The sequence below is a fragment of the Urocitellus parryii genome, chromosome 2 (assembly GCF_045843805.1).
Source record: "Urocitellus parryii isolate mUroPar1 chromosome 2, mUroPar1.hap1, whole genome shotgun sequence".
In the NCBI taxonomy this organism is placed as follows: domain Eukaryota; kingdom Metazoa; phylum Chordata; class Mammalia; order Rodentia; family Sciuridae; genus Urocitellus; species Urocitellus parryii.
This window is the reverse complement of record NC_135532.1, coordinates 35,426,803-35,670,595: the sequence shown is the minus strand read 5'-3', so window position 1 is coordinate 35,670,595 and position 243,793 is coordinate 35,426,803. Positions and strand designations below refer to the sequence as shown.

General features: G+C 38.7%; 4 protein-coding genes and 1 pseudogene across 15 annotated transcripts; 4 read left to right on the top strand and 1 right to left on the bottom strand.

The window, feature by feature from the left end:
* The first annotated feature begins 247 nt into the window (after nt 1–247).
* On the top strand, nt 248–43,089 carry LOC113177401 (phosphatidylinositol 3,4,5-trisphosphate 3-phosphatase TPTE2-like). Of its 2 annotated transcripts, XM_026381918.1 has the most exons (15): nt 248–294; nt 1,599–1,712; nt 3,539–3,638; nt 3,885–3,948; nt 4,662–4,726; nt 11,875–11,935; nt 12,782–12,863; nt 12,966–13,054; nt 20,804–20,865; nt 22,426–22,506; nt 26,677–26,782; nt 30,914–30,990; nt 37,968–38,060; nt 40,775–40,845; nt 42,851–43,089. In XM_026381918.1, exons 1-15 carry the CDS (start codon nt 263–265, stop codon nt 42,960–42,962), a joined length of 1,209 nt encoding a protein of 402 aa, XP_026237703.1. In that variant the 5' UTR covers nt 248–262; the 3' UTR covers nt 42,963–43,089. The 2 variants fall into 2 exon arrangements, with proteins under 2 accessions (XP_026237703.1, XP_026237704.1); XM_026381919.1 differs by lacking the exon at nt 1,599–1,712.
* A 2,766-nt stretch (nt 43,090–45,855) lies between these two features.
* On the bottom strand, nt 45,856–65,351 carry Slc25a15 (solute carrier family 25 member 15). Of its 10 annotated transcripts, none has more exons than XM_026381921.2 (8): nt 65,033–65,158; nt 63,656–63,815; nt 62,318–62,432; nt 56,664–56,922; nt 52,362–52,499; nt 49,995–50,164; nt 49,442–49,600; nt 45,856–48,099 (listed from the first exon to the last, which is right to left on the bottom strand). In XM_026381921.2, the coding sequence occupies exons 3-8, from the start codon at nt 62,370–62,372 to the stop codon at nt 47,975–47,977; spliced, it is 906 nt and encodes a 301-aa protein (XP_026237706.1). In that variant the 5' UTR covers nt 62,373–62,432; nt 63,656–63,815; nt 65,033–65,158; the 3' UTR covers nt 45,856–47,974. The 10 variants fall into 10 exon arrangements, 9 of the variants coding, with proteins under 9 accessions (XP_026237706.1, XP_026237707.1, XP_026237705.1 ...); XM_026381922.2 differs by lacking the exon at nt 65,033–65,158 and adding an exon at nt 64,454–64,864; XR_003300131.2 differs by lacking the exons at nt 63,656–63,815; nt 65,033–65,158 and adding exons at nt 48,791–49,012; nt 65,248–65,351 and having other exon boundaries at nt 48,024–48,099.
* A 14,357-nt stretch (nt 65,352–79,708) lies between these two features.
* Nucleotides 79,709–80,542, top strand: LOC144250030 (BCL2/adenovirus E1B 19 kDa protein-interacting protein 2-like; annotated as a pseudogene).
* A 2,469-nt stretch (nt 80,543–83,011) lies between these two features.
* Nucleotides 83,012–111,166, top strand: LOC144253346 (small ribosomal subunit protein mS31-like). Its single transcript, XM_077795461.1, has 9 exons — nt 83,012–83,018; nt 83,654–83,688; nt 85,047–85,306; nt 88,680–88,964; nt 92,400–92,558; nt 96,674–96,808; nt 100,180–100,253; nt 108,263–108,406; nt 110,868–111,166. Exons 1-9 carry the CDS (start codon nt 83,012–83,014, stop codon nt 111,095–111,097), a joined length of 1,329 nt encoding a protein of 442 aa, XP_077651587.1. The 3' UTR covers nt 111,098–111,166.
* A 25,231-nt stretch (nt 111,167–136,397) lies between these two features.
* On the top strand, nt 136,398–241,273 carry LOC144250026 (forkhead box protein O1-like). Of its 2 annotated transcripts, XM_077792405.1 has the most exons (3): nt 136,398–137,423; nt 234,078–234,128; nt 239,330–241,273. In XM_077792405.1, the coding sequence occupies exons 1-2, from the start codon at nt 136,800–136,802 to the stop codon at nt 234,084–234,086; spliced, it is 633 nt and encodes a 210-aa protein (XP_077648531.1). In that variant the 5' UTR covers nt 136,398–136,799; the 3' UTR covers nt 234,087–234,128; nt 239,330–241,273. The 2 variants fall into 2 exon arrangements, with proteins under 2 accessions (XP_077648531.1, XP_077648530.1); XM_077792404.1 differs by lacking the exon at nt 234,078–234,128.
* The last annotated feature ends 2,520 nt before the right edge of the window (nt 241,274–243,793 follow it).

The following is a 243,793-nucleotide window of genomic DNA, read 5'->3' as shown; positions in this document are numbered from 1 at the left end:
GCAATACAGTTCTTTCTCCCAATGAACAGTTTAATCCTACTTATTGACATTTTGGTATCTAATCATTAGCTTTAATGTTATCTATTTATGGAGGCAAATCCCCATTATCTTTATTATCTTTATTTGTTTTAGAATATTTGGAATTTTGCTGATCTTTGTGGATGTGTTTCTTGTTGTTAATGACATAATTTTGACTGAGCGCCATATATATGTTTCTTTGGCATGTCGTATAAGTTCTTTATCTATTGCTTTATTTTTCGTCATGGATATTCTTCTTCAAATATATGTAGTAGGGTAAGTTTGATTTTTTTTAACTTAAAGCTATTTTGTACTGTTATAAGAAGCATCCGAAAATAATTATCAGGTTAACCCAACTGAATGTGCTTCTCTTTATCAAAATAATTCTCCTAGAAGGCATAGTTCACAGAGAAACAACAATCCAAACCTAGTTTATCATAGATGGGGCTTTAATAATGTTATTATTGCAATTGTCACTACAGTCTCCAACAATATATTCTAGATAGTCCCTTCAAAAGATAAAATTTAAAGGAATTTTTAAAAGGGACCAGGCACATGTACATGATGTACATGATATGTCTGCATGTACATTAAGAAGAGGAATGTGCGTGTAAAGTATAAATATTAATACTTTCATTAAGAATTGAATTCCAAACAAGAGTTTATAGTATGTTAAATACAAAATAATAGATCATGAATAATCCCTGCATCAGCTAAAATGACAACTTTTGTTAAGGTGTAGAGGAGATCTGAGGCATACTCATCTCATTGGCAGGACAACACAGCAGTTGTTGTTTTTCTTTTTTTTTTTTCTTCTGTTTTTCTGAGAAGGTAGGGGTAAGCCAAGGTTTGGGGCTGGACTGTCGTGGAAGTCATGAAGAAAGTTCCCCAGACTCACTTTTTCCAGAGCAACTCTGGCAGTTTGTCTCCTTTCCTGATGATTTTTTTTAATCCTCATGCCTTTGATCTAAAGACATTTGCTCAGTGCCAGGTTACTCAGAACCTGAAAGAGGGTGCCTCAAAATCAGAAGCTTTCCCTGGAGGACCAATGCTGAGATTTAAAGGAGCCAGTGTTGAAGAAGAAAATGTAGTAGTTGTAAGTCAACCTGAGGCCATGTAAGCCCTTTGGGATTCATGGCCAGACAATGAATTCAAAATAGTGAAAGTTTCTTCTTCTCACAAGCTCCTCTCATATACTCCTCACTGTCCCAAATCCTCTGAGGCTGTGAGATATTCAGTTTCCACCGTCCAACTGCCCAGCATCCCATCTGCCTAGGAGAAAACAAAGCTTGCCTCTTGTTTAATAGTTTGGTTATATCTCTTATTTACTAAGCTTAAGTTGCCATATTGTTGCTTTTTCTCATATATGTGTGTGTGTGTGTGTGTGTGTGTGTGTGTGTGTGTCTAAACTGCTTGAAAACTTTCTATTAATGTTATATTTTCCCTTGTTCTAGTATAGACAATGCATTTTAAATAAACCATTGAAGTAGAATTCATACTGAAGATAAGTCAAAAACTTGTGCTCTTAAAATATTCCTATCCCTTCTTGGGGAGAATAAACATTTTATTTTATATTGCAGGAAACAACATTATTTTTCTGATGTATTTAATGTCTTCGATTCTATCATTATTGGGGTGACTTTGGCATTTGACCTCTTGTACATGCTTTTTGACTTTCACAGCAATGTCTCCAGGTATGAAACATGTGACTTACCTCTAGAAGTTTTTCATTTCTTTCATTCTTTTATTTTTTTACATTTCAATGGCTTTAATTTTGTATCATCTTTTTAACTTTGAGTGTTCTGCTTTTGTGCCAAATAAGCTGCTTGAAAATGAAATGTTAAGATAGATTCCCACATACTTTGAAACTATAAAAGATGGTGGCATTTAGAGGCCAGTGAAAGGTATATACACTAAATACTTTTTGGTGAAAAAAGAAGATGGAACACTCAAAGAGAATGGGGACTTGGCCTCTTGTGTTTACTTTAACTTCACTACATTTTAAAATCCCCTCTAAATTCCATTTGTGCTTCAGCCATAAATTCCTTACACATGAAATTCTATATATCTACCTGAATTTTTCCTACAACATAGAGTATATTGATTTAAGCATATGAAAATTTGAGTGACTCTAATCATATTCTCCAAAACATAGCACATTGAACAGGAAAACAGGAGGTGACACAGATACAACACAGAGGAAGAGTTTTGAAGTATACTTGTAGTAGAAATGAAGAAAGCTGAGGCAAAGTTAGAACCATGAGAGATTAGGAAAGTAAATGTGTGTGAATAATAGTTCTTTCTCTCCCTCCCTTCCTCTCTTCCTCCTCCTTCTCCTTCCTCTTCCCACCCCCTATCCCTCTCTTTCACTGTGGCAATGAAGAAGAGTAAATGTCTATAAGGATGTAGACATTGAAGGGCTTTCTTGGCTTATTCATTAATCAAATAGCTACCACCTTTTGGTAACCTAGCTTCTCATGGCTTCAATTCAGAACCCAACTAAATGTGTTATATAATAGACTTTGGAGTTTGAAAATAATCAGAGTCAATATGGTCCTCCAATTGCAACCTCAGCATCATGTGAGAGCTTGCTAGAAATGCAAGAAAACACCTCATGTCTAACCCTAAACCCACCAAATTAGTTATTCTGGAACCTGCAACCTGGGATCTAACAAGCTTTTCTAGGTGATGTTTGTTTATGTTTAAATTAGACACTACTAGTCAGCAGCTCTCTGACACCACCCAATGCACTTGGGAAGTCTCTCAGCCTGCAGCCTGCCTGATGAGCATATACAGGCTGTAGTGAACCTCTGTTACTGAAGGGAGTAGTAACATAGGTGAACAAGAATCCTTAGTTTGTTTTCATGGGGGGAAAATGAAAAACATACTGATTTTTTTAAAAATATATTTTTAGTTGTGAATGGACCTTTATTTTTTATTTATTTATATGCAGTGCTGAGAACTGAACCCAGTGCCTCATACATGCTAGGTAAGTGCTCTATCACTGAGCTACAACCCCAGCCCCAACATGCTGGTCTTAAACCATAAAAGAAATCCAAAAATTCTAAGAGTATTTTTACTTCCTCTATACCAGAATTTTTCAACCTTAGCATTATTAACATTTTAGGCAAATAATTCTTTGTTTACAGGAAAGGGCAGTTTTATTCAGGGTAGGGTATTAAGCAACATTCCTCTATTCACTAGATGTAACACCCCACCAATATATACACCCAATCGTTATGACAACCAGAAGTATTTCCAGACATTGTCAAATATCCTCTAGATGGGTGGCAAGGTGAGTTGAAGCAAAATTATTCCTGCCTAAGAACCACTGTTCTAAACAATACAAGGCTGGAGGAGGTATGCTCAGTAGTAGAGTGCTTGATGAGCATATGTGAGGCCCTGGGTTTGATCCCCAGTACCACTTAAAAAAAAAATGTTAAACTTAATCCATATTGACAAAATCTTCTGTTTCTGAAACAAAAATGGATCTTTAAATTTTATCTATAAATTTATTCAGATTCACCATTTTATTTCGACCTCTGCGACTTATCAGTCTGATCAGAATGTTTCATTTGGCTTACCAAAAAAGACAACTTGAAAAGCTGACCAGAAGGCTGGTGAGTAAGCAAAACACGTTTATTTTGGGCTGGGAAAGTATCTCAGTGGTAGAGTATTTGCCTAGCACGTGCAAGGCCCTAGGTTCAATCCTCAATACCACACACACACACACACACACACACACACACACACACACACATTTCTTTTGTGTTTAAGAAAATATAAGGGTTATAGATATTTACATAATGTTTTATTTTTATGTTGATTTATATCTTACACATTGTAAAATTGCTTTAAACTCCCAGGTTTCAGGAAACAAAAGGAGATACACAAAGGATGGATTTGACCTGGACCTCACTTACATTACTGGTTTGTGACTTTAACTGTTGATTTATTTATGTTAATTTCTAATTGTTCTTATGAGTAATAATATTTTCTTTTGGTTTTGCCTTGTTGAAGTATTTTCTTTTAAATTATCCTTTACCCATGAAGACACATTCCCTGGTAATGGAAAATTTCATTCATTTCAAATCAGGTCTACTTGGTGGAATGGATTTTCAGCTGACTCTATTTGAGTTTGATTTAGAATTTATTGAGTTGTGATAGTCATCTTGGGTTCCAAAAGTCCCAGAGAGACTCCTTTTTTTCCTTGAACCCAAAAGAATGAGGTCACTGTTTTGTAGGTCTCAGGTTTTCTGAGTCAAGAGGGATAGAAAGCACCTGGAGTTTCTATCATCACTGGATCCCAGACTTCCTGGTTTTTCTTTGGTGTTCAAGAAATAAATTCCAACTACAGGGGAAGCTCTAGACTGATGTCAATACAAATCTGTGGCATATAGCATACAGTCAGTTCAATGATAATTTTTTTGAATAACTAAATATATTATCTAAATTTATTGAATAACTAAATAAATTACATAAATATAATATAAAATATTGTACACTGAGAATGTGGTAGCTTTTTTCTCTATCCTGAAAGTTCTTTTCTGTGAAAAGGGAGTCTGATTAAATATAGATTAGATTTTTGTATATTGTTTCACATCTATAATGACATTCATAGTAGTGATTACTTTGACTTCCAGATCGTATTATTGCCATGTCATTTCCATCTTCTGGAAAGCAGTCTTTCTATAGGAATCCAATTCAGGTAAGGATGTTAATATACAAATATTCACTTCTCGGTGAATATGGACAATGAAGTCATAAGCTTGATACTGACCCAGAGATAGTAATACTTTTCTAAAAGTTTGCTCTTTCAGGTAAAAAAAATCATAATGGGTTGATATCAATTTGATTTTATTATTTACAAACCATTCAAACATACTGGCTTATAACAACACCTTTTATTTCACTTATGACATGTGGTTTGTGAATTTGGATTGGGCTTAACTGGGTGGTTCTGATAATCAGGGACAGAACTGGCTATCTCATCTGGACTTGCTCATACATCTGTGGATAGCTTTTGGGTCATCGGAGTACTGGCTAGTCTAAAATGCCTGGCTAGATGGTTCTACATAGTGTCTCTTCGCAAGGCAGACTAGGTCGATCTTGTTTACATGGTGGCAGAAGCAAAGGTCCAAGGAACAGCAAGCAAAAGAATGCAAAGCTTCTTATGACCCAGACTCTATACTAGTATAATGTGGCATCTACTTCATTCTATTGGCCGAAGCAAACTACAAAACCAGTCTGTATTTGAGGAGTAGAATAGGAGAAATTGCAAAGAATTATGGTCATTTTTCATTGTTTATCGGGAGAAGAAAGGGAAAGCTGTAACTAAAATGTATGCTTTTAGATTGGTATTCTAAATTATAATGGAGGAATAACATTTTGGGCTCTGTGGATGACTAAATTAATTTCAAACATATAGGGCTGTTTGCTATTGAAGAAATTCCAGCTGAAAGACATTAAGAAGTTAGCATTTATGTGTGTATTATTACATTTATTTTACCCCAATATAAATGTAATTATATATCAGTATGTATGTATGCCTATATATAAATGCAATCATGTGTCTTTTAATGATAAGATATGTTGTATTGAGTGATCACATCATTGTGAATATATGTTAAAACCAAACAGTCCAAGTTAACACATATCATTTCTTCATAAGAGTTTAGCTTTCATTTGATTTGTGCTTTATAGTTGAAATATTACCTTGGTTTTCTAAGCTATGGACTTGCAAAACTTAATCTTGTGTGTTGGAAGATTCGGTGCCAGCATCATTTATTTTCATATCTGGTGTGCAGTCCTTAGTGCTACTCATAAAAAAAATGTGTTTATCATTAGTACTATAGCACCCAAAAAAACCCACCCAAGTCATAAGAAGACAAATGTGCATCCATATGTGAATACATGATGAACAGAATTATACCATGTGGTAATTATGCAGTGAAAGGCTGTAAACTAATTTTTATTGTTTATTTTTAAATATTTAATTATTTATTCATTTTTTTTAGTTGTAGGTGGACACAATACCTCTATTTTATTGTTATGTGGTGCTGAGGATCGAACTCAGTGCCTCATGCATGCTAGGTGAGTGCTCTACCATGGAGCCACAATCCAGCCCATAAACTAATTTTTAGACTGAAAAAAAACAGTGAAATATAGTACTTAAATAAACTAAAACAATTACAGGGACACTAGGGAACATAAGCTTATGAGACCACTGTTGGTCATTATGTGGCACATGACTATATACATAATTATACATATGCATATAAAATTTTATGTTTATTGAAGTATACTGTAAATTGCACTGTGTACTTGATGAAATTATGTATAAGTATACATGCATGTAGCCAACACCCCTATAAAGGTATTGAAAATTTCTTGCCCCTTTCCAGACAATACTTCAAAACACCAGAAACAATTACTATTTTGACTTATCACAGATTAATTTTACTTTTCCTTGAATTTCATGTAAGTGGAATCATATAGTAGGTCTTTTGTAACTGGCTTTTAATCTTCAAAATAAATTCTGTCAGATTCATCTCATATTATTTTATAAACTGATGGCTGTTTTTTTAAAACAATGAAAACATTAAGATTTATTGCTTTATAGAACACTATAATTAAAATGCAAGCATGTGCACACAGAAAGCATATAATTATATACTGCTTGACAGTCACATTACATCCTGCAAAACACATTACATTCTACAAAATCCACTTTACATAAATTTAAAAATTCTAAATATCAAAAAGTACAAATGAAAAGAGAGGACTAACACTTCTCAAAAGAAGAAATACAAATATCCAACAAATATATGAAAAAATATTCAGCATCATTAGCAGTTAGAGAAATGCAAATCAAAACTACATTCAGATTTCATCTCACTCCAGTCAGAATGGCAGTCATCAAGAGCAAACAATAATAAATGCTGGAGAGGATGTGAAGAAAAAGGAACCCTTACACTGGTAATGGGAGTAAATTAGTACAACAATTATGGAAATCAGTATGGAGGTTCCTCAAAAGATTAAGCATGGAACATCATATGATCCAGCTGTACCACTCCTCAATATTTATTCCAAAGGATTAAAGTCATCATGTTATAGTGACACATACAAATCTAGTTTTAGAGCAGCACAATTCACAGTAGCCAAACTATGAAACCACCATAGGTGTTTCATCAACAGATAAATGGATCAAAAAATGTCGGGCTGGGGATGTGGCTCAAGCGGTAGCGCGCTCGCCTGGCATGCGTGCCGCCCGGGTTCGATCCTCAGCACCACATACCAACAAAGATGTTGTGTCCGCCGACAACTAAAATAAATAAATAAATAAACTCTCTCTCTCTCTCTCTCTCTCTCTCTCTCTCTCTCTCTCTCTCTCCCCCCCCCCTCTTTAAAAAAAAATGTGGTATGTATACACAGTGGAGTTTTATTCAGCCATAAAAAGAATGAGATTATATCATTTTCAGGAAAATGGATGGAACTTGAGAGCATTATGTTAAGTGAATAAGCCAAACTCAGAAGGTCAAGGGTCATATATTTTCTCTCATATGTGGAAGCTAGAGAGGAAAAAGAAAAGGAAAGGTGGGAGGGGGATGCAGGGGGGAATCTCATGAAAATCAAGGGAGATCAGTACAGTAGAGGAAAGGGAACAGAGGGAGGGAGGAAGAGAGGGAAAAGGGAAAATACTAGGGAATGATAATGGCCAAATTATATTGTGTGCATGTACAAATATGTAACAACAAATTCCACCATATGTACAACTATAATGCACCAATTAGAAAAGGAGGGAAAAAAGAAAGAGGTTTAAATTTGGGAGCCAGAAATTTTGACAGGGAAGTCATAGCTCACATAACTTTAGAATATATGAAACTGAAAATATTGAGTTAGAGTAATCTATATTTAACAAATATAATACTGTTGAAGGTGCATGTTTAACAAATTTAATTCACTTCCCCAAACTGGCAGAATCATCTTATAGGTAAAGCATCCCTTGATTGCTAATAATGTTTTTTAGTATGTTGAATTAATTATTGTCAGTTAATTACAGTTTGTCTAAATGGAGCCATTTTTTCTTTTTAAAATTTGGTGGTTAGTATTTTAGTGGTACTTAATAATATCTGGAATATGTTTTTAAAAACCCAGGACCTAGTGGGCACAGTGGTGTACACCTGTAATCCCAGTGGCTCAGGAGGTTTAAGCAGGTGGATTGCACATTCAAAGCCAGCCTCAGAATCTTAGTGAGGCCCTCAGCAATTTAGCAAGACCCTATCTCAAAAAATAAGAAGGGCCTGGAATATATAGCTCAATAGTTAAGTGCCCCTGGGTTCAGTCCCCAGTACCAAATATTAAAAAGAAAAAATAAAACCCAGGACCATAATTTAGCATGTAAATCCAAATATAAACATTACTCTTGGCTTCTGGTCTCTAGATTATTAGTTTCTATCATTTTTTTTTACTGCTACTTGCTTGGTATTGACAAATACCCTAATAAGTCATTGATCCCTTTACCATTTTTAATCAAAATATCCAAAGATGAATCACCTATTTTCATAAAATCCACAAATCATGAGCCACACAAAAAGCATAACTTGCCAGGCATAGTGAAAACACTTTTAATCCCAGATACTCAAGAGAATGAGGCAGGAGGATCACAAGTTTGATGCCAACCTCAGAACTTAGAAAGACCCTATTTTATAATAAAAAGGGCTGGGGATGTAGCAAGAGTTAGAGTACCTTTAAAGTCAATTCTGAGTACCAAAAAAAGAAAAAGAAAAAAAAAAAGCAAACCTAATGGCTGAACTAATATTTAGTCTTTCTTTTTTGCCAAGGCATAGGCTCAAATCTAAATTATTAGTTCAATTACCTGGGCAGACTGAGAACTAAGCTATGAAGCTACTTCAGTGACAGTATATTCAGTGGTAACAGGATATCCTACACAGTGAATGTCATATTATAGATAAGAACTATTTTAAATCAAGGTTGACTAAAGGGTGAAGAATTCAGATTTGAGCATACTTAACTCCCAGGATGATGTCCAGGAGTCATGTGATTCCACATGATTATACTTAAAAGAGATGACAGTTTTAGAATTATGGTTTGGGCAATGATGAGTATATAAAGCATGGATAAATTTTCACAAATGGGAAATTGGCTAGCAGAAAAATGTTAAATGCTTCCTCAAAGTAGCAAGAGTTGTACAGATGTGGGACCCATAGAATTAATGGAGAAAAATATGATGGTGGACGCATCAACAAATTTGCCACCACTGCCACATCATACCAGTAAAGATGTGCCTTTGCTCCTACATCAAGAAATGTGCTACTCTGGGCAGAAAGAAGTGTTTGGCAGATTTAAGAAAACCCAAAGGTGAAAGACAAATTTTCTGCTTTCACAGAAAATGAGGTTGTAATCTTAGCCCACACAAAGGTTGAAATATTAAGGAAAATCAGATATATCTTACCTACAATCCTAAAATCTTCCTGGCTATCTTTTAATTTTTTGGCCTTGGTTCAATTGAATACTCTTTATTCTGGGTGAGGACCCAAATTATCCATTTAGTGACAGATTGTGGTCTTTGTAGATTCTTGGTAGAGTTGAACTTTTCTCTAGATGCCTGTGTTCCTTCTCAGTTAATTTGGCTAGGAGGTATTTAGAGTTGTTCAGTAAACTACTTAGATCAGAAAACAAAAGTTACAACAATATCTATACATTGAGTCAAGGATGGGCTCATGCTGGAAAATCAAATCATTAAAATAATTTTGGGGACATTAAGAGAAATATGGAGATCCAAGGGGTCTCTAAAACTTAATTACCTAGGTATATTATTATTTTCACCAAAGAAGCAAATATGCTGTTCTTATATATGGGTATACTAAAAAAGCTGCACATAAATTTACCAGTGTGAGAGAGAATTTTCTTATTGAGAGAACGCAGTTCAAGACTGTATTCTAATGGTTGCATGATATTTCATTGCACTGTCACTATTATAAATAACACTATTGAGTAGAAGACTATTTCTAGTTAGAATCCTAGGAGTGAAATTACCTAGTTAAAGAATATGAATATTTTTAGGATTCTTACTACATATTGCCAAATCCATGAGGTTGTAATAGCAACAAATCAAAAGTTTTATTTTCATGCCATATTGGCCAGCATTGGACTTTTTCATTTGAAGGGAAAGGGCTGATTTCATAAGTGAAAATGGCATTTCATTGTTGTTTTCCCTTTTTGATCAGCAAGGCTGTATATTACATAGGTTGTTAATTCATTGGATTTTTCTCTTTTGTGATTATTTAGGTCTTTGGTCCATTTATCTATTGGTTGAAAGGGTACTATTTAAAATTGTAGTTACTAATTTAAATTAAATTAATGAGTTATTAATTTATTACACTTGGCATGGTTGCCATTCAGTTGACTTTAATGATAAATCTTTTCCCCTGTTTGTTGTGGCATTTTTTTTAGAGAGAGAGAGAGAGAGAGAGAGAGAGAGAGAGAATTTTTAATATTTTATTTTTTGGCAGTCACAACATCTTTATTTGTATATGGTGCTGAGGATCGAACTCAGGCCGCACGCATGCCAGGCAAGCACAATACCACTTGAGCCACATCCCCAGCCCTGTTGTGGCATTTTTTAAAACAGAAGTTGCCCGTTTTTAAGTCAAACCTAAACCTATTGCTATTCCATTTACTCAACACTTAAGTCATTATCCAAAGAATTGAATACTGTTTATTTAAATTTCTTAGAGATATTTGGGTGGTTTTACATTTGATTTCTCATTTGTATCTGGATTTTATTTGAGTGAAAAACATCACATGAATTTTTGAAGTGTATAAAACTCCCATTCTGTGCAGACTCAAGGTGTTTGTCTTTTTTACTCATCATTTCCTTCTGACACAGAAATAACTAATTTACAATGTGATTACTTTGATAGCTTAGTTTACTTCTTCTAAATATTAAGCCAGTAAACACACTCTGATGGTACTAATCAGCTTTTTAATGTTGTGACAGTTATTTTTTCTATTGCACGGAAATATGTGTGTGCATGTTTCAGGTAGATAAGTTTTCTAGGAACATTATTGGATTAATATGGTGGTCTTAACTCTATTTTCAATAATAACTACTATTTGTTTCTTGTTTTAAAAGTTATGCATTTATGTACATATACATATGCACACATATATACATATTCATATTTTTAAATATTTATTTTTTAGTTGTAGTTGTACACAACACCTTTATTTTATTTATTTATTTTTATGTAGTGCTGAGGATGGAACCCAGGGTCCCACACAAGTGAGGCGAGCAATGTGCCGCTGAGCCACAACCCCAGTCCTATAACATAAAAATCAGATAAGCTAAAAAGTCTCCATGTTTCTATCACTTATCTAAAATTTGATATAATTTATCTTTTTCTATCATTTATACCACACACAACTATATTATATTTATGCTTATTTATTTACATAGTGCTTAGACTGTAATATCCAGGTAATTATATAGGAGATATCTATTCAGAATTAGATTTGAATAGCAACCATTTATTACTTGCCATGAATTAATGATTTGAAAGAAATTTACCTAAGCTAATTAACCAGCCAGTTTCCTTCTCTGGTAGCTTAAACAATGTCTATGTATAGTACAGGTTAATCTAAGTAGCCAAGCTGGCTCTGTGGGCTATTTGAAAATAATCAGCTGGTTACATATGATTTAGAATGCACATACCCTCATATGTCTTGAATTTCCCTGAAGCTACCAGTGACAGGTGAATAAAAATTAATAATCATTTTAGGTTACTCATGGGTTATACTGGATATATAAAAATTTGTGTCTGTCTTTTTTAGGAAGTTTCACGATTCTTAGACTTGAAGCATGAAAACCACTATCAAGTGTATAATCTATGCAGTATGTATATGACTCAATACTTTGTTATCATAGATAGAAAACAGATTACTGCATATAAGAAGAAGATTCCACTTTTACATTATATTTAATCATAAGTATTTAATGGTGGAGAATTTGATAAAATAAAAAAATCTTCATCTTGTGCTGCCCTGTTTGTAGGAAAAGTTAGTTCAACAGCATAGTTTGCTCTGAGGGAAGCAGGCCTTGCGGGACCGAAGAGGTGGAATGGAGGCAAACAATTTTAGGGAAGGTCTGCTCGGGTGTTCAGGTTTAGGAAAATCTGTTTTCCCTTACAAATTGTGTTGAAGACATTAGACAATTAGACAAACATGTTCTCTAACCCATCAGGAGTGGGTCTTGCTGAAAACATAGAAACTAATGGGATAGATAAATAAATAAAGAAAGAAAGAAAGAAAGAAATAAAACAAATGACCCTTTAGAAAACAGATTATACTCTAGTTTACCACTTTGTCTCTCATGTTATTTTCTTCCACTTGTATATTATAAAATAAACATCTTCAATGGCAACCATCTTTTTTAGCTACATTTTCCTCTACTCCTTGGTTTCTAATTATCCTACAGTTATATAATGAGTAGCCTTCTAGAAAGCTAAAAGGGAATCTATTAAACAAAACTAATTCAAATGTAGAATACCTGCTATGGACAAACCACTTCTGTCTTTATGTTTTTGAGATTCTCTACAATTACTTTAGAGCAGTAAGAGCTACTCAAAAAGCTTCTTCTGAAGATAGAGAATTTCTAAAGGAAAATTCAAACTATTCATAATTTCATCATTTACTATGTTATTAGGAAAAGAGATATGACATATGTATTTTTTTATTTTAGGTGAAAGAAGTTATGATCCTAAGTACTTCCATAATAGGATCCATAGAATCATGATTGATGATCATAATGTCCCTACTTTGAAGTAAGTTTTATTCCACATTGACTATTAAAAGAAGAGTTAATACATCGGGCTTGATTTAAAAAAAAAATTTAATTCAACTGAAAATCTTACATTTAAAATCAGAGAGATGGTGGTGTTCTCCAATGAAGCAAATGCGTGGATGGCTCAAGATGATAAAAATATCCTAGTGATTCACTGTAAGGGAGGCAAAGGTAATAATGCTTTTCTTTTATTTCCTTTTTTGTAAAGACATTGAAAAGATAAATAGAGGTACAAGAACAAGATAAACATTGCTATTAATCAGTATAGTAGTTTTAACATTTTAAAATATTAGCTTTAAGACTGAAGAAAGGAAAGGAAATAAGGAAGGGGCCGGAAAGAGTAAAGAAAGGAATAAAGCAAGGGAAAAAAAGCTAAAGAAGGTCAAGCATATTTGCCTTTGAGTATTGATTATTTGGGTTTTTCATTTTTTTAATATTTATTTTTTAGTTATAGTTGGATACAATACCTTTATTTTATTTATTTTTATGTGGTGCTGAGGATCGAACCCAAGGCCTCACATGTGCTGGGTAAGCGCTCTACCACTGAGTCACAACCTCAACCCTGGGTTTTTCATTTTTAAATTGCCAATTTATATCTGTCAAAATATAAATGGTGTTTAACTTGTTTTTTTTTTTTTTTCAGTGCCAGGGATTGAACCCAGGGCCTATGCATGCTAGGCATGCACTCTACCAATGAGATACACCCCCATCCCAGTTTTTCTTTTAGTAACTATTCTGAAGATTTCAGCCTACATCCTTGATTTAGGTATTGATTTTTTAATGTTGACTTCATATCTAGCATTTTTCCTAAATTCTTTATTTACATTTAGAGGTTTGCCTGTAAATTTGGTTGGATTTTTCCAGTCTACAAATATGAAAGTTTGTTACTTCTATTTTATTTTTTTTTCCTTTCAAAAACTTTTATTTGTATGAACAGTTCCTAGCTCTTGATTTAGCTTAGAGCTTTTAAAAGAGCAGAGACCTTATATATTTGAGTCTGAAAAACAAGTTTCTGCTATTAATCAGAAATAATTCTTTCTACTTTATAGCTTACCCGTTGGAGTAAGCCAAAAATAAAACCAAAGTTGCTTTTTCTGACAGAAGATGAGAAAATGATAAAAGGAACGTCCTAAATTCTAGATGTTACTTCTATTTTAATCCTTGTATGTTTCATTTCATTTTCTTTTCTTACTATACTAGCTATATCCTGAAGCACATTATTAGATGGAGGCAGTGAGTGGTAGGAATTTTTTTTTTTTTAGTTTTTGCCCTCAAAGAGAATACTAAGACATTACATCATTAACATGATGTATTTAGTGGGTATTTTTGTAGATTTTTTTTGGCAAGTTAAGGAAATTTCATAGTTTTTCTTAATTTTTAAAGTCATGAATGTATGATAAGTTTTAGTGAACATGTTTTCCTGAACTTACCAAGACAAGTGTAAGGTATGTCTCCTTTAATCTGTGAATATATTAAATAAATATGGATTTCTAATATGATACTTGCATCCTTGAGATAAAAGGCACTTTGTATTTTCTACGTTACTGAATTAACTGCGAAAATATTTCAATTGAGTTTTTAAAAATATCTACATTCATAAGTGAGACTGGACTAAAGTAATCTTCTGTAATTGTGAAGTTTGGAAATCAGTTATAATAATGTATTGAGTTAGGAATTTTTATCATTATTTACAAGAATTCATAAAATATAGGAATCATTGCTTTCTTATAGACTTTAAAAGAATTTTACCTTGTCCTTTGGAGGGAGGTGATGAGAAAGACTTGGACTAAATGTAATTTTTAATGTAATTTTATTGCAGTGTTTAAGCTTTCTCTTATTGAACCAATGTTTTAAATAGTATTGTTTTCATTTAAAGTTTAAAAATGATGGGCATAAAGTTACTCTTATGGTGCTATTAAATATATATTATATCAGTGATTTTGCCCCACCCCTTTATTTGTGTCTCTGAGTCTCCTTTTCTAAAATCAGTACTAGGCTTTTACAGAGTGAGTACAGCAAAAGGACCCAGAAGTCTCAAAGTTGTAATGTTATTGGCAATGTTTAACCACAATATTGAATTGCATCTAGATAGACAAGGAAATGAAAGTAAAAAAAGAAAAAGGAGTGGTTCAAGGACTAGATATCATGATAAATTTAAAGGGCAAACATGTTCAGTTATTCATACACTAAACAGATACTGTCCAATTGCAGGAGATGTGACAATGTACAAAGCAAATACATTTGCTGTCCTCTGAGGAAACCATAGTGTATTGTTTAACAAGGAAAAAAAAAAAAACGTGTGTGCATTATTGGATAGTGATGAGTGCCACTGGAAAAAAAAAAAGAAAAAGGAGAATATGAAGTCAGGGAGAGGTTGCTTATTGATATATAGATGGTCAAAGAGAGTGTCACCAATAAAATTATATTTGAGCAGAGATGTTATAAAAAGATTATCATGAGAGTTTGGTATACAGAGAACAGAGTAATAGAGAATACCATGAAGGTCACCAAAAATAAATGAAATAAATCTATTGTAACTTTGAAAATTCATATTGGGCTTGAATGATCATGGCCTCTTCATCAAGGTGAACACAACCAATCCTTTTAAGTATATCTGTGTTAAAATTTCTCCCTGAATTAACATCAAAATTACTGTCTTACAGTTTAGAGAATCTACCATCTCTTGATTTTCAAAGTAGTAAGTCAGATAGATCAGTGCTAGGTTAAAAGCACCCCTCATGTTCTCTACCAGGGGAATATCTAATGATGTTGATCAAATCTTTTGCATGTTTGTTCAGTCAGGGATTTAAAATTTTCTGGAATATAATTCCAACTGGGTCCAAACACTAGAATTCACCGAGAACTTTCTTAATCTTCTTTTATAGATTTTTTTTTTAATCAAAGTTTATCCTTGAGGCTGGAGTTGTGGCTTAGTGGTAGATCACTCTTGCCTAGTACATGTGAGGTGTTGGGTTTGATCCTCAGCACCACATAAAAATAAATAAATAAAATAAAGGTATTGTGTCCAACTACATCTAATATATCCCTGACTGAATAAACTTGCAAAATATGTTGATACATATAAATATATAAAAGTCTATCCTTGTCAGTTGTTTTTTGTTTGTTTGAAGGACTGAAAAATAAAAGACAGTTGAAAAATTTCAGCTATTATAACATAATGGTTAAAAACACAGATTTTAAAATAAAATATCTGGGTTTGAATTCAAACTGTGTCATTTTTTTAAAATGTTATTTTTAACTTGTGTATAGATATTTATTTATTTGTTTGTTTATATGTGGTGTTGAGAATCAAACCCAGTGTCTCACACATGCCAGGCAAGTGCGCTACAGCTGAGCCACAGCCCCAGCCCTCAAACTGTGTCATTTAATGATTATGTGGTATTGAGTAAATTATTTAAACTCTCTATGCCTTAGTTTTATGATATGTAAAATGCACATATTATGACAGTACAAATTTCATAGTTATGTTGTAAGGATTAAAATGAAATATGTAGAGTACCTGGCAAGAAATGACAATGACTCAATAATATTGGCTGTTATAGTATCCTTCAATATTATACCATCAGTTTATAATACTAAACTTATCTTTCCTTAACTTTATAGGTAAGCAATGAACAACTTTTTATTTAAATAATACAGGTGAATATTTAAACTTCTCTAACATTTCAATGTGTTTTACTGAATGCTGCAAGGTATACCTTCATTTGTTGTATCACTGAGGCAGTCAAATTCTCAAAGGACTGTTTTAGTCTGAAGATCTTAAATAAGAAATTACTTCAATTAGATTTTAAGTGCTGTAAATAACTAAGGGACACACACACACTCACACATACACACACACCCCTACCCATTGTTGGTATGTGGATAATCACTTTTGCCGCAGTCTGGCTGGGCACAATTCAGGAGCCACTTGTCAAAAGAAACGAACTTTATTTTTAGACACCAAACCACACAGCTCTTCAGGAAAACCTTCAGAGCCCAACTGCCACCACCGGCTTCCCACAAGCCTCTCAACCTCCCCCACTCCTCCTGCTCTTGAGGCCGATTGGCTGGGTTGCGTGGGTAGAGCCAAAAAAAGTCCCCCAATGAGCAGCTCCGTGGTCTGAAAGGGCGGGGAAACAACCCAATGAGCATCATCGCAGAGGAGCCAATCAGTTGGCAGCTAGAAGTTTGCTGGGGCTGTGAGCCAATCATCAGCTGGCAGCTGGAAGTTTGCTGGCAGCTAGAAGTTTTCTGGGGCCCCTTCGGCTGTGGCTCTCAACAACTTTAGTTTTCTGCTTTATAGAGTCAGGAATTTGGAGTGTAAGTTCTACTTCATGGGGAAGGATGACAGACACAACTTGGAAAAGAAGTTTAAGGATTTTTATAAAAAGTCATAAAAGGTGGTATAAAGGAGGCAAAATTTTACCTTTGCCCCTTTAGGACTTTTCATCGGGCCCTAAGAATCAAATTGACATATGACAGATTGACAGGAGAAAAACATACAAAAAATTTTTTTAATTATTTTATTTATTTATTTTACATTTTGACATATAGTACACAAATGGAATACAACTTCTCATTCCTCTAGCTGTACATGGTTTAGAATTACTCCAGTGATGTAATCATACATGTATATAGAGTAATAATGTCTCTCTCTTTTTATCGTCCTTCCTATCCCCACAATCCCAACCCTCTCCTCACTCCCCTCTAGACAAACCAAAATTCCTTCATTCTTCCCTATTCCCCCTTCCCCTGTCTAGATCAGCATCCACTTATTAGAGAAAATATCAGCTTTTGGTGTTTGGGAATTGGCTTATTTCACTTAGCATGATATTCTCTAACACCATCCATTTACCTGCAAATGCAATAATTTCATTCTAAGCCTAACCCTTAAAGAAAGCTGAGTAATATTTCATTGTGTATATGTACCACATTTTCTTTATCCATTCATCTGTTGAAGGACATCTAGGTTGGTTCCATATTTTAGCCATTGTGAATTGAGCTGCTATAAACATTAATATGGCTAAGTCACTGTAGTATGCTAATTTTAAGTCCTTTGAGTATAAACCAAGGAGTGAGATAGCTAGGTCAAATGTTGATTCCATTCCAAATTTTCTGAGGAATCTCCACACTGCTTTCCATAGTGGTTGCACCAATTTGCAATCCCATCAACAGTACATGAATATAACTTTTTCCCCACATTTTTGCCAGTACTTCTTATTGCTTGTATTATTGATAATTGCCATTCTGACTGGAGTGAGATCAAAGTTTAGAGTAGTTTTGATTTGTATTACTCTAATTGCTAGAGATGATAAACATTTTTTCATATGTTTGTATTTCTTCTTCTGTAAAGTGTCTGTTCAGTTCCTTAGCCCATTTATTGATTGGGTTATTTGAAAAACATATAAATTTATTTAATATAAGTTTTATGTGGCACAAGAGCCCTTTTCAAGAAATGGAGTCCTGGGGCTGGGGTTGTAGAGAAGCTATCATATTAAGATCAATCTAACCTACTTGTTATAATTATATGGACTTTTATTTTATTCATTTATTTATATGTGGTGCTGAGAATTGAACCCAATGCCTCACACATGCTAGGCAAGTGCTCTACCACTGAGCCACAACCATGTGAGGCACTGGATTTAATTCTCGGTACCACATATAAGTAAATGAATAAAATAAAGGTCCATCAACATCTAAAAAATATATTTGAAAAATTAGGACAAAAAATAATAATTATATTGAATAATCAAATAATGTGTAAATCTATAAAATGTCAAAGTGAACAAAAATTTTAATTTTATGAAAACTAAGTTGAATGTTTTAGGAATATTCAATGAAGTTGAATGGCTACAACTAAAATTATAGCTGAATTAAATGCAAGAAAGATCACTATAAAACATTGTGAGAACAATTTTTGTCATTTTTTATTTGTTCTTTCTAGATGGGAAAACAATTCTAGTAGAAAAATCTAGAAGAATTCTGCACCTAGGTTTCTTTAAAGAATCTGAATTGAGAGATTATAGATGATACAGTAGCCTTTATACAATAGGACTTGTTTTTTGAGAAAAGTTTCTGGGTAGGAGAACTCATACTTAAAAAGTTAAAGCCTTTGTTTGAAGTTTGAAGTTACAATAAAATATTTAAGGTATGTATATAGTATTTTTATAGTTCCCTATTTGCTTGAATGATGAAAGAACATCTACTATGTCTGCAGTTGTACTTATCCACAAGGATGTGGATCTGTTCATGATATATCCATAATTGGTTAAGGAAATTTTCCAAAGTTTCTTTCAAGTGGGAAAAAAAACAGAGTTACAGAGACCCAGAGATGTCTTCCAAAATTGAAATATTAACAATCAATGCAGCTGAGAGAATGGCTGTTAATGAGCAGTAGCCTCTTTTGGGGGTGTGTGGGGGTACTGGGATTGAACTCAGGGACACTCAACCACTGAGCCACATTCCCAGCCCTATTTTGTATTTTATTCAGAGACAGGGTCTCACTGAGTTGCTTAGCACCTCTCTTTTGCTGAGGCTGATCACTTTGAACTCATGATTCTCCTGCCTCAGCCTACGGAGCTTCTGGGATTGCAGGTGTCTACTTTCATGCCCAGCTCAGTAGCTTCTTTTTGCAGGCAGCTTTTATTGATTATAGCAAGAGGTAGTATAAACTGCTCTTTTATATGTATGAAGACACGAATGGGATGACTCTGTTTTATGCACAACTAGAGATATGAAAGATTGTGCTCTGTATGTATGTATGAAAAGATAGGATAGAGTAGAAAATTTTGTGCCTCTCAGGAAAAAAAGTAGATTTGAATTACATAAAATAAGTTCAATGTGTACTATGTAAATCAAATGCTACAACTTATTGTATAAAAGAAGAAACATTTTTTCCCCCGAAACTCAAATTTTGTATGACAGAAAAAAAAATACAAATTGGAATAAAATAAGATACTTTGAGATGAAGTGTAGAAGCAGAGTCAAAGGTTTGCTTTAAAATGTTACAGCACAGAAAAAAGAGAAGACTGGTGATATAGCTTAGTGGTAGATTGCCTGCTGAGCATGCATGAGGCCCTGGGTTTGATCCTCAGTACTGCCATTTACCCTCACATAAAAAAGAAAAAGAGGGAAGAAGGGAGGGGAGAAAAGAGAGAAATTGAACAAAAAAATACTGATAATTGTAGAATCTGGGAAACATATATAAGAATGCATTATACTATTCTCTCTACATTTGTTATATTTGACAATTTTTTCTAATAGCAATTTAAAACTCTAAAATGGAAGGACTAATAGGTCTTGTAAATGCTTAGATGGTATTACAGGTTCAGATTCTGTTTTATCTTTCATTGGTGTTTTATTTATGTTAGTTACAAAAACACTATATAATTAGCTTTTTGGCAGGGTTCTGGGGATTGAACTTAGGGACATTCCACCACTGGGCCACATTCCCAGCCCTATTTTGTATTTTATTTAGAGAAGGGTCTGACTGAGTTGCTTAATACCTCACTTTTGCTGAGGCTGGCTCTGAACTTGAGATCCTCCTGCCTCGGCCTCCTGAACTCCTAGGATTACAGACATGTGCTGCTGTGCCCAGTTATAATTAGTTCTTAATAAGTAAGTAGCACTATCTTTGGAATCTTCTAGCAGAGTCGATTCCATCACCCAGCATTAGTGATGGAACAAAAATACACACAAGAACATGTATTTCATGCCCACAGGACACAGAATTCCTAATGCAGTCACAGAGTAGTGAAACATCTTTGACTATTTCTGAGTTGAAATATTTGGGACAAGCACTTTCAGGGTGAATAAAACACAAATGAAATGAACTTTTTGAGTATTTCTGAGTATATTTTTATACTGTGTACTACAATGAACAAATGACTTCTTGAACTAATATCTTATATTTTCTAGGAAGAACTGGAACTATGGTTTGTGCCTGCCTTCTTGCCTGTGGAATGTTTTTAACTGCAGAGGTAGGAAAGACATTACTTACTGTACACTGTCTGGTTGAACTTGCTGATTCTGAAACATCACTTGTAGAATGTTAAGATGATTCTTTGAATCAAGTGAAATTGGAGAGGTCGTTTTTAGGAAGCCTTGTTTTGATACCTCCTAGTTTATTGTAGTATTTATTATGTTTATTAAGTTTATTATGCAGTTAGTAACTGTCCTGAGTACCTCTAGACTGGAGTGATATCTGTGAGGCACAATATTTAATGGAATACCAAAAATATCAATAATTAAGACATATTACTTCAGTATTTTCAATTAGTGAAAAAATCCATGATGTATATAATATCAACATTATTTTAAAAGGCAGGACTTGGTAGGAGCAGGATTAAAGTAAGAGAGGGAGAGCAAAGTTATGCAAATGCAAAAAACTCCAGGAATCAAGATGCTTCCCTCTCCTCACCACCAGTAACATGGCTTCTTCCTTCCTACAAGTTTCTATCAGATTAATTAGATAAGTCTCCAAAGGACCTTGACCATCCTTAGAATTACTAAGTTGATAAAAAGTATTGTTTCCAACTCAAAACATAGTTTCTTCTGTATATTATTCTCTCTGCATAATCAATTTATGGAGATCTGTGACCTCTGAAAATTTTTGAGGGGATAAGGTGGACTGTTTCCACTTCTTAAAGCATAGTTTTCAGTTGTTTTACTGACAGGATCTTGCTGACAAGTTACACTTATAGGACACATCCCCCAACAACTCTGCTCATCTCTTGGCCTAGGCTACAAAAAAGAAGCTCTGGGTTCTACAAACTTGCTCAGCTTTCTAATCCCACTCTTTCTGTTTTTTAACTTGAGACACACAGGTTTTGAAAATGGGTGTTCAATCCTTGCTCTCCATGGCCCCTTGGGGATTAGGGCAGCACCATGTCTGTTCTCAGGCTGGACTGGTTGGGCCAATGCCTGACCCAACAAAAATGAATATACAAAGACACAGCTTTTCAAATTATGGATCATAACAGTGAGTTGTTATAAAGTCTACTTATTGGATTATGTCCAACATTTTTGATAAAAAGGAATAAGCAGAATAGAAAATATCAAAAAATAAACATTGTGTGTGTGTGTGCTAATATCATTAATATGGGTTGAAGCTTCAAAAATGAAACATTTAAAAGAAGTTGATACAGAGCCTTAGCCTGACAGCTGGGGATCTGTGCCTTGGGTCTGTACTACCTCTAACTGGCTGCAGTATCTCTACAGGTCACTTGGTTTTCACTTAACAGGCCACTTAACAGGTCACTTGGTTTTCATTTGACCTCAGTCTTCTCATTTGTAAAATAGCAGGTAGGAAGAAGTATTGTACCAGATGATTTACAGCTCTAAACTCCATGTGTAAATGAGTCTTTGAAATAGAGAAATCCTTGATATGGCTTCATTAATTTTGTTATTTGAGGTAGACTCTGTCCAAAGATTGCTAACTTAAGGAAATAGCATGCCCTTAGAAGCTTTAAGAATGCCTAACATAGAAAACGGAAGAGTGCACATGAACCATGTTATATTGTCTGTCCCCTTTTCTGTAGGAAAGCCTTAATTTTTTTGGACAAAGACGAACAGATAAAAGCAAAAGCTCTAAATATCAAGGAGTAGAAACTCCTTCACAGGTAAGTTTTTTTTTTTTTTAAGAAGGAGAGTTCTTTGTGGGGTGGGTTACAATTGGCACCTGTTATTTGGTTTCATTTTAGACTCTTCTCCAGTGATCAGGCAACAACACTTAGGTGACTTGTCATAGGCCTTGCTCTCTTCCAGAAGCTACAATGACCCCTCTGGTGCTGTCTATACTGGCAAGCCCTGTGTTCTCCCTGGAGCATTCTCCTTTCCATTTCATATTCATGGTTGTTTACAGAACTCAGGATCTGATTATCCTTCAGAAGCTGGAAGGTCAATACCTAGCATTCCAGACCCCTGAAGATTACTTAAAATCACCAGCCTTTGATTTCCCTGTAAAGAGGAACCAAGTCTTTCACAAACTCCTCTAGGGCAATTGACAATTCATTGCTCATATAACATCACAAGGACTGTTTCTAGATGAATCTTCTGTGTGTGTGTGCGTGCCTACCCACAGCACAGGCATGCCACACAAGAGAGAGAGGGGGAGGGAGGGAGGGAGAGGGAAGAGAAGGTTGTATTACAAAACAGAATATAAAAGAGAAATAAACATTTTTCAAAAATTCTATAACATAGCAAACATTATTGCACTTTTACATACATTTCATTTAATACTTGTAACACCCATGTGAAATGTAAGCTATTCTGCTATTTTTTCCTCTTAAAAACATTATTATGGAAATTTCCAAACATATACAAAAGTCCAGAGAATAATACAATAAATTCTTTTTTAAGTTGATTTTATTTTTTAAATACACAACAGCAGAATGCATTAAAATTCTTATTACACATATACAGCACAATTTTTCACATCTTTGTATATAAAATATATATTCACGCCAATTCATGTACTTTTTTTGCATTACAATTCTTATTGCACATATATACCACAATTTTTCATGTCTCTGTTTGTATATAAAGTAGGTTGATACCCAATTCGTGTCTTCATACATGTATTTTGGATAATGATGTCCATCACATTCCACCATCCTTGCTAATACCCTGCTCCCTCCCTTTCCCTCCCACCCCCTTCTCTATCTAGAATTCATCTATTCCTCCCATGCTCCCCCTCCCTACCCCACTAATAAATTCTTTTGTAATCATCATACCATGTTTCATTTGCCCCCTCCCCATTCTTCTCAAAACCCTGAGAACCGCTCTCTATTCCTTCATTTTTTAAATCTGGATCATTTTGAAAGAAATTTATCATCAGATCATTTTATTCCACAAGCATTTCAGTATGACATCTAACAGAAGAACATCTTAATACCATTTATAATATCTAAAAATATTATATCTTAATAATACCTTAACAATATCAAACTTCTAGTTCATGTCAAATTTCCATAGTTGTCTTAAATTCTTTTTCACTTTAGTTTACTTCAGTCAGGATCCAAAAAAGATCCACATATTCACTTGATTGCTATGTTTTTAGTTTAAAGATTTCTTGCCTCTTTTTTATTCCTTATAATTTGTTTATACCAGAAACCAAGATCTCTATTTATACTATAGAGCTTACAAAATTCTAGATTTTGTTGAATCATGCTAAGGACTTTATATTCATTATCTCATTTGGTATTCTGAATAACTCTGAGTAGGCACTAATATGATTCCTATTTTACAACCTAGGAAATTGAAGTTTAGCGAAATCAACATCTTGAACTAAGAGTCTAGATCTCTTGGATTCTGCAGCCCATTGTTGTCCATGTTGCCTTCTCTATATTGCCCTCAAACCAAGAGAAAACTGGTTGGGAATTCTTAAGTAGTTGTGGATATGGTTGTGAATGAGACTCTTTCTTCCAGTAGTGATGGGAGCTGAATAGATGCCCTTGACCTTGTTAGTAGAATACTGTTACTACTGATTTTTAGATTGAGACAAAATAACTCAGCTTTACTACTACACTTTTCTTCCATAACCAACAACCACCTTACCACTACCAAAAATAAATAAATAAATAAAAGGGAAAGGTAGGGCTGGGTTGTGGCTCAGTGGCAGAAAGCTTTCCTTGCACATGTGAGGCACTGGGTTTGATCCTCAGTACCACATAAAAATAAATTTAAAAAATAAATGGATTGTGTCTATATATAACTAAAAAAATTTTTTTAAAAAAGGAAAAGATAACCACAGACCGTAGGCTAAAAGTAATGCATGAACTTACCAAAGTCTAGCTCTAAAATCTGTAATGGCTCCCTGCTGCCAATGGCAGTGAAGTTTTAAGTTGCTACTCTTGGCTTCTACAATTTGATTGCTTCCATAATTTGGTTTGTGTCCCATACTCAGACACATTAGGACAGTCTGTTGTTTCCTAGCCTATCAATACTTTACACCCTCATTCATTGCCTCACATGGGTCCCTTTTCCTGTAGTCCCTTTCCTTTACAGCATTTGCTTTTTCAGTTATAGTCTTTTGTGGGTTTTGTTTTCCTGAGCTATATACCCAGCCCTGTACTGGGGTTTAGCTTAGTGGTAGAGCACTTGTCTGGCATGTGCAAGACCCTGGGTTCAATCCCCACACTGAAAAAAAAAGTGGTGACTTTTGTATCCCCTTTAAAAGTAAGACTGTGTCTTGCCAGTCTTCCTACCCTACACTTCCCAAAGTGTCTCACCACTTTCCTGATATCTTCTTTGTACTGAGTTCTTACTATGTGTTGGTTGTATTAATTTCTGCAGCAGTGTGAGAGCAACAATAGCTTGAAGGACCTGGTGGGTTAAAGCCTTTAGTGGAAGATGGAGAATCTGGTGTCAGGAACTTAGGGAATCTTAGATGTGTCTCCTTCAACAACTCAGTCCCTATACATCTCACTTTCCCCTTCTGCACTCATGCAGTTTCCCTAATATTACTTCCAAACTGGCATACACTCTGATAGCAATGTAAGGACTCAGGTGAATGTTTGGGAAGTTTGTTGTCAAGGCCCCGGGCAAAGACACCTCTGTTGGAAAGTAATTCTTAAACACCACCACATTCTGCCCCTGCACTGTGGGCCATTCTAGTGAATGCACTGCATCCACTCCCAAGTTAACTTGTGGGAACCATTCCCCTGACTTCCCTTCTAATGAGAAGTATGCTAGCCAACTTTTCATTTCTGTGACCAAAATACCTGATACAAACAACTTGGAGGAGGAAATTGTTTTTCTCACAGTTTCAAAGATATTAGTTCATGGTTGACTGCCTCCACTTCTCTGAGCCTGATGTGAGGCAGAACATCATGGCAAATGGGCATGGCAGAGGAAAACTGTTCAGTTCATGGAAGCTGGGAAGCAGAGAGAGGAAGAAGAGCCAGGGACAAGATATAGTCCCGAAGGGCTCTCCCCCAGAGACATACCTCCTCCAACCCTGCCTTACCTGCCTACAGTTTCCATACCTCCCAATAATCTGTTCAGCTATCAGTGGATTAATCCACTGATGAAGTCAAAGCCCTCATCATCCAATCACTTCCCAAAAGCTCCATATCTGAACATTGCTGCACTGAGGACCAAGTCTTCAACACATGAGCTCTTGGGGAACATTCCAGATCCAAACCATACAGGAAATATGGCACTTAATTTTATTAGCACATCCCAGTTGATTCATCCCAGAATTCAAATCCTTGAAGAAAGATCCATGAGCAACTTGCCATAGGGGAAAAATGAGACTGAGAGAATTCCAAGGTTTCCTTGCAAAAACAGAATTTGAAAAATGGAAAGTGAAGAAACTACCTAGCAGGGACAGAGATGAATGACATTTGATTTACTGCTGATATAGGGATGTTTTCCTCTGAGGACTTTTTGTATATTTTTCTCCCATAACTGGGAAATTGTAAATTGTTCTCCCATAACTCCACCAAACCACAGACCTTCCTCTAACTCAGTCATAAACTAAGCTTCTACCCCCATATTAATAATATTATAGATGGTTCATTGATTAGTTACCCTTTCAGTCATAAGCAGCCTGAGAACAAGAACTGGCTCCTTTTATATCACTTCTTCACAGCACTGAATTCCATCATAGATACTTAGTTGTAAGACCCTAGGATAAAAATACCTAGTTATCTGATGGCATACTGTGTTTCCTTAATTTCCTACTACCCTTAATAGGCCCTTTTCAAAAGAGAGAGGTTTTGATTAGTTAGGAATTCTGACTGTAGATCTTTAATTCTCATGTAATTGAGGCTTCTGTTGCTTTGCAGAGTAGATATGTGAGGTATTTTGAAAAAGTGAAAAGTGACTACAAGTGGGATCTACCTCTAAGACAAAATTTCATTATAAAAAAATTCATCATTTATTCAATTCATGGTAAGTGCTTTATTTATAATTGACGGGTTGGGTAGGAGGCCAGTGTTCCCACTACTTGGGAACATAGTTATATACACAGATTATTCTAACCCATCGCTGTATTTTTACATTTCTTCACACATGAACTCCTCCCCCTGGAATTGTCCATTTTGACAGACAGTGAGTAGTCACATTGACAACTCTTAGATGTCCCTCTTCTTCCCGTTCCTATCACCAGTTTGGAGAGAGAGGGCTCTATCTCTTCCCTTCACTTCCCTTATCTTCTCTCCTGTTCTTTTTGCTCCCTTGGCCTCAGCCCAGAGTAGACTTTTCAAGGCAGATCCTTTGGTGGAGGGAAGAAGGTCCTGTGAGCACTCAAGACTACTTCTTTCCCATACCCACCTCTGTGTCAGTTTCATCTTGGCAGAGGTATCCCCATATCATTTTATCACCTACTCCTTTCAGAGACCATTTTTTCTTATCACCAGAGTCTTTCCCTTTCTCCTCTCTCCTCTTCCTATAACCCTCACCCCCAGCATCTCCATAAAGATGTCTTAAATACCTGATCAGTAGATATTTATTTATTTATTGTCATATAACTATTGAGTACCTGTTTGGGGCCAGTTCCTGTGCTAGTGTTCCCTGCCTTTAAGGAGTCCCTGCGTGGTTGACAGAGGAAAGAAATAAGAATATAAAGAGCAGACCACAGTGTTAGAGTACACAGAGATGGGATGAGTGTTTAGAAAAGCTTCCTAAGGGGAAGCACTTGGCTCCCTTCTACATGAAGCTAGATGAAAATGAAAAGGATTGGGAGAAAGTGGGGAGAGTGTCTTCTAACCCCCTATCTGCTACCAAGTATTACCAGGAAGAACAATCCTTACCAACTTCCCAAGAACCAACTACTTGACTGCTTCTGGAATGCAAGGAGAGAGAAGCTATGGCTGAAAACCACCATTACCCAGGGAAGTTGGGAAAATTGTTTAGATTATCCATCTCTGGGATGTAAAAAATGACAGGAAGCAGGGAGAGGAATGGGCTCCAACCCACAACTCTTTCTTCACCCCCTCCTGTGCTTCCCCTGCACAGTTCACTTTCAGGGGAGATGGAAAAACAGGGGATGGAACCTTACCACTCCACTGCCAGGGAGGCGGCAAGGGGGCAATGCTTCTGAAACTTTCAAGCAAAACTCTTAAACCAGCCAGATCAAAGACCATAGGCAGGTACCAAGTGCTGGCAGGGTCCTAGCATCCACCGATACAGCCTAGGCTGTAGTCTGGCCTTCTGAGAAATCACAAAACAAGATCTAATAATACTTTATTTGACATTTTGTCCAATTTATCAGAAATGAAAGAAGTCTTTGACATATAAATAAAAACTGCAGAGATATTGTTCATTAAAATATAAAATGTTTTTTTTTCAAATTATTTACAGTTTTACTTCCCCCAGGAATTTGGATGGATTACCACAAACAAATACATAGGTTTCTGGCTTTTGAAAGCAAACTCAATGTTCCTATGGAAATTTTTGATTTATGTTCCAAATAAGCACACTGCAAGCTCTCTTGAAACCCAGCCTGTCCTAACAGGAGACTGTCTGGGTACATGAATGAGCAACTGTTTGGGAAAAGACTTTTAGACTGCCAAGTCCACCATGACTGCTTCATGGCACCTGTGAGGGACAGAGCTGTAGTGAAGCCTAAGACAGACCTAACTCAAAACCCCAACTGGAATCAGACATCACACAAGGAGAGATTCCAGGCTTATCCAACAGGTAGTAAAGATTGGGACAGCAGTGCCTCACTCCCCTTCCTTTCCACACTCAGTGGGACCCACAAAAAAGATGAAGACTAATTTTTTCTGCAGCATGAGAGGCAACACATTCTGCTGTGGGAGCCATTTCTTCCTGAGAAAATTTAGCTCTAACTACAAAGGGTCATGACAGCCTGTGTAATACCTGATTGTATACTCTGCCTTAATATCCTCTCTGTTATCAATGGGAATAACAGTATCTATACAAACCCTAGGAGTACTAAACTGTTCCACACAGGCAAGAGACATTAGTCTATGAAATTTTAATGATTTCTCCAATGTAAACAATGAGAATCATTTCTCAAAAATTTAAGCTTAAAAATATTTTTAATAAATTCTCAAATTTTATTTACTGCCTTAGTCTGATATTATAAGACTGGGACTTCTCTCTTAATAATGTTTTGAATTTTATTTAACCCCATGGAGACACTGTTTATTTAAAGCTGTAAGGTACAGATCTGGAGAACAGAGGAACTAATCCAAATCTATAAGCACTGAAGGTGAAGTCTAGTGGGTTCAATGGGCCAAGATGAAATGGAGAACGTTAAAGTCAAACTTGAGATTCCTCATGGAGACTTCCAGATAGAAGCTCAAGATTATGACCTTAACTGGTCAGTATTGTATGGGTTTTATTTGTAGAACAGACCTATGGAGGCCTATATGGCAGAGCAAAATTCTTCCTGGACTCGTGTAAATACTGAGTTTAAACCTAACGAGATTAGTCTATTTTAAAATAAAAATAATCTTTGTGTAAGGAAAAGATGTGTGAAAAACTCTGAAATGAGTAATCTTTTGTCCAGAGCACCCTTCTAGAATTATCCTTACTTTTCATTGTCTTTAAGCTATTTTATAGCTCTTTTAAACTGTGTAAAATTGATAATAATACAAAAATAATTTTTCCATGCAAATGCAAATTAGTTGTATCAAGTGGAATACATCTATTTGTATATTCAGTACCTCATATTGATTAATGTGTAGTATTTTGAGCCAACTGTATGTAACATTTTATTGGTTTCTCATTTATTTTATGACTTAAATCCAAATTTTGACAAGTGTTTAAAAAAATTCAAGGTACATGGCAGTATTCTGGCAAAGGGGGGATAATACATTCATATTTGTATAATTACAAATATATAAAATTCTGAGGAATATATATTCATATTTGATTATACATGCAAACGAATAAGAAATTAATAGGAGTGATTATATATTTGGGACTGAGGAACTACATAGGTGAAGAGTGGGTGAGATGGAGACCTATCACTTCATGTTATTTTTTTAATTTTTATTTTTAAGTTATGCAGATACATTTGCATGAGTTTTTAATGTATGGGAATTTAAGGGCTCAAATCAATGTTCTTTACTTCTCATGTGATAAGCATTTGACTTAGTTTAGTTATACATTTTACTGATTTCTTATAGACATCAGTAGAAAGTCTGCAATAAGAATGGGACAGAGGGAACTGACTGAAAAAAACATGATTTCTAAGGACACATTGATAACATGGTGTTAATGACACGCTTAAACGAAAACAGAATATGAATTGAGTAATTGAGAATGATTAATATATGACTATTAGATTATTTGTCAAAGTGAAATATGTAGGATGAAAGGAAGGGGAAAAAATCAATTGGAGGCTTCAGAAACCAAGTCTTTAAGGAAATGCTGAAGGAAGTGGGTCATTTGAACCAGAAAAGAGGGAAATAAGATTATTTATCTGTAGGGGCTGAGATTGTGGCTCAGCAGTAGAGCGCTCCCCTAGAATGAGCAGGGCCTGGGTTCGATCCTCAGCACCACATAAAAATAATGGGTATTGTGTCTATCTACACCTAAAAAATAAATATTTTTTTAAAAAGATCATTTATCTGTAAATATGTACTAAACTTCACAGGAATGTTTGCATATAAATCTATATTTTCGTAGAGTTTGCTGTAGGAAATGGACTTAAAATAGAACAACAGGAATGTAGACATTTATTATTTAAAAACATTATGATTAGAAGTCTGAAGAAAGCAATGCATTAGCAAAAAGGGTTGCAAATCACCTTCCCTAATTCTTTTTTTACAGAAAGGTAAGCAATGGGATTCTAATTCTTAGAAGCTGAACTACACATATTTTTTTCCTCTTTTTCTCTAATCTTAATAAATTCTGCTTTAGGAGACAGAATTGAGCTTGAATACTTGTTTTTCAAAACAAAATTCATGCAAGACCAAATGATCCAATATCACTATTATGGTAGCTTGGAAAACTTTTTCTCTTTTTAATCCATAAAGTTAATTGGCACGACATTACTCTTTGTTCTAACCAGCATATCTTTTTACTTTTATTCAGGTGTTGGAAAAGGCAATGGAACTGATCTAAAAATACATATAGTAATGCATCGGAAGACTGTCTTTTCTTCTAGTTCCAGTAACTGTAGGGTAAGAGAAAGCAATGATCCAAAAATTCTGGTGTTTATTTTAAAGCTCAATGTCAAATCAGCCTGTTGACCTGCCCAAATCATCACTCACCACAGAGAGATGCTCTGTTGCTTTCTGGTTACCACCTAACCTGGTGCTTGGTTTGGATGCAAATTAGAAATAAGTGTACTTTTTCAGAGCATTTTCCAGAATTTTAGCCAGTTCAGAGAGTTGTTTTGCTTTTACTTTTCCATAAATGCTAAACATACTCCAAGAAATCTGTCAAGATTTGAATTCATCTATCTGGTCAGCTTTTGCCATCTTATCTTCTTGGTAATTTTATCTTTTATTGTATAGAACTGATTCTCAAAATTTAGTATGACTGGGAGCTTGTAAAGAGGCACATTTTTTTAGATTGTACCTCCAAAGTATGATTCAGGAAATCTGGAAGGGGCCCAGAAATTAGCAATGTCCCCAGTAATTCTAACTCACACATTCTATGGGGTGGCATCCTGAGAGTATACAAGAGTATATGGAGTACACAGAAACTTCTTTACCCAAAGCAATGGGGGCTGAGAGGCAAGGTTAAGCTAAAATGTAAAATAAATGTTTAAGATTATAGACATTTTCTGAAACAATAAGAAAGTTCCATTTGTGGATCTAAGAACATAAACTTTTAGAATCCCCTCCTAGGTTCTTGTTTCAAGTTCTTTTACCAACATTATTACCCTTTCCAACCCTACTTTAAAAAAATTTTTTTGTCCTCCCCTCACTGGGGGTATTCACCTAGGCCTAATCCTTAGCTTTCTGTTCTTTGCAAATTCTCTATTTTTTATAATAATTATTAATGCATATTAATTGTAAAAATTGGTGAGTTTCATTGTGACATTTCTACATATGCATATATGGTATTTTTATCATGTCCACCCTCTCTTCAACTCTCTCTTCCCTTCCTCTCTTCCCCTTCTCCCTCTGGTTTCCTTTTCTAATAGTCACTCTTCTATTTTCAGGTCACCTTTTTTTTTCTTTTCTAGTTTTCACATATGAAAGAAAACATGTGATACTTGATACTTGTTTTTCTGTCTGGCTTATTTCACTTAAATGATATCCTCTAGTTCCGTTCATTTTCCTGCTTATAACATGAGTTCATTCTTCTTTATTACTGAATAATACTCCATTGCGTATATATACCACATGTTCTTTAACCATTTATCTGTTGATAGGCACGTAGGTAGATTCCATAGCTTGGCTATTGTGTATAGTGATTCGGTAAACATGGGTATGCAGGTATCTCTTTGTATGCTGACTTTATTTCCTTCTGATATATACTCAGGAGTGGGATAGCCAGGTCTCTTTTTAGTTTTTTGAGGAACCTCCATACTGATTTCCATAGTAGCTGTATGTGTGTTCAGCTCTACTAACAATCTGTGTATTCCTTTTTCTTCCTATCCTCACCAGCATTAATTTTTTGTATTTTTCATAATAACCACTCTGACTGAAGTGAGATGGAATTTCAATGTAGTTTGGATTTGCATTTCAGTGATAGCTAAAGATTATGAGTACTTTTCATATATTTATTGGCCATTTGTACTTCTTTTGAGAAGTATCAACCTCATTTGCCCATTTTTAAAGTTGAATTACTTGACCTTTTAAGTTTTTTGAGTTCTTTATGTATTCTGGTACTAATCTTCTGTCAGGTGAAAAGCTACTAAATACTTTCTTCCACTATATAGGTTATTTCTTCACTCTGTTGATTGTTTCCTGGCCATGCAGAAGTTTCTTATGTTGATGCAATCTCATTTGTCAATTCTTCCCTTTGTTTCCTGAGATATTATAATCCTATTCAGGAAATCATTGTCTATACCAATCTCTCAGTGTTTCCCCTATGCTTTTCCTTTAGTAGTTTCAAAGTTTCAGGTCTTATGTTAAGGTCTTTGGTCTATTTTTAGTTGATTTTTATACAGGATAAGATAGGGGTCTAGTTTCAATCTTCTGTTCTTGTTAAAGTAAAGAATAACAACAAAAAAACCTAGGAATTAATAGAATCAAGGAAGTTTTTTGGTTATCTGATAAGTGGATATTCAGTTTTCCAAGCACCATTTGTTGAAGAGTCTGTCTTTTCTTCAACTTACATTTTTAACATCTTTGTTGAGAATCAGATGGCTGTAGAGGCATGGCTTTATTTCTGAGTTCCTTATTCTATTACATTGGTCTATATGTCTTTTTTATGTCAATACCATGCCATACAGTGGCTCTATATTTTGAGATCAGATATTGTGTTGCTTCCAGCATTGTTCTTTTTGCTCAAGATTGTTTTGTCCATTCATAGTCTTTTGAACTTCCAAATGAATTTTAATGTTGTTGTTTTTTTTTCCAGTTCTGTGAAGAATGTCTTTTTTTTTTTCTTTTTCTGTCATTGGAATTTTGATGGGGATTGCATTGAATTTGTAGATGATTTTGGCAGTGTGGTCGTTTTAACAATATTACTTCTTCCAATCCATGAACATAGGATGTCTTTTCATCTTCTAATGTCTTCTTCAATTTCTTTCTTCAATGTTTTATAATTTTCATTGTAGAGGGCTTTTCCCATTTGGTTAGGTTTATTTCTAGGGTTTTCTTCTTTTTGTTTTCCTTTGAGGCTATTATACATGGGATTGTTTTCTTGATTTCTTTCTCAGCAAGTTCATTATTGGTGTATAGAAAAGCTACTGATTTTTTAATGTTGATTTTGTCTCCTATTACTTTGCTGGATTGTTTATTAGTTCTAAGAACCTTTTAGTGGAGTATTCCAAGTATAGAATCATATCATATGTAAAGAGTAGTGATGTAACTTCCTCCTTTCCTGTTTGTATCCCTTTTATTTCTTTCTCTTTCCTAATTGCTCTTGATAAAATTTCAAGTACTACATTGAATAAGAGCAGTGATAGTATATACCCTTTTCTTGTTCCTCATGTTAGAGGAAGTGTTTTCAGTTCTTCTCTATATAGTATAATGTTGTCTATTGGTTTGTCATATTTTGAGGTATGGTCCTTCTATTGCTATCTTATTCAGGGCTTTCTTAATGAAGGGCTGTTGAATTTTATTGAAGGTTTTCTCTGCATCTGTTGAGATGGTCATGTGATTTTTTTATCCCTGACTCTATTTATGTGCTGTTTAATATTTATTGATTTGCATATTTGAACCAATCTTGCAACCCAAAAATGAAATCAGTTTGATCATGGTATATGACCTTATTAATGTGCTGTTAAATTCAATTTGCAAGTATTTTATTGAAGATTTTGCATTATCAGGGATACTGGTTTATAGTTTCCTTTTTGTTGTTGTATTGTGTCCTTCTCATGTTTTGGTAGCAGGGTAATACTTACTGGTTTCATAGAATGGGTTTGAAAGGGATCCTTACCTTCCTATTTTATGGAATATTTTGAGGAACATTGGTATTAGTTCTTCTTTAAAAGTCTGGTGAAATTCAGCAGTAGATCTGTCCAGGCCTGAGCTTTTTGTTGTTTGGAGACTTTTTATTCCTACTCAAACTCACTGCTTATTATTGATTTACTTATATCCTTTGATTCAATTTTGATAGGCCATATGTGTCCAGAAATTTGTCCATTCATCTAGATTTTCCAATTTGTTGGCATTTAGTTTTCAAAATATTGCTTAATGACCCTCTGGATTCAGTGTTGTAACATCACCTTTTCCCCTCTAATTTTACTTACTTCAGCATTCTTACTCTTTCTTTTGGTTACTTTAGTTAAGGGTTTGTCAATTTTGTTTATCTTTCAAAAATCAACTTTTTTTTTCTGTTTAATTTTTTTATACTTTATTCCTTGTATCAATAGGTTAAGAAAGTAAAATTTTCCCAGGTACTGACTTATAGATACTATTTATAAGTAGAATCAAAAAGCTCAGTTTCACAAATAGTAACATTCAGTGATCTCTTTAAATGCGATTTTAATCCTTATTTTAAGCTAAGGGCAATAATTTAATGCAGTAAGTTAAATTCACACAAAACCTGTATACTGTGAACTACAAAAGTGGTTCTTGTAGCTACATACAGTTTTAGTCAACTACATATTTCCAAAAGTACTTACAAATATGTTAAAAAAACACTACCCCAAATGCTTATCCTACCATTAGCTCATTAAACATTGCCATTCCTGCTCCTGAAAGTAGATGATTGGGAAAATGAGTTCTAAAACTTAAAAAGTAACCTAAGTCCAAAAGATTTTAAATCAAAAAAGTCTTTCAACATGGAAGCATCAACATGAAACTTTTTAAGTTTCTAAAAAAATTAAAAAATCACTCTTTAGAAAATATTAAAACAAATTATCATTTAAGACACATAAACATTCTTACAAAAACTTGTAGTTTCAAATATCATCTCCTTAAAAGAAAACCAGTTCACTATCTTTAATAACATATCAGACCACTGTTGTTTAAAAACTTCAGAATATGTAAGGCATATGTCTCAGCTGTCATAGTCAAAATGACACTTAGATTTCACATATTAAACAGCTATAGTATAGCTTATAATGGCACAAATATACCTAACACATAAATACTACTTCATCCTTTAGATAGTCAAAAGTCAGAAGGAACTGCATAATTTGTAAGGTACTTTAACTTACATGTAGTCATTAAACTCAGTAAGTAATTCAAGTATAATCATGTAAAGGCAGGCAATTAAAGGCTCAAGGATCACTCTAAAATCAAAGACATGAAAATAAAGGCTGAAAACTTTGTTTCTCCATCTTTCATTTACATACCTAGATATTAGGACATTACTAAACAAAATACACAATTATTATATATGATTTCCACAGAATATAATGAAATTTCATGAAGTACAAAAATTATCAAGATCCGTAGTTTGCTTCATCAAATGCTTTTCTAGCTCGTTTCAATTCTCCATTCATGGTAAGCAAGTCTTTAACCCTAGCAAACTTCCTTGGGTCCTTTCGAATCAAGAAGACGATATCTTCAACTTGTACTCGACCTTGTCTTCCAATTGACATTGCCTTGTGAGTCATTTCAGTGATGAACTCTATGACAAGATCTTCAAGAATATCCACTGACTCAGTGTAAGGATTCTGGTCATCCCCAAACCCATACATCATACATCGTAGGTCTGGTCTTCTTCCTCATCTGCCATCCCACTAGCCCGCCAGCCCACAGCCCAAAAATCAACTCTTTCATCAATCCTTTGTTCTTTTGGTCTCTACTTCATTTGCAAATACTCTTTTCTTGGTTTCACTCATCCATTCCTCTTCTTTAAAATATCATTTGTTCTTTGAGCAGATATTTGAGCACCTTCTGTGTAGTAGATACAAGAAAGACAACAAGGGCAATCTCTATCCTAACAATTTAAAACAATAATCAATCATGATTTATCAAATGAGCTTTTTCACTGTTTCTGCAAATGCCACAATATACTTCCTCTCAGGTCATAAAATTTGATATTGTCTTTGATTCTTTATTTGCCTTGGCCCCCCAAATCCAATTAATCACCAATTCCTGCAGATTCTATTTTTGAAAATTCTCATTACTTTCTCTTCCTTTATGTTCCCACTGCCACTTCCAAGGTTTCTACAGTAGCCTTCATTCCCTTTCTCCTTATGCAATACAGTGTGTGGAGTTCTATAATATGTATCCGGAAATACTGATCTCATTTCAAAAAGCTGTAGGTAGAGAAGAAAACACACAGTATGTCTATGGTCATGCCAGGTAACATATTTGACTAAACATTTCTATCTGTGAAATAAAGATCACATCTAAGTGTTGTGAAAATTAGAATTACTAAATAAATGGCATAGATGATAATTATCAGGTCACCTTTTTTTAAAGAGAGAGAGAGAGAGAATTTTTTTTAATATTTATTTTTTAGTTTTTGGCGGACACAACATCTTTGTTTGGATGTGGTGCTGAGGATCGGATCCCGGCTGCATGCATGCCAGGCGAGCACGCTACCGCTTGAGCCACATCCCCAGCCCATCAGGTCACCTTTTGTCACACAGGAAATGACGCACTAGTTTTCTACAACTATACTCTTATTTCCCTGGCTCATGAGTGCTCAAGATATGATATCCCTAACATACCTAAGCTTATTTGTATCAATAACTTGACCTATAGACTCCATTTGAGTAGCATGGGTCATCCCCTCTGGCTCTTGGAACATGACTCTAATTTCTACTTCATATTTTTGCTGGTCTTTCCCCCCATGTTCAGACTATTCTTTTATCCCCATCTTTCCATGCCCAACTCAAGTTCTACCTCCTTGGTGAAGCTCTCTCATTCAATATCTCCTGTTCATACCCCTGTCTCCACAATGCTGAACAGAACACGCAATCTTCATATACAGCTTGATACTCAATTATTTATCGTTCTAGTATTGTTCCTTATATATACAACTCCTTGAAGGGACAGAATCTGTGCCTTCTGTATTTTTCAAAGGGACTAATATAGACCATTCTTAATGTGGATGCCATTATTATATGATGAAAAAATCACTAATGAAGAAATACTTAATATAGTTTCAAAGCTTCCCAGAAACTTGATCTATCTTTGGTCACTCCATCCATCAGCCAGCAATGGACAAGATCTTTGATAAAACATCTGCTATGCACTGTTTTTTGAATAACAATGCCAGCTTTAAAATTTGGCTTCATAGTGCATTCTTAGAAGAGATCTCAATATATGAAAATCAGATGATATACTTTAAACAGTCATGTTTATACTTGGTTAAACTCTAGTAGAAAATCAAATACTTTGCTCTCAACAGTGTCTCATTCTAACTCTCAAACAGGTAGGGATAGCTCAGTAGTATATCGCAGCTTCACAGAAATGATGATTAGCATTTACTTATACATGAAATGACTGGGCTATGAGACCAAGAGTACTTGATAAGTTTAGGAAGTCTGGGTAAGTGAAAACAAACTTCATTGTTATACTTATCTCATCATCAACTGGGTTCATGGTTCTGAATTTCATGTGTTTATTCACAGATATTTCATGACATTGAATCAGACAGAGTAATATTTATTATAATCAACAGTCCAGTTCTCTATGATGATGTGAAAGTACAGTTTTTCTCCACAGTGAGTAATCAAGAAACAATCTCTGCCATTGTTATTTTCTGGTCTTTTGAGTGATTTTTTCATTTGGAATTTCCTCTGCTACAATTCCCAACAGGGGAATTGATATCGATCAATGGCCAGGGTAGGGAAGAAAAACAACAAATCAAATCTACAACAAAAATTTGTGAAAGAAGAACATGTAACTTAAAGGTTTTCTTGCTCATTCTTTTTTCTAAATTCTATACAATTTACATATATTAATTTTAAAATAAGAAAAAGTACAAAAATCAAGATGGTAAAAAAGTCCTAAAGGTATGTTTTATTTACTGCTAAACAGTGATCATATTTTTGTTTTATTTTTTTGAAGTGCATTGCTGTCAATAATGTACAAAATATTTTAAAGTGAGGGAGACTCTATCTTCCTCTGAATTGATTCATGATATAAGCAGTATGCATTAATCTAATATTTATGAAAATGATAATGCTTTCCATTGCCATTACTCTGAATATCATGAGTATATAATATTATATCTGATTATTATTATTGTATCTGAGTATTAGTCTGTGCATAACAAATATCTATACCTTGCTAGTTTCATTTTACTATCAAATCATCAAATATAACTTCCAATAAGTAACTATGTTGGTAGATTTAGAATTTATTCCCTGTGCTCTTTTTTATCTCTTTTTTTCCCTGTTGGAAGAGAATTTATTAAATATTAAAATGGTAAATGTGTTGAAGCAAGTAACCTGGATATTTCTTGTTCTGATGGTTGCCCCTTGATTAATGGGGCCACTCTTGAGTTCTTGTTCAAGTAGCAGTCGCTGAGCAGAAACAGTAATGTAAAGCTCACTGGCCTGGGGGCCTGAGTAATATCCAGCTTTTGTGATTATTAAAAGCCATGACATGAAAGCACTTTTTAAAATATTTTATTATCATCAGTATTGGTGGTTAATTATTCAGTGTAGCTGTTCCTTCTTTAAATGAATATGTATTGTATTTTTCTCTAATTTGGTCTTGAGGTTTCTCTCTCTCTGAAGACTGGCTATAAATTCTAGCCTTCTTTTAATGAGGCTCCATGTTAAGTGGTTTTGGATGTTTACATTGGGTTTTTCACAGAATATTTCTTTATCCTGGGACATCCTTATGCTTAGGTGTCTGGTGACAAGGTGCCCCTCTCCCAGGAAACTTGTCTATATTGGCAAGCACCCCCAGGATTCATGTCTGACATGTCCAGATTATTGGCCACTCCCTAAGACAGCCCTGAGGAGAGGGTTAGATTCAGTTGTGTTGGTCAAGTAAAACAGAGAAGTCCACACAACAAAATACATGAAGTAACAGAAGCAGTTTTTTATTACTTACAGATCCCAGAGAGAAGAGTGAAGCACACCTTACAGTGCCAGAGGGAAGGTGGGAGACAAGGACATGTTTGCTCAACCAGCAGAGAGGAGCAATAGAGAGAAAAAGAGACCTGAGGATCAAAGACTTTATTGGGGTCCAGAGTATATAGTTTTTCCTTGTAGTTTTTCCACAGGGAGATCTAATTGGAGTGGGCTTAAAGGAAACAAGTATAAGGTCCAAGAAGTCACACACTGTGACTGAGAAGTAATCTCTGTGGCATATCTGCACAGGTCCCCTGGAGTATGGGGGTCAGTGGGGCAAGTTAAGTGCATTGTGTCTAGCTGTCCCATAGGAAGGTGGTCACCAGGAGGTAGCTATGTAAGACAGATATCTGAATTGATTACATTGAACTGGGAGTAAGCAGAGAACTGGAAACTGTCAATAATAATGGAGCCCAGCTTCTCATATGAGAAAGTCTGACATTTAAAATGATTCCAAGGCAAAATATTTTAAGAATTCATTATGACATGTTTGCATATAAATAGGCATGGTCCTTGGTAGATTCTGTTTAGCACCATCTAATCCAGTTTAAAAGACCAGTGTGTAAATGTATAAGTATCTATCAAAAATACATTTTCTAGAAGGGAATTGCTATTATATAGTAATTCTTCATTTAACTTATTGAGGAACTGTCGAACTGTTTTCCACAGTGGCTTGCAGCATTTTATATTCCCACCAGGAATATATGAGGGACTCCAATTATCTGCATCCTTACCAATACTCTATTTTTTCTATTTTTGCTTTTTTTTTAATCAGTGATATTAGTGGTGTGAAGTGTTACCTTATTGACATTGTGACTAAGAATCAGTTAATGCACTTGCTGGCTGTTTGGATATATTCTCTGGATTATCTTTTTTGTTGATTTCATAATTAGTTATATATTCTGGATTTGAGACCTTCATCAGATATGTGATTTGAAAATATTCCTTTCATTCTGTGGCTTATGTTTTCACCCTGCTGATGGAGCCCTTTAATGCATAAAGGTTTTAAATTTTAATGAAGTTCAATTTACCTAATTTATTTCACTGCACTATTTTGGACCCTTATGTTTTCATTCAAAATACCAACAAAATAAAGATAATACATTTTCAACACTTAAAAAATACATTCCTCAAAATGTTTGATAGAAACAGAGAAAGCAACAGCATTCTTTTAAGCCTCCTTCTTTATATCTTAAGTGTATTGTCTTAGATTGTAGAGTGCTGAATACTTAATTGCTACTTTATTTAATAAACATATAAAGGAAGGAATTTTAATCCCTTCAGAAACATTAGTTTGGGGTATTAATTTTATTATGAAAATAACTTTCTTTTCTTTAACTATGTCTTTTTAGGATCTTCCTAAATACTATGACAACTGTTGTTTTTTTTTCTGGTTTCACACATCTTTTATAAAAAATAACAGGTAGGAATATAATGTAATCCAGTCAAAACAACTTAAGTTTCAATGTTTTGTATAAGGTGTAATGGCAAGTGTTTGCCACTGTTTTAAATTTAATTTACAGATTCCAAAAAATTCTTGAATCATTCAAGTAGAATTCTTCGTTGCCTTGTTCATTTGAATGTGGTTATTTAAAAATACAGCTGTTCTTGAGATTCACAGTTGCATTAGCCTTAAGTTTTGTGCTACACGATTCCAAGTTAAAATGTGTTACACTTGGATCTTGAGTGTGGTTATGGACTCCTCCTGTGAAGGTTAATGTGCATCCAGTACACTGAGCATAGCAGGCACTCAGTGATAATGGCTGACCACAAATTCTATGCTGAAGTGTAATTAAGTAAGCCAATTGATGATGCACACCTGTAATTTCAGTGACGTGGGAAGCTGAGGCAAGAGGAGTCCAAGTTCGAGGCCAGCCTCAGCAATTTAGCAAAACCCTATCTCAAAATAAAAATTGAAAAGAACTGGGGTAAAGAACCCCTGGGTTTAATCCCCAGTACTCAAAATAAATAAGTAATCAAGGGAGTGAGTTTAAAATCTGATTGGCAATTTCTATCTAGAGAAGTTATAAAACACCATTAAGTATTATGGAAGATGGTTAAAATAAGTCTCTCCCCCCCCCATTTTTTTTTTTTTTTTTTTTGCTGGGAATTGAACACAAGACCCTATGCATGCTAGGCAAGTGGCTATACCTGCTGACCTAATAGTCTCTCATTTAAACATGAGCTTCTAATATCTAAATTGGGAAACAGTTTTTTAAATTTATTAATTGGATTTGAAGATTATTATTCCAGTGAAATTTGTACCACATCTGGAAACTCACTCCTGAGTCTAGAAGTTCTCCATTTTAAGCAGTATTTCCTGTGGTGATTAAAACAAAACATAAGATTTTAGGTAGTACCAAATTATCCAATACAAAAGGAAAAATAACTACTAAACTCATTCAGGTTATAATTGGAGAAGTGGTTGTGATTGTAGGTGATATGAATTGTCCTTTTATCCAATCCTACTCTTTCTTCAAATCTGAACTGGATATAATAATGCCTCAAGTCTAATAAGACAAGAGTAAATGGAATGTGTGGTCTATGCACTTGTGATACACACATTTAGATCTTGAGAGAGTGGACTTTGGATCTGAAGGAATATTTTTTAAAATATTTTTTTAGGTGTAGTTGGACACAATGCTTACAATGCTTTTATTCTATTTATTTATTTATTTTTATGTGGTGCTGAGGACCGAACCCAGGGCCTCTCACATGCTAGGTGAGCGCTCTACCGCTGAGCTACAACCCCAGCCCCCTGAAGGAATATTTTTACAAATATTTTTCCTGGGTGTATGCCAACAATGAACTTTGACTCCTAACATGAGTAAAGTCCCTCCAATAGAGAGAGTTGATTTTAATCTCATTTCCCGTTGTTCCTCAAAAGTAGTTCTTGCTAAAGGATACAGTTTTCCTTCAAACTGCCATATTTATATTATTAAAGAATTAACACATTAAATCACTTTTATTCTCACTTTATTATAAGTTTCTAAAGATAGCTATCACATTTGTTTTTATATACTGCCTGGTAAAGTTTTTTTTTTTTTAAATAGCTATAAAACTATTCTTTAACCAAAAATACCAACTTCATCATTTAAGAGACAATATTTTATTACTGGATTTTGTTACATATCTAGTATCTGCCTGATTTATGTCACTTACAGAAATTAAGATATTTTATTAAACTTAGATGTCATTAATTCCATGAGAGAAAATGTTAAAAGAATCAGTAACATATTGTTACTGAAGATTAAGGTATTTGGTCCCTTAACAGGGAGGTGGAAGGAGCCAACCAACATACACAAAAAAGGGTGGAGGTTCTAAACATGGCAAGTCTTTTCCAAAGTGCCAACAAGAGTACCCTACTAACTGCATGGCTTTTCTGTTAGCCCTAAAATAAAATGTAATGATTTTTATTCTATCCTTAGGCTTACTCTAACAAGAAATCAATTGGACAATCCCCATAAACCAAAAACATGGAAAATTTACCGTCCAGATTTTGCAGTAGAAGTGTATTTTGATGAAACAACCCAAAATTAATGCTATATCTGGTATCTGATTAAATACAGTTCCCCTTCTCAGACTGAATCATCTTCTTTCCAATCTCTAATACATTTTTTGTGTATTTTTTCTTCTAAACCTATGTCCTTGCTGGTATGTGTATGTGTATATATACAGATATGTATATACATATTCCTAAGAAATCTATTAAATACAGGTAAAATGTCAATGGTGATTTCTTTTTTGAAGGAATATACTTATAAGTTTCTATCTTGTACTTAGATGAAATCAGGACACAGTACACAGGAACATTAGGTATTATTTTGAGGAACTTTGAAATAACAGACACTTCACATTAGAATAACTGAGCTCTTTAAAATTGATCCCACCAGTATCCACATACTTATACATTTTTGGACAATTATTTGTTCTCTGATTTTACATTTACGATTTCATATTTCTTAGAAAACTATTTCTATTTTGTGCCTCTATTTGATTCACAAACTATCTATAAACATAAAAAAAAAGTTGACAACAAGAGTTTTGAACTCAGAGATGTTTCAAGCACCAGCCCCTCACCTCAAACACAATTCTCTTCCTTGTTCCAAGCCCTGCACAGGTAGCTTATGGGACAGGCTCCCTTTAATTACACACACACACACACACACACACACACACACACACACACACACACACGGAGAGTGAGAGGGCCTTGGTAAACACAAAGGATAAAAAGCCCTCAGTAACTTCTGCTTTGAGTAACATCATAAGCGAAGTCAAAAGAAATATTGAGTAATCTAGATTTATTTTAAAACCTACCACCTCTGCTCACAACCAACTTCACCAAGCTGGGGGAACTCTGTGAAGGAAAATCACCTTTTAGCTACACACACTGGTTAGACCTATGTCCACAGGGATCATTCTCTCTTTGAGGCTGTTATTTTACGCTAAGCACCTTCCTTTGCACTGTATCCTGAGGCTATGATTGTCTTTGAAAGAGTCCTATTTTGACTTTATCGAAATTACCCTTATTTGAATTTTTTTTATTGGCAAGGTTCTCAACAATCTAGACCATGTTGAATTCATCAGGAAATAAAAAGGTAGCAATTAATAAAGCCAGTGTCTCTGCTAAAACACAGTAGAATCATGCATGGCTTAACAAGGAATGTTCTAAGGACAGCATCATTTGGCAATTCCAGCACTGTGCAACATTATAGTGTGTTTGCATAAACTAAGCCAACCCCCACAGTATCACTAAGCAATGTCTTATGGGACCACCAATGAATAGGTGGTCCCTCACTGACATGTCATTATGTAGGGCATGGCTATATAACTCATTCTTGAAAGACTATACAAAAAGCACACAGTAAAAAAGTTTGTGAAAATAGAAGAGTTGGGGTTTGGAGCAGTCCACTCCAACTAAACAACTTTGTTGTAATAAGCACACGAACCAGTTGGATTACCTAGGGCAGCAACTCAAAAGTGTGGAATCTATGATAGTAGGTTTTTTTTTCTTTTTTTTCCATGGAAATATAACAAGAAGGGCTATGAAACTGGACACAGTGGCACACGCCTGTAATCCCAGTGGCTCAGGAGGCTGAGGCAGGAGATCGCAAGTTCAGAGCCAGCCACAGCAATGGCAAGTCTCTAAGCAACTCAGTGAGACCCTGTTTCTAAATAAAATACAAAGTAGGGCTAGGGATATGGCTCAGTGGTCAAGTGCCCCAGAGTTCAATCCCCAGTAACCCCCCGCCAACGCAAAAAAAAAAAAAAAAAGGGAAGGGCTGTGAATGCCAAAGTGACACGGATGGGAATAAAGCTCTGAACTCTATAGCAGGCACAAAAGAATGCAACTTGGACAAGCCAAAAGGCTGCAAAGCTGCTGTGTGGCCTGGCTGCCCTGTTTCTCCCCTAAGTGTCCCAAAACAAGGTTTCCAATAGCCAATGCTGTAGTCCAACTATAGACCTTTTCCATTTCTCCTCCTAATCTGGCTTCTTGTGAAGGAAAAGACCACAAAGCATGTTTTCAAGTTCCTTGCATGTTATTGCTGACATCATTCCCTGTAATTTGAGTTACAGAAGCATGGTTATGGCAGAATAGGTTGCATAATATTTCATTTTAAATTTCAGCAGCAATAATTCAGAAAACAGATTGTTGATAGATTTAGGCAAAGGGGCGGTGGGGAGGCAGGGTAGGGGGAGCTAATTCGGTGAAGCCTTTCTCTAATACTGGCAATGAGGGAAGAAAACAAAATTTTAAGAACCTTGCTGTTTGAACTATAACCTAATCCTCCAGGACTCATCAAAATTTTTGGCAGTTATGCATTGCCACACAATTCTGGTTTTCTCTTGGGGTATCGCTTTCTTAGAACTCAAAGTGAATCATTCTTCAAAGAACCTAAGAAATGTATCAGAATGAGACTAATTTTCTTAAGTAGATTTTACTAACTTGGAATAGAATTATCCAAAACTTAATAGCAAGAAATTTAACTGTTTTTTAAAATGGGGGCTGCAAAAGGGAGAGAGTGAATTCTAGAGGGCCGTAACTGCAGCAGGTTCAGGCTCCATATGTTTTTGTCAACTATCCTACAGTAAATTACTTTGCATCTAAAATCCTGCAGATGAAAAATGCCTGCTACAATAAAACCATCACCTGGAAATATTACTGTACGTAACATTACTATACGTAACATTACTATACGTAACTCCTTAACAATCCTAACTGTTGGGCTGGAGATGTGGCTCAGCGGTAGTGCGCTCGCCTGGCATGCGTGCGGCCTGGGTTCGATCCTCAGCACCACATACAAACAAAGATGTTGTGTCTGCCGATAACTAAAAAATAAAATATTAAAAAAAAAAAAAAAAAAACAATCCTAACTGTTGATTCTCAGCATAGACATAAAGTACTTAAATGAAACATCATCAACTCACATTAGGTAAATAATTTAATGACAGAACACTCAAATTTAACACAGTATTTCAAGTTATTATATTTTTGTCTGGAGTACAGATCTGAAATGGTACACACTGTACCCAAATATTGAATCACAAATTAAACAAATAGAAAGAAAAATAAATTCTCCAGACTTAGGTTTCCATTCTCACTTCCACTTGCTGCACACTATTTCTATGGAAGATGTTTAGTTAAAACTTGAATGGACAACTCATGAGAAGATCTACTGCCAAATGAGCTAACATGGACTAGTTCCTGGGCACTGAGGAAGGAGGCTCTGATTAGAAGCCAGTCCCATGTTCTGTTCAGATGAAGTGCCATTCAGCAGCTACTGAGCATTTAATATATAGAGAAAAGTAGAAAAAAAATGTTTTTTTTTTCCATAAAGAAAAAGCCAATGGAGGATCAGCTCTAGCTCTGTAGCACATCAGGCATGACAAGCATCCACACCCCAAATGTCCCTGGCTCTCCACCCTGCCCATTTGGTAGCACCTTGATTCCCTGACCCTGTTCTCCTGACACCATGGCTAAGAGTTGCCACAGGCTTGTCTGAGAGCAGAAAGCCGAAGGAAACAGGAGGTGTTGCCCAGCATTTACATTCTGCCCACAAGGACAGACACACCAGGTAAGACTCGTTAAAATTGTCAGCCTGCCTGACTTCTGCTCTATAGGCTGTCTAAGAACACTTCTTACTGAGAGTGGCCCTGCTGGTCTTGGAGTAGCACGGAAGATAAGGCTGACTTTAGTTAGGTCATTAAGAATGACCCTGTTAGATCACAGCTGCCCATCCCAAATCTATGGAGAGCAGATGAACTGTGGGCTTTGTTCTGGTTGGACCCTATATTACATACCACCTAGTTTAATAAAATTGCTTTTCTTATGTTACACTTCTTTGTAAATTCACACCCCATTAAAATTTAAACTGCCAGCCCCAAATGCAAAAGGCTCCAACACTGAAAAAGCATGGCAAGCAGTTGTGGATTCTGAGGTAAACTTCAAGATGGGTCAGTCCTGCCATCATTCACTGTGAAATCTAAGCACTAAGCTCTTTCCAGTTCTGAGAGAACAGGGCTTCACCCATATACACATTTACTTGATCACCAAACAGGGATCAAAGGCTTCTTTTGACTTTGGCACTCTCTGTTCCCTAGAAGGCGAAATCCGATTGGTGGGACAGAGAGGACAACGTGGTCCAAAGTGGATCAACAGCCCCGAATCTGGGCCAATAGAACACCCATAATTCCACCCAGGCCAGGACCCAGAGACAGAATTAGTTTAAGAGCTGCTATCAGCCATTATCAAACAGCACAGCCCAGCAGAGCCCATCTCCGGGCCCTTTCCTTCATCTACAGCCCAGCACAGGGAAAGCTCTTTGGGAAAGGAGAAAAAGGGAAGCTTCCCAAAGGCCTGATCTTCTAGGGATACACCCAGCAACATAGTCAAGTGTGGAATATGAGCCCACCTAGAAAATGAATGGCACTATTTTAAGAGTAAAGCTTCTTGGGAAAATCCAAGATACCTACTCTGAAACTTGAGTAAGAATATGGAAACCACACCAGTATGCAGGTATAGTCTATTAAAAATCTAGATGGATATTTTAGTTTTCAGGTACCATGTGAAAACTTGAACCTCAGTACACAGGTTCAGCAGACTTTAAAGTCCCTACAACTAGAATGGTTTAAGCAATCATTTATAACCATTTAGTGAAAAATTGTCACCTCTGGGTTTTCTGATATTTTAAATTAAACATGAAACCAATTTCTCTCAATATATAACTATCCAAAATGCACATATATGGATTCATGAAGTAATAATGCCCTAATAAAACTATATTCAGCCTTTCAAATTAGGTTCATTGGGCCATCAGCCACCCTGCATATTCTATCAAGGGTAAGAACAACACAATTGGGGAGAAAATATATGATGTAAGGTATACATCTTTCCATAAAGTTTAAGACGTAGGGTAGAAGAAGGGAACACAAAAACAAAATTCCCAAATATTCAAAATAATTCCACATTGTTCTCATACTCCGTGAAACCCTGAGATGAACAGGAGTCCTCAAACGCCTGTGCCTAGATCCAGGCCCACCAGGACACTTCAATATGTTTCCAGCTGGCTCATCATCAACTTCCTGCTGTATTCATAGGCCAAAAATAGTGCCCCGTTGGCAGGGAATGCACGAATCATAGTAGGTTTCAGTCCAGAATATAAGGCTGTTATTCCTAGAAGACAAAAGGGCAATCAAAGATTGTGACAATTCCCCCTCGGGAATACTCCATGCAGCTGCATAGAATAGGCACACTTGTACTCACAAATCCAAACAATAGCATTAAAACCCCACAAGTAGCAGGAGGACTTACATCCAGGTTTTCCTATATAGACTAACAGAAACTAGATAAGGATCAAGTCTCTTGGCAAAGCTGATTGTTGCTGAGGTAACATAAACCAATTCAATACCTGATTAATGCCTAGAAGACAGAGGGCAGAGCTGATCCTAAGATGGGGGGCAGACAGAAGCAACTCTGGGGCCAAAGATGGCATCTAGAGCACCAACACTGAGATCAGAGACCTATTTCTAGTATTAGCACTGCCCAGCATGTTTATGAAGACTGAATTACATAAAGGAAGCAGGTGTACTTTGTAAAATTATTATAAAGTGTCATGCAAATTTTCAGGAAGGTAAGTATGAGTAATATACAAGATGTCTGTACTCTATTTGGGATATGAATTAAATTTGTGTTACTACTCTTTCCCTTTTAAAAATCAAAACAGAAGTTCATAACCCAAGTTTGAAGATGTACAGTGGATACTAGAAAAACAGGTCTTTACAAACAGGTTGTATAAAGCTGGCTTTATACAAGCATTACTAATCTTTATTCTCCTACATAACTCTAAAAATTGATAGTAAATCACCTTCAGAAGTTGCTCAGTCCATTTCTGATTCCAGAAGTCTTAGCATTAAGGATGCTGGACATTCTTTTCAAGCCCTTAGTGGTCGTGTTAGAGATTATCTTCTGTAATATCTGTATTATATAGAGCAGGTGGTGCTAACTTCAGAGCATTCGCCCCCTTGGACAAAGTCCACATCTTAAAAATTCCCTCCAAGCTATTTAGACAAAGAATCCTGACAGGTACCTGCCCAAGGGATTAGGAAAAAGAATTGTGAACATTCTTGAGAATAATGAAAATAAGCTAAAGAAAGGAGTCTGGAAACAGAAAGCTACAAATGTGGATTAATATACAGTGCTAGAAAAAGGATAAGAGGCAGGGAGAAGAGGGCAATTAAACATCTGATCAAACCTCCGCAAGACAGTATTAAAGCAAGTGATCACTCTATATATACACCTACTCTGTTTCTAAAACTAGTTGACTCACCTTTCTGTGTTTTTTTTTTTTTTATATACTAGGGATTGAACCCAGGGGGGCACTTAACTACTGAGCTACATCCCCAATTTGATACAGGGTCTCACTAAATTTCTGGGACTGGCCTTGAGCTTGCAATCTTCCTGCCTGAGCCTCTCCAGTCACTGGGATCATAGGCATGTGCCACCGTACCAGGCTCACCTTCATTTTTCACAACACCTAGAAAGGTTCCGATAAATCCTGCCTGTTTTCCAGACATGGAAAGAACTTGAATTCTGGATTTTATACAATCCACTGGGTATACAGCAAGCCACAGGCAAATTCCACCAATTCCACCACTTAACATCAAAGGCACAGGGCCTAGAGAAGAAAAACAGCAAATGGTATTTGATCTCAAGAACAGCCATATGATATTTCCAGAAACCAGTGAAAATAAGTGATTTCCCCATGGGAAAAATAACCTCTGCATTTCTTCACCCCCTAAAATGGATCCAGAACAATTAATGAATGAAATTCCAGTAAAGCAGTTTGAGATGTGCTGCTTCTGCTTCAGCCCCTGTCTTGAGGAAATTACCAAACCTGGGGAAAGGGCATGGGCAATCATCTGCTGCCATGTTACTTTTCAGCACCCAGAAACTTCTAGTGCCAGATGGGTTCCCCAAATGGAGGTGCATTGAACAGATAATCCCCGGAAACCACACCACCATGGAGCAGCCTCCACATACCCAAATGCTGTTAATGCAAACACATTTACCTAATTCATCTTTTGATCTCCCTGATGCAAAAAACGACCGGCTCAGCTCATAGCCACCGAAGAAGAAGAAATAGCCCGGTACTTCTCGAAGTAAAGTGCTTGAGAGTCCATGGTAGAAGCCCAAAGGGCCATCCTTTCTAAGTATAGTCTTCACAACAGACCAAACTGTACTGGGAGGGAACAGTGAGTGACAGTTACTGCCAGCAGGAAGGATGGGAGAACAAGGACATTCATACCCAATTAACAGAACTGATCAAGCACAAGGAAGGAAGCAGTTGATTTTGTAAAGTGGAATCAAGAATTCTGAAAATAAAAGGTATCCTCCTATGGAATAAAGAATCTCAGAAGCATCTCAGAGAAGCAGACTGTTATTATCAGGTTCATTAAGTTGTTATGGTTAAACATAATTTATTAAAATGAATGCCAAAATTTTTAGAAGTCACATTATCAAATATATATATAAGAAAGCTACTACCTATATTTTCAGAAGTAAATAAGTGAAACCTAAAATTATAATTAGGAGTCCTCCAAACTCAACAAGAATAAAATGGTATTGTCTTTGATCAGTCCCTTACCTCCTTTGATCCATATCTCTTCAATATTTCTGCTATTTTTTAGGAGAATTTGTTCAAGCATTTACACATTGTTTTGTTTTAATGCCAAGGAGTAAATGGTTACTTGAAGGCAAGATGAAAGAAATTCTAAGAGCTGAGCTATAGCCCCTGTGATGCAAAAAGCATCCAGAATTGATTCTTGAGAGCAGCAGAGGTACAGGGAACTCCTTTTAAGCAGACCAGAGTCCTACTCCTGGAGAGGCCAGGACACTTCTGATCCACAGACTCCTCTTCATGATGGGTTGTACCATAGCAGGTTTTATCCTCGGGAAAAAGTCATACTCTGTGTAACTTAGAGAATCTTCTCCTTCCTTTTTCTAGAGAGCAAGGGACTTGGCTTGAGGAGCTCAAGGATCAAGCCCCCAAGGTATCAAGGCCACATCACTCTGAAGCTCTCAGGGTGATGATCTTCCCTCAGAGCTTCAGAAGGCTCCGTCGGGCATTCCCCATAATCCAGGTCCTTCCTGCAGTGCTGCTCCCATTCCATGAGAATGTGACACATTAATCCAACAACACAACACCACTTGTATCCAAACCATGCCCTACCCCGAGTTACTATACTTGCTTTGTTTAGCACCTGCTACATCTCAAATATTCTTTTCTTGCAAGGTGTCTACCAGTCTTAAGTCCTTTAGTTATAACCGTAGCTATCTTTAAATTACCTAAAACTACTTCTAAGGCACATGAGGACCACTTTCTGGGTGTTATTAGTGTTCTATTTCTTAATCCAGGGACTGGTTACAAAGGCCCATTCATTTTGTGACTGTGTATAGCATTGAACACTTATGATTTATGTATTTACAATACTATGTGTATGTTCTAGTTCAAGAAAAATTTTTCAAGGCTTATACTTTGGAACTTCTTGGCAATAATTAATAGATTCAGGTTGGATGAAATGAATCTCAAGGATGCAGAAAACAGGGCACTATTATAAACCCCATTCTTGCTGAGAGGAAACTACTAACTAAAAATGGCTGATTTGTCTACCAGTTTTCCCAGCAAATTCACGGGCTTGGAATTCACCACTTCAACATCTTCAACCAGAACTTTGATCAGCCAGATGTTAGGATGCAATAGCCAAGTTTTGTGATTAATAAGGATAATAAATTGCTTTTCAATTCAAGTAAGTTATCTTGAATGACATATACATTCTCACAGGGTGATGAGAATCTTTTTTCAAGATGAGTTGGAGGGTGATTTGATCACAGAAGAGTTCTGTGCTTACAGAGGTTTTGTGAATGTTTTCAAAACCTGGACCCTTTGTAGATATATACGAAGGACAGGGGAGGGCAAGAAGAGAGCAAAGAAGTCACCACTAGGATCTGGTGTGAGCAACCTGAACAACGCATGAAACCTGGGAATGGGCACTGAATATCCATCTCAGAATCCAAATCAGCACTTAAGAGGGATCAGCTCTCAGCTGCAGTTGAAAAAACCCAATATGGTTGAGGGTCATTCCTTATACACACCCAAGAGGACAAGGGGGGCTAACTTCCAGGCTTCTCCATTTCTGAGGTATTGAATATCTGCCTAAGATGTCCTATGGGGTTCAGAGTCAGTACAACCATCACAGAAAATCCTTGCAGAAAATAATCCTTGACTGGTAGGGGAAAGTGTTCTAGAAATAATATTTTGGAGTAGATAAATCTGTTTCCAAATCTACTAAATTTTAATACAATATAAAATGAAAAAAAAACCCACTTACTATATCAAGACAACAGAGATCTAACGTTTGTTTCCAAATAGTACTTACTTCTGGCTACTGATTATCTTTCCTGACGTCTCCATTTCATACATGGTCTGTAGCCGGCATTTCACGAGCTCCGTGGGGCAAAGCACCAGCGCGGCAAAGGCAGAGGCGAAGGACCCGGCAGCTGCGTTCTGCAGATCACTGAAAGCACACAGCACAGAAGCCACCTCTGTCAGCTTACTCATTCCTTCAGCTTCCACCTCAAGGAAATGGGAACATGGGGATTAAAGTGGGATTGGCATATGCTGTTGCAGAAAGGGATCCCGTGTCCTGTGAGGTGACAGCAATACCCTAATTCCTATCTAGGGAAATGGTACTTAGAAATGATCCATAATGTGTCCAAAGTCACACAGCTACAAAGTGGCAGGAATCACACCCAGTCTGCCTGACTGCCACATCCATGCTGTTTTCATTAGGTACTGAATATGGGCTGAATACTTGTGTTCCCCTCCACCCCAAATTCCTGTGTTGAAGCCCTACGCCTCAATGTGATGGTTTTTGAAGAGGGTCCTTAAGAGGCAATTAGAGAGGTCATGAGAGTGAGGCCCTCATCATGGCATTAGTGCCCTAACAAGAAGGGACCAGAGCCTAGCGCAGTGTCACACACCTATAATCCCAGTGGCTCAGGAGGCTGAGGCAGGAGGATGGCAAGTTCCAAGTCAGCCTCAGCAATTTAGCGAGGCCCAGTCTCTAAATTAAAAAAGGGCTGAAGATGTGGCTCAGCAGTTAAGCACCCCTTGGTTCAACTCCTAGTACCAAAAAAAAAAAAAAAAGAAGGGACCAGAGAGCTTGCTCTCTCTGCCATGTCAGAACACAGTGTGAAAGTACTATGAAGCAGGAAGTGAGCCATCACCAGACACTGAATTTGCTGGCACCTTGATCTTGGACCTTCCAGTCTCTAGAACTAGGGGAAATGTTTGTTATTTAGGCAACTCAGACTGTGGCATTTTGTTATAGTAGACCACGCTAAGGCACAGGGTGACATACAAAATAAAGCAAAAACACCTGAAGGAGAGGAGGAAAAATGACCATAGGTCCCCCACTCAAAACATGCACAACTATAGTACATTTGCCAGAAAGCCTTAAAGAAGTTCTAAGGTCTTCCTTCATGCTTATAATCCATCCTGGAACAATTGGTCATGTAATGAACTACCACAGATAAAAACCCAGTACAAATTTATAATGACAAGTTCCTGCATTCCAAAAAGATTTCCTAGTCAGCTTCCAGCCTCCTGCTTTGGTCTGAATGTGTCCCAAAGGGTTCATGTGCTAGAATCTTGCTCCCTAATGAGGTGGTGAAACCTATAAGAGGTGGGGCTAGTAGAAGGCAGTTAGGTTCTTAGGGGCACTGCCACCCTTGGAAGGGATCAATGTAGTTCTTACAGGACTCCAGTTAGTTTCCACAAGAACAAACTATTGTTATCAAGAGAACAAGCCTCACTTGGGAATTTTTCTATCCTACTGTAATACCATGAAATCTCTCCCTCTTACATATACTCCCACCATGATGTGATCTGCCGTGCTGTGATATAGCTAGAAAACCCCACCAGAACCAAGCAGATGCCAGCACCATGCTCTTGAACTTCCAGAACTGTGAGCTAAACTTCTTTTCTTTATCCATTACTTGTTCTCAGGTATTCTGTTATAGGAACTGAAAATGGAATAAAACACCACCTCAGCAACACAGGCCAAGAGGAGGGGACAATGGGCCTCAGAGGTGGGTAAAGTCTGCACACTCAATGGTTTTAGGTGACATGTCTAGGTGAAAACTACAAACTAGACAAGAGAGAGCAATAAACACAAACAGAAGAATTTACTTCGTTTCATATGGGCTTAGGACCAGTAGGTCTCTAAGTTACCAGTAGGATCTTAAAACTAGAATCCAGGAAGAGTTCAAGAATAGCTAAGACCAACCACCCTCACAGAGGGTAAAAATATCTCCAAGGGGACCTACCACATTCAATGATCCTACTGTTCCATCAGAATTAAACAAAATAAAACTGAGGCCCCTCTAGACTTGTCCCTAGTGGGTGGTCTAGCCTCTATGCCACTGGCAGATGCAACGGGAGGTATCCAGGTCTCAAAATCTGGCTTGGTGTGGGCTTGCTTTCTTTCAGGAGGAAGACACTGCTTGCAGTACTGCAGTACTGGTTCCTTTTGATCTTGGAGAATTACACCAAGACCATGAACACAGCAGAGCCATCAAGGTACACAAATGTCCTACACACAACCTTTTGGTGTATACAAGCTGACCCAGGCTGTTCAGTTCACTTCTCCCTCACATCACTCCTTAATTCATTTGTTGAAAAACTAAGCTTAAAATGGATTCTGCCATCTTTTAACTACAGATCCATAATTGGCCTCACGCAGGGACTTTCTGTCAACGTGCTGACAGGCAATCGTCCAGGATCATTAACTAGAGTTTGCTAACTTTGCTGGATCAAAGGTGGCAGTCAATAAAAGTGGAAGTTGGTTCAACCTCAGGTGTGGAGATGGCTGAGACATCTGAACCAACAACAACCACCTTATTATAGTACAAGGACAAGGCCCAATCAGATTTGCAGTGAACTTTGGCTTTCTAATAAACACTCTCATCTACCAGGGCACAAAATGAAGCACATGGGCTGCAGGTTCTAAGTGTACTATAAATGTATAAAATGAAATCGAAAGGGCAACAGGCACAGGATGGGGTTTTGTAAGAATCAGCTGTCATCTCTTCAACAAAAAACATGACCTGAACACTCTTGCTGTGTAAGACCCCATCCAGCCAAAGGTCAAAGAAGAACACCACTCGGGGTCATGTTCAAACCGGGAACAGACAAATATTGACGATGTGATTGCAAAAATTCACAACGGGCTCTCACAAGCAGTTCTTTCCTTTTCACCACACTTTGATAAATCCTCTTTCTAGATGTGACCCCTATAAAACATTCCACAACCCCAACTGTGATCTACCAGAAAGAAGACTGGGCCGAAACCGGGCCGAGAGAGGCTCAGAAGACGAGACTTGAGGAAGAACTTCTAGATGACTTCAACCAACTAAATGCTACCGTACTGCATGAAATCCGCGTGCTCGGAGTGCTTCTCCACGCAAGAGACACAAAGAAGCGTCTCCCAACCCTTTCTCAGGGACACTGACTTGAGCTTCTAAAAACTGCATGGAAAAAAAAAAAAAAACTGCATGGAAATGCAGCTCTAAGGTATCCAAGCTTCTCCATCAGAAAACATGATGCTCCTCCCAGTCTTCACTGTTCACAGGCTGAGAGAAGAGGAAGGGAAGGGATATTAAGGCCTGATCCCTTAATGGCAGAAGTCATTATCTCTGTGGCCAGAAGGGCTTGCTCTGCTCAGAGGAAGCCAAGTCCTGCCACCACCACCCACACAGGTGCTCACTGATTCCCTGGCTTCTCTCCTGTGTCATCCTTTACTAAGGAGTCTGAGGCAAACAGAATCCCAGGTCTCCTCAAGTAGAAGCCCTTCCCTCTGTGGGGAGGAAGCTACATACACTATTTTATTTTTGGGGGGTCTCCACTGTGGGGTGCTGTCCTCTCCTGGTTTGCCACCTGCTCCCGTCTACTTCCTCTTTCCTTCCTGCCCTCTGTGCTGGAGGGTTAAAGGACCAGAGCTCTGCCCTATGCCAGCTCCTGGAGTCATTTCATCCAGTCTCTAGCTCTGAAAGCACAAGCTCCTTCTATCGTGACAGAACTCCTGCTTGTAAAAGGGCACATTTGAGCCCTTGAGGTATTTTTGTGCACAAGGAACTACTTTAGTCAGGTGGGCACTGCCCCTGCAATAGGGCTTCTAGCCCCACCAACACCACCACCACGACTGCCTTCTGCAACCACGAAGCTGATACCATCATTTTAAATAGATCAGCATTCAAAGGAGGGCTAGCTAAACATCCCAGTATCTCCTGAACTGTTTGATCTCTGCATAATAAACACCCCAAGGACGACCAAGCCCAAGCCAAGATCTGATGTTTAGGGAAGACTCAGCCAAAGAAAGGTAGGCTCACCTGCATTTTCTCAGGTGTTTTTGACCCTCCCTGAAGTTCCACATTTCTCCTCAAACCCACATGGCTCAGGCAACCTCTCGCAACATGTTGCCTTTTGCTGATAAAGCACAACCTAACCTGGGGTCCCAACCTGTATGTACGGTTTGAGTCCAGCACTTCTGTCCATCTAAAAAGCATCCCCCTGAGGAGACTCAGGGCGATACAACAATGTTTTTGTGTTTATTTGTTGTTGTTGTTGTTATTTAAAAAAAAAAAAAAAAGAAGAACAAGGCATCAGTGTCCTGACTCACCTCAGCTTTGCCTGTCTGTCCAACCCAACTGCTCTCCGCACCACCTGCTGGCAGAAGCCGTAGCACATGAAGAGCACTGAGTTCTCCGCGATGTTGGCGATCAGAGCCGGGCTGGTGCCCTTGTAGAAGCCGCGGAATCCCACCTGGGAGTAGGTCTTCAGGCAGCAATCTGTGAGGCCTCTGTATAGGTCCGGGAATGTCTGCATCTTCACCTTCATTGTGTCAAAGGGCTGTCCAGTCAGTACACATGCTGTGCCCCCTGGAACCAGGACACAAGTGTTCTCTAGCACGAGTCTGTGGTTTTCTCAGCTACCCATGGAAATGAAGGCCGGCTGTCCTACCCCAGGCGTTACCTCTGTTCCTTCTGACTTCTTATCCTCCCCAAACCTTCTAGCAGAGTCCAGTAATCAACTCAGAGCAAGTCCCTACTATGTCCGGCACCCAAATCCTACCCTGAAGGGGTTCTACTCACAGGGCAGATGTGTATGTTCCACAGCCCCAGCTCCAGGCTGCAAAGGTGTGCATGTGTTTAGGTGCCTTGGCAATGGGGTCAGAAGGAAGGAGCTGGAGCCTGGCTTTGTTGTAAGGTCCCAGACAGGGGATGCGACCTCTGAGATGCCCCTACTCCATGCCCGCACCACAGGGTTAGCAGGAGGTTGAACCAAAATGGAGGAGACAGCTTAGCACAGCACTTGCTGCACAAGTGGTTAACACACAGCAGTTGCCATGAGAGAGACAGAATTCAGAGAATCACTCGTCTTTGCCTACTGCCCCACGGCACGGTCTGATGAGTATGGGAAAATAACAGGGCACCAGGCATCACATGAACAAAACAAGGAGCCTGGCTAATTAATCCCTCCAGAGCACAATATTTCATCCCAGGGAAAACCTCTTGAATTTTAACTCTACAAATTAATCATTTGTATTTAGCTAGATAGTAGACCTTAATTTATCTTTACTTGGCATAAACGAATTGAAGTTAACCTGTGCTTAGCATAAGTCCTATACTTATCCGTTTTCATATCGGAAGAATATCAGATACTCAAGGCCAAAATTGCATTTGATATAGCTTCAAATAAGAATCCTATACATAAGGAAAAGAATGAACTGTAACTTCCCTATGATATCTTCAGAACCTGGGCTGGGGTTAGTGTTGTGGCAACTGCCAGTGATTAACATTTACCACCCTTTCTGTCCTGAGAGGTCCCACATCTCAGATGCCCCTGTTTATATTAGGAAATGTCACAACCATATAATGAGGCTGCTAGAGCTTCATCAAAACTGAAAAAAGAAGGTCACATAAAATATTTAAAAACTGTGATTTCATAATCTTGACATTATACAGTTATTCCACCCAAACTGTGGAAAGTAGAGATGGGGAGGGCCACTGAGAAGGACTATTTATTGGCCAATAGACCAACAATTCCAAAGGGTCTGAGAACTGCTTGGTCTATTAAGCAACAAGAAAAGTACAATTGCTGTGGTCCTATCACTACCATTCACTTCTTCTAGGGAATGATGATACCCGTGCACTCTGTATTGCCAAATTATCCTCAGTTCTGAATTTGTAGAATAGAATTCAATATGATTTATTATAATTAATTTAGAATTATTCTCTACTAGGCACTGCTGGGCTAGACCACAATAAGATCCAAAGTACATCCAAGCAATATAATTATTCCAAAAGATGATGAAACTGTCAGAATTTTTAAGACAGTACATGCTTTAGATAACCTAGATTCAGATGAACTGCATAAAGCCTTTCTGTTGTTATTACAGTTCAGGGCAATGAAGAACCCAGTGGAGCTCTACCACTGAGCTCCATCTCCAGTGCCCCCCACCCTTTTCTTTGAAAAAGGACCTTGCCATGTTTCTGAGGGCAGCCTCAAACTTAAAATCTTCCTGCCTCATCTCCCAGCACATTAAACCTTTAATTCAGCATGTTAATACTTTAACTGGAGAGTTTCCCTATTTTTTTTTTTTGGCTGATATCACTCCACAGCACTTTATTGTTTATATATTTTTAATGTTTATTTTTTAGTTGTAGTTGGACACACACCTTTATTTTATTTATTCATTTTTATGTGGTGCTGAGGAGTGAACCTAGGGCCCTGCATGTGCTAGGTGGGCACTCTACAGCTGAGCTACAACCCCAGCCCCTATTTATATTTTTTAATTAATTTATTTGTTCTAATTTGATAAACATGACAGCAGAATGCATTTTGATCCATAGTACACAAATGGAGCATGATTTTTCATTTCTCTGGTTGTACACCAAGTAGTGTCTTCATACATGAACCTAGGGTAATGATGTCCATCTCATTCCACCATCTTTCCTATTCCCTGCCTCTTCCCATCCCCACCCTTCCCTTTGCCCTAACCAAAGTTCCTCCATTCTTCATATGCTGAGTTTCCCTATTTTATCAATCAGCCTGGAGGGAGCAGACATCACAGGTTACAATATGTATTTGCTGTGTATCTATGACCTTTCTAAGGAGAAGGTGGATGGCTAATATTCAAATGCTAATTCCCTCCCATGAATCCCTGGGATGTGAGCTAACTTTACCTGTAATATACCCCACATCCCAAGTCCTGCGTACCCCTCCCATGAGTGATGACTATTCAGAATGCCAGCACCGGCTGCTCAAACCCACACCTGGCAGGTTCTCAGAGACCTATCAAGTCAAGAAAGCCAGGAATGATTACAGGGAACAAATACTTCTCCACTTGTGTAGAAGTCAGACATATGATCAGGCTTTTCTCCCTGAAAAACAAGTGAAAACAGCCTCTGTATTTTTCAGGGGTGCCACAGCTGGCTGTGCACCTCATTTTGAGGACAGACATTCTTACTGGGTAGTGGTCAACATTTAGCCACAGGTCATTTAGACTGTGAGGCAGGACAGAAAAGCATAAGGCATGAAGGCAAATCTAATAGGGTGGGACAGTGTCAAGGGAAGTAACAGCTCACAGGGAAGACAGGCAGGTATACTTCACACCCCTCAACAAACAGCAGTAAAAGGCAAGGTAGCATATTGTTTTTAAGATATTCTTATCAAAAAAGGATTTTCATTTTGGCATTCAAGAGGACAAACAATCTAAAGTACTCATTCCCCAATGACACTGGTTAATAAGGTGTGCTGCCACAGAGCTGTCAGGGCTCTGGCTGCCTTATGACGTTAAAGATGTTGAACTACTGACTCTTAAAGTATCCAGATTTCCCTTTAAGGCAATTCAACTTTTGGGATCCACATTGCCTCATTTCAACAATTACCCAATTATCTAACTATCTTCTTCAAATCCCCCTAATCCTAGCTGCCTCAGGCTCTAGATCCATTCCTGGAATCTCTTCTACAACAAGTGCAGACAGGGAAATGATAACTTCTTGGCACTTTAGAGGAGATGAGCTGGATGGAAAACCTGTCTGGCAGGGGAAGCTTTAAAAGAAAAAGGAGAGACGCAAAGAACAACACGTGTATGCTCTGCCCAAATCGCCCAGGACCATAGCTGGCTCCGCACTTCCAAAGGAATCACTTCCTTGGGTGGGCTGTGGCCACGAATCACTAGGGGTTCTCTGATCCTGACAGAAAAACACCCAAAGCCCAGCAGTTTATCTGACCAGAAAGCCAGGGAGGTTAAGACTGCACAGCACCCTGACCTTCTCCAGGGCTACTGACCCATCAGGCGGCACTAAAACAGACAACACTAGACAAGGAACCAGGAAGCCGTAGTCCTGGCCCAGACTTCACACCATCCATCTGCGTAACCGTGAACAAATCTCCATCCTTCTCTGGGACTCTTCCTAGGTATACAGTGACCTTAGAGCCAATGATCTCTAAAGGGCCATCTAGCTTTATCAATAATTCAGAAGCTTTGGGGCCTTCAAAAAAGTGAGACTAGTGTTTCCCATTTGCATTCCCACTGTCTCTCAGTAGAATGCAGGTTCTTATGTCACTAATAGGTACCTCCTCTGCCCAGTCCCTGACCCACAGAACCCCTGCAAACGAGTATGTTGCCCTTGGAAGTTGCAAAACATGGAAGCTCTGCATCAGGGAGGGGTGATCCTATGTTGCTAAGCAAAGGGAGAAATGCCTATCCAGAGTCAGCAGGAACATATAGTGTCAGTATATCTAAGGGCCCAATGTATGTTAATATTGTAATTTTTACAAAACACTTCCATCAACAAATGATTTCTATACCAGGATCCAAACATAAATTACATAAAAACTGACCCAAATACCTGAATGCATATAAACAGAAAAAAGTAAGCTTTTAAATTCTACCACAATAGATCTTAGATCTTCTGTATACTGACTGAAGGACATAAAATGCCAAAAGTTAAGAATCTGTTATGTGATAAAATAATAAAATAAAATATGTGGTTCTTGTCAGTAAGACAAGAACTGTACCCAGAGTGTTCTTATGATGGTTTGAGATCAGAGGCCACAGATGGTTGCACATTCTCAGTGTCTTCCAGTGGTGCGGGAAAGAGGAGAAAGGCCAGTACCCGGGGGTGTAGGGAACTACAGCTCTCCTCCCCCAAGCATGAAAGACTGACCCAAAAGCACACAATGGGAAAGAGATCACTGTGGCAGAGCTCAGCCAGCTTCCAGGCCTGCTAGTCAACTGGAGCACACCTTATGGTCTCTAACCTCAGAGAGGTGCCCTTGCCCCAGGCACCTTATCAGTGTCTGTGAGACCGTGTCCAGACTTACTCATTAGCCTACTTTGGCCGACCTTTGGATCCTGAAAAAAATATTTAGTTCCTTTCTGGAAAAGGATTGTTTTTTTACAGTTGGACTAAGGACAGGGAGAGAAGTGGCAGCCCCTGTATATAGCCTATCTGCTGACCTGGGAAATCCCAGTGGATAACAGAACATTGGGCAACTTACCCCTCTGGCCTCCCCAGTCCGGGGAACTGTAAGCATTATGAGAGTCAGTGGGACACTTGGGAAACACAAGCATTCCAGTGCTCTTCTAACCCGAAGGTAACACAGAACTCTGGAAAACTAAATGATGACTGTGTAAACCCAATTTCACCACTTGCCTCAGGCTGAGCTATCTGCTGAGCCTGCATCTTGAAGGTGATTGTCCTAAAGACTGGCCTGCAAATGGACCCTGGCAGGCTCCAGTCTGCCCATGGGCACACCTTATATGACCAGCCCCAACAAATCTTACTACCTCTCCTTTACTCCCATGGCTTTAAGAACCAGTGGAATATCAGTCTTGTTTCTAAAGGGTGCCCTCTTTCCTTTCCCAGCACCAGTAACAGCACATGGCATTTCCCGGAAAGATGACATGGTATTATTTTTGTACTACAAAGGATTTGAAGACTACGAAACTTGAGACAGAGTCCAATGTCACTTGTATATCCTAGCTGTGTGACAGTGGGTAAGTGATTTCATCTCTGAGCTGTTTTCTAGCAGTATGTTGGGGACATTCCTACCTTTCTTCCTGATTCAAAGTTTTAATATAAAGAATATTACTCTACTGTCTGCCATGTTCTGAAAAATATTATACTTCCATTTAATAAATTCACTCTGAGGCTAAGCATATTATTTCTAGGATGACAAAGGGAATATTTTTATACCAATTTCACTTGATCTTGCAGAGAAGGTACTTGAGGAAACAGAACATTGGTTTTTTTCTGGGATTACCTGCAGCCCCTGCTGTGAGGTCAATGGCAGCTTGGATGGCAGGATTGGATTTCATGGTGCTGCTGGGCTACGTGGAAGGCAACTCTTAGGAGCTTATGATGGGTACTGCATATCCCTGGGAAGAGGCAAGAGTTCACCATTAGCCTGGATTTTGTAGACCCCCATGGTTCTTATTTTAATTTTGCAGAACTAGGGATTGAACCCTGGGGCCCTCTATCATTAAGCTACATCCCCCAGCCCTTTTTAAAAATTCTTGGGACAGGATTTCACTAAATTTCTGAGACTGTCCTCAAACTTGCAATCCTCCCATCTCATTCTCCAGGGTCACTGGGATTATAGACATGCACCACCATGCCTGCAATCCCCCATGCTCAGACTCCTAAGGAGGGAGATTCATTGCCCTCTACTTCTAGGTTCAGAAGAAGGTTCTGTGCTGCTGGGTGCCTAGAAGGAGGCCTGGAAAGGAACACCCAGGTGGCAGAGGTTAGCTCTGTGGAGTTCCATGTCCCTGAGTGTGGATGCCTCCTCTGGCAAGGTGGCCCGTTATACCCCTAAAGCTAGAGGTCCTTACCTGTACAAGGTGAATATTAAAAATACAGTGAGGGGCTGGGGTTGTGACTCAGCAGTAGAGCACTTGCCTAGCACGTGGAAGCCCTGGGTTCAATCCTCAGCACCATAAATAAATAAATAAAACTAAATAAATGAAGGTATTGTGACCAACTATTTTATATATATATATATATATATATATATATATATATATATATATATATGGAGAGAGAGAGAAAAAAGACAATCACAGATAGTCACATGGGGCTGACATGAACATGGATCACAAGTTCTCTAAACAAAGCCCAGCATAGAGAACCAACTGCATACTTATAACCTACCTCCTCTCCAGCACTTCTCAAAATTATTGTGCACACAATTCACCTAGGGTCTTGTTAAAAATGCAGATGCTGACTCAGTAGGCTTTAGGTGGAACCAGAGTGTCTGTGGTCACAACTAGTTCCCAGGTAAGGCTAATAATGCCTGCCCACCAAACACACTTTGAAATGCAGCATCTGGGCCACTGAATCCCAAATTTGCTTGATAAAAATCTACCTGGAAATACTTGTTAAATGTTCAAATTACCAGGCCTCTCTCCATGAAGTCTTGATTTACTATATTTGGATTGGAGCCTATAGTATTTGAAGAAACTGCAGTCTATTCTATCTTTGGATAAAAATCAACTATTGCTGAGATATGGACTTAATAAATATTAACCAGGAAATTTAAAGAGGCAGCCACTTAACATAGAAGACTAAAATAACCAATTCTGTATGGTTTTCAAACTACCTGACGTATTCATGAATAGCAGGGAACAAATTTCATTCCTCATCACATTGAGGAGCAGGTCGGTACACTGGATCAGTGTCAACAGAAGATAATGGTAACCACAAAGAAGTTTTTAAACCACTTGAAGCATTTTGCCAATGACCAAACTCCAAGAAGCTTCCTTTATTAAAAAAAAAAATAATAACCAGCAATAAAAACGCAATAGTTAATAAAGCATTCAAGGTTGAAGTACAAGATGTGCTTCATGGTTACTGGTAGGCTTGGAGAAACAGACCATTACTAGGATAATAAAGTGGTGGCACTCCAACTTTTACTTAGAAAAGGTTATCATTCTCCTCATCTTCCACAAAGAAAAATGAGACCAAAGGAAGGCAAGGTCATCTTCAGGGTCACAGAACTAGTCAGTGACACAGACATGATTCAACTTAAAAAGGCTTGTCTTTCAGGACTATACCTACACACCAATTCCCATTCTAAAGTAGTCCAATCTGGCCAAAACAACAACACAAAACAAACAAAAAGCCCCCCAAACACCCAGCCGTATATTTCAAGGAAGAAACAAGCAACTGGGGGGCAGAGGCACAGAGCACATCCAAGGTGGCCTCTCAGATACACCTCAAGACGTTTGTCTCTTTCTGTGAGAACAATTCTTTCCTTACTTAGAAGGAAAGAAAAGCACAGCAGTTAATACTATTTTGTCAGTGAGAACTCAACTCCTGTAGGCAAGTCAAATTTAAACACATTAAATCCTACAAATAACTACTTGTAGAATTATAGAAAATAATGGTAAGTACTAACAGACGAACTCAGAAGATGTGCACAATTAATTCAGGTTATACGTGGCTATGGCTTGGAGAGGACAAAACTCGGAGGAGGCAAGACTGATCACTATGCATCAAAATTGATGAGCTTGTTGTACCACTTGGGATAGAAAAACTGAATCCCTTCAGTGTTCCAAAGCCCCTCTTTCAAACTATGACTTGGCAGACAGAAACCGCGGCGCCGGCCGTACTTCTTTCTGGTTCTTGGGGAGATTAATTTCTCGGACGGGAGGATGGATAAGGCCACATTTTCCATTAAGGAAGATGAACTGCCGCAGGATTCCAGTTTCAGGCTAACGCTGGAGGCCACCGGCCCACCCGCCACCCCAGTCCCCAAACCGGGCACAGGGCGCTGGGATGCAAACCCCGCGCGCCACTAGGGAATCGAGCAAGGCGCAGACTAGAGGATCCATTTCCAGCTTTCTCTCCCGGGTCCGAACGCTGCCCCAGCCCCACAGCCACTCCGGGGAACCTGCCAGCCTCCCATTCATCAGCGCCCCGGAGCTCCCGGCGCCCGAGCACGGGCGGCGCGCGCCCCGAGGCCAGATGACTCGACCTGGGGGCAGGCGAGGACACCGTTTTCCAGGTGGGCCCTGCGGAAAGGAGGCCCAGGAGCAGGAGAAGCTCGAAAGAGCCGCAGCCGGCCAGTCCCGGGACAGCGCGCGAGGCCCGCGGCACGTGTGCGCCGTCACCTGTCGCCCAGAAAGGTCACGTCGCCCGGGCCGGGGCCCGCCCGCGCCCCGCTCCCTCCTCCGGGCGGGCTGCGCTCACCGCCGCGTTGGCGTGGCTACGTCCTGCTCAGGCTCCGCCGCCCTCTCTGCTACCCAGGGCGGCCTAAGGCAGCCGCTTAACACTAGGGTCGGCCGCGTCCTGCCCTCCGCCCCGCCCACCCCTCCCGCCCATCCCGCGCCGCTCAGGAGCGCCCCTGGCGTCGGGAGCGCGCTGCGCCCGCCCGCCAGGTCCTCGCGCAGGGGCGGCGGAAGTCGGTGCCTGGCCACTGAGCGCTGGAGGAGCGGGAGGGCGGCTGCGCCCCGAGCCGCCTACGGGACGGACGGGCCGCGCTCGGGGCTGGACGTCAGCAGCTTCTCATCGAATACGAACGTACTGGAGTGACAGTGATGAAAAAAACAAGTTTATGCCTGATTTTTGTTTTTGTTGTTTTAATTCCCACCTGCCCTCCCGCCAAGGGAAACCATCCCCAATGACGTCCTGGAAGACGCACTGATGAAAACTGTAACTCCAAGTCAGCCTCTCTGCTCCCCTGGCTCCTAATAAGTCACAGGGCATATCTACCGTTCGTTAGCATTTTATTAAAAAGCGGAAAATCAAAGAAGTATTTAGTGGCCTACAGCAAAGAGCTAATAACGTGGCAATTTGGCAGGAACTTGGTCCAATTAAGACAGCTACTCTCAGCCACTGCCTTCCCATTGCTGTGTTTCAGCCTGCCTAAATTTATTTTCATTTTCCACACTGTTTTATTCCCTTGGTTTTCCAACTTCCAGCCTTGTTTGCTTATGGTGTTGGATTATTGCGAATTGCTTTAAATGATTCGAGGTTGATGACTGAAATATCTGACAGGACTTATTAGTAGCATTGAGTGCACAACAGAACAGACCTTCCTGGCCACAGTGAGTGCTATGAAAGTAACACAGCCTGGTAGTTGAGCACTCTGCAGCATCTGCACTTTGGAACTTGGGCTTATGGAAGACAATTAACTATAGAAACAAGCCAGACAGTTTGCCCAGAGTGACATGTAAACTAACAAGCTGGAACCTACAGCAGTCTGGCACTACCAGCTAGTCCTGGGGCTTTTACAGACTAGGAAAAGAAAACCTAGACCCAGCTCCTGTTAGAGATGAGAAAGCTCTGGACTTGGAGCCAGGATATTTGTGTCAAAGTCCCTGTATGACCTTCAGTGAGACACATAACCTTTCTTAAGGTCATCCCAGCCATGGGATAGCTGCATCACCAGCTTCCTTGAAGTCCCTGTGCTAAATGAAGCTGCTACTCCAATGGGGGATATTCACCCTTGCTAGGCCATCAGTCCCCAACCTAATGTCTTGTCTTTTCTTTCTTTCATCCCTTCCTGTCCTGTCCTACAAAAGCTGTTCCAAACTCTCTACAATCCCAAGCCATGCTTTCTACATTTCTCTTCTCCTCCACCTCTCCTTGAGACCCTCAGCCCCCATTTATTCTGTAAACTACAAAACAATCAGGATTTTGCTCAAATTATTAACCCCTAATCTGCAAAGTTACCTTTTCTGTTCAAACTGTCATCCATTTGTTCCCTGGCTGGCTTGCCAGCTGAAACCCCATGCCTAGCACAGTGGCCTGTGTACATGGGAGTCATGAAGAAACTCAGGCACAGAGAGAGGCCAACTCACTTGCCCCAAATCATACAGGACCTAAGGGAAGAGCCTGGTTGGACAAAGTTCTGTCCAGTTCCAACTCTTAGCCATCATGCTGTGCAGTGTCACCTCCCAGAAAGCTTCCTTTTCAAAGCAAGGGAGTTGCAGGGACTAGAAGTTCTTACTCTTGGAACACATCTCTTCCCATATTTTATAAAATTCTCATTGGCTTAGAATCCCTCTCAAAATTGGCTCTTTCTACTCTCTTCATTTTAACAATAGAGAAACAAATGTAAACATGGTAAAATGCTTAACATTCCCCAGGAGCTCAGAGAACTGATTAGAAAATCATTCTAGTCAACACCGAATCAAAAAAGTGCCCGTGCAAACTTTGTTCTAAAGGTAACTCCCTAGGAACCCAATGGCTTCCTGAGAATAATTTGGTTTGGTTTGGCTTGGTGTGGTTTGCAGTGCTGAGAATGGAACCCAGGGCCTTATTCATGCTAGGCAAATGCTTTACCACTGAACTATACCCCCAGCCCCTGAGAATAGAGTTTTATAGGCAAGGATTACTACTCTGAGGACACATGGGTCTAACCAATAGTATTTTAGAGATGGGTTCAAAAAGGCAGTGCAGTGTCCCTTCTACTCCAAGAAGCTGTTTGCTGAATTTGGGATTGCATAACCCAGAGATATCAGTGCAGCTGGTCCTGGATGGGTGGCAAGTGTGACGCAAGTGAAAGGACAGACACATTGGCTACATGGAAAAGTGAGCCTTTGGTAATGCAACAGAATTTCACAATGTACTGGTTAATGATATCACAAGGAGAAATAATTTCACAAAGTGTGTTACCTGAATTTGCAAATAAATCAAAAACACGTGGTGGCATGCATGGTGGTGTACGTCTATAATTCCAGTGACTTGGAAGGCTGAGGCAGGAGGATCACAAGTTCAAGGCCAGCCTTAGTAGCTTAGGGAAATGGGTTCAATCCCTAGTAATGTGCCCCCCCCCAAAAAAAAAATCAAAACATTTTGATCAAATGTACTTTTAGTTAATGAGGAAGAAGAAAAAATGCTTTTAATTACATAATTTCAGCTTCAATTAAATATTCTTGGTTGCTGAAACAAATTTGCTGAAAACTTCATCAAATCTTATCTGGAATGAAATGTAATTTGCATTGGAAATACATTAACATGGAATATAAATACATGGATTTGGATTGCTGCCAAATAAAAGAGATAATTTGTATTCAATGCAATTGTTCTGAGAAGGTTCTAGAGAGGGTCTTTTTACTTGTCTTTTCCTTGACAGCTTTGTAGTGGTACAGCAAAAAAGAAAGAAGGTAAGTCAATTGACATGCATATATCAAGAGCTTTATTTGTAAATTCTATATTTTTTTAAAAAGACAAAAATTTATAATAGAAAAAAATGGGAAAATGCCTATAAATAGCTAAAGTTCTTATGAATCATTAATAGGGTGAAATACTATGCCATTATTTAGAGATTATTTCCTCATATCATATGCTTTAGGGCAAGTTTGGCTATAAGGAAGAATGCCCAACTATCAGCATGTTGATTTATTCATCTATTTTTGTGGTGCTAAGGATAGAGCTCAGGGGTGCTCTACACTGAGCTACATCTCCTACACACTTTCTAATTTTATTTTGAGACAGGGTCTTCCCAAGCTGCTGAGCCTGGCCTTGAACTTGTGATCCTCCTGCCTCAACCTCCCTAGTCACCACAGCAGCCTACGAGTATATTAATTTTAAACACAAAAAGAAATCTAGAAGAGAGTCCAGGTTTGGTTGATTTAACAGCTCAACCATTTCTAAGTGAATTTCTCCCTGATTCTCTTGACTTTTCCCTCTAACTACAAAATGGCTGCCACAGTTCTGTCTACCATATCCTCACGTGCAACATTCAAGCAGGAAGGAAGCATTTTCACCTATCTCCTTTTCATCAGGAAAAAAAAAAAAAAACATGCCCCAGCAGCTCTCTGATAGAATTCCTTTGTGTATTATTGACCCAGAAGAGAATCTCATGCTCCTCCCAAAAATAAACACTGGAAGGAAAATCGAGTTGCCATGATTCGTTTAGAACAGGACCAGTTAGTAAATACTTAGGCTTTACAGGGGATAAGGTCTCTGTGGCCTCTGTTCAATGCTGCCATTGTAGAGGTATAGCAGCAGTAGACACTGTAAATGAACAACACAATGAAATATAACTCAGCATTAAAAGAGAATAAAATTATGGCATTTTCAGGTAAATAGACGGAGTTGGAGAATCATGCTATGCAAAGTAAACGCAAGTGGATGCTGATCCGTAATGGGGCGGGGCGGGTGGGGGAGTTGCATTGGAAAAATGAAGGAACTTTGGATTGGGCAAAGGGGAGGGAGGGAAGGAGAGTGGGCATGGGGGTAGGAAAGGTGGTAGATGAGAAGGACATCATTACCCTAGGTACATGTGTGACTGTACATGTGGTGCGACTACATCATGTACAACCAGGGAAATGAAAAGTTGTGCTCCATTTGTGTACAATGAAATGAAATTCATGTATAACTAATTAGAACACATTTTTAAAAATTAAATTCCTTACAGCATATTAAAAATTTGGGAAATGTTCAGAATTTAACGATTTTTAGAAAGCAGATGACACGTCAGTGTAAGGGTGGAAACAGGGGTGAACCCTTTCCTGCCTGCCCATCATAAAGGCTCATAGCTGAAAACCCCCATTTAAAAAAGGAAGGTTAATTACAGAAAAGCATAACAAATTTATTAATGTGCACAAGCCCAGGAGCTGTCCAAAATACAAACTGTAAAGAAGAGAACGGATGATGGATGCTTTAAAACCCTCTTTACCGGGGAGAGGTGGGGGCTGCAGGCACTTTCAGAGGCGGAGGAAATGATTCTTAGGGGAGAGGATGAGCCAGGAGGACACGGTGGCCAAGGACAAAGCTCCCCTGGACTCTGGGTGTGCTGTTGCATCTGCAGTCTTCCTCCGTAAGAAAGTTTGAAAACAATTGTGCTCTCTTCAGTTCTCAAATTTCTCTCTTTCCCTCATATGTTTTGGTCACTTGGTCAGTGGGGATTTCAAGAGTGACCCCTTTTGAAGATTCCCTTTCTCTATGAACCAGACAAGACAACCAACCCCCAGGGCTTGCTTTGCACCCTGGCGGGGAGCGGGTGGGTTAGATCCTCTGTTGACGATTCACTATGTAGTTAAAAATCACACTTGTGATTTAATACCAACCGTGTAAGATGGGTTAAGTACAATTCTCTTGTCCCAAACTGATGGTAAGGACCAAGGCTTAGGAGGAGAGGTGCTAAACACCAGGCATTCTGAAGAAAGCCACCACGAGTGACTAACAATACCACCTTCTAGGACTAATCAAAGGCAGCAGAATCTGCTGCTCCTTTGTCCCTCTGCCTACCCGCCCATACTGGGAGAGGAATTTAGATGGGTACTTGTCATCGTCAAGGCAAAGTGTGCCAGGCAGGGAAGGGCGGTGTCCAGACTTACCCCCTTCCCTTCATAAAAACAAGGGGGTCAACAAAAGATGGAAGAGGATACATTTCTCTCTCTCTCCCAGGGATGCTTGTTCAGCTGCTGAACCTGCAGTCCTCCAGGTGCGGTTACTGCACGATCAGAGCAGAGCACCAGCGGAGGGTCTTGGGAGAGCTTGGTGGGAGTCTTCGGACAGCAGGAGTACAGGGGTCCCAAATGTGAAGACCAGTTCTGGTTTCCCACAGAGAGATTTCTGAGGGTGGAGAGGAGTGGCCAGCAGGTGCGAAGGGACTGTAGCCTAGTGGACAGCAGCGGGGCTCTCGGTGGTTCCCACAGCTCCACAAGAAGGAGGAAGCTGGTTTCCAGAAGAGGAGGAGCCCCAGGCTGCTCAGACTGCCAAAGAGAGTGGTACCCACATTTGAAGAGGGGATGAGGCCAGTAGTGGAGGCCCGTTTTCAGCCATGGACTGGGCCTGGGTGAACCTGCTCACTGACCCCTAGGAAGCCCTCCCTGCAGCACTGGGTCTCTTTGACCAAGACTGCCCGCATGAGGTGGGCCCAGAGCAAGGCCAGTTCAGAAGGCAAGCATCCTTTCCCAGTCCCCTTGCTGCCCCTTGCTGAACTCCTAAGAGAAAGGGGAGGAGGAGGGAGATTGGAATTGAAATTGTTTGGGACTGAGTTATAATAGCCAATGATGGAGGAGTTCTCATCTCAGTCTGACCACCCTGTTTTAAAATGCATCCCAGCCCCTCCCTACTCTGTGGTACCTTTTCATTTTCAGTAGCCCTTTACATGCTATGTAAGTTATTACCTATACGGCTCTTGTCTATCTTTTCCCCTCTCATTGATACTCCCCATCTCAGAATGTGAACTCCACAGGAACAAGGATCTTGGATTTTTGCTGATGTTTCCCTCTCTGCCAGAACTATGCTATTTTGGTAGCTCTCGAATCACATATGACTACTTAACTTCAACTTTGTTTCCTTGAGATGAAATTTAAAATTCAGTTTCTCAGTTGTACTAGCCACATTTCAAGTGCTCAATAGCCTCACATTGCTAGTGTCCCTGTATTGGGCAGGACAGGTATAGAGCCATTTCATCATTGTCAAAAATGTTATTGAACATTCCTGATCTAAAAACAAGAGCTGGCGTGTTCTGGCACTCAGCACATATTTATAGGATACAATTCAGAGTTGTTTTTAAAACAAGATAGTCTAGTGGCTAAGAGAACAGAGTCCAAATGCAGAGTTCTACTCTTAGTAACTGTGTAACCTTAGGTGAATTATTTTCTCTTTCTAGGCCTCTGTCTCCTTCTCTGTAGATTAATTATAATAATACATATTATTATAATAGATATTTATATTTTTATAAAATTGCAAGTTCAAAGCCATCCTCAGCAACAGCTTAATGAGGCCCTACGTAACTCAGAGAGACCCTGTCTCTAAATAAAAATATAAGAAAGGACTGGGATGTGGCTCAGTGGTTAAGTGCCCTGGGTTCAATCAATCCCTGGTATCAAGAAGGAAAAAAAGAGATCAATTCTATAAAAGGGAGGTATTAAATCATAAATCCTGGTATATAATCATAGTCTACCAACCTTTAAAATTAAATATAAATCATATGCTTAATATATAATTATATATTTCATATATGATTTATCAATAAATATATTTATATGAATGAATACTGGCACATAGACAACAAAGCAATATATTTATTGAGAGACAGTCCTATATATAAGTGGTCCTAGTAACTCAAAATATAATTCAGAATATAAATTTGATTGCTTAGTGGAAGTGGAAAAAAAGCATCAGCAAAATATGATTCATTTTGATGAATGCATAAAAAAGTAGCCATAGCACCTGTAAAACTCTCCTTTGATGATATTTTGTGTCCCACTACCCTTCCACTAAGGATAAATAGCTTTCTTTTAATAAGTGCCCTCTTGTGGTCCATTGGCAAATAACAAATTGGCAGAATATTTCTAAGTGTATTTTTTGTTTAGTTCTTTCTGAAATGTATAACTTACTAGATTTTTGAAAGAGTTTCTTGGTATTGGCACAATACCATGGTGTGTTGCTTAATGACATATGTTCTGAGAAGTGCACCATTAAGTGAATTGGTATTAAGCAAACATCAGAGAGCACTTACTGAATCCTGGATGATAGGTAGCCTACTGCACACCTAGACCATAGGATCCTGGCTAAAATCTGTACTGAATACTGCAAACAATTATCATACAATGGATTATGTAGCCCAACATATCTAAACATAGAAAAGGTACAGTAAAAATTTGACATAAAAGACTTTTTAAAAAAATATTACACCTGTGCATGGCACTGACTCTAAGTGGAGCCCACAGGACTGGAAGTTGCTCTGGGTGAGTGAGTGGGGAGTGAATGTGAAGTCCAAGGACATTCCTGTACATTGTTGTAGATTTTATAAACACTGCAATTAAACTACACTAAATGTGTTAACATTTTTTTCTTCTTCAATAAGTTAACCTCAGCTTACTCTGTATTTTATGTATTTTATACATTTTTCAACTTTCAGACTTTTGTAATGACACATATTGTACAGAAATCCCAAAATATTTTCTTTATATCTTTATCTGTAAACTTTTTTTTCTATTTTTACTTTTATGTTTTATTTTATTTTTTGAGACGAGTTCTTGCTATGTTGCCCACGCTGGCCTCAAATACACAATCCTCCTGCCTCAGCTTCCCAAGAAGCTGAGATTTCAGGCCTGCACATATCTACTATTTAAACTTTTGGGTTAAAGACATAGGCAGCAGACAACCTGTAAACCCAGCTTCTTTTTTTGTTAATTTTTTAATATATATGATAGCAGAATGTGTTACAATTCATATTACACATACAGAATAGTGTTTTTCACATCTCTGATTGTATACCAAGTATGTTCACACCAACTCATGTCTTCACACATGTACTTTGGATAATGATGTCCATCTCGTTCCACCATCACTTCTAACCCCCTGCCCTCTCCCTTCCCCTCCCACCCCTCTGCCCTATCTAGAGTTCATCTATTCCTCCCATTGTAATCCCAGCTTCTTGAGAGGCTGAGGCTAGACTGCAGTTCAAGGCCTCGTCCAGGCAATCTAGACCCTGTCCCAAAATTAATAACATTAAATTGTTAATATATATATATATATATTATATAAATTTATATATAAATTGTTTATATATATATATATATATATATATATATATATATATATATATAGCTAAGAAACAAACCCAAACATTAGCCTAGGCCTACCCGGGATTGGGATCATCCGCCAGAAGTTCTTCATGGTCAGTAACATGGATGGAGCTGTCATCTCCTACGACAGTCATGCCTTCTTCTGGAATCCCTCCTGAAGAGCTGCCAGAGGCTCTTCTTCACTGGGAGGTGTCACCATTTCCTCACTGGGAGATTGTTGAGAGCCACTGCCAAAGGGGCCCCAGCAAACTTCCAGCTGCCGGCTGATGATTGGCTCACAGTGGCCCCAGCAACATCTAGCTGATTGGCTCCTCTGCGGTGATATTCATTGGGCTGTTTCCCTGCCCTTCAGACTGCCAGCTGATGATTGGCTCACAGCGGCCCCGGCAACATCTAGCTGATTGGCTCCTCCACAGAGCTGCTCATTGGGCTGTTTCCCTGCCCTTTCAGACCACGGAGCTGCTCATTGGGGGACTTCTTTGGCTCCGCCCACGTGACCCAGCCAATCGGCCTCAAGAGCAGGAGGATTGTGGGAGGTGGTGAGTTTGGTGGGGGGGGGAGAGGTTTGTGGAAGCCGGTGGTGGCAGTTGGGCTCTGAGGGTTTTTCCTGAGGAGCTGTTTTGTTTGGGGTTTGTAGTTCTAAAAATAAAGTTAGTTTCTTTTGACAAGTGGCTCCTGAATTGTGCCCAGACAGACTGCGGCAGGAGATGTCACAGAAATATATCCATGGAGCTTTGCCTGGTGTGATTGTTTTCTCTTTGTAAATCTGCTTATGAGCAGATAATGTACCATGAACTTTCCTCTCTATAAATGAAAACCTTTCAGCATTGGGATCCATGTTTGCAAACTCCCCCTCTCCTGGCCCTCAGGGATTGAACCCAGGGGCACTTTACTGATGAGCTACATCCCCAACACCCCTCCATAGGGTGTGGCTATGTTGCCCAGGCTGGCCCTGAACTTTTGATCCTCCCTCCTGAGCCTGAGCTGGGATTGCAGGTGTTCGCCACCATGCCTAGTTTCAGACTTTTTAAGGAGCTTGTCAGGGTCTGCAAAAGCCTGTGTAAATCTCTTCCCTGAGAATTTTCTTGGGGCTTCTTCCTTTCTTCTCCTGCACTTTCCTGCTTTCTTGCCTTTCTTTCCACAGTCCTTTTCCAGGAATAGGAAATGTTCAGCTCCACTATCATATATATGGGACCACTGTTGTCTCTGCAGTCCATCATAAACCAAACTGTCACTATGTAGTGCACAATTAGAATTAAATATTAGAAATTAATCGGAGTAGATTAGGTATTGTGGGAAGTACATTAATATGAAGTGAAGTTCCTTGTGCTATTATGTTAAATTATTTTAATTTTTTGCTGTAATTTTATATAATTTAGCCCTTTCCAATCTTTCTATATAATTGCAAATGCTATGCATAGCATAGCTTTTCAGCTTTGTGAACCATTTGTCTTTTTTAACTTTTTTTTAAAGAGAGAGAGAGAAAGAGAGAGAGAGAGAATTTTAATATTTATTTTTTAGTTTTTCGGCGGACACAACATCTTTGTATGTGGTGCTGAGGATTGAACCAGGGCCGCACGCATGCCAGGCGAGCGAGACACCGCTTGAGCCACATCCCCAGCCCCATGAACCATTTATCTTTGAATTCCACCTCTGACACATTAGCTATCAACTTTCCAAAGATCATTTATTCATTGAGTGCTTTGGAATCAGTATCTATATAGTTTGGGTGTGTGTTTGTTAAATGTCAACAAATAGAACTATTGTACTTAGCGTAAGTTTCAAATATTTCATTCCAAGCCAAGTGCAGGGGCACACACTTGTAATCCCATCAGCTGAGGAGGCTGAGGCTGAGGCTGGAGGATCATGAGTTCAAAGCCAGACTCAGCAATTTAGGGAGACCCTAAGCAACTCAGTGAGACCCTGTCTCTAAATAAAATACAAAAAAAAAAAAAAAAAGGCTGGGGATGTGGCTCAGTGCTTAAGTGCCCCTGAGTTCAATCCCTGGTACAAAAAAAATTCATTTCATCAGCCAAATCTACCCTTTCCCAGTGGTCCTTCTGCACCTGTATGGACCCTCCCCCCAGGGGGAGTCTATCTCTTGGTACTAGTCCTTCCTTCTGTGTGCTGCAGTAGAACTCCTGTCTACATCTCAGAATAGGACTCTTCCTGAACTCCCAGGTGGGCCTCATCCCAAGACACACTAGAATTAGGAATATAGAAAAATTCTTAACATCCTTTTCTGAGAACACTCACTGGTTTATAATCCAGTCAAATGCAAGAGCCACACTATTTTCTCTTAGATTTCTGCCTTCAAAGCATAGATTCAGGAATTTGCAGCACCACAAATTGGCTGGGAACAGCATTCTCCTTATTTCTTAAAATTCTTTCATTGTCTTCAAATCAGCATGTAGAAATATATTAATGTTCTTTTTAAAAATATAACAGTATATTCTTTCTGGGTCACTTGTTAAGGGTTAACTGATAAAAGTTTACTATTAAGTTCAGAAGTAGTAATTATGAAAATACTAACTTGGTGTTCTCTAGGAATGCTGCATTGGAAATCAGAAGGCATACTTATAAAAACCATCTTTACTAACCTTCTAAATAATCTAACATACTCCTGATATTTTTCTGCACAACTTCTTTGACTTTCTTTTCTTTTTGTACAGTGGCTTGAATCCAGAGCACTTAACCACTGAGCCAAATCCCCAGCCCTTCTTATTTTTTATTCTGAGCAGGGTCTTACTAAATTGGTTAGGGATTGGCCTTGAAATTGCTATTCTCCTGTCTCAGCCTCCCAAGCTTCTGGGGTTATAAAGACAGGTGTGCCACTATACCCAGAAGCTTCCTTGATTTTGAATAAACTTTCAAATGATATTTATGTTCCACCTTTCAATTTTTACAACAGTAGCAAGCATTCATCTAGTGTGTTCACTGTGCTAGGCACTGTTATGAGCACTATTATATTTTAAACCATTTAATTTTCACAGCCACCTCTGAGGTACATACTAGCATCATCTTCTTGTCCATTGATAAGGCAGCTGAGGCACAGAGAGGGTAAGAAAGCTTGCCCAAAGTCCCACAGGAAAGACCAAGCCTGGCTCCGTGTCCCTGCCCACCACATCATCACCATGTTCTGCTGTGTCTGCTACAACATGTGAGCAAACAAGTTTTAGATGACTGATTTATTCTTCATTTTCTTGTCTTCTTGGAAGAAAGTTTAAAATTATTTGAAAACAGATGTTAGGGTTTAATTTTCTAATTTTGTGAGTGGTTGATGCCACATGACCCCTTCAAGCAGCCTTGTCCAATAATAGTAACAGACCCTTGCTTGGACTTTTTACCTGAGACCTATCTCCAAGTATCAAGGAGGTAAAGAGACCCTTGAAGTTACCTCCTGAATGATAGCTAAATGTTCTCATTTTGTTGTTGTTGTTAACCTTGACATTTGCTCGGTATTGTAAACCACTTACTTACCACTGTTTACTGGTAAACAATGTCATCAGTAAATATTTGAGGCTTGATGCCGCAGTCTGGCTGGGCACAATTCAGGAGCCACTTGTCAAAAGAAACTAACTTTATTTTTAGAACTACAAACGCCAAGCAAAACAGCTCCAAAGGAAAAAACCCTCAGAGCCCAACTGCCACCACCGGCTTCCACAAGCCTCTCACCCACACAAACCTCTCCACCTCCCACAATCCTCCTGCTCTTGAGGCCGATTGGCTGGGTCGTGTGGGCGGAGCCAAAGAAGTCCCCCAATGAGCAGTTCCGTAGTCTGAAGGGCAGGGAAACAGCCCAATGAACATCACCGCAGAGGAGCCAATCAGCTAGATGTTGCTGGGGCCGCTGTGAGCCAATCATCAGCCGGCAGCTGGAAGTTTGCTGGGGCCCCTTTGGCTGTGGCTCTCAACAGCTTGAAAAGGTAGAATTTTTCCCCCCACAATCCTTGAAGCATTTGGGAATGATCTGTATAATGTTTTAGATTACCTTAACATCAGTTCTAACTTCAGGGTATTATGGCAAATTTCTCAGTACTTTCTTCAAAAAGATTGTCTCATATCTACAAAATCAAGTTAAATAGCTGGAGTAATTATGTAAGTCTTAAAACACTTTTTTTGCTTCAGCATCATTTTATTAAAGAATCCAAATAATCATTATTGACCTGAAGTTGCAATAGGGTGACTTATCAGCATAAGATTTTCTTGTGGACAGTGCCATGGTCACGGTTTCAATAACTGTCTCTCCCAAAACAGTCTGTTTGAAAAGGTTTCTTCTTCCACCTTTGACTTTAAACCATTTCAGCATCTACTAGGATTTTAACCAAGGAAAAGGAAAACAAGAACAAGAAGAGGAAAGGAAATCCAAACCAGTTTGTCACTCATTTATTATCCTGATAAGAAACAGATAAAAAGGAGGTGAAACACTGACTTAAAAAGTTACTTTGTAACCAGGAGCAGTGGTGGCTGAGACAGGAGGATATTGAGTTCAAAGCCAGCCTCAGCAATTTAGCAAGACCCTGTCTCAAAATAAAATATAAATGGGCTGGGGATGTAGCTAAGTGGTTATATGCCCATGGGTTCAATCCTCAGTACCCCCCCAAAAAAAAGTTACTTTGTGGTGCAAATTATTTATACCCATTTTTTACTACTATTGATGATTTTATACATGGAATAGTGGAGCTTTCAATAATGTAATAGCAGAAACCCTTTATTTTAAATGTTCAATCAACATCTGCAATCCTAATTTTCAAGTTAAAATCCATCTGCTAGATAGGTGCCTAAAGTTTCCTTTGCTCTTTTAAAATTTTGTCTTACCATATTAATCTTGCAGGCATGACTTTGCTGACACCAGCACTTGGTTGTCAACTGAATTTCAATGCCTTATTTTCTCGGCTGGAATGATAAAGCACAGACATGCTATTGAGCAGGTATGAGACCAGAGCAGGAGCCCAGTTTATGGGCTGGCAGTTACTGGCCATGGGACTCAACTTCTCTGAGGTTCCTTTTTTCTAATTTGCTAATGTAAATTGGGGATAAAGCTGGGGTGGAGCATGCCTGTAATCCTAGCAACTCAGAGAAGACTGAGGCAGGAGGATCTCGAGTTCAAGGTCAGTCTATACAGTTTAGCAAGACCCTGACTCAATAAAGCCAGGTGTGGTGGTGCAATCTTGTAATCCCAGTGGCTTGGGAAACTGAGGCAGGAGCCTCAGTTCAAAGTCAGCCTTAGTGAGGCCCTTAGTAACTTGACAAGACCCTGTCTGTAAACAAAATATAAAAAGGGCTGGGGATGTGGCTCAGATATTAAGCAACCCTGGATTCAATCCCTATTACCAATAAACAAATAAATAAAAAGGGCTGAGGATGCAGCTTAGTGGTAAGAGTACCCCTGAATTCAATCCTCAGTCCTGCAATAGACAAATAAATAAATACAGCTTGGCAACATGGCACACCTGTAATCCCAGTGGCTTAGGAGGTTGAGACAGGAAAATCATGGGTTCAAAGCCAGCCTCAGCAACTGTGAGGCACTAACCAACTCAATGAGACCCTGTCTCTAAATTAAATACAAAATAGGGATGGGGATGTAGCTCAGTGGTCAAATGTCCCTGAGTTCAATCCCCAGTACTAAAAATAAATAAATAAATAATACGATTGGGGGTAAAAGTCCTTGCCCTGCCTACCTCTATTGTTATGATGCTGATCAAATTAAATAATGTATGTGGCAGTACTTTACAAATTTTTGCATAAATGAAAAATATATATATATATATGTATAAATATATGAATTTTATATAAAGGGAGTTCTTAAAAGACCATCAAGATGATTGGAAATTCTAAAAAATTTTTCATTAAAGAAAGAACTTTTAAAGCCATCAGAGTAGAGTGATGATGTGAATGGGCTAAATTAAAAGTCTCCTAGGACTGCCTCCCGGTCAACTGCTGCCACTGCTCCTGCCGCTGCGGTGGGGGAACTGGGCTGGGGAATTGGACTGGCATCTCTACCACCCACCTAGGGAAGTGGGCTTTGCTTGGGGCTGCCTCCTGCAACCTGGCCCATGCCGCCTGCCTAGAGGGGCACAGAGGCTGAGGGGGCCAAGGCTTTCTCTGGGAATGTTGGTTCTTTGTCAATGGTTGACATAGAATCTAGGCTGAGAATGCAAGGTGTAGAACTGAAAGAAGAATGACAAGATGAAGATTTTCCAATGCCTTTACTAGAAGATGATGGTATTGGAGCAGATATACTAGATGTAATGGACCAGAGAGCCAGCCTGGCTCACTAGACGTTAATGGAAAAAAAGTGAGAAACTAATGGCTCCAGACATCAGCCTGACACTGGACCAAAGTGATGGCTCTGTGTTAGATGATCTGGATGAAAGTGGGGAGATTGACTTAGATGGTTTGGATACACCATCAGAGAACAGTAACGAATGTGGGTGGGAAGATGATCTTCCTAAACCCCAAACTGTGGAAGTAATTAGGAAAGGCTTCATCCCTGAGTTTACAGCAGCACAGGAAAAAGAAGATGTTTGATACTGGCATATGTTCAGGATTTGAGAACAGCACCAGGGGGTTGACGTGAAGGCAACTGAACCCTGTAAAAAAGTTATCAGCTATGGAAGATATTACAGGGATGGATTTGTTGTCTGTTTTATATCTGAAAGTGATCAATCTAACTATACCGGATGGACAATCTCTTTAAGTATGTTATTGGCACTTTGGAGCTAGTAATAAACCACATGATAGTTTATTTAAATGGTGCAACAACTCAAAGAAAAATGCCCAGTCTGGGATGGCTTATAAAATGCTATCAGCAAATTGATAAAAACTCATGGAAAAAAACTAAAATCCCTAATCATCATACCTATGTCTTTAATTTAGCAGAACTAGCAGAACTTGTTCCCATGGAATATGCTGGCTTACCAGAATAAATGAAACAAGTTGATCAAGATCTTAATGTAAAACAAGATGAACCAAAAAGTGAACAGTAAGTTTCGCATCTAGTTCAAACAAGACTGAAGAACGTGCTGATTTAGCAACGCTCTTTTTTGCATTTGTACTGCATTTATTGACTGGCATTTTTATGTAATCTGTAACAAAATTGACTTTTTCTTAATAGACTTTTGTACAGGGGACTGTTTGCTGCTGTATTGGTTTACAAATCTCTTGAATTTAGCTCTTTTTAAATTTTTAGTTGTAGATGGACATAATACCTTTATTTACTTATTTTTATGTGGTACTGAGAATCAAATGCAGTGCCTCACTCATCCAAGGCAAGTAAGTGCTCCTACGCTGAGCTACAACCCGAGCCCCTTGAATTTAGGAGCTAATTAATTATATTGTAATAATTTTGTATTTTATAATACTAAATAGCAGAGAACTATATAAGGCAGTTTTTGCATTTGTTTATTGAAAGATGATGCATTTTCAGGAAACTATATGTATATATAGCAAAGAAAAGAAATAATATATATTTTTATGTTTTTGAGCAATATTTTTAATGTATACCTATTTTGTAGAAGAACAGGCAAGCTAATAAATTTTTTTAGTACCAGGGCATGAACCCAGGAGTGCTCAACCACTGAGCCACATTCCCAGCCCTTTTTATATTTTATTTAAAGACAGGGTCTTGATAAGTTGCTTAGGACCTCACTAAATTGCTGAGGCTGGCTTTGAACTTGAAATAATCCTGCATCAGCCTCCCAAGCTGCTGGGATTACAGGTGTGTGCCACTGAGCCTGGCATGAGACTATGGTCTTATAAAATGCATGTTAGATGTTTTGATTTTGTAAAAGGTTGAATACATTTTCTAGGTAACTTTAGAAAATTATGTTGCTCTAAGGTAAGGTTCAGTTACACTGATTCTCATGAACACCCAATATCATATACATAACCTAAGTAGATTTGTACCATTAGCTTTTTTTCTCACTTAATGTATATTGTTCATTAATTCAAAGCACAAATAAAGTGAATTGTATACTTTTTCCTCTCTGAAAACAAGTCAAAAAGCTATTTTTAGAAGTAGAAATTTAATATACTAGGTGTTGGTGTGTGTGGGGTGGGGGTACATATATATATATATATATATATATATGGAATATTTTATCTTCTGGCTCAAAGTCAAGACTTTTTACAAAAGTCTTGGATTTGTTCACTAATGTGAAATAAACTGGTGTCCAGGGTATTGCTCTGCCGAATGTGGAAGTGCTTTGAAATATTGCAGAGAATATGATAAGTGGTCACTGTCACAATTTCTGTAGGAAACAGGGGCTGCGTTTGTTGTTGTTGTTGTTGTTTGTTTGTTTGTCTGGATTTTTTGTTCGTTTGTCTGTTTTGGTACCAGGGATTGAACCCAGGGATACTTAACCACTGAGCCACATCCCAAGCTCTTTTTATTTTTTTATTTTGAGGCAGGGTCTTGCTAAATTGCTGAGGCTGACCTTGAATTTGCAATCCTCCTGCCTCAGCTTCCTGAAAGGCTGGGATTACAGGTATGTGCCACCACGCCCAATTCAGGGCTGCTTTTTAAACTATTCTGCCTGTGGGTATTTCACCAAAATACTTCCATATCAATTACTTAAAGTCAGTAGTAGTTTGAAATACTCAGCGATTATGTGCTTTCAAGTTTCTGTTGAATCTATTTGACAATAATACTATGAATTAAGTTAATTTTTTATGTCTTAGAGCATTATTATAATGTGCTGTTTGGGATGAAACATTTGATATAAGTGTGTAAGCTTCTTGTTTCATTTGGTAAGTACCTATACATTGAAATAAATTCTATTTGTGCCTCAAAAATAAATAAAGTAAAAGTCTTCTAGGAATAATAAAAAGGAGTCTCTTAGGATGTGGTAGCTAGTCTGCAAAATTGTCCCTAATGAGCCTCTCCTGCTGATACTCCAAGAGGAATGCAATTCAATTGATTTCAATCGGGCTGGCCCCCTCACTAAAAATGCCATGCATCTTTAGCCAGGGCCTTTTGGAAAGCTCACTTTGAGCAAGCCAGCAGCTCAATGAGAAAGCCCCAGAGAAACCATGGGGGCTGGTGGAGATGTCTAGCCAGCCTGTTTCTTTCAGCTATTCCAGTGGGAACATCATTTGTGTGGGTAAAGAAATCATCTGGGATATCCAGTCCAGACTATCTGCTACGTGACTACCATCATATGGAAGACCCCAAGCTGGAACCCCCCAGCTCAGCCAAGTCATCCTAAGAACAATGAGAGAGAGCAGTTGTTTTAAGTCACTGAATTTTAGGGTAGCTTATTACATAGCATCTATCACTGGAATATAGGATGATTTTGATTTTTCCTTTTTCATGGCAGGTTTGTTGAATTCATTAATATAAAACTCACAAGGCATCTAGGACAAAGTCATTGATCCATATCAGGACTGATTTCTGTTGATTTGCTGCCTCCTGCCAAAGATGCATTGTTTTTAGAAAACATATTTCAAGGGGTAAAATGACTGGTAAGCGAAACCAAAATAAAAGAGGGAGAAGGAAAAACACTTTGGCTTTTCAGGCTTGAGTTCTGTCACTTATAAATGATTGCTGTGAACAAACAGCTGTGCTAGTCACAGATTTTCAAAGGATGGATTTTAAGGAATTATTGGAATTTATTGAAGTTCTCTTTATCGTTTAATTTGTGGATAATCAGAATTACCCCATTAGTTGTCTTTTTTATTACAGTCAGGTTTATTGAGATAAAATTTATATACAGCAAGAGTCACACTTTTTAGGTGTCCATATCTCAGAGTCTTAATAAGCATGAAAGGACTTATATCCACCACTAGAATCAGGGGAGAGTATTTCAGTAACCCCCCCAAAATCCCCTCATGCCTCTTCATTATCAATCTCCTCCTTACCTCTCCATCCCCTGGTAAACACTAATCTGATCTGTCCCTGTAGCTCCAGCTTCTTCAGGATGTTACATAAGTGGAAAAATACAGGGCATGCTCTTCTTGCATCTGGGTCCTTTTACTGAACATCATGCCTTTGAGATTCATCCATGTTATTCCAGGTTAGTACTTTTAATATGGTATCATTTATATTGATTTTTTAAAATTTCTTTCTGTAGCTTTTTCTTTATTTTTTTCTGTGCTAGCTATCAAATCCAGGGTTTCACCCATTCTAGGAAAGGTAAGTGCTCTACCACTGTGCAAAAGCTCTATCCCAATTTTTCTTATGTGTATTCTAAGGGTAGACAGAGTTATGAATAAGCTAAATAAGCAACAGGGCCAAGGCTTTTCAAAGTTTTGCCTGGGAACTCACTGCATCAGGATCATCTGAGATGTTTTCTAGATTCTTAGATTCAGATCTATTAAGTAGAATGTGTATGCTACTCGGTAATGTGTGTTAATACAACCCCCCCCCCCCCCGACTTTATGTATGCCTAAAGTCAAAGGCCCTCAAAGATTCCAGAATGAACCAAGAATGTCAGAGTTAGAGGGTTCTGCATTTGAATCTGCCTATATTAGATGTATGAAATTGGGCGAATTACTTGTTTTCTCCGTACCTATTTCTTCCTTTGTACTCTAGAATCCACTCTAGTATGTACTTTAGTATGCTAGGTATGGTTCTAGAAACTAGAATTGTAGCAACATTTGGCAATGGACTCATCAATGGATTAATACAATAACAATAAGACAAAGCCCATGTCTTTATGGAGTACACATTCTGTCAGGGAAATATATACAATAAGCCCTTAAGCACATAAATATGTGAAATACTTTCAGATATTAATAACTACTTCTACACTACTCTGGTATAGAAGGTATCTATGTTAAGGTATAGTCTGGGGTACTTATAACAGAGTGATCTTTTTTAATGTCTGGAGGTTGTGGAAACATACATAAGATATCATCCTTTCACATCTTTCTCTTGCATTTTTTGATATTTAAATCCATTTCTGAAAAAATGAAACCTATTTCTCAAGTTCTGAAGCTATATTAAGAATAAAGAGTGGGGGAAAAAACAGTATATCAGACAGAATGCCTTATGGTAATTTTTTAAAACCTCTTTGGGGGTTGCAGATGGTTCTAAGAGTAAGAACTTTCCCCTAAGACAAAGCAAAGTTCTGGGCCTTCTCTTACTGGAGTCATCAGCAATTTTTTGTTTTTATAATATTTTCTTAGTTGTCAATGGACTTTATTTATTTATTTATATAATGGACTTTATTTATTTATATATGTGGATATATATATATATATATATATATATATAATATATAATATATATGGACTTTATTTATAATTTATTTATATACGGTGCTGAGAATCGAACCCAGTGCCTCACACATGCTAGGAAAGTGCTCTACCACTGAGCCACAACCCCAACCCACAGTTTTGTTTAACTGATTACTCCCTGCACTCTGGGCTGTCTGGTCTAGGCCCGCCTCACACAGCGCACCCTGGCTGCACTAGAGCTTGACTCCACCTCCGAAGTGTGAAAGGCTGGGAGCCTGGTTTGGAGTCTAGTTTGGAGTCTGCAGGTTCCAGGAGGCCGCGATTGAAAGAGGAACCATAGTGACTCGCCTCTGTTTCCCACCGGAACGCAAAGGAAAAGGAACGGAAGCTAGTTTAGGGGACGTATTTGGAAAAAGGACGCCCTACTCTGGTCGCCATTTCTCGGCCGTGTTCCCCAAGATGTCGGCGTTTCTTCCTGTTCGCCCCTTCACCCGCCTCTCTTTTCCCTTTGGAACCCCGGAAGCGTCGGTGGCTGCAATCGTGCTGCTTGGTGCTCCCCTCCGAAGGGTCAGGTACTGCATTTCAGAGCTACTGGCCCCGCACCCCTCCGGTGCATTCTTTTGTTGTTCCCGGCTCTCTGGGGTCGAGGTTATAACCCGCAGAGTCTAAAAGCTGTGTAATCGTCCTACAGAAAGGCGAAGTTATTTTGTCTCCCAGCCTTTTTTTTTTTTTATGGTCTCATTCCTTCCCCTTCATTTATTTAGTTCATTATTGGAAGTACTTACAGTGTGTCATTACTGGTGTTAAGCCTGGAACGAGACAGTTGAGCCGTTCCCGACGGCATAGGTTTACCAAGCAGGTGATTCAAGTATAACAGAGTAAAGCTGTGGCAGTTTAGGTGCGCACAGTGTGCTGTATTCATCCAACAAGTAATTGCTGGGAGAGCAAATAGGGACACCTAAACCTTGGAGGAGAGATTTAGGGTATCCTTTCTGGAAGAGAAGCCAGGTAAAATCTGAAGGAGGACGACTGGTTGATGTGAGCCAGAGAAGGTAAAGGAGTTGTGGCATACTTGTTTTGGTATGCTTGGTTGTGAAAACCTAATTCCACTGCTTATGTTCAATGCAAAACTGTTTGGGACCAATTTGGTTTAATGCAGTGATGAAGCAAGTTTCTGACAGAGGAATGGGAAGGATCAGCTGGATGGAGAAGGAAACCCCAGAGGTAGAATTAATAGGATGTGACATAATGAGATAATGGTAGAGTGGTCAGAGAGCAAAAGGTTTCAGCTGATTGCCTTAGAGGATTAAAGTATCATCAAGTGTTAAGAGAATGAGAAAGAGTTGTGAGAAAGAGTTTAAACATGTCAGAGTTTTTAGAACACAAAACTTTTTATGTTAGGAAGCCCATCAATACAGAGGGTATAAAATAGGAAGTCAGTCTGAGGGAAGAGCTATTTATTGAAGGAGGTTTTGGGTATGTTGCATTTGAAGTGCTGATGAGATGTTCTCAGTGGAAACAACAGGTGGGAAGTTAGTGTTATGGAATTTACATGATATTCCTTTAATAATTATAGATTATTTTCTTAGCTACTCTAGCAGTATTGAAAGAAAACATTGTAAAAAGATTATATGTGAAATTCATCCTCTTCATTGCCATCTTTCTGTTAAAATACCTTTAATACTAACTTTCAGATAAAAAAATATTTGCAGTATTTCCTTAATTTGAATTGTCCCATATATTAGAGTCCTGTGTATTGATTAAGATACTGGTTGTGCAGTTTGTTTTTCATTCCAATTTTCAAGTGCCTGATGTGATAGCCTCACATCAAATAGTTTCAGCATTTTTGAAAATTGCTCCTTATATTAAAGTGTCACTGTCCTAGCACTATTATTTGTTAGCTTTGAGAATTTAATATTGTTTAACCCAGAGTCTAATGCAGGGATCAGACTGCATCAGAATCACCTGGGGTCTTAGTTAATATACAAATCCCTGAGCCCATTCCAAACTTACAAACTAAGAATCTTAGGAATCTGGTGGTGGTGGTTGTTTTGTTTTAGTAGCAGGGATTGAACTCAGGGGCACTCGACCACTGAGCCATATGCCCAGCCATTTTTATTATTTTATTTAGAGATAGGGTCTCACTGGGTTGCTTAGTGCCTTGCTGTTGCCGAGGCTGGCTTTGAATTCTCAATTTTTCTGTCTCGGTCTCTGAAGCCACTGGGATTACAGACATGCACCACAGCACCCAGCTAATGAATAATTTTTTATACATTATACCTGCTTATTCAGACTAACATGTTCATTAGTTTTTAAAATTCTTCAATATCAAATACCAAAGAGATATTTGACCTACCAGAATAAATTTAGACATTTGCGTTATTTAAAAGGAAATCTTCTGTGTAATCACATGTGTTCTTTTTCATAAGTATACCTCCTGAACAGAGCAGGACAGCTGTAATCCCTGAATATTCTCTTTTCCACTTGTTTTAAAAATGCTTTTATTGTGTGTGTGTGTGTATGTATGTATGTGTATATGTGTGTGTATATTTTATTTATATATATATATATATTTTTTTTTTTTTTTTAATGTGCTGGAGATCGAATCCAGTGCCTCGTGTGTGCTAGGCAGGCACTCTACCATGAGCCACAACCCCCTTCCTCTTTTCCACTTTTGCTTAACTTGCAAAATTTGTATTCAACACCTTCCCTTGGCCCAATAGATTAAATCAATATAGAACCAATTCATAGCTTTGGTTGTTTGCAGGAGGCCTGAAGCCAATTAAGTAATTAAGCTGTAAAAACTAATTAAGCTATAACACTTGACTGATTGACTAAGCTCTAGCCAATTAAGTTGTTTTATATTCTTCTCTTCAATTTTTCTATAAATGCTCTCTGGTCACCTTCTTGGTGGGAGTTTTCAGGATCTGCTCTGGTGCCAGGAGCTGCCCAATTTGCAGATTGATTTGATCATATTCTACTTTGCTCAGACTCTACTAAATTAATTAATTTTTTTATACCAGGGATTGAACCCAATTGAATGTAGATTGAACTCTGATCTACATTTCTGGTCCTTTTTATTTTGAAACAGGGCCTTGCTGAGTTGCTGAGACTGGCCTCAAACTTGGTGATCCTCCTTCCTCAGCCTTCTGAGTGGTTGGGATTATAGGCATATGTACTGTGCCTGTCTTCTTCTAAATTGAATTGTCTAAGAAATTTTCCTTTTAACATTACAAGTAGTGATTGATTAAATGGTATGTCTCTCAAGAAAGTTGATCAGAATAGCACACAGGGACTTTTGTGAGTAACATTTCTTCATAGAGATTTTGGATTTGAGAATAATATTTATTAACCATGTCAGTGTTTCCCAACCCTTTTTAATATTATGGAACCCACAGAAAATATCTGAGAGCTGGGGTTGTGATTCAGTGCTAGTGTGTAAAGCCCTGGGTTTGATTCTTAGCAGCAAATGAATAAAACCTATCCTGGGGTAAATGGAGGGAAAGGAAACAACAGACTTGGGAACACCAACAGCCCTGGTGTCATCCAGCCACCCTAAGAACCAGATAATCAGTATTACCTCAGCATACCTGTATCCATTTGTGGCCCATTGGTGTAGACTTAGGCTTTAGTAATCTCTAAGCTACATGATTTTGGGTAAATTACTTCTGACTTTGTTTCCTTATCTGCAAGACAGGAACTATGCCTACCATATGGTGTTGATGTGGATATAGGAAAATGTTTATAAATTATGTTGCATGAGGCTAGGCACATAGTAATTGCTAATACATGGTAAATTGCTACTGTTATAATTGTTAGTAATAATTTTAAAAAAGCAAATGGAAAGGGCTTGAATTGAAAATCATTTTAAATGCAGAAGGAATGTTTTGAGTTATTAATTATTTTACAGTATATTTTCATTTTTTCTTTAATATGTCTTTACAGGACAAAAAATAATATTCCAAGATATTTTGGCACTAGCACTGTGACCTATAGCAAGAAAGATGAGCAGGGTGTTCCAACTGTTGCAAGTCCTGAGAAGACCTCAGAGAACCAAGGCAGAATAAAGAAGAATACGAAAAAAGGCTTGTTAGACATTATTAAGGATATGAAAGTTGAATTAAGCACAGTAAATGTACAAACAACAAAGCCAACCAGCAGGAAAACACTCAAAAGTTTGGAGACAATTGGCAGGCTTCGAAGAACTCCAGGAAATGCTCCAAAGAAGGGGTAAATTGAATTGCATTTTGAATGTTCTTTGAAACTAATTTTTGAAATTCCAAAAAGCCTTTTTCTTTTACTAAAAATATTTTTAATTAGAGTACTTGGGAGATGTTGAATTAATAAACATCAGCTTATAAACACAGGAACTCAAATTACTTGAGGAATGCTTTTATTGTTTATATTTTAAGTAATAAAACGATATTTGTATACAATCAAAGGAAAAGAGTAGTGGGTCTAATTGAGAATTCCACACATTCTCTTATATAGTCATTAATGTTATTAACTGTCACATGGTTGCTTCTTTAAACTTAATTAACAATATCGTGTACATCTTGTTTTGAAAGTTGTTTTATGTCTGTAGAGGACTTGCTTTTTGAAATGTTTTAGCCAATATCACTCCCCAGTACTTCCCCTTTCTCTCCTCCCTCTCCTTGGTCCCTTTCCTCTCTTCTACTGATCTCCCTTCCATTTTCATGAGATTCCCCACCACTACCTTTCTTTTCCTTTTTCATCCTCTAGCTTTCACATGTGAGAGGAAACATATGACCCCTGGTATTTTCTATTCTCTGAAAATATAATCTGCCATTTCTAGTAACTTGATAACTGTAGAAAGTCAACTATAGTGTAGGCAGTTGTTAGGACAAAATTGACCTTGATTGATAGGTTGCATCTGACCTCAGAGCAGCACGTATCTGATAAGGCCACCATCCTTAGGGCTTCCCTGAGAGCTTTTTCTCATCACTGCCTGTCCTTTGCAGCAACCCTGGAAACAGCTTATGGCCTTGTTTTTAAGAGCTGTTATTGTTGTGGGGCACTAAGCCAGGCAGCTCCCTGGCCTATGTGATGCAGATCTTTCCCTCTCTCTCTTTTTTTTTTTTTTTTTTTTTTTTTGAACTTGTGATCCTCTTGCTAGCTGCACCACCGGGATTTGTAATGCACCACTGTGTGCATTACTGCTGTGGTTCTATCTTTTATCTTCTTTTAATTTTTTTAAGATGTTGATGGAGCTTTATTTTATTCATTTATTTATATGCGGTGCTGAGAATGAAACCCAGTGCCTCATACTTGCTAGGCAGTCCTCTACCATTGAGCCACAACCCCAGTCCTCTCTTTTATCTTCTTAATGGATAGGCCATGAATATCTGTGGGTCTCAATGTTTGGTGACACCTAACTTACATCTGGTGGTTATAGTAATGACCAAAATTTCTAGTTTCTGATTTAACATTCTTACAATCAAGGAACTACCTGCCCTAATCATCCATTAAGAAGGCTTCAACTATTATTAATTGATCATCTGCTTGAAATTTAGATTATTTTCACCAGTATCAAGATGCTGTGGGCTGGGTGCAGTGATTGGGAGGCTGAGGCAGTAGGATCACAAGTTTGAGCCCAACCTGGGCAACTTAGGAGACCCTGTCTCAGAATAAAAGATGAAAAAGAGGTCTGGGGCTGTGGCTTAGTGGTAGATCGCTTACCTAGCACATGTGAGGCCCTGGGTTTGATCCTCAGAGCCACATAAAAATAAATTAATTAATTAAAGGTATTGTGTTCAACTACAACTAAAAAATAAATATTTTTTAAAAGGGGCTGGAGATGGAGCTTAGGTAAAGTGCCATTGTGTTCAATCTCCAGTACTGCTGAAAAAACAAATACAGCAGCATGGGATGAGACTTAAGCTTGTTCATAGATCACAGTTTTGAAAGCACATTTCTTTTTTTAACTAATTGTTATATTTTGTTTTCCTGTTTTCTGTTCCTATAAGATCTTCCATATCATAGTAAAATTCTTATAATCTTTATCCTGCAAGCTTTGGGTGTCTTTAATTTGCATATTAAATAGCAGAATATAGAAAGCCACTTAAGTATATTAATTTGGATCTTATTCACTGAGGTAATTCTCAGAGAGTTTGAAAAAGTGGTGCACGCCTGTAATCCTAGTGGATCTGGGCTGAGACTGGAGGATCTTGAGTTCAAAGCCAGCCTCCACAACTGTAAGACGCTAATAAGCAACTCGATAGAACCTCTCTCTAAATAAAATACAAAATAGGTGTGGCTCAGTGGTTTAGTGCCCCTGAGTTCAATTTCCAGTACCCACCCCCCCCCCCCCAAGAAAACAAAAACCGGTAAATAATTTCTTCTTACATATTTTTTCTATTAACTTACTCCAGTTTACTTAGGAGTATACTTGCACATGATAGGCAAGTGCTCTATCACTGAGCTTCAACTCTAGGCTCAGAGTAGTACTAGGGATTGAACCCAGGGGCAGTTAAGCATATCCCCAGCTCTTTTTTATATTTTATTTTGAGACAGGGTCTTGCTGAATTGCTTAAGGCTCACTGAGTTACTGGGGCTGTCTTAGAACTTGATATCCTCTTGCTTTGGGCTTCTGTGCTGCTGCTATTATAAGAGAGTGTCACCACAACCACCTAGCAGTAGGTTGTTTTTTTTTTTTAATTTATTTATGTTTTACAGTTCTGGGGATTAAATCCTTGATACTATACCACTGAGCTAAACCCCAAACTATTTAAGACAATCTCACTAGGTTGTTGGGATTGATCTCAAATTTGCAGTCCTGCCTCAGTCCCCCTAGTAGCTGAGATTACAAGAGTGTGCCATTGTTCCTGGCCAGATGTTTTAATTTTAAGCTTTTTTCTTATGGAAAACTTAAGACATATGCAAAGGAAACAAAATTGTATAATGAACCTCTGTGTACTTGTCATTTACCGTTCTTGAATCATCTGTTATCTCCTGCTCAATGATGACGACTTATGGCTTCCCCCCCTCCCCACCAGGTAAAATTTAGATACATCGAAGTGTATAGAGCTTATCAGCAGGATTTTAACAGATGGGTAAACCCCTGTAACCCACATATTTATCAAAATACAGAAAGTTTTTCATTTTTGTTTTCCTAATCAGAAGGCTTTTGTACTGAGGCAACTGCTGTTCTGTTTATTTTTCAAATCCAATTAGTTTTGCCTAATGAACTTGATATTTCTTTCCTTTGTTCTCATGTCTGTGAAATTCACTCACATTATTGATGGGAGCCAAGTATTATCACATTGTATGGGTAGCTCACAATTTTTTTTTATCCATTTTCCTGATGGTGGACCTTCAGGTTTGGTACAGTTTTGGCCTATTATGAGTAGAGCTTCTATGACAGATTTAGTCACTTTTTAATTTTCTTGCAGCATGTATATATTTGAAATGAAATGACATTTAATTAAAAATTCCATTAATTTAGTATCCTAATTCAGGAAGTATCTGTTAAAATTTTAGTTTTTCAAAGTTTATAGAAAACCACTATCTAATGTTTAACAATTCTTTAGAAATTGAATTGAGTGATTTTTTTTTTTTGAATGACAAGTTTTCCTTCCTAAATCATTTCACTTTTCACAAAACTAGTGTCATAAGTAATTCTTCCTTTTTCATTTTCTTTTTCAGAAATGATTCCCTGAGTCCTGAGTTGGTGGAAGCTGCATCTGCTGTGGCAGATTCTCTGCCTTTTGACAAGCAGACAACCAAGTCAGAACTGCTTAGACAGCTCCGACAGCATGAGGAAGACTCAAGGGCACAGAAGGATAGAGAAAAGTCTAAAATTAGGTTAGTGGATCATTTGTGTCAGTAATGCTTATATCTCTCTCTCTCTTTTTTTAAATTGATTTTATTTTTTTAAATACACAACAGCGAAATGCATTACAATTCTTATTACACATATATAGCACAATTTTTCATATCTTTGTATATAAAAGTATGTTCACACCAATTCATATCTTTATATATTTTGCATTGCAATTTTTATTACACATATATACCACAATTTTTCATATCTCTGTATATGAAGTATGTTGACACCCAATTCGTGTCTTCATACATGTACTTTGGATAATGATGTCCATCACATTATACCATCCTTGCTAATCCCCTGCCCTCTCCCTTTCCCTCCCTCCCCTCTTCCCTATCTAGAATTCATCTATTCCTCCCATGTTTTCCCTCCCTAACCCACTATGAGTCAGCCTCCTTATATCAGAGAAAACATTCAGCCTTGTTTTGAGGGGGGGATTGGCTAACTAAACTTAGCATTATCTTCTCCAACATCATCCATTTACCTGCAAATGCCATGATTTTATTCTCTTTCATTGCTGAGTAAAATTCCATTGTGTATATATACCACTTTTTTTTATCCATTCATCCACTGAAGGACATCCAGGTTGGCTCCACAGTTTACCTATTGTGAATTGTGCTGCTATAAACATTGATGTGGCTGTGTCCCTGTAGTATGCTGTTTTTAAGTCCTTTGGGTATAGTCCAAGGAGAGGGATAGCTGGGTCAAATGGTGGTTCCATTCCCCGTTTTCCAAGGAATCTCCATATTGCTTTCCATATTGGCTGCATCAATTTGCAGTCCCACAAGCAATGTGTGAGTGTGCCTTTTTCCCCACATCCTCGCCAACACTTATTGTTGTTTGTCTTCATAATAGCTGCCATTCTGACTGGAGTGAGATGAATAGTAATGCTTATATCTCAAAAAATGTGTCTGGGGATGTGGCCTGGTGGTTGAATGCTTGACTGTCATGGATGAATCCATGGGTTCAATCCCTAGGACTCACCGCAAGAGAAAAAGTCAAAATGACTGATGTAATATGCATATATAAAATATACCTTGTAAATAGAATTTTACTGATTTTTTTTTTAAAAAACTATGTCTTAAGTAAGATTTAGTTTTGTTTTTTTAAATATTTTCTTTAGTTGTACATGGACACAATGCCTTTTTAAAAAATTTGTTATATATGACAGCAGAATGCATTACAAGTCATATCACACATAGTGCACAATTTTTCATATCTTTGGTTGTGTACAAACAATGCCTTTATTTATTTTTTATGTGGTGGTGAGGATCAAACCCAGTGGCTCCACACCTGCTAGGCACGAGCACTACCACTGAGCTACAACCCCAACCTGAATAAGATTTACTTTATAAAAAATAAATTGAGTAGTGAAACTTTCCCTTAAGGAAGTTACATATTTTATGCCCCTGAAAAAGAAATGGTAAATTCAGTAATGTTATTAAAAATAAATAGTAGAATGGCAAAGAAGAATTAAAAAATAAGAATAAAATAGTAGAATAAGATAGTTTCTCTGAGGCAAAAGATCTCTATAATGAAAACTATAGACCACTAAAAAAAGAAATTGAAGAAGACTTTAGAAGATGGAAAGACATCTCAGGTCCTTGGATAGGCAGAATTAATATTGTCAAAATGGCCATACCAAAAGCACTGTACAGATTTAACACAGTCACTATCAAAATTCCAATGACATTCTTCACAGAACTAGAAAAAGAAATTCTGAAATTCATTTAGAAAAATAAGAACCCAGAATAGCCAAAAAAATCCTTAGTATGAAGAGTGAAGCAGGAGGCATTACAATATTGGATCTCATATTATTCTACAGAGCTATGGTAACAAAAGCAGCATGGTACTGCCACCAAAACAAGCAGGAAGACCAATGGAATAGAATAGAAGACACAGAAACAAAATGTCAAAGGTGCCAAAAATATTTTGGAGAAAAAATAGCTTTTTTAACAAATTGTGCTGGGAAAACTGGAAATCCATTGTAGTAGAATGAAACCCATATCTCACACCCTATGCAAAAGTCAACTCAAAGTGGTTTGAAGATCTAGGAATTGGACCTTGTAGTTCCTAGAAGAAAATGTAGGTCCAGCACGCCAGCGTGTCGGCACAGGAACTGACCTCCTTAACAAGACTCCTAAAGTGCAAGAAATCAAATCAAATCAATAAGTGGAATGGCATCAAATTGAAAAACATCTGCACAGCAAAGGAAATATGAGTGTAAAGAGAGAGCCTACAGAATGGGAGAAGATCTTTGCCACTTGTTTCTCAGAGCATTAATATGTAGAGTACACAAATAACTCAAAAAAATTTTTAATATTTTACAATTTTTAATAATTTTATTTATGTACCACTGAGCCACAACCCAGTCCCTCAAAAATTTTAATACAAAAACAAAAAACCCAGGAAGTGGGCAAAAATAACTAAACAGACACTTCTCAAAAGAAGAAATACAAATGGTCAACAAATATATGAAAAAAATGTTCGTCTCTAGCAATTAGAGCAATTTAAATTAAAACTACATTGAGATTTCATCTCACTCCAGTCAGGGTGGCAATTGTCAAGACTACAAATAATAATAAATGTTGGTAAGGATGAGGGGAAAAGGTACACTCATTTTTGCTGAGACTACAAGTTAGTGCAACCACTATGGAAAGCAGTATAGAGAATCCTTAAAAAACTAAGAATGGATCCAAATATGACTCGGCTATCCCACTCTTCAGCATATACCCAAAAGATTTAAAATCAGTATACTACAGTGATGCAGCCACATCAGTAGCAGCACAATTCACAATACCAAAACTATGAAGCCCATCTAGGTGCCCTTCAACAGATAAATGAATAAAGAAAATATGGAATGTATACACATTAGAGTATTACTCAACCACAAAAAAGAATGAGATGATGGCATTTGCTGGTAAGTGGAATGAACTGGAGACTATCATGCTAAGTGAAATAAGCCAGTCCTAAAAATCAAAGTTTGATCAAAAAGAAAAAGAAGAAAGGGAAAAAAGGAACAGGAAATTTCACACCAAAACAGAGACAAGATCAGTAGAGTAGGGGATTGAGGAGGAAGAAGGAACTGGAAAAGGGAAGAACAGTAGAATGATACTGAATTTTGTATGTGAATGCATGATATGGCATGGCGGTTCCCACCATCAGATGTATCCACAGGCACTAATTTTACAAAAGTAAATAGATTGAAGAGGTATTGAGAACTAAATTGGAGTGGGTTGTGTTCCATGCTTTTGTATGTCAGGATATTTCCTGGTATTGTATATAACTAAAAAGAATTTTTAAAAAATAGTTTCAGAAAATGTACTTAATTTGCTGGTTTTGTACATAATGTGATAATCAACAGACATGTTTCCTTTCCTCTTTCTTTTTTTTTTTGTTACCAGGGATTGAACTCAGGGGCGCACTCGAACACTGAGCCACATCCCCAGCCCTATTTTGTATTTTATTTGGAGACAGAGGCTGACTGAGTTGCTTAGCACCTTGCTTTTGCTGAGGCTATCTATGAACTCTCAGTCCCCCTGCCTTAGCCTCCTAAGCTGCTGGGATTGTAGGCGTGCACCACTACGTGGCAATTTGTTTTAAATGAAGCTTTCACTTCCTTTTTTGTTTTTTGTACTGGGGATTGATCCCAGGGTTGTTTAACCACTGAGCCACATCTCCAGCCCTTTTTGTGTTTTATTTAGAGACAGGATCTCACTGAGTTGCTTAGAGCCTTAACGAACACCTTCAAAAGACAAGTAAGCTGGATGAAAGTTTGCACGCTTGTAATTCCAGCAACTCGGGAGACTGAGGCAAGGAGAATAGCAAGTTTATAGCCAGTCTCAGTGAGTTGGTGAACCCCTGTCTCAAAATGAAAAGTGCAGTGGTAAAGCCCTCCAGGGTTCAATCTCCAATAAAAAAAAATAAATAAACATAAATTTTAATGGTCTACAGTATGTGAATATTAAAATGTAACTTTTTAAATTTAACATTTTATGCTGCATTAGTGCATGAAAATGAAATGAGAATTTTTCTCCTATTTAAAAAGCTAACATTTTTAATATAAAGTGGTTTTTTTTAATTTCTGTTTCAGTAATATATTATCAGATATGAAAATTGCCAAATCTGCTTCGGCTAGACTTAGCACAAGACCAGAGCATCAGATTCAGTTTGATGAAGGATCTGATCATTCTCTCAGCCAGGAGAAGACAGCTGATCTTAAAAAAAGGTATTCAGGCTTTCCAGTCTATTGGATTTTGTTGGTATTTTTTTTTTTAACATTAACTGTAAATTTACTTTATTCTTTGTTATTGCAATTGCTGATAGTTATTTGAGCATTATGGATACATTCTGCCTATATCTTATTACTCTCTGGATGCTATTTCCTAGAGAGGAAAAATCTTGCATTTAGCCGTTCTACCTTTTTTTGTACTATAAAGCAAAATGGGTCTTGCCTCCGAGCTGCCCATGTTAAATAGGGGTCCCCCGATTCAGAGTAAGAGGAGCTGACTGAGTTCTGAACAAACAAATGTTTTACAAGAAGCATTATTTTTCATTCTGAATGTTTCTAACACTGGATGTTTATATACCTTTATCACTCTATAGTCCTCTTTCATCATTTCTTAGAGAAACAACCCATAATAAAAAAAAGAAAGTGATAGATTATTTATAGCAACTTGAATTTGCTAATTTATAACTTTTTATGGTGTTGAAATAAGCTGCATAGTTACTTTACAATTGAAAGCTGCTCTATATTTACATAAAGTTTCTGTATTTTCTCTCCTTTAAGCCCAGAAAGCAACATTTGGGGAGAGGGAACCAGATATTTAGCATTATCTGACAAAAACTAACTTGTCTTTGACAATAGGTGTGAACTGGTTGTGGTGGCACATGCCTATTTACCAACCACTTCGGAGGCAGGACCCTCACAAGTTCCAAATAAGCCTGGGAAACTATAGAGACCCTATCTCAAAAAAAAAAAAAAAAAAAAAAAGTAGGGAGCAGAATGTTCTCAAATTGGAGTAGTTTCAATGCATTGTATATTCTGAGGGATTTTGTCTGAAATAGAATCTGAGGAACTTATTTGACTTTGCTCCTTCCAGATCCTAAATTACCATGTTGTGGGACAGGTCACTCAGAAAACATACCAAGTTCCAGTTTTGTCCAAATTGAAGTCTTTATTTAGCCCGTCGGCCGGCAAACTGTTCCCCACAAGACCCATAACTGTCTCTGCAAGGAACAGCCCTGAGCCTGAGGATTTTAGGATATTTAAAGGCAAAAAACCACATCTGGATTGACATAGCTGCAAGCAAGCAGGTATAGAAGCTGATTTGGGCAGTTAGTGAGACAGTGCAGTGGGTACATTGGTATTTCCCATGGGACTTCCAAGTTGGTATAGCAACGAGCAAGCAGAAGGGAAGTGGGTCAAAATGACCCTAGTTAAGTACAAGTTAGAGAATGGTTTCTAACATGTAGACAATCAATCACTGACAAGGTACATTGCCCAAGAAAAATGGAAACCAAAGAGAATAATTTTTCATTTTATGAGAATTGCTATTTTGTGTTGCCAAATATGTTATGCTAAGTAACTATTAATGGGTACAGAAGCAGGGCTTTCCCATGGGAGAAGCATTTCTTACATGATATGGAGTCTAAGGGTAAAATGGAGTCTGTTTGGTCATTGACCATATAGCCTGGTCCATAAACAACCGATTTGTACTGGAAGACTGAAAAAGGTGGTCAGCATTTAACAGAGGAAGTTCTTTTAAAAGTGACTTTGGATGATTATTTGAATTACTAATTTAAAGTGATTTAATGTCTGTGACACGTTATTGAATACTTGAGGTTTGACTTACTAATTCACGGAATCAGTCTTCTTTCCTTGGTTCTGTGTAACTATCTGAATGGTTTATCATAACTTGATTTTTAATAATATTAGCTGCCATTGAAAATTAGAAAACAACAAGGGAGAAGCTTAAAAAAATAAGGAAGGGGTTTCTGTGCATATAATGACTGTATTAAAAAGCTGACTAAAGCTGGGCATGCCTTAGGAAGCTGCAGCAGGAGGATCGAAAGTTTAAGACCAGGCTCAGCAATTTAGCAAGATCCTAAGTAACTTAGAAAGACCTTGTCTCAAAATAAAAGATAAAAATCCAGGACTGGGCTGATTCTTTGAGTTATAGACTGAGAGGTCTGAGGTACAGTGCACTAGCTTTGGAGTCATACTGGCCTGCTTCAGAATCTTGGCACTGCTACAGACTAATTCCAAGACTGGAGCAACTTGTATAACCTTAATTTCCTATAAAATGCTCAAAGTGAAGTAGCTTAAATGATTTTCTTGAGAAGTAGAGGAGTAATTTGAATCAGTTGTCAATTACATAGTAGATAAATAGCGAATGTTCATCACCTTCCATGTTAGTAGATTCCTCTTAAATTTCCATACTTTGCCAATGCATTCCATCTTTACCGTGAATTTAATCATCCTTTTTGCTTGTTATACACTTGTGGGAAAGTAGGGTAGGAAATGAATGCAAAGCACTGAGGATAGTTCTTTCTGGAGCATAAAGGTATTTATTTACAAAATATTTGGAATCATGCTAGAGGAAAACGTGATTTGAGATCGCATCTAATTTTAATACACTATTTACACTTTTTCCAGTTAGCTTTGTTTAGTAGAGAAAAATATTTTGATCCAGAGAAGTATTACAAATTGTTTTAAAAACAAATTCTCCAGTTTATAAACTGGTTTTTAATCTGCCAGTATATTCATTCAAGTAAATATGTAAATTGATGCATTAAACAGTTGATTAAAATTGTACCAGAAGTTACCTGTTAACTCTCTGACATTAATTTCAATAGTTAATTAAAAAGTTATATAAAGAAAGTTAATATTCTAAACATCAGAGTGATTGCTTTGTGAAAGAAAATGTTGCCGGATGCAGTGGCAAAAGTATGCCTCTAATCTCAGCGGCTCAGGAGGCTGAGGCAGGAGGATTGCAAGCTCAAAGCCAGCCTCAGCAATTTAGCGAGTGAGACTAAACAAGTCAGTGAGATAAAATACAAAATGGGGCTGGGGATGTTGCTCGGTGGTCAAATGCCCTTGAGTTCAATTCCTGGCACACCCCCCACCAAAAAATAAAAATAAAAGAGAATGTTTTGATTTAGTTGTGCAATACTTTATAACTATAATTTGTAGTTAAACATTGCATTGTTTTCTGCTTTTAAAACAATGTAAACTTTAGAAGCTAATATTTTGGTGTATTTTTGTAGCTTTCCATAATACTAGGTCTTATTACACTTTTATATGGAAGGGATCAAATAAAAATTATGGTGAATTAAACCAATCTTTTCCATTAGGTGAACTGAAAATTAAACTAAAATGATTTGTTGTATTTGTGAAGCAAAAATTCAAATATCATTATCAAATATCATGCCGTCCTAACAGCATGGCATTTTAACTATAATGTCTGATGTGGTTCAGTGGAATTATTTTTCATTTCTACATAGAATATTTCAAGTAAAAGTTTTCTTCTTATAAACAGTTTTTGTTGACAGTTTATATAGTCGTTAAGAAATGTTTTTTTCTGTTTTTACTCTTAGGAAAAATTTATTCAAGGGGAAGAGGCTTAATATTTTTGACATTGAAACATTTTCTGAAAAAGCACCTGAAACAGGTTTGTTAAGAAATAAACAGCAAAAATAAATTAATTATTTTTTTAAAAAATGAACAGCCCTCAAATGGAGAAACATTTTTGTGTTTCAAAGATGTTCTTTGAATTTTGATTACATAATAGTTGGTACTTTAATATTCTCTTCTGTCATTTTTCTGGATCATGCTTTTGAATGTATGCTTATGAATGTAGTTGTTGACACTACTAGTTTTGGTCAGATTTCCCCCTTTTTTTAAAACAGCACATTCTGTGTGGGGCCATGGAAAGGAAGTTGGTTCTACCAGTTGAAGAATCCAGAGATATGGATTGACTACTGGTATCAGTTAAATCATTAATCAGCACCCATTATTTGCAATGCAACTCTGTGCTCTTACATAAAAAGAAATGAGTTGCGATTCTTGCTTTTGGGCAACTTACTGTCTAAAAGTGGAGATCACACTTATAGAAGTAACTTTCTGAAATGAGGTAGTGACTGTTCAAGAGATGGAAAGAACATACATTCAGGGAATATATGTAGCAGACTTGTTTTTTTGTTTGTTTTTGTAGTTCTAGATGGGGATTATACCTTTATTTTATTTATTTTTGTATACAATGCTAAGAATAGAATCCAGTGCCTCACACATGCTATGGAAGCAGTCCGCCACTGACCCCCAGCCCCAGCCCCGTATTTTCTCTTAAAACTTGGTTAGTCTTTGTTCTGTGTTTGCCCTTTTCTTTGAGTAAGATGTCAAAGCCTTCAAATTCTCCATTTTAAATCTAATCAAAAGAGAAATAATTAACTTGAAATTTGGTTTCATGATGAAATTAATTTTTAAACACTCAATAAAAGTTGTTTCCTGCTTATGAACATGGATCTTGGAGAAGTAATGTATATGAAGTTAGGTTCTCTAGGTCAATCTCCAATGGTGTATTTAATCTTACTACCACTTACTAATATAAACATCTTGATTTTCCCACTATTCAGTCAACATGATTTTGGGGGCTAGATCTCACTCATGTTTGTATACCCTGTATCACCTAGCCATGTGGTTTATAGATATTAGGAATTATCTTAAATTGTAAATCCTGCACAATCATGGTGGCACAAACCTATAATCCAATCTACTTGGGTGATTGAGCCAGGAGAATCCCAAGTGCAGGGCCAGTCTGAGCAGCTTAGTGAGACCTCGTCTCAAAATAAAAACTAAAAAGGGCTAGATTGTAGTTCAGTCGAGTGAACCTGGGCTCAATCCCAGTACCACAAAAAACAAATCAAAACAAAAAAAACCACTTCAATCCTTTTTGAATAAAATGAGCCAAAAAAATAAATATCCATAGGGGAAGGAAGTTGATGCAGCCAATGTTCATTCACTTGAACTGAAGATGAAGCAATAGAACAACCCCCCTTGTTAAATTGTGAAAACCTGCATTCTGTTGTATATGGTGAACAGGAAGTGCTAAATATGCAGGCATGGAGAAAGATTCTCCAGTGGCATCTGTTAAGCTTGCCTCAAAGAGGAATTTATTGTCAGGAGAGCTGCTGTTGTCCACCCAATGAACAGCCACAAGAGAGACTTGGATCTTGAAGGAGTCAGCTTGCTTTCTTTTTTTTTTTTTTAATTTTTATTGTTGGTTGTTCAAAACATTACATAGTTCTTGACATATCATATTTCACACTTTGATTCAAGTGGGTTATGAACTCCCATTTTTACCCCGTATACAGATTGCAGAACACATCGGTTATACATCCGCTGATTTACATATTGCCATGCTAGTGTCTGTTGTATTCTGCTGCCTTTCCTATCCTCTACTATCCCCCCTCCCCTCCCCTCCCCTCCCCTCCCATCTTATCTTCTCTCTCTACCCCATCTACTGTAATTCATTTCCCCCCCTTGTTTTTTTTTCCCTTTCCCCTCACTTCCTCTTGCATGTAATTTTGTATAACCATGAGGGTCTCCATTTCCATGCAATTTCCCTTCTCTCTCCCTTTCCCTTCCACCTCTCGTCCCTGTTTAATGTTAATCTTCTTCTCATGCTCTTCCTCCCTACTCTGTTCTTAGTTACTCTCCTTATATCAAAGAAGAATTTGGCATTTGTTTTTTAGGGATTGGCTAGCTTCACTTAGCATAATCTGTTCTAATGCCATCCATTTCCCTGCAAATTCCATGATTTTGTCATTTTTTAATGCAGAGTAATACTCCATTGTGTATAAATGCCACATTTTTTTTTTATCCATTCATCTATTGAAGGGCATCTAGGTTGGTTCCACAGTCTTGCTATTGTGAATTGTGCTGCTATGAACATCGATGTAGCAGTGTCCCTGTAGTATGCTCTTTTTAGGTCTTTAGGGAATAGACCGGGAAGGGGAATAGCTGGGTCAAATGGTGGTTCCATTCCCAGCTTTCCAAGAAATCTCCATACTGCTTTCCAAATTGGCCGCACCAATTTGCAGTCCCACCAGCAATGTACAAGTGTACCCTTTTCCCCACATCCTCGCCAGCACTTGTTGTTGTTTGACTTCATAATGCCTGCCAATCTTACTGGAGTGAGATGGTATCTTAGGGTGGTTTTGATTTGCATTTCTCTGACTGCTAGAGATGGTGAGCATTTTTTCATGTACTTGTTGATTGATTGTATGTCCTCCTCTGAGAAGTGTCTGTTCAGGTCCTTGGCCCATTTGTTGATTGGGTTGTTTGTTTTCTTATTGTTTAATTTTTTGAGTTCTTTGTATACTCTGGATATTAGGGGTCTATCTGAAGTTCGAGGAGTAAAGATTTGTTCCCAGGATGTATGCTCCCTATTTACCTCTCTTATTGTTTCTCTTGCTGAGAAAAAACTTTTTAGTCCCGTTTGTTGATTCTAGTTATTAACTCTTGTGCTATGGGTGTCCTATTGAGGAATTTGGAGCCCAACCCCACAGTATGTAGATCGTAGCCAACTTTTTCTTCTATCAGATGCAGTGTCTCTGATTTGATATCAAGCTCCTTGATCCATTTTGAGTTAACTTTTGTGCATGGCGAGAGAAAGGGATTCAGTTTCGTTTTGTTGCATATGGATTTCCAGTTTTCCCAGCACCATTTGTTGAAGATGCTATCCTTCCTCCATTGCATGCTTTTAGCCCCTTTATCAAATATAAGATAGTTGTAATTTTGTGAATTGGTCTCTGTGTCCTCTATTTTGTACCCTTGGTCCATCCGCCTGTTTTGGTACCAGTACCATGCTGCTTTTGTTACTATTGTTCTGTAGTATAGTTTGAAGTCTGGTATCGCAATACCGCCTGATTCACACTTCCTGCTTAGAGTTGTTTTTGCTATTCTGGGTTTTTTATTTTTCCATATGGATTTCATGATTGCTTTATCTATTTCTACAAGAAATGCCATTGGGATTTTGATTGGCATTGCATTAAACCTATAGAGAACTTTTGGTAATATCGCCATTTTAATGATGTTAGTTCTGCCTATCCATGAACAGGGTATATTTTTCCATCTTCTAAGATCTTCTATTTCTCTCTTTAGGGTTCTATAGTTTTCATTGTATAAGTCTTTCACCTCTTTTTTTAGGTTGATTCCCCAAGTTTTTTTTTTTTTTTTTTTTTTTGAGGATATTGTGAATGGAGTGGTTGTCCTCATTTTCATTTCAGAAAATTTGTCGCTGATATACAGGAATGCCTTTGATTTATGCGTGTTGATTTTATATCCTGCCACTTTGCTGAATTCATTTATTAGCTCTAATAGTTTCTTTGTAGACCCTTTTGGGTCTGCTAGGTATAGAATCATGTCATCTGCAAATAGTGATAGTTAAGTTCTTCTTTTCCTATTTTTATGCCTTTAATTTCTCTCATCTGTCTAATTGCTCTAGCCAGTGTTTTGAGAACTATGTTGAACAGAAGTGGTGAGAGAGGGCATCCCTGTCTTGTTCCAGATTTTAGAGGGAATGCCTTCAATTTTTCTCCATTCAGAATGATGCTAGCCTGAGGCTTATCATAGATAGCTTTTACAATATTGAGGTATGTTCCTGTTATCCCTAGTTTTCTAGAGTTTTGAACATAAAGGGATGCTGTACTTTGTCGAATGCTTTTTCTGCATCCATCAAGATGATCATATGGTTCTTTAAGTTTGTTGATGTGGTGAATAACATTTATTGATTTCCATATTGAACCAGCCTTGCATCCCAGGGATGAATCCTACTTGATCATGGTACACAATTTTTTTGATATGTTTTTGTAGCCGATTTGCCAAAATTTTATTGAGGATTTTTGCATCTAGGTTCATTAGAGATATATTGGTCTGTAGTTTTCTTTCTTTGAGGTGTCTTTGTCTGGTTTAGGAATCAGAGTGATGTTGGCCTCGTAGAATGAATTTGGAAGTTCTCCCTCTTTTTTTATTTCCTGAAATAGCTTGAAAAGTATTCGTATTAGTTCTTCTTTAAAGGTTTTGTAAAACTCTGCCGTATACCCATCCGGTCCTGGGCTTTTCTTAGTTGGTAGTCTTTTGATGGCTTCTTCTATTTCCTCAATTGATATTAGTCTGTTTAAGTTGTCTATATCCTCCTGACTCAATCTGGGCAGATCATATGACTTAAGAAATTTATCGATGCCTTCACTATCTTTTATTTTATTGGAGTATAAGGATTCAAAATAATTTCTAATTATCTTCTGTATTTCTGAAGTGTCTGTTGTGATATTGCCTTTTTCATCCCGTATGCTAGTAATTTGAGTTCTCTCCTTCTCTTCATTAGCATGGCTAAGGGTCTGTCAATCTTATTTATTTTTTCAAAGAACCAACTTTTAGTTTTGTCAATTTTTTCAATTGTTTCTTTTGTTTCGATTTCATTAATTTCAGCTCTGATTTTAATTATTTCTTGCCTTCTACTTCTTTTGCTGTTGTTTTGTTCTTCTTCTAGGATTTTGGGATGAAGTGTGAGATCATTTATTTGTTGGTTTTTTTCTTTTTTTTTAAGGAATGAACTCCAAGCAATGAATTTTCCTCTTAGAACTGCTTTCATTGTGTCCCATAGATTCCGATATGTTGTGTCTGTGTTTTCATTTATCTCTAAGAATTTTTTAATTTCCTCCTTGATGTCTTCTATAACCCATTAATCATTCAGTAACCTATTGTTCATTCTCCACGTGATGCATGATTTTTCCTTCCTCCTTTTATCGTTGATTTCCAGTTTTGTTCCATTATGATCAGATAAGATGCATGGTATTATCTCTACTCCTTTGTAATGTCTAAGAGTTGCCCTGTGACATAATATATGATCTACTTTTTAAAAAAAATTTATTTTTTGTATTCAGTTTTGAACCTAGGGCCTCACACATGATAAACAAGTTCTCTACCACTGAGCTACATAACCAGTCATTTTTGTTTTTACTTTTAGTTTTGAGACAGGCTCTCACTAAGTTGCTGTAAGCTATCCTTTAATTTATGATCCTCCTGCCTCAGCCACCTGAGTCTCTGGGATTATAGGTGTGCATTATCACACCCAGCGTACTTTTAAAAATTGGGAGTATTATGTATTAATTTACCGTAATGAAGATACTGTTCTACTAAACTATACTTGTATGAGTCTAAATAATATATTTTGTTCAGTTAATACAAGAATAGCATCAATGTAGGAATTTAAATTTAACAGTTGTTCATGGCTCTTTCCTTACCTGCCTAAGTAATACCTACAGTATAGTTAGCATTCAGTAATTATTTATTGACTAACTGAATGAGTTCTTCTCTCCCATGATTCCCACATTTTCCATCAAATTCTTAACCACTGCAGCAAAAGGACAGAGAGTCCTACTGGTTATCTCAAAGTAATCTAAATCTTACTGAAAAGAGACTTGGTTTAGGGTAGAATTGGATTTAAATTCATATTCTTCCATACTATCTTCTGAGTCCCATTTACTCACCTATAAAATGAGAGCTAGTGCATACATCTTGAGGATTAAAAGAGATAAAGTATCAGGTACAGTACCTGGAACACAGTAGATGTTTAAAACATGGTTGCAACTATTAACAAATATAAAGATAATACAGTGATGGTAATGAAAAGGGCATTGGTTGATTGGTGCCCACTGAATAAATAAATAAAACCAAGATAATTATTTCATTGTTATAATTACTCTGTAAATATGTCTAATTAGTCCAAACTGCTGTGATCTTTTGTCTGTAACAGATGGTCTAGACCAATATATTTAATACCACCAGTTGATGTAGACATGTTTGTGCACATACAGGCTCATAGGAGCAGCTTAAAAATAAAGCAGAATAGGTAAAATAAGGCTTACCTCGGCATTCTAAATGAGCTCCTTGTTGGGATGGCTTAGGAGGCTTGGCAAAAGTGAGTAAAGCAGAGTAAGTCTTTCAGCCAGAAATTTTGTTCCTAGGAACAAAATTTATTCTAAGAAAAGGATTATAAATATGCACAGAAGTATGTGGTGCAATTAAAAGAAAAATTAGGCACAGCAGTGCCAATCTTCAGGCAACTATTGAGCTACTTTCTGTTACACTATAGATGAGTTTGCATCTCTTAAGTGAAAATACACAGCATGTACTCTTGGGTCTGACTTCTTTTACTCAGCATAATTATTTGGGATTTATCCACACTGTTGCATGTATCAGTAATTAGTTTTTATTGCTGAATAGTATGTGACTGTATAGCTGTAGGGACATTTGGGTTCTTTTTCAATTACAAGCCAGTTTTGACTGTTACAAATAAAGCTTCTATGAACTTTCTAGTATAATCTTTTTTTAACATTTATTTTATTTTATTTAGTTATAGGTGGACACAAGACCTTTATTTGGTGCTGAGGATCAAACCCAGTGCCTCACGCACGCTAGGCAAGTGCTCTACCTCTGAGCCATAACCTCAGCTCTCTAGTATAATCTTTATGTGAACATTTGTTACCTTTCTCTCTTAGGTGAATATCTAGGAGTGAAATGGCTATATTGAATTGTTGAGTATTCTTAACTTTTTAAGAAACAATTTTTCCAAAGTGCTTATACCATTTTACTCTTCCACCAGCAGTGAAAGATGACTTAAATTTTAAAAATAAGTAAATGATTGAAGAATATAACATGATAATGGTATGAGTCAACATTGATACCACCTTACTCATAGGATACTAGTATTAAATTAATTTATGTATTTAAAAAACATTAGCTGGGTGTGGTGGCACAAGCCTGTAATCCCAGCAGCCCAGGAGGCTGAGGCAGGAGGATCACAAGTTAAAAGCTCACCTCAGCAATGCCAAGGCACTTATAGCAACTCAGTGAGACCCTGTCTCTAAATAAAATACAAAATAGGACTGGGGATGTGGCTCAGTGGAACTCAGTGGTCAAGTGCCCCTGAGTTCAATCCCTGGTATCACCTCCTCAAAAAAAAAAAAAAAAAAAATTAGCATAGAGTGTTTAGTATCCGTTTGTATTTCTGTCATTATTATTATGTTAACTTCTTTGGTCTTTAATAGTGGTAAGGTATTAGTGACAAATTTTGTCAGACTGAAAATAGGCTGGACTTTAAAGATCAAACTCATCTATCAGGACCAAGCATGGCAGTACGCACCCATAATCCCAGAAAATCAGGAGGCTGAGGCAGGAGAATCCCAAATTCAAGGGTCAGCCTGAGCAACTTAGTGACATCCTGTCTTAAAATAAATAGAGCTGGAGATAGAGCTCAGAAGTAGTATGTCCGTCAGTTCAATCCCTAATACTGCCCTCCCCCCAAAAAGACATAATATATAAAAGAGATTCATATTCATGAAAACACCCTTGAACAAAACACAAATTCCTTTTGTCCTTTGAAATAGAGCAGTAATTGTTCAGAATTGTAGTAATATAGAAATTAAAGCTTACCATTATTATAGTTATAATCTTTATAATTTTTATTGCAGTTTTAGCTCTCCACTTTTGTTATATACTGTTTAGTTGTGAGTATCAGTGTCTGAAAACATATTGTCAAATCAGAACTGATTATAGCATTTTAAAGAAGAAATACATTTATGTGGACTTGTGCTTACTTAAAATATTTTTATGATACAGAGACATCACCTTCTATTTGGGATGTGGAATTTGCTAAGCAACTAGCTGCAGTAAATGAACAGCCCTATCAGAACGGGTTTGAAGAAATGATTCAGTGGACAAAGGAGGGGAAACTCTGGGAGTTCCCAATCAACAATGAAGCAGGTATGTGTTAATTTCAGAAGTCTATAACATTGATTTGAGACCATGTTTAGAAAATGTTCATTTTTAGAATTTGGATGTTTATATGAATCTGAAACACTGCAAATGTCTTCATGGTGTCCTAGAAGAAATCTGACAATGTTTTTGAAAAGTGTTCGAATTTTACTTAATTGTATGTATTTGATAAGGAAAATAAAAAAGTAAAAGATCTTTTTAAGTTTCTAAAGTTTTCCTATAGACAACAGTATTTTATAATGATATAAGTCAATTTCTTTTTTTTAATATTTTTTTAGTTTTTAGGTAGACACAATATATTATTTTACATTTATATGGTTCTGAGGATCACAAAATGTGATCACATTAAATGTGATTTAATGTGGCATTAAAGGATTGAGAACTACACATAATACTTTCTAGTTGCTAAGCAGGACATTCTTTGCTGGTTATGAGATTACAGTTCAAATTTGGAAAATATTTCAACTCTTAAAGTTTTATGTTCATGTCTTTTATCCATAAAACCACTGCAAGGTACGCTTAAAAGCTACTCAAAGCAGAAATGTTAGGAAATTTTAGAAATCTTTGCATACTGTAAACGCTTTGAACTGGTAATGGAATATTATTTACTTTCCTGGGTGTTTTCTGAAGATGTTTTATGTTCCTCCTTGCACTATGCTGTTTTTTCTTTTGTGGCACCCATGTTGTCTTGAGTTAAAACAGTCTCATTGAATTTTCTAGGTGCATTTTCAATTGGAAGGTGTCCATTTATTCTTATGGTAAGATTAGCTAGAAGTTGAGGACACCTAATTCAGGAAATGTAGTCTATATTTTAAGCCTTTAGGTATTATGATATCAGTGTAATATTTTAATCTTTTATATTCTTTCATTTTATATTTTTTCTGATTAATAAGTAGAATGAAAACTTAAGCATTAGAAATTGACTTATATATTGGCTGGGGCTGTGGCTCAGTGGAAGAGTGCTCGCCTAGCATTCATGAAGCACTGAGTTCGATCCTCAGAACCATATAAATGTAAAATAAGATATTGTGTCTACCTAAAAACGAAAAAAAAAAAATTAAAAAAAAGAAATTGACTTATATCATTATAAAAATACTGCTTTCTATAGGAAAACTTTAGAAACTTAAAAGATCCTTCAGCAGACTCTTAAGGAGTATTCTACATGGTGTATATGCAGTAGTGTAGCACACTGCATTTTGCCTGTTATATAACAAGGTTTAGGTTTGTTTGGGTTTTTTTGGTACTGGGGATTTAACCCAGGGGTGCTGTACTACTGAGTTACTTCCCCAGTCCCTCTTATTTTTTTGAGACAGTCTCACTTGAACTTGAGATTCTTGAACTTGAGACCCTCTTGCTAGGATTACAGGCATGTACTGCTGTACCTGGCAACAGTGTTTTTTTGTTTTTAATATTTTTAGTTATAGATGGACACAGTACCTTTGTTATTTATGTATTTTTTTATGTGGTACTGAAGATCAAACCCAGTGTCTCACACATGCTAGGCAAGTGCTCCCACACTGAGCTACAACCCCAACCCCCAAAACAGTGTATTTCTTAAAGTACTGTGGTTTGTGTATCAGGGTAATACAAAAAGACCAAAGACTTTTTACTTGTGCAAACCTAAATACAAACATGAGCTGTCAGTTAATAGCCATTTGCCTTTCAGGAAATTATTTAACTTTCTGGTCCTCAGTTTCCTCATCTGCAAAATTAAGGATACCTCACTGGAAGAGTGTGAGAATTTAATAAGATATTCAGTTGCTCTGCAGTTCCTGACATGATATTGTAATAGATAGCATATACTTGGATCATATTTTTATGAACACTATGCCAATCTTTGTTTTATGGTATATTTAGACCATTTACATACAACATAATTGTTGGTTTGTTAGGACTTAAGTCTGTCCTATTTTATTATTTGTTTTTGGTTCATTTTCCCTATTTCTCATTCCTATTTATCTTCTTTCTCCCTCCCTCTTTTTCTCTTCCTTGTACCAGAGATTGAACCCAATGGCATGTTACTACTGAGCTACATTTCTATCCCCGTCCCAGCCTTTTTCATATTTAATGGGATTTCTAACTTGCCCTAGTTTCTTTGCTTCTTGTGAACTGCCTGAACTTTTTTTGTGATTTCTTCTTGTTTTATTTACATATTTTAAAATATAGTTTGTATAATTTTCTTAGTGGTTGTTCTTGATATTAAAATATTCATTAATAACAATTGTTTCTGTACTTTGAACATTTGCTGTATTCTAGGCATTGTGTGTGTCTGTTTAATCTTTACAAAAACCCTAAGAAGGTACTCTTTTAATTGTATTTTCCTGAGGAAATTGATGGTCAGAGAAGTTAATTAATTTGCCTAAAGTCACAGTGGTTAAATTGGTGGGTAAACCTTGGTCTGACTCCCAAGTTTATGCATTTAACTGTATTTTATGTCTTATTTTCCTAGGTTTTGATGATGATGGTTCAGAATTTCATGAACATATATTTTTGGATAAGCACCTGGAGGGTTTTCCAAAACAAGGACCAATTCGCCACTTCATGGAGCTGGTGACTTGTGGCCTTTCCAAAAACCCATATCTGAGTGTTAAACAGAAGGTCGAGCACATAGAATGGTTTAAAAATTATTTTAAAGAAAAAAGGGACATTCTAAAAGAAAATAATATACAGTTTAATTAAGACAGTGGAAATTTTTATTTCAAGCTGTTGGAGATGGATATTATAACTAAATAAAATAATTTTACTAAAAGTTTTCATCTGATTTGACTGGTTTAAAAATAGATTTTTTTTTGAAATATGACAGTACCTGAAAAATATTCTTGTATGGAAAAAAAATCACTAGCATTTATAGGTTCAAAAGAATATCTGAGAATTAATAATAACTTTAAGACAATTTCCCCCAAACATTTCTATTTTTATTCAGTGACTGTACTTTGAAATACAATTCATTTATGAGCCATATATTTGATGACATCAAATTGCTTACATTAGTTTGTTTTTGTTGGTATGATACAATAAATGAAGCAGGCTAACTTTATAAAGAAAAAAAAAGGTTTGTTTAGCTCATCACTTTAGAAATTGAAAGTTCACACAGCATAGCGTGAGCTTTGACAGGGGCCTCATCAGAAAGGGCAGGAGTAAAGATGGGAGGAAGACATGAGATCATTTTTTTTTTTTTTAAGAGAGAATTTTTTTTTAATATTTATTTTTCAGTTTTCGGCAGACACAACATCTTTATTTTATTTTATGTGGTGCTGAAGATCGAATCCAGGGCCCGCGCATACCAGGCGAGCACGTTAACACTTGAGCCACGTCCCCAGCCCCAAGACATGAGATCTTGAAACAAGAAGTGAGAGAGAATAGTCCCTTTAGAGGGCATGCCCCTAAGGACCTACTTTCTAGGTCACACTTTTTTAAAATCAGAATTTAACCTAGGGGCACTTAAACGCAGAGCTACATCCCCAGCCCTTATTTTTATTTTGAGACAGGGTCTTGCTAAGTTACTTATGGCCTTGCTAAATCATTTAGCCTGGCTTTGAACTTGGTATCCTTCTGCCTGAGCTCCCAAGTTGCTGTGATTACAGGTGTGTGTGTGCCCAGCCAGGCCCCACTTCTTAAAGGTCTACTGCTTCTACATTGAGGACCAACCCTCTAATATATGAACCTTTAGAGGACATGCTCAAACATCAAAATCATTGTAGCACTGTTGTAACATTTGAGATGAGTTGTAGACATTCATATGCATAGAATATATATGTATATTTATATATAATATAAGTAATTGCATGTATTTTATTTCACACCAAATTACCCTTGCATAAGACTAGGTCAGTATAAACAGATAAACTTCTAGAAAAAAAGGGGCTTATTCTAATCTCGTCTAGTATTTTCATGTTGAACTATGACTATTTTCCATAATGGTGCTCAGCATTGTGATTCTATTTTCATACAGCTGAAAGGATTGAAGATTCTTTTAAAAAATAAAAAAATCACAAAACACAAAACAAGATTTAGCTTGCATTGGTCCCAAGCTAGCAATGTCCAGGACCCTGGTACAATTCAACAAGCATTGTGCAAAATAATTTACGATTCTGCAGGCTACAAATTAGAAAACACAAGGAAACAAAACACCATGAATGTGTGCCAGCAGAAACCATACAACAGAATCATAAGGCCTCTGAATTACAAATTCAGAATGTAAAATAAGCATAAGAAAAAATTGACACTTTAAAAGTAACAAAGCAGCCGGGCTTGGTAGTGCATGCCTGTAAGCTTAGCAACTTGAGAGGCTGAGGTAGGAGGATCACGAGTTCAAAGCCAGCCTCAGCAATTTAGCAAGGCCCTTAGCAACTCTTTGAGACCCTTTCAAAAAGGGCTGGGCATTTTTGGTTAAGCACCCTGGGTTAATTCCCCTGCTTAAAAAAAAAAAAAAAAAAAGTTGTTGATAGACTAGTCACTATGAAGCTGTTCTAAAGAAATTACCCATATGCGGGCTGGGGCTCTATCTCTGTGGTAAAGCACTTGCCTAGCACTACTGAGGCACTGGGTTTGATCTTCAGCAACACATGAAAATAAAATAAAGGTGTCCTTATGCAACTAAAAATATGTTTTTTAAAAAATTACCCATATGCAGCAGAGAGAAGCAAAATAAAATATGAAAGAATTTAAAAACAAAAAAAAATTACATCAAATTGCCAGGAGGAGAGAAAAGGGAAACTAGCTCAGAGATTGCTAACTTTGGATAATTACTGAGTTTTATTCTAGTTAGTGAAAGATAGTATTTCCCAAAACAACTACTGCCAACAAAAGTAGAATACATTCTTTTCAAGTATGTGAGAAAAGCTTTAACATTTTTAAATTTGGGTATTTGTATTTATCATAGTTACTGATATGTTTGGGATATCTTTTAAAAATGAGAGCTAAATGCATTTAACAGACAAAAGCAGTTGGCTACCAACAGATGCTCAATTCCATCCCACAGAATTTATAGATGTTAGAATGGGGGGAGGTAGTTTATATGTAACTGGCATATAGGGCATTCTTGAAAAAATAACATCAGTTCTCTTTCCACATACTCTTCCCCAGAACTCCAATGCCCGGATGGACACGCAATGAGTCTCCCCTCACCCGTAACTGCAATATGTATTTGGAAATGGCAGCTTGCTGCTTTTAAAATTTCAATCCTAGTTGCCATTACCTAACATCAGTGAAATGGAATACTTAATTCTTATGACATTTTCCTCATCTTCCAGTACCCATAAACAGTCATTTTAGCACTCTTTGAAAATCAACTTCTTTTGCTGGTCGAGGTGGCCCACGCCTATAATCCCAGCAAGTCTGGAGGCTGAGGCAGGAAGATTGCCATATTCAAAGCCAGCCTTAGCAACTTAGCTAGACCCTGTCTTAAAATAAAAAATAAAGAGCTGGGGATGTTGCTGAGTGGTTAAGCTCCCTGGTACCAAAAAAATAAAAAATCTGTGTACTCTTGCATGAAGGAAAGTGGGATGGACTGGTCAGTCAGAGACATTAAAATAGGATTTCTCACCTAATCACTGTTCAGTCCAGTACTGAATAGCTTCAAACTGATTCCTAGGACAACAAAGACCCGGTATGACCAAATAAGTAGATGCCTTCAATGAGTGTTTTTCTCTGTTTTAATATCTCTGTGGATGTGCAAAAGAAGCAAAATAAGAGTAGATCTCCACATTAACAAAACAGTGACTAACATTTGCATGGTACTTGATGGCATGTAATAACCTTTGCATGTGCATCATTAATTTGTCAAGCATCTACAGAGCTGTACCATGTGCTAGAACTTTGCTGGACACTAGAGTAGAAGCACATTGGTGAGGCACTCCTTGACTTAAAGGTATCATCTTAATTAAATGTGACATTCCACGAAAGCACAGACTTTCAAAACTGAGACAAATTATCTTTTTCAAATTCTCTTAATAGATGTGGAAAATTAAGCCCCAGGAGAGTAAGTTGCTAGCAATTTTATAACTGAAACTTATGGCAGAGTTGAGAAAGACTCCAGATTTCTGGTTAGATTTCCATTTTATTTCTCTTTACATAAATCAGTAGCTTGCGTAGGTGAGAAGTATTTTCTGAATGGAAACAATGAAGTCAATAAATTCAGAGATGTAGAATGCTAACTGTTTTGAAAATATTTCATCATTTTGGTGTAAGCATTGATTTTAGATGAAGAGCAGTACAGTATTAAAGGAAATTCTGAACAGAATTCAAGTCTGAGCAGACACAAGCAGCAGGATGTGGTTTGTTTTGTATTGTTTTATTTTGGGACCGGGATCTTAACTGAGTTGCCCAGGCTGACCTCGATCTTGCAATCCCCCTTCCTTAGCCGCGAGAGTATTAACACACATGTGCCACTATACCCAGCTTGATAACAATGCTATTAATTAAACTTCTAATTTCACCACGTCCCCTTCTAATGTCCTTTTTATGTTCCAGTATATAATTCAAATTCCATAGTGCATTTAGTTTCTGTACCTTAGTCTCCTCCCATCTGTGACAGTTCCAATGTTTTTCCTTCTCTTTTATGAGCTCCTTTGATGAATATTTGTCAGCTATTTTGTAGAATGCCCCTCAGTTTTTTTTCCCCAATATTTTTCTCATGATCAAACTGAAGGTACAGGTTTTTTGTTTTTTTTTTTTTTTTTTTTTTTTTTAAAGATAGAGTGTGAGAGAGAGAGAGGGAGAGAGAGAGAATTTTAATATTTATTTTTTAGGTTTTTTTTTTTTTTGGCGGACACAACATCTTTGTTTGTATGTGGTGCTGAGGATCGAACCCGGGCCGCACGCATGCCAGGCGAGCGCGCTACCGCTTGAGCCACATCCCCAGCCCCGAAGGTACAGGTTTGGAAGAAGACAAGGTGAAATATTTCTTCTTGTTTCATTTCAGGTGATGACGTTCTTGTTTACCATCTCATGGTTGGTTATCTGCTGGGTTTCCCTACTGTAAAGTTACTATTTTTCCCTTTGTAATTGATAAACATCTTCTCTACAAACTTTTGCCCGCTGATTCTGACATCCATTGATACATCTTGTAAGCAACAGTTACCACTGTGGTATTTTAATGGGGATTTTGTATTTTCCTCAATCCTACATTTATAACTGTTACTCTTCTGAAAGGAAGAGTTGGTCCCCCAAATCTTAACTATAATACTTTATTCAATCATTTATGTTTATCAATTGGACTTAGTATATTTATTTTGTCCTATGGGATATAATTTAGCATTATTTCTTTTCTTGCTCAAGTTGTTTCAGTTTTAGCCTCTGGGTGCTTTTTCCAGTTGCTTCCTGTGTCCTTTTGACATACCCCCTTTTTTAGAGCACAAGATGCTCCAGGTTGTCCTTCCTCCAGTCCTGGAAATCAGTCACTTCTCCAAACAGCCCTGGTTTCTTTTAATGGGCAATGACATTTAGAAACCAAGATATGGAGGAGGGAGCTTATTCTTTGATGGTTACAAATCTTTTTTTTTCTTTTTTTTAAGAATTTTTAATATTTATTTTTTAGTTTTCTGCAGACACAACATCTTTGTTGGTATGTGGTGCTGAGGATCGAACCCAGGCCGCACGCATGCCAGGCGAGCGCGCTACCGCTTGAGCCACATCCCCAGCCCCGGTTACAAATCTTACGTATCAGAAATTTTATCAAATAGGACTAAGAATTATCTTCACTGTTTTGAAACAGCTGATATAATTGGGTTAGCTTTAGGCATGATTTTAAATCTTCTTTTCACTCCATAATGTGCCTTAGGCATGAATATAGTTTATATCAAAGTTGGGAAAGTATTTTCCTTCCTAAAATGCTCCTTTATTCTTCAGCAGGAATATTAATTTTCTTCTCTTTCCAGTCTTTCAGTCTTCTATCCAAAATGTCAACCTAATTACACTATATCTTAAATAATAGAAAGACAGAATAGTCACTCTCACTGATAAAGATATCCATGCTTAACAAGATTGTTTCCATCTTATGAAAATACTAACAAATGTTTAAAAGATTGATAGTATCCAGTATTGTTAACTGTGGTAAAGCAGGTTCTCTACCACACCTTTTTGAGAGCAATTATTGATTGGAAGTCATTCTAGAATTGATCTATCAAAAATTTAAGTACAAGGGCTGGGGTTGTGGCTCAGCAGTAGAGCACTGGCCTAGCACATGTGAGGCCCAGGATTTGATCCTCAGCACCACATAAAAATAAATAAAATAAAGATATTGTGCCAACTACAACTAAAAAAGAAACATAAAAAAAGAAATTTAAGGGGCTGAAGCTGTGGCTCAGCGGTAGAGTGCTCACCTAGCATGTGTGAGGCACCACATATAAGTAAATAAAATAAAGGTATAAAAAATCACATCAATCTTTAAAAAAATATTTAAGTACAAGCATATATATACATAAAGGTGTGTGTGTCTGCAGACTAGTAATGATGAAAAACTAGAGACAACTTAAATATGTGTATTAGTCAGCTTTTTATTGTTTTGACCAAAAGACCTAACAAGAACTTAAAGGAGGAAAAGTTAGTTTTGGCTCACAGTTTCAGTAGTTCAGTACATGGTTGGCTGACTCCATAGTTCCATGTTTGGGCCCAAGGTGAAGTAAAACATCATGGCAGAAGGCATGGTGGAGGAAAGTTGCTCAGTTCATGACAGCCCAAAAGCAGAGAGAATGAGAGCTGAGAGCTCCGCTCACCAGGGAGAAAAGTTTTTAAAACCCAGTCAGGCGAGGTGTCGCACCTGTAGTCCCAGCAGCTTAGGAGGCTGAGGCAGGAGTATCACAAGTTTAAAGCCCACTTCAGCAAAAGTGAGTCACTAAGCAACTCATTGAGACCCTGTCTCTAGATAAAATACAAAATAGGGTGGGGATGTGGCTCAGTGGTAGAGTGGCCCTGAGTTCAATCCCTGGTACCAATAAACAAATAAATGAAAAATAAAAACTTAAAAAAGTAAACCCCAAAGGGATATCCTAGTGACCTACTTCCTCTAGCCACACATTACCTACCGACATTTACTACCCAGTTAGTTCATGCAACTGGATTAATTCACCAATTAGGTTACAGCTCTTTTAATCATTTCACCTCCGAACATTCTTGAATTGTCTCACATAGGAGCTTGTAGGGGATACCTCATATCCAAACCGTAACAGTGTTCATCAAGCAAGGACTGCTTAAACACTCTGAACTACTGAATCATTCAGCTGAGAAAGAGTCCTGGAAGGCCTCCTAGAACAAGTAATTCTTAAGCTATGACTTAATGATAAATAGGGATGAACCATGGGGGAGTGTATATTGGGGGTGAGAAGACTTCCAAGAAAATCTGTGGCACATAGGGTGACTCTGGGGCAGGCGGGATGGTGTATTCAAGACATGGAGAGTGGAGACAGTAACTCAAGAAGGGGCTGGAGAATGGAATGGACCTTGCAGTCCTGAAGGGCATGCTGGGCTTCCGAAGAAAGACATGGAAACATGAAGCTCTTCACAGTTCAACCCACAAAGCCTCCATCGAGGACAACAGACTCAGATCCAGGTTCATTTTGGAGTCAAGTCGCTTGTTTTGGGCATAATTATTCCCAAACACCCCTCGGAACAGCTGGCTACACTAAGCTTTTCATTGTACCCACCATATTGAATTGCTATTATCTATTTATTTATTTATTTTAAATATTTATTTTTAAGTTTTAGGTGGACATAATATCATTATTTTACATTTATGTGGTGCTGAGGATCAAACCCAGTGCCTCCTGCATGCTCGGTGAGCCCTCTACCACTGAGCCACAACCCCAGCCCTGCCATTATCTATTTATATCAGTCTCCCCAACTTGACTCATTACTGCTTATTTATCCTGTATCTCCATGTCTAGTGCAGTTATTGGTGTCTACTACATAGTTTGTGAATGAATGAAGTCATTTATCTGACAATCCACGCCCAAGTAGGTTCTCATGGTGGGGAGAGTTTGTGGATAGAGATTTGGGTGCAGGGTGTCTGTGAACTTGGATAGGAAAAAATCACTTATTTCTACTCACATCTAACTGCAAATTAGCACTTCTTTCAATTATGAATGTACACAACCAAATGCGGTTTTAGCAATGCCTATGACTTTGTCACCCATAGAAGTCACAGTTACTTTCACATCACATTAGAGTTGTTGCAGATATCTCAAAACATAGTTTACACGCATTTATACTTCAAAGTTACAGTAATGAAGGGATGCCTATAATCCTAGAGGCTCAGGAGGCTGAGACAGGAGGATCTGGAGTTCAGAGCCAGCCTCAGCAATGGCGAGTTGCTAAGCAACTCAGTGAAACCCTGTCTCTAAATAAAATACAAAATAGGGTTGGAGATGTGGCTCAGTGGCCAATTGCCCTTAAGTTCAGTCACCAATATCCCCTCCAAAAAAAAAAATTACAGTAAACATTATACCTGCCACTATATCTTGTTATCTAATGTATCAGAATAATTTTATTGTTGTATCACATTAAAAATATTTTGAGAACTATTTCAGTGTAATTGGCTTCCTTTGTAATCATACCTACTTTATATTTTTCATTTAAGAAAGTCCATAGATTTCTCCAGACTACTAAAATAGGCGCAAGGGTTAAGAGTTTTGTCTGAGATGGTGGCATATACAACCCGTTCTCCCCGGCTCTCCATGATGGAGTATCGTGATGTAATTGCAGGTTTCATGGCCCAACTCCCTTTCTGTCAAACAGGTGTCAACCTTTTCCTCTCTCCCCTCCCCAATGCAGGTCATTCTGTTCCCTTTCCTGGCTCATTTGGAGAATCCACTTGTGTCAGGCTTTCAATTCTTATTTCCATAAGAATGATGATTAAGTATGAATACCCAGTCAGACCTCCCTCTGAGCCCCAATCATACATTAACAATTGTCTATATTTCTTGTTGTGTGTTCAACATTATCTCTAGTTCTTCTTTCTTTGCAAATTACCTCTTTTCCTGATGGCTCTCTTCTACTCGAAGAGCAAAACACAGCTATCAACTCTAAGTGCTCGTCTCTTAAGCTTCTTCTAGTCAGACAACAAAACCCAATAATTCTCCTCAACCCTTGAGCTTCACTGTTTTAGATGCTCTGTACGGTGATTCACTTTCCTATGAACAGCCCGTGCAATGCATGCGTATATAGATTAACATCGTAGAGGCTGTTCACATTTGAAGTACCCTAATTAGGACCTAGCACTCTGGTTAGTTAGCATTTGAAGGACTGTAATCAGAAATTCATTCTCTAGATGTAGTTACATAAGCACTTCAGATCCATTATTCATTTGCAAATGAAATGATATCATTTTCTTCCACATAATCCAGGAGGAAGGATAGAGATATGGATGAAATATGTATGAAATAAGATTGGCCATGAATTTTGTAATTGTTGAAGCTGGGCAGTGGATAATATGAGAAGTGGGAGCCGCCTATAATCCCATGGGCTCGGAAGGCTGAGGCAGGAAGATAGCAAGTTCAAAGTCAGCTTCAGCAACTTAGCGAGGCCCTGTCTCTAAACAAAATGTACAAAATATAAAAAAGGGATGAGGATGTAGCTTAATGATTAGGCACCCTGGTTTCAATCCCTAGTACCCCCCCAAAAAAAATACACACACACACACACACATACATATATGTATTATATATGGAGTGGGGGTTTATTAACATTCTTCGTATTTTGTGTGTCTTTGAGATTTTCTATAATACACAGTTTTGACATGTCCATCTACACCAGAATTTGTGTCTAAAGATAACACATTGAAAGCATGCCGTCTACTTTGCTTCCTGAAACTTCATTCAATGACAGTAAAAGGATTTTTCTTTAAAAAGGCATTAAGAGCACAAAATTGGAGAGAATGAAAGAAAGGACCAAAAAAGTTTTACAAGCTGCATAGATGATGGATAATAGGGGATTAGCAAACCAAGAAAATGGGGCCCTGGTGTTTTGCACTACAGAATTCTGTCCCCCTGTGTCCCCCACCAAAATCAGTAATTGATTACACCAGATTTCCCTGGAACAGAGAGCGAAAGGGTATAGATTAAATAGGAAAGACATTAACAATCTGCTTAAGAAACTGGAAAGTGTCTATATACCCTCTCTATCCTGGCAAAAAACTGAAGATTTGTTGTAGAGAGGGCAAAACAGGGTTTGGAGGAGATGCCAGCCATTGTTGATGTGATGTACTGGGCTGGGAATGTAGCTCAGTGATAATGCTTGTGCCTAAAGCCCTGGGGTCAATCCCCAGCACAGAAAAGAAAGAGATTGTATCTGCCATAGAAAGATCAAAATGAAAACGATTTAAGCCTCCTATTGAGATACATCAGGTGCCACCGGTGTCACTTCCTTCGTGCCATTCATGTCACTCCCCCGTTTTTTTCTTGGTACTAGGGATAGAGTCCAAAGGCACTTCACCACTTTCCCACTGTGCCACATCCCCAGGCCTCTTTATTTTGAGACAAGGCTCTAAGTTGCCTAGAGCCTTGCTAAATTGCTGAGTCTGTTCTTGAACTTGTCTCCAGACTCAGCCTCCCAAGTTTCTGGGATTACAGGTGTGCCTGTTGTTTCAGCTGCTCCTTCTTCTCCTTCTCCTTCTTCTCCTTCTTCTCCTTCTTCTCCTTCTTCTCCTTCTTCTCCTTCTCCTTCTCCTTCTCCTTCTCCTCCTCCTCCTCCTCCTCCTTCTCCTTCTCCTTCTCCTTCTCCTTCTCCTCCTCCTCCTCCTTCTCCTTTTCCTTCTCCTTCTCCTCCTTCTTCTTCTTCGTACCAGGGATTGAACCCAAGGGCACTTAACCACTGAGTCACATCCCCAGCCCATCTTTTATTTTGACTTGGGGTCTCTAAGTTGTCTCGGGCCTCACTAAGTTGCTAAGGCTGACTTTGAACTTGTAATCCTCTTGCCTCAGCCTCCCAAACTGCTGGGATGATAGGCATGTGCCACTATCCCTGGTTATTTCAACTTCTTAAGGATACTGCTCTCCTTGTGGTTGTATTGTTTCTTTCTTTTCTTTTCTTTTCTTTTTTTTTTTTCCTTTGGTACTGGGGATTGAACTCAGGGACACTCACCCACATCCCCAGCCATATTTTGTATTTTATTAGAGACAGGATCTCACTGAGTTGCTTAGCACACAAGCTGGCTTGAACTTGTGATCCTCCTGCCTCAGCCTCCTTCACCACTGCGTCCGGCCAGTTGTATTGTGTCTTATAGCCTGTGTCTTACTCTTTCTTAGTTTACTTCATCTTTTGATGAAGCACATCCTTTAATAGTTTTCTGAGAAATGGAGTATGAGTTAGCTCTTGCTATAATATGCCACATAACAATTAATCACAAGCCTAAGGGGGCATCTATCTAGCCTTCAGCATACAGACCAGAGTCAGCGGAACTTCCTGAAGATGAGTATCTCAATAGGTCCTAAGAATTCCCTTTGAGGCATCTTAAAAAGATTCCTGAGACCTACCCCAGATGTGTGATTGGAATCTCCAAGGCAGAGAGCTGGAAAGTTAACTTAAGTCATTCAGAGGATTCTACCATCTGGCAAGTATGAGAAGCACTACTGTGAATGAGGGTTACCCTACCTGGGTCTTCAAAATCTGCCCAAGGCGCACACCTGTAGGATCACGGGTTCAAAGCCAACCTCCACAATAGCAAGGCACTAACCAGCTCAGTGAAACCCTGTCAGGCACTAAGCAACTCAGTGAGACCCTGTCTCTAAATAAAATACAAAATAGGGCTGGGGATGTGATTGAGTGTCCCTGAGTTCAATCCCCAGTACAAAAAAAAAAAAAAAAAAAAAAAAACCTGCCCAGACAGGCATGTTGGAGCCACCTGGAGAGTTAATCCAAATGTAGCTAGGCCCAGTGATGCAGTATGTAGTCTTAGCAACTCAGGAGGCTGAGGCAGGAAGAATGCAAGTTCAAGGTCAGGCCTGGGAAATTCAACAAGATCCTGTCTTAAAAGTAAAAATAAAAAATAAAAAGGACTGGGGAGGAAGCTCAGTGTCAATGGTAGAGTACCCCTGGATTCAATCCCCAGTACCAAAAACATAAACAAAAACCAAAAATCCAAATGTGGTTGGGGATGTAGCTTGGGGTAGAGTGCTTGTCTAGTATTTGTGAGGATATAGGTTCAACTGAGCTATATCCCAGTCCCACAATTTCCTTTTTTTTAAACATTTTTTTTTGTAGATACAATACCTTTATTTTATTTATTTATTTTTATGTGGTGCTGAGGATTGAACCCAGTACCTCATACATGCCAGGCAAGCGCTTTGCCACTGAGCCACAATCCCAGCCCTCAGACTGCAATTTCAAAGGGTCATGGGTGAGTCTTGGGAATCTGAAATTTTCAAAATTGCTCCTCCCCAGGGTGAGGTAGAAATAGAGCCAGGATACCAGTGTTTTATAAATGTGCTCTCAGCTAACTCAATTACTTTTATCTTTTATCACTTTGCACGGATTTTGACATTTATTATATTGAGGATACATCCTGTTATTAACAAATGCACTGTTAAAGAGAAGGCTCAATGAGTTTTGATCCCTCTCAGCACTACAATGCACACCTGTAATCCTAGTGACTCTGGAGGCTGAGGTGGAAGGATCACAAGTTCAAGGCCAGCCTGGGCAACTTTGTAAGAACCAGTCTTAAAATTAAAAAATAAAAATAAAAAAGGGCTGGGGACATGGCTCAGTGATAGTCTGTCCCTGGGTTCAATCCCTCACACACACACACACACACACACACACACACACACACACACACATGTTATCCCTAGCAATAGCAACTTCATTCTGGAGTGAGAGAAAATAATTAAACACAACACACAGCTAATCAGAGGGAAGTATATTTGCACCCATAAGATTAGGCATTTTTCACTTATCTGTTGATTTCCTATGTTTATCAAATGCCTATGTTGTGCTAGGTACCATACAGTTTGAATACTTGACCTCAAACCTATGTATGCATTTTTGGGATATGGACTGGTTTTTTTTTTCTTTTTTTGGTGGTGGTTTGATTGCAAAGCAACCTGAATTTGTATAAGAAGAGTGATGTGAGTCAGACATGGTGGCACATGCCTGTAGTCCTAGTGGATCAAGAGGCTAAGGCAGGAGGTTGACAGGTTCAAAGCCAGCCTCAGCAATTTAGTGAGGCTGTAAGCAAACTAGTGAGAACTTGTTTCAAAATAAAGAATGGAAAGGGCTGGAATGTGCCTTAGTTTTTAAGAGCCCTTGGGTTCAATCCCTGGTACCAAAAACAAAAAAGAGAGAGCAAGAAAGAGAGAGAGAGAGATGTGCAAGAAGTCTGGCTTCAGCGTCTCCTTTCAGTAAAACAAGTGCATTATTATTTTTTTTTTTTTTTAAAGAGAGAGTGAGAGAGGAGAGAGAGAGAGAGAGAGAGAGAATTTTTATTTATTTTTTAGTTCTCGGCGGACACAACATCTTTGTTGGTATGTGGTGCTGAGGATCGAACCCGGGCCGCACGCATGCCAGGCGAGGGCGCTACCGCTTGAGCCACATCCCCAGCCCAAAAACAAGTGCATTATAAGTGCCTCACAGATCTTCCTGGAATTAGGAGATGCTGAGGAAGTTCCTCAGGAGCCTGAAGGAGCAAATGTCGTGTGAGAGGCTGACCTAGTTTACCTTTATGTTAACTAGATGGAATTGCAGTCATTTCACTAATGCCCATTCAGACTCACATGATTATGTGGCAGGACTTCTAACCCTCTTCCTACCAGTAGCAAGGCCATGTGTCACAAAATGTATCATCTACAATACAGCATCTAACAATTTTAAACGGAAGAGGGGGCAGATATAGGCCCTAGAGCTTTAATACCCAGTACAAAAAAAAAAAAATCCTGCCTTGGATTGGATCTGCCGTTCGCTCTTGTCCAGTCATAGTCAAACCTGCCTCACCCAGCCCAGAGCAGCTCCCTTGAGCAGGGGCTGTGGTGACAGGTCAGTTTCTTCTAGAAGGGGAAGCAGAGTGTGGAAATCCCTGTGTGTGGCTGACAGACGTGTCTAGAATATGTTTTAAGACAGAAGTTGAGTCATGGTATCTTGTCATTCTTTGGTTTTAACTTTTCTCCTGTGGTTTTTTTTTTTTTTTTTTTTTTTTGGCCCATCACCTCTGGGTATGGTTTCCAACCAGCAGCACTTGGGACATAAAGTTTCTTGGCCCCAACCATCAACACCAGACAGTGGCATGAACAATAGAGTTTTGTTGTTGTTGTTGTTTTGTTTTGTTTTTGTTTCTTGTACTGGGGATTGAATCCATGGGTGCTCAAACACTGAGCCACATCCCCAGCCCTTTTTCATATTTTATTTTGAGACAGAGTCTCTCAAAGTTGCTTAGGGTCTCACTAAGTTGCCAAGGCTGGCTTTGAACTCGCAATGCTCTTTCCTTAGCCTCCCAAATCACTGGGATTACAGGCATGCGCCATGGCGCCCAGCTGAGTTTGCATGTTTTTAAAGCTTGCATGTCCAAGTTGACGTTCAATAGATGTTTGATGAAAATAGAACGAAGCAATAAGGTTTTCATAAACTATCACAGCACATGCAAATCTCTAACTACTTTCTTGTCCTGAAAAATTCTCATTTTTGTGCATTTTCTTGATTTCTCCACTGGGGGGACTCTGGCAGCTCAGCCACATCTATGTTTTTCCAGTCTTGTTTCTAGCGTCCTGTGGGGGGGGGGTGTCAAACCCCAGATCTGTCAGTCCTCACACCTGAGCTCAACTTTAGTCTACAGTGAAGACAATAGCAGATACTTTGCACCTCCTCCTGAGATGTTCCATTCATGTCTTCCCCAAAAGCAGCTGGTCAGGTGATTAGGGGAGGTGCTTAATCCAAAGTACCCCAAAATGAATCACACAATTGCTCCAGAATGATTTTTATTAAACCATAGAGTTGAATATGATACATTCTTATTTAAAAATTCTTACTAAAAAAAAAAAAAACTTTCTCCAGGCATGGTGATGCAAATTTGTAATCTAGCTACAAGGGATGCTGAGGCAAGAGGATCCTAAATTCAAATGCAGCCTTGGCAACTTATCAATAAAATATAAAATAAAAAGGGATGTAGCTCAGTGGCAGAGCACTTGCCTAGCAGGCACCAGGGCCTGGGTTCAATCCCCAGTCCTGCGGAAAAAAGGAAAAAGAGCTGGGCCAAGGAGGCTGAGACAAGAGGATCACAAGTTCAAAGCCAGCCTCAGCAAAAGCAAGGCACTAAGCAACTCAGGGAGACTCTGTCTCTAAATAAATTACAAAATAGGGCTGGGGGTGTGACTCAGTGGTTGAGTGCCTGGCATGGATTAAATGGCAGATTTTACACCTTTGTACCTTTCCACATACTGTTCCCCCCATGAAGGGAGCACCTTCATTCTCTGACTGGGAGACTCTTTACCATCCCCATTAAGACACAACCTGCCAGTCATCGTTCTGGGCATTCCTTCCACTCTCCAGGCACAGCTGGCCCTGGTCTTCCATGATCCCCAGGCTGGGGTGGCACAGCATCATCATGCAGCCCCTGTGTTGAATAACTATGGGATGGCAATCAAGTATTTCTCTAAGTAAGTTTGTGGTGGGAGTCAAGTTGTGGTGGGAACTACTGTTTTGTGTGTGTGGTGCTGGGGATTGAACCCAGGGCCTTATGCATGTGAGACAAGCACTCTACCAACTGAGCTATATTCCCAGTCTGAGAACTATTTTTTTTTTATACCTGGCATTGAATTCAAGGATCAACCACTGAGCCACATCCCCAGCCCTATTTTGTATTTTATTTAGAGACAGGATCTCATTGAGTTGCTTAGCATCTCACTTTTGCTGAGGCTGGCTTTGAACTCACAGTCCTCCTGCCTCAGCCTCCTGAGCTGCTGGGATAACAGGCATGCGCCACCACACCCAGCTTGGGAACTGCTTTTTAATTTTGAGTTTCCAGATTTTACTACTTGTGGGGATCCCCCCCACCCCAGGGAAGGTACTGAGGATTGAATCAAGGGAACTTTAATCACTGAGTTGATCCCTAACCCTTTATATTTTTATTTATTTTTTAAATTTTAAGACAGGGTCTCACTAAATTGTTGGGGTTGGCCTTGAACCTGCAATCCTCCTGCCTCAGCCTCCCAATTCGCTAGAATTATAGGCATCTGCCACCAAGCTCCGGCAGAGGCTGTGCTTTTAACACAAGGAGCCTCTATATTTCCATCCATTCCCTACTGTAAAAGTCACCATGTGTTTGTAGGTGACAGCCTATTTTTATTCTTTTCTTTGAGCTAGGTATTTAGCAATACTACAGAATGCAGTAAGAGTGACTTGCCCTTTTACTCCCTCCTCCCCCAGGTGCTGGGGATGGAACGCAGGGCCTCTTGCATGCTAAACACATGCTCTACCTTGAGCTACAGCCCCAGGCCAGTGATCTGAACTTTAATAGACTTGGTTATAAAAAGTATTCTTCCTGCTGGACCTCAGGCAGGTTACAGGCCTGTAACCCCAGAGGCTGGGAAGGGCTGAGACAGGAGGATCACAAGTTCAAATCTAGCCTCAGCAAAAGCAAGGTGTTAAGCAACTCAGTGAAACCCTGTCTTTAAATAAAATTCAAAATAGGACTGGAGATGTGGCTCACTGGTTGAGTGACCCTGAGTTCAATCCCCAGTACAAAAAAAAAAAAAAAATTATTCTTCCCGAGTCTTCTCTTCCCTTAGAGCAAGAGATGAACCTTCTGACTTTTGGAGAAATCAACCATGGAGACAACACTGGTCTTCAAATTGTCTAGTTCCTGTGAATTATCACCGGTAGGTTTAGGTTTAAAAGAACTGTCAGGGCTGAGGTTGTGGCTCAGCGGTAGAGCACTTGCTTGGTATGTGTGAGGCACAGGGTTTGATTCTCAGCACCGCATGTAAATTAATAAAATAAAAGTTCATTGACAACTAAAAATATTTTTTTAAAAAAGAAGAACTGTCAGTTAAGGCAGCTTTCTCCACTACAGTATGACTAATAATGGCAGTTATTAAAATTGAAGCTAAAATACCTAAGATTTTGGCAGAACACACTGAGACATTCCATGGTTTTGGACATTTTAACCATATGTCTTGATTAAATGTTCTCTTGTTCACTTCTTACTAAACAGATTTGAAAAGCAAGAGGTGAAGGTAAGTGACAGAAATAAAAGTTATATGACAAAATACTTTTCAAATGTTTCTTTTGCTTCAAATGAATTTTAAAAGTAAATTTAGGATTCAGGTGTGGTGGCTCTCCCCTGTAATCTCACTAACTCAGGAGGCTGAGACAGGAGGATCACGTGTTCAAGCCAGCCTTAGCAATGTGGAGGCACTAAGCAAATAGGTGAGACCCTGTCTCTACATAAAATACAAGACAGGGCTGAGGATGTGGCTCAGTGCTCTAGTGCCCTGAGTTCCATTTCCAGTACCGAGAGAGAGAGAGAGAGAGAGAGAGAGAGAGAAAAGCTGACGATGTAAGCTCACTGGGTTCAATCTCAGGACTGCAAATAAATAAATAAATAAATAAAAATAAATAAAGGCAAAATTAAGAAAGCGAAAAATGACAGGAAGATCATCCTTTTTTTTCAACTGCAAGACTTAGAAGACCCTTGAAGAACTAACAGAAGACCATTTTAGGCAATTAGAATTTCCTAGAAGCTTCCCAGGTTTTGGAGATATTATACAGTGAGAGTATTTTTCATTGTCAGAGCTAATCTTTCAAATCTGGCACAAGATTATAAGTAAAGTGGCTTAACTAAGTGCTTTTTCTTTTTCTTTCTTTCTTTTTTTTTTTTTTTTTTTTTTTTTTTTTTTTTTTACATGATTCTGTGTGCGTAGCTTCCTTCTGGCTTTGCAAAAATGGGCCCACCCATTGCTGAATGGGAAATCACTGAATCACTGAGTGGCCATGTGTCCACCCCTGGTCCTGGTGCCTTCCTCTGCAGGCAGGCACTACTTGGCTGTGGGAAGTGACTTGGAGGTCTGCTTGTATTTGCTTCCTTGTTCTGTCTGAGAGTGGACAGGGATTGCTTGACCACACAGGGTCTCTTTTACCCTGATTGGCTCTGCATTATACCCAAACAGAATAGGGGACCGGATTGTTTCCATGTGCAGGTTGATGTTGCAAAATTATTCTGGTTTGCTTTATTAGGGACAAAGTTTTTCTTCTATTTAATTCATAATATTTATAGTTCCAGCTCTGACAGCCCTCCCCACCACTGGCCTGTTTGACTTGGTTCCTATTCTTGTGAGTTGTACTGATCTCATGCGGCACGATGTATCCATCTACTATCCTTATGGGAATTTAGGGCATTATCATAATAAAATCAATACACAGATCGACTTCAATAATTACTATAATTGTGCTGGGTGTGGTGGCACACACCTGCAATCCCAGCGATTTGGGAGACTGAGGCAAGAGAATAGAAAGTTCCAGGCCAGAATCAGCTATTTAGCAAGACCCTGTTTCAAAATAAAATAAAAAGCGCTGGGAATTTAGCTCAGTGGTAAAGTGACCCTAGGTTCAATCCCACCTACAAAGGGAAAAAGGAAGTAAATAACAGACTCTCCTTTTAAACTTTTTTGGTGAAGTTTATTACCTTTTCTCTAAAAATAGCAAACTCTCTTCACAAATAGCTACTAATAGGATATACCAGTAGGGGGCACTACAACATTGCTTTTTAAACATTAAAAACTGTATATTGTGGGAAAAAAAAAAACCCAAAAGGATGAGGACCTGGCAAAAAAGAGGAACAGTTCAATGAGAAGATCAGAACTAACAAGTTACTGTGATCTAACCTGACAGGGGAGAGAATAATTTTCTTTGTAAAAACCAGCATGAGAGGGATGGATGTTCAGTGTTGGTGAATGTCTCAGGGACGTGAAACCTCAACTAGCTCTCTCACACTCCAGAACTTCTGTGGGCCATTATGTATGGGGGTCCTCCAAATTGAAATAAATGTAAAAACTCAATTGCAGCCGGGTGTCGTGGTGCACCCTGTAAACCCAACAACTAGGGAGGCTAAGGCAGAAGGATGACGGGTTCAAAGCCACCCTCAGCAACTCAGAGAGACCCTGTTGCAAAACAAAACATTAAAAGGGCTGGGGATGTGGCTCAGTGGTAAAGCACCCCTGGATTAAATCCCCAGTACCCCCAAACAAACAAAAATCTACCCCAATTTGCACATGGCCTGCTGCATATTTCAATGGTCTACAATTTGTTACTTTAAAACTCTAAATGGTGCCAGCCAGGATGGCGCATGCCTGTAATCCCAGCAGCTCTGGAGACTGGTGCAGGAGGATCAGTGTTCGAAGCCACCTCAGCAACAGCAGGCTAAGCAACTCAGTGAGACCCTGTCTCTAAATTAAATACAAAATAGGGCTGAGGATGTGGCTTAGTGGTCAAGTGCCTCTGAGTTCAATTCCCAGTAAACATCCCCCCCCCCAAAAAAAAATCTAGATTGTGAGTTTCCAGATCAATTGTCACTTGGGCATGAACTATTTAGCATCCACTTGCAGAGTGGCAGAAGGATATGCTGGGGATTGGCCAGATGTATTCTCAGGTGTCAGTGTGCTGTATTTACCTGGATAGGCTGGCATAGTGAGGCCCTGCTCATTAACTGGCAGGGGCAATCAACACCAGGAGTTAGTGTGTAACTGGTCATTAAAAAAAGAAAGGAAGAAAGAAAGAAAAAGAAAAAAAAAAAAAGAAATTGCGCCATTTCTTGGATTATTTATTTCCATGAGAAAGAGGAGAAAGAAAAGCAAGATCCTGTTGGTCACACAACACAATTAGAGAATGTGCACTGATTTTAGTTCAGCCCGTAGAATTTTTATCATTTGCTTTGCAAATGTTAGTAGTACAGAAGCTGGGTGGGGCAGAACAGCTGTAATCCCATCTATTCCGAAGGCTGAGATAGGAGGATGGTAAATTTGAGGCCAGCCTGGGCAATTTAGTGAGACTCAGACAAAAAGGAAAAAAAAAAAAAAAAAGCAAATGTTATGCCCAGAATTAGGGGGGGTGGCGAATTTTAATAGTATAGAAAGAAACCATGGGGATGGGGATCCAATGGCTCTGTGTTCAGATTGACAGCCAGTCTCTAGTGGTAAAGCTCTGCTCTCCTCCCCTCCTTCCCTGGTGGTGAAAGCCCTCTGCAAGGAGGGGGAGGGGTACTGAGGGTCGAGATGAGACTGTTTAGACCCAGAGGCCAGTGCAGCTGCAGTCACGCACGTGAGCAGCAACTTCACAGGGGCAGGGCAGATATCAGAAGCAGGCTTTTAAAGTGCTGTCTCTTTAACCAGACTTGAAGGAAATTCATGAAATGCCTCTATTAGCCAGGATAAGAGGATGGCCAAGGCGAGGACAAGGCAGAGCTGAAGTCCCAGGGGTGGATTCCAAGGGCCCGCGGGGGCGGGGTGGGGGGTAGCTCAGGGGTAAGCACTTTCCTAGCATGCCTGAGGCCCTGGATTCAAATCCCAGCACCAGCACACACAAAAATGTAAATAAGTGAAAGTTAAAAAAAAATGGCTAAAAGTAAAAACAAAATAAAAACCCAATTGTGGTTCCAAGAGGCCCAAACTGTACTGAGGCCAGCGCTGATCTGGCTTTAGGACATTTACGGCAAGGGGGCGGGGGCGGGGGGCAGGGGCGAAGAGCTTGAATTACACTTTGGGAAACTGGGTGTGGGAAGGAGGGTCTCTATGATTCTGTGGGCCCCACAGGGGACTGACAGAGAAGGGATCTGGTCTGTGCTTGCCTAACTTTAACCTGCTGGCTTTTCCTCGCAAGTAGGCTTCTCTGCAAAAGCTTTCCACAGTCCAGCGACTCCTCTTCCTCATCCTCAATTGGGTTTACTAAGGGCAAGGACTAAGGGACCCCTATGAGAGGCAGGATTGCATCTGCGTGCATTGCAGATGCGAGACAGCTGGAAAGGGGTGGAAACCCTTGGTGGGACTGAGACCGCTGGATCCCGGTCAGCGACTGTCCTTCTGAATATCATAAAAAGGAACTTAAGACTTGAGATAAAAGGACTGGTAAACAGGCGGGCCATGCCTGAGGCTAATCCCACCTGCAAGCATCTTTGTACCATTATCTCTGTTGACCCCCAAAGCAGGCACATATTCTGATGTCTATTATTCAGATGGGGAAACTAACTCCCTGGAAGAATACCAATAGAGCTTGAATCTGAAGTTAGGTCCCCTCCCCACCTCGCCCCTGACTGGGGATTGAATCTGGAGCTCTTTGCCCCTAAGCTACAAATCCAGTCCTTTTCATTTTGAGATGGGGACTTTGCTCAATTGCCCGTTCTGGCCTTGAATTTGCCATCCTCTTGCTTTAGCTTCTGGAGCTTCTTCTGGCATTATATGACTGTACCCCTGTGCCTGGCAGGAGTTAGGTGTTTTAAGTCCAGGTCTAAGTAGATTACGCCTGCTTTGCACTGCTGTGTGTTTGGTGAGGGAGGGGTAACAACTATTAGATCTATTAATTAAAGAAGCAGCATGGATTACTAGTTAAAAGCAAAGATGTTGGGATCACAGCTCCAATGTGCTATCTACACAACCTCCTGCAAATAACTCAACCTGTCTATGCCTCAGTTTCTTCATCTGTAACAACCTGTCTATGCCCCATAGGGTTTTGTGAAGGTTAAATGAATTTCCAAGGACAGGGCTTAGAACAATATAGGGCACATAAGGGCACATCACCTATAATGATGATGCTTGTTAAGAAACGATGGCCATGATGCTTGTTAAGAAACGAAGTGTTAGGGTTTAGTTGAAAGTTCAGTTCAGATTTTTACTGACACATTAGTGCTTTATTTGTTTAACTGAATTAGGGTCTTTAAATCCTCAATTGAATGTTAAAAAATCTATCCTAAGCCAGGCATGGTAGTGCATGCCTGTAATCTCTGCCATTTGGGAGGATGGGGCAGGAGGATCACAAGTTCGAGGCCAGCCTCAGCAATTTAAGGATGCCCTAGGCAATTTAGCGAATTTCTATCTCAAAAAATTAAAAAGGGCTTGGGATATAACTCAGTGATAAAGTGCCCCTGAATTCAATCCCCAGTACAAAAAAAAACCCAAAAACTAACCTAAACTAGTTGGGTGTGTTGGCGCTTGCCTGTAAGAAAGACAACTGATTGTCTAGCCAGTGTATTCATTTCCTAGGGCTGCTATAACAAAATACCATAGACTTGGGGATTTAAACACAGAAGTTTATTTCCTTACAGTTTTGAAGGCTGGAAGTGGTTTTGATTTCTCCTGAGGCCTTTTGCCTTGACTTGTAGATGGCCACCTTCTCCTTGGGTCCTGGCATGGCCTTCTCTCAATGCAGGCACATCTCTGTGTGTCTAAATAGGGCCTTGCTAAATTGCTGAGGCTGCCTGGAACTGGCTATCCTCCTGCCTCAGCCTCCAGAGTTGCTGGTATTACAGGTATATGCTTCCAGGGCCACTTGTCATAGTTTGGTTTTGCTTTTGGTGCAGGGGGTGGAACTCAGGACTTTACACACTCTAGGCAAGTACCTTACCACTAACTGACAGGTACCATTTATTACTGTTATTATTATTTTATAGCATTTTTATTAGTATGGGATGGGGGCCACCTCGGGCATCATGGAGGGAGTCTTTGTTTAGGCTCTGTCCTGCAGGCATTCAAGAGAAGTTTGCTTTGAGTTTCTCCTTCACTTTGTTGAATGTCTCAGAAAACCAATTCCAGATCTTGGCAGGAATGTCACTCTGTCTGATGTGGTCCATGGCTGCCTGGCCTTGTGCTCCAGGGTATTTAAAAAGTCCCTCAGTTCCAAGGTGCTGGAGACGCCTGGGGCAGCCTGAGCTGGGACTGGACTTTCCAAAATCATGGACAGGACCACTACCAGAGCCGACAGTCACAGGATGGGCCTCACAGCAGCCAGAGGTGGATCAGTTGTAGGACAGCTGGGGTCAACAGGTACCATTTAAAGTGAAGAAGCACAGTGCTTGGGAGCAGTCTGGTCCCTGGTGGGTATTAGTGGAGTGCTGTCACATGATTATGGGTATGTACCAGAACCACAGTATCCTTAGGATTTTTAATTGCGTAGGAAATCCTGGTTTAAAAAATTTCTCTATCTTCTCTTTCTTACTCTTTTTCTCAGCTGAGAAAGAGGGAAAGTGGAAGGATAAGGTAGAGGCAGATGGTGAGCTTTGTCTAAAACTATTTCAGGAACTTGGATGTCCTTCCATCTTGGTCCAATTCAAAAAAAATCCTGCCTGGCGTGGTGGTGTATGCCTTGAATCTCAGTTACTCCAGAGGCCAAGGCAGGAGGATCACAATTGCCTCAGTGATTTATCGAGGCCCTAAGCAACTTAGTGGGGCCCTGTCTCAAAAGTAAAAAAGGGGGCTGGGGTTGTGGCTCAGTGGTAGAGCGCTTGCCTCGCATGCACGAGACCCTGGGTTCTATCCTCAGTACCACATAAAAATAAATAAGTGAAATAAAGCAACTATATATATATATATATATATATATATATATTTAAGTAAAAAAGGCTGGGGATGTGACTCAGTGGTTAAGTGCCCCTGGGTCCAATCCCTGGTGAAAAGAAAAGAAAAAGAAAAGACCCCTGAATCCCTTTGGGGAACAAGAATACCTTATCCAGTATGTCTACTTCAATAATTTCTTTATCATGACCTGCTTAAAAATAGTTCTTCTGGTCTGGGATTGTGGCTCAGTGGTAGAGTGCTCACCTAGCACACGTGAGGCCCTGGGTTTGATCCTCAGCACCATATAAAAATAAATAAAATAAAGGTATTGTGTCCAACTACAACTAAAAAATAAATAAATATAAAAAAATTGTTCTTCCATTATGATAAGTTCAAGAATTTATTAGCAAAGGTCACTAAGAAGGTCCTTGCTAAACAAAAAACAAAGCAAGAGCAAAACGAGTTTTCACACATCTTTAAATTCTTTCGGGGGGAGGTAACATTTACAATACAAATTCTTATCTTTTTTAATATTTTATTTTTTTTAGTTATATTTGGACACAATACCTTTATTTTGTTTATTTATTTTTATGTGGTGCTGAGGATCGAACCCAGGGTTTTGCATGTGCTAGGTGAGCCCTGTACCTCTGAGCCACAATCCCAGCCCCACAAATTCTTATCTTGATCATGTCAGTTAGCAACTTACTTTGTTTTTTAATTTCAGGTTCTTGTAGTTGCTAATTTAGGAGGTTTCCATGGTTCTCATCATTTTTTGTTTATTACTGACCAAATGTGTTGTATATTTTAATTATACTGTGAAAATAAGGTGGCATCCAATTTTGACAGTAGATGTAAAGAGACCACTAGACTAAGAGGGTGGCATCGAACTCCTATTTCCTATTATCCGTCTCCAAATTCCCACCCCACCTCCATTATCAGTGGAAAGCTGTTGTGATAAACGGATGATGAAGAAATAGATTCAGAAATGATAGAATGAAGAGAAATAAATAAATCTCTAAGTCTTTTTTTTTAACTTTTAAGAGGCCTAGTTCTTTTTAGATGCCACTTGAAGAATTACTTGTAAGAAAGGGGATTTTTTTTTTAATTTTTAAAGAATTAGGAGCTGTGGTTTTAAATAAGATATTTAAACTCTACTGACTACCTTCCATTCTAAGTGATCCCATCCCTCTAAAAGGAAATGCCTTCCATATTCCTCCTAAAAAAACAAGAGCAAAACAAAACAAAACTTGAAAACTGTGTCTTCTGCTCCATGACAGACAGTAAGGCCATTGTCTTCTACCTTTGGCCTCACTGATCCTGTACAGGACGTCCTGAACCAGGAGCCCAGATGAGGAAAGGTGGGGTGGGGGTGGGAGCTTGGCAGCCTAAAAGAAGCTGGGGGTGGGGCAGGGCTGTGCCCCAAGGCTCTGCTCTTGTCTACTTTTGCGTTTTTACTCAACACCTCATCCCTTCCATCCTAAATAAAAAAGAAACATCAAGGAACCAGCTAAGCTTAATTAGGGGTAAGTAATAAAGTGACATGGTTCTCACTAAACGTTGTCCTCTGACCCCTTTGGACCTAATGAGGTTTCCGCTCAGGGGAAGAGGTCCCCACAGCATGTGGTCTAGGGTGTCTGTGGATCTGCGTGTGCGTGTTCAACCGGAGTTATCTTCTCCCGGCGCCGGGCCCCCTTTCCTCAATTTTCTTAGGTTTTTAGGTTGAAAATGCAGTGAATCCGGATAATGGCTGAGGGTGGGCAACTGGCCCAGGGTAGATGGAATGGCTGAGACTCAGCTCCCCGGTGCCTACAGGTGGGATCCCTGCGCTGGGGCGGCGGGTAGCGCACCCTCCACCAGGACCTGACCGCCAGGGCCGCGGCGCTGGGGGGCGTGTGCGGACCGCGTGGGGGCTGGACGACTTGACAGATGGCAGTTACAGAAAACCGTCTACAAAACCCACACCGCCGACTTCCCCACGTCGGTCTCTAAAGACGTGGGTGGAACCGAGGGGGGCGACTGCGTGGAATTCCGCGAGGTCGCCTGCGCCGCCCACCCGCGCCCCCGCACCGAGCTGCGTCTTGGGCCCGCCCCACCCGGGTTTGGGCTCGGAGGAGGGGGCGGCTCGTTGGGGCGAAGCGGGTGACTTGTTCCACTTGGGCTTCGCACTCGGCTTTGCTCCTCCGTAGTAAACAAAAGTGTCGCCGCCGCCTCCACGTTGACTTGCCTCCTAGCAATCAAAACACTGAGAGGGCGAGAGACTCACAGAAACATTCGAGAATTACCAGAAAATAATAACAGAGACTCAAGAGAGAGAGTGTAAGAGAGAAAGAGAAAAACACCCCACTACCCCCCACCAACCCACTGCCTCCTCCCTGTGGAAAACCAGCCCCCGCCCAGGCCCGCGCCCACTGGCTGCCTGGGCGGCGGCGGCGCACTTACATTGGCTGTGCGGGCTGTCAGTTAGGGGCGGGCCGGCGCGCGCGCCGCCGGGGGCGGGGGCGGCAACAGATCCCGTAAGTCGGGCGGCCGCGTAGTTGCTGCAGCCGCCGCCGCCACATTCAACGGTCGCGCCGCCGGGGAAAGCGAGCGGCTCGCGATTCGCGGTGTCCGTCCGTCTGTCCTTGTGTCCGCGGCCCTGTCAGCAGGAGCGCAGTGCTGGCGCTGCCTGGCCCGGCGGCTCCGGCCCGCCGTCCCGTCCGCGCAGCGAACCCGGAGGAGCCTGGATGTTGATGGACCCGCGAAGTTAAGTTCTGGGCTCGCTCTCCTACTCCGCCGCGCTTTCCTCCCGGTTTCCGTCCGCTCGCGGCGCCGACCTCGGTCCCCCAAATCTCAGACCGGCTCTTGGCGCCCCCTCCCCTCCGCACCCTGGTGCTGCGCTCTCCCGGTTCTAGGCTCTCCCGCGGCTGGGGGAGGGGCGGGGGGTCACCATGGCCGAAGCGCCCCAGGTGGTGGAGATCGACCCGGACTTCGAGCCGCTGCCCCGGCCGCGCTCGTGCACCTGGCCGCTGCCCAGGCCGGAGTTTAGCCAGTCCAACTCGGCCACCTCCAGTCCGGCGCCGTCGGGCGGCGCAGCTGCGAACCCCGACGCCTCAGCGGGCCTGCCCCCCGGTTCGGCGGCCGCTGTCAGCGCCGACTTCATGAGCAACCTGAGCTTGCTGGAAGAGAGCGAGGACTTCCCGCAGGCGCCCGGCTCCGTGGCGGCGGCGGTGGCGGCGGCCGCAGCTTCCGCCACCGGGGGGTTGTGCGGGGACTTCCAGGGCCCCGAGGCGGGCTGCCTGCATCCGGCGCCGCCGCAGCCTCCGCCGCCCGGACCACTGTCGCAGCACCCTCCGGTTCCCCCCGCCGCGGGACCGCTCGCGGGGCAGCCTCGCAAGAGCAGCTGGTCCCGCCGCAACGCGTGGGGCAACCTGTCCTACGCCGACCTTATCACCAAGGCCATCGAGAGCTCGGCTGAGAAGAGGCTTACACTGTCGCAGATCTACGAGTGGATGGTCAAGAGCGTGCCCTACTTCAAAGATAAGGGTGACAGCAACAGTTCCGCTGGCTGGAAGGTGAGCGACCTCGGGGCGCGCGGCCAGAGCGTGGGGGCGCCGTGGGCAGGTGAAGGGAAGGCTGTGCAGGTTTGCCCTGCCTCTGAAAGCGCAGGGTAGGAGAGTAGCGCGTGTGGAGAGAGCGGACGAGAGTGGCAGGTGTGGTAGGGGGCTTGCTCCGGACTGGTCGGGGGACTAGAGTGTGTGTGTGTGTGTGTGTGTGTGTGTGTGTGTGCGCGCTCGCGCAAGGGAGTTCTGGTGGGACAGGGAACAGGGTTTGGAATTTAAGGAGTGACGAAATTAATGCCACAGAGTGGACATCGGGATGGGTAGAGAAGTTTGAGGGTAAAATGAGAAAGGGGTTCTTCTCTAGCACCTCCGAGGGGAGGGCGGCTCCTTTTCGCCCCCGCGGTGCGCATTCCTCCAGCCTTGGGCAGCGCTGCCGATCCGTTTCCGCTGCGCGGGGCCCAGGGGAGCACTACCAGGGGCACTGGAAACCCTTCCTGGCCCCCAGGTTGCAGGTGTAGGGCACAGGCAGGGCACAACCGGTTGGGGATGGTGCGCGACGCGCCGCGCAGGTTCTGGAGGCCAGTGCGCATTTTGCATTGTTTTTGGTTTTATCCAGAGTGGCCCCGAATGCAGGGGGCCGGGCTCGCGGAGCCCGAGGTAGCGCCTCTAACACGTGCGAAGGGGCGGCCACCGCTCGTGGAGCGCCGGCGACTGGCCGCGCTGGGCGAGCTAAAGTTCAAGTGTGACCCTCGGCGGGGGCGGGAGCTGGCGGCGGCGAGGGAGGGATCGCGGGCTCAGGAAGCGAGCGCCTTTAAAGGGCCAGCGCGTCCGGGCCGCGGGTTCCAGCACTTTTTCATGGAGGGAACCGCCCCCGAACTTGATCTGGAGTGTGTGAGGATTGTAGTTAGCCAGGGGCTGGGAATGTCGTGCGCTTTCTCTTGCCTCCCACCGAAGTGTTGTGAAGCGCTGAGGGGCAGGGCCGGGAGCTTTGTGACTAGTGTTTGGGAGAAGTCGAAGTTGAAGTGCGCGCCTGGAGAACTGGCCAGGACCTCCTGCCTCCTAGGACGATTGTGGATTTGTGGAGCCTAGAGGCACGGGGTAGGGACTGGCCCGTCCGCACCCCGAGGCGGTGAAGGCCCTGCTGTGCTTAGGAAGAGCTGGCAGCCTGACCGGGAAGTCTACCGGCCACGCGGCCTCCCCATATTGACAGTTTCTGTCACAGGTGGTGGGATTGGTACAGGGGCTCTTCAGTTGAACAGTCACCTTTCTCACCCCTTCTTGTTCCTCTTCTTGATGGTACTGCTTCATAAAGATCGGTCTTTGCCGCGGGATTGTTACACCAAGGTTGTTTTACAGACTTCCCTGTGCTTAATGTGTGTCAAAAAGGTCATGTTACTCATGTCATGTTGAAGTTCCTGGAAAAGGAGCCAAGAGATATTTTATTTTTTCCAAAGTGTGTTTTAAAGGTGTCACTTCTAACTTCATTACTAGGCATTACATGCAATTTTATCGAGTGTTTCAAAAAAGTAAAATACATTCTTTAAGCTTGACCTGTTACATATTTTAAGTCAAAAAATCGGGATTGTCAGCCAAATCCAATTTTACTTAACATTTGAATTTAAGTAGTTGACTGACTTGCTCCTATATCAATCCTATTTCAGCTATTATAAAGCATTTACTATTTGAAAAATCCTTTGTGGGTGGGGGAGCATTCCGTATTACCATTCTTTTATGTCCTTGGAATTGCATACAACCTACTTCAGCTTGCTGGAGTTCCTTAAAGATAGAGAAGGCAATGTTTTAGGATATTTTTAGTTTTGCTTTGCCAATGTATTCTTAAGCTAGGAGTATAACTTAAATTAAAAAAAAATAAAAATAGATTCCAAGGTCATATTACATTGTTGACCATTTTAGTAGGTTCTTGTTCTGATTTTTTTTAAAGAATAATTATTTTATTAAATTTTTTTTCTTTTCTTACTGTGGCCAGGAGACCTGTAAGTGTCTAAAACTAGAGGCCCAGCAACAGTTCCCATTGAACCTAGTGGAGTTTGGGAGGAAGCAGGCTGCCTTTCTTAAATGAGTAAATGTTTCAGGTGTAATGGGAGTCAGTGGGTGCAAGTGAGAGTGTGTTTTCAGTTTGAGTAAAAGGGTATTTTAAGAAGAAAGGAAACAACCTGAACTGTTCTAACTCATAACTAGTCTTCTGGCTAGAGTTTTCATAAAAATGAGTTACTTGCAAAACCAAGTTTTACTCTCAGATCTAAAAGATCATAAATTTATAAAAGGGAGAAATTTTACTATGACTTTTAACTTAAGAATCAGTTTTAAAATGCAAATGAACCCATACTTAACTGTTTTAGGACTGAGGAGAGGCTGCTTTGGAACAAAATATTTCCTGCGATTTACTACTGGGAATTAGACTGAATCGTTAATTAAATATAGTTTCTTGTACTCTGCTTCCTGGGGCCTGCTTGAGAATTTAAAGAAGTCATTTGCTGCATAGGACAGAGTAATTGAAAAGCAGTTAGTGTCTAAAAACTTATCTTTTGATGTAGTTCCTTAGAAACTGGTTTATTTGAGGAATGTGCCTTTCGTATTTGTGGGGATGTATGTGACATCTGTCTTACACTTGTTTTAGCATTGGCTAGAACTGTCATAATGTTTTAAGTGAAGTGGAACCTAAGACTTTTGGAAAACCCAGAATCTTTTAAACCAGTGCAATATTTATAAATAGTGAAACTTCATTTCCATGACCAGCTTTCTCACATAGAAAGCTTTCTAAAGCCTGGGGAGTAGTAGTATTGTGGGCTCCAGTGGTGGTTGAGTCTTTTTGATATTATTTGGAACACTTCATTTAAAATAATGTTTTTGCTGTAGTATTTTAGAGTTGTTAAAAGAGATTTTTAGACTACTTTATTATGAACTAGCTGAGTGGTGAATTCTTGGGGAGATGATGGGAAGAGTAATTTTTGGCAGTAGCTTTTTTTTTGAGGTATCCTTTTGAGTACTGAAAAGAAGGCATCTTAATTTTCATGTAAACTTAAAACAAATTGAAGTTATTTGAGACCTGAAAATTGCTAAAAGGGTAGTAGCAAATATCACTGCATTTTATGCTCTGCACAAGGAATATGAAATGGGGATGAGAAAAAAGAATTCAGTGATAAGTTAGAATCCCCTGTAGGCCAGAAATGTTTTTCCTGTCTTTGTGCTTTTGACTTCATCCAAACTCCAGAACTGCAGTTTGTGTTTAGACTTTTCTAAAGAGCAGCTCTATATTTGCCTGGAATTTCTTTGGGAGAACCTGAACTATTTGCATTTTTCTGGAATACTCTGCCCTTGGAAATTACCCAGTATTCTGGTATCAAGGGAATTTACCCAGCTATTTTTTTTTGGTGTAAGTGTATGCTAGCTTTTGGGGCTTCCTGGAATCCTCATGATTGCAGAAGAGCAGATTTTCAGTTGCATGGAAGGTAATGGGTTTGTACCAACTTTCTTGCAACTTAAGACTTACCTTGACCTTAATAGCAACAGCTTGTAGAGACTTGCCCAAACCTCCAGGAACTCCCTTGGGTTAATCACTTTTTCTTGGTGTATACAAAATTCTGAAGTTTGGTGTTATTCTTCAATCGTGAAGAAGGACCAGATAAACTTGGGAAAAAAAAGTTTATTCTGGTGTCTAAAGGCTTGTATTCCAGTGGATATACTATATACAGATATACTTAGGTATAGAAGTATCCTTCCTCTTTTTTTTTTTTTTTTTTTTTTTGTACTGGGGATTGAACTCAGGGGCACTCAACCACTGAGCCACATCCTCAGCCCTGTTTTGAATTTTATTTAGAAAGGGGCTCACCAAGTTGCTTAGCGCCTGCTTTTGCTGAGGTTGGCTTTAAACTCTCATTCCTCCTGCTTCAGCCTCCTGAGCTACTGAGATTACAGGCGTGGCCACAGGGTCTGGCTTATAGAAGCATCCTTCCTCTTTGCTTATAAAGACAGAAATCAAATCAGTAACACAGAAATTTTTGGTAGAGAATGACTACTTGTTAATTTAGGTTTTCTAAGGAACATATGAAATATGAGAGTACTTTTTGTACATCGATAATTTTATGTGGTTCAAACTTTATAAAGCTTTTTCTCACTGGCATCCCGGTTTAACCTTCCAGGTTAGACACTTCAGATGTTGAATCTTAGGTTGACTTCTTATTGTCATTTGGAAGGCATATGGACCACTTTCCTTTTTTCTTTCAATCCTCTTCCTATAACTTTGATAAAAGCTAAGAAAAGCAAAATGTACTTTATCATCTAGTAAATAAATGTGCATCCATATTTCTAGTTCTGATATTAACCCTTATTCAAATGGAAAGAGAAATCTACAGCTCCTTTCAACGTATTGTGTAGTGAATTTTTACCTAAGCATCTTAAATAAGGGCACAAAGTCAATAGGTTTCCTTTATTTCAGGCCATATTCATTAAAGAAAAAAAATCAAGTGAAGGTTGTGAGTGTTATTAGCCTCTATAGTCTCATTATGATTTTTGTTCTGAAAATTGCTAAAGGTGTTTGTTCCCTGTGGTCAGTAGTCACTAAGCCTGGCGGATGGGTGGTGTGCCTAAACTTTTACTTTGAGAAATTACATTATACTGTCCTGGTCCTCCTCTCAGTCTGACTTCTCCCCCTGATTGACTTATTTTTCTTTCTCTTATCTGGTAAGTATACTCTAGGACCAGTTGTGGACTTTTTCTCAGGTCACATTCTAATTCTTTACTGATCAATGTCTCCATTACCTGAGGATCATAAATATCCTTTTTTTTTTTTTTTGATACTGGGGATTGAACTCAGGGGCACTCAACTGCTGAGCCCACATCCCCAGCCCTATTTTGTATTATTATTATTTTTTTTTATTAGAGACAGTGTCTCACTGAGTTGCTTAGTGCCTCACTTTTGCTGAAGCTGGCTTTGAACTCCTGATCCTCCTGTCTGAGCCTCTGGTGCCACAGGGATTACAGGCCTGTACCTGGGCAAATATCCCACTTTGGCTTTAAATTTCACATGTTTAAACCCAAACTACTGTATTTCCCTTTTTTCTCACATGTTTCCCGTCTTTGGGTCCCTGGTTGCGCTAAATGGTTTAGTTAGCCATTGTCCTAGTTTTCAAACCAGGTTTTCCTCTTCAGCACTCCCCCAAGTCTGTTCTGTTAACTTTTCTTTGTCAGAGTCTCTTGAGACTTATACTTCCCAGGCCCTAACTATTCCTGTAGGCTAAATCATATTATTTCAGGCCTAGGCCATCATGTTTCTAAAACTTGGATCATCCTGTGTACCTACTGGAAATTCTGCACATTTTACTTGGTATGTGGTTTAGTCAGCTTTTTTTGCTGCTGTGGTCAAAACACCTGATAAGAACAATCAGAGGAAGAAATGTTTATTTTGGGACTCACAATTTCAGAGGTCTCAGTCCACAGTTAGCCTGCTCTGTTCCTTGGGCCTGAGGTGAAGCACAACATCATGTTGTAAGTGAGTAATGGAAGAATGTGGCTCAGAACATGATCATCAGGAAGCAGAGACTAACTTCAGCTCAGAAAATATATATACCCCCAAAGCCAAAATTTTCTATTCAGTTATATCTTTGTAATCCCAGTAACTTGGGAGGCTGAGTCAGGACGATCACAAGTTTGAGGCCACCTCGGGTAAGTTAGCAAGACGGTGTCTCAAAATGATAAAAGCTAAAATTTAAATGTTTGGGGTTGTAGGTGAGTGTAGAATACCCCCCCCCCAATACCCCCCCAAAATATCTGGGGAAAAATATAATTCATTTATTTGTACAGGCATGTATACATACATACATTGGATTGAACCTGGGGTTTTCTGAGCTCTATCCTCACCCTGCCCCTCCTCCTCCTTTTTTACTTTTTATTTTGAGATAGTCTCCATAAATTGCTCAGGCTCATCTTGAATTCCCAGTTCTTCTGACTTACCTTCCTGGAATTATAGGCATTCACCCCTGTTCCTGTCTAGTTTTAAATTTCTAAATGTAACCTCTTTTTTCTTTTCTTTTTTTGGTTTTGCTGAGGCTTGAAGCCAGGGTCTTAAACATCTAAGCAAGGGTTCTACCACTGAACTGTTCCCACTCCTTCAACCTAATGTTTTAGGAACACATTCACTCTTACATAAATATAGAGACCCATGGAATGCAATTTAAAGCCGATGAACTGCATTTGATTTTCAAAACAGCGTATAGAATTTGGCAATACATGGAGCCAATTATATCATTGATAGTGTGAATAGTTGCCATTTACAAAATATTTAGCCTTTTGCTTATTCTGTTCCTTAAAATTAACTTTTATGTCTGATGTCTTGGTAGCAGAGTGGTTCAAACAAAGATTACTACTAAACGTAATTTTCATTTTTTGAAAAATGGGAAATTGTTTCTTTTTTCTTTATTTTTTGGTATTGGGGAATGAACCCAAGGGTGCTTTACAACTGGGGTACATTCTTAGCCCTTTTAAAAAGTTTTTGAGTCAAGGTCTTGCTAAATTGCCGAGGTTGACCTAGAACTTGTGATCCTCCTGCCTCAGTCTTCTGAGTCACTGGAATTACAGATGTGTTCCACCATGGCTGACATTTCATATTAGCTAAATGTTGGATATTTTGATAACTTTCTAAATGCATGTATCATTTCTCATTAACTCAAGTACAGAAAAGAAGATTAGAATGAGAAATTTCAATGGATCCAGAAGCTGTTAAATTTGGATAGGCCAAATTCCAAATTGATGCCAACCAGCTAGACAAAACTGAATGTATTCAGAATACTTGTGGTGAGTCTGACAAGCTAATGATGAACCCCATTTTTTTTTTTTTTTTGTACTGGGGATTGAACTCAGGGGCACTCAACCACTGAGCCATATCCCCAGACTTATCAGGGTCTCACTGAGTTACTTAGTGCCTTGCTTTTGTTGAGGATGGCTTTGACCTCGCAGTCTTCCTGTTTGAGCCTCCTGTGCTGCTGGGATTACAGGCGTGTGCCACTGCTACTGGCCCAAAGTTTTATACAGTAAAAACAGGGGTGTTGTGGTGCACGTCTGTAATCCCAGCTGCTCTGGAGACTAAGGCTAGAGGATTGCAAGTTTGAGGCCAGCCTCAGCAACTTAGTGGCCCTATCTCAAAATAAAATAAATAAATAAAAAGGGCTGGATATGGCTAAGTGGTTCAGTCCCCAGTACCCCTTCAGAAAAACCCAGAACTGTACTGTGATATATCAAAAGGCTGGAATACTGATTTATTAAAACTTAGCCATTTTAGAAACAACAAATGTTAAAAACCATTTTACTAGTGTGTTTATACTTGTAGTAGACATTTTGTTTGAAAGATACCCTGCTGGGGGATGGGAGTCAGTTAAACAAAAATAGGTAGAAATGCCTTCTGCTGTGAGATTTTATTAAATGTGTATGTTACCTTTCACATGGAAAAAATAGCTTTCAGAGCATACTAGATATCACACTTGGATCGTTGCTAATAAAGCCAGGCTAACCTAGTTAAGATCAGTATTAAACAATAGGGAAGTGGCCAATCTGATTTTTAAAAAAACAATAATAATGTTTTGGATCCACCGAAGTTCAAAATTTTGGCCTGTCTTTGGTCTTTTCATTCTGTAAGTGGAGAGATAATATGTAAAACATCCTTATCCTCAACTCCCATCTCATCTTGGTTCTGATTTGAAGGGGAAAAGTAGGGTCCTATATCGACTTCCCAGAGGAGAGGTAGAATCTAGTTTGTAGGCCTTTGGGGAGAACATTCCTTTCAGGATAGCTTTCTGACATTGTCAGGTGAGTTCTTTAATTCTTAGGGTGAAGAGATGTTTGCTTTCACAGAGGAGAAGTGCCACCTCTGAAGTGTTGTGTCTCATTGGTCTACACACAAGCACGCCTGATCTGGGAAATGTAGTTGTCTTCAGCAAGCCCTATTTCAGTCACACATGGAAATCCTGAGGCTGTCAACTTTTTCAGCGTGATTTGGCTCCAACATCTCTGTATAGATCTTTGAGATCTAAAAAGAAAATCTTTTTTTTTTTTCCTGCCTTGATGTGTTTTCCCTCCTAGATGATATTTGTCTTAATTACAGTGTAATTCTTTACATGTCTTAAGTTACAGAACTGGTCCTAATGACATGCCCTGTGACTTTAACAGCCATTGGAGATTCCATCTGATTAAAGTGAAGCTGTGATGAGGAGAGTGGAGTGGAAAGAGAGGGTGGCTTGTTTCTGGTTGTTGTTGCTCTTTTTAATTAGAACTTTATGCATTCTGGTCATTCTCTTTTATTTGATTAAAGGTGTTTCTTGGCTAAACAGGTTTTCCTCAATTGCTATTTCTTACATATCTAGAAAACAGGTCATTTTTGTGAATCTCTACTTTTATTACACTAGAAATTTGATTAAACATTTGATCTAAGAAAAAAATGTTTATCTCTTTACAACCATGGTTACCCCATCTTGCAGTTGTTACAGGACTGTCTTGGCCCTGCTTGTAACTGCAGTAAATAGGCCAAAGAGGGCGATGAACCTTGTCAGTCATATTTGGGTCATATTTGGGTCATAAGCAAGACAGGAGCCTAAGAAAAGAAGAAGAGGAAAGCGTATTTGAATTATGGGCGTGGGGGCCTGGGTAACAATAGTGTTGTCGGTGGTCTGAAGAGTTAGTGAGTCCTGGTGGCACTGAGCTTTGCCTCCTTAGTGTTTTCCCCTCTCTTTTCATATCAGTTTTCTCTTTTTTAATCTAGAAAATTGGTGCTTTTCCCCCACTTTCGAAGCCTGCCATTCAAGTGGCAGAGTTAAGACCCTTCTCATTAAATAAGAATTCCCACAAGAATTCCCACACTGAGTGAGAGGGTCTTTATCTTTGCGGGGCGGGGGAGATAGCAGTATAGCTGAAAAGAAATGTATTTAGATTTTATAATTCAATCACCTAATTCCAAGGCTTGTAAATATTGTGTGTCCTTCAAAGCTTGAAAACAAAACACATAAATATTTGAGAATGGTCTGTACAAGTAAATGTCAAATACTTAAGACAGTTTGGTTGCTAGGAAGCAAGGTCAAAGGAAATGATTTGCATATGGTTTAACTATAGACACCTTATTTTGGCAAGATTCTTGAGATAGTATAGTAAAAATATGGATTTTACTCTATTTTGATATGAAAAAAAGCACAGAAGCATAGACATAAATAGTATTAAGATAGGTGCTTTCAGTCACCATGATTTTTATAACACAGATGGTATAGCTTTATGACCTTCACTCTGAAGCTTGATTTGCAGAATCATTGATTTGTCATACTACTGAGAGCTCAGTTTCAGGTGTCAGTGCTTCTGTGCTTTGAATACTGGAGAAAGCCAGTTACCTGAAGGCAAGAGTTAGTTACCTCATCTGTCTTTCGGGAGCACCTTCTTAAAATGGGGTGGAATTGAGGAGGAAGGGAGCAGAGGGGAACTAGCAGAACTTGTAAATATCAACTGAGGTTGTTTGCCTACCAAGCTGGATGCATCTCTAAACTTGAATGGAAAAGTCTTCACACTGGATGGTTAGGCTGTCATGAAATTTACATGCAGTGAATGTTGAAAGCTTCCTGTGGACCATTTTACTGTAATCTGTGTCTGAATTGGCCTCGCTCCTTAAATCTTTTAGAATTTAATTTTCTCTTTAGTGGCCCATTATGGCATTTGCATACACTGAATGTGATGATTCCTATACTCTCTTCTGTTACCTGTGTTGTTTATTAGCAGTTTTTTTTTAAAAAATTTGTGGAATTGGTGAAATAGAATGAATTCTGTAGTTACTAGATTTATATCACATACATTTGTATTAACATGAAGACTTTCAGATTATAACACTGATTTTAAATGTTCAGCATTTGATATCATTACATTTTAGAAGAATTAACAAGATGGTTTCTGTTTTTTCTCTCCTGAAGTATTTGGTAATGTTAGGGAAATTTTATTAGGGTTAAAAATTCTGTCAATTTGGCATGCTTTGATGGCTTTGAGATATATATATATATAATCTATCTTTGATACTTCATCAACTTTGACCACACTGCCCACTGCCCTGTAGCAGTCTTCTTGTTGTTTTCTATTCCAGTAATCCTGGGATTCTTTTTTAAGGTGGTTTATATTTCTTGAAATGTCATTTTGACACCTTTGATGATCTGAGTTATACCAAGAGCATACTTGAAAAAAGAAAGCAGAAAGATTATTGATGTAAAAATTTAAAAGCATGATTATCACAAACTTCAAGAATTACCCTGCTTGCTTGAAGTGTGAGTGCACTTGGCTCTGTCCCTGATGCCATGGGATCAGAGACTGCCCTCCACAATGATACTAGCTTGGAATTCTCCCCATGCTACTTCTTCAGAAAAAAATATTCGTAAAGTAATCTGTTCAGCTTAGTTGGGTTTTAAGCAAATTAATGAGTTGTTTGAATGTTAAAGTTTGTGCCATTGCCTTTCTAGTATGATTACAAACGCTAAGGGTGGAGGGTGTGGGAGATACAGAATTAAATGGAGAGAATATTATATTGGTACAGATGTAGTTCATTATACTATAATGATTTTCTTCCACAGACTTTTCAGAAGGTGCATGTTTGAAGTTAGTCAACTTCTGAATTCATTAACCATTTGATTGCATGCCTTATAAATTACAGTTTTAGAAAAAGTTTGAAAATAATGATTATTGTGCTATGTAGTATCATTCCACAATATAAAGGATCTTGAGTTACATTAAATGCTGACAGTATTTAAGAAGGACCCTATTTAATTTCTTCAGTGATGAAAGTATAAAGACATTTTAATCAAAGACAAGTTGTTAATGGTTATGGACTAACCATGGCTTTTACCTGAATTTTTAAAAAGAGGCAAGAAAGAAAAAAGGAAAACACTTTCAACTATGAAAATTGTGAGCTGAGATTGACTCTCTCTTTCTCCACGGTCCACCCCCTCCCCTCACCATTTGTCTTTCAAATATTTCATTTCAAGTAGTATTGGTAAGAAGAAGAAAGAGGGAGAAATAAAAACTGTTATTTCAGATTGTAGGGTAATGCATCAGAGGGTTTGTTTTCATGATTAAATTCTTTGTGATCCTTCACTTGTTTGAATATGCCCCTGGGATTTGAAATGGAGAAATTCCTATTCCTCCTTAGTCACATGCCTTGTTAACTTTGATTCTGTGTGGCTTGCTGAGACTATTTCATGGACTCACTTAAAAAAATGACTTTCATTTACCAAATTTTCCCTTCTTGCCTTTTGGCCTTTTGCAGAAAAGCTCACCTCTCCTGAGGAGATGTCTCTGCTCCCCCAAGTTGCTGTCTTGTTCCTGTGGCCTAAAGTGAGTTAGCAGTTACCTTCTGCAGACCTGCGCAGGGCACATCATAGCAAGGGTCCACCGAATCAGAGCAAAATGATTTGTTAGATCACCTATATCATACAAATGAACTTGATTGTTCTTTAGAAAACATACCCTTATAGGCCTAGAAAACTTAACTGAATGTTCTTTCAATCTTTTGAATTTATAGTTACTAATTCTGGCTGTAAATATATTAGTAGTATCTTGGTGTGGCCAAATATGGGGCATGACCTTTGACATCCTGCTTGGCTATGCTTGGGAATTTGACATTCTTCAATTTAGATGGAATTCCCTTGTTTTGTTTCCTGTGATAGCATGGGGAAATACACATTTTGGCTCTTTCACCCAGAGGTGGAGCAAGACAGGAAGAAAGTAAAATTGAAATGCACAAAGTGGGTATTAATGACTTTATTTCATCTGGGTGTGGTTAAATTGGCATACTTTTATAGACATCTGAGACTATGAAAGTATTTAGTTAGTGCAAAACACTAAGAAGATGCTATAATCATACTTAGTTTTTATTTTCTTTGATCTAGATTCATTATTCTTTTTTTGACTAGTTAGACATTTTAGGGTCTTTGAACTGTTGCATTTAAGTACACATGGTGTTAATAACTAAAATCACTATCATGTCTTTTTGTTGATTCTTTTTCTAGTCCTACATACATCATCAACAGCTGAGAAAAGCTGCAAAAAGAAACTGGTCTGTATTTCTCCCTGAGAAAGGGTGATGTTCTGCTACTATTAACTGAAAGTTTACATCTGTGATTTTGTTTTCTAAATATAACCAGAAGCACCATCAATAATTATCCCTATTGAATTACCATAGAACTCAAATATTCAGAAGCAGAAATTGTTGAAGTCAGGGTTTTACAATATTTTCCTTTTAAAAGTCACAAGAGTTAGTGGGGTGTGTGGCACAAGTCTGTAATCCCAGTGACTTGGGAGGCTGGGCAGGAGGATCACAAGTTTGAGGCCAGCTTAGGCAACCTAGTGAGACCTTATTTCAAAATAAAAATTAAAAAGGGTTGGGTAGAGCTCAGTGGTAGAACACCTTTAGGTTCAATCCCTAGTATCTCTCCCTCCATCATAAAAGTCAACTTTTGCTGTAAGTTCTTTAAACAGAAAACCACGACTCCCCCATCACCCCTAAATGCCCCATTAATAGGCTTGCTTTTTGTTTATTAAATTTTTAAATTTCCCATCCAAGGCTGATGTCCAGGGTAAGCTAATCAAAATGTAGGTCTCAGGGAGTCTGTTTTTGTTTATTTGGTTTTGCTTTGTTTGGTGCTAGGGATTGAACCCAGGGGTGCTTAGCCACTGAGCCACATCCCCAGCCCTTTTTATTTTTTGAGACAGGATTTCACTAAGTTGCTTGGAGTCTTGCTAAGTTGCTGAGGCTGGCTTTGAACTTTCAATCCTCCTGCCTCAGCCTCCCAAAACACTGGGATTACAGGCGTGCTCTACTGTGCTCAGAGATTGTTCTGTGCCAGTTACCACCTAACTGTACAGTGTCACATATGATTTCTGGGCCTTTTTTTTTTTTTTGGTGGTTGTGGGGATTGAACCCAGGGCCTTGTGCATGCGAGGCAAGCACTCTACCAACTGCTATCCCCAGCCCGACTTGTGAGTCTTTGAAGGTACAAATATAAATGGCTCATATAAAAAGGGCACTGCTTTTTCACCACCTCTTCTCACCCATCAACATTTTCATCTCCTCTTTGCTTTCCTTTTCATTTTTGGTCCCCTGATTTAAAACATGTGACTTGAATAAAATTCTCTAACCTATTAATGTAAAATAGGGGAAAAGTTTCTTTAAAGGTCATTTCTTGTTGCTGGTGTGACTTTTTTATTCACTACAACCACATTGTATTTACTGCTGCCTTTGGAAATGGTCATTAAATTATTAATAGAACAGATCCCATTTGGAGATATTTGCAAGTAGATTTAACATCTGACAAGTTATCTATAGAGTTCTCTTAAAGTGTTGCCATTCTCATTTGTTTCCTAGTTCATGGGTTTTGGCTCAAGGGCTTTTGAGTTTATTGAACTGTGTAGCAACAGGTGTGAAGAGCCATAGGGTCTTAGTTTGAACCAATTTTAAAGCTTATCAGCTGATTTGCTTGGTTGACCATTAGGAGATTTTTGATAATTTACAACCTCCATACTGTTACAAAATTTGTTTCTAGGACTGGGGACATGGCTCAGTAGTGGAGTGCTTGCCTAGTGTCCACCAGGGCCTGGGTTCCATAATCAGCACGGGTGCAAACACATACAAACATGAATTATTTCTATATTGAGCCTGTGACTTCTATAATGTCCCCCTCCTCCATCCCTGACTTGTTTCTTGTTCTAGGTTTGGGAGTTACATTAATTTAGCTTAATTTGCTTCCCTTTTAGGTACTTGTAGCTTATTCCCTAAATCCTTTTTTTTTCCTAGCTTACTAGCCCTAACTTACTAATAAGCTCCTCAGAAGATTTAAATTTCTATACTTGACTATCATTGTCAAAATGTAGGATCCTATACTGAGACTTCTGGATGGTAAATGACCTACAGAGAATACAGTGGATTCCAGGCTTCTGGGAGAGTGGCTTGAGAAAGCCTGTGTTGGTTCTTGGTTGCTGTGTTGCATTTTTTTGTTTTTTTAAAGAGAGAGAGAGAGAGAAAGAGAGAGAATTTTTTAATATTTATTTTTTAGCTTTCAGCGGACACAACATCTTTATTTGTATGTGGTGCTGAGGATCGAACCCAGGCGAGCGCGCTACCGCTTGAGCCACATCCCCAGCCCCGCTGTGTTGCATTTTGAGGTGAAAAAGTGCAAAAGAATTTAGGACTAGAGAATCTCTGTCTTATTCCTTTTTTTTTTTTTTTTTTTTTATACGAGGGATTGAACCCACTGGTGCTTAATCACCGAGCCACATACCCAGCCCTTTTAGTTTGTTATTTTGAGACAGAATCTCTCATTAAGTTGCATAGAGTCTCGCTAAGTTGTTGAGGCTGGTCTCGAATTAGTAATCCTTCGGCCTGAGCCTCCCCAGTTGCAGGGTTTATAGGCGTGTTCTATTGTGCATGGCCTATATATTATTGTTATTTTTATTATTTTTATTGATACTGGGGATTAAACGCAGGGGCACTTAACCTGAGACACATCCGCAGCTCTTTTTTTTTTTTTAATGTTTTATTTAGAGACAGGATCTCTAAATTGCATAGGGCTTTGCTAAATTGCTGAGGCTGGCCTTTAACTTGGCAATCCACCTGCCTCAGCCTCCAGAGCCACTGGAATTATAGGTGTGCACCATCATGCCCCACCCCATGTTTTATTCTAACCAGTATTTGGAGGGTGGTGGTAAAGTGTTTTTATACTGGGAGTAAATATGCTACAAGCCACATTGAGCAGGTCTCACAAAGAGGAAATCCCTAAGAATTATTTAGGAGAGTGAACTAAATTGAAGCCACTCTGTGTGTGTTAGCTTTTTAGCCAAAAATCTGTAAATATGTGTTTGTCTCTGTCTTATAATACTTTTGCTGACTTTGGTTTTGTTCTGGTAAGGAGGACCTTTGAAATGGTAGGGTTATCTGTAACATGTGATAACACATCTGATAGTTTATATTAAGTGTAAATTTCTACTGAATCTGCATGTAGCCAATCCTTACCATTTTGTGGCATGTAGTTAAACCATATTTGACATTTGGGGAGAGGAACCACAAACTTATGCAGAAACTGCAAGGTGCAATGTAGGTAATCATTGTCATTTCAGTATTATTGTAGGTGTGCCTTGTCCTTGCTGTTCTTACTGAACTATAAATGCCTTTATCATTTTCAGTGGTGAATCTTGAACTGTGTCCCCAGCCAGGCTGATTTAGCAAATTCTGCAACCTTTCTGCCATCTCTTTATAGAATGCTAAAAGTATTAACTTTGAGACAGGTGGTGTTACTTGCCTTCACAGTTTGAAGGTTTTGTTTTCTTTTGTTGGTGGTACTTTTATTGATACTAGGGATTGACCCCAGGTACTTTACCACCAAGCTGCATCCATATTTATTTTGAAAGGGTCTAAGTTGCTCAGGTTCTCCTTAAACTTGTGATCCTGCTGCCCCAGCTTCCCAGATCACTGAGATTATAGATATGCTGCTACATTTTGAGGTTATTTTATTTTTGGCACCAGAGATTGAACCCAGGGGGTGCTTAGCCATCTAAGCCACATCTCTAGCCCTTTCTATTTTATTTTTTATGTTGAGACTGGGTCTTTCTAAGTTTCTTAGGGCCTCACTAAGTTGCTGAGGCTGGCCTCGAGTTTGTGGTACTTCTGCCTCAGCTTCCTTGGCTGCTGGGATTACAGGTTTTTGCCACTGTGCTTGGCTTAAAGTTCTTAATTTTAATTTCTGGTCTAGAGAATATGAGATCATGGACTGGAGAAGTCTGTGTTAGTATAAGGAGTTAAAATTCTCAGGGTAGTTTGTGTTTTGTGCTTGAATGACGGTGGGAGACGATGTTGCCTCTGTGTATTGTGTGAATAATTCCATAGACATTTTATATATTGGGACTACAGAGGTTTGGTTCAGTCAAATCAGGCTCTGTGTAATTGGAATCTCCAAGGCTGAGGGCTCTCAGTTCCTGTAAACTATTTTAGAGGGCTCTGGGTGTAGCTTAATGGCATATTGCTCACTTAGCACAGGTAGTGCCTGGGCCTGGGTTTGATCCCTAGCACCAAAATAAATAAATTAATTAAAAAGTTTAGGAAACAACCACTCTGGAAGTGCCTAAGCCGGTGCTGTCTGTGTGACTTCATCATGAGGTTTCTCCGGCTCTCTTTGAATTTGTCTCTCACCCTGTCTGTCTGATCAGCTATTCTTTTTCATTTGTCTTCCACATTTTCCCTCCCAGTTAATTTTTGCTCTCTGGAGGCAGCAACGTTCACAGTCATTGCCATTCTACATGGAAGCTATGTCTTTTGTGTTCCTTGGGGTGGAGTCAAGTGGGAAAGGAAGTCTAGTTCTGACTGAGTCACACATTGTTGGTGATGTATGTTTCAATCTCATGTTTCAGTGTCCCAACCTGAGTAATAAGTGGCCAGCCAGTCTAAGTGTATGCAAAGCGTGCTTGGAGATCCAGGACTAAAGGTCTATTTAGATGTATTTTCTAGCACATCCTGGAAGATATCCTTAAATCACCGGGGTGTTTCAAAGCCCGTGTTAGGGTTATTTCTGAACTCTCAGAATTACCTCTAACACTTGCTTTTTATAGTGTCCCCATGAGCCTCTGCCAGATCAGTAGTTTGGTAGTAAATATTTGGAATCTTTGGTTCTGTTTCTAGATTGCCAACCAGATAATTCATATTTAGATGGATCAACATTTAGTGCTATACTAACTTCCTCATTTGTAAAGTAGCCTTAATGATACTGCTGGGAAGTACCTGAAGGTCAGGTTGAGGTGCTTTGAGCTAGAAGCTGTGTGATTATGCCACATCACACATTTTAGCATTGGCCAAAATACTTGGGCTTAAAATTCAGAGGATCTGAGAGTCTGGGGCTTTCATTTTTTATTTATGACTTCATGATTATATGGAATATTCTAAAGTAAAAATATAGATCAGATCCAAAGAAAGAATCCAAGCACTTACCTAGAATGCTCTTTCCTTGTAATTTTTCATGAGGTTTGATAAGGGCACTCTGGGAAGCTTGTGTTGTGGAAGAACTTATGATGGGATAGGGGAATACCTGGCACCATGGGGAAAACAGAATATAAGATAGTATGTAAGCTGGGTGCACGTAGTACCTGCTGGTGATCTCAGCTACTTGGGAGGTTTAGGCAGGGATATTACTAGAACCCAGGAGTACGATCCGCCTGGTCCGTAACATAATGAGAACCAATCTCAAAAAAAAAAAAAAAAAAAAAAGCATGTAGACTGATTCCAGATATTACAGTGGGGTATATTTAGTTTATAGCAGTATGGGTAAGTTTTTCTTTATTTTTTGATTTTTAACCAACAAATACTTTAATAGAAGCATTAAGGTTTTTTTTTTTGTTTTTGTTTTTGGTTTTTTTTTTGGTTGTTCATGGACCTTTATTTTATTTATTTGTATGTGGTGCTGAGAATCTAACCCAGTGCCTCATACATGCTAGGCAAGTGCGCTACCACTGAGCCACAACCCCAGTCCTGCATTAAGGTTTTTGAATGAAAATTCAGTTTGTGATTTTCAGGCTATCCTCGAGAGAGCATTGGATTTAAACAAGTGTTGAACTTTTGAGATTAGTTATAATGTTAAAGGGAGAGAAGTGGGCTGCATTTAGACTTGAGGGTCTTTTTAAAAAATATTTTTAGTTGTAGATGAACACAATGCCTTTATTTTGTTCATTTAGTTTTATATGATGCTGGGGATCAAATCCAGGACCTCACACATGCTAGGTAAGTGCTCTGCCACTGAGCTACAACCCCAGCCCTCTAGACTTGAGGGTCTTTTATGTGCTAGGTAGTGAGATAGCACTGAGTTGGTGGAATTAGGATTTCTCAGGGTAAGTTTGCCAGTATACTTCATATGCCAGGGCAATGATGAAGACGACAGACCTCAGTTGAGGGAAATACAGAGTTTACTCTAAACTCATTTTGAGACCATTTTATTAACTATGTGTAGACTGAGTTTTGATTGCATTTGCTGCATATCCCAGCAATAGGCAAGGGATATCCCAGAGAGAAGCCAAAAGGAAAATTTGTAGAATTTTACCTGTTTTTCAAAGCAGGGGAGTTATAAAAGCTTTAAAACAGTATTGATTGATTGATTGTGGAGCTAGGACTTGAACCTAGTGCTTTGCATATGCTAGGAAAGTGTTCTGCCACTGAGTTACATCCCTGTTTTCCCAAATAGCTAATATTTATTATGTACTTGTTAGGCCAGGTATGGCTATAAATATTTTTTGTTTATTATTATTATTGGTAGTGGGCACTCAGTCACTAAGCCATATCCCCAGTCCTCTTTTCTTATTTTATTTTGAGACAGGGTCTTGCTGAGCTGCTTAGGACCTTGCTGAGTTCTGATGTTGGTTTTGAACTCACAATCCTGAATCTGGGATTAAAGGCATGCACCACTATGCTTTGCCTTTTATGTATTGTTTAAACTCATAAACATGTAAGGGAGCTATTGTTACTTTCCCCAATACGTAGATGAGGAAACTGAGACACAAAGTTAAGCAGTTGGTCCAGTGTCAAGTGATAAGTGATGAAACTGAGATGGCAGTGGATTTTTGTCCAAGTCTTTGACTCTTATTTATTTATTTTTTGTAGTCTCTGACTCTTAACCACTTTGTTACTCAATTAAAGAAAATAATTATGTTTGGAATCTTGGACTTAACTAGGACTTAAGTTAAAATTGGAAAAAAAAATTATTATTTTGGTACTAAGGATTGAACTCAGAGGCACTTGACCACTGAGCCACATCCCGCCCTATTTTGTATTTTATTTAGACACAGAGGCTCACTGAGTTGCTAAGTGCCTCACTTTTGCTTAGGCTGTCTTTAAACTTGTGATCCTCCTGCCTCAGCCTCCCAAGCTGCTGGGATTACAGGCGTGTGCAACCGTGCCCGGCCAGGAAACATTTTTGATTGTCATAACTTGTTTGAGTTAGGGGGTTTCTTCTGGCATGTAGTGATTAGAGATTGGGGAATATTGCTTAACATTCTACATGGCACAGGACTGACCTATGAACAAAAAATTATCTGGTCCTAAATATCAAAGGTATTGAGGTTGAAACTGGGTTTGGTGTTGCATATCTGTAATCCCAGTGACTGGAGGCTAAAGTAGGAGGATTACAAGTTCAAAGCCATCTCAGCACCTTAGCTAGGCCCTACCTAACCAGTTTAGTGAGACCCTGCCTCAAAATAAAAATGAATGAATGAATGAATGAATAAAAAGGGTTACAGATGTGACTCAGTCATCTGTAGTAAAATCCTTCTATCTGTTGTTTACTGAGTGACTTCAAACACTTGGCAACAACTTAAAAAAATAAGTGAGAGAATTCCAAATTTGTTACTATTTTGTTTACTGTCTCTAAAACCAGAGGAATAAGTGGGGCCTTAGGCTGTTGGCTTAGGACCTGGGAGAGCCAGGCAGGGTTAGAATGTTAAGAGAGTCAGGCTGCCTATTCCATCAGCCAAGAGGCAGTGAACCTCCTTGAAGATATGGCAGAGATGTCTCTCCTCTCCTACCTTCTGGAACCTTTTACATATTCCTGCTTTTTCTTGTTCTGGCTACTGCTTTGAATTTATTGTATGGTAAGTTACCTCCTCTGTCCTCCAATCCTCATGTCCCAGCTGAGAGAGTGAAAAAATCTTTCTGGAAATAAACATTTGGTGGTATAGCCACAGATGATATTTTTAACTTTGCTATCAGTTCCGTTTGGTAGCTTCTGCACCAGTAATAAATCTTTTGCCAGGAGGGTTTCTTATGAAATATGATGTATAACATTCACGTTAGTTTTATTTATTTATTTATTTATTTATTTATTTTTTCACGTTAGTTTTAAAAGAGCAGTTGCCCAAGTTCTTCAGTTGCTTTCTTTTAGATCATTTTTCCCTTACCATTCCCATCTCCACTTTAGGTGAGATTGTGGAGATGCTTACCTGGGTGGTGCTTGTGGCCATGAAGGTCCTCCATGCCCTTCTAGGGTTCCCTGTCCCCCTCTGCTTCCATCTTTAGTTACTCTTGGGACATTGCCATTTCTCATATTTCCATTTCAAAACTTCTCTGGAAGTTTCTTGTGCTTCTGTGTCCTCATGCTCACATGCTATGGAGTTTGCTTCACTTTTCATCACTGTTATAAGAGGGTTTGTGTTTACTAATAATATCATGACAGCCTTCTGGAGATCTGGGGTCTCTCAGGTGTGTGTTGGCAAAGCAGGCCTGTCCTCACACCTGTACCCAGTGAGCTGCTCCTGCCTTCCTGGGGCACCCCTGCCCCCACACCTCTTTTGCATCTGCCTCCTTCAGGGAGGCTGTCTTGATCTCTTCCCAAGGTGAATTGACCTCTCTGCTCTTTGGTTCTCCGGAAAACCATGCTCTACTCTTGGAACTTTTCTAGAGTTAGTTCTTGGCCCTGTCTCATTGGACTGCATGCTCTTTTTTTTGTACCTGGGATTAAAACCAGAGGTGCTTAACTACTGAGCCACATCCCCAGGTATTTAAAAAATATTTTTAGAGACAGGGTCTCACTGAGTTGCTTAGAGCCTTGCTAAGTTGCTGAGTCTGGCTTTGAACTCATTATCCTACTGCCTTAGCCTCCAGATCCAGTGGGATTCCAGCTGTGCGCCACTGCACCAGGCTGGTCTTTTTTTTTTTTTTTTTTTTTTTTTTTGGTGCTGGGCATTGAACCCAGGGCCTTGTGCATGTGAGGCAAGCATCTACTACCTGAGCTATATCCCCAGCCCTGGATGGCATGCTCTTTAGGACAGAATTCTGTTTACTTCTCTTTCCTGGTCCTGGAAGCACCTGAATATAGTTCCTTATGTATAATGGGCAGAAAACAGACATTTAGAATACAACAAATCAGCTGGGCATGAGAGCAACACCTGTAATCCCAGCAATTTAGTGAGGCTGTGTTTTAAAATAAAAAATAGAAAACATGGCATGTAGCTCAGTGGAAAGTGTCCCTGAGTTTAATCCCCAGTACCAAAATTATAAAAAATAAAATATAACAACTGAGGTTTTTTTTTTTACCCTCCACCCAATTAAGTTCATGATCCCCCTTTTCCCTTCCCCTTTTCCCACTGATCCTTGCTTCCCCTCTCCCATTCTCCTTCCTCTACTAGACTTCCTTTCACTTGTCCAATAATTAATATTTACAGACCTCAGTTTTTTGATGGGAAATAATAATTTGTTTCATATTATGTCTTTTTAATCTCATTTTATGTTGATATTTATGAGTTTTTATCTCAATGATGATGATAAAGGTTCTTATTTGGTTTGGCTTCATTTTTCTAGTGCAACCTTTAAATTGCTAGGCCCTTAAATTATTTGATTTATTGCCATTATTGTACTAAAGTAACCCTAATCCCATTCTTTTTGTTAAATTTAGAAAAAGAAACTTTTGCAGTATTCTAGTCTTTGCTATTGAACTATGCTGACCAAAGGAAAAAAAAATTTTAAATGTAGAATGTATAAAGAAGACATATCACTTTTGTTGAGGCTGGCTTTGAACTCGAGATCCTCCTGCCTCAGCTTCCTGAGCTGCTGGGATTACAAGTGTGCCCCACCAAGCCCAATTGATGGATGTTATTTTGATTTTCAATTTTTAAATTTGTTAACCTTGTTTGACAATATCAGGAGAAATTGTTTTTATGGTATTTTGGTTAAATAACATGTCTTAAATAGTAAAACCTACTGCATTATTGTGTCAATATCTTTTCTTTGGTTCCATATTTGTTGATGTTTTTAGTATTACTTGATCCATCTATGCCTTCTGTATTATTAGGTTTATACTTAGTAGCTTTAAACACTTGTCAGCTGATATTTAGAGGCATCTCTTAAGTGTTTAGTGTCAGTAGTGGTATTATTTGTGGCATCCTTCCACATACTTGGTTATTATTGCCAGCACTGCATTTCTGTTGATCCCCAATGATTTTGTTCTTTCCTTTTTGCAGTCAATGATGACATGGTCTTTGCCTTAAGGAGCTAACCAGTCCTGACTTGTACAGCCACTTATAAAGTTGCTTTGCCCTCACTGACAGCAAGTGAGGGGAGAGTACCTTGGGGAATTAATGGGACTAGAAAGGAGATTGGGAGAAGCATCAGGAAGAATCAAGGCCAGTGTTTAAGATGAGCACTGAAGTAATTAAGTATTTTGGCTGGACCAGAGAGGAGATTCTGGGTGGTAGGAACAGCCTGAATAAACTCAGATGTGGTTGTGATAGGGTTGAAGTTGTACTATTGGAAGTAAAGCTGGAAAAATGGGGACCATGTCCCTATCATTGACATTTGAGACTAGGGAGCTATTGAGCAGGAAATTTTCCTTTTCCTATTTATGAAAATAATGTTGGCTGGGGTTGTGGCTCAGGCGGTAGCGCGCTCGCCTGGCATGCTTGCGGCCCGGGTTGGATCCTCAGCACTACATACCAACAAAGATGTTGTGTCAGCCGAGAACTAAAAAATATATATTAAAAATTCTCTCTTTCTCTCTCTCCCTCTCTCTCTCTCTCACTCTCTCTAAAAAAAAAAGAAAAAAAGAAAATAATGTTAAAAAGTTTCAAGCACTGGACAGAATTGCAACAGAGCATCTATAAACAGACTGAAATTGTCCTCAAAATATCTGGAAACATTCACTTACTCCTGGATCAGGAAATAAAATGATATGATTATGCAGTGATTCTACGTGCCCCCCGCCCCGCACCCACACACTTGGTATTGAATCCACTGAGCTACATCCCCAACCCTGTTTATTTTTTGAGACAGGGTTTCACTAAGTTGCCCATGTGCCCTCAAACTTGGTGATTCCTTCCTGCCTAGCTGGGATTTTAGGTATGCACCACTGTGCCCAGCAAGCTGTGAATTTTAAGAGTTTTTTTTCTATTTATTTATTTACTTGTGTAAACTATACTAGTAGCTGTCTTTTAGTATTGGCTTTATTCTGCAGTGTGATTTTACTGACTACAAGTGAGGACTGGTGATAGATATTTTCAGATTTGTCGGGGGATATTTGAGTTGCCAGTTTTATCTTCCTAAAAGGATTTTAACATAACTAAGTGTAATTACTTTTTCTAAGAATGTCTCTTTCTTTTTTTTTTTAATTTTTTTTGGATGTTGATGAGCTTTATTGTCTTTATTTTTATGTGGTGCTGAGGATCGAACCCAGTGCCTCACACATGCTAGGCAAGCACACTACCACTGAGCCACAACCCCAGCCCAGAATGTCTCTTTTTTTATTGTTACAAACTCTATGAAATCAAGTTAAAATTTTTTTTATTGGAGTATTAAGAATGATGAAGAACATCACTATGTATTTTTATGTATTTGACTTTTAGTTATTCAAGAAATAACTAGCTTTTAAATTCTGGAACAAAGATTTCAGGTTTTGGTGGCATTAAACAAATGTGATTATTCATAGCAAAATATGCATTCCTGAGACGGTTTGAAAACCAGAGGAAATAGTGCAGGTCAAATAGGAACCAGTAGAATTTTAGAAAGAGGAAGTTAACATATAGCTGTTTTGTTCTCCATAATGTTAAATAAATACACTTTTGGTTTCTGTCTGGAAAAAACATCTCAACCTGGTGGCATGTGGTTTGTTCTTATATGTAATACTTTTTAGGGATGAAAGTAATATTTACAAGTATGAGAGAAAATACAGAGCTTTCTGTTTAGAGATATATTGCCTGTTATGTCATTTTTAAAGAAAAGCTTCCAGTACTGAGAAACTTGCGGTAATTGCGTAGTGTCATCTTTGAATTCTATGGGTATAGATTGTGTGGGTGTGTCTACCTTTCCATCCTTGCCTGAAGCTAGGTGTCCTTGTTTGAAACCAATCTGGTGCTGGGCTAAAGGCATCTGAATCAATTCTAATATAAATGTAAATAGCACATAGGAAGATAAACATTCTGAGGTCACATATAGACTATACCATGTATTCTAAAGGCAAAAAGAATTGAAAAAGAAAAATAATTTGGCATCAAGCTAACTATGAAGTAATTGGGAGTCACACATGGTCATAGGGGAATATTAATTAACAATTACATATATATTAGCACCATTCATATTTTCCTAAAGATGGGCAGGTGGTTAATTTTAGTACTTCTTGGATAACAGGTTTTTTTTTTTTTTTTTTTTTTTTGTGTGTGTGTGTGTGTAGAATTTGCAGTACTATCATGTTCAATATAAATTACATACTTAAGAGACCATCCTGCAGTCTTCTCTGTCTTTGCCCCTGTGTTAAAGTTACATTTCTGTGTGGAGATCAGCGTTTGCCATGTAATCCTTCTGTCTATCACTTTACCAAGAACCACATGAACCCACACTCCTGATTCCCTGGAGAAACATTCCTCCTGGTAAATGATAATCTGGCAGCCTGAGTCCCCTCCACCCACCCCGTCTTCCCCATAGTTGTTGAATTCTAGTTTTCTTGGAATCCAGATATGCTTTTTCAGACATGTTTGTGTTAATAAAAATTAATTAAATATTAAATGAACTAAATAAATATGAATGTGAAAATTATCTTCATGAGAATTAAGTTGAACCCTGAGAAAAATGTAAATTGGTGATAAATTAATTGTGGTCAGACTCTATAAAAGATTAGGGTCTATGAAGAATTCTGTGGTTGGATTGGTATGCAAGGGTTCAGTTGTGTAACTTTCTCCTTCACTTTAAAAGAGATAAAAAACTGTAAATCTTTGGTGACAATACATTGACATTGTGGGTTTATAAGACTAACCAGAAGCCTACCCAGAGGACCTTGTTTCAAAGGAAGCGTTCTACCTTACGTCAAGTCTTCAAAATATATTTATAGCTATATTTTTATTGCAAATGTTTAGTATTTATGTATAATATCTATATATCCATGTGTATCTATAGATTTAGACTTAGATATATAGATATTCATCTAAATCAGTGCACTATGAGGGAAAGGCCCAGTGGAGGAAAGCTGTTCCTCTCATGGCAGTGAGGAAGCAGAGAGACAGGAAGGGATCACAGGAAAGTAGGAGCTTTCCTGGCATGACCACAGTGACCTAGCTCCTCCAGCTGCACCCCACCTGCCTACAGTTACAACCTGAACTGAAACTTGGACGCTCTAGTTAGGTTACAGGTTCCACAATCCAATAATTTCAGCACTATTTCTGCATGAATATAGCAGTGTGTGGGGTGAGTGGACTTGTGTCCAAAGTTTAACAGACTGTAAGCCTATGTACTCTGTTTACTGAGGCTGAACGATCACACATTCAAGCCCAGCCTGAGCAACTTAGCAAAATTTTGTCTCAAAATAAACATATAAATAAATAAGTGGCTGGGGATGTACCTCTGTGTTAGAGAATTTCATATGTTTGAGGCCCTGGGATCAATCACCAGTATGTCCCCTCAGCCAAAATAAAAAATAAAAAGTAAGTGCTTGAGGGATTGAGTTCAAAACTTCTTCCCCTTTCATCATGTGAGGATATGGCCACAAAATATTCTGATTTTGAACTGGGAGAAGTGAAATACTACCAATAAATTACCCATTCCAAGGTATTTTGTTACAGCAGCAGGAAGAGACTCGTTCATCTGGGAAGACCTCCATTTCTTCTCTCTGTGGGAAGGACACTTTTGTCAGTGCTAGGATTCTTGGCGTCCACATTTTGTTTTATATCACTTTGAATATATCAACCCACTCTTCTTTGAATTCCAGAGTTTCCAATGAGAATTCCCTGGTAGGACTGTATGGGGCAATTAGGATGAAGCTTTACTCCCTCTTAGCCCCATAGGTGTTAAGACTGTGCTTAGGGAACAGATCATGTTGTTTCAGTATCACAATGGGAGCCAAGTGCTACTCTATTTTGACACCAATGATTTGGAAGAAAAAGAAATTGAATACCTTGAATGTAGATATGATAAGGTCTTCAGAAGCCCAGAATTATTAGAAATGTTTAGAACTGAAAAGACAAGTCCTTTTAATTTGCAAACAAGTAAATATCAGTCTCCATAACCAATGGGAGCAAAAAAAAAAAAAAATTATGTCTGGAGTCCATTTGTATTCTTGTTGTGACATGGAAACAATTCTGGAGGCCCCAAAGGGAGATGACCACTGAGGGTTTAGGCCAGGCATGATTGGTCCTTTTCTTGCTCTGACCTCACAAGGAGCCATTGTGAGGAATCTTCAAAGAGCGGGTATATAAGAAAGTGGCCAGGGCTGGGTTTTTGTCCACAAGTACAGGAAGCTCTTGGTGGTGACCTGTCGGACTCCCAGATAGTTAGTGCGTTTGGTGGTTGGTGGTTGGTATTCGGTGGTTGGTGGTTGGTGGTTGGTGGTTGGTGGTGCTGTGGTGTTTGGCTTTTGGTTTTTTGATTTGGGTTTGTTGTTTTGCTTTGTTTTGGTTTTTGGTTTTGCTTTGTTGTTTTGGCTTGTTATTTTTTTTTAAGCTAGCGTCCTTAGTTGGTGTTCCTGCTTAGGATGTTTAGCCAGAGTAGTGAGAGTAGTGAGAGTAGAGTAGCAGCACTGCAGGTGCCAGGCTCCTGCAGCGTGGCAGCCTTCCTGGAGCACTATGAGTTCCTGAAGGTCATCGGGCGTGGTGGGTATGGCCAGGTGAGCCTAGCCCTCCATCGCCTCTCAGGGGCACAGGTGGCAGTGAAAGCCCTGGATCTGGAAGTGGAGAACATTCCGGCCTTCAACGAACCCAAGATAATGATGAGTCTGGAGCACCCCAACGTGGTCCAGCTGTTTCACGTGATTGGCACCGAGAGCACCATCTACATGGTGATGGAGCACGTAGGTGGGGGACGACTGCTTGATCACATCACACGTGGCATGCAGGTGGAGGAGGTCCGGAGGGTTTTCAGGCAGATCGTGTGTGCCGTGGGCTACCTCCATGACAAGGGCATCGTGCACCGAGACCTGAAGCCAGAGAACATCATGCTGGATACCAGGGGCCAAGTCAAGCTGATCGACTTTGGTGCCGCCACGTGGTTCAGCGCTGGGGAGAAGCTGAGGCGGGTCTGGGGCACACTCCCATACCTTGCCCCTGAAGGTGTCTTGCGGCAAGAGTATGAGGGACCCCCGATGGACGTCTGGAGCCTGGGGGTCATCTTGTATTTTATGTTGACACGGAGCCTCCCCTTTGACTCCACCTCCTCTGAGGACCTGCTGAAGCGGATCACTCACGCCAGGTACCGGGTCCCTGACTCAGTGCCTGTGGGAGCCCGAAGGCTCATCCACAGCATACTGACTGTGAAGCCCCCAAAGCGGCCCACAGTCAAGCAAATCTCTGGGCACCCATGGCTGAAGCAGGGTGGGGAGCGTGTACCCCAACAGAGTAGTGAGGCTCTTCCCAAACACCCAGACCCCCAAATAATGGCGCTCCTGGTTGACAATGGTCTCGATCCATACCAAACCTGGGTATCTCTGGCCAAGAGAAAGTTTGATGCAGGGATGGCCAACTACTTGATTCTGCAGCACCAGGAAAGCCAGGGGGGAGAGTGCATGTTCCCAGCGCAGCCTGTGCCTCGCAGGGTTCGGCTTTCCTCTTGTCCTGCGGGCCTTTCCCGGGGCCCTGTGCTCCCCAGGAGGAGCACGAGTGAGCCTGCCCTTGGAGCCTTGCCCTTGCCCCATAAGCGCCGGCTGCCTGAGGAAGCCGAACAGCCAGGGCAGGTGGGCATCAGAAGGGCCAGCCTGCCTGCTCTTCCTCGGGACTTCCAGCCTGCTGAGGCCCCGCCTCCTGACGAAGCCTCCCAGTCCAGCTCAGTGTCCTACTTGCCCAGCCGCTGGAAGCGCCTGGTCAGGTTAGTAGAGACAGTCCGCAGCAGTTCCGCCCAAGATGTATCCCCAGAGCAACCCCGAGAACCCAGGAAGAGCTGGACCAGGAGGATCGCTAACTGTGTCCAAAGACTGTGTTGTTGTTGCATGCCACGTGTCCGTGTCCGCAATAGAGTGTTTCCAAGGGTTCGCAGGAAAAGTGAGCCAGAGCCGGATCAGGAAACCTTTTCTGGCTCCGAGGTCGAAGTGGAGAGCTGAGCCAGACAGGACCAGCGGACAGCCTGGGATTCCTCTGCCCCCACCTGCCGAAGACACCAGAGACTGTTCTGCCCGGGACACTTCACCCTGCCCTGCCCCCTTTCCCTTCTCCCATTCCTCTGACATGTTTCTTGATACATTGATTTTGGACAAATTGTATAATAAATTTTTTGTTGCAAAATTTAAAAAAAAATGCTCTGATTCAAAGGAGGGTGGGCTCTGATTCAAAGAAAGGAGGGTCAGGTCCCACCAGCCATCATCTCCCAGGCCTGGACCACTGTGCCTCCCTCTCCAGTGTAGACTCCCTTGCCCTTAGAATAGATGAGGACTCAACTTGTCTGCCCTTTAGCTGGTGACCATGGTCACGAGGAATACCTCCAAGAAGGCATGGAAGACCTCAGTGTTCCAGGGTATAATAATGATACTGTGAGTAGGGAAGGAAGAGTTGGCCAGTACAGCAGTGGCTGGGTGCCTCAGCACCTGCCATGCAGCCGCCTCACTCAAAATTGTCATGACTGTTGCTATGGGACAGAGTACTCAGGATTTCAGGACTGGAGGGGTCAGTTCATTCTATGGATGCAATTATCCATTAAGGCAAGGTGCACCCACATGGATTTACTCTTACCTTTGGATTCGATTACTAGGCTTGTCAAAGGTGACAGCCTGGGCACCTTGTTTCTCTGACATGTCCACTGGTCTGGCACCAGGAGCTACACTGACACCAGCTTCCCTTTGTGGTCAGAAATGTATACTATGTTAAACTGTCATCCTTGTGTAGAGGTCTGTAACCAAGAGGTCTGTCACCTCCTTGGTTACATTTATTTCTAATTTTTATACATTTTTTTTGAAGTTATGGAACATCTTTGCAGCAGATTCATTATTGGAGTAAAGAAAATAAATGAAAATTGACTGTTTTATATGTGTCAATCTTTCTACTTTGGTAGCTACTTTGGTAATGTCTTTCTCTTGCCTAATTGCTCTAATTGCTTTGGATACAGTTAATGGTCTATGTTGAATCATAGTGGGGAGGGGAGAATGGACATGTTTTCCTTATTCCTGGTTTTAGAGGAAATGTTTTCAGTTTTTCTCCATTCAGAATAATGTTGGCCTTTGGTTTGTCATATATAGGCTTTAAGATGTTGAGGGAAGTTCCTTCTGTCCTTAGTTTCTCTTGTTATAAAAATGAATGGGTAGTGGCCTTTGGCAAATTCATCTTCTGCATCTATCAATGTAATTCTGTGATTCTTGTAATCCTGTGATTCTTGTCCTGAATTCTAATTATGTGGTTTGTTACATTGATTTCTGCATGTCTTCAACTGATATTTGGATTATTTATTTTCCTCTATGACCTTGAGGTGTAACATTATTGGATTATTTTTCTTCTCTATGACCTTGATGTGTAACATCATTAGATTATTTTTTTTCTCTATGACCTTGAGGTGTAACATTAGTTAGCTCTATGGTATTTTTGGTATATTATAATCTTTATAAGTTAACAAAAATCTATGACAGTGTGAAGAGAACTTAAATTTTTAGCAATGGGTTTCTATATTTTTTTAAAAAATTATATAAGTTGTCTTCACTCTGTCACATAGATTTTTGTTATCTCTATTCTGATTTCTTTCTAAGGTTTCTTTTCTACAATTCATTTCTCGTGTAAATGTGTAGCATTTAATGTTCAATTGTAGGTGCTGGAATTCCTTTATTATTCCTTTATTATATTTCATCCATTATTATCTATGCAAGGAGTACTCTTTATTTGTGTTTCCTAACATTTGCTCCATCTCCTAAAATATGAATAGTCAAACAGATGTGCTTACATTGGTGAATTGCTTTGTCAATGAATGAAATATTTTATTGATAAAGACACCCATTTGATTCATTGTTTTTGAAATATTTTTAGTTCCAAATAATCTTTATTTATGTCTGGATGCCATATCTAATGGTTAGAGAGCTTTGTTTAAATCCCCCAGTATTTTTTGTATTTTGATCTATTTCCTTCTTTATATTGAGAAGAGTTTGCTTTCTGTATGCAGAAGCACAGTTGTTTGGAGCATAAATATTAATAATCAGTATATCTTGTTGCTGGATTTCCCCCTGGACAGTATGAAGTAATCTTCTTTATCTCCTCTAATTAATTTTGACTTGAAGTCTACTTTGACATGAGAGGAGCTACCCCTGCTTCCTTGCTTTTCCCATTTTCATGCATGTCTCTGTCTCTAAGGTGAGTGTCTTGTAAGCAACATGTTGCTTTGTATTGTTTTTTAAATCCAAACTGCCAATATGATTTTTGCTTTCATTATTATTATAGACAGATGATTTTTATTTCCTGCCATTTCAATTTATTTCTAATGCTAAATTCAAACTTGGTTATCCTTTAATGGACTACTCTATTGTATTCTTCTCTGCGTGAAATATTCCATCAAGGACATTTGGCGGTGCAGACTACATGGTTACAAATTATTTTTGTTTCTGCTTATTGCGAAGGATTATTTTGCTGGTTATACTAATCCTGTTTGGAAGCTGTTTTTTTTTTCCAAGACTTAGCATGTATCTTTCCATGCCCTCCTAACTTTTAGGGTCTATGTTGAGATATCAGTTGAAATCCAAATGGGTTTACCTCTGAATGTGACCTGCTGTATTTTTCTTGTTGCTTTTAACACTCTAAGCTTCTTCTGTATATTAGGCATTTTCATTATAATGTGTCTTGGAGACGCGCCTATTTGGAATTCTATATGCTTCTTGAGTGTGGATTTCATCTTGTTCCTAAGATTTAGAAATTTTTCTCATATTCATTGAGAAGATTGTGTATTTCTTTAGTTCACCTTTCAGGAGTCTTCAAACACAGTGATTCTTAAATTTGTTACCTGCAAACTGTCTCTGATTTCTGGAACATTCTGCTAATGGTCTCTTTGCATCTTTATTTTGACTCTATTTTCAAAATTATGTACTTTGTTCTTTAGATCACACTGAAAATCTATTTTCAAAGTGGTCTAATCTATTGGTAACATTTTGCCACTGAATTCTTAATCCAGTTTGTTTATTTAGTTTCCATTGTCTTCATTGGAAATTATCCAATTTTGTTGTGTTCTTTCATCACAAAGGACTTAAACTAGAAAATAGTAAGATGAAAGAACATCTCCAAAACTTTGGAAAATAAGCACACTTCTATGTAACCTATGGATCAAGGAAGTCTAAAGGTGAACTAAGTGAAAGATCATTGGGTCACTGGGCGGGAGGAATTTACAAGACCATACCATCAAGGATATGTACTTCAGGACAAGCCCACAAAGTTGTATGATTGCATGGATTGATGTAGAAATATCACATGACAAAATTCAATACCAATGGATAAAAATTCTGAGAAAAGTAGGATTAGAGAGTGTTATGGGTTAAATTATATCTTCCAAAGCAATTGTTTAGGTTCTAATCCCACACCTAGCAATCACGGCTCCCCCTAACAAATGACTGAATTATGATGTAATTACCATAATGGTGTCATAAGGGAGTAGGTCAAGCTCTTGGTTCTGTATGACAGATTCCTCATAAGGGGAGCGGGCAGGCTGCTCATTCAATGGCACTTTTGACCATATTTTTTACAGCAGAGCACATTACAATTTTTATTACATATATAGAGCACATTTTTCATATATCTCTAGTTGTTTACAAAGTATATTCACGCCAATTCCTGCCTTCATGTATTTTAGATAGTAATGCTTACCACATTCCACCATCATTAATTACCTTATGATTACCTCATACTCCCTCCCTTCACCTTCAACACCCTCTGCCCTATCTAGAGTTCATCATGTCTCCCATGCTCCGGCTCCCTGTTGTTATGAGGGAAAGCTGAGTAACACAGTACCTCGATATTTTTTAAAGTCCTTTGCTTCCTGACTTGGTAAGGACATTTTCCATGTATTGAATGATTATCTATATTGATCTTTAAAATTATTAATGTCCAATTTCCCTTTTGATCTCTATGTCTTTAGCTATATGTTATATACTAAGGATATAGAAATTTGATTCATTTACATTTATGCAGGAGGACTGGATATCCTATTTCATCAATATAATTGAGAGATCCGATTTTAAAATTGACAACAACAAAGCATCAGGAGAATGCTTCCTCAAATGCTGAATAATGGTAGGAGTGTGTGCATTAGTACTCACTAATCAATCCAGTAGGTAAATATAATTGCACTTTTTTTCATTTGTCCATTAGTTATGAAATTCATCAGCCAATTTTTTTCCTAAATGAGAGAGCTCAAACTTTCTGAACCACCTCTCCCTTTTCTTCCTTAAGTTGTCCAGACATGATATGCACTTACTTGCTCTTAATTGAGGGCTTCCATTCATGTTCCAATAGCAAAGTGAAGCAAGAGAACTGGAATGTTTCTTCAGAACCACTGGCATTTCTTAATCATGCTGTCACAACAATAATTTTAAACATCAGTCCTCTGTAACTTAATAATATTTGCACAGTTCAGGTGATGCAGAGATTATTTTGGATCCTGCTGAGATCCAAGATTTTGGCTTATTTATTGGATCTCATTTCCCAAAGTACTGCCACATGCCAGGCAGATGAAGCTGTAGAAGGCTGCAAATTTGGTTTCATGCCTGAGTCAAGACAAGCCCTCCTGATATGGTTATGTTAGACCCAGATCACAAGGCCAGGTGTTCTCTACTATTGTGGTGAATTCATTCCTTTTCGGAGTCTTTTCATGCTAGAAAATTTGCTGTGACCTTATTAGTTCATTCCCACTGTTTCTCTAAGTTTGCAAACATGGGGTGAAAGGCACTGATATTGTGATCTTTCCCTTTCAGAATGCACTCAGCTCCTTAGACTACCCCAAGTTTGACTCTCTAGGACACTCAAAAGCATTTTATAAGGCAAATAAAGGCTTCTACCATGTGAATTTTCCAAACAAGGTGTTTCTGCTTCTGATTTGAGAAGAAGAAAGCTTCCATGTTGACTTTTGGCAGCTTGTTTTACTAAAAAATAAGCAACAACATTGCTTCTTATTGATCACTCTGATAAGAATGATATAAGCAAATTGCAAAGATATTTTTGTTTTTACATTCAGAGCTGGTTAGTATAAATTCTGGTGATGGCTTTATTCTTTTTATTGCTGAGTAATATTCCATTGTCTATGTATGCCACATTTTTTATCCATCCATCTATTGAAGGGCATCTAGGTTGCTTACACATTTTAGCTATTGTGATAATCATATATTTCTGTCTAATCTATTGTCCATCTGTCCCTCTGTCTTTAGAGCTAAATATCTCCATCACCCTAAATCCTTGAGGTTGACATTTTGCAGATGCAGGAACTTTCTGCTGGTTTTGGAGTTTGTAGTTTCTTAAATAATAAGTTGTTATTCTTACTTTTTCCCTCCATTTTATTAATCTCCCTGTCAGACCAAAGTAGAGAATACAAAACAACAACTGAGTGAACAAGTGAAGTGCTGACAATGACACTTGGTGCCCAATGCCCGTTGAACTGTGATCACTGTAAGCAGCTGGCAGAAGCCCTAGCAGTTGCTGTAGTTTATGAAAACAAATGCCAGTTTAGTTGTGCTCTGTATCTTTGTTCCCATAGGCAGCCAGAACCTTGATCTTTCTCTACAACAGATAAATGAAACAAATAATATGACTGAATTTCAAGTGTTCCTTTGGATCTACACCTATAATTCATCATCTGCTTAAATCAAAGGCAGTCCATTTTGTTGTTGTTGTTGTTGTTGAATGAAGTGTTTCTTGTTTCCTTCATACAGTTCAGGTTTGCATAGATTCCCAAGACAGGGTGACTCTTGACCTACAAATGCCTATATGTGGTGCTCTCATTTCTGATATCCTCTTATTAAAGGTTTTAATTGCTGAGACAAGTCTTTTTCTTAATGTTTGCTACTTGGTATTTTTTCCAAATATGTGTGTGCTAACCATTGGAACTTTATTCTATTCCAGAAACACTTTTACACTTTACAGGGTGAAAAGATGCATAGGGATGAACTCTGTAAAGCTTTAGGATGCTATAAGTTGTTGGACTTTTAAGAGTTTGGTTGTCTGGAAAATGGTGTAAGTTTTTAAACCATCCTCTTAGTTCAAATAATTAAGTTAAATTCTTCAGAGAGGTGGTCCACACCTCACCACTAAGGGCAGGTTAGGAGAACAGTTGCTGGGGATGCTGATTCAGCCCCCAGAGATGGAGCTTTATGACATCAGTGGAAAGGAAAATTAAGTCATCATTTAACAGATAATTGGCCTTTCAAGGTCAGGAATGTGTAGATATTTCAATGTTCTAATCAGAGCTCTTATCCCAAACTTATATTTAGGGGAAGCCTCCTCTACTGGACAAGATCTAGAAGTTCAGTTGTTCAGCATGGAAAGCATCCTCCTGATTTGCTTCCCATGCAGCCTTTTGCCCCTGGATTCCCTTGCTCTGATTAACATGGTTTCCCTCACACTGACTCACTCCATTTTCAAAATCTCTACAGTTTCTTTCATGGCTGCCTCTGGAGCCATCCTCGGCACCCCTTCCTTGTCAGGTTGCCTTCCTGCTACAGTTGTCCACTCACTACTTGTGAATAAAGATCCCTTACAATTACTAATGTTAGATTTTCTTTTCACTTATAAGCTCAATGTTTATATTTTATAATTTAGTCTTCGAAAATTTCCATTCTGTGTAATTAAATGGATATGTGCAAATATTTTCCTCTTTTTTTCCTTATTAAAATATTATTTGTTATACACGATGGTAGACAATGCAATTCAGTTCATATTACACATATACAGCACAATTTTTCAAGTCACCACTTGTACAAAAAGTATTTTCACACCATTGTTGTCTTTACACATATACTTAGGGTAATGATGTCTAACTCATTCCTCTGTCTTTCTTACCCCCTTCCCCCTTCCCACTCCCCTTTGCCCTATCTAATATTCCTCCATTCCTCCCATGCTCCCCCAACCAATCACCATTTTGAGTCAGCACCCTCTAATCAAAGAAAACATTTGGCCTTTGGTTATTTTTTTTTTTTTTTATTTTTTGGGCATTGGCTTCCTTCCCTCAGCATTATATTCTCCAACTCCATCCATTTACTTGCAAATGCCATGATTTTATTCTGTTTTAATGCTGAGTAATGTTCCATTGTGTATATATGCCACATTTTCCCTATCCATACATCTATTTTGAAGGGCCTCCACCATCAAAAACTAATTGACTATATGATAGAAGATAACCAAACTCATCATTTCTGATTTTAGTAAAAAAACTGCAAATGTAAATATAGAAGCTGATATAAGGCTGCACGTTGGGTACAATGAGTGCTGTAATATTGATCTCTCCCTTAAGTAGGAGGTATTGGTAACCTGTAGGGAAACTGTAAGACAATAGGGCAGAAGCTGTAATACCTTGGGTCTACACTGGAAGAGAATTAGACACATTGACATCAAGAAAAACCAAGGGAGGAAAGTACTCCAACCAAACCAAGATGCTACAAACAATAGGATCCATAGGTACTATGGTAGTTGAAATGTCAGAGAAGGAGTTCAGAATATACATAAATAAAATGATTTAAAAATTAAAGAATGATGTAAGAGAGCATATGCAGGCAAAAATTGGTTACTCCAACAAAGAGATAAGAGAACAAATACAGGCAACCATTGATCATAACAACAAGGAGATAAGTGAGCAAATGCAAGTTGCAATAGATTTATTTCAGAAAAGGATAGAGATATTGAAAACAAACCAACAAACAGAAATTACTGAAATGAAAGAAACAATAAGCCAATTAAAAAACTCGATAGCATCACCAACAGACTAGATCAAGTGGAAGACAGGACCTGAGACAATAAAGACAAAATATACAATCTCGAACATAAAGTTGATCTCACAGTGAAGATGCTAAGAAACCATGAACAGAATATCCAAGAATTATAGAATACCATCCAAAGACCAAATTTAAGATTTATTGGGATAGAGGAAAGTTCAGAGATTCAAACCAAGGGAATGCACAATCTCTTCAAAAAATAATATGATAAAATATCCAAAGCATGAAGAAAGAATTGGAGAATCAAATACAAGAGGCCTGTAGAAGGGGTCGGGGTTGTGACTCAGTGCTCATCTAGCATGTGTGAGGCCCTGGGTTTGATCCGCACCACCACATAAAAATAAATAAAATAAAGGTATTTTTAAAAGTTGTAAGCATAAAAAAAGAGCCTATAGGACACCAAAGGTACAAAATCACAACAGATCTACACCAAATCACATTATCGTCAACAAGACTAGTATACAGATGGAGGATATAATTTTAAAGGCCACAGAGAGAAAAATCAGATTACCTATAAGGAAAGACCAATTCAGATCTCAGCAGATTTTCAACACACACTCTCAAAACCAGGAGATCCTGGAAAACCATATACCAGCACTAAAAGATAATGGATGGGAATTTTCTTACTAAAAATGATACTAGAATAAATAAATGGGATAATATCAAACTAAAAAGCTTCTTCACCTCAAAGGAAACAATCAAGAACATGAATAGAAAGCCTAGAGAATGAAAGAAAATCTTTGCAACTTGTACCTCAGATAGAACACTAATCTTCAGGATATACAAAGAATTAAAAAAAAAAAAAACTTAACACTAAGAAAACAAATCACCCAATGAATAAATGAGCAAAGGAACTGAAATAGCACTTCACTGAAGGAATGATTGGTGAAGAAATATATGAAAAAAATATTCAGCATCTCTAGCCATTAGGGATATGCAGATCAAAACCACATGGAGATTCCATCTCACTCCAGTCAGAATGGCAATGATCAAGAATACAAGTAACAATAAATATGGGAGAGGATGAGAAAAAAAAGGTTCACTTATACGTTGCTGCTGGGACTGCAAATTGGGGTAACCATTAGAAAAAGCAAAATGGAGCTTCCTGAGAAATCTTGGAATGGAACCACCATTTGACCCAGTTATCCCACTACTCAGTACATACTAAGATAACTTAAAATCAGCATACCATAGTGATGCAGCCACACCAATGTTTATGGAGCTCACCTAACAATAAACATGCTATTGAACCCAGCTAGGTGCCCTTCAACAGATGAATGGCTAAAGAAAATGTGGTATAGTAAACAATGAAATAATATTCAGCCATAAAGAAGAATGAAATTATAGCATTTGCTAGTAAATGGATGGAACTGCAGATATCAAGCTAAGTGAAATAAGCCACTCGCCAAAAGCCAAAGGCCAAATGTTCTCTCTGATGTTTGGATGCTAACAAACAACAAGGGATGGGGGGGTAGGGGAAGAATAGAAGTTCACTGAAGTAGACAAATGGGAGGGAAGAAAAGGAGTGGGGATAGGAATAGGAAAGACAGTACAATGAATTGACATAACTTACTTATGTTCATACATAAATACATGACCAGTGTCACTTCACATCATGTACAACTGCAAGAATGGGATCCTAACTAGAATAACTTATATTCTGTGTATGTACAATATATCAAAGTACTCTACTGTCACATATATCTATAAAGAACAAATAAAAACATTTAAAAAATACTATAAAGATACAATTACTTGATGTGTATTTTGCCTTATTTGTTTTAGTTTATATTTTGTAAGTCTCACTTCTTAAGCCCAATTTAACACCTAAAGTCTAATTCGTTCCCTGCCACTGCCATGCCTCATCTTTCCATTATCTATAGCTTTCTGCTCAGGATATTATCTCTTTGCATTTGGTTCATTTACTTTCACGGACTCTAGGAGACTGTTAAAAAGATATTTTTCTTGTAAAATGTTTTAAAGCTACTCTTTTTTCTCCATCAATTTGAATGAAGCATCGGATCTCTGGTTCCTTTATATAAACATCCTTTCAAAATGTAATGTCCTTCATATGACAAAATCATATTCTGTATAAAATCAAACACTTATTTCTTGGAATTAAAAAAGGGGGCTCAAAACATGGCTAAGTTAAAACTTTGTAAGTTAGGTTTCAAATCGTTTATTTGTATGTCTGTATACTTTTTGTTTCTTGGAGTATAACACCTGTTTAAACTTTCATTCATTCACTCATTCAACAATCTTTTTTCTTGGATGCCTATAATGGGCTGTACAACAGAGATTTGTTTATATTCTAGTAGAAGAGGAAGAGCAAGAACTAACTTAAAAGTGATACATTATATCATGCATTATGACAATATTTCTATGTTACCACTACATTTATGTGACAGCATACATGGAAGAAGCAGCACAAGTAGAATGAAGTAGAAAATTATTGAATAATGGGATGGGATAGGGTTTACTGAAATACTAAATAAGGTCACTTGTGTAGAGCTTTCAAGAAGAAAACATTTGAGTAGAGATTTTAAGGAAGAAAGAAATTAGATAAATAATCAAATGTTTTGCCAGATTATAACACAAGTAGTCTGTAGTCCAACTTCTGATAGAGTCTTTATTTCCTTCTGAAAGCTCATGAGCCAGGTGTGCATTTCTGTAGGTATTCTGGTCATCTGAACACCAGAATCCCTGTTCAACTCTTCTTACAATAATCTAAAGCTTTTTCCAGCTCACTATTAAAAAGTCTTACAAAGTCTTTGTGGGTCAAAGGTTTCTGATCCACACAATGAGTTTATTCAGAGGAGTGTCCCCACTTCTCACTACACAAATGTCTGATTCTGTTAGCTTTGATTTCACTCTAACCAAAGCCTCTGATAAAAAACAAACTAGAGGATGGGCACATGATCCCAAGGGCTCAGTCCATAGATGGCCAACTCCAATTCTCTGGGTCCAAGGTGAGTCAGTGCACAGTGAGGGAAAGGCCCAGTGGAGGAAAGCTGTTCCTCTCATGGCAGTGAGGAAGCAGAGAGACAGGAAGGGATCACAGGAAAGTAGGAGCTTTCCTGGCATGACCACAGTGACCTAGCTCCTCCAGCTGCACCCCACCTGCCTACAGTTACAACCTGAACTGAAACTTGGACGCTCTAGTTAGGTTACAGGTTCCACAATCCAATAATTTCAGCACTATTTCTGCATGAATATAGCAGTGTGTGGGGTGAGTGGACTTATGTCCAAAGTTTAACAGACTGTAAGCCTATGTACTCTGTTTACTGAGGCTGAACGATCACACATTCAAGCCCAGCCTGAGCAACTTAGCAAAATTTTGTCTCAAAATAAACATATAAATAAATAAGTGGCTGGGGATGTACCTCTGTGTTAGAGAATTTCATATGTTTGAGACCCTGGGATCAATCACCAGTATGTCCCCTCAGCCAAAATAAAAAATAAAAAGTAAGTGCTTGAGGGATTGAGTTCAAAACTTCTTCCCCTTTCATCATGTGAGGATATGGCCACAAAATATTCTGATTTTGAACTGGGAGAAGTGAAATACTACCAATAAATTACCCATTCCAAGGTATTTTGTTACAGCAGCAGGAAGAGACTCGTTCATCTGGGAAGACCTCCATTTCTTCTCTCTGTGGGAAGGACACTTTTGTCAGTGCTAGGATTCTTGGCGTCCACATTTTGTTTTATATCACTTTGAATATATCAACCCACTCTTCTTTGAATTCCAGAGTTTCCAATGAGAATTCCCTGGTAGGACTGTATGGGGCAATTAGGATGAAGCTTTACTCCCTCTTAGCCCCATAGGTGTTAAGACTGTGCTTAGGGAACAGATCATGTTGTTTCAGTATCACAATGGGAGCCAAGTGCTACTCTATTTTGACACCAATGATTTGGAAGAAAAAGAAATTGAATACCTTGAATGTAGATATGATAAGGTCTTCAGAAGCCCAGAATTATTAGAAATGTTTAGAACTGAAAAGACAAGTCCTTTTAATTTGCAAACAAGTAAATATCAGTCTCCATAACCAATGGGAGCAAAAAAAAAAAAAAATTATGTCTGGAGTCCATTTGTATTCTTGTTGTGACATGGAAACAATTCTGGAGGCCCCAAAGGGAGATGACCACTGAGGGTTTAGGCCAGGCATGATTGGTCCTTTTCTTGCTCTGACCTCACAAGGAGCCATTGTGAGGAATCTTCAAAGAGCGGGTATATAAGAAAGTGGCCAGGGCTGGGTTTTTGTCCACAAGTACAGGAAGCTCTTGGTGGTGACCTGTCGGACTCCCAGATAGTTAGTGCGTTTGGTGGTTGGTGGTTGGTATTCGGTGGTTGGTGGTTGGTGGTTGGTGGTTGGTGGTGCTGTGGTGTTTGGCTTTTGGTTTTTTGATTTGGGTTTGTTGTTTTGCTTTGTTTTGGTTTTTGGTTTTGCTTTGTTGTTTTGGCTTGTTATTTTTTTTTAAGCTAGCGTCCTTAGTTGGTGTTCCTGCTTAGGATGTTTAGCCAGAGTAGTGAGAGTAGTGAGAGTAGAGTAGCAGCACTGCAGGTGCCAGGCTCCTGCAGCGTGGCAGCCTTCCTGGAGCACTATGAGTTCCTGAAGGTCATCGGGCGTGGTGGGTATGGCCAGGTGAGCCTAGCCCTCCATCGCCTCTCAGGGGCACAGGTGGCAGTGAAAGCCCTGGATCTGGAAGTGGAGAACATTCCGGCCTTCAACGAACCCAAGATAATGATGAGTCTGGAGCACCCCAACGTGGTCCAGCTGTTTCACGTGATTGGCACCGAGAGCACCATCTACATGGTGATGGAGCACGTAGGTGGGGGACGACTGCTTGATCACATCACACGTGGCATGCAGGTGGAGGAGGTCCGGAGGGTTTTCAGGCAGATCGTGTGTGCCGTGGGCTACCTCCATGACAAGGGCATCGTGCACCGAGACCTGAAGCCAGAGAACATCATGCTGGATACCAGAGGCCAAGTCAAGCTGATCGACTTTGGTGCCGCCACGTGGTTCAGCGCTGGGGAGAAGCTGAGGCGGGTCTGGGGCACACTCCCATACCTTGCCCCTGAAGGTGTCTTGCGGCAAGAGTATGAGGGACCCCCGATGGACGTCTGGAGCCTGGGGGTCATCTTGTATTTTATGTTGACACGGAGCCTCCCCTTTGACTCCACCTCCTCTGAGGACCTGCTGAAGCGGATCACTCACGCCAGGTACCGGGTCCCTGACTCAGTGCCTGTGGGAGCCCGAAGGCTCATCCACAGCATACTGACTGTGAAGCCCCCGAAGCGGCCCACAGTCAAGCAAATCTCTGGGCACCCATGGCTGAAGCAGGGTGGGGAGTGTGTACCCCAACAGAGTAGTGAGGGTCTTCCCAAACACCCAGACCCCCAAATAATGGCGCTCCTGGTTGACAATGGTCTCGATCCATACCAAACCTGGGTATCTCTGGCCAAGAGAAAGTTTGATGCAGGGATGGCCAACTACTTGATTCTGCAGCACCAGGAAAGCCAGGGGGGAGAGTGCATGTTCCCAGCGCAGCCTGTGCCTCGCAGGGTTCGGCTTTCCTCTTGTCCTGCGGGCCTTTCCCGGGGCCCTGTGCTCCCCAGGAGGAGCACGAGTGAGCCTGCCCTTGGAGCCTTGCCCTTGCCCCATAAGCGCCGGCTGCCTGAGGAAGCCGAACAGCCAGGGCAGGTGGGCATCAGAAGGGCCAGCCTGCCTGCTCTTCCTCGGGACTTCCAGCCTGCTGAGGCCCCGCCTCCTGACGAAGCCTCCCAGTCCAGCTCAGTGTCCTACTTGCCCAGCCGCTGGAAGCGCCTGGTCAGGTTAGTAGAGACAGTCCGCAGCAGTTCCGCCCAAGATGTATCCCCAGAGCAACCCCGAGAACCCAGGAAGAGCTGGACCAGGAGGATCGCTAACTGTGTCCAAAGACTGTGTTGTTGTTGCATGCCACGTGTCCGTGTCCGCAATAGAGTGTTTCCAAGGGTTCGCAGGAAAAGTGAGCCAGAGCCGGATCAGGAGACCTTTTCTGGCTCCGAGGTCGAAGTGGAGAGCTGAGCCAGACAGGACCAGCGGACAGCCTGGGATTCCTCTGCCCCCACCTGCCGAAGACACCAGAGACTGTTCTGCCCGGGACACTTCACCCTGCCCTGCCCCCTTTCCCTTCTCCCATTCCTCTGACATGTTTCTTGATACATTGATTTTGGACAAATTGTATAATAAATTTTTTGTTGCAAAATTTAAAAAAAAATGCTCTGATTCAAAGGAGGGTGGGCTCTGATTCAAAGAAAGGAGGGTCAGGTCCCACCAGCCATCATCTCCCAGGCCTGGACCACTGTGCCTCCCTCTCCAGTGTAGACTCCCTTGCCCTTAGAATAGATGAGGACTCAACTTGTCTGCCCTTTAGCTGGTGACCATGGTCACGAGGAATACCTCCAAGAAGGCATGGAAGACCTCAGTGTTCCAGGGTATAATAATGATACTGTGAGTAGGGAAGGAAGAGTTGGCCAGTACAGCAGTGGCTGGGTGCCTCAGCACCTGCCATGCAGCCGCCTCACTCAAAATTGTCATGACTGTTGCTATGGGACAGAGTACTCAGGATTTCAGGACTGGAGGGGTCAGTTCATTCTATGGATGCAATTATCCATTAAGGCAAGGTGCACCCACATGGATTTACTCTTACCTTTGGATTCGATTACTAGGCTTGTCAAAGGTGACAGCCTGGGCACCTTGTTTCTCTGACATGTCCACTGGTCTGGCACCAGGAGCTACACTGACACCAGCTTCCCTTTGTGGTCAGAAATGTATACTATGTTAAACTGTCATCCTTGTGTAGAGGTCTGTAACCAAGAGGTCTGTCACCTCCTTGGTTACATTTATTTCTAATTTTTATACATTTTTTTTGAAGTTATGGAACATCTTTGCAGCAGATTCATTATTGGAGTAAAGAAAATAAATGAAAATTGACTGTTTTATATGTGTCAATCTTTCTACTTTGGTAGCTACTTTGGTAATGTCTTTCTCTTGCCTAATTGCTCTAATTGCTTTGGATACAGTTAATGGTCTATGTTGAATCATAGTGGGGAGGGGAGAATGGACATGTTTTCCTTATTCCTGGTTTTAGAGGAAATGTTTTCAGTTTTTCTCCATTCAGAATAATGTTGGCCTTTGGTTTGTCATATATAGGCTTTAAGATGTTGAGGGAAGTTCCTTCTGTCCTTAGTTTCTCTTGTTATAAAAATGAATGGGTAGTGGCCTTTGGCAAATTCATCTTCTGCATCTATCAATGTAATTCTGTGATTCTTGTAATCCTGTGATTCTTGTCCTGAATTCTAATTATGTGGTTTGTTACATTGATTTCTGCATGTCTTCAACTGATATTTGGATTATTTATTTTCCTCTATGACCTTGAGGTGTAACATTATTGGATTATTTTTCTTCTCTATGACCTTGATGTGTAACATCATTAGATTATTTTTTTTCTCTATGACCTTGAGGTGTAACATTAGTTAGCTCTATGGTATTTTTGGTATATTATAATCTTTATAAGTTAACAAAAATCTATGACAGTGTGAAGAGAACTTAAATTTTTAGCAATGGGTTTCTATATTTTTTTAAAAAATTATATAAGTTGTCTTCACTCTGTCACATAGATTTTTGTTATCTCTATTCTGATTTCTTTCTAAGGTTTCTTTTCTACAATTCATTTCTCGTGTAAATGTGTAGCATTTAATGTTCAATTGTAGGTGCTGGAATTCCTTTATTATTCCTTTATTATATTTCATCCATTATTATCTATGCAAGGAGTACTCTTTATTTGTGTTTCCTAACATTTGCTCCATCTCCTAAAATATGAATAGTCAAACAGATGTGCTTACATTGGTGAATTGCTTTGTCAATGAATGAAATATTTTATTGATAAAGACACCCATTTGATTCATTGTTTTTGAAATATTTTTAGTTCCAAATAATCTTTATTTATGTCTGGATGCCATATCTAATGGTTAGAGAGCTTTGTTTAAATCCCCCAGTATTTTTTGTATTTTGATCTATTTCCTTCTTTATATTGAGAAGAGTTTGCTTTCTGTATGCAGAAGCACAGTTGTTTGGAGCATAAATATTAATAATCAGTATATCTTGTTGCTGGATTTCCCCCTGGACAGTATGAAGTAATCTTCTTTATCTCCTCTAATTAATTTTGACTTGAAGTCTACTTTGACATGAGAGGAGCTACCCCTGCTTCCTTGCTTTTCCCATTTTCATGCATGTCTCTGTCTCTAAGGTGAGTGTCTTGTAAGCAACATGTTGCTTTGTATTGTTTTTTAAATCCAAACTGCCAATATGATTTTTGCTTTCATTATTATTATAGACAGATGATTTTTATTTCCTGCCATTTCAATTTATTTCTAATGCTAAATTCAAACTTGGTTATCCTTTAATGGACTACTCTATTGTATTCTTCTCTGCGTGAAATATTCCATCAAGGACATTTGGCGGTGCAGACTACATGGTTACAAATTATTTTTGTTTCTGCTTATTGCGAAGGATTATTTTGCTGGTTATACTAATCCTGTTTGGAAGCTGTTTTTTTTTTCCAAGACTTAGCATGTATCTTTCCATGCCCTCCTAACTTTTAGGGTCTATGTTGAGATATCAGTTGAAATCCAAATGGGTTTACCTCTGAATGTGACCTGCTGTATTTTTCTTGTTGCTTTTAACACTCTAAGCTTCTTCTGTATATTAGGCATTTTCATTATAATGTGTCTTGGAGACGCGCCTATTTGGAATTCTATATGCTTCTTGAGTGTGGATTTCATCTTGTTCCTAAGATTTAGAAATTTTTCTCATATTCATTGAGAAGATTGTGTATTTCTTTAGTTCACCTTTCAGGAGTCTTCAAACACAGTGATTCTTAAATTTGTTACCTGCAAACTGTCTCTGATTTCTGGAACATTCTGCTAATGGTCTCTTTGCATCTTTATTTTGACTCTATTTTCAAAATTATGTACTTTGTTCTTTAGATCACACTGAAAATCTATTTTCAAAGTGGTCTAATCTATTGGTAACATTTTGCCACTGAATTCTTAATCCAGTTTGTTTATTTAGTTTCCATTGTCTTCATTGGAAATTATCCAATTTTGTTGTGTTCTTTCATCACAAAGGACTTAAACTAGAAAATAGTAAGATGAAAGAACATCTCCAAAACTTTGGAAAATAAGCACACTTCTATGTAACCTATGGATCAAGGAAGTCTAAAGGTGAACTAAGTGAAAGATCATTGGGTCACTGGGCGGGAGGAATTTACAAGACCATACCATCAAGGATATGTACTTCAGGACAAGCCCACAAAGTTGTATGATTGCATGGATTGATGTAGAAATATCACATGACAAAATTCAATACCAATGGATAAAAATTCTGAGAAAAGTAGGATTAGAGAGTGTTATGGGTTAAATTATATCTTCCAAAGCAATTGTTTAGGTTCTAATCCCACACCTAGCAATCACGGCTCCCCCTAACAAATGACTGAATTATGATGTAATTACCATAATGGTGTCATAAGGGAGTAGGTCAAGCTCTTGGTTCTGTATGACAGATTCCTCATAAGGGGAGCGGGCAGGCTGCTCATTCAATGGCACTTTTGACCATATTTTTTACAGCAGAGCACATTACAATTTTTATTACATATATAGAGCACATTTTTCATATATCTCTAGTTGTTTACAAAGTATATTCACGCCAATTCCTGCCTTCATGTATTTTAGATAGTAATGCTTACCACATTCCACCATCATTAATTACCTTATGATTACCTCATACTCCCTCCCTTCACCTTCAACACCCTCTGCCCTATCTAGAGTTCATCATGTCTCCCATGCTCCGGCTCCCTGTTGTTATGAGGGAAAGCTGAGTAACACAGTACCTCGATATTTTTTAAAGTCCTTTGCTTCCTGACTTGGTAAGGACATTTTCCATGTATTGAATGATTATCTATATTGATCTTTAAAATTATTAATGTCCAATTTCCCTTTTGATCTCTATGTCTTTAGCTATATGTTATATACTAAGGATATAGAAATTTGATTCATTTACATTTATGCAGGAGGACTGGATATCCTATTTCATCAATATAATTGAGAGATCCGATTTTAAAATTGACAACAACAAAGCATCAGGAGAATGCTTCCTCAAATGCTGAATAATGGTAGGAGTGTGTGCATTAGTACTCACTAATCAATCCAGTAGGTAAATATAATTGCACTTTTTTTCATTTGTCCATTAGTTATGAAATTCATCAGCCAATTTTTTTCCTAAATGAGAGAGCTCAAACTTTCTGAACCACCTCTCCCTTTTCTTCCTTAAGTTGTCCAGACATGATATGCACTTACTTGCTCTTAATTGAGGGCTTCCATTCATGTTCCAATAGCAAAGTGAAGCAAGAGAACTGGAATGTTTCTTCAGAACCACTGGCATTTCTTAATCATGCTGTCACAACAATAATTTTAAACATCAGTCCTCTGTAACTTAATAATATTTGCACAGTTCAGGTGATGCAGAGATTATTTTGGATCCTGCTGAGATCCAAGATTTTGGCTTATTTATTGGATCTCATTTCCCAAAGTACTGCCACATGCCAGGCAGATGAAGCTGCAGAAGGCTGCAAATTTGGTTTCATGCCTGAGTCAAGACAAGCCCTCCTGATATGGTTATGTTAGACCCAGATCACAAGGCCAGGTGTTCTCTACTATTGTGGTGAATTCATTCCTTTTCGGAGTCTTTTCATGCTAGAAAATTTGCTGTGACCTTATTAGTTCATTCCCACTGTTTCTCTAAGTTTGCAAACATGGGGTGAAAGGCACTGATATTGTGATCTTTCCCTTTCAGAATGCACTCAGCTCCTTAGACTACCCCAAGTTTGACTCTCTAGGACACTCAAAAGCATTTTATAAGGCAAATAAAGGCTTCTACCATGTGAATTTTCCAAACAAGGTGTTTCTGCTTCTGATTTGAGAAGAAGAAAGCTTCCATGTTGACTTTTGGCAGCTTGTTTTACTAAAAAATAAGCAACAACATTGCTTCTTATTGATCACTCTGATAAGAATGATATAAGCAAATTGCAAAGATATTTTTGTTTTTACATTCAGAGCTGGTTAGTATAAATTCTGGTGATGGCTTTATTCTTTTTATTGCTGAGTAATATTCCATTGTCTATGTATGCCACATTTTTTATCCATCCATCTATTGAAGGGCATCTAGGTTGCTTACACATTTTAGCTATTGTGATAATCATATATTTCTGTCTAATCTATTGTCCATCTGTCCCTCTGTCTTTAGAGCTAAATATCTCCATCACCCTAAATCCTTGAGGTTGACATTTTGCAGATGCAGGAACTTTCTGCTGGTTTTGGAGTTTGTAGTTTCTTAAATAATAAGTTGTTATTCTTACTTTTTCCCTCCATTTTATTAATCTCCCTGTCAGACCAAAGTAGAGAATACAAAACAACAACTGAGTGAACAAGTGAAGTGCTGACAATGACACTTGGTGCCCAATGCCCGTTGAACTGTGATCACTGTAAGCAGCTGGCAGAAGCCCTAGCAGTTGCTGTAGTTTATGAAAACAAATGCCAGTTTAGTTGTGCTCTGTATCTTTGTTCCCATAGGCAGCCAGAACCTTGATCTTTCTCTACAACAGATAAATGAAACAAATAATATGACTGAATTTCAAGTGTTCCTTTGGATCTACACCTATAATTCATCATCTGCTTAAATCAAAGGCAGTCCATTTTGTTGTTGTTGTTGTTGTTGAATGAAGTGTTTCTTGTTTCCTTCATACAGTTCAGGTTTGCATAGATTCCCAAGACAGGGTGACTCTTGACCTACAAATGCCTATATGTGGTGCTCTCATTTCTGATATCCTCTTATTAAAGGTTTTAATTGCTGAGACAAGTCTTTTTCTTAATGTTTGCTACTTGGTATTTTTTCCAAATATGTGTGTGCTAACCATTGGAACTTTATTCTATTCCAGAAACACTTTTACACTTTACAGGGTGAAAAGATGCATAGGGATGAACTCTGTAAAGCTTTAGGATGCTATAAGTTGTTGGACTTTTAAGAGTTTGGTTGTCTGGAAAATGGTGTAAGTTTTTAAACCATCCTCTTAGTTCAAATAATTAAGTTAAATTCTTCAGAGAGGTGGTCCACACCTCACCACTAAGGGCAGGTTAGGAGAACAGTTGCTGGGGATGCTGATTCAGCCCCCAGAGATGGAGCTTTATGACATCAGTGGAAAGGAAAATTAAGTCATCATTTAACAGATAATTGGCCTTTCAAGGTCAGGAATGTGTAGATATTTCAATGTTCTAATCAGAGCTCTTATCCCAAACTTATATTTAGGGGAAGCCTCCTCTACTGGACAAGATCTAGAAGTTCAGTTGTTCAGCATGGAAAGCATCCTCCTGATTTGCTTCCCATGCAGCCTTTTGCCCCTGGATTCCCTTGCTCTGATTAACATGGTTTCCCTCACACTGACTCACTCCATTTTCAAAATCTCTACAGTTTCTTTCATGGCTGCCTCTGGAGCCATCCTCGGCACCCCTTCCTTGTCAGGTTGCCTTCCTGCTACAGTTGTCCACTCACTACTTGTGAATAAAGATCCCTTACAATTACTAATGTTAGATTTTCTTTTCACTTATAAGCTCAATGTTTATATTTTATAATTTAGTCTTCGAAAATTTCCATTCTGTGTAATTAAATGGATATGTGCAAATATTTTCCTCTTTTTTTCCTTATTAAAATATTATTTGTTATACACGATGGTAGACAATGCAATTCAGTTCATATTACACATATACAGCACAATTTTTCAAGTCACCACTTGTACAAAAAGTATTTTCACACCATTGTTGTCTTTACACATATACTTAGGGTAATGATGTCTAACTCATTCCTCTGTCTTTCTTACCCCCTTCCCCCTTCCCACTCCCCTTTGCCCTATCTAATATTCCTCCATTCCTCCCATGCTCCCCCAACCAATCACCATTTTGAGTCAGCACCCTCTAATCAAAGAAAACATTTGGCCTTTGGTTATTTTTTTTTTTTTTTATTTTTTGGGCATTGGCTTCCTTCCCTCAGCATTATATTCTCCAACTCCATCCATTTACTTGCAAATGCCATGATTTTATTCTGTTTTAATGCTGAGTAATGTTCCATTGTGTATATATGCCACATTTTCCCTATCCATACATCTATTTTGAAGGGCCTCCACCATCAAAAACTAATTGACTATATGATAGAAGATAACCAAACTCATCATTTCTGATTTTAGTAAAAAAACTGCAAATGTAAATATAGAAGCTGATATAAGGCTGCACGTTGGGTACAATGAGTGCTGTAATATTGATCTCTCCCTTAAGTAGGAGGTATTGGTAACCTGTAGGGAAACTGTAAGACAATAGGGCAGAAGCTGTAATACCTTGGGTCTACACTGGAAGAGAATTAGACACATTGACATCAAGAAAAACCAAGGGAGGAAAGTACTCCAACCAAACCAAGATGCTACAAACAATAGGATCCATAGGTACTATGGTAGTTGAAATGTCAGAGAAGGAGTTCAGAATATACATAAATAAAATGATTTAAAAATTAAAGAATGATGTAAGAGAGCATATGCAGGCAAAAATTGGTTACTCCAACAAAGAGATAAGAGAACAAATACAGGCAACCATTGATCATAACAACAAGGAGATAAGTGAGCAAATGCAAGTTGCAATAGATTTATTTCAGAAAAGGATAGAGATATTGAAAACAAACCAACAAACAGAAATTACTGAAATGAAAGAAACAATAAGCCAATTAAAAAACTCGATAGCATCACCAACAGACTAGATCAAGTGGAAGACAGGACCTGAGACAATAAAGACAAAATATACAATCTCGAACATAAAGTTGATCTCACAGTGAAGATGCTAAGAAACCATGAACAGAATATCCAAGAATTATAGAATACCATCCAAAGACCAAATTTAAGATTTATTGGGATAGAGGAAAGTTCAGAGATTCAAACCAAGGGAATGCACAATCTCTTCAAAAAATAATATGATAAAATATCCAAAGCATGAAGAAAGAATTGGAGAATCAAATACAAGAGGCCTGTAGAAGGGGTCGGGGTTGTGACTCAGTGCTCATCTAGCATGTGTGAGGCCCTGGGTTTGATCCGCACCACCACATAAAAATAAATAAAATAAAGGTATTTTTAAAAGTTGTAAGCATAAAAAAAGAGCCTATAGGACACCAAAGGTACAAAATCACAACAGATCTACACCAAATCACATTATCGTCAACAAGACTAGTATACAGATGGAGGATATAATTTTAAAGGCCACAGAGAGAAAAATCAGATTACCTATAAGGAAAGACCAATTCAGATCTCAGCAGATTTTCAACACACACTCTCAAAACCAGGAGATCCTGGAAAACCATATACCAGCACTAAAAGATAATGGATGGGAATTTTCTTACTAAAAATGATACTAGAATAAATAAATGGGATAATATCAAACTAAAAAGCTTCTTCACCTCAAAGGAAACAATCAAGAACATGAATAGAAAGCCTAGAGAATGAAAGAAAATCTTTGCAACTTGTACCTCAGATAGAACACTAATCTTCAGGATATACAAAGAATTAAAAAAAAAAAAAACTTAACACTAAGAAAACAAATCACCCAATGAATAAATGAGCAAAGGAACTGAAATAGCACTTCACTGAAGGAATGATTGGTGAAGAAATATATGAAAAAAATATTCAGCATCTCTAGCCATTAGGGATATGCAGATCAAAACCACATGGAGATTCCATCTCACTCCAGTCAGAATGGCAATGATCAAGAATACAAGTAACAATAAATATGGGAGAGGATGAGAAAAAAAAGGTTCACTTATACGTTGCTGCTGGGACTGCAAATTGGGGTAACCATTAGAAAAAGCAAAATGGAGCTTCCTGAGAAATCTTGGAATGGAACCACCATTTGACCCAGTTATCCCACTACTCAGTACATACTAAGATAACTTAAAATCAGCATACCATAGTGATGCAGCCACACCAATGTTTATGGAGCTCACCTAACAATAAACATGCTATTGAACCCAGCTAGGTGCCCTTCAACAGATGAATGGCTAAAGAAAATGTGGTATAGTAAACAATGAAATAATATTCAGCCATAAAGAAGAATGAAATTATAGCATTTGCTAGTAAATGGATGGAACTGCAGATATCAAGCTAAGTGAAATAAGCCACTCGCCAAAAGCCAAAGGCCAAATGTTCTCTCTGATGTTTGGATGCTAACAAACAACAAGGGATGGGGGGGTAGGGGAAGAATAGAAGTTCACTGAAGTAGACAAATGGGAGGGAAGAAAAGGAGTGGGGATAGGAATAGGAAAGACAGTACAATGAATTGACATAACTTACTTATGTTCATACATAAATACATGACCAGTGTCACTTCACATCATGTACAACTGCAAGAATGGGATCCTAACTAGAATAACTTATATTCTGTGTATGTACAATATATCAAAGTACTCTACTGTCACATATATCTATAAAGAACAAATAAAAACATTTAAAAAATACTATAAAGATACAATTACTTGATGTGTATTTTGCCTTATTTGTTTTAGTTTATATTTTGTAAGTCTCACTTCTTAAGCCCAATTTAACACCTAAAGTCTAATTCGTTCCCTGCCACTGCCATGCCTCATCTTTCCATTATCTATAGCTTTCTGCTCAGGATATTATCTCTTTGCATTTGGTTCATTTACTTTCACGGACTCTAGGAGACTGTTAAAAAGATATTTTTCTTGTAAAATGTTTTAAAGCTACTCTTTTTTCTCCATCAATTTGAATGAAGCATCGGATCTCTGGTTCCTTTATATAAACATCCTTTCAAAATGTAATGTCCTTCATATGACAAAATCATATTCTGTATAAAATCAAACACTTATTTCTTGGAATTAAAAAAGGGGGCTCAAAACATGGCTAAGTTAAAACTTTGTAAGTTAGGTTTCAAATCGTTTATTTGTATGTCTGTATACTTTTTGTTTCTTGGAGTATAACACCTGTTTAAACTTTCATTCATTCACTCATTCAACAATCTTTTTTCTTGGATGCCTATAATGGGCTGTACAACAGAGATTTGTTTATATTCTAGTAGAAGAGGAAGAGCAAGAACTAACTTAAAAGTGATACATTATATCATGCATTATGACAATATTTCTATGTTACCACTACATTTATGTGACAGCATACATGGAAGAAGCAGCACAAGTAGAATGAAGTAGAAAATTATTGAATAATGGGATGGGATAGGGTTTACTGAAATACTAAATAAGGTCACTTGTGTAGAGCTTTCAAGAAGAAAACATTTGAGTAGAGATTTTAAGGAAGAAAGAAATTAGATAAATAATCAAATGTTTTGCCAGATTATAACACAAGTAGTCTGTAGTCCAACTTCTGATAGAGTCTTTATTTCCTTCTGAAAGCTCATGAGCCAGGTGTGCATTTCTGTAGGTATTCTGGTCATCTGAACACCAGAATCCCTGTTCAACTCTTCTTACAATAATCTAAAGCTTTTTCCAGCTCACTATTAAAAAGTCTTACAAAGTCTTTGTGGGTCAAAGGTTTCTGATCCACACAATGAGTTTATTCAGAGGAGTGTCCCCACTTCTCACTACACAAATGTCTGATTCTGTTAGCTTTGATTTCACTCTAACCAAAGCCTCTGATAAAAAACAAACTAGAGGATGGGCACATGATCCCAAGGGCTCAGTCCATAGATGGCCAACTCCAATTCTCTGGGTCCAAGGTGAGTCAGTGCACAGTGAGGGAAAGGCCCAGTGGAGGAAAGCTGTTCCTCTCATGGCAGTGAGGAAGCAGAGAGACAGGAAGGGATCACAGGAAAGTAGGAGCTTTCCTGGCATGACCACAGTGACCTAGCTCCTCCAGCTGCACCCCACCTGCCTACAGTTACAACCTGAACTGAAACTTGGACGCTCTAGTTAGGTTACAGGTTCCACAATCCAATAATTTCAGCACTATTTCTGCATGAATATAGCAGTGTGTGGGGTGAGTGGACTTGTGTCCAAAGTTTAACAGACTGTAAGCCTATGTACTCTGTTTACTGAGGCTGAACGATCACACATTCAAGCCCAGCCTGAGCAACTTAGCAAAATTTTGTCTCAAAATAAACATATAAATAAATAAGTGGCTGGGGATGTACCTCTGTGTTAGAGAATTTCATATGTTTGAGGCCCTGGGATCAATCACCAGTATGTCCCCTCAGCCAAAATAAAAAATAAAAAGTAAGTGCTTGAGGGATTGAGTTCAAAACTTCTTCCCCTTTCATCATGTGAGGATATGGCCACAAAATATTCTGATTTTGAACTGGGAGAAGTGAAATACTACCAATAAATTACCCATTCCAAGGTATTTTGTTACAGCAGCAGGAAGAGACTCGTTCATCTGGGAAGACCTCCATTTCTTCTCTCTGTGGGAAGGACACTTTTGTCAGTGCTAGGATTCTTGGCGTCCACATTTTGTTTTATATCACTTTGAATATATCAACCCACTCTTCTTTGAATTCCAGAGTTTCCAATGAGAATTCCCTGGTAGGACTGTATGGGGCAATTAGGATGAAGCTTTACTCCCTCTTAGCCCCATAGGTGTTAAGACTGTGCTTAGGGAACAGATCATGTTGTTTCAGTATCACAATGGGAGCCAAGTGCTACTCTATTTTGACACCAATGATTTGGAAGAAAAAGAAATTGAATACCTTGAATGTAGATATGATAAGGTCTTCAGAAGCCCAGAATTATTAGAAATGTTTAGAACTGAAAAGACAAGTCCTTTTAATTTGCAAACAAGTAAATATCAGTCTCCATAACCAATGGGAGCAAAAAAAAAAAAAATTATGTCTGGAGTCCATTTGTATTCTTGTTGTGACATGGAAACAATTCTGGAGGCCCCAAAGGGAGATGACCACTGAGGGTTTAGGCCAGGCATGATTGGTCCTTTTCTTGCTCTGACCTCACAAGGAGCCATTGTGAGGAATCTTCAAAGAGCGGGTATATAAGAAAGTGGCCAGGGCTGGGTTTTTGTCCACAAGTACAGGAAGCTCTTGGTGGTGACCTGTCGGACTCCCAGATAGTTAGTGCGTTTGGTGGTTGGTGGTTGGTATTCGGTGGTTGGTGGTTGGTGGTTGGTGGTTGGTGGTGCTGTGGTGTTTGGCTTTTGGTTTTTTGATTTGGGTTTGTTGTTTTGCTTTGTTTTGGTTTTTGGTTTTGCTTTGTTGTTTTGGCTTGTTATTTTTTTTTAAGCTAGCGTCCTTAGTTGGTGTTCCTGCTTAGGATGTTTAGCCAGAGTAGTGAGAGTAGTGAGAGTAGAGTAGCAGCACTGCAGGTGCCAGGCTCCTGCAGCGTGGCAGCCTTCCTGGAGCACTATGAGTTCCTGAAGGTCATCGGGCGTGGTGGGTATGGCCAGGTGAGCCTAGCCCTCCATCGCCTCTCAGGGGCACAGGTGGCAGTGAAAGCCCTGGATCTGGAAGTGGAGAACATTCCGGCCTTCAACGAACCCAAGATAATGATGAGTCTGGAGCACCCCAACGTGGTCCAGCTGTTTCACGTGATTGGCACCGAGAGCACCATCTACATGGTGATGGAGCACGTAGGTGGGGGACGACTGCTTGATCACATCACACGTGGCATGCAGGTGGAGGAGGTCCGGAGGGTTTTCAGGCAGATCGTGTGTGCCGTGGGCTACCTCCATGACAAGGGCATCGTGCACCGAGACCTGAAGCCAGAGAACATCATGCTGGATACCAGGGGCCAAGTCAAGCTGATCGACTTTGGTGCCGCCACGTGGTTCAGCGCTGGGGAGAAGCTGAGGCGGGTCTGGGGCACACTCCCATACCTTGCCCCTGAAGGTGTCTTGCGGCAAGAGTATGAGGGACCCCCGATGGACGTCTGGAGCCTGGGGGTCATCTTGTATTTTATGTTGACACGGAGCCTCCCCTTTGACTCCACCTCCTCTGAGGACCTGCTGAAGCGGATCACTCACGCCAGGTACCGGGTCCCTGACTCAGTGCCTGTGGGAGCCCGAAGGCTCATCCACAGCATACTGACTGTGAAGCCCCCAAAGCGGCCCACAGTCAAGCAAATCTCTGGGCACCCATGGCTGAAGCAGGGTGGGGAGCGTGTACCCCAACAGAGTAGTGAGGCTCTTCCCAAACACCCAGACCCCCAAATAATGGCGCTCCTGGTTGACAATGGTCTCGATCCATACCAAACCTGGGTATCTCTGGCCAAGAGAAAGTTTGATGCAGGGATGGCCAACTACTTGATTCTGCAGCACCAGGAAAGCCAGGGGGGAGAGTGCATGTTCCCAGCGCAGCCTGTGCCTCGCAGGGTTCGGCTTTCCTCTTGTCCTGCGGGCCTTTCCCGGGGCCCTGTGCTCCCCAGGAGGAGCACGAGTGAGCCTGCCCTTGGAGCCTTGCCCTTGCCCCATAAGCGCCGGCTGCCTGAGGAAGCCGAACAGCCAGGGCAGGTGGGCATCAGAAGGGCCAGCCTGCCTGCTCTTCCTCGGGACTTCCAGCCTGCTGAGGCCCCGCCTCCTGACGAAGCCTCCCAGTCCAGCTCAGTGTCCTACTTGCCCAGCCGCTGGAAGCGCCTGGTCAGGTTAGTAGAGACAGTCCGCAGCAGTTCCGCCCAAGATGTATCCCCAGAGCAACCCCGAGAACCCAGGAAGAGCTGGACCAGGAGGATCGCTAACTGTGTCCAAAGACTGTGTTGTTGTTGCATGCCACGTGTCCGTGTCCGCAATAGAGTGTTTCCAAGGGTTCGCAGGAAAAGTGAGCCAGAGCCGGATCAGGAGACCTTTTCTGGCTCCGAGGTCGAAGTGGAGAGCTGAGCCAGACAGGACCAGCGGACAGCCTGGGATTCCTCTGCCCCCACCTGCCGAAGACACCAGAGACTGTTCTGCCCGGGACACTTCACCCTGCCCTGCCCCCTTTCCCTTCTCCCATTCCTCTGACATGTTTCTTGATACATTGATTTTGGACAAATTGTATAATAAATTTTTTGTTGCAAAATTTAAAAAAAAATGCTCTGATTCAAAGGAGGGTGGGCTCTGATTCAAAGAAAGGAGGGTCAGGTCCCACCAGCCATCATCTCCCAGGCCTGGACCACTGTGCCTCCCTCTCCAGTGTAGACTCCCTTGCCCTTAGAATAGATGAGGACTCAACTTGTCTGCCCTTTAGCTGGTGACCATGGTCACGAGGAATACCTCCAAGAAGGCATGGAAGACCTCAGTGTTCCAGGGTATAATAATGATACTGTGAGTAGGGAAGGAAGAGTTGGCCAGTACAGCAGTGGCTGGGTGCCTCAGCACCTGCCATGCAGCCGCCTCACTCAAAATTGTCATGACTGTTGCTATGGGACAGAGTACTCAGGATTTCAGGACTGGAGGGGTCAGTTCATTCTATGGATGCAATTATCCATTAAGGCAAGGTGCACCCACATGGATTTACTCTTACCTTTGGATTCGATTACTAGGCTTGTCAAAGGTGACAGCCTGGGCACCTTGTTTCTCTGACATGTCCACTGGTCTGGCACCAGGAGCTACACTGACACCAGCTTCCCTTTGTGGTCAGAAATGTATACTATGTTAAACTGTCATCCTTGTGTAGAGGTCTGTAACCAAGAGGTCTGTCACCTCCTTGGTTACATTTATTTCTAATTTTTATACATTTTTTTTGAAGTTATGGAACATCTTTGCAGCAGATTCATTATTGGAGTAAAGAAAATAAATGAAAATTGACTGTTTTATATGTGTCAATCTTTCTACTTTGGTAGCTACTTTGGTAATGTCTTTCTCTTGCCTAATTGCTCTAATTGCTTTGGATACAGTTAATGGTCTATGTTGAATCATAGTGGGGAGGGGAGAATGGACATGTTTTCCTTATTCCTGGTTTTAGAGGAAATGTTTTCAGTTTTTCTCCATTCAGAATAATGTTGGCCTTTGGTTTGTCATATATAGGCTTTAAGATGTTGAGGGAAGTTCCTTCTGTCCTTAGTTTCTCTTGTTATAAAAATGAATGGGTAGTGGCCTTTGGCAAATTCATCTTCTGCATCTATCAATGTAATTCTGTGATTCTTGTAATCCTGTGATTCTTGTCCTGAATTCTAATTATGTGGTTTGTTACATTGATTTCTGCATGTCTTCAACTGATATTTGGATTATTTATTTTCCTCTATGACCTTGAGGTGTAACATTATTGGATTATTTTTCTTCTCTATGACCTTGATGTGTAACATCATTAGATTATTTTTTTTCTCTATGACCTTGAGGTGTAACATTAGTTAGCTCTATGGTATTTTTGGTATATTATAATCTTTATAAGTTAACAAAAATCTATGACAGTGTGAAGAGAACTTAAATTTTTAGCAATGGGTTTCTATATTTTTTTAAAAAATTATATAAGTTGTCTTCACTCTGTCACATAGATTTTTGTTATCTCTATTCTGATTTCTTTCTAAGGTTTCTTTTCTACAATTCATTTCTCGTGTAAATGTGTAGCATTTAATGTTCAATTGTAGGTGCTGGAATTCCTTTATTATTCCTTTATTATATTTCATCCATTATTATCTATGCAAGGAGTACTCTTTATTTGTGTTTCCTAACATTTGCTCCATCTCCTAAAATATGAATAGTCAAACAGATGTGCTTACATTGGTGAATTGCTTTGTCAATGAATGAAATATTTTATTGATAAAGACACCCATTTGATTCATTGTTTTTGAAATATTTTTAGTTCCAAATAATCTTTATTTATGTCTGGATGCCATATCTAATGGTTAGAGAGCTTTGTTTAAATCCCCCAGTATTTTTTGTATTTTGATCTATTTCCTTCTTTATATTGAGAAGAGTTTGCTTTCTGTATGCAGAAGCACAGTTGTTTGGAGCATAAATATTAATAATCAGTATATCTTGTTGCTGGATTTCCCCCTGGACAGTATGAAGTAATCTTCTTTATCTCCTCTAATTAATTTTGACTTGAAGTCTACTTTGACATGAGAGGAGCTACCCCTGCTTCCTTGCTTTTCCCATTTTCATGCATGTCTCTGTCTCTAAGGTGAGTGTCTTGTAAGCAACATGTTGCTTTGTATTGTTTTTTAAATCCAAACTGCCAATATGATTTTTGCTTTCATTATTATTATAGACAGATGATTTTTATTTCCTGCCATTTCAATTTATTTCTAATGCTAAATTCAAACTTGGTTATCCTTTAATGGACTACTCTATTGTATTCTTCTCTGCGTGAAATATTCCATCAAGGACATTTGGCGGTGCAGACTACATGGTTACAAATTATTTTTGTTTCTGCTTATTGCGAAGGATTATTTTGCTGGTTATACTAATCCTGTTTGGAAGCTGTTTTTTTTTTCCAAGACTTAGCATGTATCTTTCCATGCCCTCCTAACTTTTAGGGTCTATGTTGAGATATCAGTTGAAATCCAAATGGGTTTACCTCTGAATGTGACCTGCTGTATTTTTCTTGTTGCTTTTAACACTCTAAGCTTCTTCTGTATATTAGGCATTTTCATTATAATGTGTCTTGGAGACGCGCCTATTTGGAATTCTATATGCTTCTTGAGTGTGGATTTCATCTTGTTCCTAAGATTTAGAAATTTTTCTCATATTCATTGAGAAGATTGTGTATTTCTTTAGTTCACCTTTCAGGAGTCTTCAAACACAGTGATTCTTAAATTTGTTACCTGCAAACTGTCTCTGATTTCTGGAACATTCTGCTAATGGTCTCTTTGCATCTTTATTTTGACTCTATTTTCAAAATTATGTACTTTGTTCTTTAGATCACACTGAAAATCTATTTTCAAAGTGGTCTAATCTATTGGTAACATTTTGCCACTGAATTCTTAATCCAGTTTGTTTATTTAGTTTCCATTGTCTTCATTGGAAATTATCCAATTTTGTTGTGTTCTTTCATCACAAAGGACTTAAACTAGAAAATAGTAAGATGAAAGAACATCTCCAAAACTTTGGAAAATAAGCACACTTCTATGTAACCTATGGATCAAGGAAGTCTAAAGGTGAACTAAGTGAAAGATCATTGGGTCACTGGGCGGGAGGAATTTACAAGACCATACCATCAAGGATATGTACTTCAGGACAAGCCCACAAAGTTGTATGATTGCATGGATTGATGTAGAAATATCACATGACAAAATTCAATACCAATGGATAAAAATTCTGAGAAAAGTAGGATTAGAGAGTGTTATGGGTTAAATTATATCTTCCAAAGCAATTGTTTAGGTTCTAATCCCACACCTAGCAATCACGGCTCCCCCTAACAAATGACTGAATTATGATGTAATTACCATAATGGTGTCATAAGGGAGTAGGTCAAGCTCTTGGTTCTGTATGACAGATTCCTCATAAGGGGAGCGGGCAGGCTGCTCATTCAATGGCACTTTTGACCATATTTTTTACAGCAGAGCACATTACAATTTTTATTACATATATAGAGCACATTTTTCATATATCTCTAGTTGTTTACAAAGTATATTCACGCCAATTCCTGCCTTCATGTATTTTAGATAGTAATGCTTACCACATTCCACCATCATTAATTACCTTATGATTACCTCATACTCCCTCCCTTCACCTTCAACACCCTCTGCCCTATCTAGAGTTCATCATGTCTCCCATGCTCCGGCTCCCTGTTGTTATGAGGGAAAGCTGAGTAACACAGTACCTCGATATTTTTTAAAGTCCTTTGCTTCCTGACTTGGTAAGGACATTTTCCATGTATTGAATGATTATCTATATTGATCTTTAAAATTATTAATGTCCAATTTCCCTTTTGATCTCTATGTCTTTAGCTATATGTTATATACTAAGGATATAGAAATTTGATTCATTTACATTTATGCAGGAGGACTGGATATCCTATTTCATCAATATAATTGAGAGATCCGATTTTAAAATTGACAACAACAAAGCATCAGGAGAATGCTTCCTCAAATGCTGAATAATGGTAGGAGTGTGTGCATTAGTACTCACTAATCAATCCAGTAGGTAAATATAATTGCACTTTTTTTCATTTGTCCATTAGTTATGAAATTCATCAGCCAATTTTTTTCCTAAATGAGAGAGCTCAAACTTTCTGAACCACCTCTCCCTTTTCTTCCTTAAGTTGTCCAGACATGATATGCACTTACTTGCTCTTAATTGAGGGCTTCCATTCATGTTCCAATAGCAAAGTGAAGCAAGAGAACTGGAATGTTTCTTCAGAACCACTGGCATTTCTTAATCATGCTGTCACAACAATAATTTTAAACATCAGTCCTCTGTAACTTAATAATATTTGCACAGTTCAGGTGATGCAGAGATTATTTTGGATCCTGCTGAGATCCAAGATTTTGGCTTATTTATTGGATCTCATTTCCCAAAGTACTGCCACATGCCAGGCAGATGAAGCTGCAGAAGGCTGCAAATTTGGTTTCATGCCTGAGTCAAGACAAGCCCTCCTGATATGGTTATGTTAGACCCAGATCACAAGGCCAGGTGTTCTCTACTATTGTGGTGAATTCATTCCTTTTCGGAGTCTTTTCATGCTAGAAAATTTGCTGTGACCTTATTAGTTCATTCCCACTGTTTCTCTAAGTTTGCAAACATGGGGTGAAAGGCACTGATATTGTGATCTTTCCCTTTCAGAATGCACTCAGCTCCTTAGACTACCCCAAGTTTGACTCTCTAGGACACTCAAAAGCATTTTATAAGGCAAATAAAGGCTTCTACCATGTGAATTTTCCAAACAAGGTGTTTCTGCTTCTGATTTGAGAAGAAGAAAGCTTCCATGTTGACTTTTGGCAGCTTGTTTTACTAAAAAATAAGCAACAACATTGCTTCTTATTGATCACTCTGATAAGAATGATATAAGCAAATTGCAAAGATATTTTTGTTTTTACATTCAGAGCTGGTTAGTATAAATTCTGGTGATGGCTTTATTCTTTTTATTGCTGAGTAATATTCCATTGTCTATGTATGCCACATTTTTTATCCATCCATCTATTGAAGGGCATCTAGGTTGCTTACACATTTTAGCTATTGTGATAATCATATATTTCTGTCTAATCTATTGTCCATCTGTCCCTCTGTCTTTAGAGCTAAATATCTCCATCACCCTAAATCCTTGAGGTTGACATTTTGCAGATGCAGGAACTTTCTGCTGGTTTTGGAGTTTGTAGTTTCTTAAATAATAAGTTGTTATTCTTACTTTTTCCCTCCATTTTATTAATCTCCCTGTCAGACCAAAGTAGAGAATACAAAACAACAACTGAGTGAACAAGTGAAGTGCTGACAATGACACTTGGTGCCCAATGCCCGTTGAACTGTGATCACTGTAAGCAGCTGGCAGAAGCCCTAGCAGTTGCTGTAGTTTATGAAAACAAATGCCAGTTTAGTTGTGCTCTGTATCTTTGTTCCCATAGGCAGCCAGAACCTTGATCTTTCTCTACAACAGATAAATGAAACAAATAATATGACTGAATTTCAAGTGTTCCTTTGGATCTACACCTATAATTCATCATCTGCTTAAATCAAAGGCAGTCCATTTTGTTGTTGTTGTTGTTGTTGAATGAAGTGTTTCTTGTTTCCTTCATACAGTTCAGGTTTGCATAGATTCCCAAGACAGGGTGACTCTTGACCTACAAATGCCTATATGTGGTGCTCTCATTTCTGATATCCTCTTATTAAAGGTTTTAATTGCTGAGACAAGTCTTTTTCTTAATGTTTGCTACTTGGTATTTTTTCCAAATATGTGTGTGCTAACCATTGGAACTTTATTCTATTCCAGAAACACTTTTACACTTTACAGGGTGAAAAGATGCATAGGGATGAACTCTGTAAAGCTTTAGGATGCTATAAGTTGTTGGACTTTTAAGAGTTTGGTTGTCTGGAAAATGGTGTAAGTTTTTAAACCATCCTCTTAGTTCAAATAATTAAGTTAAATTCTTCAGAGAGGTGGTCCACACCTCACCACTAAGGGCAGGTTAGGAGAACAGTTGCTGGGGATGCTGATTCAGCCCCCAGAGATGGAGCTTTATGACATCAGTGGAAAGGAAAATTAAGTCATCATTTAACAGATAATTGGCCTTTCAAGGTCAGGAATGTGTAGATATTTCAATGTTCTAATCAGAGCTCTTATCCCAAACTTATATTTAGGGGAAGCCTCCTCTACTGGACAAGATCTAGAAGTTCAGTTGTTCAGCATGGAAAGCATCCTCCTGATTTGCTTCCCATGCAGCCTTTTGCCCCTGGATTCCCTTGCTCTGATTAACATGGTTTCCCTCACACTGACTCACTCCATTTTCAAAATCTCTACAGTTTCTTTCATGGCTGCCTCTGGAGCCATCCTCGGCACCCCTTCCTTGTCAGGTTGCCTTCCTGCTACAGTTGTCCACTCACTACTTGTGAATAAAGATCCCTTACAATTACTAATGTTAGATTTTCTTTTCACTTATAAGCTCAATGTTTATATTTTATAATTTAGTCTTCGAAAATTTCCATTCTGTGTAATTAAATGGATATGTGCAAATATTTTCCTCTTTTTTTCCTTATTAAAATATTATTTGTTATACACGATGGTAGACAATGCAATTCAGTTCATATTACACATATACAGCACAATTTTTCAAGTCACCACTTGTACAAAAAGTATTTTCACACCATTGTTGTCTTTACACATATACTTAGGGTAATGATGTCTAACTCATTCCTCTGTCTTTCTTACCCCCTTCCCCCTTCCCACTCCCCTTTGCCCTATCTAATATTCCTCCATTCCTCCCATGCTCCCCCAACCAATCACCATTTTGAGTCAGCACCCTCTAATCAAAGAAAACATTTGGCCTTTGGTTATTTTTTTTTTTTTTTATTTTTTGGGCATTGGCTTCCTTCCCTCAGCATTATATTCTCCAACTCCATCCATTTACTTGCAAATGCCATGATTTTATTCTGTTTTAATGCTGAGTAATGTTCCATTGTGTATATATGCCACATTTTCCCTATCCATACATCTATTTTGAAGGGCCTCCACCATCAAAAACTAATTGACTATATGATAGAAGATAACCAAACTCATCATTTCTGATTTTAGTAAAAAAACTGCAAATGTAAATATAGAAGCTGATATAAGGCTGCACGTTGGGTACAATGAGTGCTGTAATATTGATCTCTCCCTTAAGTAGGAGGTATTGGTAACCTGTAGGGAAACTGTAAGACAATAGGGCAGAAGCTGTAATACCTTGGGTCTACACTGGAAGAGAATTAGACACATTGACATCAAGAAAAACCAAGGGAGGAAAGTACTCCAACCAAACCAAGATGCTACAAACAATAGGATCCATAGGTACTATGGTAGTTGAAATGTCAGAGAAGGAGTTCAGAATATACATAAATAAAATGATTTAAAAATTAAAGAATGATGTAAGAGAGCATATGCAGGCAAAAATTGGTTACTCCAACAAAGAGATAAGAGAACAAATACAGGCAACCATTGATCATAACAACAAGGAGATAAGTGAGCAAATGCAAGTTGCAATAGATTTATTTCAGAAAAGGATAGAGATATTGAAAACAAACCAACAAACAGAAATTACTGAAATGAAAGAAACAATAAGCCAATTAAAAAACTCGATAGCATCACCAACAGACTAGATCAAGTGGAAGACAGGACCTGAGACAATAAAGACAAAATATACAATCTCGAACATAAAGTTGATCTCACAGTGAAGATGCTAAGAAACCATGAACAGAATATCCAAGAATTATAGAATACCATCCAAAGACCAAATTTAAGATTTATTGGGATAGAGGAAAGTTCAGAGATTCAAACCAAGGGAATGCACAATCTCTTCAAAAAATAATATGATAAAATATCCAAAGCATGAAGAAAGAATTGGAGAATCAAATACAAGAGGCCTGTAGAAGGGGTCGGGGTTGTGACTCAGTGCTCATCTAGCATGTGTGAGGCCCTGGGTTTGATCCGCACCACCACATAAAAATAAATAAAATAAAGGTATTTTTAAAAGTTGTAAGCATAAAAAAAGAGCCTATAGGACACCAAAGGTACAAAATCACAACAGATCTACACCAAATCACATTATCGTCAACAAGACTAGTATACAGATGGAGGATATAATTTTAAAGGCCACAGAGAGAAAAATCAGATTACCTATAAGGAAAGACCAATTCAGATCTCAGCAGATTTTCAACACACACTCTCAAAACCAGGAGATCCTGGAAAACCATATACCAGCACTAAAAGATAATGGATGGGAATTTTCTTACTAAAAATGATACTAGAATAAATAAATGGGATAATATCAAACTAAAAAGCTTCTTCACCTCAAAGGAAACAATCAAGAACATGAATAGAAAGCCTAGAGAATGAAAGAAAATCTTTGCAACTTGTACCTCAGATAGAACACTAATCTTCAGGATATACAAAGAATTAAAAAAAAAAAAAACTTAACACTAAGAAAACAAATCACCCAATGAATAAATGAGCAAAGGAACTGAAATAGCACTTCACTGAAGGAATGATTGGTGAAGAAATATATGAAAAAAATATTCAGCATCTCTAGCCATTAGGGATATGCAGATCAAAACCACATGGAGATTCCATCTCACTCCAGTCAGAATGGCAATGATCAAGAATACAAGTAACAATAAATATGGGAGAGGATGAGAAAAAAAAGGTTCACTTATACGTTGCTGCTGGGACTGCAAATTGGGGTAACCATTAGAAAAAGCAAAATGGAGCTTCCTGAGAAATCTTGGAATGGAACCACCATTTGACCCAGTTATCCCACTACTCAGTACATACTAAGATAACTTAAAATCAGCATACCATAGTGATGCAGCCACACCAATGTTTATGGAGCTCACCTAACAATAAACATGCTATTGAACCCAGCTAGGTGCCCTTCAACAGATGAATGGCTAAAGAAAATGTGGTATAGTAAACAATGAAATAATATTCAGCCATAAAGAAGAATGAAATTATAGCATTTGCTAGTAAATGGATGGAACTGCAGATATCAAGCTAAGTGAAATAAGCCACTCGCCAAAAGCCAAAGGCCAAATGTTCTCTCTGATGTTTGGATGCTAACAAACAACAAGGGATGGGGGGGTAGGGGAAGAATAGAAGTTCACTGAAGTAGACAAATGGGAGGGAAGAAAAGGAGTGGGGATAGGAATAGGAAAGACAGTACAATGAATTGACATAACTTACTTATGTTCATACATAAATACATGACCAGTGTCACTTCACATCATGTACAACTGCAAGAATGGGATCCTAACTAGAATAACTTATATTCTGTGTATGTACAATATATCAAAGTACTCTACTGTCACATATATCTATAAAGAACAAATAAAAACATTTAAAAAATACTATAAAGATACAATTACTTGATGTGTATTTTGCCTTATTTGTTTTAGTTTATATTTTGTAAGTCTCACTTCTTAAGCCCAATTTAACACCTAAAGTCTAATTCGTTCCCTGCCACTGCCATGCCTCATCTTTCCATTATCTATAGCTTTCTGCTCAGGATATTATCTCTTTGCATTTGGTTCATTTACTTTCACGGACTCTAGGAGACTGTTAAAAAGATATTTTTCTTGTAAAATGTTTTAAAGCTACTCTTTTTTCTCCATCAATTTGAATGAAGCATCGGATCTCTGGTTCCTTTATATAAACATCCTTTCAAAATGTAATGTCCTTCATATGACAAAATCATATTCTGTATAAAATCAAACACTTATTTCTTGGAATTAAAAAAGGGGGCTCAAAACATGGCTAAGTTAAAACTTTGTAAGTTAGGTTTCAAATCGTTTATTTGTATGTCTGTATACTTTTTGTTTCTTGGAGTATAACACCTGTTTAAACTTTCATTCATTCACTCATTCAACAATCTTTTTTCTTGGATGCCTATAATGGGCTGTACAACAGAGATTTGTTTATATTCTAGTAGAAGAGGAAGAGCAAGAACTAACTTAAAAGTGATACATTATATCATGCATTATGACAATATTTCTATGTTACCACTACATTTATGTGACAGCATACATGGAAGAAGCAGCACAAGTAGAATGAAGTAGAAAATTATTGAATAATGGGATGGGATAGGGTTTACTGAAATACTAAATAAGGTCACTTGTGTAGAGCTTTCAAGAAGAAAACATTTGAGTAGAGATTTTAAGGAAGAAAGAAATTAGATAAATAATCAAATGTTTTGCCAGATTATAACACAAGTAGTCTGTAGTCCAACTTCTGATAGAGTCTTTATTTCCTTCTGAAAGCTCATGAGCCAGGTGTGCATTTCTGTAGGTATTCTGGTCATCTGAACACCAGAATCCCTGTTCAACTCTTCTTACAATAATCTAAAGCTTTTTCCAGCTCACTATTAAAAAGTCTTACAAAGTCTTTGTGGGTCAAAGGTTTCTGATCCACACAATGAGTTTATTCAGAGGAGTGTCCCCACTTCTCACTACACAAATGTCTGATTCTGTTAGCTTTGATTTCACTCTAACCAAAGCCTCTGATAAAAAACAAACTAGAGGATGGGCACATGATCCCAAGGGCTCAGTCCATAGATGGCCAACTCCAATTCTCTGGGTCCAAGGTGAGTCAGTGCACAGTGAGGGAAAGGCCCAGTGGAGGAAAGCTGTTCCTCTCATGGCAGTGAGGAAGCAGAGAGACAGGAAGGGATCACAGGAAAGTAGGAGCTTTCCTGGCATGACCACAGTGACCTAGCTCCTCCAGCTGCACCCCACCTGCCTACAGTTACAACCTGAACTGAAACTTGGACGCTCTAGTTAGGTTACAGGTTCCACAATCCAATAATTTCAGCACTATTTCTGCATGAATATAGCAGTGTGTGGGGTGAGTGGACTTATGTCCAAAGTTTAACAGACTGTAAGCCTATGTACTCTGTTTACTGAGGCTGAACGATCACACATTCAAGCCCAGCCTGAGCAACTTAGCAAAATTTTGTCTCAAAATAAACATATAAATAAATAAGTGGCTGGGGATGTACCTCTGTGTTAGAGAATTTCATATGTTTGAGACCCTGGGATCAATCACCAGTATGTCCCCTCAGCCAAAATAAAAAATAAAAAGTAAGTGCTTGAGGGATTGAGTTCAAAACTTCTTCCCCTTTCATCATGTGAGGATATGGCCACAAAATATTCTGATTTTGAACTGGGAGAAGTGAAATACTACCAATAAATTACCCATTCCAAGGTATTTTGTTACAGCAGCAGGAAGAGACTCGTTCATCTGGGAAGACCTCCATTTCTTCTCTCTGTGGGAAGGACACTTTTGTCAGTGCTAGGATTCTTGGCGTCCACATTTTGTTTTATATCACTTTGAATATATCAACCCACTCTTCTTTGAATTCCAGAGTTTCCAATGAGAATTCCCTGGTAGGACTGTATGGGGCAATTAGGATGAAGCTTTACTCCCTCTTAGCCCCATAGGTGTTAAGACTGTGCTTAGGGAACAGATCATGTTGTTTCAGTATCACAATGGGAGCCAAGTGCTACTCTATTTTGACACCAATGATTTGGAAGAAAAAGAAATTGAATACCTTGAATGTAGATATGATAAGGTCTTCAGAAGCCCAGAATTATTAGAAATGTTTAGAACTGAAAAGACAAGTCCTTTTAATTTGCAAACAAGTAAATATCAGTCTCCATAACCAATGGGAGCAAAAAAAAAAAAAATTATGTCTGGAGTCCATTTGTATTCTTGTTGTGACATGGAAACAATTCTGGAGGCCCCAAAGGGAGATGACCACTGAGGGTTTAGGCCAGGCATGATTGGTCCTTTTCTTGCTCTGACCTCACAAGGAGCCATTGTGAGGAATCTTCAAAGAGCGGGTATATAAGAAAGTGGCCAGGGCTGGGTTTTTGTCCACAAGTACAGGAAGCTCTTGGTGGTGACCTGTCGGACTCCCAGATAGTTAGTGCGTTTGGTGGTTGGTGGTTGGTATTCGGTGGTTGGTGGTTGGTGGTTGGTGGTTGGTGGTGCTGTGGTGTTTGGCTTTTGGTTTTTTGATTTGGGTTTGTTGTTTTGCTTTGTTTTGGTTTTTGGTTTTGCTTTGTTGTTTTGGCTTGTTATTTTTTTTTAAGCTAGCGTCCTTAGTTGGTGTTCCTGCTTAGGATGTTTAGCCAGAGTAGTGAGAGTAGTGAGAGTAGAGTAGCAGCACTGCAGGTGCCAGGCTCCTGCAGCGTGGCAGCCTTCCTGGAGCACTATGAGTTCCTGAAGGTCATCGGGCGTGGTGGGTATGGCCAGGTGAGCCTAGCCCTCCATCGCCTCTCAGGGGCACAGGTGGCAGTGAAAGCCCTGGATCTGGAAGTGGAGAACATTCCGGCCTTCAACGAACCCAAGATAATGATGAGTCTGGAGCACCCCAACGTGGTCCAGCTGTTTCACGTGATTGGCACCGAGAGCACCATCTACATGGTGATGGAGCACGTAGGTGGGGGACGACTGCTTGATCACATCACACGTGGCATGCAGGTGGAGGAGGTCCGGAGGGTTTTCAGGCAGATCGTGTGTGCCGTGGGCTACCTCCATGACAAGGGCATCGTGCACCGAGACCTGAAGCCAGAGAACATCATGCTGGATACCAGGGGCCAAGTCAAGCTGATCGACTTTGGTGCCGCCACGTGGTTCAGCGCTGGGGAGAAGCTGAGGCGGGTCTGGGGCACACTCCCATACCTTGCCCCTGAAGGTGTCTTGCGGCAAGAGTATGAGGGACCCCCGATGGACGTCTGGAGCCTGGGGGTCATCTTGTATTTTATGTTGACACGGAGCCTCCCCTTTGACTCCACCTCCTCTGAGGACCTGCTGAAGCGGATCACTCACGCCAGGTACCGGGTCCCTGACTCAGTGCCTGTGGGAGCCCGAAGGCTCATCCACAGCATACTGACTGTGAAGCCCCCAAAGCGGCCCACAGTCAAGCAAATCTCTGGGCACCCATGGCTGAAGCAGGGTGGGGAGCGTGTACCCCAACAGAGTAGTGAGGCTCTTCCCAAACACCCAGACCCCCAAATAATGGCGCTCCTGGTTGACAATGGTCTCGATCCATACCAAACCTGGGTATCTCTGGCCAAGAGAAAGTTTGATGCAGGGATGGCCAACTACTTGATTCTGCAGCACCAGGAAAGCCAGGGGGGAGAGTGCATGTTCCCAGCGCAGCCTGTGCCTCGCAGGGTTCGGCTTTCCTCTTGTCCTGCGGGCCTTTCCCGGGGCCCTGTGCTCCCCAGGAGGAGCACGAGTGAGCCTGCCCTTGGAGCCTTGCCCTTGCCCCATAAGCGCCGGCTGCCTGAGGAAGCCGAACAGCCAGGGCAGGTGGGCATCAGAAGGGCCAGCCTGCCTGCTCTTCCTCGGGACTTCCAGCCTGCTGAGGCCCCGCCTCCTGACGAAGCCTCCCAGTCCAGCTCAGTGTCCTACTTGCCCAGCCGCTGGAAGCGCCTGGTCAGGTTAGTAGAGACAGTCCGCAGCAGTTCCGCCCAAGATGTATCCCCAGAGCAACCCCGAGAACCCAGGAAGAGCTGGACCAGGAGGATCGCTAACTGTGTCCAAAGACTGTGTTGTTGTTGCATGCCACGTGTCCGTGTCCGCAATAGAGTGTTTCCAAGGGTTCGCAGGAAAAGTGAGCCAGAGCCGGATCAGGAGACCTTTTCTGGCTCCGAGGTCGAAGTGGAGAGCTGAGCCAGACAGGACCAGCGGACAGCCTGGGATTCCTCTGCCCCCACCTGCCGAAGACACCAGAGACTGTTCTGCCCGGGACACTTCACCCTGCCCTGCCCCCTTTCCCTTCTCCCATTCCTCTGACATGTTTCTTGATACATTGATTTTGGACAAATTGTATAATAAATTTTTTGTTGCAAAATTTAAAAAAAAATGCTCTGATTCAAAGGAGGGTGGGCTCTGATTCAAAGAAAGGAGGGTCAGGTCCCACCAGCCATCATCTCCCAGGCCTGGACCACTGTGCCTCCCTCTCCAGTGTAGACTCCCTTGCCCTTAGAATAGATGAGGACTCAACTTGTCTGCCCTTTAGCTGGTGACCATGGTCACGAGGAATACCTCCAAGAAGGCATGGAAGACCTCAGTGTTCCAGGGTATAATAATGATACTGTGAGTAGGGAAGGAAGAGTTGGCCAGTACAGCAGTGGCTGGGTGCCTCAGCACCTGCCATGCAGCCGCCTCACTCAAAATTGTCATGACTGTTGCTATGGGACAGAGTACTCAGGATTTCAGGACTGGAGGGGTCAGTTCATTCTATGGATGCAATTATCCATTAAGGCAAGGTGCACCCACATGGATTTACTCTTACCTTTGGATTCGATTACTAGGCTTGTCAAAGGTGACAGCCTGGGCACCTTGTTTCTCTGACATGTCCACTGGTCTGGCACCAGGAGCTACACTGACACCAGCTTCCCTTTGTGGTCAGAAATGTATACTATGTTAAACTGTCATCCTTGTGTAGAGGTCTGTAACCAAGAGGTCTGTCACCTCCTTGGTTACATTTATTTCTAATTTTTATACATTTTTTTTGAAGTTATGGAACATCTTTGCAGCAGATTCATTATTGGAGTAAAGAAAATAAATGAAAATTGACTGTTTTATATGTGTCAATCTTTCTACTTTGGTAGCTACTTTGGTAATGTCTTTCTCTTGCCTAATTGCTCTAATTGCTTTGGATACAGTTAATGGTCTATGTTGAATCATAGTGGGGAGGGGAGAATGGACATGTTTTCCTTATTCCTGGTTTTAGAGGAAATGTTTTCAGTTTTTCTCCATTCAGAATAATGTTGGCCTTTGGTTTGTCATATATAGGCTTTAAGATGTTGAGGGAAGTTCCTTCTGTCCTTAGTTTCTCTTGTTATAAAAATGAATGGGTAGTGGCCTTTGGCAAATTCATCTTCTGCATCTATCAATGTAATTCTGTGATTCTTGTAATCCTGTGATTCTTGTCCTGAATTCTAATTATGTGGTTTGTTACATTGATTTCTGCATGTCTTCAACTGATATTTGGATTATTTATTTTCCTCTATGACCTTGAGGTGTAACATTATTGGATTATTTTTCTTCTCTATGACCTTGATGTGTAACATCATTAGATTATTTTTTTTCTCTATGACCTTGAGGTGTAACATTAGTTAGCTCTATGGTATTTTTGGTATATTATAATCTTTATAAGTTAACAAAAATCTATGACAGTGTGAAGAGAACTTAAATTTTTAGCAATGGGTTTCTATATTTTTTTAAAAAATTATATAAGTTGTCTTCACTCTGTCACATAGATTTTTGTTATCTCTATTCTGATTTCTTTCTAAGGTTTCTTTTCTACAATTCATTTCTCGTGTAAATGTGTAGCATTTAATGTTCAATTGTAGGTGCTGGAATTCCTTTATTATTCCTTTATTATATTTCATCCATTATTATCTATGCAAGGAGTACTCTTTATTTGTGTTTCCTAACATTTGCTCCATCTCCTAAAATATGAATAGTCAAACAGATGTGCTTACATTGGTGAATTGCTTTGTCAATGAATGAAATATTTTATTGATAAAGACACCCATTTGATTCATTGTTTTTGAAATATTTTTAGTTCCAAATAATCTTTATTTATGTCTGGATGCCATATCTAATGGTTAGAGAGCTTTGTTTAAATCCCCCAGTATTTTTTGTATTTTGATCTATTTCCTTCTTTATATTGAGAAGAGTTTGCTTTCTGTATGCAGAAGCACAGTTGTTTGGAGCATAAATATTAATAATCAGTATATCTTGTTGCTGGATTTCCCCCTGGACAGTATGAAGTAATCTTCTTTATCTCCTCTAATTAATTTTGACTTGAAGTCTACTTTGACATGAGAGGAGCTACCCCTGCTTCCTTGCTTTTCCCATTTTCATGCATGTCTCTGTCTCTAAGGTGAGTGTCTTGTAAGCAACATGTTGCTTTGTATTGTTTTTTAAATCCAAACTGCCAATATGATTTTTGCTTTCATTATTATTATAGACAGATGATTTTTATTTCCTGCCATTTCAATTTATTTCTAATGCTAAATTCAAACTTGGTTATCCTTTAATGGACTACTCTATTGTATTCTTCTCTGCGTGAAATATTCCATCAAGGACATTTGGCGGTGCAGACTACATGGTTACAAATTATTTTTGTTTCTGCTTATTGCGAAGGATTATTTTGCTGGTTATACTAATCCTGTTTGGAAGCTGTTTTTTTTTTCCAAGACTTAGCATGTATCTTTCCATGCCCTCCTAACTTTTAGGGTCTATGTTGAGATATCAGTTGAAATCCAAATGGGTTTACCTCTGAATGTGACCTGCTGTATTTTTCTTGTTGCTTTTAACACTCTAAGCTTCTTCTGTATATTAGGCATTTTCATTATAATGTGTCTTGGAGACGCGCCTATTTGGAATTCTATATGCTTCTTGAGTGTGGATTTCATCTTGTTCCTAAGATTTAGAAATTTTTCTCATATTCATTGAGAAGATTGTGTATTTCTTTAGTTCACCTTTCAGGAGTCTTCAAACACAGTGATTCTTAAATTTGTTACCTGCAAACTGTCTCTGATTTCTGGAACATTCTGCTAATGGTCTCTTTGCATCTTTATTTTGACTCTATTTTCAAAATTATGTACTTTGTTCTTTAGATCACACTGAAAATCTATTTTCAAAGTGGTCTAATCTATTGGTAACATTTTGCCACTGAATTCTTAATCCAGTTTGTTTATTTAGTTTCCATTGTCTTCATTGGAAATTATCCAATTTTGTTGTGTTCTTTCATCACAAAGGACTTAAACTAGAAAATAGTAAGATGAAAGAACATCTCCAAAACTTTGGAAAATAAGCACACTTCTATGTAACCTATGGATCAAGGAAGTCTAAAGGTGAACTAAGTGAAAGATCATTGGGTCACTGGGCGGGAGGAATTTACAAGACCATACCATCAAGGATATGTACTTCAGGACAAGCCCACAAAGTTGTATGATTGCATGGATTGATGTAGAAATATCACATGACAAAATTCAATACCAATGGATAAAAATTCTGAGAAAAGTAGGATTAGAGAGTGTTATGGGTTAAATTATATCTTCCAAAGCAATTGTTTAGGTTCTAATCCCACACCTAGCAATCACGGCTCCCCCTAACAAATGACTGAATTATGATGTAATTACCATAATGGTGTCATAAGGGAGTAGGTCAAGCTCTTGGTTCTGTATGACAGATTCCTCATAAGGGGAGCGGGCAGGCTGCTCATTCAATGGCACTTTTGACCATATTTTTTACAGCAGAGCACATTACAATTTTTATTACATATATAGAGCACATTTTTCATATATCTCTAGTTGTTTACAAAGTATATTCACGCCAATTCCTGCCTTCATGTATTTTAGATAGTAATGCTTACCACATTCCACCATCATTAATTACCTTATGATTACCTCATACTCCCTCCCTTCACCTTCAACACCCTCTGCCCTATCTAGAGTTCATCATGTCTCCCATGCTCCGGCTCCCTGTTGTTATGAGGGAAAGCTGAGTAACACAGTACCTCGATATTTTTTAAAGTCCTTTGCTTCCTGACTTGGTAAGGACATTTTCCATGTATTGAATGATTATCTATATTGATCTTTAAAATTATTAATGTCCAATTTCCCTTTTGATCTCTATGTCTTTAGCTATATGTTATATACTAAGGATATAGAAATTTGATTCATTTACATTTATGCAGGAGGACTGGATATCCTATTTCATCAATATAATTGAGAGATCCGATTTTAAAATTGACAACAACAAAGCATCAGGAGAATGCTTCCTCAAATGCTGAATAATGGTAGGAGTGTGTGCATTAGTACTCACTAATCAATCCAGTAGGTAAATATAATTGCACTTTTTTTCATTTGTCCATTAGTTATGAAATTCATCAGCCAATTTTTTTCCTAAATGAGAGAGCTCAAACTTTCTGAACCACCTCTCCCTTTTCTTCCTTAAGTTGTCCAGACATGATATGCACTTACTTGCTCTTAATTGAGGGCTTCCATTCATGTTCCAATAGCAAAGTGAAGCAAGAGAACTGGAATGTTTCTTCAGAACCACTGGCATTTCTTAATCATGCTGTCACAACAATAATTTTAAACATCAGTCCTCTGTAACTTAATAATATTTGCACAGTTCAGGTGATGCAGAGATTATTTTGGATCCTGCTGAGATCCAAGATTTTGGCTTATTTATTGGATCTCATTTCCCAAAGTACTGCCACATGCCAGGCAGATGAAGCTGCAGAAGGCTGCAAATTTGGTTTCATGCCTGAGTCAAGACAAGCCCTCCTGATATGGTTATGTTAGACCCAGATCACAAGGCCAGGTGTTCTCTACTATTGTGGTGAATTCATTCCTTTTCGGAGTCTTTTCATGCTAGAAAATTTGCTGTGACCTTATTAGTTCATTCCCACTGTTTCTCTAAGTTTGCAAACATGGGGTGAAAGGCACTGATATTGTGATCTTTCCCTTTCAGAATGCACTCAGCTCCTTAGACTACCCCAAGTTTGACTCTCTAGGACACTCAAAAGCATTTTATAAGGCAAATAAAGGCTTCTACCATGTGAATTTTCCAAACAAGGTGTTTCTGCTTCTGATTTGAGAAGAAGAAAGCTTCCATGTTGACTTTTGGCAGCTTGTTTTACTAAAAAATAAGCAACAACATTGCTTCTTATTGATCACTCTGATAAGAATGATATAAGCAAATTGCAAAGATATTTTTGTTTTTACATTCAGAGCTGGTTAGTATAAATTCTGGTGATGGCTTTATTCTTTTTATTGCTGAGTAATATTCCATTGTCTATGTATGCCACATTTTTTATCCATCCATCTATTGAAGGGCATCTAGGTTGCTTACACATTTTAGCTATTGTGATAATCATATATTTCTGTCTAATCTATTGTCCATCTGTCCCTCTGTCTTTAGAGCTAAATATCTCCATCACCCTAAATCCTTGAGGTTGACATTTTGCAGATGCAGGAACTTTCTGCTGGTTTTGGAGTTTGTAGTTTCTTAAATAATAAGTTGTTATTCTTACTTTTTCCCTCCATTTTATTAATCTCCCTGTCAGACCAAAGTAGAGAATACAAAACAACAACTGAGTGAACAAGTGAAGTGCTGACAATGACACTTGGTGCCCAATGCCCGTTGAACTGTGATCACTGTAAGCAGCTGGCAGAAGCCCTAGCAGTTGCTGTAGTTTATGAAAACAAATGCCAGTTTAGTTGTGCTCTGTATCTTTGTTCCCATAGGCAGCCAGAACCTTGATCTTTCTCTACAACAGATAAATGAAACAAATAATATGACTGAATTTCAAGTGTTCCTTTGGATCTACACCTATAATTCATCATCTGCTTAAATCAAAGGCAGTCCATTTTGTTGTTGTTGTTGTTGTTGAATGAAGTGTTTCTTGTTTCCTTCATACAGTTCAGGTTTGCATAGATTCCCAAGACAGGGTGACTCTTGACCTACAAATGCCTATATGTGGTGCTCTCATTTCTGATATCCTCTTATTAAAGGTTTTAATTGCTGAGACAAGTCTTTTTCTTAATGTTTGCTACTTGGTATTTTTTCCAAATATGTGTGTGCTAACCATTGGAACTTTATTCTATTCCAGAAACACTTTTACACTTTACAGGGTGAAAAGATGCATAGGGATGAACTCTGTAAAGCTTTAGGATGCTATAAGTTGTTGGACTTTTAAGAGTTTGGTTGTCTGGAAAATGGTGTAAGTTTTTAAACCATCCTCTTAGTTCAAATAATTAAGTTAAATTCTTCAGAGAGGTGGTCCACACCTCACCACTAAGGGCAGGTTAGGAGAACAGTTGCTGGGGATGCTGATTCAGCCCCCAGAGATGGAGCTTTATGACATCAGTGGAAAGGAAAATTAAGTCATCATTTAACAGATAATTGGCCTTTCAAGGTCAGGAATGTGTAGATATTTCAATGTTCTAATCAGAGCTCTTATCCCAAACTTATATTTAGGGGAAGCCTCCTCTACTGGACAAGATCTAGAAGTTCAGTTGTTCAGCATGGAAAGCATCCTCCTGATTTGCTTCCCATGCAGCCTTTTGCCCCTGGATTCCCTTGCTCTGATTAACATGGTTTCCCTCACACTGACTCACTCCATTTTCAAAATCTCTACAGTTTCTTTCATGGCTGCCTCTGGAGCCATCCTCGGCACCCCTTCCTTGTCAGGTTGCCTTCCTGCTACAGTTGTCCACTCACTACTTGTGAATAAAGATCCCTTACAATTACTAATGTTAGATTTTCTTTTCACTTATAAGCTCAATGTTTATATTTTATAATTTAGTCTTCGAAAATTTCCATTCTGTGTAATTAAATGGATATGTGCAAATATTTTCCTCTTTTTTTCCTTATTAAAATATTATTTGTTATACACGATGGTAGACAATGCAATTCAGTTCATATTACACATATACAGCACAATTTTTCAAGTCACCACTTGTACAAAAAGTATTTTCACACCATTGTTGTCTTTACACATATACTTAGGGTAATGATGTCTAACTCATTCCTCTGTCTTTCTTACCCCCTTCCCCCTTCCCACTCCCCTTTGCCCTATCTAATATTCCTCCATTCCTCCCATGCTCCCCCAACCAATCACCATTTTGAGTCAGCACCCTCTAATCAAAGAAAACATTTGGCCTTTGGTTATTTTTTTTTTTTTTTATTTTTTGGGCATTGGCTTCCTTCCCTCAGCATTATATTCTCCAACTCCATCCATTTACTTGCAAATGCCATGATTTTATTCTGTTTTAATGCTGAGTAATGTTCCATTGTGTATATATGCCACATTTTCCCTATCCATACATCTATTTTGAAGGGCCTCCACCATCAAAAACTAATTGACTATATGATAGAAGATAACCAAACTCATCATTTCTGATTTTAGTAAAAAAACTGCAAATGTAAATATAGAAGCTGATATAAGGCTGCACGTTGGGTACAATGAGTGCTGTAATATTGATCTCTCCCTTAAGTAGGAGGTATTGGTAACCTGTAGGGAAACTGTAAGACAATAGGGCAGAAGCTGTAATACCTTGGGTCTACACTGGAAGAGAATTAGACACATTGACATCAAGAAAAACCAAGGGAGGAAAGTACTCCAACCAAACCAAGATGCTACAAACAATAGGATCCATAGGTACTATGGTAGTTGAAATGTCAGAGAAGGAGTTCAGAATATACATAAATAAAATGATTTAAAAATTAAAGAATGATGTAAGAGAGCATATGCAGGCAAAAATTGGTTACTCCAACAAAGAGATAAGAGAACAAATACAGGCAACCATTGATCATAACAACAAGGAGATAAGTGAGCAAATGCAAGTTGCAATAGATTTATTTCAGAAAAGGATAGAGATATTGAAAACAAACCAACAAACAGAAATTACTGAAATGAAAGAAACAATAAGCCAATTAAAAAACTCGATAGCATCACCAACAGACTAGATCAAGTGGAAGACAGGACCTGAGACAATAAAGACAAAATATACAATCTCGAACATAAAGTTGATCTCACAGTGAAGATGCTAAGAAACCATGAACAGAATATCCAAGAATTATAGAATACCATCCAAAGACCAAATTTAAGATTTATTGGGATAGAGGAAAGTTCAGAGATTCAAACCAAGGGAATGCACAATCTCTTCAAAAAATAATATGATAAAATATCCAAAGCATGAAGAAAGAATTGGAGAATCAAATACAAGAGGCCTGTAGAAGGGGTCGGGGTTGTGACTCAGTGCTCATCTAGCATGTGTGAGGCCCTGGGTTTGATCCGCACCACCACATAAAAATAAATAAAATAAAGGTATTTTTAAAAGTTGTAAGCATAAAAAAAGAGCCTATAGGACACCAAAGGTACAAAATCACAACAGATCTACACCAAATCACATTATCGTCAACAAGACTAGTATACAGATGGAGGATATAATTTTAAAGGCCACAGAGAGAAAAATCAGATTACCTATAAGGAAAGACCAATTCAGATCTCAGCAGATTTTCAACACACACTCTCAAAACCAGGAGATCCTGGAAAACCATATACCAGCACTAAAAGATAATGGATGGGAATTTTCTTACTAAAAATGATACTAGAATAAATAAATGGGATAATATCAAACTAAAAAGCTTCTTCACCTCAAAGGAAACAATCAAGAACATGAATAGAAAGCCTAGAGAATGAAAGAAAATCTTTGCAACTTGTACCTCAGATAGAACACTAATCTTCAGGATATACAAAGAATTAAAAAAAAAAAAAACTTAACACTAAGAAAACAAATCACCCAATGAATAAATGAGCAAAGGAACTGAAATAGCACTTCACTGAAGGAATGATTGGTGAAGAAATATATGAAAAAAATATTCAGCATCTCTAGCCATTAGGGATATGCAGATCAAAACCACATGGAGATTCCATCTCACTCCAGTCAGAATGGCAATGATCAAGAATACAAGTAACAATAAATATGGGAGAGGATGAGAAAAAAAAGGTTCACTTATACGTTGCTGCTGGGACTGCAAATTGGGGTAACCATTAGAAAAAGCAAAATGGAGCTTCCTGAGAAATCTTGGAATGGAACCACCATTTGACCCAGTTATCCCACTACTCAGTACATACTAAGATAACTTAAAATCAGCATACCATAGTGATGCAGCCACACCAATGTTTATGGAGCTCACCTAACAATAAACATGCTATTGAACCCAGCTAGGTGCCCTTCAACAGATGAATGGCTAAAGAAAATGTGGTATAGTAAACAATGAAATAATATTCAGCCATAAAGAAGAATGAAATTATAGCATTTGCTAGTAAATGGATGGAACTGCAGATATCAAGCTAAGTGAAATAAGCCACTCGCCAAAAGCCAAAGGCCAAATGTTCTCTCTGATGTTTGGATGCTAACAAACAACAAGGGATGGGGGGGTAGGGGAAGAATAGAAGTTCACTGAAGTAGACAAATGGGAGGGAAGAAAAGGAGTGGGGATAGGAATAGGAAAGACAGTACAATGAATTGACATAACTTACTTATGTTCATACATAAATACATGACCAGTGTCACTTCACATCATGTACAACTGCAAGAATGGGATCCTAACTAGAATAACTTATATTCTGTGTATGTACAATATATCAAAGTACTCTACTGTCACATATATCTATAAAGAACAAATAAAAACATTTAAAAAATACTATAAAGATACAATTACTTGATGTGTATTTTGCCTTATTTGTTTTAGTTTATATTTTGTAAGTCTCACTTCTTAAGCCCAATTTAACACCTAAAGTCTAATTCGTTCCCTGCCACTGCCATGCCTCATCTTTCCATTATCTATAGCTTTCTGCTCAGGATATTATCTCTTTGCATTTGGTTCATTTACTTTCACGGACTCTAGGAGACTGTTAAAAAGATATTTTTCTTGTAAAATGTTTTAAAGCTACTCTTTTTTCTCCATCAATTTGAATGAAGCATCGGATCTCTGGTTCCTTTATATAAACATCCTTTCAAAATGTAATGTCCTTCATATGACAAAATCATATTCTGTATAAAATCAAACACTTATTTCTTGGAATTAAAAAAGGGGGCTCAAAACATGGCTAAGTTAAAACTTTGTAAGTTAGGTTTCAAATCGTTTATTTGTATGTCTGTATACTTTTTGTTTCTTGGAGTATAACACCTGTTTAAACTTTCATTCATTCACTCATTCAACAATCTTTTTTCTTGGATGCCTATAATGGGCTGTACAACAGAGATTTGTTTATATTCTAGTAGAAGAGGAAGAGCAAGAACTAACTTAAAAGTGATACATTATATCATGCATTATGACAATATTTCTATGTTACCACTACATTTATGTGACAGCATACATGGAAGAAGCAGCACAAGTAGAATGAAGTAGAAAATTATTGAATAATGGGATGGGATAGGGTTTACTGAAATACTAAATAAGGTCACTTGTGTAGAGCTTTCAAGAAGAAAACATTTGAGTAGAGATTTTAAGGAAGAAAGAAATTAGATAAATAATCAAATGTTTTGCCAGATTATAACACAAGTAGTCTGTAGTCCAACTTCTGATAGAGTCTTTATTTCCTTCTGAAAGCTCATGAGCCAGGTGTGCATTTCTGTAGGTATTCTGGTCATCTGAACACCAGAATCCCTGTTCAACTCTTCTTACAATAATCTAAAGCTTTTTCCAGCTCACTATTAAAAAGTCTTACAAAGTCTTTGTGGGTCAAAGGTTTCTGATCCACACAATGAGTTTATTCAGAGGAGTGTCCCCACTTCTCACTACACAAATGTCTGATTCTGTTAGCTTTGATTTCACTCTAACCAAAGCCTCTGATAAAAAACAAACTAGAGGATGGGCACATGATCCCAAGGGCTCAGTCCATAGATGGCCAACTCCAATTCTCTGGGTCCAAGGTGAGTCAGTGCACAGTGAGGGAAAGGCCCAGTGGAGGAAAGCTGTTCCTCTCATGGCAGTGAGGAAGCAGAGAGACAGGAAGGGATCACAGGAAAGTAGGAGCTTTCCTGGCATGACCACAGTGACCTAGCTCCTCCAGCTGCACCCCACCTGCCTACAGTTACAACCTGAACTGAAACTTGGACGCTCTAGTTAGGTTACAGGTTCCACAATCCAATAATTTCAGCACTATTTCTGCATGAATATAGCAGTGTGTGGGGTGAGTGGACTTATGTCCAAAGTTTAACAGACTGTAAGCCTATGTACTCTGTTTACTGAGGCTGAACGATCACACATTCAAGCCCAGCCTGAGCAACTTAGCAAAATTTTGTCTCAAAATAAACATATAAATAAATAAGTGGCTGGGGATGTACCTCTGTGTTAGAGAATTTCATATGTTTGAGACCCTGGGATCAATCACCAGTATGTCCCCTCAGCCAAAATAAAAAATAAAAAGTAAGTGCTTGAGGGATTGAGTTCAAAACTTCTTCCCCTTTCATCATGTGAGGATATGGCCACAAAATATTCTGATTTTGAACTGGGAGAAGTGAAATACTACCAATAAATTACCCATTCCAAGGTATTTTGTTACAGCAGCAGGAAGAGACTCGTTCATCTGGGAAGACCTCCATTTCTTCTCTCTGTGGGAAGGACACTTTTGTCAGTGCTAGGATTCTTGGCGTCCACATTTTGTTTTATATCACTTTGAATATATCAACCCACTCTTCTTTGAATTCCAGAGTTTCCAATGAGAATTCCCTGGTAGGACTGTATGGGGCAATTAGGATGAAGCTTTACTCCCTCTTAGCCCCATAGGTGTTAAGACTGTGCTTAGGGAACAGATCATGTTGTTTCAGTATCACAATGGGAGCCAAGTGCTACTCTATTTTGACACCAATGATTTGGAAGAAAAAGAAATTGAATACCTTGAATGTAGATATGATAAGGTCTTCAGAAGCCCAGAATTATTAGAAATGTTTAGAACTGAAAAGACAAGTCCTTTTAATTTGCAAACAAGTAAATATCAGTCTCCATAACCAATGGGAGCAAAAAAAAAAAAAATTATGTCTGGAGTCCATTTGTATTCTTGTTGTGACATGGAAACAATTCTGGAGGCCCCAAAGGGAGATGACCACTGAGGGTTTAGGCCAGGCATGATTGGTCCTTTTCTTGCTCTGACCTCACAAGGAGCCATTGTGAGGAATCTTCAAAGAGCGGGTATATAAGAAAGTGGCCAGGGCTGGGTTTTTGTCCACAAGTACAGGAAGCTCTTGGTGGTGACCTGTCGGACTCCCAGATAGTTAGTGCGTTTGGTGGTTGGTGGTTGGTATTCGGTGGTTGGTGGTTGGTGGTTGGTGGTTGGTGGTGCTGTGGTGTTTGGCTTTTGGTTTTTTGATTTGGGTTTGTTGTTTTGCTTTGTTTTGGTTTTTGGTTTTGCTTTGTTGTTTTGGCTTGTTATTTTTTTTTAAGCTAGCGTCCTTAGTTGGTGTTCCTGCTTAGGATGTTTAGCCAGAGTAGTGAGAGTAGTGAGAGTAGAGTAGCAGCACTGCAGGTGCCAGGCTCCTGCAGCGTGGCAGCCTTCCTGGAGCACTATGAGTTCCTGAAGGTCATCGGGCGTGGTGGGTATGGCCAGGTGAGCCTAGCCCTCCATCGCCTCTCAGGGGCACAGGTGGCAGTGAAAGCCCTGGATCTGGAAGTGGAGAACATTCCGGCCTTCAACGAACCCAAGATAATGATGAGTCTGGAGCACCCCAACGTGGTCCAGCTGTTTCACGTGATTGGCACCGAGAGCACCATCTACATGGTGATGGAGCACGTAGGTGGGGGACGACTGCTTGATCACATCACACGTGGCATGCAGGTGGAGGAGGTCCGGAGGGTTTTCAGGCAGATCGTGTGTGCCGTGGGCTACCTCCATGACAAGGGCATCGTGCACCGAGACCTGAAGCCAGAGAACATCATGCTGGATACCAGAGGCCAAGTCAAGCTGATCGACTTTGGTGCCGCCACATGGTTCAGCGCTGGGGAGAAGCTGAGGCGGGTCTGGGGCACACTCCCATACCTTGCCCCTGAAGGTGTCTTGCGGCAAGAGTATGAGGGACCCCCGATGGACGTCTGGAGCCTGGGGGTCATCTTGTATTTTATGTTGACACGGAGCCTCCCCTTTGACTCCACCTCCTCTGAGGACCTGCTGAAGCGGATCACTCACGCCAGGTACCGGGTCCCTGACTCAGTGCCTGTGGGAGCCCGAAGGCTCATCCACAGCATACTGACTGTGAAGCCCCCGAAGCGGCCCACAGTCAAGCAAATCTCTGGGCACCCATGGCTGAAGCAGGGTGGGGAGTGTGTACCCCAACAGAGTAGTGAGGGTCTTCCCAAACACCCAGACCCCCAAATAATGGCGCTCCTGGTTGACAATGGTCTCGATCCATACCAAACCTGGGTATCTCTGGCCAAGAGAAAGTTTGATGCAGGGATGGCCAACTACTTGATTCTGCAGCACCAGGAAAGCCAGGGGGGAGAGTGCATGTTCCCAGCGCAGCCTGTGCCTCGCAGGGTTCGGCTTTCCTCTTGTCCTGCGGGCCTTTCCCGGGGCCCTGTGCTCCCCAGGAGGAGCACGAGTGAGCCTGCCCTTGGAGCCTTGCCCTTGCCCCATAAGCGCCGGCTGCCTGAGGAAGCCGAACAGCCAGGGCAGGTGGGCATCAGAAGGGCCAGCCTGCCTGCTCTTCCTCGGGACTTCCAGCCTGCTGAGGCCCCGCCTCCTGACGAAGCCTCCCAGTCCAGCTCAGTGTCCTACTTGCCCAGCCGCTGGAAGCGCCTGGTCAGGTTAGTAGAGACAGTCCGCAGCAGTTCCGCCCAAGATGTATCCCCAGAGCAACCCCGAGAACCCAGGAAGAGCTGGACCAGGAGGATCGCTAACTGTGTCCAAAGACTGTGTTGTTGTTGCATGCCACGTGTCCGTGTCCGCAATAGAGTGTTTCCAAGGGTTCGCAGGAAAAGTGAGCCAGAGCCGGATCAGGAGACCTTTTCTGGCTCCGAGGTCGAAGTGGAGAGCTGAGCCAGACAGGACCAGCGGACAGCCTGGGATTCCTCTGCCCCCACCTGCCGAAGACACCAGAGACTGTTCTGCCCGGGACACTTCACCCTGCCCTGCCCCCTTTCCCTTCTCCCATTCCTCTGACATGTTTCTTGATACATTGATTTTGGACAAATTGTATAATAAATTTTTTGTTGCAAAATTTAAAAAAAAATGCTCTGATTCAAAGGAGGGTGGGCTCTGATTCAAAGAAAGGAGGGTCAGGTCCCACCAGCCATCATCTCCCAGGCCTGGACCACTGTGCCTCCCTCTCCAGTGTAGACTCCCTTGCCCTTAGAATAGATGAGGACTCAACTTGTCTGCCCTTTAGCTGGTGACCATGGTCACGAGGAATACCTCCAAGAAGGCATGGAAGACCTCAGTGTTCCAGGGTATAATAATGATACTGTGAGTAGGGAAGGAAGAGTTGGCCAGTACAGCAGTGGCTGGGTGCCTCAGCACCTGCCATGCAGCCGCCTCACTCAAAATTGTCATGACTGTTGCTATGGGACAGAGTACTCAGGATTTCAGGACTGGAGGGGTCAGTTCATTCTATGGATGCAATTATCCATTAAGGCAAGGTGCACCCACATGGATTTACTCTTACCTTTGGATTCGATTACTAGGCTTGTCAAAGGTGACAGCCTGGGCACCTTGTTTCTCTGACATGTCCACTGGTCTGGCACCAGGAGCTACACTGACACCAGCTTCCCTTTGTGGTCAGAAATGTATACTATGTTAAACTGTCATCCTTGTGTAGAGGTCTGTAACCAAGAGGTCTGTCACCTCCTTGGTTACATTTATTTCTAATTTTTATACATTTTTTTGAAGTTATGGAACATCTTTGCAGCAGATTCATTATTGGAGTAAAGAAAATAAATGAAAATTGACTGTTTTATATGTGTCAATCTTTCTACTTTGGTAGCTACTTTGGTAATGTCTTTCTCTTGCCTAATTGCTCTAATTGCTTTGGATACAGTTAATGGTCTATGTTGAATCATAGTGGGGAGGGGAGAATGGACATGTTTTCCTTATTCCTGGTTTTAGAGGAAATGTTTTCAGTTTTTCTCCATTCAGAATAATGTTGGCCTTTGGTTTGTCATATATAGGCTTTAAGATGTTGAGGGAAGTTCCTTCTGTCCTTAGTTTCTCTTGTTATAAAAATGAATGGGTAGTGGCCTTTGGCAAATTCATCTTCTGCATCTATCAATGTAATTCTGTGATTCTTGTAATCCTGTGATTCTTGTCCTGAATTCTAATTATGTGGTTTGTTACATTGATTTCTGCATGTCTTCAACTGATATTTGGATTATTTATTTTCCTCTATGACCTTGAGGTGTAACATTATTGGATTATTTTTCTTCTCTATGACCTTGATGTGTAACATCATTAGATTATTTTTTTTCTCTATGACCTTGAGGTGTAACATTAGTTAGCTCTATGGTATTTTTGGTATATTATAATCTTTATAAGTTAACAAAAATCTATGACAGTGTGAAGAGAACTTAAATTTTTAGCAATGGGTTTCTATATTTTTTTAAAAAATTATATAAGTTGTCTTCACTCTGTCACATAGATTTTTGTTATCTCTATTCTGATTTCTTTCTAAGGTTTCTTTTCTACAATTCATTTCTCGTGTAAATGTGTAGCATTTAATGTTCAATTGTAGGTGCTGGAATTCCTTTATTATTCCTTTATTATATTTCATCCATTATTATCTATGCAAGGAGTACTCTTTATTTGTGTTTCCTAACATTTGCTCCATCTCCTAAAATATGAATAGTCAAACAGATGTGCTTACATTGGTGAATTGCTTTGTCAATGAATGAAATATTTTATTGATAAAGACACCCATTTGATTCATTGTTTTTGAAATATTTTTAGTTCCAAATAATCTTTATTTATGTCTGGATGCCATATCTAATGGTTAGAGAGCTTTGTTTAAATCCCCCAGTATTTTTTGTATTTTGATCTATTTCCTTCTTTATATTGAGAAGAGTTTGCTTTCTGTATGCAGAAGCACAGTTGTTTGGAGCATAAATATTAATAATCAGTATATCTTGTTGCTGGATTTCCCCCTGGACAGTATGAAGTAATCTTCTTTATCTCCTCTAATTAATTTTGACTTGAAGTCTACTTTGACATGAGAGGAGCTACCCCTGCTTCCTTGCTTTTCCCATTTTCATGCATGTCTCTGTCTCTAAGGTGAGTGTCTTGTAAGCAACATGTTGCTTTGTATTGTTTTTTAAATCCAAACTGCCAATATGATTTTTGCTTTCATTATTATTATAGACAGATGATTTTTATTTCCTGCCATTTCAATTTATTTCTAATGCTAAATTCAAACTTGGTTATCCTTTAATGGACTACTCTATTGTATTCTTCTCTGCGTGAAATATTCCATCAAGGACATTTGGCGGTGCAGACTACATGGTTACAAATTATTTTTGTTTCTGCTTATTGCGAAGGATTATTTTGCTGGTTATACTAATCCTGTTTGGAAGCTGTTTTTTTTTTCCAAGACTTAGCATGTATCTTTCCATGCCCTCCTAACTTTTAGGGTCTATGTTGAGATATCAGTTGAAATCCAAATGGGTTTACCTCTGAATGTGACCTGCTGTATTTTTCTTGTTGCTTTTAACACTCTAAGCTTCTTCTGTATATTAGGCATTTTCATTATAATGTGTCTTGGAGACGCGCCTATTTGGAATTCTATATGCTTCTTGAGTGTGGATTTCATCTTGTTCCTAAGATTTAGAAATTTTTCTCATATTCATTGAGAAGATTGTGTATTTCTTTAGTTCACCTTTCAGGAGTCTTCAAACACAGTGATTCTTAAATTTGTTACCTGCAAACTGTCTCTGATTTCTGGAACATTCTGCTAATGGTCTCTTTGCATCTTTATTTTGACTCTATTTTCAAAATTATGTACTTTGTTCTTTAGATCACACTGAAAATCTATTTTCAAAGTGGTCTAATCTATTGGTAACATTTTGCCACTGAATTCTTAATCCAGTTTGTTTATTTAGTTTCCATTGTCTTCATTGGAAATTATCCAATTTTGTTGTGTTCTTTCATCACAAAGGACTTAAACTAGAAAATAGTAAGATGAAAGAACATCTCCAAAACTTTGGAAAATAAGCACACTTCTATGTAACCTATGGATCAAGGAAGTCTAAAGGTGAACTAAGTGAAAGATCATTGGGTCATTGGGCGGGAGGAATTTACAAGACCATACCATCAAGGATATGTACTTCAGGACAAGCCCACAAAGTTGTATGATTGCATGGATTGATGTAGAAATATCACATGACAAAATTCAATACCAATGGATAAAAATTCTGAGAAAAGTAGGATTAGAGAGTGTTATGGGTTAAATTATATCTTCCAAAGCAATTGTTTAGGTTCTAATCCCACACCTAGCAATCACGGCTCCCCCTAACAAATGACTGAATTATGATGTAATTACCATAATGGTGTCATAAGGGAGTAGGTCAAGCTCTTGGTTCTGTATGACTTGAGTCCTTATAAGGAGAGCGGGCAGGCGGCTCATTCAATGGCAGTTTTGACCTTATTTTTTATGTAATTTTTTTTTAATTTATGACAGCAGAGCACATTACAATTTTTATTACATATATAGAGCACAATTTTTCATATCTCTAGTTGTTTACAAAGTTTATTCACACCAATTCCTGCCTTCATGTATTTTGGATAGTAGTGATTACCACATTCCACCATCATTAATTACCTTATGATTACCTCATACTCCCTCCCTTCACCTTCAACACCCTCTGCCCTATCTAGAGTTCATCATGTCTCCCATGCTCCCGCTCCCTATCCCACTATGAATCAGCCTCCTTATATTAAAGAAAACATTTCGCATTTGTTTTTTTGGGACTGGCTAACTTCACTTAGCATTATCTTCTCTAACTTCATCCATTTACCTGCAAATGCCATGATTTTATTCTATTTTATTGCTGAGTAATATTCCATTGTGTATATATGCCACTTTTTTAAATCCATCTATTGAAGGGCATCTAGGTTGGTTCCACAGTTTAGCTATTGTGAATTGTGCTGCTATAAGTATTGATGTGGCTTTGTCCCTGTAGTATGCTGTTTTTACGTTTGGGGGGTATAGACCAAAGAGAGAGACAGCTGGGTCAAATCGTGGTTCTATTCCTAATTTTCCAAGAAATCTCCATACTACTTTCCGTATTGGCTGCACCAATTTGCAGTCCCACCAGCAGTGTATGGGTGTACCTTTTTTCCCACATCTTCACCAACACTTATTGTTTGTATGCATAATAGCTGCCATTCTGACTGGAGTGAGATGAAATCTTAAGAGTGATTTTAATTTATTTCTCTAATTGCTAGTGATGATAAACATTTTTTCATGTATTTGTTGATTATACATCATCAGTTCCTTGACTCATTAATTGATTGGGTTATCTTTTTTTTTTTTTTGGTGTTTAGCTTTTTGAGTTCTTTTTATACCCTAATAACATTTGTGACCTTATAAGGAGAGCAGGGTGGCTGCTGGTTAAGTGGGATTGCATCATTATAAGAACAGGGCAGGTGGCTCATTCACTGTGACTTGTGTCCTTTTAAGGAAAGAAGGGCAAGCTAATCACTGTGCGTTGTATCCTTAATTATTATCTTTTCCCCTATCGAATTGATTTTTGAAGTGAAATATTTGAATTCCCATGCCTCTCATTGTTTGGATGTTCTATAGCTATTTCTGTGTATTTAGCAAAAACAATCTCCTTACCATGAGAAAGAGAAATGACTGGTGTGAACCTGTAACAGCATAACTTCAGTAACATGGAGAATGCTGGTCTTGGACATTTCCATCCCCACCCGCCTCAGTTACTGATGTCACAATGTAACAAACATGCATTGGGCAGAATCAAAGCTGAGGTGGGCTCTGAGGGCCTATGTGCCTCAGCATGGTAAACAATCTTTTAGGCATCCTTTGGGCCATCAGTATCAATAATGAACTGCTGAGGGTGAATGTTTAAATAAAACTATTTAGAAAAATAGGCACTGGGTCATATTCTACCCATAGGCAACAGTTGACTCACCTCTGCATTATAACCCAAAGAATTAACAAACTACCACTGTGTGCAACAACTGGAAAGAATTTTTCTTCCAATACCATACAGAGAAAGAGGCCAAATGCAAAGGACAGCATACTCTTTAAATTCATTTTTACAAAATTCAATAACTTCCCACCTCAGCTATGATTACAGAAGTTAGAAGTGTGGTAGTCTTTGAGAGAAAATAGTAGGAAGGATCAAATGAGATGCTATTAATATTCAGCTTCTTACTATGGGTGATATTCACATGGCTCTGTTCACTGTGAAAATTAGATGATCCCTCAGAATGTGCACACCCTTCAAATATAAATTTCAATAAAAAGTTAAAATATGATTTTAAAAAGATGAAGAATTGGAAGGACTTAATAAAAGCACTCCATTATCCATTATTCAGTGTACAAAAATGGGTAACATATACAAAATGAGAATGTGGAAAATGGTGATGTTGCGGAGGATCTAAGAAGTACATGGTTCTCATAATGAAAATTAGTAACTAACACATTTTGAGCATTTATTAGTTTCTAGGATTGTGCTAATTACAATCCCTGAATACAGCCCAAATGGTAGGCAGTATTACTAGTAATGTTCTTACAGGTGAAGAAACTGAACATGAAACAATTTTGAATACTTTTTTTTTTAATCTACAAAGCTTGTTTGTGGTGGACAAGAGCAGAGTTATATCTGAGTCAAGAAAAGCAAAAGAAAAAAAAAGCAAGAAGACCGCTGAGTGTTATTAGAACATCTATGGAGGTGAAGACCTGATTCCAGTTAGGGAAATGACAGTCTTTTTAGACCACTGAAATAATAGAGAAACTCTCTAGACATTGTGGAGAAGGATGCATGTGTTCCTGATAGTCAATTCCTTTTTGTAAAGCAAAAAAGCAAAACTGCCCCTCAACAGCACCACTGGATCAGGGAAAAAAATGACCCTGAAACCCCATGTAACTAAGCAGATTATGATCTTATTCTGAGAGTTTGTCATCAGAACAAATCCTTCATTATTTCATTTCCTTCTTTATCCAATCAGAAACAGGAACTTCTTAGACTATCCATAATATCTTCATTACAATCCTCATAGTGTTAGTAAGAGATGCACATTTTTTAAAATTTGATTCAATAGCCATACCTACACATCATGCAAACCCATATTTGGAAGCTGTAGACTTGTTCTTAAGTTTCCCCCACCTGTTTCTCTTCTCCAAATGTTTGTTTTTACTTTTTATCAGACCAGGAAGGACTACCTGGCCCATGTTACTTAAAGAGATCCTCCCCACAAGGCACTTTCAACCAAGCCACATTGTAAATTTCAGTTGTTCTAATTGTAATTTTAATTTATAAACTCTTTGGCAATTAATAAAGACAAGCATTCACAGGTGGTGTTTGACTTGTTCTCCACTGGCAGTTGGAACTTTGAAAGAAAAAGAAATATATGGGAATAAAAACACTGGGCATGAAAATAAAAATTTTAAATATGTGCATTTCCAAATTATGACTCAAGGTACCAGAATGATACATTTTATCTCTTGCCAATAAGCTATGTCATTTGTATGGGAAAAGCATTATTTTAGAGATAGATGGCTTAATAATGGGAGATATAAACTGAATCTACAGACAGATGGAAAAATACTTTTAGATAAATATATGAGGCTAATTTCTATATGAATAAGTTTAAGGTAGCAAGAAAAGTGGAGAAGGTGGTCAGAAATTCACATAAGAAAAAATATTAATGGATATTAATTGAGCACAGATATGTACCTTAAATTCCAGGTATTCACATGTGTTGAAGAAGAAAATGGATGATAAACCACCTGGAGAGTCCATCACAGCACTGCCAACGTGGTCCTCTAAAAATCAAAACTTTCACATAAAGTTAGACTAGAATGAAAAGTAGAAAACTTTAAGCAAGAGACAGACATGTTAAGGAAGGACGGGGAGAAGTGAGTCCTTGAGCAAAACAAATATAGAGGCAGAAAGAAAAAATAAGCCTAAGAGTGAATCATCCTATAGAAACCGTGGATGACATGTAAAGGAAAAGAAGAATAGCTTAGAGTCTATCCTACCTAGCCCAAGAAGGGAGGTGCTATAGGACAAAAACTGTTGAAAAAATCAGTAAGAAAATAAGATTTGCATTCATGTTAATGATACCACTGGTTATCAATGACAAGTCCTGCTTCCTCACAAGTTGAAGTATAACATTTGAGGAGCACACTGAGGCAAGCAAATTAAGCAGGGTTTATTTAAAAGGGGGGTAACATAAGACTGCTCCCAGGAGGGAGAAGGGGGCTATATTCGGTATTCTGGTATCCCAAGAAGTTAGAGCATTCTGCCTCTTTTATCCATTCTAAATTTCCTCTCCTGCTCTCTTCCCCCTTCTTTCTCTCCTTCCTGCTTACATGATTAGGCTCAGGAGATGGCCCATGTGAGATGGCCAAAAGGTGACAAGCAGATGGGCTGGAGCGGCCAAGGTAGAGTGATCCAGGCAGGAAGGGGACCCAGGGTGCATTAATTAACAACTTTTATGACTCCTTGTAGAGAGGGAGAATCCCTGGGACAGGTTACCTTAGCAACAGGTTGGAGCAGGGGCAGGTTATTTTGATAAGGATGAAGAAAGGGATCTGAAGGCATTAACATTTTAATCCCTCCATTCTCTAGATCCTACCCTTGCCTAACTGCCTGTCTAATTCTGGCTTCATTAATTTCCTGATTTGAAATTTCAGTTATGGAAAAGAATGTACATATTTTGGGAAAATGCACAGAAAAAACTATACACACACACAAATATCAGAGACATGTGTGAATATATGAAACTTTTTGTATAATTGCTGCAATGACTATTCGGCTATTTCAAATCATGTCAAAAGAGCACACAATCGAGAAATGAAATAACTGTGTTCCTGTTCGAGATCATAGACAAATTCTTTCACTTGAAACTCAACTGCAAAATGAATTTAATCCTATTTCTACATTCATTGTGATGATCAAATGAAATTGCTTTGTACTTTGTAAATTATAAAGTATAATGCTCACAACATTGCTATTATTGTAATGTAAGTATGATGAAAATTGTAGTAGACCCATAGATATTATCATTGTGTGTACAAGGATATTCTGTTTTCATTTATTTTAGAAGTTGGATTTTATTCTGTGAAAAAAAGTGAATTTTAAATAAAGAAGCTTTTTTCATTTGAGATTATCCCAAGCAAAATGCCAATAATACAGAGAAAAATTCTGAGAAAAACTCCCAAATCATAAAGTATTAATATCATAGAAAAAGTGTATATACAACACTAGAAATAGAATTTATATACAATATTAATCTTATCATTCAGATTAAAAATTAGGCAATTTTTCTCACATTTGTAGAAATTTCTTCATTTTGGTTTCTTAAGTTATAATTATTCCTGAGGGTAATTCATTAAATTCTGTAAATGGCATATACGAACCCCCTGTTTCTAAAACAATGGAAAAAAGTATACAAAATTTCTTTGAAAGTACTATGAATGTGCGTGCATGCTCACATACACACACATGCGCGAGCGCGCACACACACACACACACACACAAGCACACAAACCTTTTCCTAAGGTTTTCCTAATGTTTCTGTCTAAACTAATCCCCTCCTTCAGGAACTAGCTGACTCCTTCTCAAAGGTGCATTGAATCTGGTCAAGTGCAGCAAGAATTTTTGCCAGCCTTCTCCATTACCTGCTAACCCTTCTCCAGAGTCTTTTCTTTGCTATTTTCACAGGAACACCTTGTTTCACACTGCTTGAGAAACTTTGCTGTAATTAGGGTCTTAAATCAGGATCGCACACCATCTCCTTTACTTCTTTCCCTTTTTCATATACAGATGAAAGAAAATCAGATTCCTTCCTTCTCAAAGCAAATTGAAGGTGCAAGAACGTTGTATAATCATAGTCATTTGGCAAAGGAGCTTATGAACCATATATTCTAATTCTATAAATTTGTAAAAAGTATACAAATATTTACTGAGAATTTTATCAATAATTGCACTGGATGAAGTTCAACAGGGAAGGAAGGATTTCTTCAAGATTTGCAATAGAAGAGAGAGATTAAAGCCAGCTGAAACAAAAAGTGCTGAGTTTTCAGGTGCTGGAATGAGATAGCGAAAAAGCACTGAAGGCCCTATGGAGTGAAATGGGTCTATGTGTTTAGGCTTCTGAATTTGCAAATTAGGGCTTTATAAAAGTAGACTGCTTCTCTCACACTGAACTTGGGAAACAGGAATGCTATATTTTCTTTCTTTTTATTATTTTATTGAGGTATAATTGACAGAGTATACATACTCAAGACATACAACTTGATATTTTGATATATGTATATATACATTTGAAATGATCATTATAATCAATTATGTATGCATATACATTGATTAATTAATTAATTTATTGGTGAGAACACTTGAGTTTTAGCCCCTTGAGGCAGGCCTAGACAAGTCTGTTTTGGTGACACAGGTAGGAAATTTTTCAGCTCCATTATCATCTTATGAAACTTCCTTTGTATATGTGTTTCATTGACCCAAGTATCAGGGTGTGATTGGTGCATGATTGCATGTGTTTATAATGTTTTTGTCTCCATTCATCTATCAATAGACTTTTTTTGTTTCTTGGCTATTATGAATAATGATGTAATGAACATCGGAGTGCAAATGTCACTTTGGAATAGTTATTTTATTTCCTTTGGATACATACCCAGAAGTGAGATTTTTGTGTCATATGGTAGCTTTATTTTTAAAAATGTATATATATTTTTAATTTTGAAGAACATCTGTACTGTTTTCCATAATGGTGTGCTAATTTTCTGGATGGCCACATTTCAAACAGATGGCTTCCAGATCTTTGAGGAAGACGTACCACTGAGTTTGTAAAACTGGCAAGAGGCTGGGATAAAATACACATCTCAAAGGTAAAGAGAAAAAAAAATGCAGTTTCAAGTTTTCCAGAGTAAATGCTTTAGGGAAAGAAAAGTTAGGGGACTATAGGTCAGAAAGAAAAAGTGTGTAAAGTTTAGTCAGGCTGAGTGGAACATCAGGGTATCGCTTTCTATTTAATTCTAACCTACCCTATATTTTATTCTGATGGGCGAGAGAGAGAGAGAGAGAGAGAGAGAGAGAGAGAGAGAGAGAGAGAGAGGGAGGGAGGGAGGGAGGGAGGGAGGGAGGGAGGGAGGGAGGGAGGGAGAGAGAGAGAGAGAGAGAGAGAATCCTCAGAGAAAATATATTCCTTGAAAATATAAAAAATCAGAGTTAGTTTTCATTTTCCTAAAGGTAGGTTATTTGATTATACAGTCACTTGAGGCAGTGTTTGAGCTGTACAGAATAACTTGATTAGTTCTTTTTTTTTTTAAGTTATAAATTGCAAGTTACAATTGACACCTACTAATCAGTAATTCAGAGAGAAATGACTGGTACTTCCTGTTTTGAAAAGCTGCTCTGATCCTGATACAACACCATGAGGAGAGCCAGAGCCAGTACATTATCTGTTCTGAGCATCTCTCATTCTAAAAAAAGTGAAAAGAAGAAAAATGTGTTTGTTGTTGTTTTTCAAAGTTGAGTGTAAAATATAGCCGGAGAATTTACGAGATAAAGCTGAGAAGGTTTTTAACTCCAGACAGGGGGAATGTCTTGCTTTTCTTTTCATGAATAGACATGCATTATAGATACATAGTGATTGCCTTATTTTTTAGCAGTTGCCATTAAAGAATTACTATCACAGATGACCACATTTGTGAATCTTCCCGGTGTAAATGTAAGTGAATTAAATTATGTACAAAGGAGTACATATGTTATAATTCCATTACTAAAATTTCAAAAGAAGGCAAATGAGTACTTATTCATTAAATTTTAATGGGAAACAATAATTAAAATGACAATGGTTAGAAAAAGTGTAGATGAATTTAGAATCAAATAATAACAGTTGTTAAAACTCTTATATTTGTCAATCACTGAACTTTATATACTTGACTTCATTTGATATGCCCAAGGAATAAAATTTAAGTAGAATTACCTCCACTTATGTATGCAATAACTAGAATTATAGTGGATATCATTTAGGATACAAATCCAGATTCTTCTCACTTGAAGAGCTCTTTCTATAAATTGCACCATTTTATTTAAAAATACAAATATTGGTATTTAGACATAGAAAAACATGGCATACTACAAATTATGTATGACAAAAGATAAACTAAGTTATGCCTTTCTAAATAAAGGGGGTATATAGCTCTGTGGTAGAACTTAGCTTAGCATGAGCAAGGTCCTGATTAGTTCCCAGCCCTTCAGAATAAATAAAATTAGTAAATGTGTTAACTAGAAAAAATAAGAAGAAATGTTGTTGTATTCTTATCTAATGCCATAATAAAAGAAATCCAAATTGGCCTATAGAATATGAAGAAACTAATGAAATTGTCAAATCAATAAATGAGAGAACAAATTGCTAATATCAAAAATAAGAGAAACAGCACCAAAATAGAACCTATAGATATTTAAAGTACAATAGCAATATTTTGAATAATTTAATTCAATAAATGAAATGGGAAAAATATTTGAAAGATACAATTTACCAAAACTCACCTGCAAAAAAAATACATATATGTGTGTGTGTGTGTGTGTGTGTGTGTATCTGTGTGTGTATGTAGATAGATAGATAGATAGATATGGAAGCTTTGTATCTATTCAAGAAAATGAACTTATCGTTAAAATTCACCCCATAAAGAAAACTCGCATTCTAGATGACTTCATTGATGAATTCTACCAAATACTTGTTTTAAAAAGTAGCAATTTGGGGGCTGGGGATGTGGCTCAAGTGGTAGCGTGCTCGCCTGGCATGCGTGCAGCCCGGGTTCGATCCTCAGCACCACATACGATATTAAAAAAGAAAAAAAAATTCTCTCTCTCTTAAAAAAAAGTAGCAATTTTCTAAAGTTCCTCAAATCTCAGCAAAAAGACTAGAAGCAAACAATTTTTTAAAAGTGAAGTATTTGAACAGACTTGTATTTAAAGATATATTCATGGGGCTTGGGATGTGACTCAGCGGTAGAGCACTCGCCTCACACATGTGAGACCCTGGGTTCAATCCTCAGCACCACATAAAAACAAATAAGTGAAATAAAGGTATTGTGTCCAACTATAACTAAAAAATAAATATTTTTTAAAAAGATATATACATGTCAATCATTTTAACATATAAATTATAAGCATATAAATCATTAAGGAAGTATAAATTAAGGTTAGATGACATTACACAACTATCAACATGGTAGATCACACCAATTTTAAAGAACATATGGAACTAGAATCTGTATAATGGTTGGTAGAAATGGAAAATGGTCAAATTAAAAACAATTTGGCAGTTTTAAAAATTCACCTAGTATATCACATTATAAATATTCCATCTATATGCATTTACCATGAAAAATGGGAGCATGTACCTATGCATTATATTTGAATGTTCATAGCAGGTTTATATGTAACAACCAAAGAGATACAACCCAAATCTCCAACCATAAGATGAATTGGAAAAAAAAATTTCTGTGTATCTATACAATTCCATCTTATTCATCATTAAAAATAGATGAACTATTGATACATGCAACATAAGTGAATCTCAAAAAATACTCGAGGAAAGAAGCAAGAAAATAATTGTATATATGATATAATTCCATTCCTATATTTCCAGAAAATGTAAGCTACTCTCAAGTAACAGAAAACAATAGATGGTTTTGTCTGTAGATAAGGGCAGAAGGTTGTTGAAGAATGAATGGCTACACCTTCCTGAAACCCAATTCCTTGCCTCATTTGGGTTGAACTTTCTAGAATGCCTTCCCCTCAATAAATAGGATGATTTCCCACGTGCTCTCGCTCTCTCTTTTTCCAAAGGACCCTTGACCCTTGAGGCTGAGAGTTGTCCCTGATTCCCGCAAGCAAAAGGTATTTCTTTGTGTTGCATGCTTCCTGAACTGCTTTCTTAGTTATTGATGTAGCCAGCTCTTGTGAACCAGCTCAGGTTGCCAGCCCGGCTAGCAGATGTTAGCAACCTATTGAAAGATTAACTATGTAAGGGCACAGTGTAAGGGCACAATCTATATTTTCATATATTTGCAGAAAGTCTAGCTCTTTTAAATTCTGGAAAATTAAATAAAACATAATCTAAGAGGAGTTTCATGTTTAGATAGAAAATACTAGAGTCCAACGTTATGAAACAGATTATACTATATGTATATATATGCTATATATACACCCATACCACATAGTATAATGCATATCCTATGTATTATCTGACTACTTTTATTTTCAAAAAAGTGTGTCTAGTTTGTTTTCTATTTATTACTTACCAATTTCCATTTAACATCTGTTTCTATTTGGCTCCCACAGTGCTGAAATCATGGCCGAAAGGAAAGATTGTGTGTGTGTGTGTGTGTGTGTGTGTGTGACCTTCTGTGTTCCTCTGGAAATGAATAAGTAGTAAGAAATTCAGATAAATATGTGATATTAGCTCTTATCCTTATGTTCTTAGGCAAAATTAATCCATTATATCTCCATCTATCATTAGCTCCATCCATATATTATTTTTTATGGCATGTCTAAGTACATGCCAGACATGATCTCATTGTTTCAAACTATACAGAAAGCTTTCTCTCTACATAGGCAGTCACATATTCATTTAAACCTCATAGCATATTTAAAAATATGCTAGGCATTCAGGGTAAACTTGGTATTTCACTTCACTAGATGGCAAGTGATAGGAAATGATAACATGAGGCAGTCTACAAGAATCACAAAAATTAAGGACACCAAGAAATGAAGGAAAACCTGGAAAGTATGTCATTTTCCTTGCCTCATTTATTTGTACGAGCTGAACTCTCCAGGAGTTTAGTCTTCTTGAGCCAAAGACAGAACTCAGGATCCATAGTCCCTTTCCAATGTTTCCTTCCATTGTATTATTTGACCTTCCTTAGTGAAATGAAAGTTAACTATGATCCAACTTGTCTGGAAGTTTGAAGCAAGACTAGATCATTCTGGTAGTGATAAATGAGTCAAAGAAAGCTTGGCTCTTTACTCTGAGCCCTAGTTTCCTACTCTGTGCTTGTTTTACTTTTTTTTTTTTACCCCAGGGGGTGAGGGTACCAGGGATTGAATCTGGGGGCACCCAACCACTGAGCTACATCACTGGCCCTATTTTGTATTTTATTTAAAGACAGGATCTCACTGAGTTGCTTAGTGCCTCTTTGTTGCTGAGGCTGGCTTTGAACTTGAGATCCTCCTGCCTCAGCCTTCCAAGAGGCTGAGATTACAGGCATGCACCATTGCATCTGACTTGGTTTACTTTTAGAAGTATTTGTTAGGAAATATTTCTATTAGAATTCGAAAAAAAATTTAAAAAAGAGAAGACTCCCAATGGATACTTGTATTTTTGTATTAGACCTTCATGGAACACTCCTTTGCTGTTTTACAAAGTGTTCCCCAGGTCCACTAGAACACATGGGAAAATCTGTTTGCTTTCCATTTTCAGTGTAGTTCTTGTGTGAACCAGTATGTGTATATTACCCCTGTCAAAATCAAACAAAAATATACAAACAAATATCCAACAGAGAATCTTTTATTTGGGAATAAATAAAAATTAATATTGCAATCAGGTATAGGCCAGAACAAAGGGGTTTAGGAATTTTATTAACACACACACACACAAAAAAAAAAAAAACAGAGAAACAACAACAAAAATATCCTTTTCTGGCATTTTGGGGCTTTCAAGACTCTGAGCAGTAGGAGTTACTATTTAATGTAAATCGCACCAGTTTAGAATTCCTTGCTAAGTAAGAATAGTCTCCAAGATAATGTAGGCTGTTACCCTGGATAGATGCTGAGGTAGTTTCTGGGGGCATGCATCTGTGACTTGGGTGTTCTCCTTCTTTTCCATGGGCATGGACTCTGTCTTATTGTGACAAGACAGGCAGTCAGTATAGATAGGTAAATCAAGTCAGATCAGATCAAGGAGGCCAAGTTGAGTGAGTCCAGGAAGTTGGAGACTGCCCCCTGAGGGAATGAAAGAGCCCTTCCTCCACCCTACCAAGGTAACCTGCCCCTGCTCCAACCTGTTGCTAAAGTAACCTATCCCAGGAACTGTCGCTCCCTACAAGGAGTTATAAAGTTGTTAATTAATGTGGTCTGGGCTGCTCCATCATGCCCTTCCTCCTTTACCCACCTGGTTTCCATCTTTTGGCCATCCCACCAAGCATTTCCTGGGCCTAGTCAGGTTTGCAGGAAGGAGAAAGATAAGGGGAAGAGGGCAGGAGAACAAAGGCAGCCTAAGACATATAAAAAGGCGGAACACCTTGCTTCTTGGGATACCAGGGTACCAGCTATGGCCCCTTTCTCCCTTCCAGGAGAAGTCTATGTAACCCCTTTTTTAAATAAACCCTGCTTTATATGCTTGCCTTGGCATGCTTCTCTAATGTTATACTTCAACATTTGAGGGAGCAGAACTTGTCATTGGTAACTGGAAGTAACATCATTGGGGTGAATAACTCCATTTTGTACAATGCATTTTCACACTCCTGAATCTTGGGCACAAAAGATAATGCAAAAAAAAAAATGGTCATTAAACACAGCTAACAAATACAAGCATAAACATGTTGTCTTTGAGTGCCCCACACGTTGGTAACTGGGGACAGATGACACAGGGTGAATAAACATGACATGGGCCTAGTTGATAAAAAGTAGATTGTGTTTTGTTTGCACTTCATCCTCATGTACTGGCCAGTCTCACAGAAGGAGGTTTGCACTTGGCAGATTAAAAAGGAACTGTGTTGATTTCCCATTGCTGCTGTAACAAAATTACCACCAACTCAGTAGCTTAAAATAATGCAGTTATTTTTCTTACAGTTTTGGAGGTTAGAAATAAAGCAGTGATTTTAACAGGCTAAAAGTCAAGGTGGTGGTGGCGGTTGTGTTCCTTTTGGAAGAACTAAGGGAGAATCCATTCCTTTCTTGCCTTTCCAGCTCCTTGAGTCTGTACACATTTCTGGGCACCTGGCTACACTGTCCGTCTTCCACATCTGTCCTCACAACTCCTCTAACCTTTCTGCCTTCTGATTACATTAGCCTTACCTGGGTAAACCAGGATAATCGCCCTAACTCAAGAGCTTTCATTTGATCGCATCTGCAATCTCCCTTTCCAAGTAAGGTAATGTTTATGGGTTTGGGGAATTAGAGCAGGTACATCTTTGGGTGAGAGGGCAACTATAATAACACTATATTTCTCAAAATTTTCCTCATCAAGGAGAATACACAATAACTTCAGGGAAAGATGATAGTATGTTTTGTGTTAAACTTGTTCAGAACATAGGAGACTACATTTGATTCCATCTTTCAGGATGATGAAATGTCTGTGTGACTGGTTATACTTCCATCAGAGTGAATTTGTGAATGTGGATGAAGCACTGAACTTGAGGTCAGCTGCCATGGACCCAGCCTCTAGCTCTGTGAGAGTTCCTTAGCATTGCTCCTGGGAAATCTTAAGTGCTCAATGAATATCTATTTCATGTAATTAAAAGGTGGTTTTAAAAAGCTAGTTAGAGCTCTTGAAAAGATGAGCACAGTGGGTGGAAAAAAAAAGAGAAGGAAAGGGCATAATTTACCTTATGGCTTTATTAAGACATAGTGTATTCCCTAAATTGAGCTTTTACCCAATTGATAAAATTTTTCAAATATCATTAACTGTAATGAGACATTAAGACATGAAATATAAAAATGAACCTGATGGTATGATTCAGCATCTAATGAACCATGCAAGTTACAGAAATTGTTTCATAAAATAATTATCTATATGTATTGGATAATAAAAGATTTGGACCCAGAGAATTTAAGATTTGGATCTTAAAGTAAATTGAGCTGACTTGGAAGGAAAATAAAGAGGAATTAGCCAATTAATATGATGGGAATCTTCCAAACAGGGACATATACATAGCTTGTTGATGCATTCTTGGATTGGTGATTGGAGAAAAGGATAACTGTGCATTTTGGGACATGTTAGTGTCAAGTAAATGTGCTCAACACAATTATATGGAATCAAGAAAGGATCAGTGTGTGTCCAACTATGATCATCAAAGCCACCCTCCTTTCCTGACTTCATCCCCATCTGTTCTTGGAGAAGTACCATTTTTATAGAAATATATGGCTACTTCTAAGAGCTCTATTTATCAGTGACCCTCTTAACAGCAATTCCAATTTTATAAAAATATTTATAGGTGTCACATAGGTGGACAGATTAGCACTGCATTTTCAGTATCATCACTTGAAGACAGCTAAGGTAGGTTTCTTGGACTGAGGATGCAGCTCAGTGGTAGAGTGCTTGCCTAGCATGCACAAGGCCTTGGGTTTGATTCCCAGCACCTAAATTATTTATTTAAGCATAAGTTAAGGTAGGTTTCCCGACAAAGCTATGACAACAAGTCATATGTATTATCAATAATCTCCTTAAGAACATTATACAAAGACTTAAGCTTTCTGCTTTAATGTTGAACAATATGAATAGTGACATTATTGACCTTTCTTTCCCCACTTTTTGCTGTATCTGAAGCAAGATACATGCACTCAGCTTTTTTTATTTTTGAACAAAGGTAAGCATGCTCATTGCTCCCCCCAGGTGTGTGCGCATTTGTGCATAATTGGGGACATGTGTGCACTCTAATGAGTTGAAGGGTGGGGTAATGAAGGATTGCGGGGTTTTATAAATGAAGTCCCTCAGTATCTCTAAGTAGTATCTGTAAGGAAAATAAAAGGAGACACAGAGATAAGATACACAGGAAAAGAAGTGGCTGCCCCTTCAAGTAGACACATTTATTTATCAAAAGTTTACATTATGTCATTAGTGTCATGACTACATTATTATTTAGTATTACTTTAATCCCAGGTGCTGGGTATCTGAGATCATAGATTTTCTTATTGAAGGACATTACCATAGTAACTAGATACTACACCTGTGTTAGTAATCTTACCAGGTTCAAGGAGAAAACTACTGAGCCTTCCAAGCATGGAAAACAGAGTGCCAGTTGCCCCCCAGGAATTCACCAGAGGAATGCTTTCAGGTACAATTTCATGGTCAGAATAACTACAAGTCTTTCTCTTCCCAGGAGCTGTGTGCCTGAGATGAAGATCCAAACTGATAAGACTTCAACAGAGTTTCCTCGTCAAGGACATTCTACAGCAACAGGCATCCTGTGTCTTTGCACAGAAGTTTCCCAGCAGTCAGGCATTCCATGTTTTGCAAAGAAACTTCATAGCAGTCAAGCATGCCACAGTCACAAAGTTTATCAGAGACCCCAATCCCAAACACAGAACCCCTACAAGCGGACTTAACTGAAGTCTTCAGACATGCTCTTGTCTATCTGCACCAACAGAGCACAGAGGCAAATTTACAAGTTAGAAGCCAGATGGAACTAGACAGCAGGAAGGATAGAGGCAGGTACTCCAAACTTCTTCTCCTCCTCTTGTCCCATAATCAAGTCTCCTCCTGGTACCTCCCAGTGGACAAATTCAGCTGTCTGTCAGAGTCTGGGTGCTTAAGCCACATAGGTTAGTCTCCCAAAGAACTAAGAAGGGAAGATAAGTAACGAAAATGGATACGGGTCAAACACAGATTAAAAAGACTCCCTTATCTTCATTTATCCTCACATCTATCCCACAGAACAACCACCTGAAACTTGCTAAATTATTATTTGGATCTTTAGCACCACATTTTTATTAAATTCACTTATATCATTCAGTCTTGTTTTCTCAATGGTCTCTTTGCCTCCCAACTTCCATGCACACAAATATTTTAATGTTTTTACTCTATCAATATTGCCACCTGGTTACTTTGGTAAATCAGTATTCCATCTGCATTATGAAGATTACATACATAACTATTCACAGCTGAGCTGTATTTTGCATCATGACAAGTATTCCTTGCCTGGACAGATCTTCTTTTGTTCTTGTCCTCTAATTTTGATAATGGTCATTTATTTTCATCTGTTCAGTTTACCAAAAATGTATTGTTTATTCATACACTAATTTTCTGCCAATTGCATAGATTTGCTTTTAGGCAAATTCAGATGCATCAAGTATTACCTTAATTTCTTACTAGAATTCTCTCTCCCAGGGTTCTGATGTATTCCAGTTGAGACTGTTTGTTCTTGACATAAGATGTACCACTCTAAACCTGGAATAATATCTTTACCATGTCTATATTCTGTTGTTTTGTTTCCCCTATTTTGGGTATATTACATATTCTTTTTAATTTACTTCTTTATTATGAAGGGATACAATTTCCAGTGGAAGAAATATACAGAAAGTAAAATTTCTAAGACCTTTTGTATACAAATTGGTCATCATTCCACCCTCATACTTGACTAACATTCCAGGTTTCATGTGTTTCTACCTCAAGCTTTTGAAGGCACATCACCATGGCATTTCAGGTTACCCATCTTGTCATTTTAAGTACTCAGTCAATTGATTACCTAACAGTTTTGGGGTGGCCTATTTTGATTTGAATGATTGTTTTTTTTCCTTCTGTATGCTAAAATTTTATGAATATACTCCTTGGCTGTTGTAGCAATTTATCCATCTTATTTCCAATAGCATCTCACCAAGAACTAAATGCTGGATCAATTATGCTATAGGTGCTGGAGGGAGGGCTTCACCTTGGGAAAGTGGTTCAGTGACACACATACCTTATTTTTCCACAGCTCTTCTTGAAAGAAAAAGGTTCATTTGTATCATATTTCCACTAATTAGTGTCATTCACTAAGGAAATCCTATATAGGTAAGACTGGCTAAAATTATATGAAATTACTATCTACAATTAATGCAATGCCTACCTACTATTAAAGCAATTCTTATATTAAAAAAAACTTTCATTGTCAAAATTCTCAATGTTATTAAACAGAGAGGCTGACCGTCACTGAGATTATTTACCAAGAACCTTACATATGGCACATAATAGTGATGAAATTCCAAACAATGTATGTAAATTCAAACACTGGAGTCCTTAATCTTTGGGAGAAAAGAAGGCATGGTGCTTACTTATAATTTCTTAGCATCTGTTAGTTGTTTAAATCTTTGGTTCAATAAATTTCTCATGTGTTTTACACTGTGTATTCTCAACTTTTAATTCTTCACGTAGAATTAAAACATAATGATAAATTTGGGTAAATTAAAAGTTTTAATTCTGTGACATATATCCTTCTGGAAAAGACTGACAGTGCCTAAAATAATTAAAATATGGTTATTCTATCCTGAACTTTCATCCTGTGTGATGGTGGTGTTGGGTGAGAGAATGTAGAGAAGGAACGCTGGGATCTCAGAAGAAAACAAGAGGTCCAGGGATTATATACTAGGACCAGATTCTCAAGTCTCTTTATATGTCCACATTCAGATTTCATTTGTTTGGTTGGGTTATATGGACTCTGGGGCCCAAAGAGAATCTGATCAATTTTGCTGATTTTATTCCACTTTGATTCTTAGTAAGACAGAATAACAAGCACTGGAAGGGGCTGATGCTGCTTGAGTTCTACCTGAAAATACATTTATATAATACCCTTTATCAGATTAGCTTCTGATTGGTCCAAGTTCATGACTGCACAAAGCTATGCAGGGTGAGCTCTGTGTAAATTTGTTTGATGTGGAGAACAATCTGAGCCTAAAATGCAGTCTCTGATGTTCTTGTCATTATATATGCTGTGGCCCAACAGTTTCCAAAAAGCAGTAGGGTTTTTTGTTTTTTCTATTCATAGAAAATTGATTTATGTGCTACTGGAGAGGACTAGAAAGCAGAAATTCAAGTCTGCTTATAAGCAAGGGCAAGAAACCAAACCTTAACCCTGAAGCCACATAGATATGTTTACTTGATTAAGTCCTCATCTCCATTGAATTATATTCATTGGAAGTAATGCAAGCTCTTGAATTTTACCTTAAACTTAAATTTAAATCAGTTTCTCAAAATGTCTTCAAATGCATTACAAACAGATACAACATTAACACAAAAAAGATTAGATATACAAAAGGTTGCCTGTGATAGAAAATTTAATTAAAGGTAGTCGACAACAGGAAGTCTCCTAGAATAGTTATAGAAAATGTCACAGCCAGGAAAGGTGGGTGTGATTGATTCATCCTTGGAGAAGGATCACTTAATGTCTTACATTGATGTAGCTAAAGTTTCCAGGTGATTTCAACAGAAACTCTTTATAATCTATCTGAAAGTAATTAATTCAGGAAGAAATAAAATCTAAATGTTACTTAAAAACAAATGACAGGGCTACTCATTTACATACCTCAATATTCTCTAAGACAGCTCTTAGGAGCCAAAGGATTCAAAAAGATGAGCTCAAATTGAAAGAAAGAGTTATTCCGCTTCTATGCAAACATTAGAAGAATCTGTGGATCTGGAACCAGGAGAAAGTTTAAGCTAATTCTTTTTATTGCTGGAATTTTTTTTCCCTGAGTTTGACTTTGACTTTTTGTTATAATGGATATTTCTAATTCACATTTTAATATTTTAGGCCAATTATAACTTATAAATAAAATAAGTTCTAGCTTTCTTCACATTTTGCCATCATAGACATTACATGATTGTTGTGTGCTCCTTGAAAATACTTCAGAATACCCATTAACACAAAATGGGTTTGAATTCATAAGGATTGTTTTAGGTATATATGAAGGAAGAGAAAATTTTTTTCCTGTTTTCTACATGGAAAAAATATATATATATATATTGTGGTTCCAAATATAATACAACTCTTGAAAACAAGCAATTGGTAAAAAAGAAAAAACTTACCAAATGTTGTGCAAGAAATTAAAAAGACAGAAAGAAAAGAAGAAAAACTTCAATATAGAGAGACACAGGATGAGAAGATAAAACCATTACTTATTTCTTTTACTGATTAAGATATAATATTAATAACATTCAGATATGTGTCACATATCCCTCCTCTTGAAATACTTTTGTCAAATTATAACTATGCTTTGAGTCCAGTGTGTGCAAGTTACTTATAAAACTCTTAAATATATCTCTCAGGTATGGATATATTGAGATTTTTCTGCTAATTTTGACAATTTGGAAGTTCATATATTTTTTAAAAAATCATTCCACTGAGATTTTAAAATGTATTCATAAACACTTTATTATCATCTATTATTATCTCTTTTTATATATCCTCATTCTCTCCTAGTCTCTGAGTCTAGAAATATACCAGTTATATATGTATATTTATATAAACACACATATACAACCCAGTCAAGAATTTTTAAACATATGCAATAAAAGTCCCATGAAAAGGAGAGAAACAAGAAAGGTAAGCAGAAGCAAGAACTGGAGAGAAAATGGCTAGTAAAGCTCTTAAAATGTTGAAATATATCACTCCATAGTTTCAAGAAGCTCTATAAGATGACAGGCAGAAAAAATATAAAAGAGAGTCCATCAAAGTAAGACCTGGTCAAAGTGATGAAAAACATTGAAACAGAGGGGGGGAAAACCCTTAAAATTGAAGAGAAAAAAAAAGCAGCTGAAATGATATTCAAACATCCAAGATCAAACAGGAAGAGTACTATAAAAATGCTAA

What these genes read in the sequence shown, in the direction of transcription:
- LOC144253346 (XM_077795461.1), top strand. An exon ending in GGAAATGCTCCAAAGAAGGG is followed by an intron (nt 88,965 to 92,399) that starts GTAAATTGAATT and finishes TTTCTTTTTCAG; the next exon opens with AAATGATTCCCTGAGTCCTG. An exon ending in TGAAAAAGCACCTGAAACAG is followed by an intron (nt 100,254 to 108,262) that starts GTTTGTTAAGAA and finishes TTTATGATACAG; the next exon opens with AGACATCACCTTCTATTTGG.
- Slc25a15 (XM_026381920.2), bottom strand. Translation starts at nt 62,372, where the DNA reads ATGAAATCCAATCCTGCCATCCAAGCTGCCATTGACCTCACAGCAGGG. An exon ending in CCTCACAGCAGGGGCTGCAG is followed by an intron (nt 56,923 to 62,317) that starts GTAATCCCAGAA and finishes TCCTGGTTCCAG; the next exon opens with GGGGCACAGCATGTGTACTG. An exon ending in AAGATAATCAGTAGCCAGAA is followed by an intron (nt 50,165 to 52,361) that starts GTAAGTACTATT and finishes GTTCCCTCCCAG; the next exon opens with TACAGTTTGGTCTGTTGTGA.
- LOC144250026 (XM_077792404.1), top strand. Translation starts at nt 136,800, where the DNA reads ATGGCCGAAGCGCCCCAGGTGGTGGAGATCGACCCGGACTTCGAGCCG.
- LOC113177401 (XM_026381918.1), top strand. Translation starts at nt 263, where the DNA reads ATGGATATTCTTCTTCAAATATATGTAGTAGG. An exon ending in GAATGTTTTTAACTGCAGAG is followed by an intron (nt 20,866 to 22,425) that starts GTAGGAAAGACA and finishes CCTTTTCTGTAG; the next exon opens with GAAAGCCTTAATTTTTTTGG. An exon ending in CATCATTTATTCAATTCATG is followed by an intron (nt 26,783 to 30,913) that starts GTAAGTGCTTTA and finishes GTGTTGGAAAAG; the next exon opens with GCAATGGAACTGATCTAAAA.